This window comes from Patagioenas fasciata, chromosome 2 (genome assembly GCF_037038585.1).
Source record: "Patagioenas fasciata isolate bPatFas1 chromosome 2, bPatFas1.hap1, whole genome shotgun sequence".
Taxonomy (NCBI): domain Eukaryota; kingdom Metazoa; phylum Chordata; class Aves; order Columbiformes; family Columbidae; genus Patagioenas; species Patagioenas fasciata.
In genome coordinates this window covers 90,001,568-90,239,885 of record NC_092521.1, presented here as the reverse complement: position 1 = coordinate 90,239,885, position 238,318 = coordinate 90,001,568, and the positions used below count along the sequence as shown (strand labels likewise).

General features: G+C 39.5%; 2 protein-coding genes across 4 annotated transcripts; one reads left to right on the top strand and one right to left on the bottom strand.

Moving 5' to 3' along the window:
• The first annotated feature begins 20,209 nt into the window (after nt 1-20,209).
• Nucleotides 20,210-35,156, top strand: IRF4 (interferon regulatory factor 4). Of its 2 annotated transcripts, XM_065831737.2 has the most exons (9): nt 20,210-20,304; nt 21,896-22,192; nt 22,655-22,841; nt 23,650-23,738; nt 24,301-24,442; nt 26,204-26,311; nt 27,615-27,968; nt 31,108-31,220; nt 33,306-35,156. In XM_065831737.2, the coding sequence occupies exons 2-9, from the start codon at nt 21,989-21,991 to the stop codon at nt 33,447-33,449; spliced, it is 1,341 nt and encodes a 446-aa protein (XP_065687809.1). In that variant the 5' UTR covers nt 20,210-20,304; nt 21,896-21,988; the 3' UTR covers nt 33,450-35,156. The 2 variants fall into 2 exon arrangements, with proteins under 2 accessions (XP_065687809.1, XP_071660634.1); XM_071804533.1 differs by lacking the exon at nt 33,306-35,156 and having other exon boundaries at nt 29,190-31,200.
• Nucleotides 35,157-62,591: 27,435 nt separating this feature from the next.
• Nucleotides 62,592-193,136, bottom strand: EXOC2 (exocyst complex component 2). Of its 2 annotated transcripts, XM_065832003.2 has the most exons (28): nt 193,006-193,135; nt 179,560-179,715; nt 175,090-175,266; nt 173,486-173,612; nt 162,893-163,006; nt 157,783-157,907; nt 145,828-145,908; nt 141,807-141,952; nt 141,612-141,693; nt 141,018-141,120; nt 138,160-138,278; nt 127,403-127,528; nt 123,588-123,712; nt 119,545-119,613; nt 119,144-119,301; nt 115,983-116,104; nt 112,335-112,396; nt 109,576-109,656; nt 108,537-108,596; nt 107,183-107,244; nt 106,207-106,273; nt 104,236-104,352; nt 100,042-100,183; nt 73,525-73,580; nt 70,124-70,246; nt 67,800-67,861; nt 65,905-65,964; nt 62,592-63,708 (listed from the first exon to the last, which is right to left on the bottom strand). In XM_065832003.2, the coding sequence occupies exons 2-28, from the start codon at nt 179,675-179,677 to the stop codon at nt 63,615-63,617; spliced, it is 2,778 nt and encodes a 925-aa protein (XP_065688075.1). In that variant the 5' UTR covers nt 179,678-179,715; nt 193,006-193,135; the 3' UTR covers nt 62,592-63,614. The 2 variants fall into 2 exon arrangements, with proteins under 2 accessions (XP_065688075.1, XP_071660633.1); XM_071804532.1 differs by lacking the exon at nt 119,545-119,613 and having other exon boundaries at nt 193,006-193,136.
• Between the last annotated feature and the right edge of the window lie 45,182 nt (nt 193,137-238,318).

Here is a 238,318-nt window from a genome sequence, read left to right as displayed (position 1 = left end):
ACTCACCAACCTGAAAGTATAATCAGTCATGCCTAAGTAGCCAGATCTCATGGCCACTTTAGTTGTTGCTAAAGGCTGAACTATGTTGTTGCAGTGGGACGGACTTTGGTCATGAAGGCAAAGTTAGATGCTCAGGCACAATCAGTTTTGGGTCTTTTTTTTTTCTCCTCCCCCTCCTCCTCCTGTTAGTTTATAGACTGCTGGGAAGGTGTGGAAGTTTCCTAAGGGATCTCAGGGATTCAACTAACTGATAATACCCTTCACTACAATAAAGTTAATGGATCTGTGACAGCTTTGTGCTGGGTGCACCTTGTTAGTAATGTATTTCAGTTAATCTTCCTCAGTGTAAGTGGGATGGGTCTGCTTTTATCAGTGTGTGTTTCAGTCCCTTTTCTATTTTTCTATGAAAAGACTTTAAGTTTAATGCAGCCTGATATGTGAAGCTTGAATTAATAGTGTAATTACCTCCTTCTGTCATCTGCAGCAGTGTCTTAGACATAGGTGCTATAGCATTGATGAGACAGAAAACATGTTTAAAATATAATCCCTTGTGAACCAGGAAAATCCCTGTAAGTTTTAGAGGAGGCTTTTCCCTATCCCCAAAGGAAAAATGCAGTCCTGCTTTTTCTTCCTTTTGGCCATGTAACAGCTCTCAAGGGCAATTTTTATCCGAATCACATGTGAAAATTTTGCCGCAGCCATGGTGCCATGCTACTGTTCCGAAGTTTTTATCTCCTTGAATTCAATGTAACATGTAACTGTTGCGAGTTCTAAAAAATGGCAGTTCTGATTTGATTCATATAGCCCTGTCCCACCATGCAGGAAACGCGGGGAACTAGAGGGCAAACCTGGCATGTCCTTAGCTGTGCTCATAACCTGATACAGACCTTGGGCTTTGCCAGCAAATTCTGGAGGTCCTTCCGTTTCCTCAAGAAGGTTGTACTGGTGGAGGGAAAATTATGATGGTCTCTAGAAAATACTAGACAGCACGAAGAAGATGATTTTGCATTGTACAGCGTTTCTGTAGAAACCCCCAGAGACACAAAGCATGCAACAGAAATGGCTATTTTCACACTTTGTTCTCAGCAGAGCTTTAAATGTGGCTCTCGTTTTCCATGTGCCTCAGCTCCCATGTGTTTAACTATTTAATTGCTACATTTAGCTGCTGTCCAGTAGTAGTATTCTGCCCTCACCAAGGAACAAATTTTTCTTTATACGTGTTTGAATGTGTGCTTTGCTCTAGTGAATTATGCAAACCGCAGTTTACCGAAAGTGAGTAGCTTGTGAGTAGCAAGATGACTTCCTGTAGTTTCCATGTAGTTTCTAGTGTAATTATTTGGAGTAGGTATCTAATGAAGTGTGAGCAGGAGATCCTTTTAGCCATTGAACCGCATAGCTCTGCCCTTGTAGGAGACATAGTTCTACTTGTGTGAGGCAAACACATCTGCAGTAAGTAAGTAAACTGGGAGTAAAATTCATTTGCAAGCACTCTCAAGAAATGGGGTTTTCAGTCAGATGTGTACTCAGTTTCCATTTTAGTTGAGGCAATTACGAATGTGCAGATTTGTACCCTTCACTATGCACTGAACTATGAGCAGAGAGATCAGAACCAAGACATCCAAGCTACTTGAAGTGCAAAGTGGTTTTAAGTTGTTTGATCACTTGGTTGCATGTTCACATAGGCATTAGCAAAGCACAGCTTTAGATCTGGGCAGATGCCTTTACAAATGGACCTTTTTGAAAGTCTGATTCCTCTTCTTCCCTTCTTTCTCTGAAAGCGAGTGAGTTTTTATTTAATTTGTCAGATATGAGGGATGCAATTTTTGTTACTATTTTTCTAATCTCTTCCCTTCCTTCCCATCTTTTTTCCTTTTTTGTGTGTGTGAATATTTGTTTTTTTAAATAACTGGTATTTATCCCAAAACTCTACAATAAGGAGAAGTGAATGTCAGTACATAGCTTGCAAACAATTTATTTCCTGTAAATATGTATTAATTTAAAAAAGCTTATAAGGTTTCTGATTTAATTGATTGTGTTAATAAATACAATTTTGCTGTTTGTGCATCTGCCCTGTTATGGTGGTGGTGGTTTGTCAAGCCTGCTGTGACTTCTGTGGATGTTGTCATCTTCTGTGGCAGCCTGGGTCCTGTACACCACTGGATGTTTTGGAAAAACAGCACTGATCCGTGACAGTGTTGAACCTGACATTTTTAAAAATAAAAAAGGGATATTTAACTTCTATTTGTATGCCAAAAAGCAATGTTTATTGGTGGACCAGCATCATATGCAGGTTACTGATTACAAACAGCATTTTCTGTATTCCTTGCTTTTTAAGGAAAGGTGGGACTTTGTTGCCAGTTTTTAAGAAGGAGAAAACTGCCCTGTTTTTAGAGAAAGTACACGTTGGAGATGTCAGAACTCTGGCTGTGTTTATGCATCCTCGCTTCATATTTTCACAAGGATTGCATTTTGGAAGTCTTTGCAAGTAAGTCTGCAGCATGTAACTTCCTGGCAAAACTGCTTATGTAATACCCGAATGCCTCAAAAGAAGAAGAAAAGTGGAAAAAAAAAAAAGGAAAAAAACACTCTACACCCTCCAAACTTGAGTGCGATGCAAGCTTGCGTTGAGTCCCGAGATCTTAGACATGAGATCCTTCTGTTCATAGGTAGCTTTTTTACATAATGATGTCTGGTTTGCATGAGGTTCTTAGCACACATGATAAAGATCTCCATTCCTATGGAAGATGGGATGTCATGAAACAGCTTGTGTCCTCTAAGTAAAGTTTCATTTTTTGCAGAAGTCTGCGGCTGGGGCCCATTTCCAAGATATGGAAGGTGCCTCTATTGCATACAAGTGAACTGGTTGGGCTTTTACTGGCTAGTGCTACCATTTGTCCTGGAAAAAAGTTGATTGTTTTGTTTGAAAATACTGAATACCATTTGCATTTCTTCAGATCTTGCAGGCTGTGCAAGATAGAAGTCTTATCGTTTCTCAGCTCGGTAAGGCTGTATGACTGTTAATCATCAGTATTAAGTTTGGGGGAGGAATGGGAAAAAGTTTGTCACAAAACCCACTAGGGTATATTATAGTAATGTGCAAATTCACTGCAAGTGTACTCTGGACTTTACTGTCATTAGGAGGATCTTAAATACTTCTCTTCCTTAACCATATATTATTTTCAAGGGACTGAGGCAGGGTTTATAACATGTTTAGAGTTGACCTTCATTTCACCATGGTGGTCACCTTACCTTGGGTTTGTTTTGCTGGAGGAAACATTTGTCTTGTGAGATTTCACTCATTTATAGGAGGGTTTTTCTCCCCTAGAATTGTACATTCCTGAAAGGCGCATACATTTCCAAAATGGCATAGAAAGGGTTACAAGAACATCTGTGATGCAGTAAGACAGGCTGGAAGTTCAACAGGCCTTTTTGACTGGAAAGTCTTGTGGTTTGGCTTATCAAGAAGGCATATTGAGAGGCAGACACATTTGTCCAACCCGTAAAATGCTGGACTGAGAAGCAGTTTGGCTTCTGCTCCCAAATCTCCTACATTCTGCTGTGTGGCTAGGTAAGTTCCTTCAGTTCAGGTTTGCTTCATTTTCCCACTAAAATGGGGAAGAAAGAAGTGTTACGACTTTCCTTAGTATGACTCTGCGAAGTGCGCGATGAAAAGCATCAGTGTTGGTTGTATCTGAGTGGTGTTAAAATGCCTTTGTAACAGATTCTGAAGCGGGGCAAGGAGCTGTGGTGGCTTCTTGCTTATTCTCAATACCTTGGTCCCAGCCACATAGGAAGTGCTGTGCTGTTCAGGATGGTGGTTGGGTGTTGATGGGAACAGGGAGAAATCAAGGTCCGATTCCCCAGGCACCAGTTGTTGTACTTCAATGTGAATTGCATAAAAAACAGATGTCATTTCTATATGGAAAATGATGGAGCGAAGTGGAAGAGGTCCACAGCAATTCTAGTTGTGACTACCCTAGACAAAATTCATGACACAGGTGCATCTGTTGGACATAAAATCTCAGGTAAAAATTAAACGGTAGGGATATGTAATGTGCCTGTGATGTCAAGAATGATGGGGAATACCATATGGTAAAAATTAAAGCAGTGTAATACCTAATGGTAACATAGTAGGGGCTGGTGATACATGTGCTGAGCTACATTCCATGCGCTCCAGGAAAAAGTCTGCAGACAAAAAAAAAATGAAAGGGAATCTCTGCTGTTTCCTGTACTTTGGATATGTGGTTACAATGATAGAAAAAAGTGATGTTCTGATTTTCCCGTAGGCTTGTTCTGTAAGGAAAGTGCATATGGCAAATACATCCAATAAAAGTTGTTCTGGCAGATGAGAACTGGAGGAGAAACAAAATTAGTGCCTCCTTGGCTAAGCTGCTGCTGCTACTTTTGGACTGTTTCATGGAAGACACGAATTTGATTCATTTCCAAAGTCAGCTTGGAAACTCCAGGCAGCAGGGGAAGGGACTCCCCCTTGACTTAGCTGTTTTTCTCTGAAAGCATTGCACTTGTCCAGAATGCAGTCAGTGCCACTTCTCAAGTCATTTCTGGGGGAAGGTCAGTGCATGGGGACTGACCCTCTGTTCCTCAGTTTGAGTGATTTGGGAACTGCAGTGCCTTGAAATGCTTCAACTGGGGCTGGGGAGCTTGCAGCTCCTGCTGGGGGCACCCCAGTTAAAAAGGAAAACTCCTTTTAGTGTCCAATCAGAGTAGATGCAAAGTGTGTATTGGAGAAACCTCTGTCTTTCTACTGGTGACCAAGGTCTCCTTGATTTCTCCATGGCTGCCTCCAGCACTAAGCTGGGTGATGAGGACTGTTTCAGTGGCTCCAGGCCTCTCTCCCTCCCTTCCAGACCGAATGAAGACAGTTGCTGAACTCTGTGCTGTTCATGTGTTCAACAAAGTCAAGCAGTTTCATCTGCTTTGAATTTGAAGCCTGTATATTAGGATTGTTAGAAACTAATAGATGATTCACTTAGCTGAAAATAACCTCTGTGAGGGCCAGGATGCAGAAAAAGCAGAGGTAGGATTAGAGAGAGCATGGTTTGGTTAGTGCTCTGAGAGTAATTTGCCAGCTCTGATGGGAAACAATAATGGGGAGGGAGACAGTAATCAGTGAATCAATCCGCACGGCTTGTTTAAAAATACCTCCTTTTTTGTGGCTTTGGTTACAAGAATGCTTTGTGGGCCACAGAAGAAAGGCATTAGTTGTTGCTTTAAACAAGCCATATTCTAATTTCATGTTTCCTGAAATCCTGTGAACCTCTGAGAAAGAGAATTTCCACCCATGTGCATTTTGGGGGGCAGAGGGAGGGCAAATGGACAGTGGATATTTTAAGTAAGCAGTTGCGATTAAAGTAAGGTTCTGTAAGTAGTGCTAGATTGCGGTTAAGGAGTACATTTGTTTGAGAAGGGACAGGATGAGACATTAGAAACCCTATTTCAATAGAAGCAACCAAGACGGTTGCTGAAGGAAATATTTGACAATGAAGCTGAGTGTAACCGCCATCTTCTCCTGGGGAATGGTAATAAACAGGGTCATGTCTTCATCGCCTCCAGTAAAACCTGCACGGTGATGACGGTTGCCTGCCTGTGTGTCCCAGCTGGCTCTGTGCTTCCACATACAGCATGTCCTGGCTTCTCAAGGGCTCCTGAGCTCAGGCACAGCCGGGTCTGAACGCACATCGCCAGGCCAGGGCTAAGCTGGTGACCTTGCCCAGCTCAGGCTGAGCTGAGCACAGACCCATGGCATGGTTTACTGGTGAACTGGATAAGCCACATCCCAGGTTATTGGGGGCTGGTTGTGCATTGGTAATATTGAGCGTGTTCTGTTTGGGAGACAATCAGCCCGGAGACCTGGAGGGGAAACTTTAAACATTGAGTGCAATCTCAAGATAAGCCTTTAATGCATGTTTTCAGAAGTCAACAATGCTTTGGGCAGTTTTGTTTGTTAGCCACCCTTCAAATGGGGGTGATCAATATTCTTGGTCTGTTGCATGATTTTACATCTTTAGGAAACTGGAACTTCACTTTTTAGGGATGATTTTTTTATTAGGCCCCGCAGATGCAAAGTCATTCCTGGAGGGAAATTGTAGCAGTCAGAGAAAGGAAGACCTCTCTTATATCTTTCCTCCTACCTGTCAATAATCATTAGGTGAGGGAAGATTTTATGAAGATTACATTCTAGAGATGAGTAATTTATTCATTTAAACAAGACTACTGATGGAGTATTGCCTAATCTTAAGGTTTCAAAAGAACTTCCAGCAAGGTGGTGTGTTTAAAATCTTTCTGGCATCTGCTGGCTTGAACAGTAAACAAATGCAAAAATACAAAACAAATTGTCTGACTTATGCAGCTGTCTGCTGTGATCACCTTTGAAAGTAACACATAAAATATAATGGAAAAGAAAATATTTCAGTCATTGTATGACCTTGGGTTACCATCAAATTGCTCTTTATTCCTGCAGTCTTTTAGAGCTTTGCACCAATAATTCTCAGTCTCTCACTGTTGGTGTGTTGCACAGTCATGGTGCACACTTGTTAAGACCTGGTCTTAATGGGGTCTGTAGTGGCCTGGCTCAGTGGAGGTAAGAGAAAAGCATAATAAAGTTTCTAAAGGAAATCTAAGCAGGGCTTTGATTTTGGTCTGTTGGTTTCCTGCTGCTCTATCACAAGGAGAAAGCTCTACAAGCAAATAGCGGCACCTGTGGGAGCTGGAAGGAAAATTTGGAGGAACTTTCAGGAGCTGTGTAAGTTTCGTGAGAAAGATGCAGTGAGGTAGAGTTAAGTTTTTGTTCTGGATTTTCTGAGAGGGCAGAAAGGTGGCTAATATTGCACGCAAACAGAAAGATGAAAGGAAAGAAGACTCCTTCAAGAATTACATTGACTATTGTATCTCAATGCACCAAAAAACCCCAATAATGAAAACATTATTATGACTAACCAAACTAATGGTTGTAGTCCAGATTGTATAGACAAACTGGCTGCTCATGAACTGTAGTCTGGCGGTGCAATGGTTGCAACACTGTTGTAATACTTCTAGTGAGGAGTGGGAATATGAGGAGATAACACAGATGCACTGGTGAAGATTTAGGACTTGCAGACTTAGACTACACAAGACCACACTGATCTCTGATGTTCTCCTGAGCAGTGGGAAGCTAGCCCCAAATTTCTGCTCTTTGTCATAATATTTTGTACTTCAAAGTACTGCCTACATGGAGGGGTGAAAAGAAGCCAAAAATGCAGTTGGAAGATGATGTTGCAGGTGGAGAATCTCTGCTCCCTTAAGCTCTGTAGAGCTTTATTAGAGTGTGCACTAAGTTGAATGATTTTTCTGAGTTCTACAAGTATAACATGGTTCCCTTTTTTGTGCTATTTAGTGGCACCAACAGTTATCCTCATCCTGGGGCGCTGGAGGCACCTACACATGTTCTGAGTGCTACAGCTGCTTCACGCATTCAGAAACTGAAGATGGAGGTGACTCCCTGCTTCTGTGCCACTCTGTATCATTTCTCCATGCTAAAACAATCCTATTCTGCCTTATGGACCTTCCTTGAACAGTCTCTCTCTGTCGCAGAAATGTGAGGTAATATTTTAAAACGTAAATTTATAGATTAGGAGTTCCCAAAAGGATCCTTTCAACCTCTGGCGACTGTCAAAATTATGGGAACTTGGTTCAAGGGGACCTTTGAGGGAAGAGGAAAGAATTGGTCCCAAGCAGAGATGGAGCAACCCTTGTAATATGGGTTCCCAAATGAGCCTTGGGCAGCAATGATGAGTTCCTTGTCTCTGTCAAACACTTCTCTCTTTTTAATTTTTTCTTTCCCTAATGAAGATAACTTGTACTGCTGCTTCTCCAACAATACTGTATGATCTTCATTTGCCTTACAAAAATTAAGTACCAGTGCTTGGAGCTCCCCTGGTCCTTAGTAGAGAGGACTGTATCTGACTGTGTTATGTGGAAACACACACCTATCTCAAACATAGGATTATTGGAGTATATGGACATTGTTCTCTCTGACATATTGAGATATATTACACATTAAATGGATGTTGGTCTTGGTTTCAGCCTGGAGTTTAGGTGTATAAGGAATAACATTACTGAAATTGTGGCCTGTGACTGCTGCTCATAATATGGTGCTACCAGGGCTGTGGAGGCTTGGAAGTAACTGTGCCAGTACAATCCTCATCCGAGAGATGCCTCAGAACCCCCAATACGTGTGTCATTTTATGCAGAGCATTTGCCATTACCCAAGAAGCATTGTGCCAGCAGGGAATTTTGTCCACATCCCTTTAAATGATGCTGCTTGTCCTTTTCAAAAAGTCTCTTGAAAAGTCATTGCCTTGCAGCTGGGGAGGGAAACCTCATAATTCATAGCTGCTTGGGCAGTATAGCAGCAGGCAGCACATTGCATTGACAGGACCGGGACTGTCTGTCTGTCAGTCACAGGCAGCTCCTGGCCCAGACGCTCTGCCCCCAGTGAAGCCAGTGGGGAAACTCCTCCGGAGCTCAGTGGCAGTAGAATCTGGCTTTCGGTGCTTCGAGTAGCAGTTTGGTAAGGCCACCAAGTGGCCATTTATTTATTTTATTGTATTTTTTTTTCCTCCTCCAGCTTCTCCAGGCAACCAGCTGCAGCACCAGCGTGGTGGAAGGGTTAATGTAGTAACTGAGGGATGTAATAGGATTTTGCCTTATATAAGATGAAATCGCGTTACATCTCATACCATTGCACTATCACAAATAAATTCACTCATCTGCAAGGACAAAATGTCTATGAAAGAAAACTATCAGAAACACTTTAAAATGTTGCAGGTTTGCTAATACGCTCTTTATGGCAACCATTGGGAGTGATTTGTATGCTTCTCTATCAATAATTGCTTAGGAGCACTGCAAGGGGATTTTGGAGGCCTTTTTAAGTCCGAGAGGTTGAAACATCCAGAGGTGATAATGAGGAGGGATGAATGGTCCCACAATGGCCCTGAGGTGCTGCAGGAAAAGCAGGGACAAGTTACCCATGCCAACCTCTTGCCCTGAGCAGTAGTCCCTCGTGCCTTCCCGCTCAGTCCCAGCCAGAATTATGTTTACTATAAAGAAGTACAACAGACAGGGTTTGTGTGTTTGTTTGTTTGGGTTTTTTGGTTGGTTTGGTTTGGTTGGTTGCTTGGTTGGTTTGGTTTTTAGCAGGCACAGTATTTGTTGACCCAATCCACAGAAAAAAAAAAATAAAAAAAAATTATGTAATAAAATGAGTAATGTTAAGTGGGTGAGGGAATTTCGTGGTGTTTTCTAGCATGCAGCACCTTCAGTGGAAGTGTGCACGGCTAAGCTTGCATCAGTGACAATGTGGAAACCTTTATTTTGCTTCAAAATGAAAGCATTTGCCCATGCTAGTAAGTTACCCTTCAGAATATCCTTCCTGTTCGTGCTAACCCAGGGTGGCCATGCATGCAGAGTTCTTTTTTTTTTTTACACCATTAGAAAAGAGCAATCTGGTGCTAAAGTTAATGCAAGAGGCCATCCAGGCTGCATCAGCTGTTAACAGTCGCTGCAGCTGTTAACTCCTCAGAAGGCAGTGTGGGCCAGCATCAACTGCCAGGTGAAATTCAGAAAATATTCAGAATTTTCCTGAGATAAAGTGAAAAAAAAGTGAGGTGGACGATGCATTTTAAAAAGGGAGTTTTTCCATACCACTAAAAAGTAAGCAGCACCCCACCGCCACTGAAAATTTCCCTCCCTCCCTTTGTAAATCTCCCCTTTCCTGTTCAAAGCACTTTGCTTCAACCCTTATGAAGCAAGTTGGTATAAAACCAAATGCTGCCCACAGAAAACCCTCTGGACATGTGTGCACACACTCACACTTGTGCAGGGCTTTTCTGCTTCTCCCTGCCAGCACCTATGCAGACTAGCACCTGGTGCTTCTACCTAAATTTCACGGAGTCCCAAATGTTATTCTCCTGACAAGATCATCATGGATGCTGTGCTCCAATTATCACAGCCCTTCCTTATGTGGAGATACCCAAAGCTGTTCTGATCTGGGGTGGAGAAAGATGGGAGGTTATGTACTATAATAGCGTATTGTTACTATAATTTTACGTATTCACTGTTCTAGGAGACTTTTCCAAAAGCAGCCAAGTCTCTTTTTCCAAAGTGGACACAACATTGTGAAGTTTCCTGCTGACATCTGACAACATTTCAGCTCTTGTGTATTTTTCCTCACATTTAGTAGTTATATCCTCCATCACACAGGTGTTTGCTTACTCTTTGCAGATTATGGTATACTCTCAGCATCTTTGGAAATAAGGCTTTGTGAACACTGTGCCACCAGGCTCTCTGAGGAAGGAGAAGCATCCCCCAGCCTCCCTCCATCAGGCTTTACTGACTGTGGGGGAGAAATGTGCCTCCTGCCCAGCTGGCAATGCAGCCATTGCTCTCGCCACAGCAGCATGTTCCTTGGAGCAGCACGTTCCTTGGAGCAACACGCCTGTTCCTTGGAGACCACCTGCGCCTCCAGCTGTCACATCCTGACTGGCAGGTTTACACGTGGATGGCTCCTGCATGGGGCACAACACAAGCTGAGCTGTGGGCAGCCCCGCCACAACGTCATTGTTCCACCTGGCCCCCTGCCTGGGGGGATCAACCATCAGTCAGAAGAAGCCTGGTTATGGTGCCCCTTCTACCCGCTCCATGGTGTGGAAAACCAATGCCAAAGCAGCTCTAGGCCAAAAGACGCTGACTTTCCAAGAGGGGCAGGTTACTTTAAGCAATTTATTAAAACTTTATGGCATCGGGCACCCTCTGCGCTCACATTCCTTCTCATTTATAAAGGCACCTGGCAAGGAGGACTGCAACACAAATGTACCAGTGTCACAGGACCATAGAAGGATGATTTTACTCCTGCAAGAGCTCGTACCAAAGACCCCATCCAGGTCAGCTGGCCTGTTGAGTGCTTTGTGGTGCCCCACGATCTGAGCACAGGAGCTGAAACTGCTGAGGACCCAGCGGTTCCTCTGGCATAGTGCTGTAAGGTAATGTTTGATTGCATGTGATGCTGCAGCTAATGAAGGCGTTTCATGTTTTTGAAAACTTTCAGAAAGCGTTCACTGATTTATGTACTTGCCAGACTGATCATTGATAGCAGGAGAGATTCTGACTGAATGTACTTGCTAACCCCCCTTCTTGCCCTCCACTGAAATCCTTGTTTACAAAGACTTGTTTCCTTTTAAATCATTCTTCTGACCATCTAATAGGTCTGACCCACTTCTTTTCAAAGTGAAATACCACTGTACATTCATTTATGGCTCACATTCACTCCCTCTAGCACACAGCCAAACTTGCCTTGTGCCACTGTGAATGACGAGTCAGGTCTCTCCTCAACAGAAAAACACAGGCAGGTTGTGTTGCTGCCTAAGGAAGAGCAATTCATAAGTTGATTTTTTTTTCCCTTTAAATACTTTAAATTATAGCCTCCCTTGCTCACTAAATATTTTTCCTTTGGGGCTGTGAGTTCCTCTTTTGTTTATCAAAAAGAAGAAGGTAACACAAACTGCTAGACCATTGCCACCACCTCCTTCTCAGAACCATCTGCATCTCATCACCATCTGCTCAGTAAGTTCAGGCCGAGGATTTACCCCTCACTAATCAAGATAGGATGAACTCAAATTATGTTTGAAATTGTACAGAGTGTGCTACACCTATGGTCTCTAAAACATCTCCTTCCAAAAGGATGTATGTGCCACAAGTGATTTCTGCCCTACAATGGCCACAGATAAGGGGAAAGACTCACAGTTTCTTTAAAGCAGCAAAATCTCAGTGGCAGCTGCATCTATGGTTTTTGTGGAACTTCACAAAGCTCCCTCCTTTCTGAGTCTCTTTCTCTATCATTTAAATTCCCACTTTACATTGCTTTTTACAAAGATGCTGCAATGCAAAAGGACAGAAAACTGAAACTGTCTTATGTTTAACAGAGAATTGTGGTGGATAGTGGGAGAAAAATAGGCAAAACATGAGTACAGAGCTTGCAGGTTTTTTTTGTTTTGGTGTGTTGTTGGTTTTTTTTTTTTTTTTTTGGTTGGTTGATTTTTTTTACTGTTCAGTGTTTACTTTTCAGTGATTTTTCTTCTTGCATCACCCTAATCCTTTCCCTCTCCAAGTCATTTTCTGATTTAACTGGGCTCCTTGCAGTTCAGTTTCTTTGAAGTGGAACCTCAACCCCAAAATATACAAAACCAAGCTGATCTTTTGAAGCCAGGAAACAATGTGGGTTTGAACTTAAATACAAATGAACCCAGGCACAACACCTATCTTATGCTGGTATGAAGACCAGCAAAGATTGTTTAAACAAAAATATTTGAAGTGGTCACACTGGCAATCTCCCTTCCACTGGGCATGAGGCTCTCACGACGTGATGGGAAGTCCATCAGTAGTGGTGTCATCCAACCACAAGCCCTTGAGAAGCTCAAACCATGCCAGGAATCAACCAACGTGCCAGCCAGTGCTCAGCACTCCCCAGATCCCTGGAAATTCGCTTCTTTGCTGGAGGAAAGGACTCAAGAGAGCAGTCCTGGAGGCGACCCCAGGCCCTGTGCCCAGCTGGCAGCCACTCCGTCACCAGCTGCATCCTTGTCCCACTCCCACAACAGCTGGTCCAGACCCTCCCTGCATATCCTTCAGTCTGGAAATGCACTCCAAAAAGGGAGTTTTTCCAAGGGCATGAATTCAGCCTTTCCCTTGTCCTTCACTGTAATAAATCACATTTGGTTTGGGTACCACCTCTGGAGTGCTTCTGCTTCTCCACTCCAGTGAGATATCATCCCCAGCTTGGTTTAACGTCTGTGATTAAGATGCAATAAAGGGTTTTGTCAGTGACAGCCACGTTCGAGATATCTATAGTCAAGTGCAATGTGTAAATTACATCTATGAGCAATGCTGTGAGGACATGACACAGCTGAAGAAATCTGGCCAGGAGCACATATGGTCTGAAATCTAAACCCCTGTCTACCTTGTCTTTTTACTCCAAAGAAGGCTGGATATGGAAAAAAAAATATGGTATTCCTATACTTTGGATTTAGAAAATAAAGTGTAGCATGGACATGATGGACATGTTACTTCAGGGAGTGGGGGACACATGGCCGTGCTGTGCCCCACATGGCTGGCAATGGAGCACATTTTCCTTCCCTCAACACCAGCAGTGCCAGCTAGTCCTTAATAGCTGATAGCTGCCCGGCAGAGATGCGAGTCTTAAAGTACTTGAATTAAGGGAGAAGTTGTTCTCAGCACCTCCTGGCAAGCACCAGAACATGACACAAAGATGTCTGACTTGTTTACGGGAGGTCATTGGAAAATATTTCTCTGTTTTAGTAAAAACAAGCCAACCAGAAAGCACCAACATAAAATTTGATAAAATGTTCTGTTTGTGGTAACCAAATTAAAACTTATAAACTTTTCCAGTCTTGAAAAGAGAATTCTAACAGATTTTTCATTTTGTTCTGGTTTGTCAAACATCAAACACACTAGATTTTGAGTTTTCATATGAAAACTGAAGAATTAAAAAAAATGTTTTCTTTAAAATAAGTTCTCTATTCTTTTTTTAAAAGTAGTCAGGGAAAAGATTTGGCTTTTTTTCTTGATCTGCTCTCCACGGTGGTTATTTTTCTTTATTGTGAATTTTAAATTCTTGCAGCAATACATCAGATTCAGCTTTATGTTTCTATTTTAAGGGCCAGAACCCTCCCCAGACTTCATCAAGATAGGATATCTTTCCAAAGCTTTTATGTTGGGGGATGATTCTTTAAAAAACAGGGATTGGTACTGATACTTACTGTTATTTAATATAACACATTTTAAAGAATGGAAATGGTGACTGGTAAAAAGTTGCGTTTTTTTAAAAAATGAGTGTTTCCCCTTTCCACAAAGCTGGAACCTTTTGGTTTCTTCAACCAAATGCCAACAAGCAAAGAAATGAGGAAGAGCAGAAGCAGATGGGAACAGAGATTTTCTTTCAGCACCGGGTCAGAAACCGTCTGCCGTCCTTGTGATCCTCATCTCTCGGATGAGACGGCTCCCTCCCTTACCTGAACTCCTTGGGGAGAGCTGGAAGAGAGGTGAAGCTCATCAACACATCAGCTGCTCAGATGGTGAGAGTAAATAACGAATACGCAATGACTGCCTGTGAATTTGATGCATTATTTCAATACATTAAATGCATTATTTCAAGACAAAGTGAACATATTCTTCACAAATACATTTGTATATCTGTTCAGAAATTTTCAGAAATTCACTTCATTAAGTGATGGCAACCACCTGTTATACTTGAAAACTACTTACATTTTTTTTTTCCCCAGTTTTTCAATTTTTTTAGATGCGTAGCTGCTGCTTGCTGATGAAAGTCACTGGACTAGCATAAGTTGAACTGCTTTGGGGAGATGGGGCGGGAGGATGACACCATTGCCAGAAATTGAGTTAATGTGGGAAAAGAGAATGGGAAAAGGATGCCACTCTGGGGTAAGTACTTCACATCCAAACTTGCCGTACAAGAAGGCCAGTTTCTTGCTCATTCAGCAACAAACTCTCAATATTGTTTTTATGCATAATGTTGATGACTTGATTCACAACACCACTCTCTTGCATGTCTTCGTTTCCTCAGTTTGGTGGGATCATCAGATTCATGTATCCAGCACAAACCTGACTGCAGGTGATTTTTTTTTGAAGTTTGAGGGAGCTCCACCTTGTCGTGCTTGGACTGATGACGAGCAGGCAGTGATCCAGAGCTGCCCAGTGGTTTTTCAAGGAGTGCAGAATGAGCTTTAAAAAATATTTATTAGCGAAATTTGTGTTGCTACCAGCACCCTACAAAACTCAGACATGTGAGTGCATGTGCAGGCACACAAAATCCAATGTTTTTCTCCTTTACAAAATTAATAAAACCTAGAGCACCTCAAGAGTAAAGCCCACTGCTCCCATTGGTTTTAGCCTGGAAATGTTCAAATTTTGTGGTTCCAGATGGCTACAACAAGCAGTTTGGACACTGCAGCAGTACCCAACTCCTGTCGTTATACTCCTCTTTTCTCTTTTGGCTTCCCAGAGAAAAACCCCTTCTTTAACACTCAGTTTCTCTGTGCCAGCTCAGGGCACTTGATATTTTCCTCAGATGCCAGTGGTATTTATTAACTACCTCTTGTACCAGCAATAGAAACAAATCTATGTTAGCAACCCTCCAGCAGCTTTTGTCCTCAAGAATACACAATCTTAGGATGGTTATTTCCAAGTCATACAGCTTTTCACACATTTCTGCATGTGGAAGAAAATAGTCCATAAATCTGAACATGAGTTATTCCTCATTTCAGAAATCTGCTTGTCAGACACAGTCTGCTTGTTTCTCCTTTCCCAGCCAACATGTGGAGTGTTGGAAACCATCAGAGAAAGATCACAAAAGGGTTCTTCAGTTGTACCCCTCTGGATCTTAGCTAGCAATTCAGCATGGTGTTTGGGAAAATGGAAATGTCACTGGGGCACTGGTGGAAAGGGGGTTAATAATGATCCAAGAATAACCAGAGATCTGTGAAAAGATGTGAAAAGAGTAAATAAGAGAGAGAAAAAAAGGGGGAGGGGAGGAAGGAGGAGCATGGAAATACCTCTGGTTTCCAGAAAAAAAGAAAAAATAGTAAATTAATGCTTGGAAGTGCCATCAGATGTAAATATATCAATTACATTATTATTAAAACAGTCTCCAGCACCCAACAAGCAGTGCCGCTCTTGGTAGAGCTCTCACTTTTGGCAGTGCAATGGTGATGGTGTGACCTTTCTTTCCTTTCAGGTGCCTGATGGGACCTGAGCCCTTGGGGCAAAGCTGGCAGGTGTGGATGAGGCAGTGATGCTTACAGTGCTGAAGCCTTTTGCCCTCCAGTTCCAGCAACACAGCCCTCCAGTCCTTGTTTTATAAAGAAAACACTATTAGCTGCCCATCACCAACACTATTTGCCCAAGCAGCCTGCTGCTCAACCAGGAGGCCCTGAGGAGCGGGAAGTCCGTAAAAATTTTGCTGTTGGTCAGCAGGTGTGAAGGTGTCAGCTCAGGGTTTCTAACTCCTGGCCTGGTGACCCAGCACCAGGGAAGGGCTCCTTGCTATTTGTGTGCTGCACTGGTTGGATGCACACTCCAACCTCCAAAGGAAAGCTGCAGGATATCTCAGGTGCTAGGATATGCCGTGAAAGGCTGTTTCAGTCCCAGGCACAGGCTGATGTACAGAGGCATGAAGGCAGCCTAGTAAAAGGCGGTTTGAAATATTCTTGGCTGTGAAGTGGAGGGGAAGTACATGAAAAGAAAATAAAATGTACACCGAATTCACCCAAGATTATCACAACCGGACCACGAGAATTTTCTGCTTAAAACTACGGAGACATGGCCACGCTTGCTGGTTTGTTTTATGTCTAACAGTTTAAAATGACTGTGTAATTAGTAAAATGGAAGATATATGATAGACTTATACCATTTCAGGATTCACTGTTTTAAATGGAGGAACTGCCATTACCCTCCCCAAATGAGAGAGGAGTGCTTATGACACCAGAAGTTACCACAACAGAGAATGCTTAAAGTCACCCATTGCAACTCATATTAGACTGCTTATAGAGCAAGTGATTTGCTGGAATAAATAAATGTAATTGTGAATCTCCCCCAAATTTCCACGGTGTCTCTAAATTCTGTCGACGCCATCCACAGAGGTCTTTCTGCTGTGTAACTTGTGAACTCAACCCCGTGCCTCAGAGCTGTTGCCTGAAGCTTGGGGTTGTGAGGCTTTAATAGTGCTGCTTCTGGGATCTGAACTGCACTGCTGCATTGGGCATTGCATGGGCATCATCTCACAGGGATCTGCAGCCAGGGATTTGCAAGGACTTCTGGGGGAAGAAGGCACCCAGTGGGAATGGGTGCCAACAGCAAGATGTTAAGCATTTCAAACACCTCCATCTTAGGAAAGGTGTTTTGGAGCAGATAAAGATCATAGGCAGACATTTCTGGGGTTTTCAAAACCACTTTAAGGAGCTTAATCTGCTTTTGAAAATGCATTTTCTGGTGTCATTTGTCAAGGGCTCCAACACAAGCTTCATGGTCTTCCTGAAGAACCCTGGTCAGGGTCTTCACCCAAGACCAGAGCTGGACCACTGGGGAAGGGGCTTGCTCACTGCTGTGCTCCTGCTCGTTGGTGGGTCTGTGCTCGCTGCCAGTTCAGCTACTAAGTGCTCCTTGTCCTGCGCTCGGGCTGCAGCCACCTACCATCACAAGCATGTTCCCACCAGAGCTGCAGGCAGGTGGATGGCCAGTGCAACCAGTGCAGTCCTCTCAGCCCAGATGGGAGCAAGGCACTTCCTACTCCTCCTTGGCAGGTTGCTCCTCTGCACAGAGGAACTCCTCCTGCACTGGTGCCCAGGGGGATTTTGTGGTCTCCAGTACACGGTCAGCCCCTGCAGGAGCAGCAATCCTCAGAGAGCCTCCACTGCCATGCATAGTGCCTCCGGCGTATCTCAAACAGGCTCCTCTGGTTTAGAGACTGGGTTCATCTGCTATTTTTTTTTTAGTGAGGCAGGAGAGACTGCACCCAAAGCAAGGGCAAGTTTTCTGAAGGAAAGGAGGAGTAAAGTCCTGAGTGCAAAAGTGTTTAATACATGTGCCCTTTGGTTCAGCACTGCTCCTTTCTGTAGGGACGCATTTCAGAGAGCCCCCAGCCATTGGACTGAGCTGGTGTCTCTTTGCTTTTCTGCCTTGCGTGCAATTCCCAGGTGAGTCAGCTGGGACTTCAGAGGGGTTTGGTGAAAGCAGAAGCCAGCTTTCTATGCACTGAGAGCTTGCAAGCCACTGCTGAGAAGAAACAGTCACTTTTCCTGGCATGCCTTTAGTCAGCGTGACCTTAAGAGCGTGAAAAACAGGGGGCTCGGCGCTGACTGTGGTGGTTAAACAGCAGCAAGAGTGCTTTCACAGGAGGACTTCAGTTTGGTCACTGACACAGAAAACTTCCACGAAGGCAGCGAAGCTTTTGGGTAAGGTTTGAAGGCACAAGCACTCACAATGGTGTGGAAAGCACTAGAAAAAAATGAACAGGCTTGAGGTACTGTCAATGTTCAGATCACCAGCAAGGCTGGTTAGGGAGGAATAATTTCTTCACATATGCAAAAAGCACCCAACGAAAGTTTACCAGCGCATTGCTGCAGCATTTAATGGAGACACCGCAGTTGTGTTATTGATCAGAGTTTTCTACTTCACAAACTAAAATGGTGGTCTTAATTTTTTTTTTTTTTTTTTTTGCCATTTTAAAAAGAAATGGCTGATGTCCAGAAACCCCGAGTAATGAAGTCAGCAAAGCTAAAGAGATTAGCATGTCTTACTGATGAGAAGACTTATTTGCAAAGTCGGAGTGTGCATGTAGGTGTCTGGCTTTAAGCATCCCCTCTAAAGTTCAGGCAACTGGAGATAGTTTTGTAATAGAGTTCTTGCTGCACAAAGACAGCAGCTGACCACCCAGCCAGGTAATTTCCCACATATGTACTGTCTGGGGTTTTTATTATTAATTTTGTCTTCTCTTAAAGATTTCTGAACATGTAACTTATCTGCCTCTCTATCTCTACACGGATTTCTTTGGACAAGAACAACTACTTTTTAAAAAATATTCTCCAGCATTTGAGAAAGATGATTTTTTTCACCTGAAGGGTTTGACCTAATGTCGACCAAATCTGCATGTTTCACACTGGCCCAGAATTTGCTGGCTGAAAAGCTGCAAAAGGCATTAAAAGTGTTTGTTTTATAGTGATACATTTCAAGATGGTTTTATACTTAATGAAAGTACAGTTGGTGCTCTGAATACCAGACAGTCTTTCCCCTAGGAATCAAAATTGGAGTTTTAGAGAGACTCTCAGGTGCCTTTTGGTAAAGCCGTGGTTGCTCGTCTTGATTTATGATGGCAGTCACCTCCAATCTCAGAGATATATTTTAATGTTTTGAAGGTGCCTTAACTTGTGACTGAAAAGATTTCAGAGAGGCACTGCCAAATCTTTTTTTTTAGAGGATGGATGGTGTGTTATAAACCTGATATCTAAAAACGCCTGCATTTCTCACTTCTCCCTCGAAATGTGGCGATAATTACATTTAAATTTCAGAAGATGGCGTTGAAGATTTGCAATTAATATCCTAAACTCTGCGTGTACCCTCCACACCGGCAGCCTGCCAGCACAGCGCGCGATGACTGGTTTTTTGATCTGATACGTTACAGCAGAAAGGATGTGGATGTGTGTTGGAGACGTTAAAACCGTACAACAACAAGAAAGTGTCGTGGCATGAAACACGTGTTTGAAACCCGAAAGGCGGTAAGAAAGACTTTCATGCAAGCCCGGACCTTGCTCCTTCATCCCCCCCGGCTCCCACCACATTAGGGCAGGGGACTTCACAGGCAGGCGAGGGACTGGGTTCCCCAGCACCCAGCCCCGGCTTTGGTGCCGGTATTTAAGACGGGCTTTGCCATGGGAGCAGCCCTGAGCTCAGAGAGGCGGGAGCCGCTGCCGGCGCGGGCTGGCGGCTGCCTCCGGCTCCGGCTGCTGCCGCCCCATCCCGGCTCGCTGTCCCCCGCCTTGTCCCCCCACCTTCACACTTTAGGGGCTGCAAAGCACGTGCAGTCTCGCCGGGTGAGCGCTCGAGCCCCAAACCCGTCTGGTGTCGTCCTCACCTCGGAGGCCGTTTCTCATCCCCCTCCGCGATCCCGGCTCGGCGGCCCGGGCAGAGCTGGGTTGGGTCGCAGAGGAGGCGGACAGGGGGTACCGGCCCGGACAGAGCGTGGGTGGGCGGATGCCCCGCCGTCTCTCCGAGCCGCCCGGGGGCTCGGCCGGCGCCGTCTAGTACGTTTCTGGTGGGTGTAGCTAGCTGGGTCTTTTACAGTAAAAGCCGCCTGGCTAACATAGGTAGGAGTTTCCCCATGCTATTTATGTGTATGTGTCTGTATGTATAGATTGAAAAAAAAAATACCAACGCGGACGCAGAGAGGGCGCCGGCTTGTGCGCCCCCCCGCCCCGCAGCGTGTGTTTACCAGCAATGGGCATGTGTCACTGCCTCAGATGTTTTCCAGCTCGCAAAGTCCCCGCTCCCCTCGGCGGCTCCACCTCCGGGCCGGGGCCCGCCTCTCCCCCCGCGCGGGCACTGCGCCCTCCATCATATAAAGAAACTTCCCGGTGCCGCTGGCCCAGTCGCGGTGCGCCCCGTCTCAGCAGCCGACCCGGCAGCCGGCGCTCCCTGCCCGCTCCCAGCGCCGCGACAGAGGTAAGCGGTGGCGGCGGAGCCCCCCGAGTCCCCGTCCGTCCCCCCGGATCCCCGTTCACCCCACTGGGCCGCAGCAGCGCTCCGTCCTTCTCCCCCGGGCAGAGCGGCCCCGCCGCGGGACCCGACGGGACGGGGAGGGAGACGGGTGGGCGCTGCGGGCACCTCGGCTTTCCCCCGTCTGGGATTTTCTTGATGCTGTCGGCACTTGAGCGAGCCGTTTGGTCTCTTTTTTTTTTTTTTTTTTTTTTGAGGAAAACATTTTTTTCCCTAATTTAAAGGAAAAAAAAAAAACCAACCAAAAAACCCGCCTTGTTATCTACTGTCGAGGTGAAGGCGCACCACCGCCCCCCGGCCCTGACAGTTCTCCCTGCCAGGGGAGGGTCGTGGCAACGGGTACGGGGGATCCGCTTCATGCTTTGTCTAATGGGTGAAAAGGACTTTTCGAGGGGTCTTTCCTTGGACTTCAACAGGCCACGCACGGGGGAGCCGTGTCCCTGGCTACCTCACTGTGGCCAGGGGAGAATCTGGGGAAACAGGTTTGGTGTCTGAGGGGATGCTGCCAGCTGAAGAGGGCTGTAAGGGATGTGGAGCTGCCCATTTGCCCACAGTTGTGTGCGCCTGTCATACAAGGGATCTCTCAAGGTCTCCCTGTGTGTAGAGGCAAAGACTGTGTGTGAGGAGTGACTTTTTTATTAGCAGTCATGTGGGAAAAAAAACACACCAAACTAAGCTGTTGGACATTCAAGCACTTTTTCAGGTCAGGGAGGCAAAGCTGATGCCAGGTCCCCATCACTGGTGTTGGTGTCCTCAGTTTAGGACCTTTCCAGCGGGTGCGCATCCACTCCAGTGCATGTCTGCACCTCTGTGTATAGCTGGGGCTCTGTGTGGCTGTCTGCACACTCCTGTGTCCCTGGGTTCAGTGCCAGGCTCTGTAGGTTGGTGTCTTTCTGCTTTTAGGTATTTGCAATGTATAGATTTGAATGTTACTATGTATGTGTGTTGGGAGCAGTTGGAGAGGTAGATATGTATAGGACATCATGTGTTCAAATGTGTCTTGCTTAAATGAGCTTGTGAAAACTACTTTGATGTTATAGTTGGATGCTGTATAAATCATAACTGCATGTGAAGCTCTCCAAATTCTGTGCATGTGTCTAACATTAAATATGTGCACTGTCATGTGCAAATACATTTTCATGCAATTTTTTTTTTCTTTGGGGAAAAAGTAAATACCCAGTTGAACTCTGAGCAGGATGGGGAATTTATGCCCTAAGTCACTTGCGATGAAAATTTCAACAACCCATGTGTGTTCATGCAAAACAGTGTCGGGACAGAGGGGAAGTCTGTCAAAGTCTGCAGCATGAGCGGTACCTGTGGAGGTTGGTGGGGGGCTGTGCCTGGTTTCCTGAGGCTCTGTACTGTGGTTCCCGGACTCCCCCCATCCCCGTGGCTGTCCCCGTAGCTGTCGTTTGTGTGATATGTGTGGCACTGGGGACAAGGGACTGCAGACAGGGCTCTACACAGGGACTTCAGCCGGTTCATGACCTGTGGGTTTTCCTCTCCCCCATCCTGCCTCTCTCCCCCTCCTCCACAGCCCCCCAGAGAAGCCGGTGCTTGTGTGTGTGCAGAGAGGTGGGCTCGCTGAGGCACCCCCAAGCCCCCCCACCCAACTCCTGACAAGAGTGGCATGAACTTGGAGCCAGGCGAGTGCGGGATGAACTCGGTGAGCTGCGGCAATGGGAAACTCCGCCAGTGGCTGATTGACCAGATAGACAGTGGCAAGTACCCAGGGCTGGTGTGGGAGAACGATGAGAAGAGCATCTTCCGCATCCCCTGGAAGCATGCTGGCAAGCAGGACTACAACCGCGAGGAGGATGCTGCCCTTTTCAAGGTAGGTCTCAGCCCAGGGTTGGGGTTGTGGGACACAGCCAGAGCAGGAGGGATGCCCGGAGGCAGCTTGCAGTGGCCTCTCGCCATCCCCACTTCTGCAGGCTGGCTCTGCTGGGTGCCCACTGCTGCCTGCCTGGTGGCACTGGCTGTGTCCTGGTGTCCCCTGTGTTTGCAGGATGAGACAGATCGTCCTTTTCCGCTTCTCCATGTGGAGCTAAATGCTTGTGGGACTGCAGCACATCTGTTTCCACATTAATCTTGGATCATTTTCTCCCTTTCCTTGTGCCTGCTAAACTCTTTTCCTACCCCACCATGCTGCTTTGTTCTCAGCCTAAACCTGTAGGGGGTAAATTCATGTACATATAAGCACAAACATATATGCTGTTTTAAGCATTGTGGACTCATACCTTGTAGTTGATTTTTTTTTTTTTCTTGTTCTTTTGATTATTTGAAATCTTTCCAGGCCTGGGCTCTTTTTAAAGGAAAGTTCAGAGAGGGCATTGATAAGCCAGATCCCCCTACCTGGAAGACAAGATTAAGGTGTGCTTTGAACAAGAGCAATGACTTTGAAGAACTAGTGGAGAGAAGCCAGCTGGACATCTCAGATCCCTATAAAGTGTACAGAATAGTGCCAGAAGGAGCTAAAAAAGGTAAATCATCTCAAATTCCCTGTGCAACAGAGTGTGAATATGTCTCGTTGTAAGCATATGAGGACTGAAGCGTGCTTTTCCAGAATGGCCCTGCAGTCTTTTTAAGTCTTTTAAGGAGCCGAAATGCAGGGCTCAAGTGCAGCTTGTTCTGATGACTTAAGAGGCTGTGTCTGCGGGAGGCCTGCTGGCATTTGAGTCAGAGCATTGAAAGGGAGCCCTTGCAGAGGATGCAGACAGGCGCCCTGCACATCGCTGGAGGAATTGCTCTTTTAGATGGAGCCTCCCTGCCAGTTATGTACAGAGAGAGCAAAGCAAGCAGCTGAAGGAACAGGCAGAAAAAAAAAAATGCTGGCTGGATCTAGGTTTTGAATACAGAGAAAAGCAGAAGCGTTTTGAGCCAGACAGTAGGTAACTGCTGTGGGGAAAAGATCTGGGAGTGAGGAATGCCCAGCCTGCAGCTCCCTGGGCAGAGGCTGGGGTCAGCACCTGCCCTTCAAGAAGACCCTGGCACCAGGCAGGGCTTGCGGGAGGCAAAGATTTGGCAGGGCTCAGGCAGGGCATCATGGTGCACCAGCTATGGCTCTATGGCTGGGCTTTCCCGGGGGAATCTGGGGACCCCAGCAGGACAGACTGCGTCCAGGAGCTGCCTGCAGTGCAGGGCTGGGAGTCCTGTCCCAAACGGGTGCTGCAGTGCATTTTAGTCCTCTGCTTGTACAAAGGCAGATTGTATGAATTTGTCTTTAATGTGCCCATTTCAGATTTCCTTAAGATGTGGTTGACATAATTTTTATTCCTCTGGTGAGCATAGGTGCAAAACAGATTAGCATGGAGGAACAGCCATTAATGATGAACCATCCCTTTCCAATAACATCTCCTTACACTTCACTACCGTCTCAGGTATGACATTAGTTATGCATTTTGCTTGATGCTTGTCCATTGAGCAGCATCATTTTTGTGCTTTGTGCTGTGTCTGTATTTTCTGGTGTGGCTCTCTAGTTCTCTCTGGGAAGAAACTTTATTATGAAAACTGAGAAACTGAGAAGCAACTTTTCTAATGTCATATAAGGCCGCAGGGCAGTCAATTTCCTTTGGTGTTGTTTATTACTGAGTAATAACTCTTTTCTGTTGGGCGATAAGATATTAGTGCACTGCCATTCTGTTGGTGCCGGAATGTAAGCACCCACTGAAGCCTTGTTCTTCCAAGCAGACATTTACCAGCAATGCTTTGACTGCCTTTTGTTATTCCACCCTGCTTATTATTTACACCAGTGGTGAGAAGTTCATTTGACAGCCTCACTGGTGGTGGTGGCGAAGTGCCATTTGTGTAGCCTGAGCGATGCTTAGACCACCGCGGGCTTTGGCAGAGAAAATCAAGAACCTGAAATGTGAAAGCTGATGCAATACGTAGAATTAATTTTGACAGCTGCTGAGTAAAATAATATGTTGTTAAATCTAATAGGTACCGAACTACATGGTGCCGCACGAACGGAACTGGAGGGAGTTTGCCCCGGAGCAGCCGCATCCCGACATCCCCTACCCGTGTGCCAGCGTCCCCTTCACAGCTCGCAGTCATCACTGGCAAGGGCCTGGCTGTGAAAATGGTAAGATGCTGCCATTTAGTGTTGCTTGCTGAGGTTGATCACCTAGAAGGACCGCAGATTTCAGGTTTTTTATTCATAGCTTTCATTGAAATTAACAGTAGTGACCAGATAGGAGTGCTGGGCTCTCTTCAAAGAGAGCCATGGGGCTCCCGGCAAGAGCCTTTGTCCTGGCTGTTGCTCTCACTGCCATCATCTGAGTGATGTGGGGCTATGCAGTCCTCTGAGCTGATGTAAGTCAGCCTCCAAAAGTCCTCAGCTGTCTCAAAAGCCCTAAGCAAAAAGAAGGGAACCAACCCCTTCAAAAACCCCAAATGGGAACATGTGCTCTTTAGCTTTGCTTTCTGATTTTGGACCTTTTGAGGCAGGCATCAGTGAGGTTTTCTCTCCAGCCTTGTGGATTGGAATGGCATTATTCTCCCGAGAGGAAAGATGAAATTATTACTTTATTTTAGTGCTGTGGCAATAGGACAACTTGTCATGGATTGAGTCTCTCTTGGGGCTAGTACCACAGAAACAGAATAAAGGGACATTCCCTTCCCCGAAGATCTTGCAGTACCAGAGCCTGCCATAATTATGGCTTTCCAAGCTCTGCATCCTTAGGAAAAAGCCTGAATTGTGAAAACTGGTAATGCTGAAGCCTGCAGGGGATAAAACATAAGAGAAAGGGAACTGTCTGCTGTAGACCCTTGCAGGATAACTCACCTGAGGACACAAGCATTTGCTTCATAAGGAGAAGCAGCTGGTTCAGAAGAGCAGGAAAGGATGGGAAGCGAGGAAGGACTTCTTAGAGCAGATCCTGCTTTATCTGAGGACAGTTCTCTAGAGGTTTGGTATGGAGAAATAAACTTTTGTTTCTTTAGGTCTGCTAAAAAGTAAATGCTCAGTGCACTGCAACTTTTGCTGGCAGTCTGTTGGAATTATAAGGCAGAATCCTGTTGCTTTTACTCAAGCTGTTTGCTAATAAAAAATAGAGGTAGCAAGCTGAATGAACTCTGCCCTGAAGTATGTCCTCTGCAGTAGCTAAACATATGTTTGGACACTTTGCTGAATTTAGAGGCAGTTGTTAGTGGCTGGTATTGGGTTTCTCATTGGGCTCTAAAACTTCTCCAGGAGATACAGGTGTTTTGTATCTGCATCGCTCCAGCTCCTGATCGTGGTGGGTTCTGCCTTTGGGAAAGGTAGTGTGTGCTTGTCTGCAAGTCACTTGCATCAGCCTTCTGCAACTTCTATTGACATGAAGAAACAAGAGGAAAGCATTGATTGCCTGTGTGATAATCCACTTACTGACAGGCATCTCTTGGAACAGTCTAGTAATAGTCCTGGTAATAAAACCCTAATAACCTCCTGCTACTTTTTGAACAGCATTAATTCCAGCTTTATTATTATACTAGTCTTTAATAAAATTCCTTTTTTTTTTTTAAATACAGGCAACTTTTAAGAGCACTATGGTCTAGTTAATAGTGTAATTTATTTCTAGAATACAATAACGTGTTAGGTAAGGAAAAAGTACTAGGGGGAATGCTGAAATGCTAAGGGAGTATTTTATGCAGACCCAAATAAAAATACAGTCAAAATAACATCTGGAGAAATCGGTAGAGTTGGCATACCTGGAAGAACAGGGAAAAAAGACTTTTTTTAGAAGGGGGGAAGAGAGTTCCTGGTGGGATCCAGAAAATCTCGTTTTTGCATGGCTGTGATCTCTGCCCAAGCTTTTCTTTCAGGATTTAGGCAGCTGTCACTGACTTTTGTTTGTGAAAACAGGTTGTCAGGTGACAGGAACCTTTTATGCTTGTGCCCCTCCTGAGTCCCAGACTCCTGGCATCCCGATTGAGCCAAGCATAAGGTCTGGTGAAGCCCTCGCCCTGTCAGGTAAGGTCCATGACCCTGCAGGCTTTCTAGGGAGCTTGACAAGAGACTCCCACTTCTGACTTGCCCTAGCAATGTCTCTCCTTTCTGATGAAAAGAAAAAAAGATGAAAAAAAACCCAAACAAACCTCTTTAATTAATGAAATCAGTGTATGAGCTTAAACCTTTGTTTGCTAGGATACATAAGCACTTGTAGCCCCAGCTCCAAGGGATCAAGGAACTGTGGTTAAACTTAATGGAAGTGCTCACGGTGTTAGTGATGAATTGCTTTGGTGAACCACCAAATCAGGCCTTCCCAGAGAAGCTGGGAAATTTTGGGAGGTCAGTGACTTTGAGTTCAGTTTTTCATTTGGGAAGAGCCACCCCAAAAGCTGGTGATCCCTGAGTACCTTGTGGTGCTCCATCTGGTGCTGTCTGGCTTTGCTCTGCTCCATTATTCCTGGTGAAAAAAAGGCTTTCAGGAAAGAAAAGGAAAAGTTATTTCAACCAGGTTTGCAGACATCCAGATGCTGGGGGACTTTCTGAATGACTAGGAAAAGGTGTGGTAATGTGCTTTTCATAGAATAATGGATAAACATATAATGTGATGCCTGGCAGGTTTCTTGAGTGGGGTTGTTCTTCTGAATCAGGGTCTGTATGTACATGTATCTGTGTGTGTTTGTGTATATACATATATAAGCATATATTATACACACACACACACACACACACATGCACGTATTATATAAATATATTCAGTGCTCTGCGAGTTCTGATGGGTCAGCCAAGTTGACTGAATGGCCATTTGAAAGTAGGCTGGGGATTTTGAGTACAGCCCTGTTGGAGCTGGAGCCAACAGTTGCTTCTCTTCAGGCAGCTGAATGCAAGATCACAGGTTCTCTGTGCAAAAGCCTCTTTTATGCAAAATCTGTGGAGAAATACAGCTACTTCCTGATTAAATCTGAGGAAGTGTACTGAGCTGGTGGGTTTAATTGTGACGTGAATTTGGAAAATGTGACAAACAACAACTTTTCATGTGCAGAGTTTTAAATGGAAATGTGAAGTTTGCAGGGCATCAGTTCCTACCAAATTCCCACATTGGTAGCCCTTAACTAAGATGAGAGAGCATTAATTCTACTGTGCCCCAAAAGTTTCAGTATTTATATTCTTTAGATGACTTCTGCTAATGTTAGCCTGTCATCTGAGTGGTTGTGACCACCAGGTTTGGAAATGTCACACAAACCTGTCTCTTGGCCTTAGTACAGATCTGAAACATAAAACATTCATACTAATGTACCACAGTGATTTTTTTTTTTTCTCCTTGCAGATTGTCGGCTCCACATCTGCTTATATTACCGTGAAATACTGGTAAAGGAAGTGACAACTTCTAGTCCTGAAGGTTGTAGGATATCCCATGGCCAAAGTTACGAGGTCAGCAGCCTGGAGCAAGTTATCTTCCCTTATCCAGAGGATAATGGTCAGAGGAAGAACATAGAAAAACTACTGAACCACCTGGAACGAGGAGTAATACTGTGGATGGCACCTGATGGCCTCTATGCTAAGAGACTTTGCCAAAGCAGGATCTACTGGGATGGGCCTCTGGCGCTCTGCAGTGACCGACCCAACAAGCTGGAGCGGGACCAAACATGCAAGCTTTTTGATACTCAGCAGTTTTTGGCAGGTAATGCCCACTTTGGCTTTGATATAATTTTTGGAGATGTCACCCGGTTGCTCTCCATGCTGGCTTTATGAGAGTGCTCTTTTTGTCTTACCTTTCAAGTTACAGTAAGAATTACTCCTAACTTTTTCTGGGCAAGCACAGTCAAGGGGTAGTTGACTCCTGAATAAGGGGTAATTGACTCCTGAATAATCCTGTCAAATTTTGCTCTCTGTGCACATTCAATGCCCCTGCACAAACCAGCAGGAATGAATGGATGCTCAGCTGGTGATACCCCAAACCTCACATCTCTTTAAGAAGTATAAGGAGGAACCTAGCAAAATAATCTTTCTGTGTATTTGAGTGACAGAGGAAAGGGGATCCTGATCTTGGATCTACTAGTCTAAGTCCTGGGTAGGTCTGTGGTCTGCACTCATGCTGCTCAGTGTGACCTAGAGCGAGCCTGAGATCTTGCTCAGGGTATACAAATATCAGCATGAATTTCAGTAGAAAGCCTCCTTTTCAGTCTGTGCCAGTGTTTAAAAGACATTTGGGGGGTGAAGAGGATTTCACAAGCTTTGGAGTTTAGGGATTGCTCTAAGCAGGAAGATGCGTTACCTCTCCAGAGCAATGTGGGAAGGTCTTGTTTTGCACTGGGCAGTTGGCAGCATCAGTACAGAGATGACAAGGACACACTTCGGCATGACACCTTCTCCTTCCAGCTCGTGGAGGGAAGAGGCAGAGCCTCAACCCCACTTCCCAGCACTTCTGAGCAGTTAGAGGGAGGAAATTTGTCCGCTCAGGGAAACTGGTGGGAGCTGGTCATTGCTGCAGAGGACAATTTGGGCAGCTCGAATACATTGCTGCTTTTTTGAGCTGTGTGGCATCACTACAGGTGAACTGAGTGCCTGTGGTTTGGTGTATTTTCCCATAGAACAGGGCATCAGCACTGGTATGCGTTTCTTAGAATAATGCCTTGCAAATTTAAAAAAATATCTCCACAAACCAACAGCTTTAGACTGCTTTATATTCCAATGCTGATGCACCATCCAAGCAGAGTGGTCAAGCAAGAAATGGATTTAATGAGAGAAATCTCATATGGATGTGAAAATCGACAGTTAGAAAGGGGAATTTGAGGTCAGGTTATTGGCTTGGGCTTCAATTACATGCTAATTTAAAGATGCATTATTCTGCCTCTGATTATGGTTTTGAAATCCCTTTCTCTTTTCTCTGGTGGTTTTTTAGATGTACTCTGGGTTCTTCCAAACGGTTGACAGGACATCTCTTTTTAGACACCTAACCCCAAAGATAAGCTCAAGCAATAGTTTTTTTTCCCCTCCTAAATTACTTATGCACCAATGCCTGCACAAACCCAAGCATGTGGTTGAAGTCATAGTCTGTGGTGTGTGCAAAGTGAGTTTTTGCATGTGTGGATGCTCAGCTGGGTTTGTAAGTGACTTGCCATGAGTGTATCACATCTGCATGTTAATTGAATATAGTGAGGTCCCAGACTGTAGGCAAGCTTTGGGGTTCTCTGCTTAGGAAACCAGGGCTTCCTTGGGAGGAGAGACAGGAGACCTCTACTGGGAAAGGAAATCTGGAACAGTGGAGAAAGGGGCAGAAGTAAAACTGCTATGGACCACAGCTGTTAGGACCCCATTGAGGAGCTGGATGCTGCAGTGCAAACTGCTCTGGAGCATTGAGGCCCATGTTGAGCGGCCTGTGCTGTTGAGAAGGCTCAAATGGCAATAAATCAGAAACCAGGTGGATGGTCTCTGGGGACTACTGCATAACAAATGCAGTAAATTGGACTGGCTGGAGAGTGGGAGGATAGGGGAAGAGAATTTGGGAGTGTGAGGGTGGCACCTGGAAGGGACTTGGCTTGGCAGAAGGAGGGGCAGCTGAAGCCAGAGTAGCAGGAGATGTGGAAGGTTTGGGGAGGAGCATGGGGAGCTCTGCAGTGTAGGAAGAGTCGCTTGAGTCTGGAAAGGAAGACAGAACAAGTGGAGGGTTTTGGAGAAGCATGAGGCTGACCTCAAGCCTCAATTATCCTGCTGGAGGGAAAGAAAGGGCTTTTTTCTCCAGATATGTGCCACGGGCTGCTGTGTGGCAGTCCCACAGATATTCAGTATTTGGAGAAATGCTGAAGCCAAATAAAACTGGGGGAAAAGGAAAAACGGGGGTTTGAGACAGACCCTGGGGAGAACCATGCTTTACTCTGTGTTTTAAGTGAGCTGCCCATTGTTTCACTCTTATAACTGACCTTCACAGTAAGACCTGTAGTCCCAAGCCAGGGCTGGGACCTTATTGTGGTAGCCACTCTGGTCTGAAAAGCTTGAGGTTAGAGTAGAAATGGCAGGGGTGCATTTTGGGAAAAGGTGCATTGGTCATGCCAAGATTGAAGAATTTCCTTTCGCTGTATAGAGGGGTGTGCTTCATTATAAGACATTGTTTTTAATGGTAATTTCAGTTTTGTTCCAGAATGCATGAACGGGGTTATAAATTAAGATGAAATCTTTGCCAATCAGGTCTATAGAAATGGTTCATATAATGTGAACTTTCATGAACATAATGTATTAGATGCAGTTCTCTTTTTTTTTTTTTTCTGGAAGGAAATACAGTGTCTAAAACATAACACAGTGATTTTCATTTGAGTGGAAGTCTCTCGTAAAGGCCTCCCCCTCTATCTTTCATAGGGGCCACTTTGAGTATTAGTGTAATAGTATGATTCAACCTTTTTCCCTTTGTACAAGGATGCGGGTTAGTGAAGGGACTACAGGAGCACAGCAGACACAGGCTCTTTTGCTGGCTCAGTGCATGGCTTAAATTAGGTCCTTCACCTTTCTGTGCCTCCCCACCCTCCACTAGGCACAAGAATGACAGTGGCTCCATGACTGTGTCTGTCTGAGGCTGAATTCCGTGGCTGGCAGCACTTCGAGTCTCTGGTTCCACTAAGCCATCGACTTCAGGGCTGCTGTTGGGTGCCTGCTTGAGTGGGTCCTGGGTTCTGCTGTTGAGGCCCAATAAAAATACTATTTGGAAGAACATCCTGGTTTGTGCGTATGACATGACTTGTGAGGCAAGTGGTGGGAATGAGCCAGCAGCTGCATGGTGCTTGCCTGCCTGCTGGAGTTAACCCACACAGTCCTTCCTCTTTTCCCAGAGCTCCAAGCCTTTGCTCACCATGGACGTCCGCTGCCAAGATACCAGGTCACTCTGTGCTTTGGGGAGGAATTTCCAGATCCGCAGAGGCAGAGGAAGCTAATTACAGCCCATGTAAGTAAGACTTCTGCCTTATCTAAAAGAAACATATTCCTTGGAGGATGGGAATCTGCCAGTCAGGCTTTTCTACCTTGTGTAGGTTGTGAGGGAAGTAATGAATTCTTGAAAATGCAGCACCATCCAGAGCAGGGTTGAATCCCCAGATCTGCCAAGGACTGACTGGTGGCCCTCAGTAGGGCAGAGCACCTGATATCCCTCTCTGTAGAGTTTAAGTGTCATCTGTGATGTCTTAAAAATACCTTCAAAACTTAAAGCTAGAAGATACCTGGAAGATCTGGGCCATGTCGTTATCACTGGCTCTGTTGTGCAGCTCCTTGGGCTGCCAGGCCAGTGCAGGACATGGTGCTTTCACAGCTGCTGCTTCTGAAGATGCTCCAAGATCCCAACCTGCATCTCGGAGACCTCAGCACTTACTGGGATGCAGGGGCTGCCTGTGCAGCTTCGGGGTTAAGGTAGCTGGTAAGCTCATGGGTTGACTGACCACAGTTCGCACACACTCAAAGCTAGTGTTTCGGGATGCTATGTGAGAGAGGGTGATGACGGAGACCGAGACCAGGTACTTTCTAAATTGGCTGTATTGGCCCATAAAACCACAAGAGAGGTGATCATGCACACGTTAGTGGCAGTGCTTAGCTTATTGCATGCTTGGGAAGAAAACAGGTGTCTCCATTTTTCAACAGACCCTTCAGTAGCAGCATGGGTCCTAAGTCAGACATCTGTCATAAGCCATGGCCTCCCCTTAGCTGCGTAGCTTTCACACTGCTACACCGCTGCTCAGTGCATCTCTGAGGTGGAAGGCGGGAAGCTCACAAATCCTTCCCAAGCTATGGAATGACTGGTTAGAGGTAGCTTTCCACCTCTGTCTCTCCTTAAGGTCTTCTGTCTCCATTTTGGCTTTCTAGCTTTCCATCCCTCCTTCCCAGCATCCCCTCTCTTGCCCACTTATCCATCTCCTGTCCTGGCAGCTTCTCTGTGAGCCTGTTTCTCCTGCTCTTTGCAGAGCTTTGCTTTCCCCTTGCTAGTTGCTCCTCAACCTCTTGGGCTGTCCCAGCTCATGGGCTGGTGGGGCTACACCGTCCCAGCTCATGGGCTGGTGGCGCTACACCATCCCAGCAAACAGCTCTGCCCTGGGTGCTGTCTGGCTTACCTGCCCCGTTGCCTTACTGTCTGCCCCATGGTGGGACAGGAGGTGCTCAACTGCCCTTGAATGTCAATGAGAGGAAGGGAAGGGGGATTGGTGGGGTGCTCCAAGGCAGCAATCCCTTCTGGCTCTCTGGCTTCCCAGAGGTTGGACCCACAGACTGCGTATTTTGCCTCCCAAATGGTGCTGGTGTCGTGGAGGGGCCGGCTGACCAGGAGGAGAGGGTTGTGGAGAAGAGTTGTCCAACCTTTCCATCTCCCAAGAATAAGGAGAGCTTCAGGTGTTCTCTATGTGCAACGTAAATATTTGCAGTCAGAGCCCAAAGCCCTGAGGGGGATGGGTGGTTTCTGAAGAGACAGAAGTGAAGGCAGCATTAAATAATACAAATCCCTCTTGGTGGTGGAATGGTTTCCTCATCAGAACTTGAATGAACAGAAACGAGAGTCACCTTGGTGTTAGAATGAAGTCTAATTTCAAACACTGTCATTTGGCAATGTATATCAGTCTACCTGAGGGCTCCAGCATTTTAAGTTAAGTCCTCAAAGTGCTTTGCAATGCAGATGAGACTTTCAGTGCTTTGTATATGCATTTGAACACCTTGAGTGATCATAGATGTCTCTGGCCTGTAGGCATTGCTCACACCCAGCGGCTGGCTAAGGGGGCTGCAATTCCTAATACATCATTAGTGTCACTGGGTACCCCTCTAAACAAAGACTGTGGAGGTAAAGGGTGGGTGCAATTGGCAAGGCACTTGGCAGCAGAACAGGCAAGACCTGCATAAAACAGAGATTGGTGGGACCACTGAAATTATTTTCCCATTCTTGTAAGCGGAACTGTTTTGTCCTGCCTTGTTTTTAACTTAAAATCACTGTAAATAAGTAAGATGAGGACCATGAAATTTTGTCACATGTCTGATTAATGTTTTGTCTGTTCTTAAGGTTGAACCAATGTTTGCCAGGCAGCTGTATTACTTTGCTCAACAAAACAGTGGACATCTTCTGAGAGGCTATGATTTACCAGAACTTGTGACTAGTCCAGAGGATTATCACAGATCTATTCGCCATTCCTCTATTCAAGAATAAGATCCTCAGAAAGAGTGTTTTTAAAGTCACTGTAAAGATTATGCAGAGTGGAAGAGCAGTTCTGGGTTGCAATTTGGAGATCCATATCACAGCTGGATGTGTTCAGGGGTTCAATGATAGGAAAGTGAACTAGGACAACTATATTGTATGATGCAAATGATGGGTCTTCAGCGTTTGGATGCTACATCTCACATAGGTTCCGCTGTCACTGAAAATAACTCGAAACTGACAAAATGATTGCTATGTTTACCTTTGCTTAATGTTCTCCTTGAGTTTTGAGGAATGATTCTTACTGAAGACGTCAATCTGGAGTTTACACTGTTACATTTGCAGGGCTATTTATTTTGGATTACTGATCTCAGGGAAGATACATAAATTTGTAGTGTTCCCAGTTTGAAGCTTTAGCTACTATAGGTGGGTAGCAAATGTAGATGGTTTATTGAGAATAGCTAATACATGTAAGTGGTTATAAATTTAGATTCGTAAGTGTGATGCCTATATTCTTGTATAGAATATTTCATTGTATTTTTTAAAAACAATGCAATTCTTCAGAGACATATTTTTTTAATGCCTGACTGACATTTGTCCTGACAATGAATTTTGTTGCTGCCACTGTTGTTATTGGATTAACCCCCATAATAGCAGTTTTTAAGATGATGCATTTATGGTACTATGTTAAGAAAAGAGGTTGCTCAACTCATATTACCTGTGGATTTAGTGGATCAACTACTCAAATTCTAGAGTCCCAAAGAGCAGGTTTAAAAATAAATTATGTTTTATAATTGCAATGTACTATGCATTATATATATATGTATATATATGTATGTATGCATTAGAATTAAGCTGGCAGACCTTGAAAATAGCACGAAATGGTCCTGCTAGCCCTTTTTTGATGGCACATCCATGAGCCAGGTTAAAATATTGACCACCTCTGGCTTATACAGAGCCAGCTCTGCTCTTCATGTGCACTCGCAGCTTCCTGTCAGTGGTACCAAAATGAATGTGAAGGGAGAGTTCAAGGAGAACAGCATTTGGCCTCCTGTATTAAGACAATCAAGGAAATACTTGTTTTAATGTTTGTTTTCAGAAATTTTACGGAAGTATAATTTTATGCCATTTGCAGATTTTAATCATAGGGTGCCATTATAAAGACAAATAGAAGAGGTCTGTTGAGTATGCGTGTCGGTGAGATTTCCTTGCTGGCAAGCAGACCGTGTGGTCGTAGAAGCTTTAACTCCAGAACACGGTCTCCCTATGCTTAACAGACATACTTCACTTGACTTTCTAGTTGTGGAAGAAAAAGCGGTACTTGGTCTGGCAGCAGACTTGTGTTCTAGGGACTTCACATTTATACATCTTAAAGATGCATGCTCTTTTGGGATATATTATCCCCCTCCTTCTACACAGAGCCAAACAGAATTAACAGATCATTTTTACTTTTGTGTTCTTTGTTACTTGAAGTGTTTTTCCTGGCTTATAGATTTTCATAGGGGAGACCTCTTTCTTAAACGTTAAAAGCACTGCTGTAGGTGACCTTCAGGGCTTCTGCATATGCTTTTGGCCTGTACCTACATTTTACTGCAAGGGACCTTTGTGTTCAAACTGAACTGGTACAATGCAAATATTTGATGTGTTTTTCACATTTTTCTAGTGGTCATTGCTTCAGATGCTCATTGCTTCAGCTCACATCTCTTAGAATAAAGTCCTTATTCCCTACCACCAACTCGATTCGTATGTGTTGTTTTCAGTAGTGGGGCAAATCTAATACGCGCGGTTCTGCACTGTGAGCCTGGGCAGCACTGCTGGCTGAGTCTATGGACACCTGTCTTCTAAGCCAAAAGTGCAGGGAAAGGTCAAAAGGTAAGGATTTTTTCTTACAAAAATGTCTGCAATATTAGCTATACCTAGTAGATTAAAAAAGAAAAAAAAAAAAGAGAATAAGATCATTGCCCTTCGGCTGTTGGTTTCCCAAATCTTGGACAATGCAGCAAAGCCTTACAGCTGGGGATCTGGTGCTGCCCCTGCCCCGCCATGGCCTCTGGGGCTGAGGACCAGGCTGGTACCCCCCCAGCCCAGCCCAGTGCTCGGGGACCCTCTGACCTGCCGCTTGTGGGCTGGAGGTGATGGTCACTGGTTGCTGTAGTTTCCAGAGTGTTTTCAACTGAGAAAAGCTGGGAAAGGGTAAAAAGGAGGATGACAAGTGAACCGAATTAGTGAAGTTGGGAGCAGAAATGAATGTCACTGGGCAGCCCCTGTTTACTGGAAATCAGGGTCCCGAGAAATGTTCTCGGGTGCAGTAGCTTACAGGCAGAGCAAGGTGTGAAAAGTAGTTACAGGATTTGTAAAGTGTCTGAAAATTGGGGGGAGGGGGGAGAGGTGGTGATGGTGGTGCATTTTCTCCTTATGTGGAGGCTCCTGGTGACTATTGAGGTGCATTATCATTTTTGGCTTTGGAATGAGCTTTTAATTATATTCCTTGAAGGAGCATGATTTAAAGTCAGAAGCTGTGAAGAGGGAGGGAGAAGAGCACCATCTACGTTTTGGCCAAACACAACTTGCTTTAGTATGAATGCAGAGAGATGTGAGGTGAAAGTTTATTCTACCAAGCAAAGAGGTTGAGATATTTCTCTTGGAGGGCTGGGACAGGGGAAGAGTGGCAGGAAAACTGACCTGTTGATTTGTACCGTAAGTCACATTGCACGTGAGAACTTTAAAGTTGCATTTGACTTTTGTGGCCATCAAAATAACTAATGGATATGTAAAGTAGAAAAAAAAAAAAAGCCAACAAGAAAAAACCCTGAAAACATTTTCTCCTTTTAGTATATTTTTTTTACAGTCACTACGTGAAAGCATTTGAAGTACTTCCTACTTCTCTTAACTTCTGTTTATAGTTTCTGAGGTCTACTTCCTTCCTGTTATGATTTCAGTGGCGTTATAAGTGACATGTTTTACTCCTGTCAACACTGAAGGCATAGCTGATGTTTTTTCAAACTATTTCATCATGCCATTTGTGTCAGCATTGGCTTCTCTGATTTTAATACATCCACACTTAGAATTGTTTCTTTAAAGGGTTTCGTGCCAGAGCTCTGCAGCTGAAGTACCTTTGTTCAAAATTTGGTTCTGCTAAGTGGTTTTGCTTACTGCTGTAAACTGTATTAGCCTTAAAGGGATTGTAGGGTAACCAGAAATGAGGAGATACATTTTAAGCTGAAATACAGTGTAACAGGGTTTGTGGAAAAAACACAGGATTCACGTGAAAACCCCCGTGGCCTTTTAGACGAGCATATGCATGCTGTTTACATCAGCATTTGTCAGCAGTGTGGAGGTGGGGAAACACCACCTTCAGCAGAGAGCTTTCAGGAAAAAGTAAAGCATTTTCTCTTGCGCTCTCTCAGATCGTTGTCTGTGTATACATGTAGAGGGGCTGAGGAGAGAGAGGAAGAAAGAGTACTTGCCAAGAAAAAAAAAAAAAGCCGAGTAGTTTGAAACGGTCATAGTATCTCCTTTCCCAGGCAGAACTATATGTGTCAAGTTTAGTCAAACTCAAATGGCAAGATTTTAAAGATTGCCAGGGTGTCTTTCATCTGAGCTCTGATTCGGCTAGTAGGAGGCTGAGAGTTATTTGTGACCAAGTGCTTGTGAATTTGGTTGTCTACAAAGAGAAGCTGACAGGTCCCTGTGACTGGGGGCGGTGAGGAAGCGGGTGCATGGCTCATATAGGCACTTGGCTTCCAAGTGTGTGGCCAGGTGTCGCACATCCCCTGTGCATCCCGGCAGGGTGGTTATATCCACTGTGTCCCACAGCCCCACAGGCACTGCAAAGTGCTCAGTGCCTTGAACGTGCTGAGATGACAGTCAAGGAGGAGCCGACTTAGGTGTCTCAAAATAACACTCCTTGATCTGTAGACACGGAATAACTGATGTACATGCTGGGGTAGGAATGGATGAGTTGTCGTTACCCTTTTGGCATCCAGCAGGAGGGTAAGGCAATCACCTGTGCTTAAGTGGGAACCAAATGCCTTTATTCTGGGCTTGGATATGTTTTTCCACTTTGCATTGGCAAAGTCTGACCTGAAAGCTGATGTCTGAGTGGCTTTGCACAGGGTGGTGTTTCACTAAATGGCAGTGGTCAAGAAAGGGTAGAGCCCAGTCCATTTTCTTCAGCTCTTAGGAGTAGCTTCATGCTCTGGGAAACAACAGATGAAACACAGGACTTCATTTTGCAAATGTTTTATTGTTTCCATGGTATTGGTGGAGCATGGCTGCCTTGCATGTCTCTGCAGGCCAGCTGGCAGCCTCCTGCCACTCCAGTTACAGACACGGGACTGTATACTGGGCACTTTTGTGAAATCAGTCTCCATGTAGTATCAATGACACCATCTACCAGAGAAAGTTCTGTGAATGTCCACATGAACCTGGTGAGGTTAGAGCAGATACTCACACCTTAATAGCTGAAATATGCTTGCCAGGCTCCCTCAGCTGTATCAGCACTGGTGCAATGTGTGCATCACCATGTGCGTGAAATGCATTTAGTTGGATCCTCACCATGTTGTCCACCTTGCTCCTTCTCACTTCCTTTGTGAAGAGCAGGTGTTTAAATCTGGATCAGGCAGCTAGAGAAATGCCCTGATTTCTTCAGCTCTGCAAGATGAAGAATCTCTCTCTGAGCTGGAAATGTCCAGTGCAGCGCAGGCAGAGGTCATACACTTTCAGGTACTTCTGCTGTTTGACTCCAAAATGCATTAACCTGTCTCTGCCCATGGATAACTCCTACTCATACATCAGGAGACCATTTATTTCCTGTAGTCTTATGCCTTTTACTCCTGGTCTAATATAGGCATCAGCCCTGGCACATGCTCATGAAGAAATTTTCTTCTTTACTGGTGGTTGCAGCAATCTAGTAATGTGCATTGCCAAATACCTTGTTGTGAGTCTAACAAACACCTTTGGCTCTCTTCTGGGTCCTTTCTCAACCTTTCTTTACATTGACCTCAAGATCTAAAGGCAGGCAGTGCTTATCATTTTCACAATGCCAAGCATGGTGGGGCACCACTTTTGGAGCTGAACCTCTAAATAGCACCACAATTCCTATAATTGTGAGTAGGATGTTCTTGATTCTTGGCAATTGTGATTCTCACCCTAGAAACCATAAAATGCTCAGCATAATATGATTGTAGCAATCACTTATCATAGGCTTTCCTGTAGGAAGCTGGTGTGCAACTTATTTCAGCACGAGCCACCACATTCAAATTACTTTTTCTCAAGGAGGTGATTGAATCAGTTGTTTCTCACGCTCCTGCTAAAGCCATTCATAATTCTCTCATAAAAGAGAAGGCTACACATTTCCAGTTTCTTGCACAGAGCATCTAGCTTTAGGTAAAATCGCTTTTAGAGGTATATGCCCTATCTTTTTCCTTTCAAACTTCTCCTGAGTTTCATGATTTTTATATCCTCAGAAACCAAAGTTATGGGTCAGGTCTAGTTACATCTCCAATAACTCATTTTCATTTCCTCTTTTCACACATGATCAAGAGGTTTAGCCCTCTTCATGACTGTCCCCTCCCACAGAAAAAACCCATGCGAGTAGTGAGAGAGAAAGACTTCAAAAACAGGGTGAGTGACCTCATCGTGTATGTAATGTAGAGACGTCAGTCTCCAAGAAATAGGAAAGGTCAGAGCTGTTAAGAGCACGGGGTTTTTCACAAAACAGCTGAAAAACCCAGACTGGGTCTTAGGAATTCATATTATCCTCATCCCTTTTCTCATCTTTTCCCCAAATATTTGGAGACCTTCCATACAGAGTGGTTGCTGCTGTGTGATTTTTAACATAGGTTACCATCTGGAGTGCACTGGTCACAATACCTTTTGCCAGCTTTGAACTTTACAAAAGAAAACGGTGAAGCAAATGACAGATATTTGCATGGGAATAATGCAAAACGTTTTAGTCTTTTTAAACAAAACACGATTTTTTTTCTTCTAGAGCTTCTCCCATCCCCAATATAACCAAATCCTGGAAGTTTTCATTGCACCACCTGAACAATTATATCATTTGCACTAATTAGCCCAGATGATCTCTGGGATTGCAGAGATGGGAGAGGGGTGGACAATCCTGCTCCACGGTGGGGAGACAGGAAAGTAGAGGAGTTGGAGCTGCATCCCAGGCTCTGTGGGCTGTGGAGGAGTTTTGCCTGGCGTTCCTGGGCACGAATGCAGATCACCCGTACTTGCGCATGAGACGGCGACAGAAGAGTGACCCTGAAGTCTCACTTTCCTTTAAAACCAACACTCTATGAATAAAATGGCTTACCTACAATCCCCACACAGATAGAGACACCATTTAAATATAGCAAGCATTGATGTCTATCTGTAAATTACAAGGAAATGAATAAATCGAGGCGACGTAAACCACAAAAAGGAAGTTTGAAATCAGCCGGAGCTGTGATAGGTCGGCTGCTGCCGAGAGACCCTGACGAACCTTCACCATCCACTACGGTGGTGACACAGCTGCCAAACCCGTGGTGCCTGTCCCGGCTCCCTGGCACGCATACCCATGTGCCGCTGCTCGCCAGGGATGTGCTCCATGTGGGTGGTCTAGACCTGTGCTGTGGGGGTGCCCATACCCACGGAAAAGCTGAAGGCACCCTGGGCACCTGGGATCTCTGCTGCAGGGAGGGGATGGCACGGCATTTTCTGGAAGCCGATGAGCTCATTTCTGGGAGGCAGTGATGGGGGGTGCTTTGATGTGCAGGGTGTGCAAAGAGGATTAATGCAGGAAGTTGAGGGGAAAGGCTTTCTTTTTTCTTTCTCTCTCGTTATTATTATTATTTTTTTTAACCTGGAGCACAGTTTCTACACTGCTTACCATTCCGCAGACCACTAGGTGCAGATAGTTAGCAGGGCTGTTTAGCTCGGCTTCATTTTGTTAGGAAGGCTGATTTTTGTTTTTCTTTGCAAAGGTTATATTAAAACCAGAATCATTAAGTAGAACATGAAGTTTTTTGCATACAGCATGTATGTGTGTGCAGCCAGCAAGTCACCCTCACCCCTCTAAAATGACATTTTACACATTTGGCTAGGGTCATTCCCAAGTGAGGAAGGGAAAGGGTGCTAATGATGCTCTAGAAGCTTTATGAAAATGCTGGACTGGGGAGAGGAGACAAAGAAAGATCAAGAGGGCACATAGGAATGTCTATCTGCTGCAGGCTTTCAATGTGCATTACTGATTTCACTTCTTAGACTCCACCTGGGGAGGAGTGTCCATCAATGCTTTGTGCCTTATTAAACCCCAGAGACTTCACTGGAGGACACAGGCAAGTAATTGCGCTGCTCTGAAACTCTGCCCCTCCTGCAAGGCCTTATAGAAAACAAACTACACATGCCAAGGGTCCAGTTAAACCCATTTCTTCTTCTTCCACATGCTTGGTGCTCCCAGGATGAAGGCAGCAGCTCTGGTACTGCCAGCCCCTTGAGCCTGGAGAGGTGGGCCTGACTCCTGGCAGGGGAAGGCAATTGCTTGTGTGCAGCCTCTCCTTCCAGCCTCTTCTTCCAGGCTCTCCAGCACACCCCTGCAGATGGACCGATACTGGAATTCGTGTTGTGGGACACAAGGACTATCAATATTGATCTTTACCAAACCAGTCAAATTGTGTTTTGCCCAGGAAAACTTGCCATCTCCAGATGGACAAGGCAGAGCAGGGTGGCTGCAGGCACGGACCCAGTGGTTGCAAGGAGCAAGTGTAGAGGAGGACAGCTGGCTGAGGACAGTTCCCTTAGCAGGTTTAGCTGGGGGTCACTGCGGCCATTTAGTACGTGCTGCTAAAGTGAATTAGCCCTGTCTTTCACAAGGGAAGGGGCGAGCGGGTCTGAAGTGGAGAAGTGGGTTTTGGCCAGGAGGAGAAGTCAACTATTTCTCAGAAATAAAGCAGCACATGGAGATGTGGGGAGCAGGAAAGGTATGGAAAAAAAAATATTAAAAAAATCAATGCATAAAGAGAGGTCTCCCCTTGCCACCTTCCCCCCACCAAAAAAAGGAAGAGAGAAGCTAAAACTGGCTGAAAAAAGAGGAGGGCAGGTATGGGCTGCTGCTTGTGGCTGCACAGGGAAAAGAGGTTATGGGGTGGGGGGAATAAGAGCTGTGATGGGGTCAGGGAGAGGTCTGTGAGGGGCGAGGAGGGGACTCTGCAAGGGAGTGGGCCAGGAGCAAGCCTGGAGGATGCAGGAGGGGACAGGGAGTTAAAGACCTTGGTCAAGGGGTTAGGCAGCAATGGGGCTGCTAAATAGAGATGGAAGCAGAGGGCAAGTGAGGGTGCAGCAGGTCATGCTTAGGGTAGAAAGCTTGAGGAAGAGGTTGGAGGGATGGAAAGGACAGAAGGTGGCACAGCAAGAGGGATGTTGCAGCCACTGGTACTCTGGCAAGCAGGAAGAAGGGAGGCCAGGGAAGAGGAAAAGGATAGAGGATGGTGATGGTCAGAAATAAAGATCTGGTTGTGCTTAGAGGAGTCAGTGCCGTTTGTCTAGGTCTAGAGGAGCTGGAGGAGAAGGTGACTGGAGGGCCTTGCCAAGAGGCTTTCAACCACACCGGAAGAATGTGAAAAAGCAGGTCTTGAACCATGATAAAGCTTATCAGAATGGAACCACTGCTAGAGGGAGAGAAATGCAGGTGACTCGAAGCTGTTGGAGAGGTCCTGAAGGAACTTAGCTGTGCAGAGGGGCAAAGGGGGGGCTGAAAACAGCAGCAGAGCCAGCGATACAGCTGAGGTCACAGCAAGGCCACGTAGAGAGACAAGAAGATGATGCTGAGGGACAGGAGAAGGTGGCCATAGAGAAGGAACTGAGAGCCCAGAAATCAGATAAGGAGCAGCGAGTAGACTGAAGAACGTTTTTAAGAGGAGTGAAAGTTAACAAGTGGTCCTGATGTGGTGAAGCCTTAGTGAAAGTGGGATGTTGAATAATTCCTTGGTTCCTCAACAAGGTCAAATGAAGCTTCCTTGGCTTCATGTAAGCATCTCCCCACATCCACCCACATGTTCCTTCACCTGCCCAGCTCTCGCCAGCTCTGTGTTCAGAGGGAGAAGGCAAAGGCTATTATTTTTGGAGTGTAGTCAGCAATTCCTGCTCAGTCCACCAGGGAATCTCATCAAGACTGCGAAGGGTTTAATGGTCTAGGAAGGTTGATTTTTAAGCAGTGAATCGTTCAAGTAATTTTATTGCCAATGACACTAAGAAACCAGCTCCCATGACTAGTCGACATTTTTTCTTTTCCTGGAAGTGCCAACTCGTTGGACTGGCAATGCCGTGAGCTGGCAGAAGGCATTGCTGTGAGCTGCATGGATACAAGGGAGCACATGCACCTGACATGCATGGGATGGCTTTTAACCAGCTGAAGCAGTAGAGACGCTCCATTCCTTTCCACAAGCAGCCAGCCAACCCCAAACACTGAGTGTCTCCCTCTCCCCCCAAAGCCCCTCGCAGCCACCCTGTGAGCTATGGGAACCTGCTGCTTCCCTCCTCTGCTGCATGGGCAGAGAGGAGAGACAAATGCACAAGGCATTGGCGTTTCAGAAGGATTCACGCTGACAGTAGTGCCTGTAAAACCTCTCCAAGCTCCCTCCCCTGTATTTTGGGTCTTGTGCAAACATGGGGCCAGGTCTCCTGCCTGGCGAGAGGTTTTCCTGCCCTCAGTGTGTGCAGGGAATCATAGAATAGTTTAGGTTGGAAGGGACCTTCAAAGCTCATCTAGTCCAGCTCCCCTGCAATAAGCAGGGACATCTCCAACCAGATATGGTTGCTCAAAGCCCTGTCCAGCCTGGCCTCGAATGTCTCCAGGCATCTACCACCTCTCCAGGCAACCAGTGCCAGTGTTTTACTACCCTCATTGTAAAAATTTTCTTTCTCATGTCTAGTATCAGTCTAGCCTCTTCTAGTTTGAAACCATTACCCCTCATCCTATCGCAACAAGCCTTGCTAAAAAGTCTGTCCCCATCTTTCTCATAGGTCCCTTCCTAGTACTGAAAGGCCACAATAAAGTCTCTTTGGAGCCTTGTCGTCTCCAGGCTGAACAACCCCAACTCTCTCTGCCTGTTCTCATAGGAAATGATTAGTGAGGTTTGCCAAGGAGCAGATAAAACTCTATGGCAGGTCCAGAGTAACCCCATGCTTAAAGGCTATCCAAAGCCATCCTTCCACCTCTAAAATAGTCCTGTGGTTATTTGTGAGAGCTTATTTAGATCTGCTTTTAAACACATTGGAAACGGGTGAGTTTTAAGATATATATACACAAAGAAAACATGCCATCTATCACTTCTTATGCTGACAATTAAAGCAAAGTTTTTCTTTCTAAGGAATATTGTGAGCTGTGTTCAATTTTATTAATGATGACAGCACCAGCAACAACAGCAATAAGTATTATTTTAATGGAAACGGAGGTGTTGGTGAAATGCTTACAGTCTGAGAAGCTGGAGTGGAGCAGGGTTAGGACGGAGGCTTGAAATCCTGATTCCACTTAATTTGTGGGTGAAGATTTCACCCCAGATAATAAAGTCTGAGTTTTTAAAAACCAGAGGTGACTTCAGTTATTTGGGAGCAGGTCTGTGATGTTACTCAGCTGCTGAGGACATCCCATGAACCTCACAGCCACCTGTGTTTTGATGGCAAATTTGGAACCAAAGTGAGTGATGGGGTGGAAATAATTATCTCACTGTCTGATTTAGTCACTCCAGCAAGGTGTTTGCAGAATGTAGCTGCTTTGTATAGGATAACAAAAAAGCACTGGGCTGGCTAATTCAATTAAAAGCGAATAGCTAGAGTCTAGGCACTGACAGCATGTGGGAGGAAGTGGTGTTGTTTCCACTGTGACTGGCAGTGAGCGACTAGCAAAAACAAAGTGGTTTGAGGAACGCTTGCGTGTTAATGGCATTTCCCTGCTCTGTTTGTCAAGCAAAGGTGGGAATATAGAGTCAGAATTTACTTGAATCGGATCTTTTACAAGAAAAGATGAGGGGCCTCCATGGCAAGGATGCTGGGCTGCTGTGGCATCGCCCTGTGCTTGCCTGCAAAGCAGGCGTGTGTGCAGCAAGTACTCAGACAAAGTCTCTGTGGGTGAAACAGATTAAAAAAAAAAGTGTCACTGTGCACAGGGTATGCTGGAGATGGTAGTTTGTCTGCCAGGAGTGCTGAGTTGCACTTGTTCTCTTTCTCTGGGCTCCTACTGCTTGCTGCCAGCGGGCATCTTGCACCTAGAAAAAGACTTTCCAGCGGCACGGCTGATTCACTTCAGACCTGCGGCACTTGCAGGCCCACAGTGCAGCCACAGGCTCAGCCGTCTGGCTGCGGGGCTGGGCTGGAGTGCTTCCAGAAATGAATCAGACTCTCTGCCTGATGGCCGCATCAGACATGATAACCCAACGGTGTGTGTAACAGCATCTTCCTCCATCTCTGCTTCTGTGTGTGTGTGTGTGTGTGTGTGTGTTCATCTTTCTCTCATTATTAAACTAAAAATGGCACCTGTAATGGTGCTGGGCACTCCGCTGGACAGCCTGTAGGATGTTAATTCCCTTCTGACCACCTCAGGTGACTTTGCATAAGGAGAAAATATTTCTTTAATGAAACTCACTTTAAAAGAAAATTGTCCATAAATTATTAGCGGCCTTTCAGTGGCTTAACCTTTCAGTGGCTTAACCTTTCAGTCAGCATCTTGAGAGAGAGATAGAACCAAGGTGCAGCCCAGAGAGGGGTGGTTCCCAGGCAGGAGGGTCACAGCGAGCATGGCCAGCAGCCCTTGCTTGTCACAGGGGGTGCTTCATGTTCCTGCCAAGCCCCCACACCGAGGGGTTGGCTCCCTCCTTCACAAGCTGAGAGTGAGCCTGGCGGGTGCCACTGGTTTGGCAGGAGTGTGGTTTGAGGACACATGGCCTTACATGACAACGTATGGCAATGGAGGGGAGTGTGATGTGCCTGGAAGGAAGCACTGGGCAGCAGCCTGACGACTGAGCCTTCCTCAGCATTGACCTGCAGCAGCGAGGGGTGCTGTGAATGGCGGTAGCAAAACTTCACTCACCCTTTTACAAGGGAGGCCCCTGTGGAAGCAGCACATGGAGCAGTTGGGGCTGAAGATGCCTCTACTACAAGTCTGCAGAGAACAGACTATGTGCATGCAGAGTAGGGGTAGGAGTTTCTCAGCACAGAAATTTGGCCTGTATTTGACGAGGCACCAGCTGACAAGTACATGGTGCCTCTTGTAATGGAGCAGGGAATCCTCCGCAGCTCTGCTTTCCCACTCTCAGCTCTTACGCTAATCCAAAAACTACCTCCCCAGACTGGTACTGAAGTTCTCGCTGTAGGTCAGGCTCAGCTTTCTAATAGGTCTCATTTTTCCTTGAATGCATAACAGCAGAACCAAATATGTAGGCTAAGATATTTTGGCAATTTAAACAGAGTGAAGTTTTTCTGGACTTACCTCTGTCTTTTCAAAGATGAATACAGTGGTGTAAATCTAGAAAATATCAGGCTTGAAATGGCATTACCTCTGGGCTCTCCCCTGCCCATCCTGCTCTACCCATGCTGGTTTTGGTGACTTCTTATTTGCGTTTCGGTTCAAATTAGACTACAAGCTCTTCGGTACACTGCATGTGCATTTCTGTGTCACTCAGCACCGTGAACGGACAGAGCCAGCTGGGAGGTATGTATGGTGCCATGCTAGGAGGACTATCCATCCTGGGAGAAGATGGCAAGGTGTATATGAAAAATACAGTCAAGCAATAGCATTGCTAGAACAACAGTCTGCTGGAAATTACCAGTCACACACTTGCTGGCATACCATAGAGCATGGTCTTCCCAGCAAGTGTGTTCTGCAATGGCCCCTGCCACAAGCTGCGGTAGCATCCCCAGGAAAATGGTCCAAGGCAGAGAGTCTCCTGTGAAATCCGAGATGCCTCAGTACCACAAAAATGAGTATCTAGATCCGCTGAGGTGTTTTCATGTTACAAAAATACCATAACCCAAGGCTGTGTCTAAAGCAAAGTTAGCAAGGGCATGGCCATATGATGTGCATGGCCTACTGCAGAGCTCCAGCTACTCCAGGGCTTTTCAGTCCCATGCTCTCAAACCATGTCCACAGCTGACTGTATAGGATATTTTAGTTGTCTGAAATAGTTTTCATTCCCACCCCTGGTAAGGGCAGCTTCTGCCACTCAGAAATGGGGCCTGTATGAGCTGGGCACCACTGGGGCAGGACAAGGATGCTTCACCTCTGGGTGAAATCCTTGTGTCCATTGTGAACCAGCCATACAGAGACAGCAGCTACTTGACCGCATTTATTTACATAAAAAAGCAGTTCCCTTTGTTCTGTGGTTGGCATCAGGAACTTCACACCAGTGATTTTTGCAAAAAAACATTTTCTCTTACCCAGCTTGAATGGGGCTACCTCTCACTCTCCCCTACCGTTTTTTTTCATTCTCACTTACTGCTTCTGCCTCTTTGCAATTCAGCACTACTGGCTGAGGAGGGCTGGGGCCTCGGGCAGGGAGGGAAGCAAGGTGGCTTGTTGGCATTCATTTTTTTTGCAGCAGTTGCATTGTCCCTGTCTACGCTGGTTTAGCTTTGGGTCGCATCTCATACAGTAGGGAAAAGAGACTACCTGGTGTTTGCATGGCCCTACACTGTACTGCAGCCCTCTCCAGCCCTATGGGATGTGGGAAGCCCTTGTCTCAGGTGATGGGAGCATCCAGTGGGGCAGCTCCACAATCCCTGGCACTTCACTGCCCCATGGCCCAAACTGTGCTTGCAACAGCACCATCATTCTTGGGAACTGAGCTGCATCCCACGTGGGAGAGTGTCTGTGTGTTTTTTCTTTTTTGTTTTGTTTTGTTTTGTTTTTCCACTGCCGTCACAGGTCTGTCTGCTTTTCCTCTGCCTGTCAATAAGTCAGGGCTGCTGGACAATAAGAATTCTGTTTTGCAGAAGCAGCAGTGAGTTTTGTGACATTAAAGGTTTGGGCTTTTTTTTTAATTATTTTTTTATTTTTTAATTCATTGAGGGGTAGGGGGAAAGCAAAATTTCATTAAGATTTTTCCTGGAGAAAAAAACCCTCCAACACGGAAGAAAAACAAAATAAGTAAATAAAAACAAAAATCAAAGAGCAGTCACTCAAAAGATCAGACAACACTTCACACCAGTAGGGAAGCTGGCTCAGCCCAGTCTCCCCAGTCACTGGCCTGCTCTGGTGTGGGGTGCAGATGGCTCAGCAGAGGCACTGGGATGCCCAAACACCTCCGTCTCCATCTCAAGGCTGCCTGTGGCCAAGACTGAGCCAGGGAGATTTGAACTTGATGGAGGAGCAGCTCAGTGGCAGGGAGGGCACCTCTTCACCCCTACCAAGAGTGGTCATTTCAAGGCTCAGCCCTGCTGGCAGCACCCCTGCTGCCCGGCTCTCTGGGGCTGTGCTCCATGGGTACCTGCAGCGAAGCCCAGCCTGGGGGATGCCTCCCTGGGAGCCGGGCTTGTTCCTCCCTGAATCAGAAAGAGCCTGGTTTTGGGTTTTCGGGTGGCCAGCAGGGCTGCAGGGAAAACCAGAATCATTTAATAGTTTGGGTTGGAAGGGACCTTCAAAGGTCATCTAGTCCAGACCCCCTGCCATAAGCAGGGACATCAACTAGATCAGGTTGCTCAGAGCCCTGTCCAGCCTGGCCTTGAATGTCTCCAGGGATGGGGCATCTACCACCTCTCTAGCAACCTGGGCCAGTGTTTTACCACCTTCATTGTAAAAATGTTCTTCCTCATGTCTAGCCTGAATTTCTCTTCTTTCAGTTTAAAAGCATTACCCCTTGTCTTGTTGCAACAGGCCCTGCTAAAAAGTCTGTCCCCATGTTTCTTACAGGCTTCTTTTAAGTGCCGAAAGGCCGCAATAAGATGTCCCTGGAGCCTTCTCTTCTCCAGGCTGAACAACCCCAACTCTCTCAGCCTGTCCTCACAGGAGAGGTGTTCCAGCCCTCTGACCATTTTTGTGGCCTCCTCTGGCCCCTCTCCAGCAGGTCCATGTCTTTCCTCTGCCGAGGGCTCCAGAGACAGACACAGGAATCCAGGTACCGTATGGCCGGCAGTGCCCAGCAGCCGCGCAGCAGGCGTGCAGGTCAGCGCCACAGGGCTGGGCCAGCACAGCGCTTGTGTGTGCAGGACCCAGCTTTTTCTAAAAACAGAAGACTTACTCAGAAGCAGAGTGGAGGTGCCACTCGCCTTTACTCCAGCTCTTTTATATATAGTCCTCATTTCTCCTGATTTTACTTCAGTAGTTACTATATGAATTGCAGCTCAGAAGTGGTGGGGAGGGGGAGGGGAGTGGGGATAACTGAGCGCTGCTGGGCAAGCTGGAGCTGCTGGTTTGCTGCTGGATGTGGGGAGTTCCCTCTGCAGGGGCTGTGCCAGAGAGCAGCCTTCATCCACCACAGTTGTTGGTGTATGTGGGGATAAGGTTATCTTAAATAATAAAATTATAGGATCATTTTGCTTGGAAGAGACCCTCAAGTTCATTGAGTCCAACCATAACCTAACACTGTCACTAAACCATGTCCCTAAGAACCTAATTTATGCATCTTTTAAACACCTCCAGGGATGGTGACTCAACCACTTCCCTGAGCAGCCTGTTCCAATGCCTGAAAACACCTTCCGTGAAAAAAATTTGCCTAACATCCAATCTAAACCTCCCCTGGTGCAACATGAGGCCATTTCTTCTCATCCCATCATTTGCTACTTGGGATAAAAGACCAACACTCACCTTGCTATAACTTCCTTTCAGGTAGTTGTAGAGAGTGATAAGGTGAAACCTGTGTATCTTCTTTTTTCCTCAGAGGTATATCATTAGCATTTTCATTAGTATTTTCCTTCCTGTTGTTGCTGTTTATTTATTTATTTATGTAATCTTTTTAAAAGCAGCATAGCCAAGCTGCAAAGCTAAGAGCTTTGTTTCCCTGCTATGTTGGACAATGCAAAGCATTTGTGATATGCGCTTGCCTTAGCCTCCAGTCTTTTCAAGGGGCATGCCCAATGACACCTCCAAGAAGCACATTAGCTCAAAACCTACACTCAAAGGGAAGGAAAGACAACAATGGTGGCTTGGCCTTACCTTCAGGCAACTTGACATTGGAGGCAGCAAAAGGCTGCTTTCAGTTTATCTGCAGCTCAGAAGATCCACAGATCCATCAACCAAATGTCTTGAGGAACCGTAGCGTTCCTGTTACCCTTTCCCCAGCACAACTCAAGATGATGTAATTTGGAGCTGCATTTACTTCACGGATTCCCAAACTGATGAATGAAGGCTTCTGCTTATGACAACAATTTCAAACGCACATAAGTAGGAGGCCAGTTTCTTTCTCCCTTGGCATATCTACAAAACTATGGCAACGTAAACAGAGATTCATAACAGCCAGAAGAGAGGTCATTGGAGCAGCTTGAAGTATTTTCCTAGAAAAGATTCACAGAGGCTTGAGTCTTTGCCTCACATTGTCACAAGCAGCAATAAACAGAAATGGCCCTTTTTAGACACTGAGACTGCTGTACTCAGAATTCGGGAATTTAGAAGTGAGGGACATCTTTCCATATTGGTCACTTTAAAGAATTGACCTGATTTTTCTTTTTCCAGTGACACCACATAACTTCTGAAAAAAGCAGTACATCTCTTTCTGAAATTTCCTACCTATCAATGCACACATATATGCAAACACACACACATGCACACATATCAGGTCATCTTCATGTTGGAACCAGAATAAAAAAAGACCCCCAGAGTCCCAAACCATCACAAATCCTCAAAATACAGAGGTTTGACTTTGACTTCACCTTCAGCAAAGAAGATCGTGAGACTGTCAAACAGACGTTTCAAGTGTTTGGATGCTCAGTTTTTATTATTGCTCTCCTCTGCTTTACTGTCTAGACACCAAACCAAAATGAGGTTACCTGGTGCATTAGCACGTCATAAGGGACATTTCTTGTCTTCAGAAGCTTCCTGTCTAAATTAATGGGACAGTAGGTCTCTTCTCTACCACCATAAAAAACGACAAAAACAACAAAGAGGGTTGATAATAAAAAGATCAAAGTTTTGAGAATTGGAAAGAAAAAAGAAGGAGAGGAGAGGAGAAGGGAAGAGGAGAAGGGAAGAGGAGAGAAGGGAAGAGGAGAGAAGGGAAGAGGAGAGAAGGGAAGAGGAGAGAAGGGAAGAGGAGAGAAGGGAAGAGGAGAGAAGGGAAGAGGAGAGAAGGGAAGAGGAGAGAAGGGAAGAGGAGAGAAGGGAAGAGGAGAGAAGGGGAGAGGAGAGAAGGGGAGAGGAGAGAAGGGGAGAGGAGAGAAGGGGAGAGGAGAGAAGGGGAGAGGAGAGAAGGGGAGAGGAGAGGAGAGGAGAGGAGAGGAGAGAAGAGGAGAGGAGAGGAGAGGAGAGGAGAGGAGAGGAGAGGAGAGGAGAGGAGAGGAGAGGAGAGGAGAGGAGAGGAGAGGAGAGGAGAGGAGAGGAGAGGAGAGGAGAGGAGAGGAGAGGAGAGGAGAGGAGAGGAGAGGAGAGGAGAGGAGAGGAGAGAAGAGAAGAGAAGAGAAGAGAAGAGAAGAGAAGAGAAGAGAAGAGAAGAGAAGAGAAGAGAAGAGAAGAGAAGAGAAGAGAAGAGAAGAGAAGAGAAGAGAAGAGAAGAGAAGAGAAGAGAAAAAAAGACTCAACACATGGACAGCATTTCTTGAATGGAGTCATATGCCTAGAGCTGCTGGAAATTGCACCAGTGACCCCTTTGCGGCCTTAGGCACCAGACCCGCATCTTCCCTGGGGCTTGGGGCTGCTGTCACCAGCCCTTTAGGTGCCCAGTCCTAGTAGGAAGGAATTTACAGCCTCAGACATGGCCCTTGTCCAGGTGGTGCTGTCCTAGTTGGCAGCGAAGGGAGCATTTCCAGTAGCTGGTACTATCACTGGTCACTGCTTCTCCATGCTCACGGACAGCTGAGAAAGGAAAGACCAGGCACACATGTAGCCACAACTGCCCTTCTCTCCGCTTCTGGTTCCTCCTGCTTTGCCACGGGCAGTGCCGGGGCTCAGGCTGCTGCTGCTCGGCACCAACGGGGCTCATGGTGGGGGGGTCTCAGCTGCAGACCTCAGGGATCTCACAGGGAGTCATGAGGCTAGAATAAAGCTAAGGAGGAGATTTTTTAGCTTTCCAGCTTTTGCAAGCGCTTGTGAGCAAAATGATTTATTTCCTCAGAGGCTTATAACTTGGGAAAAATTTGGATGGAGGTTTTTTGCAGGCAAGCGGCACATTCCGGACACACAAGCCAAGATCTTGCCACATTTCAAGTCCTTTTTCTGATGCCTGGGGGCATGAATAAAAGGTCACTAAATTTCTTGAAGCATGAGGGAAAAAAATAAAAGAGCATACTTTCTTCCAGCTAAACGTTCAGCAACTACTTAAAATTTCCAGGCAGAGAAAATATACTGGGGTAGACTCCAGCCTGGGATACTTTAGCCCAAACAGCTGTCATTTGACAAAATTATAAGCAAATATAATTAGGAAGCAACAGGCAACTGCTGGATTTTCTGGTACCCCATTAAAACATGCTTTTTATATTTTTCAAAGAATGCAAGCTGCTGTGCAGGTCTGTTTGCTATGGTTGCGAACAAGTAGCACTATGCTTTTCTTCTCCCCCCACCTCCTTTTTTCTGAATGAAAGTGTTTTACAAACGAAAAATGAGGTTTCCTGAAATGAAGGGCTGCCTTTTATTCTGAGTTGGCTTCCATGAAATGTATTTGAGAGCCTCTCATCCCTATCTCTGAACTTGCTGCGTGCGGGGTGACAGCTGTCCCATCCAGGTCAGCTTGGCTGAGCAAGTGGCTGGATTGGGCAGAGTCCTGCAAACCTGGTGGGGCACCTGAGGAGGTTTGGTGTAGCTCCAGGAATAGGTTTGCCATGCTCTTCATTGCGTGCCTCCACATTCAGAGTCCAATCCCAGCATCTCCACTTCTCCTCCTCAGGGCCTGCAGGATGCCCTGGGACGTGTGGGCTGCAGCAGAGCTGCCTCCCCATCACACCACGGGGCTGCAATCCTGGCCACACATCTTCCTGCTGACTTTCCAGGGAAAAGGCTTGGCTGTCTGGGCAGCATTACCTGCCCCACTTGGGCACCGAAGGGTCCAGTTTCCCCAGGTTGGAGTAGGGAAAGTATCCCTGAACTGCTCTCCAGGGATGACCTGCATGTGCCCTGGGGGCTGCTGGCTGACTCACTCTCCCTCATGCTTTCTGACTCATCTCCATCACTTTCCTCCAGGTCTTTTCTCTCTCTCTTTCTCTTCAATAAACCTGCCTTTGTATCCTAGTACCTCTTTTCCCCTTCATTGCCACTGCCTGGACCACTGTTGGGAAGGGTGGGAAGCAGCAAGGATGTGCAACAAATCCCGACCCTGTGGAATGAGAAAGTGCAAACACCTCCAGAAATGCAGCCTGACCTGCATGGCACCCATGGGTAACTGACAGGAAGTATCAGGAACATGTTGGAAGACTGTGGGACAAGGCCACTGTGACTTTTCCTAGGAACAGCCAATACAAACGAGGGGAGGCTCCAGCACGGGAACGGCAGCACTCCAGTGTGCTCAGCATTACTTGATCATACTGTGAGCACCAGAACGCTCCCTCACAAAGGAAAAAAAAAAAAGAGACTGTATACGATAAACTCTTACATGCAATTCCTTGCATAGGTTAGGATAATAGTCTAAATGGCACGTAAGTGCAGGAGGAAAAACCTGTAGCTGTTCAGTATCTCACAGAATCACAGAGTGGTTTGGGTTGGAAGGGACCTCTGGAGAGCATCTAGTTTAACCCACCTGCTAAAGCAGGTTCACCCAAAGCAGATCGCACAGAAATATGTCCAGGTGGGTTTTGAATGTGCCCAGAGAAGGAGACTCTACAACCTCTCTGGGCAGCTTGTTCCAGGGCTCTGGCACCCTCAAAGTAAAGAAGTTTCTCCTTATATTCAGATGGAACCTTCTATGTTTCTGTCTCTGCCTGTTGCTCCTCATCCTATTGTTGGGCACCACTGAAACGAGTCTGGTCCCATCCTCTTGACATCCCCTCTTGAGATATTTATAAATATTGATGAGATCCCGTTTCAGCCTTCTCTTCTCCAGGCTGAACAGACCCAGTTCTCTCAGTCTCTCCTCATAAGAAAGGTGCTCCAGACCCCTCATCATCTTCACAGCCTGCTGCTGGACTCCCCACAGTAATTCCTTATCCTTCTTAAACTGTGGAGCCCAGAACTGGACACAGTACTCCAGATGTGGCCACACCAGGGCAGAGTAGAGGGGGAGGAGAAACTCCCTTGACCTGCTGGTCACACTCTTCTTAATGCACACCAGGATACCATTTGCCTTCTTGGCAATCTCTAACATTAACCTGTGGACACACTGCCACAAAGTATTGCTGAAGCAACAGCTCCACAGAAAAATTAGAAGCCTGGTAAGTCGCTCCCTTTCCCCCCATCCATAGTGTTGATGGGTAAAGGACAGCAGTGCAGCAGAAGAAAAAAAAACATCTTGATGCAATCCAGTGCAGATGTTAAGCACTGCAGGGATGCTGTAGTCCACCAGGTAGGCAGGAAGGACTGTCTGTAAAATGTAAAGCTGGAGCACTTACTCCTTCTCATGCTTGGGAAGGCATCATGCTTATTAGAGCAGTCCTAGCATCAGTTTTCATCCTGCAGGGCAAACATAAAAGCAAAACAGAGTGTGTTTGTGCTTGTGAGCAGGGGTAGATCTTCCAAGGACAGGCCTGAGGAGATCGAGCCTTTGTTCACTCCTATCTATCTCCTGCCAGCACTGCTGTCACTGCACATACTCTTCTATCTCAGGGTCAAAATGGCACAATTTCTTGTGTCACGTAAGAGATCTCATAAAACAGATTCCATTTTTGCCAGAGAAAAATCTTTGTTAGGCTGAAGTTAAAATTGAAACATATTGGTGAGAGTGCATATTTAAAAAAAAAAGACATTGCCATTACAAAATCCTGCTCAACTAACCCCCCTCTCCAATAAATCAAACACATAAACAACCCTTTCCTAATAAAAGTCCCAGCAAACTAAAACCAAACTGAAAACAAATGAAACACAAAACCCAGAAGGACCAACCAGCCCTAAAACTCTGACAAAAGGACAGGAATTGTCTTTCAGTTGAACATGGTGAACTGAGTAGATGAAAACCCAACCAAAATCCAGATCTGGAAGGCGGGAAATTAAAAAAAGCAGAAAAAGACAAGATGAAAAACAGAAGGAAATAAAGGCATCATTCCAAAAAGCCTAACATTTTGTGGTGTGGTAAGTCACTTCAGATGATGCTCCTCCAGCCCTGTGTGGCTTTGTTCCCCTCCCCACTTTCTGCAGCACAATAAAAGCACAGGAAGGATGCTTGATGGCAGATCGGCCATCAGCCACTTTCAAAGGGGAGTCATTTAGTGAGATTCACTCATACTTGTATAAGCTGAAACAAAAAAAAACCTGAACAACATTGGTAAAGCAACCAGACTGAACTTGCAAACACACTTCATCTTGGACCTGGCTGATGGGAAAAACACTCTGTTATAGATAATGTAACATTATGAATACTGATAACACCTCCCAGCAAGCCTCAAATACCTTTTTCCAGATGACTGCTTACCACCACGTGGTCAGTCAGAGCTGACCATATTGTGTACAAATCTGATTATAACAGCCCTAGTGTTGTATTGGTTTTACTTTTCTTTAAATATAAGCATGTATAGAGGCGGAAGGGGGTTTTTGACTCATCCCTCGTTTCTGTACCACAGTGGAGCTGTCATGCTTAGACCAAAATCTGTGAGCTGTTCAACCTAAAGTGGTCAACCTGACAAAAAAGGCTCCCCAGAAAGGCTGAATTGTTTCAACAGTGAATGTTAATCACTTACTATCCTTGGTAGAAGCTAGCTAGTCAGACTTATGGTCTTAAGAGACAGAGATAATCCGCAGTATTTCTTCAGTTATTTGAGCGATATGCTCCTCCCAGAAAAGCTGAGAAAGCTTTAGAAGAAGCCTGGATAAATTTTCATTCATGAGAACTGTGGTGTATTTTTTTTTTTTTTTTTTTGTTGTTGTTGTTGTTGTTGTTGTGATTTTTTTTTTTCTTTGGGGGGGGGGGGTCTCAATCCATTGCTGGCAGGAAACCTTGGAGGGTGTGTTCAGCTGGGTAGAGCAGAGGTGTGGGGCTTTGCATATCTCATTTCCATTCTTGCCGCTAGTACTGACTCACTAGCTGGCTGGGCATCAGTCACCTCCCAGCTCCGTACCTCTCTGGGGAGACCAAGGCATATCTGGTGGGACAGCGCTGCTTTTTAAGTTAGCTAGCACCAGACACGTGATTTTGGGACTACCAAAGTCAATGGGTGGTTTCTGTTGGCTTTCACAGGTTCTAGTGTTCATCTCTGCAAAATGCAGATCAAAGACTCAGGGTACCACTCTAGATTTGTAAACTGAGTTTTCAATATGCCCACATGTTGCACATGAAGGTATCAATTGAAGTGTTAAAGTCTTGCTGCGTATTAATATTAGCCAGCCAGAAGTACCATGACTTTGTTCAAGACTATGTCTCTTCTCTGGCATCAATACATGTCATCACAGGTGAGGCTGATCTCATATAATGAGAGGACCCTTCGGGCACTTTGCCCTACCCCAAGCAGGTCTGCTCTCAACCCACCTAGCCTTGGACCATATGTCCTTGTCCCTGGTGCCTTCTCTCTTCCTTGCACCAGCCCTTTGTTTTGGCAACCATCTGCTGAACAACCTGACGCAATCAAAGATGAATTTGAGGGTGAAGAACTGAACCACGGTGGTGATGCAGCAGCCTCACACTTGTAGGTGCATGTTAAGTGTTGTGTCCAAGTTTGCAATGCTTTAGTCCCGCAGCAGAATCCATTCCTAATACCTTAAGCAAAGCACCTTAACAAGGTGTCTCAAGAGCATATAAGGTGAACAAAGAGGCACCTACACAAGCATCTTTAAACATTCCTTACCCACAACACTTCAGCAGTCCCCAAAACTGGAGTCTCTTTCTCTGGAGGCATTCAAAACCTGCCTGGATACCTTCCTGTGTAACCTCATCTGGGTGTTCCAGCTCCAGCAGGGGGATTGGACTACATGATCTTTCAAGGTCCCTTCCAATTCCTAACATTCTGTGAACTGAAACACAGGTCTTTCCCTGACCTCAGTTATCACTTTAGACAATTAAACACCACTTTGCTCCTTCTTTCTGACCAAAGAAACCTTGAATTCCTTCCTGCCCAGCTTAAACCATGGGGATGGGGACTCCTCATCCCAGCACAGCCTACAGCAGAAGAGCTTTGACATGGCTGCCAAAGGCAAGGGAGGACACAAAACCAGAGGCCCTCTTCCTGAGAGTGTGTCCTATCTAGGCTCCTGAAGATCCTGACTGTGACACCAACATGAAGCATTTGCAGCAGCAGGGCACAGGACAAATTCAGCTCTGTGGCTACAGTTACACTTCAGGTGCGAGGATGATGCCTGTAGCAGTACTCAGCTGCAGGAGAGCCCCTCTAAATGTGATGGTAACAAAACACTTGCCCACCATATTTAGGGGTTGCAGGCACAGGCAAAGAGATGCAGTATTGCACTCCTTCTCCCAGGTAAGGAGCGATAGGAAAAGACAAACTGGCGTCAAGTTGTGCTGGGGGAGGTTTAGATTTGGTATTAGGAAAAAATCACAGAAAAGGTTGTCAGGCATTGAACAGGCTGCTCAGGGGAGTGGTGGAGTCACCATCCCTGGAGGTGTTTAAAAGGCATCTAGACAAGGTTCTTAGGCATACGGCTTAGTGCTAGAGTTAGGTTATGGTTGGACTCGATGATCTTAATGGTCTTTTCCAACTGAAATGAGTCTATGATTCAACTGCTGTTTTTTGACCACATCTCATCTGAGATGCCAAACTCTGCTTGCAAAGCTGGACATATAAAATTAAGAGATGGGTACCGGAAAAGTAAACACACAAGTTCTGATGTGCTACGAAAAGGGTCCTTGGGTACATTCAGGAGGCTTGACCGAAGGATGATAGGATTAACACCATTCGGATGGGTCTCTGTAGTGAGTGCTCTTAGGAGGAGATAAAACACATATACAGAGAATATACTGGCATGCAGAGTCTTGAAGGAGGGGAGTTTATCGAGGTTCAAAAAAAGATTCAACATTGACATAAGCAGGACCCTTGAAAAAACTGTATTTTGCTCATGAACTAACCTGTGAACCACCCAGGTTGTAATGCAGTCAGTGATTATGTCAGCTAGAAATCAGCTTTACCATTTGACACACAACTTAACTGCTCAAAAAGGACAACCTGGGCACTGCTGCTGCGCAAGGCCGCAATGTGCCTCCAAGAGATATTTTCCTCAGAGACTGCACCAGGATTAGCTCAATTGTGTTGCTGACTATGGAAGTTTCAAAATATAGAATAGATTTTATCCTTGTGAGACAGAAATTTTTGCTAGGGCTTGTTTTATTCAGTTTCATAGCACTTTAATTATTACAAAGAAACATCTCACCTTCTGCGCTGAGGTATCACCTTCTCTTGCTCTCCAGCATCCAGGGGCAGAGATGTCTGAAGAGACGTGGATGGAGATTCCCTTCCCCATCCAGTCTGTACCAAAGAGGGTTACAACGGGTGTCTACCAACATTCTTTACAGCAATTGTTCAGAGCTCACTGCTCTCCATTTCTTTTCAAATCTATGTCTGCCCATATTTATGTCAGGTTCTAAAAACAGCTAGCACAGTTAACATTTTGAATTTTAATTATCTACCAAATATCTAAAAAGATAAGCTGGAAGTGGAAGCACCTCTGTGAGCAGAAATACGATTGAGTTAAATGAGTGAAATTTATCAGAAAAAATGAGTAATGAGCAGTAAGGAAGACTGTCTCATCTTGCTAATTTTACTTTAAAAATTATCTGATTTGACATTCTGTATTAAAAATCTGCTTATGAACCAAGAAAAGCGAGAGAGGTACTCCACTTGGTTGAAGCAGAATCTGTGGCCACAAAAATTTTGCTGCATTAGTACTGCAGCATGAAAGTCCCTGCCACTGAAACAAAGACTCTCGTGGTTGTTTCTAGATCACCGTATATCTACAAATAGCTGGGTATGCTGGGCTTTGGGCTTGAGTCTACACAGAGCCTCCTGCTTATCTGCACTCACATCACAACTGCATTAATTTCACTGCACAGATGTCATCATGCACAGAAGTGCCAAGCAAAGTTGTCCTTCCCCCTACCTGCATGCCCCTAAACCCATTTCTGGAATGAAGGAAAAGATAATTCTGAACCCTTAACTTGTATTTAATGAGCTATATTGAGACTATCAGCCCATTTTATTTAGGTGCTTTTGCCTGAGACTGGCAATGAACTTTTAATACTGAAGTTATTTCAGAAGAAAGAGGTCAAAGGGTGCCAAAATAGGCTATAAAACTAAGTATGTGTTAATAGCATCTGTTACAAATAAGGCTGGATTCCACTTTCCATTGTCTTACTACTTTTTCCTCAAGTTGTTTAAATTTTCCAATTCAAAAGGAATTTGGCTGAAGATTTCCCTTACTTGGTCTTGACCTCAAGGAGGGCTGCTTGCAGAAGAGTTGTACAAAATCTATTACAAGCCTTTAAATAGTGAGGGCACGAGAGAAAAGGAACAACGAGATCTTGGATGTTCAGACTAGAAAAAGTAACGTGCAATAAAGGAGGCCCCCAGTCTCCTCCATTTCATCGCAAAAATAAACTGCAGCAGATCTGGTAGAGCTGCTACTCCAAAAGCAGCAAGTTTCCCCTCACTGTTCTGTGCAATGATAAATGTTGTAAACTGTGTCATTTAAGTTACTCACCAGACACATTATTTCAAAAGACTTCAAGGGTGCATTGATCGCTCTCCAAATGAAAGCCCCCTTAGGCTGTCAAGTAATATTGAAAGAAGCATATAATTTACATGATAAACACCTTGTTCTGAAATAAATATACCATTTTGGACATGCTCTCTTAATATCTTCATGAAAAACAAGCTTTTAGAGCTCTGAGGCTCAAACAACACAAAGAGGAAGAGAGCTGAATTGCACAAAACTCTTTAACCTATGGTAGCATGAAACAAAAACAGAACTCAAAATAAGGTGACGACAGAAAAGGCTATCATGTTCCCTAATGAAGCTCTGTTCCCTGATATTCCCAGTTTCCCCTTTTATCTCTTGTCAAAAACCCCTCTAGTAGGTACTGCATGGTCAGAAAACAAGCTGTCAACCACATGAATCTTAATACATAACACAGCTTGTGCAAAATTATTTTTGCCTATAATTGACTATCTAGCATTTTTACTGTTTTCCTTCAACAATATTAAAAGAAACAATATCATAGGTTAACACTGCAAGAGCAGTCTTAACTCTACAAACACCCTAATGTGTGCACACTTAATCCTAACTTCTAATACAGAAGAATAGGAAAATTGTTAAAGAGGAGATAGCAAGTAAATTGAACCATCTCTTCATCAGTATACGGACAGGCCAGAATGTAACTAGGGATAAATGTTCAAGCAGGATTTTTGGTTATCTTTTTTCCTTGAATTGTAAACCTACCAGATTCTCTCATACACATCTTTTAAACAAACTGAAAAATTACAATTATTATTATTATTATTTTTTTTTTTTCGGGTAAGGGTTGTCACCCGTAACTCCTCCAGGTACATGGCTAGGCCAGCAATGCCAACAGACCAAAGGACCAAAGTCCTATTTGAAGTCTATCATCATGATTAACAAGTCCCCAAATATTTCAACTTAGCTGCAAGCCTGACTAATTCAAAATATATTTGTGTTTTACTAGTTAAATAACACATGAGCTGTTGCCTGTTTTGACCATAGTCACAGCCTATTTCTAACTCCTGACTGATGCTAGAATTTTAAGTGCCATTCAAGAACTACAATGTCTAACAGACAGAAGCAGGCTGCAGATGTTACAGACCTCTTCCGCCGCAGGATAAGGTGCATCAAATCCATCAGATCCAGAGCTTTACAATGTTAAAGATCCAGATCTGAATTTTGAATCTCAGGCTTCAGCAGGAGCACTGCATTTATTTTTCAGTTTCTATGAATTCTGAGGAGGTTAAGGATCTTTTCCTTCTGAATTTTAGAGATATTATGGACTGAAAAGAGCAGAAAAAGCTAAGTGCGAAACGTGTGAAACATGTAAACCCCTTTATTGCTAGTGAGTCCAGAGACCTGTTTGGACACAAAGATCAGTATTTGCATCCACTGATACAATCAATACTGTATCAGTTAATATTCTGAGGAAAAATCACACAGTTTCAAAAGTATTTTAGCAGGACAGGTTCAAAGAATTTGGCTGGAGGTAACCTAAATATGGTCTGTTAGCAAGTTTGAAGGTGTAAATCCCCTGTGCAGCATTATCTCTGATGACTGTGTGTAACCATGGCAAAACACTCATGTCTTGATGTTTCCCTCTTCACAAGGACAAACCCAGAAATTTGCAGGTTTCTACCTTCCCTTGGATTAGAAACAGAAAATGCCTATCACTACATTCAAAGTTAAAAAGGAGTTAAATTTGTGTATAAAATTTGTGTATAGCATTCTATCATAATTTAAACATTAATCGCCATTACACCTTCCTTTATATCAACAATTAATTCTTTTTCCCCCCTGCACATATGTAGAAGTATTTTTAACTAGAGTAGAATCAGAATAAGCAATAACTAAGTTTATCTTTTTTCCAGCTTCATGCTCTGAACAGTATTATGCTACTTTTTTATGGCTCTGTTCTATCTGCATCTCTCTACTTACCAATAGAGCCACAGAAACATGCTATTACTTCAGAAATAAACTTCATTTCCTTCTCTGTTGCTATACAGTGAAATTAAACTGATTGGAGTCCTGGGTCTCTTTATGCAACTAGAGGAAGATGCCAGAGGTTTAGGCCACATAATACAATTTCCCTGCTCCTGAAAAGACAGGCACGCTTGAAATTCAACACATGCATGAAACTTAGCAGGACTGTGGTTCCTTTTATGTTTTTAAACTCTCTAAGTGGCTTTTTAAAAGCTATAGGAAGGTGTTTAACTTCAACAATGATGTATTATGAGCACTTTTCATAAATATATTTTCTAAAGAATATCAATTTAAAAAATAAACATTTTGTGGGTGAGAAGGGGCAGAGTTTCTTCATTGTCTCATGCTACTTATTTGATCTATTTCTTTAAGCTAACTTCCAGGCATGTAATGAATTTTTCCCTAATTTTTTTTTTCCCCCCGTCATTTTACTGGGGGACTTATATATTTTTTCTGTGTCGCTTCGCTCCCATTACGTTGATACAGAATTTGCCTTTTATTATTTCTTTCCCCACCTCCTGAACTACTCATGACTGTTCAAAATACAATAATAGGAGAATGCCTTAACATCTCCAGAGGCTGAATATCTCAAGACAGAATATTATGGTTACATTTTCCCAGAAGTCTTTACCTAGTTTTAGCAAGATATATTTTACAGCCTTATTACTTCCCATTTTGTTCTCTTAAATGACAAATAAAGCTCTCTAGGTTTTTTATTTCATTTTTTTTTCCCAGTCTGTATTGATTTTAGATTTTTCTAGAGTTTCAAAGTTCACGTAATAATTCACTTTATTTTCTCTTGTACTGTTTTCAGCATTTACCTTTGCTTTAAATGTCAGAGCCTTTCAGTTCTGTTACTTTGATTTCCTTGCTGCCTCTCTCTTCTCCACAAGCCCTAGCTGATAGTGTATTTTGGTGTGGTCTCCCAGTCTTTTTCCACTTCCAATACTATTTTTTAAACCTCATTGTATCTTTGAACAGTCGTGTTTGGTTATTTTTTGTATTTTCAAAAACCACACCAACCACTTCTTGTTTTTTGTAATCTTCTTTGACTTCAGGATTTAAAGACAAGCAACAAGCTGTTGTAACAGAAGATGAGTAAGAGAATGATGTTACAAAAAAGAGATGCCTGAAGATGATAAATGTGTTTTCAATACTTAGGAACGTGTCCGATACAAACGTAGAAAATGTAGACTTGCAAAATTCACAACGGAACTACATTTCTTGGAAAGTGAGGAATTCAAGGAGAGTTTCTGACCATCTTTCTTAATATTTTATTATGCTGCAGTGAAGTCCTTTAACAGATTCAACTAACTGGATGACTACGTCAGTTAATACCCACAGCTGAGACGACAACCAGCTTAGAACAGACAACATTTAACAAAACAACATTGTTCCACATGTTCAATGATTCTCCCTGGAAGTCAATAATAACATATATTTGAAGTTTCAAGCTTCCATTGAACATGCTATTACTACTTACACACAACTTTTTAAATGGGTAAATACATGTGCAGCAAGGCGCTTCCTCAGTATTTCATATCACAGGAGCTGTAACTGTTATTTTTAAAGCATGTAACTGAACTGGCAAAAGAAAACAGCTGACATTGAAAAATTCTTTGAAAACTCAGTGCACTGTTTCTGAAAAGTCCCACTTAAAATAACTGTAAATACATGAAGAATATGTTATTACTGCATGATAGACTTGCAAGTCATGGTTTCAGTTATAAAATCAAACCTATTCCTCACCTCCCAAAACAAGACCATTTTCGATTAGTTGCTCTCTTGTTATAGCTTCCTGCATCTTACATCAAGTTCCAGAATAAAAGTCAGTGTCAAGTCTTCCCTTTTGGGAAGATGGTTTTTGATCTTTGTGTAACTATATCTTAATGGCAGCAAAGTTGTTCTTTCCTCCTGAATCCCTATTCCCCTCCACACAAAATCAGTAACTGATGGTGAAAAGAGGACTGACTAACAGGAGGCAAAAGAAAGTGGTAGTAAGCCCGTAAGAACAAGAAAATAAAAAAAAGAGTAAGAAAGAAGCAGCAAAACCAATGACATCTTGTGCTCTTCCTTCTAGCTATTTATGATCGTAAGTCTCACTCAGCAGTATACTTCATACCATTACTCAAAGAGTTGGATCTCATAATTTCTTTTTCAGTGAAACTCCTTTTGTTTTCTTCAGAATCGTCAAATAAATTGAAGAAATGCAGAAAAAAATGGGTGATGTTTAAGCACATTTGTCTTTTGAGTTGCCTGCATTGTGCCGTTGTCTATGTTTTCATCATTGCTGATGAAGCAGCTTGAAAACAGGTCAGCTGCAAGTGCATGCTGCTTTTAAATTTGTTTAGTAACTCTTCCAGTAACCTGTAAAAGGAAAATAGTTACAACTTTGGCAGATTCTGAAAAGGGAACAATTACCAAAAGTCTTGGCTACTCTGTGACTTCAAGGACATTGCTTAAATAAAGGGCTTAAAATTGGATCTATTCCAATATCTAAATACTACAGATATTTAGAAATATACCAATGTGTCAGGATGATCTGTGGCCACAGGACAACTCAGCCACAGAGATTTTATAGGCCTTTATATGGTTTTCCTTTCAGATAAAGACCATCATCTTCAGAGAAAGACATTTGCTGAAAATAATAGCAAAGGACTGGCAAAGAGTGCCATGAGATACTTCTGTAAGGAAAATCCAGAAACTGCCAAACTATGTACCCTAAAACCAGTATCCCTGGTCAAGGCTGTGGCTTTTCATGTGCAGTTGAATTTCAGTTCTCAAACTTGTCTTTGGAAGGTAATTTGTTGATTTCCCTTAAATATCATGGCTGAAAGATCAGTAGTATGACTGCTCTAAGAGAAAGAATAATTCATTGGCAATCATGTGTTTTTGTCCTTCGCAGATAAACTATGAGCTCATTTTGGAGCATAGCAATGGTTCATTTACATCTACACAGCTGCCAAGAAGGTACTTGCTGCAGTGGATAATATTTATTAGAATCCACAAACTACAGGTGTAGGACCAAGGATGTTGATGGCTCTGTTGTACGAGACATTTATTGAAACAGTGGAGATGCATTACAAAGTTCTACAGTCTTGCCTGTGTATTACATTCTTCACCGTATTCTAGAGAACAACATGTTCTCTGAACTTTTTGCTCTATTTCAAAAACAAACTACATAGGGCAGACACGTATCACCTCAACTTTTTGGCAAGCTGTGACTATTGAATAGTCAGTAACAGAAGAAATTATACGGCATGTTAAAAAACCCAAACAAACCCACAAACAATAACTTGAACCACAAAATCAGCACCTGCTTCCCTCAGTAGGTCCTCTGGAAGATGACTATGGCCACTTTATAATGTATTATCATAGTGATGAGTGTGAATGAACAGAAATGAACAGCTCTAAATCAGTGCAAAACGTGTGTCATTTTACACAAATATGTGTAGATTACAAGGAGCTGCCTGGAACAATGACAATTACAGTGTAATGACCTGTGGAACAGAACAAGCTTTGCACTGTCCAGGGCTCACAACTCCAAGGCAGATGTAAAAGTGACGCAGTTCTTGACTCTCATCTGTCCCATGAAGCTCAAATGCTTCTGATGAAGTGGGGAAAAACAAAATTCTACGGGTGTTTCAGAAAGTCGGAGTTGAAAGAAATCTCCCTAATCAAAATTGATTCCTATCTTTAATAAAGCATAAGAGCTAAATAAACCAAGGAGGTATCTTGGGAGTTGTTGTGGCTTGCAAGGAGTAGTTTTGAATAAACAGACAGAGAACATCTGGATGAAGGTACAGTTGCAGACCATGGGCTGCACAGTCCTTTCACATATCTACAAAATGTTCTAAATTGACTGATAAGTGCAAACTGATTCGATGTAGTTCAGTGCCTGAAAGTACAATATCAATCTATCTCAAATTCAAAACATCTATACTTACAATAATATACTAATTTACAAATCCATCCTAGTTTTACCATACTACTTTTTATTAAGCTATGCTTAACAAACAGACTACCAAATGCTAGGTTGAACGCAGCACATCTTGGTTGTCAATGTTGCTACGGTGGGGAAAAAAATTCCTCCTCCTGATGTTAAGCAAGAAGCATAGACCCTTCTTCTTTGTTTTTAAAATGGAACAAGTCAGTTTTGAGAGTTTCCCATATATCACCTGGCAAAAGCTTGGACTTTGTTCCTTGGTCATTTTTTAATTGCTGCTAAATTTAGTAAGACAATGTACCCCACAGAAAATTTAAGATTAACAAGGAAGGCTAAAATAAATTACAAAATAAATACAGAGCTACACTGAACTGACAGTAGTAGGATGGGCAAGAGGGATAACCCACAAAGCCACTGGCTCTTCTGTGTAATTTAAGAGGCTGTGATGAACAAGCACTTAGCTTATTCTCAACTCTGTCCAAAGAGGCTTCAGCTCTGTAATTCAGAAGAGTCAAATACAGTGAACACTAACCCTGTTATAACAAAGTTCTGATAGAAGAGTAAAAAACAATGGCTCCAGAGACAAGAAAGGAGACAAGAAGGTGCATTATACTCACTTTTTGTCAGTTCCACTTGAGAGCTGAGGCAAGGCTTCCAAAGCCTGCTTAAAGCTTGAGCTGCAAGGGAAACAAAAATACTTATATTCCACTGGTACAAGTCTCAGCATTCACAGTTTCTCTCCATAAATTCCATGGAGATGTGCTATATTTTATCCATTCTTATTTCAATAAATTAACAGAATATTCACTTGACACCTGACATCCATGTGCAAATTGAACATAAGGTGGTCATGGGTTCAAGGAGGTCTCTTGACAATCCTAATGTGATGTATACCATACATCAATAGGAAATGTTAAATCACCAGCTGATTTAAGACTCTGCTGGACATCTGGGACTCTTCAAGAATTACAGATGGCTGCCAATCTGCCTTCTACCTCAACGTAAGTGACAATCAGTTTGAAGCACAGATAAAACATTCATTTTGGCTTTCTATGCTCAGTAGACAGGTCACTGCATTCTCCCCTACAGAAGGGGACTTACAGAGAGAACTAGAGTAAATTCACATTGAGGCAATGTAGATTCATAAAACAACTTAGGTTGGAAGGGACCTCTGGGGGTCTTCAGGTGCAACTCCCCCCTCCTCAAAGTAGGGCAAATGTTGAGGTTAGAGGAGGTATCTTGGGGAATTATCCAGTCAGCTTTGGAGTAATTCCAAAGATGAGGTTTCCACCCCTTTCTGGGCAAAGATGTGGAACTGAAGTGTGGGGAATGACACAAGACCTGTGCAGATAGGTACAATCTTGTCAGCAGAAGTTTAATATGGTGACTTCTGGCAACTATAGCTAGTGACATATCCAGGAATAAAAAGGCAGCTATGAAGCTCCAGCTTCCAGGGTTCATGGTGCTCTGCCCTTATGAGACAAGGTCACGTCCATTTTATCCAGTCTGAACCAGTGCCAAGTAGTTTTCATTTAGAGGTCTTCATCACTCTCAGACACTCAGGGTAGGGAAACAAGCCTTTTGAAATGGAATGCTGTGACACCACAGGACACTATCTGTGACAATATGAAGACACATTAGACCTTCAAACCCCCTAACCTCTCCTACAAAATGCTGATCAGGTAAGATGACCAAATTGCCAATTGTGGGAACATGTAATGTCAATCCTAAAAGAAGTGTAGATAACTAAAATAATGAACGAACCTGCCCATATCCAACCTCCAACATAATCACCTAGAAATTTCAGTCAATCAACTTCACTCAAAACTGCTGACAGCTATCATAGTTTGCTTTTACATGCTTGGCTACATCAACCACTGCTAATGCTTTTTCTCCTCCCTTTATATTAATGCGTGACCTGTTCTGCACTATTTATCTTCGGTCTTGCACCTCACTAATGATAGATTACTGAAAGCCTTTCGAAGGCTTTCATTCTAAGAGATGGTGTGAAGCTGAATTAACTTTCCTTGATAAAGTGTGTGGAAAAGGAGTACGGTATTGTACAAGCTTTTGCACAGCCCTAATTTTCCATATCCCTATCAGTGGATCCTGCCAGTGGCTGGTTCTGTAGCCACTCTGATGTGTCTGGCAAGTTCTTTGCTGTGTGCTTTAAGAGATTGCTGTGAAAAACCTGGATAAAACTCAGCGACATGTGCTTTTGTCTTGTTTTAGCATCATTTTCCTCAGCAGCTGAACTGCTGCTAAGAATTTTTTTTTGAGTGGCAAACACTAGTTTGTGTTTAAATAGTCAAGTAAAAAGCCAAACAAAAAAGTAGTTATTTTCTTTCAACTGATAAAACTTTGCTAGCAATATGTTTTTGTAGATTTACCTAGTATATCACATATTCTATTTAAAGCAAAATTTCTTAATCCTTAATTTACATTATACGCTTTTGCATGTTTACCGAGGATTCCGTTACATTGAAAAAACAGACATTACAGCACATCTTACTTGCTTTCAGGCGTTAGGTATATGGCCACGGTATCTCTCAATGCACAGATTTCAAGTCTTGCCTAAAGACAGAAATACAAATATTAAAAAAATGACACACTGTCTTTTCATCAAGTGAATACCAGTGTCCCACCAAAGCTTCATCTTTTTTTAGAGGCAATTATGATTGCCCGCTGCAGTTGTAAGCAGACTTGGCTTTTAACAGTTTGTTTCCTGTATTTCTTGTTGCCACGCCGCTATGGCAGGAGACAGCTAAAAGGAACAATTTTGCACTTGTGATTCAAGTCATACTGTTTGTACGGTCACCATGTAGCAGTCTAAAAACATTGGCTTGTCTCTCAGTAACAGTAATAAATCATCAGTTCTGTTTCATCTCTTCTGTACTGTGATAGAAAGAAAAAAGGACACAACCTTAATTTGTCTGTCTTTGTGTGGGCTTTTTTAAAATTTTTCTAATTAAATACAGTGAGCTTAACTTCTTACAGTACAGCTTGGCCACAGAGGAAGGAAACGCAAGAATACAAAAATCTGTCAATACGCATTTTATTCTTGGTTTTCCTGTTGAATTTATTTTTTTCCAACAGATGAGGAAGTAGAATGGTGGTGCTCTGCTTCTTGTCTGTCACCTGGTGGGCACACACAGGGTACTCTCGCACTGTACTGTGTGTCTAGGTATTGGTTTTCACCTAGGCAAACTACGGTGGAGAATGAACTCAAGGATTAAACAAATTTCACAGATTGCCCTTTAGTGTTTCAAAAGCAATCATTATCATTGCAGCTTTTCATTGAAATAGAAACATTCTGCGTGTGGTCAATACTTTAAGTAATTTAATTTAAAAACAGAAAGCGAATTTCATCCAAATTCATATTCTGTTCTTATTCAGCATAAAGATAAAATTGAATCCAGTTAGCCATTACAGAAACTGATCTACATTTAGACCCAACTAATATGACATTAATCTTCCCAAACAAAACTTTTTATAATGCAACACAGACATCTAATTCCAATTCCAATGAAAAGTTTTGGCTTTTAGGTCTTCCCCTCATCTGTTGCCTAGATAGGAAGCCAGCTGAGATGTATGCTTTTTTAGTGCCAGAACTTTCTGGCACAAAATACAAGACAGCCACCCACCAATTTTACACTTTTCTCACCACAGTGTTTCACCACTTTTTGTATGGTGCTCCAAGATGAACAGCCTTGGACTTTTGAAGTCCTACACATAAGATTCTGGAGTCTTTCCTGTATTTTAGGTCATACCACTACCATGGGTAAAAGTGTCACTTTCTCAGGTACCATAGTCTATTTAAACATGGTGGAATGGCAAACCCTACAAAGCTGCAGGTCATGGGATGTGGGAATACAGATTCAGGCTTCTCTTTAGGAATGGGAATTTTTTTATCAGTCTGACCACACTCAGATCACTCTCACACCGCTGCTGTCTGCCAGATAGGTTTTTCTGTGTTCAGAGGAACAGAAAAAGACCAGGAGTGACAAATTTACAGAAGAGAGAAAGTCCTTTCAATTATGGGTTTGGGCAGCAAGTCCATACAGTGAGCTACCTAGTCGAACAAAAATGATACATTGTTAGCTTTGTTGCTATTCATTGATTTGGTTTTAAATAGTCTGACGATTCTATTTGGCTGTGATCTTCCTACATTAATTCTCTTTCCAATGTAATTACTACCAGCAATTGGAAAACAAGGCTCAGAATTGGATAATTATTTTCCCATCATAATACAAGAATGCTGCCATGTACAGTGAAAATTAGGAGTTTGCTCTTCTTGCTTGTTACAGCCATAGCAATCATTTTAAAACTTACTCAATAGTAAGTACAATTAGAAAACCAGCCATAAATGAAATAGACAGTGTAAGAGTATCTGTTCTACCCATGCTACAACAATGTGCTAATGCAGAAACAGTATAACAGACAAGTCATTAGTTTTGCAAAGACTTGCAAGTCTCTACTGCATCACATTTTCAACATCTTAAAATCTCAAAATATCACAAATTTGTTTCGTATTTAGTATTTAGAAATGTCACTAAATACTGTCTAATAGATACCATTACGATGCTTTCTATCTCATAGGCTACAGCTAACTTTGTATGCACTCAGACACAAAGACAACACTAAAATAAATCAAACCCAACAACCAGTATCGCAAAAGGTATTAATCCATATATCTGAAATAGGTTGTATAGTAATCCTTTTTATTTCCTTGCTTTCACTGCTATAATAAATCCAACAAGTACATTGATTATACCTCTCTCTGTTCTTCCCAGTTCTCTAGATTCAGACGTTTGACAATACAAAGTATTTGGGTACCTGCAAAGCTCCATTTTTGCTGAAGGATGAAACACACTGCATCAGTCGACTCAGTTCTTCAGAGACTGCTTCTACAACCCTTGACATTACTCGAGGAACTAAGTCTTTGGAAATGGTAAACACCTGATTTTTATGAAAGAAGAATCCTGAGTACAATATCTATATAAACAGAACGATTTTATACAGCAACATTTCAGGAAAAAACATTAAACACTGATTGAAAAGATCATTTTATTTTTATCAATGGACCAAAAAAAAAAAAAAAATCAAAGCAACTGGATTATGAAGCATTTCTTTCGGTGCTTGCCCTGTGCTTTGATAAATTATGTCTGTTAATAGCAATGTTATGTGATAAAGACAACTTTCTTGCAATGCCCAAAAAAATCTGAAATATCAAAATATGTGCTCTTAGCTGATGGATGCACGTGGTCTAGTGGTTGTACACAGAGTGCTATTTGGTAGACTACACCTTTAATTCAGGTTGTGTGACTGACCAATGACACATTCAGCCACTTTTTACTCACGTATTTTGCTATTTTTTATAGAATCCTTTATATCTGACCACTGCCAGATGGCTGGTGCCTTTATGCTCTGTGGCAGAGATAAGCCTTTGAAAGGATTTGAGAGCATGGCGGCATCACGGATTTCCATTTACGTTTTTCCACCACTGCCATTTATTAGTTCCCTGGCAAAAACATTACACCTTACTGTGTTTTCTTTTTTTTTTTTTTTTACATGCATCAAGACAAACATTTTAAACTGCTTATTTGTACAACTTTTTAAAGTTGTACTTGAATCCTCCACTTGAGGTTCAAAATAGCAACTGCAACACAACAGCAACACAAAATTAAACACTAGATCTATGCCTGAAGGAAAGCACGAAGAAACCAATCTTCCTTAAAGGGAGCTTTAAGGAAGCAAGAAATTGTTGGTGAATTTTTTTTTTTTAAAAAGCATGATGTTTCTACATAGAATTGGAGAATATGCAGGCCAAGAGGTTGGAATATAGGAGGAAGTGAGATTATAGGTTAGACAGACCAAACTTGTCTCAAGACTTCAAGGTGATGATAAAGCTGCACTAAAACTACACAGGCCTGGGGGAGAAGGTGACACAAGGAACTGAAGATGATGTGACCAGAGCGGTGCAAAGCAAATGCACAGTTTAGAGTTTTTAAACACTTGGCGCTCCTCCCACCCTCAATTTCTGCTTTAAAATTATCTAAAATATTAAGTAGCTGAATGACTTTTTACTAGAATGCCCTTGCTTTACGTGAAGTTTAGCTCTCATGTCTGACAAGGAATTGTTGTAATTGACAGAAGATAGTCAGACATGTGAAAGTAAATTAAGTTGGTTTAAAAAAAAAGAAAAAAGAATGCAAGGTTCCTACAGAGTTTTCAGTGACTTATATAATGCATTACAGATCAGGGATCCCATAAAGCTGATTGTTCCGAAAGGCAGGTCTGCACCAGAGGCTAAATACATCAACCACATATATGTCAGCTTTCTCAACTGTTGTTATTGCTAATTCAAACATGCAGTCTGTTTTAACTCTTTTGACCCACAAAAGCTAAGTAAGTGACATACTTAGCTACACAGTAAGAAAAAAAAATGCAAAACAACAAAAAAACCCAGTAACGATTTGGGAATGGGTCATCTTACTCAGCAGCAAATATTGCCGAGCAATTCAACACAAACATACCAGGAACGCACCCAAAAATCCTCTACTGAGAAGAGAATATTTGTGCCCACAACGAGCACTCTTGAAGTTACTATACAGAATCCAGGAAAAAAAAATTCTCAGCAACAGTGAATCATCAGAAATTTGCAATAAGAAGCCCTTATTTTTATTTCAGTTAAATTTGAATTCAAAGGCAGAGAAACAACTTTCTTTCCACTTCAGTCCATGCTTGCTGTTCAGCTGATGGTTAATTTTGCTGTTTCAAACTACAGAAATTTGCAGCCTTGCTAACTGAACTTAAATCTGACCCAGCTTACAGAATTTCACCAGAAAACAGTGGAAATGGGAGTTTCATCTTGACACACGTTTTCATATTTCTGTAATATTTCACATCTAGAAATTTATGAGGCAACAATATTTGGGCCAAAATCAGTATCGGTCTCAAAGAAGTCAGCACGGCAGTGCAGTGCACCTTTCTGCTGCAGCATTTTAACAAACATGCATGTTTACAGAAGAAGCTCAATAAGTCACAAATGCCTTTGAATTTTTTAAAGCAAAACCTCTCATTTTCATTTTTATTAATTTCTACTAAACTGAAAAACAACATGAAAAATGAATGCCACGTTGCTATATATGCTTGGTGCTGCATATTGAAAGCATCTGGTAAGAATCAGCAATGCTTCTGTGAAAACTGCTGTAAGTAAATAATGGAATTGAATAAAAAAATATTGCAAGTAATATTTAAAGATTCTGAAAATACAGGGCATTTCAAAAAGATGGACCCAATTGGAAATAATTTTGCTTTGAAATTGCGTCTGGTTTTGAAACAACCTGTGCTTTAATTTATATGAATGCCTGTAATTTAATGAGGAATAAAATAAACAAAAACCTCAAGTGAATCTCATTATATTTTAAGTAGATGGAAAAGGTAGAGCAGCTATACTTGTGCTATTTTGAAAGTTAAAAGTGATATTACTACCAATGCTTGTATCAAGACCACAAGTAATCTGGTAACACTCTCGATGATTAGAAGGAAGGAGTATGTGTAACAGAAGCTGTAATTTAAAGGACTACAAAAACCTCCTGCATATTATCACAAAAGGCCAAATAACTGCAGCTCTGTAAGAATATTATTTTAATAACAGTATTTTAATATTCACTCCCTATTATAAGCCATTACCTACCTAAGTATTCAAAACACTATTTGTGCTACATAGAAACTACAACTTTCTGGTTTTAGGCTTCCACTTTTTATCATATGTACAAGAATGACATACAGTACTCTGAGTGGCGTTTGTTAAACACTTATTCCAAAGCAAAGCACAAACTCATTTTCATATGTTGTGGAGAATAAAGTTCATCAGAGAAAGTGAGCATCATATCTATCTATCTGTACATCTCTGTCTATATATATTTAATCTGCATGAAAAGGGAAGAATTGAGCTTTAGACTTGGGCTTTCCTCTTCATCAGATAGCGGAAACAAAAAGGTGTAATGGGGTGTTACTGAGGATAAACAGGAACTGTTGATCTCCTTCTGCCCATAAAAAAGTTTGCAGTTGCACACTTGGTTGGCTAAACCTAACCCAAAACACATCTATAATGGAGACACTTCAACAGAGGTACAGTTTTCAGAGGTGATGAAAGCCAGGATTCGCCATGCAAAGTATACTGAAATTATTCATATGAATGAAAGCATGAAACAATCTGAAGTTTTTCTCACCTCTGCATGTACAGCAATGATATTCACTAATGCTTCTTTCAAATAGTTTCTGACACCTGAAACAAAACAAACAGGATAATTAAAAACTTTCATTCTGTTGTCTCAACAAAGCCATAATATTCTAGTGTTCAATACTGTACTTTTTCTTTTCATTCTTTCACTAGTACTTTTGCAATCAGAGGCAGAAAGAGAAAGTTCCACAGCCACACCACCAGTCTATTTCCTTTTTCAAATCAAATGGAGAAAGACACGTTTCCTTACAGCAAAAGGTTAAAAAAGCCAGCAGGTTCCTGTTTCAGTAGTCTTCTTCTTTCACCAACTTTGCAATTTAATAAAAACCTAGCATTATTAAAAAATAAATTATGGATGTCTTGGTAGAATACACATATTATGGCACAGAACATGCACCACTGCTTGGTAAGTTCTAAAGAAGCAGAGAAGTCAAGGGTTTTTGTTCGTACAACTGTCTTCAAGATCTTGCTAGTTTATTATCATCTTCTCTGACTGCAAATTACTGTAGATAGAAATAGCAAGTACTCTTGTTTCTCTGAGAGAGGTTCAGAAGATATTACTCACAGCAATTTATAGATGTCATGCCTCAGTAGAAATTTCCTCTTGTGGAGGATGGAGAAGTCAAATAAGCATTTTATTTACCAAGCATATGAAATGTTTGTCAATGTATACTACAAAGGAAATTCTAAACAGGACATTCAACAGAGTATGCTTTAGTCAGGACAGGCTCTTAGTCCCCTGTGCTGCTGTAACTCTAGAGTAACTTCCCAGATCTGGACTTCAGTTGTGTGAGATCTAAAACAGGCAAAAAAAAATCTAAAATTGCCCCATTTACTTTTCTGGGCACTTCACTTTGTAGGCAAAGGCAAATTAGAAAGCATTTAATTCATTAAAAGTATGCATAGATGTTGGAAGTGTAACACAAAGTAATGAGAGGGTTACTTGATTGACATGACCTCAACTTCTAATTTCAATTACTCTAGCATGAATCAGAGAAAGTGCAATGAACCCATCACTCCCTTTGGTATATTCAATCGACAGAAAACGATGGGAATCGTGGACAAGGACTGGTGAGACCGCACAGCTCAGAGATCACGGTGTGATTAAGGTTTCTGTTATAAAAATTACAAAGTGAATCTTTAATCAGTTCATCTCACTTGCTCCACCTTTCCTCAGAAAACACTGATGCAGCAGCTTAATCCTGCTATGAAAAATAGCTTTAAAAGGAGTTACCTGAGATCACAGAAATGAGTTATTCTATGGGAGAATAGTGTCTCAAAACTGCCATCTCAGTTGTACTCATTTTTTTTTTTTAACCACTGGTCCCACAGCTCGCCTCAAGATCTAAAAAGCAGACACTTGCTATTTCTTACTTACAAAATTTTCATTCATAATTGTCTAAGCGTAAGGTGAAAGGACAACAGGACCCCCTTGCATGAGTTACTGACACTTCCATCACCTGTGTCTGCACTGTGACACAGCCTGGAGATCAGATTGGAGGGAGCTTCCCAGAGGGCATCAGGGGTCTCCTGTGGGAAGCTTGGTGTGCTTGGGGGAAGGTGGAGGGAGTGAAGCTGAACAGTGAGTCCTGTTCCAATCTGTAATCAGGATGTAACTGAGCTCTGCACCCAGGCCTGTGTATTGAGAGAGTCTCTGTTTAAACAGTTCATAGCAAAGAAGCACATGTCAGATTTTACTGCTCTCACTAAAAGCAGTTTGGTTTCTGAACATATAATACAAAATCATCAAGACCTTTACAGACGGAATGTTCTATTCTCACTCTGGAAGAGATGTGAATAACTGAAAAACGTAAAGAAAAATACAAGGCTTTCCCCACACATTCCAAAACATCTCTAATGCCTTTTCTTGCTGTCTTTATTCTTTTGCTTGAAAAATCTCCGTCACTCTTTCCATTTAAACTAAGCCAACAACAAGTCAAACAGCACAGTTTACTAGGTTGCAAGCTTATAATTTATTGTTATCTGAGTGATTTTTTGCAACAAGGAAGGAAGAGAGGGAGGAAAAGAGCAGTACCAGAAATTTTATGAAACTGTCATTTTTTTCTCCTCCTCTGTAACCTGCAAAACAAAGTAAGAATGCTACACACCAGTACTTGAACCACACCAAAAGATATGTGGAAATGTAACACCCCCTTCCTTTTTCCTCTTCTACTGTTTTCCTTCTTCTACTTCACTCTACCCCAGTTTAAACCCTCTGCTAGCTTCACATAACAGAGGACAAAATTTGTATCATGTCCCACAAGCAAATACGACTTGACTAGGCACCAAATGGTTGCATGCAAATCACATCAAGAGGTACAGGGCAAATTTGGGAGCTGGTTTGCAGTTAACCTCTGGGTGCAAAGTGTTGACTTTGGTCTGCAGACCTATGTGGTATTCAGCTTTTGGCTACCTACCAGCCTCATCTCGTGACAGTAGCATCTTTCATGTGGAAACTATGTGCTTTTACTTTTGCACAAAGGCCACGCAAGATTAAGAAGTGTTATCGAGGAGGCAAGTGAAAAGTTGGAATGTATAGAGACCAAAGCAGGTGAGTTGTGCAAGAGGCTGATGTGGTTCTAATGAAGAATTCTCGTTTCCCACTCATCCCACCCAAGCTCCTGAGAGCACCCAAATTAAACAACTTTTGACTGTGCTAGTAAAAGTTGCCTATCAAATGTGTCTGTGGAAACCTTCCATAAAGCATTTCTTAAAGAGACAGTCACTGCTACACCATAATCAGGTACTGTTATTTTCTACAAAGTGTGAAAGACTAATGCCAGCGACATTAGCACCAGGTGTTAAATACCATTGTCTGGCGGTGCACAGCTAAGATTCAGATATAAATTATGATTTTATAACTGAAGACTTCAAAATGAACTGACTATATGGAATTGAGATGGAACCTATAGAAAAAATGAAGCGACAGTAGATTAGTATTGTACATTGCTAGCCCATCCCAGCTGTAAGACAACATTGCTAACTTAAACTTCAGCGAAAGCAGAGATATTTTACGTTGCATTTTTGTTCCACATACAAGGACAAACGGGTAAAATGAGACCTTAAGGGAGATAATTTCTTGCCATTCCGGTTGCACTAATTAGGTGTTCCTGACCTTTCACAGCAGGTCCAGTCCTGCTATGATCAGGGGACTCAGCACAAGATCAAGTATTTCCTCAGTTTCTTACACAGGTTTTGCAGCTTAAGAGCAAATAATTCAGCACAAACTGTGTAAAGTTAAGCAGTGTAGAGGCAGTCCAAGTATATGAAACTGTAGTTTCCTTAACTGCAGCATCTGTCTAAAAGACCTTGTCTTGGAAAGCTAAACAAAGTAAAGATGGAAAGAAGATAGAATTGCAGTCCAAACATGCAAGTAAGGGGAACCAGACAGGGAGAGAAGGGAGAACTAGCTAAGCTGAAAAACAATGCTGGCACAAGAAAGCAAGGTATAAATGAATCCACCATCTGTAAACTTAGGCTGGAAATTAAAAGTAACTGTGTAACAGGTTTTCCCTCACTATGCTATTAAATATGAGGTGTTGTGACAACCACTGCTGCACGGAGCCAGCTTCCTATCATGAATAGAGCATAAGTAAAAACTGTATTTCCCTCCAGCCCTTCTTTTTTTTCTTTTTTGTGGAGGATTTTCATTGTTGTGTGTGGAGACAAAGCCAAACATATCTGAATGTCAGGACCTGCAGGCATAGTTAATAACTATACTACATTTTGAAAAATTACAATTAAAAAATATCCAATTTCTGATTTATATCACTGCACTGTTTGTGGTAGGCTTTGTTGAAGTAAAGTATTACTCTTCTGGAGTATGACTCACTGGAAATACAAGCAGTGGCATCCAGCTGTGAATTTGTTGTGAAATTCATTTCAAAATGAAAAAATTCTATCTAGAATAGAATTTTTGTGCAGCTTTCTCTGCGGCTGCTCAGCAGCCCACACAATTACAGTTTTTGGGACACCATGCTGCCAGTCCTTTTATCCAGCACTGAATGCTAATGCACCATATAACTGTAGGTTGCAACTATTAGGCTAATCAAGTGAAACATAACATCCGTAAGTCTAAAATAGCTCTTATTTAGCATATTGAAGCACAAATACAATGCCTTTCCATAGCTTCTGACAGAAATGTGTTAAAGAAAGTCTCAACAAGCCCTTGCAATTTCTATGAGGAAAACATCATTATTCTGTTACAGCATAAATGCATTCCACTCCCACTCTCTTCTTAATACTGAAAAGCCTGACTTGCTGGAATTCTAGCTGCCACTAACAAAGCCCTGATACTGCTCTAAAGAAAAATGGATGGGAAGACTGAAGATGCAAAAATGAAGGACAGTTTCAGCCATCAACTATCACAATGGCTGACAGGAACTTTAAAACAGTACTTTCCAGTTTTGGGGCCTTCACTGTACTTCTTACTGGTGAAACACCTAGCAAGATTATCCATTAAATTTAATCTCCAGTTTACATCACCTATTAATTTTTTTTTTTTTTTTTTTTTAGCAAATTAAATCCATCAGAAAATCTACATTTACAAGCAATTTTAACAATACAGTCAAGCTGTAGTAAGGATGACTGTGTAAACCATGGGAAAAGCAGAAGGGAAAAAGATTCGTGGTTCTGAGGAGTAACAGAAACTAAACTTCTAGCTTGCCAATGCAAGACTCATTCAGGAGATCTTCAGATGGCGTAGTGCTATCAGTTGTCCCACATGTAGTTCTCAGAGCTATGTTTCCCCCAAGTACTTAAATGACAGCATTCTACTATGAAACTCCAAAGTGACTGAATAAGCATGCAAGAGCTGGAACTGCAATACCATACGTGTAATTTTAAGATGCAAAGAAGCTACAAAAACTTGCACGCACAAACAGAGCAAAAGCTGCACGCACAGTAAAACTCAACTCATCAGGATGCTGCTTCTCTGACAGAAGTCAACATGGGTCTTCAAATGTCCCAGTCCTTCTAGTGTGACTTGACAGAGAGAGAGGATATGAGTGACAAACATTTTTGCCTTCTGTAGACTCAAGTTCAAAGAATGAAGTTCAGCTAGGACAACAGAACTACACCAAAAAATTTAACCCAGGCACCTTGGGTTCGACATTAGCTCTTGTGAGATTGAACCTCATTTGAGGTGGACAACTGGGGAGCCAACCTTGCTGCTGCCTCTCACTTAACAAGCCTTTCAGCTTGGTTGTTGTATAAAGAGGAGGATAAAAGCACATAACCAGGTGGTGTCAGCATGCATCTCTGCCCATGGGCAATAAACCACATCAGACATGAGGATGAGGGGCTATGATGGGTCAAAAGAAAAAAGTTCTGAGGCAAATTCACAGTCAAATGAAAATCAGGCAGGAATATTAAAAGCTGCTGCTCTTCTGCAGAGGAGTTACAAAAGCCATGCGAGATGCAGGAAGTTCTACAGTTTGACAGCTGTCACTCAATTCTGGTTTGGTCTTTTATTTTTTTTGTGTGGTTATTTATTTATTTATTCATTTATTTAAAAAAAAAAAAAAAAAAAGGAGCAAAGAAAGAGAAGGATTCACCATAAAGGAAAGAATGGTTCTTTGTACATTGACCAAGCTACCAGACCTGTTTCAAGACTGAGTTAACTCACATTAGAAACCTAAGCTCTGATGGACTGAAACAGAAATGAGACTTGGGTAGGCACAGAGCCACCAATTTAGGAAACAACAGAGAGCATTCTGGCCTCTGCAGGAGGCCAGTGCTTGCATGGGCAAGCAACTGCTGCTGGTGGTAGCAATGTTTCTTAGTGTCTCTGAAAAGAGAGCACTAAATGTGTTGGCCTTGAGGCTTGAACATGACTTGGTAGAGCCAGGAAAACTGATGCCCAGGAGTCTGAAATTTCAAATTTTAAACCCGTCTAACTGTATGCAGTATTTTTACAATTTATTGTTCTGTTTGGTGAGTCATGCCAGTAACAGTCAATCAGTCTGAAAACATTTTTGCCTGATTACTTTTTAATAAAAACTTTCCTCAAAAATTACAAACAAACAGAATTTGGTGATCCAAAGAGATTAATATTTTATTATAGTATATTATTTATTATATATTATATTAATATTAATACTTGATCATTCCTGGATGTTTTACTTGCTTATGCTGATAGAAAGTTTAGGAATAGTAACCCACAAAGGCGGATAAATGGAAAAAAATACTAATTCGTCTCCTCTGTTCTAAGGAAGGCACCTGCTTTTTAAATTATTTGATATATACTCTTTACAATTACATTACACCCTACAGCCATATTTAACTGAATTGATATTGGCAATGTTAATCTCCAAGTTTCAGACACATAGTACCAAACTTTACAGCAAGTCACACTCAAAGCGTTCTAAACTGTATGTCAGTTAAGCTCCTGCAGCTCTTCTAAGTTTTTAATCTGCTATACCACTGGAAAAAAACCAAACAAACCACACACATCTACTGCAAGTTGTTAATCAGCACTGTGTAGTGCACATTAAAAAAGAAACTAATGAATGGTGTCCACAAAGCCCTGTAACTTCTTTAAACAGTTTGATTTTAACTGTTGAATTTCCTCTAGGTTCTGACTGCATTGCAGCTGAAGCAATAGCAATATTAACAACTGCTTTAACTACAATTATTCCAGCATGATTTCCAGTGTGGTCCAGACATTTTTCCCCCATGAGACTCATGCTACAGAATCTGAAGTATGAGCTAGCAGGATGCCCTGTGGGATGGTAGCCTGTTATCTGTATTTCTGCAGCTCTCCAAAAGGCAGAGTGCTCTGGAGTACCCCAAGTGAGCAACCTCCTGCCCTGTGCCACTGCTTGGGGATTTCAAGATCAGATGGATGTCTCCTGACAAGCTGAGCTGCCCGACACATACCACAGAATTTCACTTTTCTATCTAACCTAACCCATAACTTCCGACTAAAATCAAGTAATCTGCTTTTGAAAACTAAAAATACAAACAGGTAAGACTGAATGGGTGGGAGGGAGAAGAGGCACTAAAAAGCAAAACATTGTCTGAGGTCACAGCAGGTCAGCAGAGTAGTCAGCACTGTCTGCATGCAGAAGTAGCTAGAATAATTAAAAAAACCCATGCAGACATACCTTCATACACAAATTTTAAGAGTTCTGCAGAATAGCTCTAGGCTTCTCATACTTACAGATGACTGCCTGACACCTCCCAGAGTGTGACAAAGCTCTATCTGTCAACTACCTTATCCCAAGAAATGAGCAAGAGGCAGCACAGACTAAAAGTGAAAATTAAAATGAATACAAAAATATTTTTACTTTTAGTATGCAGCATTCCAAATAAACATGACATACCTTACACATAAAATACTTCAGACTCAGGCTACAGGATTATAAAGTATGCATAGCAAAAAATATTTTACATTATTTTGGTATTGTGAAGCTCTGTGAAATACATCACTGACTTTTTCAGAGCACTCAATTTGGATTTGAAAAGAATATACGAGCAATGCGGATTTAGAATGAAGTGCCCAGGATGACATGAAAAATAGGGTGGCATCTACTACCCATGAGGACCAAGAGCATGCCCGAGGCTACATGAAATGCATTTAAAAATCAAGCTGGTGTGTCTCAAAACTATCTAAAAATCTAACATTTATTATCAGGGGAAATTTATTGTGACTGACAGTCTGTTTAATTCAAATGTAGGACTTAAACGAAATAATTAAAATTTCATTATGAATGAAAAGTTCCTATGTTTCTAGAACAACAAACCATATTTGCCTTATTAGAAAATGCCCTAAATTATTTAATGTTTCTGGAAAATATTTTTAAAACCTAGTTACTATTTGCAATTTTTATACTGAACGCAATACCTCATTTAGAAAAGTAGTGTTTTAATTTCCAAGAAGCCTATACCCTTCAAGACAGTCTTCTAACCGTGGAATAGACAGAAACCTGACTTGTTTGCAGACACGAGCCTTTCATGACCTGCAGCACTGGTACATGAGTATGTCATGCTATTTTACTGAAGCGCCCCCACCCACACAGTGATATCATCTAACCTGACACCCGGCAGATGTTTTTTCTAAAAAAAGGTAAAAAAAGAAATAGAAGAGATGTGACTTGGAATTTCCCCATGGACATAACAAAGCAGCTCACCTCTACTCTTTACAACAGCACACAGGTTTCTCCTTTCAAAGACTGTTGAGAGGAAATCAGCTTCAAATACCGGTACTACCAGTGGCCTGTTTTCTAAGTTAAGGTAGCTAGGCAAGCCTGTTTGCTTCTGATTACTAAAAAAGTATTCACTATCACACTTTCTTGTTTGCTCTGGATAAAAACATTTTCAGAAAACTGTCTGTAGTACGCTAAGAGCTGAACACTTATATTGGGTGGTAGCTCTAAAAATGGAACAACTCCACCAGTTCATAACATTTACTACCACTTAATCTGCTTTATTTATAACGTTCCCTCCCCATTTTGACTCACAAGTAATTTCCAAGTTGATTTTTAAAAAGCTAATAATTAGTAGCTGTCAGAAAAACAAATCACGAGCAGTGTAAGAATGGCTTTCATTTAGTTATTGCTGCTGCTTTGCCCAAAGAAAGAAATATGGACATCATCATGTTCAGTAAATTCCTTACTTTTCAGCAAGATTTATGCAGTCTGATTAATAACACTACTTTTACTACCTCCAAACATGATTATATACATTTAAAAAAATATGTGCATAGTATATTAAGAAATAAACACAGCCCCACATAAAAGAAAGGATAAAGTTGGATTAAAGTAATTATTTAAAACCAGTCTAGAACTGAAGATACCATTACAGTGTTCACACACTCTTATGGATTCAGAACCAACCGAAATGTCACACAACTCCTCCAATGTTATTAAAGCAGAAAATACCACAGCCTGACTCCATAACCTCATTTGAATTTAACCAAGAATGTAAAATCTTTCACTAGGCCACTTCCTGCTATTGCTAGAAATATTCCCTTCTTTAAGCGGAGATGGATTTCAAGGTACTGTACTAAGTGTTGTTTTGAGAGTACATTCAGAAGAAAATGTGAACGTGTAGGCAAACTGGAAACTCTCTGGAGAGATTACCCACTTATTTAACCACATTTCCTGTTTTTTAACCCGTTTGTCCTAAGTCAGTCCTTAGACTACTGACAAAAATAGATACAAGTGTGCTATAAATAGTCCATTAGCAGGTCTTTCTTGGTAAAACTGAAAATGTTTTGATAAATCTATTGTTCTTACTACGTCCATACTAATTGAATTGTGAATCAGATTAGTGTTTCCTTGAAATTCTTCTCTGCATATCTCATGGCAATTATAAATATACAGTGCCTTAGGAATCAGAGAAAAAGTCATCAGAACTGATAATGACCTAAAAAAATAGCTATCAGTAATTGAAATTTAATGGTAATCTATGTAGGAAAGTGCTTTGACAAAGCACAGTTCTGAAGCAAGGGAGGACAGAGCCTGATCGCTGAGAGTCAGAACCTAGCTAAATATTTTGAGGTCTGAAGGCCAAAGTGCTACATTTTTGAATTAGTTGCCTTGATCCTATTTTCAGCCATGAAACTATGTTGATGTAACACACTGAATGTCACTTGAAGGACGTGACACAAGTAGCCACAAAATTACCTTCCAAAAACATTAAACATGAAGGCTTTCGAGACTTGTAGTTTTTGAACTATTTTAATTCAAACAACAGAAATTACGTCATGATGTTCAAAGAACCTGAAAGATTTTATGTTTCAGCTGGCTTGGAGTAGCAAGAGCTCTAAAGACTGCCAATAATGTGATTAATACCTTTGTCTATGCATGAACTTCAGTCTACAAGAGCAGAACACCAAGAGAATAATACTGGTTCTGTGCCCTTGTGCAAAGCCCAAACCAAGATGTCTTTAAAAGAGAAGCTGCTGAGGCTGTTCTGAACTTTCTGCTACTCCATCCAAACTGCCAGAAGGATCTGAGGGACAGCTGGAGAAGCCTGAAATCCAAATACTTGCTGCTTTCTGATCCTTACCACACACATTAAAATCTACTGTTTCTTGGGAGAGACTATAATCTGTTTTATCATTAAGAAGGAGCAAAACCTGTAAAGGCTGAAAACTACAACAAGAAATGCAAAGCCCAATAGTGCTTCACTTTGGAAGCAGAGATGTTTGGTAGCATCTAGTACTTTAAAGATGTGCAGGTAGATGAAGGCCAAATTGATACGTATGTATTTTCTCAGGAGAATTTGGTAAGAGATGGATTTACTTTTCATTTCCTCCATCAAACACCCCATAAAGGGTAAGGGGCCTTTTACCAACCCCGACCTGAAGGTCATGAGCAAAGGATGCTGCATACTATACTGAGAATCGAAACATAACGACTCTCAAATTACTTGAATTATTGCAGAATAAGCCAAATTTCAATCTGTTAATCTGGTAACAAGAAATGTAATTGGTGAAAGAAAAAAAACCACACAAAACCACAAACCCTCTAAACCAGACAAAAAGCCTATGTACTAATGTAACAAAATAGCTACTTCAGAGCTCATAGCCATCCACACTCCTTCATCTGAGCATACAAAGGTATCTGCTAACCTAAATCACCACTTGTAAAACAATGCATAGATTACCCTCAGCTGAGCCCAGTACTTGAGATATATGACCCACAGAAACCTTTTCTTTTTTTTTTTTTGTTTTGTTTTTTTGTTTTTTGTTTTTGTTGCCCTCTAAGTATTAACAACATTGTCTGGCACAGTTATAACTATTAAATGGTGCCCTACCTGGACAGTTGCCCCAACAACATGTGGCTGCAACCCAGAAATATAACCCTGAGACAGAATAAGAATACAAACACTTCACAGACAACAAATGTGCTGCCCTACAGATTTAGCAGCACTTAAAAAATATCTTACCATTTCTAGTAAAGTGAATTAACAGTGTTGGGGCTGTTCAGGTTTTTTTTGGTTGAATTTAAGTGGCTATATATGTTTGACTTAAGGGAAAACCCAACAGTACCAAATAATCACAAATATTAAATAAAGTAGCTAGTTTGAGGTAGATGAAAAAAAACTGCAATATGAGAAAAAACATTTCGTCCAACTACAACATAATATATACTATGTAAAACAAACCCATTGTTCTTCCTGAGTGGGAAAAATACGTTCTGAAGAATGAATTTTATGTGTGAGATTATTAGATATAACAAACCCTCCTCCTTGACATGAAAATGAATACATCTAAGGATGCATTAGTATTACCTGATTTTTTCCTACCAGTAATCCATTAGCTAGCTATAGGATGGCTTCCTAAGCAAATACTGCTTCATTCTCCCCAAGGAAAATTTTTAACAAATTCCATTCCTCTGCCCCCCATAATTTTCATAATATAATAATCATAGCATTACGTGTATAAGTTCTGTTATCACTAGATTTGCAGTAGAAGAACAATTTTAATGCTGAAGGATTTTCTTTGGATAAACCAGAGCCTGTTATTAACCGACAGGTAAGGTGCTGAAAAATCATACAACAAAAATCCCCAGCACATCTCTCGCTTTACAGATGTGCAGGTTAATGTCCACTCACATGTCCAGTGGTATCAGTGGGGGTAGAAGTCAGCAACACAGACTAAGCCCCTAGATAGCCCAGTATAGGAGGTTTTATGGCAAGAAGTGTTAATATAAAAAACCCGAAGTGTTTCACAGATAAAAGAGTGTATCTATATGTACCATAAAGATCCAGAATGACCAATTCAATCAGAAAAAGAAGTAACTTCTTTAATTGTAAGGTATAGTAAAAACCAACATCACTATCAAAACTGAGAACATTTGAATCCAAAAAGCTCAAGCAATGTTTCCTTTCATTAACACAAATCAAGCATACTCTGCAAGAATATTCATTTATTTCTTTCAAACACATCATTTTTAAGGCACCCTGAAGGTGTCCTTTCATGATTTTATAAAACCTAAAATTATCAAAACCTTTCAAAACACAGACTCACTCAGGAAACTGTGTGTTCTTCTCACAATTCCTGAAGTCACTGGTACTGTAATAATAGCCTGTCATATGCAAAATGACAGCAATTTCATAAATGAAGAATGGGCTTAGAGATATACTATATTTATGAATTTACTTTAGTTGTCACTCAAATATTATTATTATTACAAGAAATCAGAAAATTTAAGCAAACTGATCCAAAAGAGACTGATTTCGCAAAGAAAGTATTTGGAACAATACAGACACCAATAATTTTAGTGTCCAGTTATGTCCTGCATCTGTCTAACCTTCAAGCTACAGGAAAAAAGTAGTAACCAGTGAAACACATCCTGCATTTAATAGAATAACTTAAGACAGACATACTTTTCCCAAAGTTCCCAGTAAAAGAAAAGGCAAACATTGCAAAACGAAGTAGAGTGTGGACTTTCAAGAAGAGGGTTTTTTGTTTGGTCGGTTGTTTTTTGTTTTGTTTTGTTTTTTTTTTTAAGAAAGAAACTTTACAAGTGGTGCTTTGAGCAAAAAGATTACTAGGAGCAATAAGATAGACAATTTTCCTGTCTTTTATGGTATAGTTTTGTTAGGATTAATAATGATCTTTTTTTTAAAGTTGCTATTTCTATTGAATTATATCAGAAGTACTATGGTAACAAGCGGGCAGCACAGATATAACAATCCCAGTACTTTTGGAACCTGATTCTGCAAAGGTCTGCGAATGTTCTTAACTCAAAATGTGCACGCAGTCAGTCATTACGCTGAAAGAAACCACAGGACTGGCTGGTAATATTTTTACATACTTCAAAATTGCTTTGTGTACCATTTTTGGATACATGGAATTTTTATTTGTCCCTAGTAACTGTATTCAGCAAATTCAGAACCAAATCAAAGCCAGGGTATTAGCTTACAAGCAAACACTAATAGGTAGCAGTATTTTGTAGGCACGGTGGAAGTGTCAATGCATGGGAAAGATCTGAGCAAAGAAAGGCACCTTGGTTACAGATGTGGTGGATTCATAGTAGGAGGTCATGCTCTGCTTCATTTTACCAAATTCTCAAATTTGAGTTCTATGGTAAAATCCAGGGGTTTTTTTCCTCTTTTTTTTTCTTCCCCCTCCATTCCCCCCACTTTGTAGCTTGCAATGACCTTGAAGAGGCAGTCATCATTTTGACTTCTACCAATGTACGCATTTAAAACTGCACCATGTACTGCAGTCAAATGCATGTAGATCAGCAAATCAGTAAGAAATACTCCCAAAAGTATATCTTAAATTTACAGCAAAAAAAAATGCCATAAGCTGAATTTCATTAATCTCTCTCTTTAAATAAGTAGTGAGTTGTAATCAGACCACAACACCTTTTAGAGATGCTGCTGCTGCAAAAATCCCCACCAAAGCAAGTAAACCGACAACTGGACCAAAACAAATAAACCTTACGGCCCTCTACTCTGCTAGAACAAAAAATGAGATAAAAATTGTTGCAAGGCACACACAGTCTTCAGTGAGACTGCATATTTATCCTATTTTTTAGCGAAGGTGGAAACTTGCACGGGCTTCCAAGTGTAACTATTTAATAGTTTTTCACTTCCAAGTTTCACTGAATCCTTACAGCATTTTGAAAAGGGCATGAATTTAAAATGAAGAATGTCTTTGCATGACCTGAACAATAGATCCTTAAAAATTGTTCAAGTCCAAAATTAACATTTGGAAGATATCTGGACTCAGGAGTGACCCACAACTGGAAAGCTTAAGATTTTTCACAGTTCAAAGTAAAGGTTTTTAATAATTTTGAATTACTTCAACCACTGAACAAGTCCAACACTATAATTTCATCCACACATCAATAAATTTTAAGTGTTTCATTAAATTTAAATTGCTATTCGTTGTGTAAAGAAATTTTAAGCTAATGAAATGCTTTTTATTACAGTGGATCTGCTGTGCTGTTAGAAGGCTATCATATTTTCCCACTTAGAAAGTAAGTTCAAGGGCTTGATAACTTGGCTACAGAGAGAATATGCTCCAGGTTGAAATTTGTATAGAAATTTTGTACAGAAAGCTGAGATGTTTTGTTACACTAAACACATCCACCTCTGGATAGAAAGCATTACTGAAGCACTGAGCAGACAGCTATTTTCCCACTCTGCTAAGTTAGCTGTCCAGTGGCAAGGTACGTCCTGGAGATCACATTTTCATCAGTACAAGTGTTAATAACTACAGCATCCTTAACTACTGCACGCATTCAGGGACTAGAAAACAAGAATTTTTATTTCTCCTCTTTCATATTGAATTCAACATTTGTTTACGCTTGATCATAAACCTCTTGTGCAGCATTTCAAACCATAACCCAGAATGCGAACTGACCAGTGGGCTTACTAACGGTCTCAAGGCTTTTGGAGCTCCCCTGTTAAGTTGTCTGGGACAAAGCCCAGGTACTTTAAGATGATTCTCTGCATCTACACAGGTGGTACAGGAGGTACTATAATGCTAGATTTTGTACAGCCCTTGAAGAATCCCCACTACAAGACATTAAGCACCTCTATGAGGGGAGAAGACACGCTGTTATGGATTGTTTCTAACTAGTACCTACCTGCTAAAGGTTAATAAGACAAAATCATTCTCAAAGCACAACAGTGTGAATTAGAGGAACCATACAGGCAGGTCCCTGCACAGTCAAGTCTGGCAATTTTGATATAACTGAGTTTACTTAGACCAATAGCAAAGTTTTAACCCGGGACTTCCCATTTAAATATCAGACACAAAACTCTGATCCTTTATAATTTGAGGTAGAGGACTATGACTTAGCTACAAACAGCAGCAAATCTCTATTACAGACGAACCTTAAACGAGAACCACAGTCACCTATAAGTACATAAAAACATACTAAAGTTTCCCAAATATTAATCATGATCTGTAAATGTTTCTTGACCTCACAGTGCATCCCCCACACACTCTGTCTTCTGAAACTGTGACTATGACCTCAGTATCACAGAATCATAGAATGTTAGGGATTGGAAGGGACCTCGAAAGATCATCTAGTCTAATCCCCCTGCCGGAGCAGGAACACCTAGATGAGGTTACACAGGAAGGTGTCCAGGCAGCTCTTGAATGCCTCTAGAGACTCCACAACCTCCCTGGGCAGCCTGTTCCAGTGTTCTGTTACCTCACTGAGAAGAATTTTCTTCTCAAATTTAAGTGGAACCTTTTGTGTTCCAGTTTGTATCAATTACCCCTTGTCCTATCACTGGTTGTCACCGAGAAGAACGTGGCTCCACCCTTGTGACACTCACCCTTTATATATCTGTAAACATTAAGGAGGTCACCCCTCAGTCTCCTCTTCTCCAAGCTAAAGAGACCCAACTCCCTCAGCCCTTCCTCATAAGGGAGGTGCTCCACTCCCTTAATCATCTTTGTTGCCCTGTGCTGGACTCTCTCCAGCAGTTCCCTGTCCTTCTTGAACAGACAGGCCCACAACTGGACACAATATTCCAGATGTGGTCTCACCAGGGCGGAGTAGAGGGGAAGGAGAACCTCTCTCGACCTACTAACCACCCCCACCTTCTAATACACCCCAGGATGCCATTGGCCTTCCTGGCCACAAGGGCACAGTGCTGGCTCATGGTCATCCTGCTGTCCACCGGGACCCACAGGTCCCCTTCCCCTACACTGTTCTCTAATAGGTCATTCTCCAACTTATAATGGAAGCTGGAGTTGTTCCTACCCAGATGCAAGTCTCCACACTTGCCCTTGTTATATTTCATTAAATATTTCCCCGCCCAACTCTCCAGCCTGCCCAAGTCTCATTGGATGGCAGCACAGTCTTCTGGCATATCAGCCACTCCTCCCAGCTTGGTGTCATCAGCAGACTTGCTGATAGTACACTCTATTCCCTCATCCAAATCACTGATGAATATATTGAATAATACGGGCCCCAGCACTGACCCTTGAGGCACTCCACTAGACACAGGCCTCCAACTGGACTCTGCCCCATTGACCACAACTCTCTGGCTTCTTTCCTTCAGCCAGTTCGCAGTCCACCTCACTATGCGATCATCCAGACTGCACCCCCTCAGTTTAGCTGTGAGGATGTTATGGGAGACTGTGTCAAATGCCTTACTCAAGTCACAGTAGACCACGTCCACTGCTCTGCCATCATACATCCATCTTGTTATGTCCTCATAGAAGTCAATGAGGTTGGTCAAGCACGACTTCCCTTTGGTGAAGCCATGTTGACTGCCCCTAATGACTCTCTTATCCCTGATATGCCTTGAGATGGCACCAAGGATAAGTCGCTCCATCAGTTTCCCAGGGATGGAGGTGAGGCTGACCGGCCTATAGTTACCCAGGTCCTCCTTCTTGCCCTTTTTGAAGACTGGAGTGACATTTGCTTTCCTCCAGTCCTCAGGCACCTCTCCCATTTCCCAAGACTTGGCAAAGATGATGGAGAGCGGTCCAGCAATGACTTCAGCCTGCTCCCTCAGCACCTACGGGTGCATCCCATCCAGACTCATGGATTTATGGGTGTCCAGATTGCCTAATTGCTCCCTAACCCCGTCCTCATCAACCGAGGCAAACTCCTCCACTGTTCTGCCTTCCTCTGAGGCCTCAGCAGTATGGGGCTCCTCAGGACAGCCTCCGGCAGAGTAGACAGAGACAAAGAAGGTATTCAGTAACTCTGCCTTCTCTGTATCTTCTGTCACCAGGGCACCCACCTCATACATCAGTGGGCCTACAATGCCTCTGGTGTTAGTTTTATCTGCCACGTATTTGAAAAAGCTCTTCCTGTTGTCTTTGACCCCTCTCGCCAGGTTTAATTCTAAGGAGGCCTTAGCTTTCCTAGTTGCCTCCTTACACCCTCTGACAACAGCTTTATATTCTCTCCAAGTGGCCAGCCCCTCCTTCTATGATCTATAAACTCTTCTCTTCCACTTGAGCATACCCAGAAGTTGCCTGTTTAACCACGCAGGTCTCCTGGCTCCCTTCCTTGACTTCCTACGTGTCGGGATGCTCTGATCTTGTGCCCGGTAGAAACAGTCCCTGAACACTAACCAACTATTTTGGGCCTCTTTACCTTCAAGCAGCCTTGCCCATGGCATTTCCCCTAGAAATTGCCTAAAAAGGCCAAAGTTTGACTTGCTGAAATCCACGGTTGCAATTCTGCTTGCTATGCTGCTCCTATCACATGAGATCCTGAACTCCACCATCTCATGGTCGCTGCAACCAAGGCAGCCCTCGACCTTTACTGCTTCAACTAGAGTATGATCTAATAAACGCCTCCTTGGTTTAAAGTTCTACAGTTTCTACAGCATATTGGTTTGCCTTGAACCCAACTTTTAAAATGGATGCCTTGACTTCCATGGGATCCTGTCTGCAGCACTGACGACCTCAAAACAGGAAATGTAATTGTATGCATTAACCACTGCAATATGAAAAATGCAACTGTTCCAAGGGAGCGAATACACTTAAATATAAACAGATAACCCTCAGACTACATTTATTCCCTCAGCAGATAAATGCTGTACAGTAAAAAATCAGTTCTGTCAATATAGAAGGCCAGGACCCAACTGATAGCTGTGCAACAGCAGTGCAAGCAGGAATGTCTTTGGAATCTGGTTAGAGATTGCCAAAGGGACTTTAAAACAGTTTTGGGTAAAGGAAGAGAGCAGTCCCAAGATCTTTGAGCAGCAAACACTACCCAGCGGGTATTATGTGAGATATAGCAAACCATCTACAGTGAACACACCTGTGGAAATCAATCTTTGTGGGAAAACAATAAGCCCAAGCTAAAAAGCCTAACTAAGGAGTCTGAGACAGTCCCAGTATCAGTTTGGGACTACAGGGAATTTTACCTTTCATCTGACTTTCTTTCCCCACTCCACTTGTTTCATTATATCACAGTTTGTTAGAGATTGTTGCAGAAACTATCTTGAGTGTTATCAAGATAATATAAACCTAGTTTCTAAGGGTAACGATTGAAGGAGTAGCCTAACACTGAGCCCTCTAGAACACCTCATTCAAAAACAAGGTGTTTTTGTTTTTTTTTTGGCTTATAATCAAACTCAAAATAAAAACAAATAATAGTGACTACTGACTTGGAGTTCAGTTCTAAGCTTTTGGCTTTTTATATTGTGATGTTACCATACCTCCCAGGTCTTCAGTTCTGGCTCTCAAACCCAACTGAAGCATCACTGGGTTCTTCCTCTCTGTTCCTTCCATTCATTCATTCCTACTCACTTATCCAACCAGCAAACTCATCCGCCAGCGCTCCAGAACAGTTTCCTGCCTCATTCCAGTAACACTGGGGCACCCAAAGTAATCAGTAAACCAAACAGTTAACATTAAGATGGTATTTATGCCTATCAAATACAAAGTAAACATGAAAACATTCGCTATGCCAACAAGTTAGACCATTGAGTATTGTTCAGTTGAGGACTCTATTTATCACTATTTACATTTTAATGAAGAGGTTGGGGCAATACAAAATTTGTGTGGATATCCCCTCATACATGTGTGTAATAAAGGGTGCTGGAAGAGAAATAGATGATGGTTACTCCTTCTCTATGCATTATCATTGATTCCAATCCCCAATTAATTTTCTGCTTTGAGCAATACAGAGATCAGATGCTATGATCAAAGACAGAAATAAAAATACTAAATAATATTAAAATAGCTTAAGTGATTCTCGAAGAGTGTGCTGAGGTGATAACCCTCACCCAGGGTAAAGACCAAACTGGCCTTTGAAATGTCAAACTGAAGACACCTATAGTACAACTTCCTACAACTAGCTAGACAACAAAAGAGAAGAGTTGTCTGACATTGCTGATAAGCAAATCCTCTGGAGTTGCAGTGACTATCATTCCATTTTGGTATTAGAGTTTTGGTATTAGAGTGACTTCTAATACCATCAGTTAGAAAGGGTACATGAACGGACACAATTCTCTTCAACAAGACTAGGATACAGTCTGACCAAGGAATCACAGCAAGACTTCTTTTTAAAGATACAAGGCTTTTTCACTCCTGCTCTTCCCATCCCTCAAAGAAAATAAACAAATCCCATCTTAGGTCTTCAAAATTTTCAGACAAGAAAGATTTTTTTCCCTAGCTAATAAAGTTTACATGCAAGTGCAACTCAATATGTGGCAGGTAGGGACTGGAAAATGCAATGTCTCTCCAGGACAGTTTCTACTGGTATTTCTGTAATAGTCAGAAATTAAAGATAACCTGTCAGTACAAACTACAGGAAGCCAGAGAAACAGTTCCTTCTCCTGTTCCCATCTTTTGCAACTGTTTCCAAGGACAGAGAGGGTACAACGTCTACCAGCAAGAATGATTCTTAATATTTATAGTTCAGACATCAATGCAAAATGTTAAAGAAACCTCACTGTTCTCAGAAGTGAGAAATGCAATGAAACCCGAATGTCTGAAAGTGAAATTGAAGAAAAACCTGAGGTTTAAATGAAGTTACACAAAAGAAGGTATTTTTGAAACAGGTAGTGCAATTTGTGCATATATTTCAAGCAACTTTTTTTTTTTTTTTCAAAATTAATTGAAGGACTACAATATGGTAACCCCAGACTTTGAAATTTTAGTACTTCATTCTTCTCTGTTAAGAATGATGCATAGTAAATCAAATGGAAGAACTTCAGTCATGCAACAGATGGATTGTTACACATGCTGGTTGAACACGTTATTTAAGGACATTGAATTCAACTCATCCTAATATATCTGATTGTTGATACAGAACATATTGATATTTCCTTATTATAATGACAAAATATCAATTTACTAATGTATGTTGCAAATGCAGCTAGTTTGGATGAAAGATAGCATATTTTAACTCGAGTAAAGAGTACTGTGCATAAGAACACTGCTGTTCCAAAAGCTTCTGTACAATTGCTGGCAGTTAAAGCCAAGTTCCCTTTATAGTAGTTCATGTTGGCACTCTCACCAACACTGATCCCCTGTGCACTCTGAACTGCAATCTCAGAAACACTATAAGAAAATGAAATGCAAAGACATTAAATGCAAGACATGTCAGGCTTCAGCCTGGGCCCTCTCCTACTCCAGCAGCTAGACGGAAACGCCTGCCTAGTGGGATGTACCCGTGACTGTGTCACAAACAGTCAAACAACTGTCATTTTGTAACGAATGCAAGGACAATTGACAAGTTCCTTAGCAACTTCATTTGCTATTGCAGAACACTTTAAAAAAATATAGCATTTATTTCTTACATGCAATAGAACTGCAAAACCATTATTTTCTTCCTTTTCACATACAAGGACTGTCACGTTATATCCCTGCATCAAAACACCAGAACTTGGGCTTACTAAAGCATAAAAAAGGCAGACAATTCCTACATATAGGACATCAATAGTTTGAGATCTGTTGGAATTCAAAATAATCTGTTTCTAGTAAGAAAATCCTGAAGCCATCCATTTGAAGTGTTAAAACAAATCTAAAGGGTTACAGAGATTCAAACCAAACTATTTTGCACATTTCAGTCAAAAAGTAATTGCCTATTTATCTTTTTTTTTTCCTACTATATCCAAATGTTTTAAAGATGTAAATGCACTTGTCATCTTTCATGTAAGAAGGGTGCTGGTGCCCCAAATTAAACAAAAGAAGAAAAGTTAGGGTTGACAAGTATGTCGCTGTGTAACTACAAATTAAGTATGCCTTTTGATATTTCATTTTTTTAACTGTTGAGTACCTTATCATCAGGCTATTTCCATTACGGGTTTTTTATTAGATTTTTAAATTAGACAGATAACAGATGTGACAAGTATATCAAATCTGATTTAGCAGATCTGACACACAATCTTTTACTATAAGAGCAGCATTTAATATATTTGAAATGTTTCAAACAATACTCCCTTAACATGCCAAATAAGAAGAAATTAAGATTTAAATCTACTATATTCAATTTATGCCAAGTACAGAATGAATATCTAAAAACCACAAACAATCAACTTCCAGTTGAATGTGCGAACTCACCTGAAACTTTCAATGCAACGTGAAATTCTAAATGCTACAAACCCCTCCCCACCCAATATCTGACAACACCAGTGAAACACAGAAGACACACATTTTAAAGAGATTGTTAGACCAGTCTCTGCAGCTCTATATGCTCTGAACTTTGAGTAAATGTTGGCTACACTGCACTGCAGCCAGCATTTCAAAAATGTATGAAGAGAGATCAGCATATCTGAATTCTTCCGAAAAAAGAAATGAACACCCACTTTTTGTGTGGAAAACAATACCACACTTACTATAGCAGTTGCCTGTGTAAACAACTAAAATAATGAAACTTGCCACGTTATTAAAAATAATTTGACATTTGCATGCAAAAGCTCACATTAATCATCTAAAAGATTGGATGCCCACATACTACAACTACTTTTGCTTCTACTGCACAAACTTCAACACACTGAAATCTTCTATATGCAAATTCAGAGAAATACAATCACCTCGTTCACCCTCCAAAAGACTATAGGCTTCGTTTCTAGAAGGGATCACAGAGTCTAATTTTGTCGGGTGACTAAGAAAAAATATATGTATTTAAAATAGAATTTAAAAAACCCAACAGAACTCAACCCACTGCTGAAAGAGAGAAGAATGAACATAAATGAAAAAACTTGTATACTGAACTAGCGGATTGACCGGTATAGACACATACACAAAAAGTAAAAACATACCAGGCAACTAATTAACATTATGTTTCCCATTATTCCTTTCATCTCTTTTAATTCTGTTAGTACCATAGAATAAATTAGAACAATGTTTCCAGCAAGAAAAAAAGAATCAAACTAGATTTCATTTTTACTGCATGTTAAAATTGAAGTCTTTGTTGTAAAGACTCAAAAATTGACATTGAAATTAAAATGAAAATTTAAATGAAAGTTATTTATTAACAATAAACCTAATTAAGTTAATAATAATGCCTTCTAACACCAGCAGTCACACTTTAGATCAAAATAAAAGGGCAAATGCATAATTGCATTGTGTACAAGTTCTAACATTCAGAACTTTCATAGTGAAAAGAGCAAGTATGTTGAAAAACTGAACAATAAAAGTTTTAGCACATGGCTAAATTAAAATTTGCCCCATGCAAACAATTTACCCTTCTTTACATTTAAAACTGTAACAAAAAACATGTGTATAAACAAATATCTGATAATTGCAGGACAATTGCCTAAGTGAGCAAGGCATATGCTTTTTTCACACTCACAGTAACATGTTACAAAATTTTATGTATTTTTCAAAGCTTGCTCAAACGGCAGGATTCTTAACTTCATTCTAACTTCTCCTTCAGAACTGTTCATTTATTACGGTTCTTCTCTTTCATCTATTTCCCCTTCTATTTCCCCATAAATTATATGATCCAATGAAGTATTGCCCCCAGTACTTACAGACACACATGTGCAAAGTTGCCAATGGATAAAAAGATTATCAAGGTTTTTGAATATGGTTTTTCTGAATATTCTATATATTACAGGACTTTAGATAGTCTAAGTAAACATGGATGTTCAAACTGTCAGGAGTCAAAGGCAGCATTAAAAAAAGACAAAAATTCTTGAGTTATTTATACAACATAGAAAATCCTGTGGACGCAGGGACAGAATCCTGCCTCAACTTCGCCTCCCTTCCAGATTATGCTTCGCTACTTTTCAAAATCTGTAATAGCTCCACTTAATACAAAACTCAGTGTTATCTCCAAAACAGCCTCCATTTTACGAAACAAGTCAATGTACCCACGTATGTACAAGTCAAATGTACACATGGAAAAAAGATATTATTATTTAAAGACTGGAGTATACTTGATTGTCTTTGTGGGTTGTTTTTTTTTTTTTTTCTATATGTATTTTTTACTGACATTGAAAAGAAAGCAAACAAAAAGCCAGAATGGAAATCAAAAAATTCTCCTACTGCATTTGTCTATATGGCTCAACAACAGAATCAGCAATACATACATGTACCTTCTGTACAGTAGATTTATACAGATTTGAGTCATTTGGCTGGTATTTCAGACCTTGACTTTTGTAGCCTTGATTCCAAAAAAGAAACAACGTGGATGGCATTGGCAAAGCCAAAACATTTAGGACACTGTTGTGTTTCTCAGTGATACTACCTACATATGGCATGTAGCTCTATAAGTATATAATAATATATACATAGCTTCTGCCAGCTGTGCAAAGTGATCAGTGGCATTAATAGGCTGTTATCCCTAGAGGACAAAAGTGCAAGACTGAGGGGATTTCTTCAATTGCATGGCAACTTCTGGTAAGCTCATGACTGATTGAGTATCAGACCTCTGTGGCCTTCTATTTCCACTTCAAGTCTGTCTCTTGTTTGAATAATACCTTTCAATTAATTTCTGTGTTAATTCTAAGTCCCACTCTAATTAATGTTTCTACCTTGTTCATCCAGTCTTGGTTTCTCCCTTTGTTCCATCTTTGTTCCTTGCGTGATGCAAGTCTTCATCACAAGCTCTTCATTCGAGTCTGCTCCCTACCTTACAGTTACCTTATTTTCCACCAGTATTGGCATCCTCCCCATAGACAATTCCATCTACCCAAAAGCATTATCTTCCCCATAGTCCAGATCAAGTGTTCTCTGCATTTTATTCAGTCTTCCAGCTTCTTCATTCTGCTCGGTAACAGCAGGGGGAGCATCAAGAAAGGAACATTTGCTAGTGCTTGACCAGAACATTTGTTCAAAAGTAGTTGCAGTCTTGAATCTCTGAGCTGGACCACCAACACGGGAAATTCTTCATCAGAAAATTCTTCATGTTTCCTAACCAACTATTCCTAACCAACTCCTGAGTGGCTTCATACTCACATTTTTCCAAAATGTTCTTTGCAAAAGAGATATCTGTGGTATCAACATGCCCAAACTCTGGTCAAATTTACAATTGCCAGATAGAACGCTTGAAAGTTTCAGACTGCTTCAGGGAAATTATTTGCCTTTACATCTTACCTTTTACACACAGGCAAATTCATGCCTTTTCCCTCTTCTTTAATTAAAAAAACCAAAACAACAACAAACCTGTTCTTGTCAAAATTTGCCTTTATACTGTCACCAGTACTATTTCAAAGCTAATGCAGGAACACTATATTAAAAAAAAACAAACCCAACAACAAACAACAAAACAAACTTCAGTCCAAACTATTATATCTTGCTGATCAGGCACACCTATATCCACTAAGGAAGACCCAGTAACTTTACTTATGCAACACTTCACATCACTGATACCACCATTCAAAAACACAACTGAGGTCCAAATGTTTTGCCTTGCCCATGCCATCAACTATTTTTCTTTTTTAAAATTAAGGCTACGAATGTCAAAATCCAAACCATCCAAATGACTCAAACTCTTTAAATTTTGCAGTCATAAAGATTAGTGAAGAAAAGCTAATTTCTACCATACAAATATTTTTTCCTCAATAAATCAATGTGTTGATCTTTAAGAAATCCTCAAATGAACTGTGTGTTTGACTCAGTGTGACCCACTCTCAGTCATGTGTATGTTATTTTAGTTTAATAAAGTAGATACTTTTCATGCTGTATGTGGAGAGGAACTCTGAAGTAGAGCTTTTTTTGTTTGTTTGTTTTGAGTTTTTCTAAGAGGAAAAGACAGCATATCTACCGCAGTACTAACTGCACCTCTTATCTTCCATAACTGTATGTTTTCTTAATTAAAATATTTTTGTACAATTTAATTCTGTTTATGAATACTAGCCTGTAGGAAAAAAAAAATACAAGTCTGGAAAAAGTCTGATTATCATATGCCCCATAAAGAGTTGTTTTGTTCCCCCCCTGTCCAGTCCATTTTAATAAAGAAGTTCATTTACCTCCTCCAAGATGAAAGCTTTCCCTATCACTTACTAATTTTATCTTCACAGCCTCAAATATTTCCAGGGTCAAGTAACCATTGCTGTAAGCAGACAAACTGAAGGTACTCAAAGTTACACTTTCATATGAATAGTCAACAGGGGACATTTGGCAGAGTTTATCCATCAGAAAGAGAGATCATCAAGATGGAGAAGGTGGAGAAGCACAGAAGAAGTGACTACATGTTCCTTCTTAACATGTCTAGCTTAGGAATTAAGAAAAAACCCCTGAACAACTTTTTCACTACTTCAAATTGGCACCTCTTGGCCAACACTATGATACATAACCCTGAAGAGGAGTCTCTAATAATCACCATCTTCACTTTCAATTTTTACCACAACATTTCAGAGAAAGTACTTAAAACCAACAATGAACTGGACACCAAGCTGAGGCACACCTCTAATACAAATTCAGTATTCCCTTTAAATGAAAAAATGCTACAAAATAATCCTAAAAGTAATGTGCATTTAGTAAGTGGATCCCTGTGTACTAGATCAAGAAATGAGCATTCAAAATCTGACACAACTTCTTTGCCTTTCTTAGTTGGTGGAAATGCAAATGCATACTTGAAACATGGTAAATTATGTATTATGTAGATACAAACTTGACAAACTTGCAAGATTAAAATCTAAGTTATTTCCACTATAAATTGTATCAGACCATAGTCTGAGCACAAAAGGGGTAATGAGACACTTAAGGAGACACTTCTCCTTAAAGTAATGAACCCTAAGACTTTTGTGTCTTTAAGGCTCTGTGGGCAAGCACTGCAGCTCTTGATTCACAGATTGCAAGTTGCTTCTTTTAATTACCTCCCTATCAAAATTTAAAGTACTATAAAATTTCTACTAAGTTTGCCATACACAACTCTATGAAAAAAAATCAAGCCAAGAAAGTACAAATTATCATGCCAATCAATGATTTACTAAAAATTAATACAAGTTCACCTTCAAAATGCCATGTACTATGTTACAGCAATTGATTTCTACTTGGTATTAACCATGTATTCAAGTGCTAAGTGATTTAGATGTATTAGTTTTAGATATGACAAATTAGACGTTTAAAGGACCTAAATGTAAAGATGCACACAGTATACACTCCTAAAAAAAAAAAAAAGACTCATGTATATTGTGCTTTCTTGAAAGAAAGGCTCTTAAAGCACCTAATTAATGCCTAACAACTCAGTCCTTCTAAATACCTTATACCTGCTCTTCTTTTATGGTTTAACATCCTTTGTTGAACTACTGTTATAGTATGCATTTTCTTATAATTTTACCTTTTCAGAACTGTAATTACATCTATTACAAAAGTGGCCAGATTCTTTGGAAAAAATCCCAAACAATCTCAATGAATTTCATAAAAAAAATAGCGAAGATGTCTTTTATAATTCCTTCTATTATATATAAGCAATGAAGCAAAATAATCACGAAAAACAAGCATTAAAGATATTATCAATGATAAAAGCTGCTTTAATCATTTGGGGTATTTGAAAAAAGATTCAGGAATTAAGTAAAGTCTGTGAGAAAGAACTTATTATAAGAACATGTCAAAAGTTAAACACACAGACTAGAAAAAAGCTTAATTGTACAGTATATTTTAGCTCCTATCAATCACTGTTAAAATAATTTCGGAGTTTAATAAGCAGATATTTACCTGCTGGAACAAGACAATCTTTCCAATCAAAATATCCTGCATAAATGCCAGGTTCTAATGACCCAACTATTGGATCTGCCTTGAATTCAATGTACATTTCAAACAGTCTTTGATCCAGCTCTTTCAAGGATTCCATACTAACCTAAAAAACAAAAACAAAAAACAAGAGAAAGAACATAATAAATAGTCATTAATTACAATAATTGAGTCACATAATGAAAAAACTTACATTATGTCTTCTTTCATTTTCTGTAAAGCATAGCAATTACTTACACAGTTCATAATTACATATATAAAAAACTAGGAATTTCCATATTATCTGTCCATCCTACTCAGTGTAATTTTTCTTTTTTCTGATCGTGCTCAGCAACAGATGTTGTTGGGAAAGGCTGAAGAAATGCTAAAGCAGGCAGATCACACTAATTGTCTAATGGTATGATTTTTTTTTCTGTATGTCTGGAGGTCTTGATCTTGCCCCAAGTAAATAACTCAATTTTACCAATGCTTTAAATATGCCCATAACAATTTGCATCCTGAAACATGGAGATTTTAATACAATCCTTCAAATCTACTAATTGTAATATTACGATTTCTCACTATCTGCTCTACACTTAAAAAATACATAGATTTATTTAGGAGTCTCTGCTTTCTGAAAGAGTACATGCGAACTTCCTGCTCCACTACCTCAAGGCACTGCCATACAATAGATGAAAAAGCTGCACCTCGCAAATATTTGCAGAAATTTTGTCTTTAGCAGCTCTTTATGCAACTTTTAGTAATTCATACAACTTAGCCACACAGAAAGCTAAAGAGATATACACAATTTTCTCATTGTGTCTGAACAAATGTAAATTTCATACACAACTTTTTTATTAAACACAGGTACCACTTGTAGCTTCTAAAATAATTCTGGAACACAATGTGTATCATAAAATGTTAAAGAAGAAAGTCAGCCAGTATTTCAGCATGATAATGGATGCTAAATGCAAATAAAACATGCTGAAAATATCATTTGACTACTGTTTAAATGTATTTATGTTCATAAGTAGGAGCTTAAGAAAAAGTGAAGTAAAACTTTTAAACTATTACTCATTTTCCTCAACTGTTAAAGGAAAATATCTGTATCTATATATATTTAAAATGTATTCCAGAAGCAAAGCAGTTTTAAAGTGAGGAAGGTGGCAAGGCTCTAGACCAAACCAAGAATTCAGAAGAAAGAAAGAAAACAAGAATACCAACTCCATATCGCTCCTTTGCCTGTGAAAGACAAAAGATTTAGTGCTGAAAGCTGCAGAATACAGGATGAAACTTATTCGCTGTAGGGATGTCTCTAAACTGGATTCTTCTCTGGCATGCTTGAGAAGCGAAGAGAAAAGGGTACTGCAGTATTTGAGTCAGGAACAGACAGACAAGCCTTCAGGAATGAGATCATAAGTGCAAGGGAAAATAGATGTATTATTGAGGTAAAAGTTGCTGCCAGATCCAGGAAAGTTGGGATACAGAAGCTGATGCTCTGAAACAAGAGACACTACCACTTTCCTGCTTTTCTACCCGATGAACCTCCTTTAGCTTGTCACAAGAAGATCTATATCCCAAAGATAATATTTTCATGCAGCACTGAGAATTTGGTACTAGGAGAAGGTCAAGGCTATTTTCTTCTTCTTTCCCTTCTCCCCGACAGTCTGTTGACACTCAAGACTTGAAAACACACACTAAAAAAATGTGCAAAAAATTCTCACTAAACTGTCTTTTCCCCCTTACACAGGATCACAGAATGTAAACCTGGAATGGGTTTCAAGACATTTTTCACCTCAATTTCTTATGATCAGGAAGAATAACTATCCTTAGACCATTCCCATTTAGGTTTGAGCTACTGGGAAAAAACAGTACAAGTTCCAGTGGGAAATTCCTGCAAACATGCACCCATACAAAAAATGTGTGAAACAATCACTTCAGTGGTTCTTAAGAAAGTGATTTAGAATTAAGTAATTCCACCTTCCACTTCTGCAGTCATTCAATACAGAACATCCACATATTCAGTACAAGGTTTTTTTCCATGCAAGTCCTCTTCAACCTGTTTCAAGTTCAATGCATAATTAGGATGGTGGTGGGTAACCTTGTTTTTCAATTGGTGGAAAAATTACAAGTAAGAATGAACAATTCCTCTGAATGTTATTTTGAGCCCAGGATGGGTGAGTGAAGCAGAGCAGAGTCCTCAACAACGCTCATTGTGTATACCCATTCTCCTGACTCTCAAGTGGGGTAAATGCTCATAAAAATACACAATTGTCTCATTTTTATCTTCCTGCTGTGAACCTCCTTGTAACCAGAGTTTTCAATTTTAGTATTAAAGCCACTTTAAGCCTCTATCCTAGTAAGCCCTCTGCCTTATTTAAATATCAGAACTGTGGAAACCATTGTATTCAGAAGCTCAATCAGTAAGCGAGGATGGATGTTGTGGGATACATATGTTTTTTTTCCCACTTGATAATTGACTAAACTGATGATAAAAAGTTGAATTAAAGAATCTCCACAGAAAGGCACTTAAAGTTATGTAGAAATTCAATATAATTATTGGTGAGTACCATAAGTACATGCCAAGATGGCATGTGCTAGAGCAGAGTGTAAAATTTGGCAATTCCATGTAACTCTGTATTTGTAAGCTAAGAAAAAAAATGGAAAAAAACCCCATGTAGAATGTAAGGAAATTTTCTTATTTACCATTTGATGATTTCTGCATTTTCAGAATATTAGAAACTAATGATTTCCCTTCTAACACAGGCAACTTGAAAAATCTCCCAAACAACAGACTGTTTTTACCAATATACACAACAAAATTAACTTTAAAATTCAATTTATTAACCTAACAGAATTTAAAAGTATAGCTTTGTTTCAACCTCCTCAGATAAAAACATTGTATTTTTCAAAAATTTTGTCAGTTCTTCATTGCAAATTTGTAATCTAATAAATAGCTGAATACATCAGGAAAGTTTCAGAAATTTAGGTGACAGAACAAAAAACTGAAACAAACAACCCCCTTAAACTTCTGTAGGCTTCTAAACTCTCAAAGTTAATGAAGGCTTCAAAAAATGCCATCTTAAAATGACTATCTAATTATCCAAATCTTCCCAGCTAGCATTACTGTTTGGTGTGTCCCGCACATGCAGTACGGCACCACTCGGTGCTTTCAAAGGGTTAACACAGATCTGAAATTAATCTGCACTTCAACATTCACATTTCGAAATTTATAAATCTATCAGACTTATAATGGCAATACTTTGATGTGCCTGTACATCACAGAGTGTTGAATACACAACAGATGTCTTATATTTGCCTATATAGACAACACTATGTGTACATAGCTCAACACTTGGTTGTCTTGGCAGCGAAGAATGGCAATATCCAGAGTAATTCTGTATACCGCACTAACCACACAAATCATACAAATCCCATTTAAATACTATTCAAAATTACTTCAGCCACAAAAATTCAAACAACATTCAAGCAGAACGGGACTAAGGAAGTACTAAATAGCAGAAACATCAGTTTGATTGAAATCTTGTACTCTGTACTGGAAAAGATAACATTTTACTTCCAACCAACAAATGTTTCTGGAAATAAACTAGCTTTATAGTCCTAAGGATTAAGTCACAACATTTCTCATAAAAAATGATTAATCTTTACAAAAAGGCAGGAAAATGAGACAGCTACTGCCGCCCACTTTGACATTTTCGTTCTTTGAAAAAAATAAAAAAGGCAAACCAAAAAAAAAAAACACAACAAAAAACCTGAACTAGTTTATGAACAACAGCTATCAGTAACACAGATTGCCAGATGAAATAATTTATCAAGTATATTTCTGAGATAATGATCATTTATTCTCTGCATTAAGAAAACACAGCGACATTAAACAGCTTTACTAAGAAATCTGATAAGCTTTGCTATGGAACACACATGCCCTGAACAAGAAGTCACATTTCCTATACCAGCTATTTGGGCCTTATAGGAAAACAGACAACAATATTGTTGTTATTGTGTCCAACTGATGCTTGGAGTCCCACTCCTCTGTAGAAGGCTCACCCAAGAGTCCTTTTGGCGATATGAATGCATGCACTTAATTTCCACTGAAAGTAATAAAAAAATAAAACCTGTTTCCTTCAAGCAATGATACTTGATTCCAGTGTTTTCACTTACTTGAGTTATTTTTTCAACACCTTGAAAGCCGTGTTTCTCAAAATGTTCAGCTATATTCAGGAAGGTATGACGTTCCAGATACCGGCAGTTGCTGAGTGCAATTAAAAGCCTCTGTTCCTAAAAATTTGTTTTAAGAGAAGAACAAACATAATAGTTAGTAAAAAAGAAACACCAGCTTGACCAATACTGTAAATGTATAGTATTTTATTGACTTGGTGTGAAAAACACACTGATAAATAAAGTGGAGTTCACAAATATTTTTGTCAATAAAGCACCAAGATCTGAGTGAACATCAGGTATGATGACTGAACACATATACTTTTTCTTCTTTCTATGGGATCTGGAGCATTCGCTGGAATAGGTGTGACTAATACAGAACTGTGGTTAAGACTTTACAAAAATTAGGTTTGGACAGCTTTCCAGGAAGCTGTTTCTAGCTTTTACTTTGTTTCAAGAAATATAGTAAGAATTATGACCACCACAAAAATGTAACTGAAGTTCATCTTCACTTTCACATGAAGATGGCTAAAACAAGGGAAGCAAAACAGGTACTGAACAAATGTGCTCGTCCATTTCAAAATACTAAAAGGTTCAGATGGACATAATATAAATTCAGTAGTTAATTAGCAAAAAATTCTAGGTGGTTATAATTTCTCTCTGTTCTCCAATTATTATTATTTCTTTTTTTTTTTTTACAAGAAGGTCAAACACATTCCAGAGCTGAGAGATCAGGATTGCTTTTCCCTGATGTTGGTGAAACAAAGTATAGTTTCCAAAGAGACAAAGAACCAAACAAGACAGAAATATTATTTAAACAGATTTGGTCTTCCCCCTTCTCTTCTTCTCCCAGGTGGAAAAATATTTTCTACCTTGGATGGAAGTTCAAAATTAACAGCAGCAAGTATTTTGAAAACAAAAATATTTGGCAAAGAAATAACCATAATACTGCAGATCTGATTAAAAATTATGTTGGTTTTCAGGCCCAGAAGAACTCCTGACAGTTTTGTATTCCAGTAATATGATGACTGGTGTTGAGATGTGCAGTTGCCTACTGCTTCTAGTTATAATCAGTTGGTACACAGACTATGAAAAAAAAAAAAAAGAGCATTTTAAAAATACAGTGACAAAACCTACTTTGGTCACTCGTTTTCTCTGTTCTCAATCAGAAAAGAGAAGAAAAAGTGTTCAGTGACTTACAAAAAAAAAAGACAACAAAGTTTGGTTTCCATGGCATCAAAAACTGTTGATTTAAATTGTTGATATAAAGAACTAATTATTATAGTCTGCAATTCAGAAGCTTGGCCTGATTTGGCAATCTGTGATACTTTGTTGTAGCAGGAATGCTTATTGCTCTTGTAAAATGAGGCAAGGTTGGGCTTCTGACAATATTCAAAACCTGTACTAGGGAATATTAACCTCACAAGAGGTTCTCTCTAGGTCTCTCGGAGGCAACAACTACATCTTTTCCACTGGACTAGAAGAGAGTACATTAACCAAAGTCAAAGTGTCAAGAACATTAAAATCCTTTTTTCCAACTTCCTATAAACAACAAAATCAAACTCAAACAAGCCACACAAATAATCAATACTTACTCTCTCAGTAAAGCATTTTTTTTAAACCTACATTATTGAATATCTATATCTTCATGGGTTTTAAAAGTAACTAATAATCAGACCAGGTCTTATAATTTAAAAGAAGGTCACAAATGAAAAGTCAAACCCTACACTGTTTTAATAGCAGTGCTATTTTCACTGATTTCAATGATGGCATTTTAGTTTCTGAGGAAGACTTGGTTTCAAAAAAACAACTTCATTAGTTAAAGACAGTATTACTAAGATACCATAAACAAACACTTGTTTTTTTCCTCTTTTTTTTTTTTTTTGGTTTTGTTTTTGTTCCAAGACCATGTTCATGTAACTTTGAGAGGTATTAAGCTTCACATCAGCTTTTAGAAACAGAAGCCAGACTTACTGAAGAAAGACTCGAGTCTTCATGAATACTTCCAAACAAATCTGGAGATGAAACGTCAACTGAAAGACTAGGAATACAATTTAAAAGGTGAGTAGTATAGTGATTTCGATTATCTGATACACGGTGGGTTCAAATGAACAGTTGGAACTGTAAACTGGAATCTTGTTTCAAGCCCCATGACACCAGATAATACAGCAGCCCACATTGTTCAGTTTTCCTAAGATGTCCACAAAGCCTGCAGGAGCTTTGTGGACAGACATTACTATTCTAGCTACAGACCTTTTCTTCTTTATACATCTTAATTTTCTGTGATTACTCTGGTTTACCACAGATTGTGATTTGTTTTTACACCTATCCAGCCAACAGTCCTCCAAGTAGAAAAAAAGTAAGTGGCATTAGGAACAGCTAATTTGCCTTTTTCTAATGTGTACTACAGCTTCCAACATTTGCCAAGTTTCTGGATTTTGACAAAGAAATGACTGGTACTCTTGGAAACTCGGACTATTCCAACTTGTTTTGGTCTCTAAAATGAGTGGCTCATGAGCAATTATGGAACAAACTTTGAAGAATTTAGCAGAAACACCAATAGCATCAATCAAAATGGGAGGGAAGAAAGGCAGGGGGCTGTTTCTCCATGAGTAGACATTACTTGGTGACAAGGACAACTCATTCCATGTAAGGTCATGTCAAAAACAACATACCTGTTTCTACAGCACACTACAACTCCTATCATCAATTTAAAAAGATATAACTAATACCATATTAATTACTTTGTACAATATTTACTACATGATGTCATTCAATTATTTGGCATAAAAAGTATCTACTCTTATTGCAAAGCATCACTAACGAGAGGCAAAGGTATTCACAAGAAATATGAAATACTAGAGAGGATAAAACCACACCACCACTGAAATTTGAAACTTGCACCTACAATTTCAGAATACTACCCCTAGGTTGTATTTATTTTACTTACTGTGCTGTGTCTATGTCACCATCAGGTTTGGTGCTCAGTTGTTCCAAACAGTCTATAAAGACCTAGGAAACAAAGCAAGATCTATATTTTCTGCTAGAACTAGAAAAAAAAACCTTAAATTCACTTTTATTACAGCCAATAGAAGTAGAACAATCATATTTCTTTAAGTCCTACATATATTAATACAGTAACATTCTAGTTACACCTTTTGAATGCATATTTTTAATTTCATATGCATCACTGTTTACTTGTAATAAAACACAGGAATTTTTAATTCTGCTAAGTGGTTCTCATCATGCATTGCTAAAATTATGCAGTGATAATCTGTTGATTTGCAAAGAAGGCATTGTTAATAGTTTTCAGCTGCTCAGTCTGAACAGTTGGTCCCAAGTAAACATCACAGAAGTATCCTTAAAATCCGTCTTTTACTTTTGTTTGGATTTCTTACTTGAGAAGACTATAAAAATGGTTCTAAGGCCTAATATATGCTACTACCTAATTTCAAATATATATATCAAAACCAAAACAATACTTTTTTTTTTTTTTTTTACAAATACTGGTTTCTGATACAAAATTTAAAAGCTAGGTCTTCAGTTGATGAAAATCAGCATCAGTCCTTTTACTGTAGCATATAGAAGTTAGATGACATCAGCTCAGTATCTCTCAATCATCAGAAAAATCTTGAAGAGTCACAATCAGTAAAATCCTTGAATATGTCACTTACCATCTGAGGATTTGATATCATCAGATTCAGCTAGTAAGCTCTACATAATTTTGAAGTCAAACATTTCTCAGTATCCCAGAGCATATCAGAGGAATAACACAGTCATCAACTTAAACTTCCTTTTGGGAGGTGGGCAGGATACAAAGCACACATTTTCGTCAATCACTTATATTCACAATTTTATACAGAATCACAGAATCGACTGGGTTGGAAAAGACCTCAGAGATCATTGAGGCCAACCCTTGGTCCAACTCCAGTCCATTTACTAGATCATGGCACTAAGTGCCATGTCCAATCTCAGTTTAAAAACCTCCAGGGACGGTGAGTCCACCACCTCCCTGGGCAGGCCATTCCAATGCCCGACCACTCTCTCTGTAAAGAATTTCTTTCTAATATCCAGCCTAAATTTCCCCTGGCAGAGTTTAAGCCCATGTCCCCTTGTCCTATTGCTAACTGCCTGGGAGAAGAGACCAATCCCCACCTGGCTATAACTTCCCTTCAGGTAGTTACAGAGAGTGATGAGGTCACCGCTAAGCCTCCTCTTCTCCAGACTAAACAACCCCAGCTCCCTCAGCCTCTCCCCATAGGTCTTACGTTCAAGTTCCTTCACCAGTCATGTGCTCGAGTTACCTGCATGATCCCAATGCTTATCTGGCACACATCCTCCTGTGTCTTCTGCTGCTGGAAAACCTGAAGATGCAGACATATTATTTCAGCAGAACAACTTCAAGTTGCCTTATTCTCAAGGAAGTCCTGAGTAACCTACCCCTAAAGAGATGACGCAAGTATAGGAATGGCTACTGGGACACTGTTTTCCCACTGATCAATTTCAATCTTTCCCCACCCTTGAAATGGGTAGAGAGATTACAAGTCCCAGTAAACAGTTTGACAAGTCTGAGGGAATAAAACAATAAAAGGAAAGAACTTGTGGTGCCTAGTACATGTGATACATATCACTGGCTAACGGAATTGCAGCGAAATTTCCTAGGATATTCAAAGACCTTTGAACCCTAACAAAACGGATTCACCATGCACTGCAGATTCTTTTGAGTAATGTTCATTAAGAAACTAGACAAGCTAGCCATAAAAATTAAAATAACGGAGCAGAGTAAAATAATACCCATAATAGAGAGGCCAAAGGACTTTGGAAAAGTGTTAAGCTTCCTTAGATCACTGAAACCTGAAAAAAACCATCAGTATCACAACCAATCAGGGCCTCAAGGTACTAAGTGGATGTGGACAATTGGGACTCCTGATTTAGAATAAAGTTTACAGAAGTAAAAAGCTGAATTTAAAATTCTGCAAGTAGTTTGGATGCAACACTGAGTAAAGAGTAACTCCTAGGAATGGCCCTCCCCCACCCCCCTTTTTTTTTTTCTTTTCATGTAAATAAAGTAACACCTACTGATATCTGAAAAATACATTAGTAGCATATTTCCAAAAGAACAGTTATAAAGATTTAAATATGGGTCCAATCTGCCCCATACACACACAATTACCCCTAACAAAGGAAACAAATAGAATTTTAAAAGCTAGCAGTAGTGAAAAGGGTGTGCATGGAAAAAATAAAGAAGTTAAACCCCTGCATCATTCTCTGACAGCTTTTGTTCTGAAACCCAATATAATTTAAATAAAATGAATCAAAATAAAAGCATAAATCAAAACTTACACTGGCCTCTCCAGGTTTGCAGTCCAGGACAGTTCTGAGAGATTGCAAAGAATGGATAATGCACTGTTCAAACTGGGACGGCTGAAAGGCAAATGACTTGTTAGCTTCAGATAAACATGTCAAATGTATACTAGACAAATATATAAAAATTCCCATGCCATGTGGTAAGCTCTTTATTTCCAAATTATCCCAAATAAGGAAAAAAATCAAAATTAATATATTAAATATATATTAATATAATTATTGATTACATATATTAATTAATAGAAATTAATATATTACCAGAGGACTCTTTTGCAGTGATGTACTTTTGTACTTATCTCCAGAATTACTACCATAGATTGATGCACTTTTTAAAAATTCTGAATGAGAGACTTCTACACCAAGCAGCCTCCTTTAGAGGGTCACGAAAGTGTTTCGTAGTTTGTTTATGGTAGAATATATTGACAATTACATTATAGATGCCTTTGACACCCTCCCTTGTCCACATCTTGATCTAAGTTGGGATATAATTTCATTTGGGATATCTGATATTTCTGCATTTATATTTCAGCAAAAAGTTTCTAAAAAAAACAGATCAAAATTGCTTTCACATGGAGGAAAATAACCCACTGGTTTGGGGGTCTTTTTGTACCTTCAGGTTTCCAAACCTGAAGTATGAATGTCTTGATGCATGTATCAATTTCACTCTGAAAGTGCAAACGAGTTCATAGCACCAGTCATCAGTCAGTTTTTCCTTGTTTTTATCACCTCCCTGTTAAACAGCACCTTTTTTTTTTTTTTCAAATGATGCTGCCTGCTTTTCTAAGGCAGGAAGCTGGTGTACATGAAGCAGAGAGGTGTCACTGTCTAGAAAAGAGGGACATCATCCTATTGGATTTGGGTCAAAGAGGTGGACAAAAAAAAGCTGCTAAGCCATGTAAACCTGCTCTTCATCCAGCAGGTAGTTTATGGCATATCACTAACTTTAGATTTAGGAGTTACTTTTATTTCTGTAAATGCTAAGGTGGAGGAGGATCATGAAACTGATGGCTGCATAGTAACCTGAAAATCATGAAAAAAGCCACTAAGACTATCTGTATTTATTATTTTTGGACTCATAAGAAAAAGAACAGCAGTAAAGTGCTACTCTTGTTTTTTCACATGATAACACATCACATCTCAGGAGAAGAAAGCTGTTCAGATATGTTATTCTTTAGATATTATGAAAGTGAGGAAAGTTGCCTCTGTGTCTTACTGTATCTATTACTTGGAATATAAATGCTAAAGTGATTATCAACCGGTATTTCCTACAAAATTAAAATACAGTTTCTATCTTAAGTCTAAGATGTCCCCAAATAGACTGCCTGGCCCTTGTTTATGCTGGTTCATTTTTGTGACAATATATAATATTACCACAATTAACTCTACTTTAGTAGATCAATAACCCTGCTATGACAAAACATAGTAAACTGCTAGCATTATAACTTGGCACACCTCAACAGGTATCTTAGGGAAATGCTGTACACAAGGAATTCAGGACTGATTTCTAAATAAAAAAAAAAGACTTAAGCAGTTTTTAAACAAAGATGAGTTAGGATACAGCTAAAGCATAAAGAAACAAAGCCCTTTCAGCAGATCCTTCCTCCTCCCTCCATTTTACAGATGAACAGAGTGAAAAACAGAAAAGTTAAGGGACTTGCCCAAGTCAGCAGCAACTGAAACCAAGACCAGAAGCTGTAAATCTGGTTATAACACTACAATTGCCCAACAACACTCCTTCCTACAATGTGTATATTGTGATTGTTTAATGCCCTCCTACTCAACTTCAAATGCGTATTTATAGAAGCAAATAAGAAAAACTAAAAAAGTCTGCGGAGCATTCTCTTAGATAATATACACAAAGCAACTCTACCTCCCACAGGTCCTTTCTGCTTTCGCAGATTGTTTTTAAGTCACACCTACAACGTGCTTGCTGTGTTTTAGGCATTACTCATTACTGTTTATTTCCAGAAAGCATCTCACTAATTTATCTGAATTTGGTTTCAAGTCATTCATTGTCTGTGTGTAGGCACTCTCCTATATTAGTTGTTTTACAGTTCAGTTTCTCATTATAACCTATTAAGTGACCTATTTATTTAGCTACAGACCAATTCCATAGCAGTGTCTAAGTTATGAAGCGTTTTGATGTGAACTGAACTTGTGACCTCAAAAATATTTTTTTACTTCAGTAAACCATCCGTAAAACAAGATGCTTAACTATGAAAGTTGTTATTGTTTATCTCAGCAAAATCATTCTAGAGGTTAGCAGTTATTACACTGATACATTTAAATAACCCTACTTAGGGCAGAAAGTCATGCTGCACATGATGCCTGATTCTTATTTATTTTTGTCTCTCAATACATGGCACAAATCTGCAAAGCTCTTATTTATGCTTTTTTTTTCCTATTTTGCACCTTCAAAAATATTGCTGACTAGTATTATCACTATCACTTAAAGTTACTTCAGACATAACAGTTTAAGAATTATAAACCGTATTTGGTGATGGGATTTGTTAAGAGTGCTGTGAATAAGTAACCATTCAAACAAAAAACCCTGTATTTTTTATCTTCCTATATTTTAATATTTTAATTAAATTATAGACACCAGCATACACATATATAGACAAAGTCCAAAATGATTCTGTTTTTGGAGAATATAGAAACCAGTTTCATTACACTAGCAAAAAAAAAAAAAATCCAGCAAAGAAAGGGCCTACAAGACATGTAAGTATACCTACCAACGATGTCAAACCTTCATTGTCAACAACCCAGTCTTCTTTTTCAGCTAACCTCTTTATATCTGTAAGACAGAGCAAGGGTGAGGGGGAGGGAGGTCGTGTTCATTTTTCATTATTAAAAACTCCTTGAACTTGAAAAGATAAACCACAGACATTGGGACTGCAATGACTAGGCATACAAGCAAATAGCTCTACAAGCTTCAAAGCTTTCTGCATTCTCAAATGACTAAGAATAGCACTCATATATGGTATGTTGGTGACACCACACAGAGAAGCATCTCTGCGATATGTGGCAAGAGTTGCATGAAGCACATCTTTTACTGGAAAGCTTAAAATAAAGGAACATTGTGAAGGCTTCAGGTTTGTTTTTATTTTTTAAATTTTTAATCACAACATAAAATACAGCACTTAAGAACACAAGCCTCTAGCTTATTATACTTCAGCTCTTAATTAAAAACAGAAGAACAACTGCCCAGTGTTCTAGCAAAGACAAAAAGGAGAGCATATAATTCGTATTTAGTAACTATAAAAGAGGCTCAGAATACCCACTCAGTGTCAAGAATCCATGGTGCTAGCCTTTCTTCAAAAATACCTGAAGGCACATGCAAAAAGCACTCTCTTCTGCAACCCAGAAGGTACCAACTTCTATATGCTTATTGAAGCTAACAGGAGCTCATGCCCTTAGACAAAATTCTTCTATGGACACATGCATGCTGCATCATCACTTTGCGGGGGGTTTAATCAACTTGTAAACAGAATAAAGATGAATTGTGTCCAGTTTGTGAGGGCTTTGACATAGAGCTTTGCACACAAAAATTGGATATCAGAACTGTCTGTACATCACAAAACTATTTTAAATGAAAAAAAATTCGGTGAATTACCATCTCTCCCCAAAAATCCAGGAAAAGAGGAGAACTAGTGCATGCTGAAAGGTATCTTCCCTACTCTTGGTGCTTTAATTAGCTAAATGAAGAAGCTTGGTTATGGTTTCATACCCTGCAATTCTACATCTCACGGAAGTATAGGCTTAATGAGGATAAATGTATTAAGGGACTGCGCAGAATAACTACCCTGTTCATTGCCCTGTTTAGTAAACCTCTTAATTCAACCAATATCTTGCAAGACTTCAGATTGCACTGGTCAGCCTTGACATGTGTTTGTGGCTGCTCAATGCTTTTGCATTGTGTTCTGAGCTAATACAAATGAAACAAATTTCTTTTCTCGTATTTCACTGCTCACCAAATTCCAGTCAATTACATTTTACATTCATGTAAACCCCCTGTCTAGTCTGGCATTCACATATTTTGGCTTTCATGACCTTTATGACCAGTGATCATATATGCAAGGGAAAGAACACAGACTGCTTCTCAGTGTCAGCATCACAATATGGTCTTTACTGTATGACAACAAGAAAACCCTGTGTGTGGGCAGATTTGTTCTATTTAAATAGTTAATGGTAGCACGCTCTATTAAAAATTTCATCTGACCTGAATGCCTTTACCAACTTAAAAGATGCAGTCAGAGATGAGCAGTCTACACAGCTCACATTTCAGAGATTATAGAGGTAAGACTGAAATCTAGGAAGAGCCTTTTTGACTTACATATTACAGGTATAATCACATCTGTGATCCATTTATATGGCTCCTTAGAATATCCTTTAATTGCTCTTTCACTGGCTCCCTAAAAATAACAGCTTCTCCAAGGGCCCAACTGACCTGGTCTTGTCCAGGAACACTATCTAAACACATTAAACATGCAAAATTTTTCTTTAGTCAGTAAAAGAACACAAAGAAAAGCATCCCATAGATTAGGTACACAGTGCAACAGGCATCTTTTCTCCTGCTTGATGCTACAGCCAATACATAGAACTGCTTCAGTGACAGGGGATGGAAGCAGCAGTCAAGGAGGGCTGCTGCTATTGGCTGGATGAGAGAGAGAGAAGAAATTATCCAGCAAATGTAACATAATGGCATCTTAGGGGATCTGAACTCTAGATTCAAAAGTATGAATAAAGACATTCAGATCAAATTCAGAATTATTCACACAGAGACTGGGAAATCTACTTTTGTAAAAATTTAAGGCAGACACTACCACAAGAATTTTTCCTGCACAGAACATATGTGTCCAGCAAGCAGGATGCAAAAAGCAGAAACTCTGGATCTGAATGAAGAACTGGGCTATTGCTATGATGCAACAACTAGGCAAAACTAGTAAGGTAGCAGACTTTTTAGCTGAGTTTCATCATTAATCACATACCAGACCTCTCTGGGCTGCCTGGGAGAAGCTAGGTGGGTAGCTCAGAAATTTGACAAGCTAACGATTGTCAGTCAAACAGTTCAGAGCTAGATACTGTCTTCCTTTGAAACAGTCAGGACATCTGAGGAATCATTCTCAATTCCTAGACAGAGAACACTCTGGTCCAACAGGACAATCGTCATGCCACATTTAAAAACAAAAAAACCCCAAAAAGCCCAACAAAACAAATCAGTCTTTTGTACCTACCATTTAAAAAAAATAGATAACTTATCTCAAATGTGCTAAGCGGAGAAAAGCAAAGGAGACTTCTTTAACTGAAATCTGAAATAGTATTAAATGATACTTTCCATGCAGAGTTTTAAAGAGACAGGACAACCTAAGTACTTTTATAGCTGACTAGCTTGATGTTAATGCAGAAAAATAATGTTAATGCTAAAGTGGGATTTAATAAAAGAACTAAAAGCCAAGAACACAATTCATATCAACATTGTGTCAAATAAACCATAGAGGTCTTCTGATTTGTTGTCGCCGAAAGTTTAAAAATCTGCTTAATGTAGCCACCTGAGCACAGCACACTCAGGGCTTGGGTAAAACACTTAGCTTCACCTCAGCCTACAAAATAATGATAAATGAAATGTGAAGGATTAAAAACTGATTAAATTGTAAGACTTAAGAAACTCTAAATTTTTAACATTGAGGGTAGTTAGTCTATTGCAAAAAACCCTTCTAAGTGAATTAGTAGATCAATCTGCCCTGATTTTAAGAGAGACATTTATTTCTGGAAGATTTACTTGTTTCACATTTAAGTTTCAGAATTGAATACAAGCTGGTAAGATGAATGGCCTCTGATGCACATAGAGTCATACTAGATTTAGAGAGTGTGTTACTGGCCTTGACAATCCAGACATTTATGGCAAAAGCTGTGTACACAGAAGGAAGCCTGTGGATTTCGATGTTAGTATAAGGCCTTGGAAAACACACAACTACAATACTTCATAAAGGGCAGTGGATTTTTTTTCTTAGGGGTAGAGCATTACTTATTTAATTATTCACTTTATAGAAGAGCTCAAAAAGAAAATAAACTGTATTTCCAATATGAAAATAATAGCTGCATCATGAGATAAATCACTCGTATTGTAAAACTGTCTCAACCCAAAGGAAACAGATCTAAACTGCTGCATTCATTAGACTAAGGAAAGGACTCATACACATTTCTGTCAGCAAAGTGAAATATTCGAGTAACTCTTGTGAGATATTACAGAACTCAGAGGAGTCCACCGTCACTACAACATCTGCAACAAACATGGTTATCTTCCAGAACATGGTTAGGCCTCATCAGAGGCAAAAAACCAAAAAAGACAGTGAGCAAAGAGACCTGCAACCTTCTTTTACCTTCAGCTGTGTGTTGTAAGGTCACTATAATGCAACGTACACGAAGATCCAAAATAAGATCCTGGATGATCTGAAGCATATCATTGGGTATCTCGAGTGCAGTAAGAGACTCAGAACTAAGCCTGGAAAGTAAATACAGTAAGATTAGAGCGTAAATCTGCAGGGCTTTTCAAGCTGATAGAACACCATTGAATTTCTTAGACATTTTCTGTGTATGTGAATACAGTAGCTCCATCCACAGTTTATCTTTGAAAATGGATTATCCCATTCAGAGAAGATTGTTTGCTTAATTCAGAAGCCTGCAAATGCAGATTCATTTTTCTGTAACATTATTGTAATGCCATCACAGAAACATGCCAACTTTTCCCACTGTCCTCTTGCACTTTGCTGCCTGCCTTTCTAAGAATAATCTTTCGGAGCAGAACTTGCTGCTTTCCTCGCTCTCCATCCCGTTTTTATGTGAACGCCTAGATCAAATCTAGATCAAATCCTAGATCCACCACAGGGTTTCTGAGATATTGTTTACCTGCACTACAACAGTAATAGCCATCAAGCTGCCATAAATGGTGATGTGGCTGTGGATCAGATTACCAAGAGTATGCACATTTAAGGAGACAAAAATACAGTTACTGCATCACCTGCAGAGTGAAGACTGAATTCATTCACTGTTTTGCTCCCAGCTCTGACTGGGCACAAATCACCAGCTACTATAGCTGAGGACGGACGCATTCATTTCTGCTTTTTCCTTTAGAAACAGTGACACAGCAGCTGCTTGCAAGGAATAGCATTTCAGCTTTTAACTAAAAGGCTGTAGTTGTGCTCAGACTTTAGTTAGGGGCACAAAGTGAGGTTCACCGCTTTTATCCAACTCCTGGATATTTAAGCAAGGACAACTAAAATGCAGTCATTGTCATTTGTCCCACCGCGAATACTGACCAAAACATAGGTATTAGAAAATGCCAAAGAACAGGAATAGGAAGGCAGAAGCAAACAGGTTTGACCAATAAGTGGAATATTTCCAATCATCCACCTGCAGGCTTTGGTTCCTTACCCCTGGTGTTGGACATAAACCACCAAAACTGAATTAGCAGATTACATAAATCTGCATTATCTCCACCATCAAGAAAACACGGGATGTGAATACCCATCTGTGAGGAGTTTAAATGACTTTAGACTGCACAGAAATCCTGTACTTGGAGCTGATTCCGTTTCTAAGGGAATATGTAGCTGTCACATCTTAAAGATCATCTTTTCCCTCATATAACCCACCCTAACAAATACATACCTTTCTATATTTACAGTAAGGCAAACGTCTTGCTGACAACAGCTTCAATTTATCAAATAGCTCTAATTTATCCTGTGAAACCTATTAATGTAGGCAATGACAGAACAGGGTACAAGAGAAAGACCATGCAACCACTCCAACTTAAGCTGCGTGATACATATAAACAAGCAGAAAAATTAAGATCACAGAGATACAAAATTAGATTACAAGAAGTTGATGTAAGTTTTTGCATTCTTAAATATTAATCCAAGCAGAAGATGGTAAATCATGTGTGAGATGAATGAAAAGAATAAAATTCTATCATGTGCTTCATAAGGACTTTCTTAGAAATGATACAAATGAGACTTGAACTATTACATAACTTTGCAATAAATAAAGTTTTTATGCAAAGTGTATATGTTTTTCATGAGAAGTGTCCACCTTCACCATTGGTGAGAATTTATCAGATTGTCAAAGTGTGGGGGCTCGAAAGTACTTGCAGCACTTGCTGAAACTTCTGACGTGGTCATCACTGTTTGGTACCCCATTGTGGTATGCTCAGTTCTCCTCTTCTTCAGATTGCTCCTTTTCTTCTTTAGACTGCTTTGCATCAGAGTCTGGCTCACTTTAGTAAAGTGCCAGCACAAGCATCAGTAATAACACGAAGTGGGGAAAGGAGTGGAATGGAGAGAGAATTTCCCCAGCTCCCAGTTCAGTTGTTCATTACCGGTGCAGTAGCCAGAAAGCAAGAGGAGATTGTCTGAAAAAGAGGCTTCATATACCCTATAACCTCAGCCTGGTTCATACCTCAGATGGTAGGACTCTGAAGCGCAACCAACCTTTAGAGAATCTGTTGGTTAATCTGTTGGCCAATATTACAGGTGTGCAAGTGTTAAATTCTATCATTTTATAATCTGAGTGAAACTGGATTGCTTCTCATAAACGGGCAACATTGGTGTCAAAGCCTGTTCCCTTGCCCCTTTACATCTTTCCATCAAATGCCAAGTCAGTTCCTTCTTCAAATGGAAGCCTTGCCTGAAATTCAGCCAGAACAAGAGATTTCACATGGATTTTTTTTTCTATATGGTTAAAAGTACAGGTAATGTAACTGACAAAAGTCTTTGGAAAAGTGTTAAGCAAGACTTGACAACAGGTATGTGTCACTGCCAGCTCCATCCACAATAAGGATATCTGTACATCATTATATCCTTTTCTTCCTCTGTGCTTTGCTTATTACCGATTTTGAAAACTGCCCATAAAAAGTACAGTCTTGTATCCAGATATTACTCAAGTTTCCAAAAAGAAAATGACAATTCTTATATTTTCCACACACAAATGGAAGCAAATCCTGTATATTAATGAGACATTTTGTAATTAATGACGTGCACATGACTAAGTTTATAAACAAACCTAATTATAAGCAGAATGACATTCGAAGCAGGAGTATCACATTCCATAAAAGAACTGTTTAGGTAAATTATGATTTAAAAATTATACTACAGTCAGAAGCATGCTATTTTCACCCATTGCGGCAGAGGTGGAAAGACGTGTAGTAAATGAGGCAGATAATTGCTTTCTATCCCAAAGAATCAAATCCTGTTTCATTCATGGAGCGTCTATGCTGTGCCAGACAAATATTTTACTCTAACTTTTCCATAAAATGCTATGAAAAAAAAGGAATATATCATCACGTATAAGGCTATATCATGAGACATTATTAATTACATTTGCACATAGAATCCTAAATCTGCCATTAGTAATTTTTTTGTAATCCTATTTCTGAAAATGCAAAGATTTTTACTACTCAGGATATTTAATGAGAATATCAAAACTATTTGTCTTAAGGCACACATATTCCAGGAGCAACATAATTTTGTAGGTCCACAGATCCATTTACCTTACAGTCTGGATAACATGTGTTAGCCACTGGCCAGAGAGTTCAGATTTCATCTCCCAGCCACCATATTGCCTTGATTCTCCTTCTCTGAGGCTGAATGGAAGCAAAGCTCCACGGATAAGTTTTACCAGAGAGTGCATCACTTCTTGAATCATTTTCTGCATCAGAAGAAGGGAAAGAAAAATGAATCAAAAAGCTTTATCAATGTGTTTAAGCAGCCATGTACTTGCTATACACAACATCTTGGAATGTATGATTTAGAAGTGGCTCCACATAGTAGAGAACGAGGTATATAAGGGCACAGAGATGACCTAAGAAATCTCATTTTCAAGGTGGTGAAACTAAAGTATCTTGCTATGAAGGACAAATGAAAGAAAGCCATGTTTTCCCCTGTAACTTACCTTGAAATCATTTTGTCTTTGCCTAGCGTTTTTCTTTGATCTTTCCATTTGACCAGATTTTTCAGCAGTCTTGAGAAAATGAGAAAATTGAAAAGTGTAAGTATCTCGCAGCTACTGTTGAAATAATACTGAAAAAGGGGCTTTCAAAGTGAAGAAGCGAAAACCAATGAGTTTATGATACAATTATAAAAACTCTCTCATAGCTTCTGAATAACAAAATACTATATAGTCAACTAACTCTGTTGACTGTAGGTCAGCGTAGGTCATTGTTCTGAGGAACAATGTGCATTTAAGACAAAATAAGAGACAAGCATAAGACTAGCTCTAGCAATATTAATTTCATGAAGTCACAGTTTTCTCACTGAGAGCTAAACATATATAATCCAACTGCGTCTCAAGTTTATGCAAGGAAACTATTTTCTCAGCGTGTAAGCTGCCCAGAGAAGGCCATCGATGTAGAAGTGGGAGATACTTTCTTGACTGAGGGCAATTTGGAATTGTAACATCTGAGGGGGAGAACTGAGGTGTTTCTGTTTGTTTTTAGGAACAGCATTCTGTTGACAATACTCTTTAAGTAATTCAACTAACTGTGAAAGAGACTCTGCTAAATAATCCGCATCCTCATGGACAGTTCACTTCTTTGAAAACCAAGGAACAAGACAACACCTTGCATGAGACAGTTACAGTTGAAGAAAAACATGGTTTGACTAACAGTCTTCCTGTTTGTAGTTCTAGCCCTCTGTGGAGTCTACTGAGAACACAGTAAATCACACCAAAAAAGTTATTTCAAATACTAAGTGCAGATGCAGAATCTTATAGTTAGAAAATCTTCTATTTTATGTATGTACAGCAACATCTACTGGACAGGAAACGCAATAACATGACAAGAGTGTTCTCAAAATCAGTTTACTTTCAAGTCATTAATTTGAAATGCTGTATATTTCAAATTCCCCCTTTAGCTAAAGCATTTCAGTTTTTTAATGCAAAATAACCTGAAGTGATAAAAAGTTAGAGAACAATAAAACTGCTTAACAATTTTGGAAAATACATAGCTATGAAACTCTTGTACTTCGAAGCTCTGAATTATACAGTTTCAGACAAGGAGAACAGCACTTGAGTTATTGCTGCATACAGTATATTTCTCCCTTCTAATTTCTTAAAAAAAAAAAGTATTCCTTTAAATCTCAGGTATCAACTGAAAATTCACACTGTTTTACAGCTGGATTAAAGAACAACAAAAAAATGAACAGATATTTGACATATCTCTCTTTTTTTTTTTTCTTAGTGGTTTTGCTGAAGACCAATCTTAAATCTTTCCTGTATAGACAGACCAAAACTATCTTGTGGTAAGACCAACGGTTACTACTCACATTTGTGACTTCAACTAGAGTGATTCAAAGAACTGAACTTTTAAAACTGTTGAAAATACCACGTAAACCTTTAACTGACAATATTTTAAAGCACAAAGCTAACCTTTCAGAACTAAAAAGAACACCCCCCCCCGGAACTCCCAAAACCCTACAAACTGAACAAGAAAAAATACAGCTTGTTATTAATATGTGGGGATTTTCTTTCCACATTTTTAAAATATCTTGAAGATTTGAATAAGCTAATTGAAATGAACTCTTACGTCACTTTCACAGGACCTTTCTTAAAAAACTGTAGCAGTCACCTCACTCCCTGTATGACAACAAATCGCAAGAAACATGGCAAAATAAACTTTTTCATAGACAATTAAAATCTGTATGGTTTCTGACAGAAAAACATATAGACTTGAGTCTCGAATGTGACGTGGTGACAGATATTCTTAGGTGCTCTGGAAGTCTTCTAGCTTATGCCACCCCCTCCTCCCACTCAGCTGATTGTTACATGCAGAACACACTAAAGGAACTGAAGGCACCATCCCCTCTCTCCCCCCAAGAATTTGGGAGGCTTCCATAAGGACCAAAGGAGCAAGAGAAATCAAATGTGAGGGGATTAATTTATCCAAAGCTCAGAATCTAGCCTAACAGGGGAAGAGCAGATGTACCTTAAAGACTAACAGGGAAATTACCTCCTCCTACTTTTTTTTTTTTTAAATACACGGAAACAATGTTTTTTTTCAGACATGACATAAGATCATTGCATTTTCCACTTGCAGTTATTTTCATGAGTAGAATTTCTCAACCTTGTTTACAGTTCAAGTCTCAGTTTCTCCAGAAATAGCTTTCCTTTTCATTGTACTCAGAAAAAAAAAATCATCACAATAAATTAGGTGAATTTCTAAAGTCTAATTTCCAGTGGTGCTGTTGTCAAATATAAAGGTTGTCATTTCCCTTATGAAATTAAGTATTTTTGTGAAAGTCAACAGTACTAAGGTTTATTCTTGACTTCACTTCCTTTACTGAATGTTATGAGTAAATGTCATATCTTTCTTCTGATTTTATAACGTAAAATGAGGATCACAGATGGAACCTATTTCACTGTAGCTATAATGCTCTATATATTGTGTTCAACATATAAAATGCTACAGTACACCTATTAGTATTATTATATGAAGATATACTTATTTGCAGACAGTGGCAATAAATAGAATGACCGCTTGAGGAATTAATTCTTTATTTAGTCAGAGAAAAGGAAAACAACAAAGTAAGCTTCCAAATTTCCTTTTCCCAAGGTTTTTGTTTTAGTTTCTACTAAAGCTGCAAAGATAGTAGATATCTATGGGTGCGGTTCTGCTTTAGGGATAAGTTTGTAGTGGAATACTGTAGCTGTGATGACTTCATGATTTAAGCACAGCAGGATAGTGTAAGTATGGCAGGATAAAAACCATCTCAACAGTTGAACAGAGAAGTTTTAGATGCACAAACTTTTTGGTTTGATATAGAAGCTGAAAATATGTCTGTCCAAAAGCTTGCTTATTTTCTACTTCCTCTGTATTATTCTGCTTCTACCTCTCTTTATGGACCTTGTATTCATTTTTTCAGGACTCAGAGTCCAAACTGCAGTCAGCAGGACTTCTCAGTGATAACTGTGTGAATTAGGTGTGAACTAGTGCCTTATCATGTGTTGATGGAACAGAGAGTTGCTTTTCACTCCACTCCAATCATGTGTTTGTTAGACTTTCTCCTTGGGAATATGCCATCACTACAGTTGTGGCGGATAAGAAAAACCATGGCTTGAGGACAGAAGCAAACTCTGTAAAATATAATGTAATTCTGTGACTGAATTTCAGCAATAACACAAATCCCAAAGCTATTGCATTTATCTGGTTACAATTATGATGGTAAGCTGTATACTACCCATATCAAATTAATTATTAAATGTTTTCTTTCAAAATCTGTTAATAGTGTGCATATAAAAATGGCACAGGACATGAATCATTACTTATTTTTTTCCTGCTTCTTGGATTATCAAGATTATATTTACATAATTTGTAAAAAAAACCAAACAGATCATCTGAGCAAGAAGGACTCGAAGCACAGGTGATTGCAGCTCACTGCTCTTCCACACTAAACTCCCCACAGTATGTCTGTGTATACCACTCTGGGCCTTGGTCAATTTTGCAGCACTCGTCTTGAAACCTGTCCTCACTTCCAAATACCTACAGCTCAAGAAATGAGTACTCTTGTTCCAAAGAAAGGAAACATTTTTTTTCTGTATGACTTTGTGTTTTACATATCTCTGTCCATCATGCAATTTGCTATTTCTTCAGATCACCCATGAAGGGAAGCTGGCCAGCTATGAGCAAGAGGTGAAACTACATAGATACTGACTCCAGCATCTGGAACACAAAAAGAAACAACACTGAAAGAATTCTAAGTAGTTCCACTGTATGCTTTTATTATTTTAAAAATGAAAATAAAAATCTCACTTCTATAGGTTAGTTTTGTAAGACACCTATTAATCAAGGTAGCAACTCTCAAGTGTGTAACAGTCTACAAATTGCTTTATAAACCTCTCTGATTAAAGTAAGTCCAGTCACTTCTTCCAGTGAAATACTTCAAATGTAATTATTATAAAGCTTTGTTACTTAAAAGTCTTTTATATAGAAGAATCCATACCTCACTGAATAAACTTCCATTCACATAAGAAATCCAGAGCTTCCAGAAGTTGGGCAGCTGACTTACAACAACCTTTGTCAACTTTTCAACAAATACAACTTGCTGAGGAGCTTTGTATCGCCAAGCTAAAAGGGGAAGAGGTAAAGGAAAAAGCAAAATTAAAAAACTTTGAATTAATAATGAAAAACGTACTACTAGCTTGATGCTGCTTAATATTACAAAAGTGACTACACAGTATGCCAGCACTATGGCAACATATACAGAGTAGGCCCTCTTTGGAGGGCTGGCTAATGCAATCCACCTAACAAGCCACTCGGCCGTATTCTGTCTTCAAATCACTCTAAAAGGTAAGGTTACGTGAAAACAATCAAGACATAAGAAGTTTCAAACAATGAGGTGGTGATGCTGAAGAAAGAGGGCTGCTAGACAGGCAAGTGAAGGCAAACAATGGAAACTGGAAGATCTGCTTTATTTCCAGCTTAAAAAAATTTCCATTGTGGCTTGGGGCAAGTTGCCAACCTCTCATCTTCATTTTCATTTGTTTAGTAAAATCCGAAAAACAGGGGAGATTCCAAGATTGTTGTTAAAACTCAAGAAACTTATCACTAATTATATATCGAGATTCCTGGATGAGGAACACAATTGTAACATAAAACCTGCAGCATCTCTCACTTCATGAACCCACTTACACTTCTGGTACACTGGCGATTAAAACACATCAGGAAAATAGGCTACATACTGGTAGCAGATAACTTTTCTCAGCTTCTTATCAAATGGTGCAAAGGGAGGCTGGCAGGGGAGGTAAAGAAAAAGATGAAAAGGGGCAGAAGCACTAATTAACACAGAAAATAAAGGGAACTTCTTCGTGAAATACTTCCTATAACCATCTCCCTTCTCCAGCGAAACTTTCTCCATTATGATGTTTTAACAAAACAGGGCATTGGTACAACAGTGATAAGAGACTTATAGTTCACCTCAAGAATTAGAGTCTACATCAGAACACTTGGAAAAAGAAATTGCAGATTAAAAAAAACCCACAAAACCAAACCAACAAAACCCAAAACACAAACAAAACAACCAAAAAAACACAAAATAAAATGCCTTAAAAATATCTTGTTGCATGGGGTGTTTTTTGTGTATGGACTGTTTTTATAAATGTGAAAGTTAAAGACATTACATTATCCTACATAACTCTGTGGCAATGTAGAAAAATATTGGGTGGAATAGCACTTTCTGTCTTTACTCTGCTAGAGAATATTGCATACACAGAACAGGAATTCACCGGTCAGGCAAAAGTATCTGCCTAATAGCACATTAGGTAACTAGGAAACTTCACCAGAGCCTCACTATTTTACTGTGTTGGTAAACAGTCTTCAGTCTCCTTGAAGTACAGTATGCCTTCAGCAGCATCCATTTGTTGAGGTCAAATATTGGTGGATAAATCTGCATTACCCAAAATGCTCCTTTTCCTCACAGCCAAAAAGTTTAGGGACTCTGAATTAGTATTTGAAAATCCAAAAACTCACAATGGAAGCCCAAAATTTGGAGAGAGGCTCTGACATAAGCATAACTGCTGACAGTGATGCATCTGTTCAGGAGGCATGAAAACTTCAAAGTTCAACTAGCAGAGCTCATAGTGTAGACATATATCAGATGCCAGAGCACTGCTATTGCCAGTTTGGTTTAGAGAACTGGTCTAGACCCAGTAGCAGAAAAACTCCTCTTATTAACATAAGCTGTGACTACCTCAGAAAGCTGTGCCAACACTGCTAAAACAACAGAGCCTCGTAACACCAACAAACCCCAAGTTCTAACCAAAAGACTTCAGCTCCTTCAAGTAATCATTTCATCTTTGCCAAAAGCTCCAGCAACAACCCAAGGTTATAACCAGGGATGTTCCTAACTGGAAACACACTGGCAAGATTGACTTCATGTATGAAATTCTTCTCCCTTCCAGGAAGCATATTTCAGGCTTAATCCCAAACCTGCAGACAGCAGATATTTGTTAGACTAAGCTACTTCATGACAAAAGGACGTTCTGGTCATAAATTCAGGATATTTTGATTTCCTTGCTAGAGAAAGCTCCAATCTATATCAAAGCAGATTTAAAAAAAATTTATTCTACTATAATCTGTGCTATAATACCATAAAGATGAAACCAGAGCTACTGTTTCCGTATTCCCTTGAACTTATGCTCAAGTAAGAGCTGAATTTATTTGAATACTGCAGTTTTGAATTCAAAGTAATTTGTTCAAACCATCTCATGGACAATCACTGCAAATCACATTGGTGAAAAAAACACACCAAAACACCAAAAAAAATAAGTTCCTCAAATCTGCTGAAAAGCAACCTGAAAACAGAGCCCATCATGGCATATTTGGAATGGCAGCTCCTGCACAGGTATGACAAGTGGTTGGTTTGCTTTGGCTCTCCACTCAGAGAAACGCAAGGATGGTGGAGCTTTTAACTAAGCTCACAGTGGGCACTTGCACCCAAGTACCAATGAACTCAACTCAGCGACAACTCATTCTAACTCTGTGGCCTGGTAGCTACAAAACCTGCAGAGCTTGCTGAAGATTTATCTTTTCCAGTACGTAAAAGGTTATGGATCCATAACTAAGACTCTAAAAGCAAAAATAACTAATTGAATTGGAATTGCTTTTCATAGATGCAACTATTTAAGGAGACACACATGGAAAAGCATTCAAACAAGGCAAAAATAAACTGGATTTTGGACGTTGTTTGCCACATTGAGCATGGTGTGTGTATTGGTGGTGGATGGTATCCAAGAACAACCAGCAATTTACTGTTTTGTTCTGTAACATTTGTTAATCAACTTCATGTAAGGTTTTGGGCTGAGGAAGGACAAAGGTAACAGTAACACAGTAATGTAATTACTTGGTATACATGTAAATCACACAGACTCTTCAAAATATACATTTTGAAATACATTCAACCTCAAACCGTGACACGATTTAATTGTCTTGCATGTGAAGATACACTGTGGCAGCACAAGAATGTACACTTCTCATTATTCTTCATTCTAAGTTCTTGAAAGATTCCCTTCATTCTGCTTTTTGCTCAAAAAAAAAAAAAAAATTAAAAAAAAATCCGGTATTTATAGATTTTTTTTTTTCCCCTCCCAAGGAAGTCCATGGAATTGGGAGAAGATTAACATCAAAGCAGACCAAAGCCAAAAAGTCCTTCATAAAACCCTACTTTCTGCAAAAAAATGTACTTTGGTAAGAAATTACCTATCCTGTGAAAAACATGTTTTCTGTTTCCTGTGGTTACCATTGAAACGCTCTTGAGATCAAGTTGTTTGGACACGGGTATTGAAAAGACTTATGGCACACAAGGGCTTAGCTGGTTGTGGACATATTGATGGAGCTTCATCATACACTTTGCTTCCCTGAGTTTAGGGAATTAGGGAACAAGGATCAGATATAAGAAGTCACAGAAGGAGCAAATGCAAGGAGAGTCATCTTAGCAAACACACACAAAAGGTATAACAACAACAAAAGGTGGTAGGCAGTAGGTGGTTATGTAAACCAAAACAAAAATTCTGGTTTTCTAGTAAGACAACTCTTATTACCTTCTACTGCATGTTAAGAAAGATTTCAGCTATGAACTGCCTGTTACTTGCAAAAAACATATAGCATCTCTTTAGTACAAAATGGTAACACCTCAGAAGAAATAATTTGGTAACAAACCAAAACAAACACACAGAGTGTGGGTTTCTGTTTGTGTTTTTTGACTACACCACACCCATAGGGAACTGCAGTTTTGTTTTTCCAAATGAAACAGATGCCTACCATCATCACGGCCAGACTGAAAGCTGCTGCCCCTTTTCAGTGAAGCAGTTTGACTGAGATGGCCAATCGGTGATGGACGTACATCACTGTCCAGGTCTAACATGGGGCTGTGCAGCAATGAGTTGCCTAGGGACAAAGGGAAAAAAAGTTAAAGTGATTTTGTACGTCAATTGACTGCATGCAGAATTCTAATTTAACTCAGATGTGATACAAGACAAAAGTTATCAAGCAAAAACATTCTTAACCTTGCCCATTTAGACTGTTCATCTACATCAATGCTACTCAATAACACCACTACTGACTCCTGCAACAAAGCCAAAACCACAAGCACCATGTGGGAAATACCATTCTTTGGTTTGTATGTTTATCTGTTTTTATGGTAATTAATGCCCTATAATTAGCTTCTTAAAAGACATGGACAAATACGTATTTTTACCACTAGGGACACAGCACACACTACTTTTTCTGGTGTGTACCAAAATGTATGTTTCAACAGCAAATGTTTCCTATGCCTTCAGCTAAAGCAATAAAGGGCAGAGCATTCAGCTACTTCTTAGCTGTTTGACCTCTATAGAGTTCAAGTAGAAAGAGTCCATCCATCATGAAGCACATGAACTAATGGCACTGTATGCTTGTGCATGTTTGTAAAACATCCCGTACTTATTCATATCTACAAACATGCAAAATATTTCCCAGTGTATCAAATAATTATATTCTTCTTTGGCTACTTGTCCATATTTTGATCACTATAAGCAAGTCCTAAGCAACAATCTAATCTGATGGAGGTGGAAAATTAAGAGTCTAACATACATTTTGGAAAACAACCATACAATAATGAGCAGACCATGAAAATTTGTTAATGTTCTGGACACTGTCAGCATCTCTTCTAAAGGCTAAATTGCTGCTTTATGCATTTCACCCTGCAGATACATTTCTGAAAGTAACCATCAACAATTATTTTGGCATTGGCTAACTGAGTTGTAACAGCTAAACTTAAATGAATCACAATTCACAGAATTATAGAACAGCCCAGGTTGGAAAGGGCCTTGAAAGATCATCTGCTCAAATCTTTCGTGGGAATGGGAGCCTTGAGGAGATTATCTAGCACTTTGTCCAGTTGCATCCTGAAAACCTGCAGTGATGGGGACTCTGCCACATCCTTCAGTGATCGACCATTCTCACAGTACAAACTCAAAAACGAAACAACAAAACCCAACAACCAAAAACCCCAACACTTTTCTTATATGGAGATGAAACCTCTCCTGGTAATTCAGGCTGAGTTTGCTGAGTTCTGTAATGAGAATCTCAGCATTTGAGTTTATCTTGCTTGATCATTTCCATCAATATCCATATTCACTTAAAATAACAGGAAGGCCACACAGTAAGAGCACCAGCTGCAACACTGCAATACTCATATTCAAGAATAAAATGAAGTAACTGGGATTTGAAGAATACTGATTCTGAATTTATGCTGCTCTTAGACCAGCATGGTAGTAAAGATATACCTAGTCACTTCAGCTGCTGGGGCTTAAAGAGCAGTATTAAGTATTGTGAAACTTATCGCAAACTTCCAATAGGTGACAGCATTGGGTTTTAGTTCCTTTTGAAAGAAGATACTCCTCCCGTAATTCTTTAATGGCTTTTAAAGAGCTTTCCTGTGGCCTATCACTGTGGCATTGTCATTACTGAGCTGTTGGTTCCTCCACTCATCTTAGTACTGTTCATACTGTGATGCACCCAAGTAAAGGGATCCAATTTGCTACATTGTTCACAATTGTGGCTGACACACTGCCATAACTGACTTGGTGAACCCATCTGTGCTATCTTTAGCTTGCATTATGATCCTGTTCACTTTTTAACTCCTGCACCGCTTCTTAAAAAAACCTAATCTTTATGACACCTTTAAAATTGTTGAGTATTCAGCAATACGGAATTCACTGCAGTGATTCAGGTGTATTATCCACTGTCACAGATAAGATGTATGAGTTAAGCAAGAATTTGGGGAAATATTTTTCCTTCTGAACAAGCTAAAAATACAAAATAACAAGAAAAGTAAAAAACTAAAGCGTTCACAATTTTTTGAAGTATGTATGCTGCAAGTGAAAATAGTTATGGACATGTATTATGCAAATACTTACACATAGCAGAAACCTGTGTAAGGTCACACATAAGCAGCACTTACGATTTAAACACCTATGACTTCTAAAACGTATCTTAAACGTTGTAAATTTACAGTAATTAACTCCTGTGAAAACATTACAGCAACCTTACATAATGAAGTAAAACCAAAACAAATTCATTCTACTCCAGATTATTAAAAAAAAAAAAAAAAAGCACTCATTCAAGATCTTAGAGATTCTACCCAGAATAAAAAGAAAATTGTATAGAAGACCCTGAGAAATTTTAAGTGCCTCACATAGTTCTTGGGCTTCCCTAAGAACATATCTGTGTTTTATTTGGCCAAAAAACCAACCAAAAACGTATGCCAAAAAGGGCAAATCAGAATTGTTACAGGCATTGCTAGTTCAAACATACACTAAAAACAAAATCCCCAAGAGTGCAGCAATGCTATTTTTACAAACACTACTATTTAAAAAAAGTAATGATATACCAAAACTTCTCTCTTTGATGTCTTCACACAGAATTTAGGTTCTCACCTTTCAAACACCTTGTTAATATGAGGAATTTCTTCTAAAAATGACAGTGCCAATTAAACCTCAGACTTAAGAAAAACAGACACACTTACCAAAACATCTTAATGTGAATTAGTTCAATTAAAACCATTTGCTTGAGGGAGCTGAAAACGTGAAAATTTTGTATTTCTGCTGATAGACTAATCCCACACTACCCAAATGGTTTATATATTCACCAGCAACAGAAAACATGTAAAGAATACTTTCTTGTTCCACTAGAAAAACCACATCATCAGTTTGCAGCCATACCAGGAAAAGAAAGTTTAACGTGAACTAATTTCTTAATTGGTTGTCTTGCATTACAAGCAAGTATAACACAGCAGCGGGGAACTACAACAGCTCATATACCCTCAGGACTAATAAACATCTGGACTGTATTAGCAAAGCTGATCTTGCTTTCACCCTACCAGAAGATAGCGCTTGAAGACTGCACTCTAACACATAAATCTTGTAAAAAAGTGAGACTTAGCTTACAAACAATCTTCCTCCCATCCCAACTCATTCCCTCGCTGGAGCCAGAAGCTTAAATTTAGCAGCATAATGTAACACAATGAATTAATATTAGTATGTACTGTAGACAATAATATTTATAAAACTAAATAAACTACCCAAAAAATAATTTACTGCCTATTCATTATTCGATTTGTGTACTACTTCTACATTCCTAGATCCTAAATATAGGACAGCAACAATCTCAGGTTTCAAGAAATTAACTTTTTACTGTGCTAACAGGTTTTAAGATGTTGTATAAATAGCAGGAACAATACATTCCTGACAGATCTTCATTTTTTTTAAAATGCACTGCATCTTTGAAGTTCCAGAAGTATTTTTTTCCGAAATACAGCATCTACATGTAGCATATCTTTCAGTGACTCCAATGCCAAGAGTATATTTAACCAAAGAAACACAGGAAAAATAAATGTACTACATTCTCTTCTTCTATCAGTCACGACAAACCAGAACTAGAATTAAAGCCTTACTACATTTACAACTGTAAAATCATGAGAAGACCAAATAAGAAGTTATAAGAATCTTAACAATGCCTTTTTTTTAAAAAGGATTTTAAAGGTTTCAACTTTTTGTGCACAGATATTTTGAAAGCACGTAGAAAGAAATCGAAACATTCAGATACTATGTCAAATATAAATAGTTCAACAGCTTTGTTCAGGACCTGTTCTACCACAGTAAGATCTCACCAATATAAGGATCCAAAAAAATAAGTGCAATGCTTTTTGAGGTCATTTATTTAATTTGTGCTTTCACTTTCTGTAAATCAAAAGTCACCTGTGCTGACCCTTAATTGCAGGTTTACTCTAAGTTTATCAGTACTGGAGTTGTTACAGGGTGTTTACGTGTCGACAGCACCTATGGCTCATGCACATACCATGACCCCATTTTTTGGAATGTTACATGTATGCTCTTGGCACGCAGCATGTTACAGCCTCCATTAAAAAGACAATCAACATGAAATCTGCTTAAATGAGGTTTTTCCATGATCTGCAAACTAGTCAATGATCTAAATCTTTAAAAGTACCTTTACTTTCATATTTTAAAGCTATTACCAAACCAATTGTAAAAATCATTCTGAAATACCCATCGCTCCGCAACTCTGCTTTTTTATTCCCTCTCTTGCAGCCTGACGGGCAGAGGTTTCTTGTGGGAGTTACACATCTTCCGCCTCCCTCCTGTAACCCAGCCTCAGCCACTGTAATTCCACCAGTCCGGTGCATCACTTATATGACATTCAGCTAAAGTTTTTTACAAAAGCTACTGGGTGACCAGGGGATAATATAGTGCCAGTACTTTTTGTAGTGACAAAGAAAATTGTTATCAAGTGACCAGCCTCAGGCTGAATAGTTTTTCTGTGTAATTTTCCATGGTAATTCCAATACCAGTTATTCCACAGACTGCATCCATATAGACAGCGTGTATATGAGCAAGATTAAATGAAAAAAAAGACCCTACAGATGTGCAACCAGGTGAATACAGTTACTGTACTCTTTCATCCATTATATATCCTACAGTGAATTTTCTCACAGGCTACAATAGCGAGGGAAGGCTGATCTATAGCCTCTAGACTCTCTGAAGGGCGGCAGACTTCCTTACCACCCTTAAACACCTTTGAACATTTTTTCCTGCTCACAGCGGGTCCTTGTCCTGTGCTGCAGCCTGACCACCCACTGTTGCTTGTTGACCAAACAGCGCCTGGAGTCTGCACAGACACAACCAGGCTGAGATTCCTTTCAAGGACACCGCACTGAGAATTTCAATTTGTCTAGGCAACAAATTAGGCAAGCAGGAGAAATTACCGAAAAATTTACCTGCTCAACAGATGAACGACTGCATTTTATTCTTTTTCTTCTTTTCTTTCTTTTTCTTTTATTCTTCTAACTGTGCATTTATTAGGAACCTGACATTTTTCAATGATTGAGAAGAAAATGGATTGTATTTCCAGCAGACAGAAGAGTGCAGAAGACTGAAATTGCTGCACTTTATGGAAAAAATGTTTTTGGAATACATTTTAAAATTAATGCTTTTTTAAAAATCTTAAGGCTAGTCTTCATTATACTAAAATATTTATAATGAAACTATTTTTCAGTTTACCACAAAAAGGGTAATTGGACCTATTATATCCACTGGTGTTCTAAGTATTTCACAGTCTAAGGGTAATCCTTATTGTCCGTCCTGCAGGCCAAAAAAATACTGAAGTAAGAACCAAACATTTCAATTCAGTACATAAATAAAAATGACGTCATTTTACTAGCACTAGCTCCAGTGGACATCAGCAACTTTGAAAACAACCTGCTTTTACTTAACTGCCCAAATAAGGAACTAAAAGACTAGAGCAGACACCAAGGCAAACTTCTGGTCACAGAAGAGTTTTGCTTTATCTTCAGAAGTAATAATCTTATCAATTTTCATTTTAAACTATCTGTGCTGCTTTTTAATCACAATATTTACTGTTTCAATAATACTCTAAATATTAAAGGATTATATAAAATATTACATAAAATGAGAATGTCCCCTGCACTTCTGAACATGTCAGATTCTACCAAAAACTATAAATAACAGCAGAGTTACACATAGGGGTAATAAAAAAGGAAAACAAATCCAGTGTCAAATTTGTACTGATTAATTTTTACTCTTTTTATTTTTTTCTTTTAATTAATAACCCATTAAGGGTTTGCTTGACATCTGCTGTCAAAAGGGTATTTCTACTATGGACAGGGGATGTGGTTTAGACACGAAATAGCTCCCAGCTGCAAGAAGTCTTCTTCCAGATGTACAGTAAGCAAAGGCAATGGAAGAGAACCAGCTGCTAAGATAACAAATTGAAAAGGCCCTTTTGACACAAGCCTTGCTGGCCTGTCTGATCTAACAAAGATGGATCATTCATTGCAAGGTGAATAGAATCTCAGTGTGCCATATAAGAAAGAACAACGCGGTCTAAGCATCCATCTCTCTCATTCACGCAACGTACAGCTGCTGTCACTCTGGCACAGCAAAACTCTGCATAGTTTTTTACAATATCTGGAGAGCTGTGCATCACATTCTGAGTGAACTGCAAAAAAAATCACAATGATCAAACTAGTACACTCTGGTTTTGAGAACTGTCTCTATCTTGGGAACTTCAATAAGTTGTATATTATACATCTTGCAACACAAAAGGGCAGCAGAAAGACCACACTACAACTGTGTTAGTGTTTCCATTTACAGTCTTAGTTTCTAAAGGGTACGAACAGATAGCTTGCTTGCAAAAAATGTTACATATCTCACAAAGATCTGTTAGGAAATTACGACCGTTTCAGTCAGTTTGATGATAACTGGATTATAGTCCCTGTCCATTTTAGCTCAAAGTATCATGAAACCTACTAAGGCACTATTAAAGTCTAAGCAAATAATCATTGGCCACACAGAAAAGAGTCTTAACCTCCACAGCTTCTTTCCCTGATACTCATGTTAAGAATCTCCTTGCTTAACTCATTTTGGCTATCTGCCCAGAGCCTCAGGCAAATTTTAAACTAAACCTCATTTATTTACATTTATTTTCATGTCATCTTACGTCATTATATCCCCCATGTTTCCTGTGCTCCAACAAGTCTGGGAAGCACAAACCATAGTGAAAAACTACAGTCATGCCCCGATAATAAGGCAATTGCAAAGTAAAGTCAAAAATTACAAATACATAAAATCTTAATTGAAGGAAATAATTTACTATCCAGGTACCACGTTTAAAAGTCCACAGACTTCTACAAATCCTAAATTCAAAGTTCAGAAGAAGCTATTCAGACTTTAGCCAACACAAGGCACAAAATACCAGCACAATTCAGTTCATCATTCAACTATCTCTTGCTAGAGATGTAAGAAATTTTGTTTTGAGGGAGCACAGTCTTCTTCCATGTTGAGCTTTATATTCAGAGCCTTCAAAATGCTCTTTTTCCTGTCTATTCAGCCTCATGAATCTCCTTCTCTCTAATATATCTACATATTAAGTAACCACAGCAAAGTGGCTTAGCCTACTTCAGGTCCTTGCAGCGGGCAGCAATAGCGGGATGTGATCAGATTTATGAAAGGAATTCATCAACGCTTCAGGAAATGACTCCATAACCATTAAAAAAAAAGTTTCAAAACCAGTAATAGAGCACAACTGCCTATTCCATTAGTGATGCAGATTAATATTAAATAGAAAAAAACCAAGAAGTTGATAAATTCCATATCTACAGCTGCAACTTTAATGGAAAAATCTGACCATCAGAGAAGCCAAAGAACAGCTTTCTGGTTTGGGCATCCCCTGTACTGTCTCATGCTTCCACTCTGACTTTGGCTGTGCGGTCTCTGTCCTGGCTGCTCATACTTCAGAGCACTTCAGAGCAGGAGAAATTTTTATCTGCTGTCATACTTGCATATCCACTCTTTAAAACATGCAGGCTTGGATTCCAACAGTTTCTCATAAAATGAACATCAACTGCCTGCATTTTTTTTTTTATCTCACAAATGAGGAAGGTCTGCTATGACTATACAGAACAATTTGTCCTGACTGCCATTACTAGGGGGCTGGATGGGATGATACATCACTAAATCTCTTAAAGAAGATAGGAGAAGATGCTATTTCTATTATAGGAAAATGAAATTATTTCACTTGTAATGACTAAAAGATTAACATCCTGCTAGTATGGAGAAAACTGGCACAGTTTTGTACAGAGAGCACACTGTCGGCTTATGGTATCACTGACTTAAATTTGAAGTAAGTTCTCCTCAGAATTCACTTAGATGAATTTCCCTTCCTGAATATATCACGTCCAGCAAATAGTTTTTTTGAGAATAATTTTTTTAACAATCAGCTACAAAAATCCTGTCCAGAATGCCTGAGTTTTCAATAACAACTTTTCCAAGTAAGAAAAGCAAAGGCTTTCATCTAATTCAAAATCCATTTCAGGTAGTAAAATTCACTAACGATTCACAGCACAGCCCTGCATTGAAAACTAATATAATAGCAGCAAAATGTTTTGGCATAAACTCAGTCAAAACTTGAAAAATCGTGCACAAACACAAAACCAGATACGATCTGCCACTGAGGTTTAAGTTTACTGTGCTGAAAAGTTTTGACTAAGTCAGTTTAAATGCACAGGTTCACAGTCAGAAGAAGAATGAAGCTAAGAAAAGCAAGGAATTGTTGATATGTGGAACTGTAATTGCTGTCTGCTTATTTCAGCGTACACAATATGAAGACTGCCATCTGCTAGAAACAATGTCTGTTAACCCTGTTGAAAGGGGTAACCTAGAAAGAGATTTAATGCCCTTTTCATCAGAGTATCAACCTTACGACCCACCTCTTCCTTCAAATGCTTGATATACAAAATAATCTTTTTCGGAAGCACATTTGAAGTGGAGGAGTCTAATGTTTGAAAATTTATTACTATTTTCTCTTACAAATAGCCTGTGAATTTATGAACATATAAACCACATTTCTGACTTGCTTAAGTTGATTAGATTTCTCAAAGTCTTGCATAATCAATTTTATATCTATGAGTAAAAGTCCATAATTTTCCTGTTTGAAAAGCATACATCTATTGAAGTAGATTAAAATACATTCCATGCCTCTGATCACAATCACCTTTATTCTACTTGGCAGTTAATAGCAATTCTTCCAAGTTTTATTTTTTCCTTCTCCTGTCTGGTGTATGCCAAAATTAAAGATCTATGGAAAGGAAAAAACCACATTCAGCAACCTCCCTTTGTCCTACCAGATACTAAGTGAGAAATTCTATCAACTAAGATCAATTCTTGAATATTTTACAATGTATCCTAAAACTACATTAGTAACAATCACATAAAAGGTTGGAAGAAAACTACTGAAATTTGCTGAGTTCTTTAATAGAAGTGATAATATATTAGTATTTGTTTCATATATGCACTAAATATTAACTATTCATACATACATTTACCGGGCATTCAAGTTATTTAAATTCCCTCTTCTGTGAGCCAAAAAAAGCTGCTAACATAATAGCCCCTTTGATATTAAGGCTGAGGTAAGCAGATTTGTTGCAAGAAAAACACCACACTGGTTGAGATTTTCAAGGCAAGCCTAGGAATTTAGACACATTTTCCATTCATTTACTGGAGCATGCACTTCAAAATTATATAGAGCACTAGAACAAAAAGGTCTCAAGCACTTAGTATCCTCATGCCCCTGTTTTTCTTGCTAAGAAGCTGAGAGATGGCTGTATAACAATTTGCAAGTGAGCACAGAAAAAGCAAGCTTAGAATTGTTAACCATGGTTATTTTTGCGTGTTTTGCTCCTGACAGCTGTTATGTTGGCGGGTGGTGGCGATCGCAGCTCAGGGTTTTGACAAGGAGAGAAGGTGGGGAGGTTTTGGAAATGTTCTGAAGTTTGACCAGAAGACCAAGAAACCCATCTGGTGTTCCAGCTGGTCCCACAGGACTCCACGTCATGTTGTGGACCAAAGATGGTCTGTGAGTGCTTTAAGTCAAAAGGTACTGACATCACTGTCATATACGATGCACCCTGTGAACTCTATACCTGATATCATAACCTCTGCTAACAAGAGTTTAAGCCTCTTGCAGCAATTTTACAGCACATTTCTGCAGCATTTCCAACTCTGTAAGATTTCTGTGGTTTCTCAGAAGAGAACACCTTATTTGGTTTGGGATACACACACACTAGTAGTAAACATGGGAGTTACCTATAAGCCAAGAGAGACCAGATTCCAATATGCCTACTCATTTCAGAAATACCAGCAAACTCATTAAGACTTCTGGAGAAGTAAGGCACTACTTGTGATTTTCTAATTTAAAAATCCAGTTTTCAGATTTTACTACTGGAAATGCCAGGCCAATAGCCTCCCATCTACTCCCTTTTGAAAATACTCTAATGTAACAGACCATGTTAACTGGTACCTAAGTTGCTACCACATCCGAAAGCAACAGCTACCAGTGCACATTTCTTTAAGGAGCAACACTGGCAAAGTCAAAGACAGAATACAACTAAGTATTCATATTGGTCTTAATATAACCTGTCTAAATATCCAATTTGTCCAACTCCAAGGTCTGTGCCTGAACAGTGTATCCTGAATTTTGAAACTGCACACGAACAAAGAACAAGAGAACACTGCATGTCAAGAAAATACAGATTATTCCACTATGCCCAAATGCCCCACATATCCATATACTAATGGCATATCTTGTGACAAAGAAATCTAACTGACATATTCAGACAACAATCCAAACTTGATACGACCTCAAAGAAGAATTTCAAGAGGACAGTCAACTTCAGATGATTGAAATTTAATGCTTTTCCCATGTAAAGAGCTTAAAAGTTGTAAGTTAAACAAAAAGAAAAGTCCAACTGCTGGTTTGGTTTTATAATAGAATAAAGAAAAAAATACAAGTCTGTATTCAACTTTGTAAAAAGCTATCAAAATGGATGGGAAAAACCCCCCAATATCATTCATACACTAAAACCTGTCAAATAAAAGGCAATGCCAAATTCCTAAGTGTCACATATATATATATATATGCATAAAACAAAAATATATCCTTGCCTTTTTGTTCTTTAACATAGCTCTCCTTACAGTTGTGCATGAGCTGCAGAATCCACTGATGTTGAGCACCAATGCACTGCCAAGCAGGGTCCCCAGGCGCATGAAGATCTGAAAGATATCTGTAAAACCCAGTCCAAAAATCACAGTTCTGACTTGACACACTGAAGGCCTCATTAAAACAGACCAAAGATGCATTAAAAACTACTTTTTCTTTTTTTTAACATAGTTTTAAAAATTCAAGAATTGTTAAGATACACTCATACCCAACACAAACACAAGCTTTGCATGTTCCATTCTTCCTATAGTGTAGCATAATTACATCAAAAAAACTTGTGGAAACAGACAAATTCATGTATATTTAATAGCACATTAATATGTATTTTCCGTTGTGTCTCTAGTAAAGTACTCGGCAAACCAAGCTCTTGTCTGCCAAGGCTGCAGTTCAGTACTTCATGTCTCACTTGGAATCAGTGATGACATCTCAAGCACATAAAATATGGTATTTTTTTTCCTGCTTTACATGTCCTGATTGTATCACCACATAACCTTAACAAGTAAGCAGAGAAGATATTAATTTTTGGCAGCTCATTAAGCACACACATGCTGTTTTTTCCACTAGGATGTGCAAACAGTCTGCGAAAACAGAGGGGAGGAGAGATAATGAAAAGAATTGGGGCTTCTAATAATCAGAAGCAAAACACCCTCTGTCTTTGGGGAAAGATGAGTATTAGTAACCAGCTGTGGTGATTTTGAAGGGAACATAGAAGTATTATAGGCTAACATTTGGCATTCAACACTATCTGAGAACAGTACTTTCAAAAGAGTATTTTCAAAAAGCAGTATCTACTCTACTATTTAATGTGCTCCTTTCCATTCTGCATTAATGAGAATGAGGGCAGATTCAAAAATTCAAGATGCTGAAGGTGAAATAGACTTATTTATTATCTTAAGCAGTGTAGAGAACGTTTAACTTCTTCACAAAAGTTGCATTACTACAATAATGCCTCATTTTAATTAGGACTGTGTTGCAAAATTGTGTCTTATTTGAGAACTGTCTGCAGCACTTGAACAAAAAATAAACTGTCAACACAGGACTGGCTGAATGGATGAGAACATGACACAACCCACCATTTGGACAGGGTGACATTTATAAATCAGGAGCTCAAGTCCTTCCTCAGTGTTAAGGGGGACTTTAGTCTTTGCTTAGACACAAAATTAAAAAAAAGAAAAATAACACTGGTCTTAGAAAAAATACATCTACTTGGCTGTTAAGTGATATTGTAAACTGTTTGTGAACAGTATAAAATAATTATCAGTGTAAATACCAGAATAAAGTGAGACGAAAATATGAATTGAAGTCTAATTATAAAGATAAACATTGAGCATCTGAGGGGGAAAACCACAGTATTTTGGGTCTCGCTCAGTCTTAGACATTGGAGACATACAAAACAAACATATAAAAGGAAGAAAAACCCTCATAAAAACAGCAGGGTTTATGCAAATAATTTTACAATTAGGATTTTATTAATTTCCTCTTAGCTGAAGTGCTCTGAAGGAAGTTTTCTTCACACTTTGCCTCCAGAAAATTTACACTGCTAGTACACATTAGCATATCTAAAGTAGTGAAACTAATTTAATTGCTTTGTATGCTGGCATTCTGTTAATTTGTTAGAAATAAATTGTTTCACAATTGTCCACTCCCTGCTCTCCTGCATTATACTATTCTACATGTGGAAATACATTTGGTAGCTACATTAACACAGTCTGCTTTATCACAGGCTGGGATATCTTTAAAGACTCAATACTTCAAGGTAAGGAGCATAGAGAAAAACTAAAAAAAAAACCCCAAAACCAACCAAACAAAACACCCACAAACAAATAAACAAACCTAACAAACAAACAAAACCCCCACAAACAATAAACTCATAATCACATATTCAACTCTGATTCTTCCAAAGAATCCTCAGAAGAGGTCATAAGACTTGGCTTAGATAAAGAAGCTGCTCTTTAAGGTTTTCAAGACTGCCATAGAAAGGAAACAGTAGTGTCTCCTTCAGAGATACAAAATGCTTAACTCCTCACCTTAAAACACAATTCCAGTAAATGGGCAATATTTATATAGCACTCAGAAGAATGAGAAGCACTCTACATAAATGTACACTGGCATTGTCTTAATAAACTGACATAAAAGGACCTAATATATCAGTTCCACACTTCTGTTCAACAGGGCCTCGTGAGTGTACCAAATATTGAAGATCTCACATGGGTGTTAGAATTTTAAGAATGCTTCACACGCAGCATATTTGCCCTACATATTTTAAGACAATTGAAAGAAGCACTGAGAATGTCAAATCACACTAGGAGTCCTAGTAACATCCAAAACTCAAAAGCTTCCCAAATAAAGCCATCACTTGTTCCAGAACACTGTAAAGTTTGACTTCAAGGACTGTAAAGCAAGTAAAGGTCTACCAGTAGAAGAAGGTCCAGCCAACTCATGTCAGTAGGCCTACAACAGACTTCAGCTTTGTGAATGGCAGAAAATCTAGGAATTTCAGTGAAAACTGGGGAACTGCTTCGTGTTCATGAAATATAAAGGAACTACACTATTTAGACTGAGTAGTAAAAAAGCCAAAACCAAATTTAAACGGCAGTTTGGATTAAAACCTCCTTATTATCTGACTCAGGAGTACCAATCCACTGCCATTATTTACATAATCATAACATCTTCAATTCTCCACTTACAGCTTTAAAATTAGTATTTAAACCACAGTAAAAATAGTTACTACCCTATTTAGGAAACAGATTTAAATACACATCTAACATGATCTGTCTGATGAAGACACTAGTCAAATTATTACCTTATATAACGTTTCTGATCATGTAACGTTGATGGTGTTTCAAGCAGCTTATCCAACAGAAGTTCTCTTAAAGCTTCAATTCTGGTTTCAACTTCAGCATAATCTAGGAGCAGGCAGAGGAAATAAATCTATTATGTGCCTTCAGCAGGGGTAGGAACTGAAAATCGTGTTATTTTTCTAGGACACCAGAGACTTCTAGAGTTAATGTGGAAATCAATATAGCTCATTTTATAACAAGCCACATCTGAAAATCTTGTATACGACAGTTCTACAAAACCAGAAAATGGACTTTGAAGTCTTTCCAACAATATGCCAGTGAAAGATACCTGAAGACACATTTTGATCACTGTAACTTTTTTTTTTATGTACAGATAATACCAAGCATTAATAAATAAATAAAATTGTCTATATGATTTCACATTCTGCAGCATATACTTCACTCAGAAGGCTTGCCAGAAATATTGTTTAGAGTAATTGGTTCCTAAATATCCACAACATTTATGGATTAAAATCCTTAATAAAACCCACATAACGTTATTTAGACTACTAGCCTTTAAGTTGGAGAAAAAAAAAAAAAAAGGCAAATAATCTTACATTTTTTGAATACCTGAACCTCTGTCTTTCCGAAGAGTGACTTGGCTTTTTCGTAGTCATTAATAACTACATCGTAATCACCCTTAAAAAAACAAAACACACAAAGAACAAACATTTATATTTGTTAAAAAAAAAAAAAAAAAAAGGTAACAGACTAATTTCAGCAAATAGCAAAGTATTTTTATAGGATTATACCTTCTGGATATTTCTTTCAATATTCAAGGGAAGGTTGAAGAGAAATTTAAAACGTTGAAGAACATTAAGTGCATTTCTCGTTGAATCAGCTTTGTCCTTGCGACCCAGAACTTCCTGGAATAAAGTATCTGCTGTGTTACTGGCTCCTATTTTAAAAAGGACAAAAATAAGAGAGAGGAATTAGTTCAAATGACATACATATTTTCCTCATTTTAATGAGTCATCCAACTTTTTTGAGAGCAAATGAGTAATTATTGCTACATTTCTATAGTTTAGTTCAACTGTGTTAACATTTTACAACTGATGAAATACTATTTCCAAGTGAACCACTTAGCATTTTAATGTGGTAAGACCTCTGTGCAATTAAAAACAATCACTCCTTCCTATTTCAAATGCTTAACTTTGCTGCAGATATTTTAGTTTGCTTTGGCTCCAGATCCACATTTTACAACTGAATTATGCATCTCAGGATATGGAAAAAAGCCATAGAAAGGTTTTTTTGGTAGGTTTTTTTTTTTCCAAAAGTGTAATTTCGTTAATTAATGTCATAGTTCTAATAGTTATCACAGGCTTTTGCAAACACTGGTTTTGTGTTTTCAAATTAAGTCTTAAAAATCATTAACAACATTTTATATTTAAGTGAGTCACTTAGAAGTACCCATGATTAAATCACAGACAATAGCATGACAGAAAAAGAAAAATCTAACTAGCTGGTCACGCTAATAGAATGAATACAAATTGTCTTCACATTGCTTTAAAAGTCTTGCTGGCATCATCGCATACAGGATCAAGCCTTGGTCAACGATTTCACGCAGTTAAGTTTCTATACTATCTGGGAATACTCTTGAGTAAGTACATTAAATATAGCCTTAAAACCTTTTCTATGCAGACTAAAAAAGCATTCTATTTTGTAATATGGATAATTTCCTAACAGAGAATAATACAATTGCATTTATAGCAGGGAAGATTTACAATGCATGCAAATATTTGCATTTTCAACTTGTGACTTATTTTTAATTAACAAAAAAAAAAAAAAAAAGAAATGGAACTGTTTTAGCCTTTTTGATCATTGCGTGTAGAAGTTTCTACTTTATCTGGTCTAGTGACTATACTTTAAGCAAAGATGAAAAAAAATTACATCAGTCTCACTGGGTGGCTTGCATGCCATTTTCTCTACTCAACACTGTGGGTGGCCTGCTCATGTTAAAAGTAGTCTTTGTAAAATAATTGTTATATCTAAATAATGTTTAAACTTTGTTGAAATTTTGAAGCCTTGAAGTAAAAAAAGTTTTGTCAGGATAGCTATTTCTGTTGCATACTATTTAGCATAGATTACTTTAATCCATTAAGGAGAAATACACAATGAAAACAGCTAGCTGGATATTTAAATAGAGACCACTGATAAAGTACAATTTTTCTCTTGAGATTATGATAAATGCTTGTTTGGTAAATCCTTCTAGTAAGTGACACATTTTTTTTTTTGTTAGAATTCATATGTTTCTTGTCCATACTTTTAACAACCAAGAAGCAATGTACCCTATCTGGGAATTAAAGTTATATTCTCAACTATTTTTTTTTTTAATTCAATGCAAATGTTTTTAAAAGGCAATTAATAACTGCAGGAATAGCACAGTGATTTCCATCTTTACTTTAAAAGTACACACATTCATCTCTTCATTAATTAATTTCCTATAGAAATCCTCAAGTCAAGTGAATTATTTTACTTTTTTCTATGGCTGCTTTTTTCTGTTTTACACAGAAATTGAAATGTACCAAATAAATGAAATTAATGAAATTCAGTACTTCATGGAAAATAGGTCTGCCTTTCTAGACTTTAAAAAATATTATACATTTTCTTCCCTCCTCATGCCTCTACATCCTTTCTACATTAACAATCTTTGTATCTTGATTACTGACGAATAATCTACACCTAAATAATAAAGTCCATGGATAAAAATTTAGGTCCTATATTGACTAACTATGTTTTCAAAACAGAAGATTTATCTTCTATGTGTTTTTTTTTTTTTTTTTACTTCAAAATAAAGTTCTTGTTATCCAACAGTTGTCTTTCGTAGAACATTACAGAAACACCACATAATGGAATTTGATTGACCTCCTTTAAGATACAATTCTTCATGAAATTCATTATAGCACACCATATGCTTTTTATAAATATATATTTAATAGCTTGTTTAGCAATTCAATTTAGCAAAAACTCTAAACGTTTATAATTTTGCCTATAACACTAGACCATGCTTCTAGTACCCCTGCTATTTCAATTCAATAATTTGACACACTCTTAACACACATTCGGATGCCATGAAAAACATCCTTATTCTTTGGAGTTTGTAATCTAGCTCACAACATCAATTGTCTCTCAAAATATGCACTTACAGTAAATGTAGAATTCAACTACAGACTTAAAGTAATTTTTGAAAGCAGGTCCTGTTACTTATGGATTATAGAAGCTTTTCAATGGTCAGACAAGAAACAAAGCTTTGATCCTGAACTACTTTGCATAATATTATTTACTCTTTTTAAATCCTTGTATTCCTACTTCCCTCCCACCCATCATGACTTGCAAAGTATCAAGAGGAAAAGCAGCCAATTCCTTTCACAACAGAACCAAACTTAATATAATACCACTCTGAAGCTCCTGGCACAAGTTCCTCTATAGATCCAGCTTGAAAAAGACAGTCTGCATTATCTGCATACAGATTTTAGCCACCATTTATCAAACTAAACAGCTATAATAGGTAGGTATGTCTCACGTTAGTGTGTAAGAAAATGACACAGACCTAAAATCTTGCTTTTTAATTTAAAATAGTCATCCAATTTTGTCAAAGGGAAAGCCTTCTCCAAGGAATCTGTGCCTTGTGCACGACATAGCACAAATACAGAACACAGAGCATTGTGGATTGCACTGGTAAATTTCAGCAAATGCTTTTTTTCTCCTGTCCTATACGTATCAAATATTCTGCACACACAGAGACACATTAGAGAATTTATATATAGTGTGTGTGAGAAGTTTTTTTGTGTGTGTTTGGGTTTTTTGCATTCCAGACAACAAGATCGGGGAATAACAATGTTCAAGCTACACCTTTATTGTGAGCATTAATGAAACTACTGAAAAGAGCTAGAGCTGTTCACACACCCCCTGCTTTCTTTGTGCTCCCCACACAAAAACACACATACAGTCACTGCTTTCTTCATGCAAGAGAAGAAAAACAGTGAACTTCCATGTCACTTTCTTGATTTCATAAAACACACTCAGACTTTCCAACACTGAGTCAGCTATCTGCATGTCATTCCTGCTTATTGATACAGCACTAAGGGAAACATCCCTTCCTCTGTGAAAAAAATCACAATGAAACAAAGTAAAATTATCTTGGCAGAAATCCCAGAATGAGAAAAAAGGTACTTTTTTGATCTGATGAAACGCATACCGATGTGCAGCAAATTCAAGCCATCTCTCTCAATGTAACCTTACAGTTAATACAGAGAAACAGAAAAGAAATCACTGACAGCTTTTCAAAGTTTCTTAAAAGAACGCTACTTCCAAGTAGTCTAAATGGCAGCAAATTAAGTGATAAAGATTTTGTTAATAGACCTTGTTATTGCAAAAGGCTTTGTTTTTTACCTCTTTTGCTCAGACTTCTTACAATCCTGGTATTTAGCTTTGCTCATCCTTCTAGAGTTTTGTCTATCCATACACCTCCTGTTTTCTTTCTCCATTCAAAATTGAGATGCCACCAAAATTCATTTAAAGTAAATGCTCTAGAACATCTTTATTTTGGTATTTATTTTCTTTATTATCACAAACATTGCTGAAAGTCCTGGCAAAAGCTGCTACTAATTTCAAAAGGTGTACTATCACACCCTGAAATCACTACCATGAGATAGAAAAAGGTAGGAGAGACTGTACTGTTTTCTACTTTCTACCATATTCCTGGGAATATAGTAAAGCTTGTTAGAAAGTCTGAAGTCCATAAATAGTTGCTGCTGGAAGGACAAAACTTACTGTTCAGAACATTCTCCAGTTTTTGCGTCATGGATCCTTCTACTTTTTCCGTTCCATCCGCTTCCAGTTTTTGATGGATTGCTGGAATAAAGTGTGTAGTTAAAATGCAGAACATTTTAATAGGTGGGAATACATTACATCAAAGTGACACTTTTAAACATTTTACAAATTAAAAATAAAGTGTTATTTTTCTTGTTAGACATAAAAAATACAAACATGCTTCATGGCAGCAGAGTCTAGTGGAGGACAGGGCTTAGAGCCAGACATTGCAGAATTTTAACCATTACTTTAACACAGACTTCCTGTATCTTCTTGAACAAGACACTAACGCTCAAGGAACAAAAAAAGGCAACACATGGAAAGAACAATCCCAATTAGCAATCACGCAGTACAAATGTTAATTCAATTTGGTATTTAAAAAGTAAGCATCATTAAAACAAAATACTTCTGCTTTGTAGAGCAAGGTTTTTACACTGATCTCACCAAAAAGAGATTAGCAATAATTAAAGGGTAAAAAGAGTCATGGGGAATTTGGATAATCCCAAAATCAAGTTCTAAAACCCTCCCTCACCAGTTGCTTGCATCTATAAAAACGTACTCTCAAAACAAACAATTTATAAGTATCTTGTAGCAACACACTGCATTAACCATTACACAGAAGCATCACAATGCTTTTGCTCAAAACCATGTGAAAATGGAGGAGAGCTTGCATTTTTTTTCTTTTTTGAAGATGCTATTTTTTCCTGTCCTAAAATACCAAGAGCCCCGACTCGTTTCCACATCATATTACTAAAGGATGTCAAATGTGCAGTATCAGCATTAAATTGTTGGTTTATTATATCTTCTTTTTCAGGAAGAGGGAGATTTACCAGCATACCTTAACTACACCATACCACTCTGGAAACAGAAACAGTGAATGGAGTGTAGATACTCCTTGTAGATACTCCTTTCTTCTACTCACTCTCTCCTACACACTCTTCCTTCCCTCTTCCTCTCTGTTCAGTACAACCACCACAGATCATATAGATTTTTTTTTGAAGGTAGCATTTCTGTATACATGTATAGAGTATACATGAAACGATTTGAAAATTTAAAATGCAAATAATATTTTTAAATTTGTTAACGTATGTAAAATCCTCTCTATGAAATAGTCATCAGCTCCTGTTGCTTCAGACAAAATTAAGGTCCTAAAAAAAAAAATAAATGGTACAGCTTCCCGCTGATTCTCAGTAGAATGAACTGAAGTTAAGCTACACTTGAAAACAGTGATGCTCACTCAGTGCTTTGAAGAAAGTGAGCAATGACATATTTTAGCTCAAAACACAAATACAGTTTTGAAACCAGTTTCCCAATTGTCCCAGTTTATCTTGCTTTGCATGGCAGAACAACCCGAGTCCCTCAACTGGATTCTTTTAAGATAAAACAAAACTAGAAGATGCATTCCATGAGTATATCTAATATGTTCCAGGAGATACCTGGAATTCAATCCAGTGGGTGGTACTTGAACCAGTCTAAAGTATACCCCAAACTGCCTATAACGTGCACATTCAGATGTCATCACCTACTGGTTTTGGGATGCGAGAGATTTAAAAGGAAAGAAAAAAAATAAGGGAAAATTCTATTATTTTCAAACATCTAAGTTTGACCCTTTAAGTGGATCCTGCAGAAAGAATTTAAAGCAGCTTTGCTTTTTTGAAAAGGCAAGAGCATCTTTGTCTTTGTTATTAAAGTCATTAGAGGGGAAAAAATAAATCTAATTTAGGACACTGTATTTCTTAAACCAATCAACACTTAAATGAAATGAATTAAAACTAACAGATTCTTTCATATTTTAAGAAACAGAGGTGTATCTTAAAATACAGTGTGTTGTTAACCATAGCAGATATTGTATCTATGACACTACCTGCAAGAATACCTCTACAATTTTATAACAAAACCATTAAAGGTTCTAATGATACTATTCCATTTATATACATCAGTTTCAGTCACAGGTAGACAATTACTAAACTGTAATTAATGTTACATACTGAAATTTCATCAGAATAGCAACCAGAACATAAAACCAAATATTGCAAGTACTTTTGGAACCACATCAAAGTGTAATGATTTGAATTTAAATATTCTGAAAGCATTCTACAAAGCATATTTTTGAAAGATACTTTCTAAACGGATGTGGATAAGAAACTAAGTTACATTTAAAGATTTTAAAAATTTAGTATTTTGGAACTATTCATGACATAGCATTAAATGCTGACCAATTAACTATTACATAATGTTACTCCTGAAGGGGACACACCTAAGAATTTCCAAAACGGAACTTAACATCTAAATCTCTATATCAAAGCACCTTTTATCGCCAATATGTGCCAAACATGATGACCTCCTTTAATGTACAGAACAAGAAGTTTTGAAACACCATGATTTACCATGTTAGCACATTAAAAAATGCCAAGTCATGAACTATAGTTTCTTATACTGACAGCAGCTTATTTAGAAATTGTCTGATCATTACCCAGTTCCCGAAAGTTTTAAAACACATCACCAAAGCAATTCTCTTTCTCATGTCCTTTAGATAAGAATATACAATATCAGCACTATTCCCTTCTTTTCTTTCTAGAAGATGGATGACCAGATTTCGTTCACACTGGTATAATTTCAAGTTGGCAGCTTAGCATAAAGTATTTGAAATTCTTAGCTTGGAAATAGTGGTATTGGAAACCCAGGAAGAATAATTCCATTAAGCCAATTCATAGGTGTGTTCAGGCAGGGAAAACACCTCAATGGCACAAAATATAAAAATAATACAAGGTATCAAGTTCCAGAAAGGTGGAAAGCACTGTGGAGTAACAATAGAGGTATATTAAACATATACAAGTGGTAGTGTAAACAAAAAGGTATTTTTGAACCACTGTCTAAAATAAAGTATTTTAGGACATATTGAAGAAGCGTAGACCTACCTAAACTACTCTCTACTCACAATAGGATTTCCTGTATATCTTTCTGCATGTTTAACATGCTACTTTGTGTACAGAATCTATTTTCACACATATTCAGATTTAGCAATAAGTACATCCATATGAATACCAAAGTTGAGTTACAAAAATAAAGTTTCAAGTTTTCATAGTGAAAAATGTTACGAAAAATACTTTATCAGAAAGTCTAACCTTACTTTGTATGCATCAACAGATTTTTAAAAAGCTAAGTACACATCCCTTCCATGAGGACCAGACAAGAAGTCTCCAAGTTAGAAGTTTAGACAAGCAAAACTATGTGCAGTCAAGAAAAATAGCCGTAGACCTAATCAGACTGGAAGGAATCCAGAGATACTCAAATTATCCTTTTATCGTAGAGCTCTAAACCCATGTAACGGTGGGATGGTGCTGTTTGGGACAATCCCCATTCTCTTACACTCACAGGCATTTTTTTACTGGATCTAGCAATCACACAGCTGCAGGGCAGCCATAGTGCGATGATTTGGTGGAAAACTAACTCAGTAAGAAAGAGATCTTTCTTTATTGACCAGTGGCCTTGCCTAAATCTTGCTCCAGGTGCACCACTGCAATACAATGGAAGAGGGAGGAGCAGATGGCCAAGGGCAGGTAGAAAGGCAGCCTACACCTCCCAGAGTAGCCAGCAGTGGAGATTAACTTCAAAGCAACTTCATATCCTCAACTCATCACTGGCTGCAGTAAGAAGAGCAAGGAGGAAAATGTAGGTCTTTGAAGACCTGAAATAAAGGATGGACAGGATTTTTTTTCTTGAATTGCCAGTTATCATGGACTTACCTAATACAAGCTATACAAGTTGGAACAGCAGTTGGAAATCTAGGAGAGCCTGTTTACCGTTATTGAGGAGCTCTACTGTGAGAAGCATACAATAAATAGAAATGCCAGGTCCAGATGCTTCAACTAAGGACAGAAAATTAACTGTATTTTGTATTATCTTCGCCAATAAGCGTTCAAGTTTCCAGCTAAGTCAGAATATTTCAAAGGCTTGCAAACTTCAGAGCTGCAGTGAGATACTAACTAATAATAGTGAAAAGACTAAGTTTAGAGCTCACAGGCTCTAAACTGTGACTAAATACTACAGGATTGGTTATTTTTGGTCAAAACACATACAAATTCAAATCTGGCAAATAAGCCTTAGAATAGTCCTTGCAGTAAAATAAACTGCAACTAATACATTGCTGGTTGTGATGAAAACAATTTTATTTAATCTAAGGAAGGATACAGTTTTCTACTTGGCAACCATAAAGCTAACAAATTAAACCACACTTGCCAGGATCATGCAGTTTTTGACTTGCAAATTTCATTCTTGATTTACTTATTAGACATTTTTAAAACACATTTTGAGATAGCCATCAAGAGTGGTATTCTCAAAACTTCCTCAGCCTAACTCAGGTCAAATTAACACAGAAGCAAGTTTTCTGCTATTTTCTGAGTGAAGATGGCTAGAAATGTATTTGGTAGATCTGAAAATCTTACCCATTTCCACAGAAATATGGTTAAAGAGGGGAAAAATAAAGTACCTGAAATGAATCAAACCCTTTTAGTCAGATGCAGAAAATAAGCGGGGAGGGGGAAGAATACAAAAAAAGGAAAACCTGACTCAGCAAATTATTTTTGAAGATCTGATGTGGTAACTATAAAGAACTTGGCATCCAGGCAGAGATATGGAGGGATGAAGAACACATGTTAACGTGCTTCCAGGATTCATGCCAACAGATTAATAAAAATGCCTTTGGTTTCCTTTATTGAAAGATCAACAATTTGAACAAATGGCTACTGATGAGGACAGCACCTCTACGTAGGGTAAAAATGTATGGATTCAACAGGAATGCATAGCTATAAATAATGAACAAAAACCAACACATAAGGCAGCATGTCCTGAACAGAGCTGGTAATACATTACACTAAGAGAAGCTTAAAAAACCTAAGGTTTGTAACTAAGGCCATTAGTCAATACTGCTAAGGTTTTTTTGGTTTGGGTTTGTGTCATGTTTTTTCCCTTAAGATTTCTAGATATTTTTGCAAATTACATGGCAAACTTGGCTTTATATTGGTAAACATTGCTAATCCAAGCAGAAATTAGAAAATACTGAAGTAAACATAATATTGTCTTCAATTGCCTTGTTGTGTTTTGTTTCTCTAGCATTCATATTTTCAAGTTTGTTTACTCAGCACAGTGGAAAAAATAAAAAATGAGATACTTAAAATGAATAAAAATATTAAAGCATGGTGCTAGGAAGGGAGGTTTTACAGAAATAAGAGAAAAACTGTAGTCTAACAACACGGCAAGGTCTGATAAGTTTTGTTCTCACACACATTTGTATTAAGGCAAGTGTGATGTTTCTAGGCAAATACCTCAGAAATAGACAGGAAAACAGGGTTTATTATTCTGCTATGGATCTACTAAAAATTCTGGGGGTGGATCCAGGTCTTTGCCAGGATACGTCAAAATGTTTGCATTTTTACCAATGCAGTGCTAACCTTCTGGATCTATGAAAGCTAATGGCAGAAATAAAAGCAGTTTTTAAATGCTGCATGTATTTTAAGAGTGGTATGGAAATCAAAATGGAATGATGTAATATGAAATGAAGCTGGTTTCATGGCTGTAGGTGAAGTCTGGCTCAAATTTAATCGTAAGTAATTTTTTGGACACTTGCAATCAACTTCAGTATTTCCTACTTGAAAAATGCAATTGCAAAAAAAAAAACAACCACCAAACACTTTCTTTTTGATGCTTTACTGTTTTTCAGATGCAAACAAAACAATTTAACTGAAAAACACAAATTCATAAAGCATGACAGCCACATAGTAACTAAAAGCTACCATGACTGCATGCATTTAGGGAAATTCTGCTAGTAATCAGCTAACTTCTTTTAAATCAGTAATTGTTTTAGAGATGTAATTTGAGCAGACAGCATAAAGCCAGGTACAGACTTGGGCACAGAAATTTCACTACGGATTGAGACAACTCCTGCTGTTTCACACTTTTTCAAATCAGACCATCTCTTTATTTGAGACACTGAAAGAAACCACCCCCTCGACAATGCTACGGTAAAACCTGCATGAAAGTTTGAGCCTTTTATCAATCATGACCACACAACTTTGCCTTTTAGAGTTGCCTTAATAACTAGTCTGCTATAGAAATAGATTGTAGACATTGCATGAAGAAGCATCCACCCGAGACTAAACTACCTGCACCATCACCTAGATGCTTTCTTTACCAGCACCCAAAGCTTTCTCAGTTGACCTCTCTCTCACCATACATTGCTCATTGCAATGTACCCCTTGTTATCTGGTGCTGCAAGCTCAGAACACAAGTTCTCAACAAACAAATAAATCAGCATGTCTATTTTTCCGTTGTGTGTACATGAAAAGGCCCACAAATGCAAGGACAAAATATGTAATAATTATAGCGCAATAGCTTCTTATTCAGCTTTTGCATAGAAGTGTTGCACAAGGATACCTCAAACCTTCAGACATGAGCATCCACTTGGAAAGCTAGACCATGAGCTTAGAGAACATCAGTTATTGCTTCATGACTACTTGGAGGCAATACCTTAATTCTTAAACTGAAATAATCTAACTTGCATCTACTGCGGGGCACAGACCCACATGTAAACTCTTACTCTGAAGTGACTGATACACTATTAAATACACGGCCAACACATGGAACATCTTAGTTTATCCTTGCCAGGTTGTTTCCACGGTCCTGTTCTTTCTTAACCTCTATGAATTACCATATATAACTGCTATAATAGCAGACTTCTTACCCTGCAAAGACTATATTCTATCATCTGAAGTGAGATGAGGAAGACAAGATTAATTGACACACACCACACAGAGCACTTCTAGCTATTTTAAGTCAGGTGCATAACATTTAAGTAGTAATCATACATTTGAATTTGATTTACTCAAACCCATATGTTTAATAAAAATTCATATTATTTGGGAAAATGTGATTTAGATATGTTAGAAAACAGGAATGTGCTAAGAGCAAAACCTGGTATAACAGTCTGAAGCCGTACTACCTAGCAAAAACAGTCATGGAGCTAGCAATGTAAAACCACTTCAAAATTAGTCATCAGTCTAGTCTGCAAACAGAATCGCTAATGAAAAAATTGCTGTATATACTCTCTTCAAATTCAAACATGCCATAACTCTTCAAAAGCCAGAAGCAAAGACACACTTTTATGACTGACAAGCATCAGTTTTCAGTTTCTCAAACTGTCAGTCTGGCTCAGAACTGAATATAGATCTGGTGGTTTATTTTCTCTTAGTTTCAGAAAAAAAATAATTTAACAGACATAATGGCAACAGAATGCTGAATACTGAATCAGATCCAGGATCACTGTCATGCTCATTCTAGAACAGGCCTGAGGGAAAAAAGTGCAAAAAATATTCTATAGGAAGGCAGAAGACAAGAGAGGCAGAAGAGAAGCAGAAGAGAGGCACTGATCAGATATAGGATCATTTCAGCCAGGTAAACATTATCCTAGCCTATGTATTTAATGAAGGTATTAGATAAAATGCCAACTACAGTCCAAGTTCTCCATCATCCTAGCATGAGCATAAGCCACATATCTGAACAGCAGTGGAAGAGGGAAAAAAAAAAAGGAATAGTGCTCTAATAGCCAGCAGTGCTTCCTTTGTACATATTTTTTTCTGAAAATCATGTAAAATGTGTTTGTAGTTGTAACTGCACAAGAACTATTGCCATGACAAATCAGCAAGTTCAATCTAAATCTCGAATTTGTTCAGTGTAGTCGTGTTTCAAAGACAACACAACATCATCTTTACTTGCCAATACAGATGTCATACTTGCATGGTTTTTGCATAACTGAGTGACTGAAGTGGTCATTTCCCTATTTTTTTTCCCTTTCCCTTAAATAAAAAGAAACTCTGCAGCATAAGCCTCTTTGTAAAAAGCACTTCTGAAAAAAATATATTCAAAGTAAATGCATTTGCTAATTCTCCAAAGACTTCCGTGCAGGACATGACTTCTTCATGACAATTAAACACGGCTTGTCTACAAGCACATAAACAGCAGCCCTTTCAGGAATGCTACCGTCTAGGTTGCAATTAGAATGACAGGAAATAAATCAGCTGAACTCCCCACCATCGACAACTGGGTCAAATTGAGGTGAGCCCAGTTCCCCTCAGCTCAGTTTACAGCTGCCTTCAGCTGACGAAACAAACTTCCTGCTGAACGGCTCCTTCGCAGCAAAGTCACTGTCACACTGGCAGCCAAGCTACCGGGCAGAGAGACAGGAGGATCTGATAAGGCAATTCTATCTTCCAAGAAATGAAACCAAACAAGCAAGGGTTCTGCTAAGAAAATAGGAGGTCAAATAGGCTAAACTGTTTCTAAAAAACAAATACAATAAACATCTCAGGATAGCTTTTCGTGGTTTTTGCTGCTTACTTGTGAAAACTTTAATACTCATTTAAATGTGTAATACAGTCTGATAGCACACTCAAGATCAGACTGATCTCACTGATCCCAGGCTAATGGAAAAAGTTGCACCATAATCAGTAATTCAGGGTTTCCAGATCAAGCTCACGTATTTAAAATAAACACTGTTAAAACAAGTGTATGGGTTCAAAAAAGCAGGTATAAACAGATGCGCAAAAAGATGAAGTACCTGGTAAAGCAAGTGTTATACCTCTTCAAGTTAGCCTCCTACAAAAAGTAACATCCTGCACCAACTTCAGGAGACCCAGGAGAAATAACTGTACACAGATAGCCTCGCTCTACAACAGAACAGACCTACAGTTTGTAAAGCACTGGTGCTAGAATTTGTGTTCTAGGACATCTGAAGAGCAAAAGTGAGTGCCTGACTTTTTGCCCATCAACAAAAATGTATCTTCAGAAAATGCATTAGATCTTAGAAAACTTCTCAGTGGAAGTGAATTATAAAAAGCCAAGCCGAATCAAGGCACCTCAGGAAAACAGAAATCATATTGGAAAACGGTGTTCAGTAATGATTTTCCATCGAGTCACTTTTCATCTCTGACTGCTGTATGCTCAGCAAATCAGGAAATTTCGCAGAACCAGGGCTATGTCCGTAATAGTTCATGCTGAAACAATCTTTCGGCTTTCAAATATAAAGTGTTCTTCATGTACCTTTGTTTAAAGGCACACAAATTCTAGTTGCACCTTTTTAAATGAAAAAATAAGACATATAAATTCACCTTTACATCTGTAAGGACAGAAATGTGCCCTTATATCACTGTGTACAAACACTATATAGCCACAGTATAGTGGTATTTTTAATTTAATCTTCTGTTAAAGAGCTTGAATTTAATAATTTCATGCCTACAAATTAATGAAGGTTTTGTTTGTTTGGGGGTTGTTTGTTTTTGTTTGTTTTTCTGAAGAAAAGCTTTGATAACTGACAGGAGGGCAGGATGATGATGTCAAAAGTACCCTTTTTTTTGCTGCTACTGGAAGCTTCTCCACATCAAACTTAGCTGTTAATTGTACCTACCACAGGTTCAAGTCTTGCCAAGGATATAACATTTTTCCATCTACATTCCCTCAAAAAATATACTGCGTAAAGGGGAAAGAAAGGGCAAATAAGCAGTTCTGCATTACAAAGCTAAAATTCATATGCATTAAGGGACTTTTTATTTTAATTGAAAAGAATCAAAAACGCTTCTGCATGTGAATTTATTAGGAATTTTCAACAGAGAAATGCATATTAAAATGCTATATAAGGCAGCTGTGACCTGCACTGCATTCTCATTAAAATTTGGTTTCAGAATTTAAAAACTAAATATTGTATTGATAAATCCTTTGAAGTCCAGTGTTATAACTTTGAATTTATAAGAGACTAAGACTTCAAGCCTTTAATTTTCTTTTACAACACCATCGAGGCCATTCATTCTTAGTACTATTGTAATTCACTGTTTCTAGCAACACAAGCTACAAGTCTACTTCCTTCTGAGTACTTAAGGGGGATCACTGGGAAGAACACTAGAACAAGCCACTTTGGTTACAGATGAAAAGTGGCACCAAGAACCACACGAGTCATCCCAAGTTTTCAATTCATAGTTTATCTAAAGGACTGCACTGATAAACTCCAATTTTAGATAAAAACAACACTCTGATACAGATAAGAGGTGTAAATCAATATTGCAGCTATAAGATTTTTTCAAAAAATTGAGAACACAGTATTTAGTGAAATAAATGAGTTTGATTTCCCCATCATTATTTTATTAGTATTTTTCACATTCCTAGTAGCTCTCTGGCCTCTCCATTTATCAGAAAGCCAGTCTCCAAAGGCAAGAAGCCTACACTTTGATAGGACAAGAGGAAAAAAAGAAATCACTCAGTTGTGTTCAGTCTTTCTAAAACCTCTCAACATTTATGGTTTGCATTAGCTTTCTGTAAATCCTACTAAGTCCAAAAAATAATCTTACAAGATAACACAAATGTCTGCCTGCACTACTTCTCATCCATAGCAGTAACTGTTTGGAATCAGAATTCTGAACCTTTTAGAGTACTTCATATGGTATATGCAAAGCAGATTTGGTTGTGAAAAACAAGTCACATTCCAATATTTCTTCAGGATTGTTTAGGAGTTTGAACTATTTAGGAAAAATTGGGATTTCAGTATTTTCAAGATTTTTAAGACTTACAAAGAAATAGCCCATTATAATTTTTCCTAACTTTTAATAAAAACTCCGCCTAATAATATTGAAGAATGCCAAATACTGATTCGTTTTAGTGTCTTTTCCTATGACTATCACCACAATCTTTAGTATTTCCACTAAATCCTTTAATACTTCCCTTCTGTTAGTGAACCTATCTAGATTTAGGTCAAGGTTTTCCAAAACTGATCAGTAATAGGTCAGTTCTGGGCAGAGGAATAAAGATGTTCAGGAGTTAAGATTCTTCACAGGAAGAATCTGAAGATGCCTCAAGAAGAGGTCTTCCCCATCACAACACAGGTGTCCACACTTGTGGCAGAAGTTCTCTTCAAAATTAGGCAGGCAGCCAAAAACTATCAACCACTTTTGAAAATGCTGTCATCAGAAGGGCAGGTGACAGGTTTATTTGCCTGGGGCAGGAATACGGGTGGACAATGAGGTGAGACAACACTACCTTCTCTTTTCCCTGACACGTGGAAGTGGTTACCAGACAGTGAGCAACCTGCAAGTGGGCCATGAGAAAACTGACACTTCTCTAAAGCAGTGTTCCTAAAGCCAATGGAAGTGCTAGTGTGGCTGAGGCTATAAGAAGATATGTTTTCTTACTCTGTGGTACCCATAACACAAGATCAACGATCAGGAATGATAATCCTGCAATATACAATAGCCATGGATGACAGCACCTAATATTAAGCCTACTGGGGATGGCCCAGCACTGTCTCTCTCTTATCCAGCACAGTTCCTAATTAGACAGGACTACAGTAGCCCACAATGAGCTTCTGCTAGAGAGAAATTTTATATTTTAAGTAAATATATAAATATAACAGACAACTAAGGTAACCTCCCTAGTGTGTTGCATTTTCCCTATGGCAAGTAGAATATAAAGGCCATATGATTTCCCAAGTCAGAGTTTACTGAACATTCATGTAAGTCATACAGTCTGACTATGGGATAAGGCATCATAAAATCGGGTTTTTATATTGGTAGAGTTTGCAAGTTCTCTTACTATCATGTCCCATTCAACATTTCCTGTATTTTCTGGATTTGTGGTCTAAGCGGATGCATCAAATCCTTCCCATTCCTGTCAGATATATTTGTAAAAGCTGACACCAAATGTATCACAACAATCAGCTAGCCAGTCCCAGTGATCAGCACAATACAAATTTTGGGCTTATTACACACTTTTAGAAGAGAATGCAAAGGAAAACCATATTTTTTAATATTAAATTCAACTACACATGCAGATCTTGTCTTTTCTTTAATACTGTATATAGGAAGTGGAGAGCATCTTTACCTGACAGAGCATCTTGTGCTTCAAAAAATGTGCTGAGACCTCCTTTCACATAAGCTAGACTCCCCTCATTTTTCTTATTAGCTTGTTTCTTCAAGTTCACAACAGCCGTTTTGAGCTGATCAAAACTGAAAACAAACAAGAAAACCACCATAACATTCAAACAATGAATAATGTCACCTAATGAACAAGCAAAACAAACTATCTGGAAAACAAACCAGCTACTTTTGCCACAACTATTAAGGACAGAGTAGTTGCTAACAAGTGTGCTTCTTGCCAATAATTCTTTACTCTTAGTCCAAAAATGGTTTGGTTTTTAGTTTTAATCCTAAATTGAAGGATCCTATAATTTGTGATGGAATAGACTTCTTTATAATACAAATTAGTTAAGAAATTTCTTCTAAACATGCAATACTGCTCTTAGCTAACTGCCCGTACTACATTAAATAGGTAATAGTACAATCCAGTACACTTAGTACACTGGATTAACTACTGGGATGTTAGAAGTCTCTCTAATAATGACATTTGTTTAACTCTGCAGTGCAGCTCACAGTGCTTTTACACTTCCACTTTCTGAACTCCTTCAATATTTTTATGTTGGTTCAGACATACAGTTCAGAATTGAACACAATATTAGTGCAAAAATAAACACTGAACAGATTCCTGCTTGATGAAAGTATGTTTTTCACATGTAGCCCATCGAATTGTTTTAGAAGGAGGCTTCATGAAGAAATTTTAATCCCCAACTTCTTGTTTGTATGGTAGGTTTCTTTTTATCTTAGTTTCCTAATATTTAAGGATTTTTGCTAGTTTACATTAGATTTCACTTTTTCGTTTATTTTGCAAGTGACTGGAATTATTTTAGAAGTGATATGTCACAACTAATACTTAATTATTGCATAGCATTTTTTTGTTGTTCGTGATGAATATGATCTCAGTAGTCATGCTACTAGATTCATTATAAAAGCACTATCACAAACAAGCTCAGAAATACAAATGTAACATGTGATTTTCATCCTTAAAGTCTCTTCTCCTACCTGCAGGCCAAACCCATCTCCCTAATACAAAAGAATCAAACAAAAATTGTACCATACCTCAGAGAGGGGAGGCAAACAATGAAGTAAGGAAATTAAGACATAAGGAAATTCCCCAGCAGCTTTTGTCCATTTTAAATAGTGACAGAAAAAGACATTTTAAGAGAACAAACCAAAATTTAGCTCAGATAGTGAGAAGAGTATCACCACCTGCTGGGAGACATAAAACACGAGTGCACTTACAGGCACTGTCCTTTTTATACTGATGACATCACAACATTTTGCTTCCTTTCCTATTTCAATCTGCTGGTCAGAAATCACATTAGCCAACAGCCAGTTGGTCTATTTGGGCATACAAGAAGTACTTATCAGCAGCATTTTCAAACTAACAAAAATCTGTACAGTTCTCTTTTTAAGCACTGTTTCATGTTATCTGATGATCTAATAGTAGGTCTAACTAGTTTATTTATATTTGTCAGGATACTGTTGGGGTAAAAAAAAAAAATAATTAAAAAAGATGTTATTTTGATTGCTTAAAAAGAATTTCCTTCAGGGAAAAAAGCAGGCATAAGCTAACCAAAACATCAGTGCTCCACACATTTAGCACTCCCAATACCTGAGGTTATGTAGAGGACAAGAATGAAACGACTGCTGTGTGTTTCCGGAAAAATAGCAAAAACTATATGGGTCATATAATTCTACAACTCCAGAATATTTCTAAGACTACATATTTTGAAGCAGGAAGGAAAAGAAAAAGAATCAGTTTTGTTTATTTTTTTATTTAAAATTAGATTCAAAACATAATTGGATTCACCCCACCCTTTGAACCATTCTTCCTATTGAGTTTTAGACAGTTTTTGCACCTTCAATGCTAAGATTTAGATTTTATAAACCAATAAAATCTTAACATACAAAAAACCAGCTTTAATTTAAAACGAAACACTAATACTTTTTATTTCACTGCACCAAGGGGACCATGACTTGAAACTACTGACATACAAAAAAAGAAATTGATTAAAATTTTCTTCCAAGAAAGATTAAGTTCTTAAGCTGATACTAGACAAAGCTTTTAAAATGATTTTTTTCTTAATAGGAAGCTTCAAACTGACATGAGAATGGTCTTTCATGCACTGACTCATTGGCATACTACAAATTAAAAAGGGGCCATGCAAGCTAGTATAATTATCAATTCATAGTACTGCCGACCAGAAAAATCAGTGTCTTACTTACACTTTGTTCTATTAGAACTATAACCATTACATTACACTCTTGTTCATATTCAATGGCAATTGTGATAAAAAGAATTATTTAAGCAGTAATTAAGAAGTAATTTAATTCATTTTCTGGATCAACAGCACCCTTAAATGTACTTAAACCATCTATGATAAACACCTATCAAATCAAATCTCACTCTCCTGTGATGGTCTTTCTGCAGCTTTTCAAGTTACAAGGTCCCAGGGCTTAAGCAATCTGATATTGTTTTTAATCTGCATCTAACCTAAACCTCCCTTGCTGCAAACTGAGACAGCTTGTTCTATTCTTAGCAAACCAAGAACAATCAATGACTATCCTTGCACTGCTCACTACATATTTAGAACATGCATTCTGTTTTTTGGTTTTTTTTTTTTTTTTTTTTTTTATTTTCTAAGCATCTATTTCACTCAAGCTGTATACCCACAGATATTTATATATTCCTATTTTTGTGACTCAGCTCTCCCAGCTTTCTTAAAGCAGTGGCCAAAACTGGTCAGTGCACTTCAACTGCAGCTTTAATAACACTAAGCAGAATAATTATCCCCATATCTTGCTGATGTACCCCAGAAGATTATTTGTACAGCCAGTCAACTGGTATTTATGGCACATTATAAACTCCAGGTTGTCTTCTGCACTACTGTTGTCTAACCCCAGGTGTGTACTCTGCTGCTTGCCTCCCCCACAGCCCCTAGAGCCTTGCACTCAACTATTTCATGACTGCTACAGCCAAGGCTGTCACTGGTCATCATGTGCCCTGTCTCGCCTGCAAGAATCAGGTTCAGGAAAGCAGCACTCCTAGTTGCCCACCTAGCAGCCACATTTGAAGTAATTCCCAGAACTCTCCATAAGCCTCCTCGATTGCTGCCCATCCTGCAAATATCAGGGAAGTTAAGTTCTTCTGCAGGAACAAGGGGCTGCTCTCTGGAGACTTCCTGAAGTTGCCCAAGGAACACTTCATTTACTTCCTCATACCACCATTACAGGTTTTCCAGCTCCTTGAACAAGTTCTAAACCATCCTGCCACCTGCGCTGTAAGAGGAGCCATACATTGAAGCTGTTCCTTCACACAGAGGTCAAGTGCCTCTCTTTTTTTCCTGGCTATCTTTCTCAGAAAGCCTCTTCCAATCCATCACAGAACTCCATGCAGATGAGCTTATTTCACTGGGATGCTTGTCTAATCCCACATGTGGAGCTCTGTAAAGGCGCTTGAGGTTGGCCCGTTCTAAGGGGTTTTGTAATTCCCTACAGTGCTCTCAACCCCATCACTGAACCACGCATGTAGGCCTCTGATCTCTGTCCCTTCATTTAACTGCAAACTGTTATCACCAACCCCTGATATTCCTAACTTGATGTCCTTGTCAAATTGCAAGCCTGCTGGCAAAGATGCTCCTGCCCCCCTTTTTCAAATGAATTTTATTTCTCAGTTGCAGTCCTTGTTCTTTAATAATGGATCCATGGCTATAAAAGTAAAAATGTTGTCTGTGAAACCAGTGGTATAGCCAGCTACGCATCCAGTACTACCTCAATCTTTCCTCTTCACCTGTAGATCAAAGAGAATACCAGGGCTCTCATGTTCTCCACTTTTGTCCCCAGATGTTTGCAATCTTTCTTGATCTACACCTTTCTTGGCAGTGTCACTGGTGCCCGCATGAATGAGCAACAAAATGGCAACAGTCCAAGGGCCAAACATGACAATTTTTTTTTTTAAACAGTTACATCAAAAGCTGTTTGTTCTTTCTCACTTTATTATCCTTTCAGCTTTTTTTTAAAAACCCAAAGTTATCAGATTGTGACAGATACAGTCCATTTTCAATCACTCCTCCTTTAGTTACTTGATTTCAAAATATAATGTCATTAGGTGTGTATTAGGTAATGGTGTTCTCTTGCTGTTGTTTTAGCTCCTCAACCTACCATCACTTTGAGCGGAAATCAAAGTATTTCCCAAGCAGACTAATGGTTATTTCTGGAGCTCCTCAAAACACCACTGTCCCCTCCCCCTACCCCCAACAAAACAAAACCACACAAAAAAACCCAAACAAAAACAACAACCAAAAAACAAAATATCAAAACCAACCCACACCTGTTGCTAACCATTAGATAGCAAAAAAAATATTAACTTTCCAAAGTGGTATTTCCCTTCAAAATGCTAATCAGATTACCCAGCTGAAACCAAAGGACAAGAAAGCTTCATCATCTCTACTAAAAATAGTTTCCAGTATTATCTGAACACCAGCAGACAGAAGTTACAGAACTCAGTTATACATGCAAAAAATACATTTACGTAATGCATTAATGTAAATGCACATTACGAACCCAATTTTAAAATGAAGAAGTTAACGATCAAGATTTTAAAAGACTCACCTTGAAGATCTTACTTGCTTGCCGAACTTCTTCCGACTACAGCATTTTCCACAAGAGCTGATTAAAAGCTAACTGATCCTACTAGCAGTTTTACTCTTTGTCATCTGTTCAGTGCTCTATCCTGAATTTCTAGCCATGACTTAACACCTGGAGTTTCCAGTCAAGGCCATGCTTCCTAACTTCTTGGTTCATAATGGGCTCTAGTATGAGGCAAGACAATTTCCATCTGACATGAGGGGTTGGGGTAAAGCCATAAATTAGGTCTGGTTAAAAATGAAGTTTTCCTCATAACCACATTGGGCAAACTGGTTGATTCAAGTGTCTGGCCAAGCAGAAATACCACAGGCAGTAGAGACTACAGGTCTATTACTAAAAATGTCAACCACCAATGACACATCCGGTGTAAAATGAAATAACATCAAGTGACTTGCATTTAAAAAACTGTTTATATGATACCAACAAACCTTGTTGTTGAATGATTCTCAATCAGGTACCAGGCAGCCGAAAAGTTTTCACTAGTGAAGTCAGCACTCATGCCAGGAAACAGTGCCTCTAAATCTTTTTGAGGAAATCTGCCTCTGAAAAATGAACATTCCTTCCTTCAGTGAGACATATCCTAGCAAATATGTTACAATTACAACTGTCACATTAAAAACCAACCAACCAACCAAAAGCCCAAATGCAATTCAAACAAATCACGTTCCAGCAAGATGTAAATTTGTATATCACCATGACATTAAATTTGGTATTACAGACACATGTAGCATGACTGGGAAAAAGAAGACTGAAATTTAATCTAAGTAAAACTAATTTTACCATTTTGTTTTCACCATTACACATTTGTCAGAAGTATTGCTCGTACAAAATGCTTCTAAAGAAAGAACTGCTGCCTTCAGAAAATGGGACTAGACAGGCTCACCATGATACTACTAACATTCAAATTCAGGACCAGTAATGCTGAATGTACTCAAAGTCAACTCTACCTTTTAAACAAGAAAATCAATACACCAAGCCAAGTAAAATAAGACACAATATTCTCTATAAACCAGGAACCAGTATCTATCTAACTTTAAGGCGATGGGACATCACCAGATTGACAGCTTGTAAGTGATCTCACACCATCATTGTCTATTGGTTCACATGCAGGATAAGTCCCACAGAAACATGAAGGAAGACACACGGACCATTCTTTTATTATATACAAACACTGAAATAAATCCTGAGTTAAAACCATCCTCTTGCAAAACAGAATACACTGATCTGTCTGTTTACAGTACACAAAACATAAAGGAAAAGTGGGTATGTCTTCAGTTAGAAACAGTGTGTTTTGTTTGTTTTTATTCAATCCTACAACGCACAAAGATAGCATGCGAGCTAATTCCTTGTGAAAGCAGATGCTCTACAATAATACAAGTAGTTTCTAAGCTACTCCTACAGAAAATGTATTGCATTTATTTTTAAGTCAGTGTAATAAAAATACTTACAGCACTTTTTGAGGAAAACATGGCAATCTTTATCCCTCAGTCCAGACACACACTTAATGCTTGGCCACGTTCATGCCACCGCGCATTCTCAGTACATCACCAGGTGCACTCACCACTCTATTCTTTACCACCAGCTGCATCTCACCTTCAGAAACTAATCATGACAAACAAGTTCACTTTTGGTCAGCCTTGAATTGGTCAGGCAGTTGTACTAGGTGATCACTGTAGGTCCCGTCCAATGAAATATAGTATTCCGTTCTAAAAATTTACTGTGTCATTTTTGGATCACACCATCAACCTCAAAAGTCAAAAAAATCCCTCTCTGATCCTCACAAGCTTGATGAATTCTGCTATAAAAAGGACACTGTACACAAATATAAACCTGCTGTACTTTGCATTTGAGATCAAATGCGGGTGGGGGTAGCAATCCAGAGTCAGTTATTGGAATTACACTTCGTATATATGAAAAGCCATTTGAATGGACACAAAAGCAATTACTTATTAGTTTTTTGGTTTTTTTTTCTTTTTTTTTTTTTTCTGTAATATAAACATGTTTCAAGATAGGTAAAGCTGTTTTTATTACAAAAAGAAAACAGCAGATTAAGTGAGGCAAATCTAAAAGTACAATTATACAGAAATGAGTTGTTTTCTGTGAGTTTCTATTCATATCTAAATGGTCATCAGTACAAGCAGGTACAAAAGACCTACATACATAATGACATGGCACAGAAGAGTTCCATCAGTAGCACCTGATTACAGCAGGGGCATGAAACAATACTTTTTAAAAATAAGCAAAAATAATCCCATGAGATGCAAGGAAAAGTGATGACAGATATGAGATATGAAAAGCAGAGAGGCAGGGAAAATAGTGCAAGAAACAAATGCTGCAAAAAACCCCTGAGTGTCCCAACATTTCTCTGTGTTCAACAAAAAAGCGATAACATGAATATAAAAATTTAGAAAGAAAAGTAGTGAGATTCAGGATTACCAATGGCCTTGAATTTCATGAATGCCAGTTAGTGAGCAGAAAATGCTGATGGAACTAAGAAGGTGAAGAAAAATCCAATTTATTCTTCCTTTAAATAAATTTTAAGATGTCTTATTTTGCATTCAAAGTAGTCAAAAGTGCATACTAGGCACATGATTTTACAGGACAGTACTTCACGTATATTACATGGCACAGCTGCCCAAAAAAGCTTTTTATTAAACCTACACATGGTAGCATCTTTGTGGACAACTACATTTTTAATGCTAAAAAACAAAAACAATTAAAAATTTACATTTTTCTCAGAAGAGATTCAGAACTCCAGTGCAAGCCCTATAAGTGCATGACACAAAACAGATTTTTGTTCATGTTTTTCAGAACTTCAGTATGTTTTTCTCAAAAGCCAAAAGAAACAGACATGACACCAAAAGCACACACACTCAACAAATACACCATTACCAAATGCTACTTATTACTGCAAGATTGCAAGATATAAGCATGACAGCTTAAGCTTGTGTATGAGCTATACAGTTCCACAGGGGTGGGGAAAAAAAACCTCACTATTTTATATATATACACGCATATATGTTGAGATAAAGACCAATAATTTAGCCAGGGATGTAATAAATTCCTGCAAATGAGTTTTGCCCACAGACAGTGGGACAGAAGTGAATGGGTTTTCTTCAGTTTGATGTTTGACTGCATTGAAAAGTTATTAGGAGCTTTTTTCCAGCAGATGTATTTGCACAGAGCCATAAATTAGCAATGCGTTTATGGCTGCTTTTATCTGTGCAGACATATTTTAGACATAGTCACAACAGAGTAGAAACATGAATGTGAATGTGTGCGGTATGTTAACAATATGTTATACTCTATGGTGTAGTATCCTTATTTTTATCATAAATTTTTCCAGTAGTTTTTCCACTAACAGATATGGGGAGCTTGGAATGACTTGCCACAGCTGTCTTCACAACAAGCTGTTCATTAAAAAGTTCAAACTGAAAGCAACTGTATTTCTAAAATGTCTGGCCAGATGTATCTAAAAAGAGACTGACTCCACAAACGCACAAGTTTGTTTCATTAACTTCCATTAGTAAGTTAAATAAATAAGTCCTTGGAAGTTGTTCTCATGAAAACTTGCTTACCGTTTACTTATAAACAAGCACATATGTGACTTGAGAATGTATTTCTGTTTTACTCATTTCAACATTATAGAGTAAATTTGAACTAGTAGCAAAAGCTGAGGTCACGCTGACATGCAATGAAATTGTTGATAATTTTTCTGTTGATTTGCTCATTATATAAAAGTAGCTTCAGGAAGCAACTCCAAATACTTAATCATTGATTAAAAAGCAATTACTGTAAAAGAAACTGGGAACCACACATCAATGCAGAAAACCTCAGAAAAAGAAGGGAGAAGTTTACCATCCATGATAACTCTACGCATTTCGTTCCCTTTACAATTTTAGCAAACACATATTGGATTTATATAGTAGAACTTTCTGGTAGGCAGACGATTTTAACCAGATCTGGTACTAGACTTCTAGTAAGCATTTTAAAGTAGTCTTATTCACCTGTCAGCAACAAATTTAAATATAAAAGTAATTAAGATTTCACATACTGTTTATATCAATGAGAACTACAATAAAAATAAATTGGGTTTCAGGCCACTATACACTTCCACTTCCCTCAAACATGTTTTGAGTATATCTAATAAAGCCCTGCTGTACTAGATGTAGTGGTCTTTGTTTTCACATAAAGATCATATGCATCTACTTTGCATTCCAAATACACACGGTACAATCAATTCACTTGTGCCGCATGTACCTATCAATATAAGTCCCCTCCTTCCACTACCCCAAACTTTAGTTTCTGTATAGCCTGACACTCAATAGATCTATTTTAACATCACAGCATATACTGGCTCTTACAAATCCTGCTACTTAACTTGTGCATATACAGAGCATTTATATCCTCCAGAAGTTTAGGATTAGTTGTGATCTCCACGGTAAATCACAGCCTCCAAGCAATCAAAATTGAGTAACAGCAACAGAACACAACTACTAATGAACACAGTCTAACTATGAATACAGCTTAGCAAGTTCTAATTTTTCTGTAAAGATTATTTTGTTCCCAGAGTTTCAGGATCTCGTAGTATGCTTTTCAGTATACATAACCATATTTGCAGATTAAAGGTAGGTCCCAAAACAGGATAGTCACCAAAGGTAACTTGAACCTCAATTCCACATGAGTTTGTAGGTCAAAAGGAGCAACTTTAAATAAACACAGATTCTGAACAGCAACCAGCATAAACAAGCTCCAGCTAGAGCTGCTGTACACTCCCCTCTCTGTCTGGTACCAGACCCCAAGAAGCAGGTTTTGTACCAGCTGTACTGTGTTAATAATGCACGCAAAAGACCCACATAAGAGACCCTGGAGTAGACTAAACATGACAAATCAGAAGGTGTTAACAAAGGTGTTTCCAACAGCAAAAAGACAAGGATGGAGCCTGGCAATTCCTCCCTAGTAGCACTGGCTTTGTCAGAAACAACAAAACAACAACTGCATTTGAGAAATGGCAGAATGCGATAAGAGATATCTACTAAGAGATCATAGGCTGGTAGCTGCAACTGATGCATCAGCCTTGCAAGCAGTAAGTATTAATGTATTTTTTAACATCATAAAATTAGGACTACATACTACTATATACTGGATCTCCCTCACGCAGGTTTGACAATTTTTCTGCATGCATCTCTGTGATAAAAGCTTCTGTGAGCCCATCATATTCAAGGATGAAATCCCGTACAAGCCACTTAAATAAATATCTAAGCCTCCAGAAAGTCTTTTCCTATCTTACGGTAGCAAGCGGATATTTACCATTAGGTGGCAGCGCAAGATCATCTGTTCCCCTCTCCCAGACCAACTCTTTTGGAAGCTGATGTGGTAAGAAGGAAGCATCTGTGTTGGGTGGGTGGATACAAAAGTACGTGGAATGTACTTAGCATGTCAGCATTTGCTTTCATGTACGACATGGATCCACCATAATGACCTCTGCTACATGCAAACCAACAAGCACTATTCAAAAGTTTTCTAACCACTGCTAGGTCTGACTGCTCTTACTGCTTTGCAGAGAATGGATTTTCTTAGACAGAGTAGGCAGGGAAGGTAGGGAACCTTTGATTAAACAAGGGCTTCTGCAGCGGGGAAAAGTATGTGACACATCTGAACAAGCAATTCATTCACAAATCTTATGTAGATCTAAATTTTCCACCAACAGATTTCAACCAGTGCCTTCACAAAACAGGCATCACATATTCTCTCCCAGAACTGTTCAAAATTCTGAACAGTCTTACGTTGCTACCAACCTGCTCTTGTAACAGATCTAAACTGTGAAAACCAACCCAAGCACTGCAACACTGTTATTGTTTGCATTTTCACATCAAGTTTCTACATTCCTCATACTGAGGTGACTACTCTGTATACACTTTTTCTTCCTGCAGGCTATTTAAGCCTTCTGTAAGAGCTTCTGGCTACATCTGCATAATAGCACAGCCAGGAATATTCCACAGGGAGGAAAGTGGCATAGTTCTACTTTGCACTTAAAGCCAACATAAAAATGATGACAGAAAACTAAAGCTTTCTATCAATCTTTACTTCATTCTGAAAATTAAAAAAAAAACCCTAGAACTCAAAGAATATTTGAAATACTTATTTTCTGGTGTGAATGAAAAACTTCATAGCATACACACAATATGCACTAAGTGACAGCAATGTAAAAAAACCCTCATCTAATTGGATCAGTTTTGTAATTTAAAAGATGAACAAGCAACTATTAGCAAGGCAGAAGAACAAATGTGTGCTAACGCTCTTGTACGAATACATTTGTGACTTACAGGATCACTGTAACATAATAACCAGCAAGTTTCACTACAGTATAAATGATTTTATTGTTTAGCAATTGAGATTATAAGTTAGCTCTACGGCAAAAAAACAATTAATGCTTGGAAAAAATTAAGAACTTATCAGCCGGAAACACTTGTTAAACTCGCAGGCTGAAAGATGATGGCTTACACATTGTGTATATATATAACATTAAAAATATCTTGCCTACGCCTAAGTAAAAAACAACCAGGAGGATGAGTGTATATCCATAGTTCTTGCTTTGCATCCTTGCAACATTTGAATATGAATAAGAGAATTACAGAGCATATTTTGAGTAGATATATTACTCCTATGATACTTCTACAGGCAGTATTCCAATTATTAATAGAATATGTTAGACCCACTATTATCTATTTCCCTTAATTCACAGTTCAAACCTTTTGCTCACTTAAATCCCAGTCACACCCAAGTAAACTCCACTCTTAAGTCTACTGAGTCAGAATAAATATTTTTTGTCCCTGTGCTTGCCTAATAATTTAATGAAACACTGTACTAAAGCACTTCCATTCATTACTTACAGGATCTTTTTTCTAGTATTTCAATGTCCCATTTGTAAAACCTTGAAAACACCCACTTGAATGATTCAAAAGCTATGATTAATTTTTAAACACATTTTAATTGGACGAAGTACCATAAACAATGTTTAAAAAGTCATAAAATGAACTTCTATAACTAAGCATAACCCATATTAAAAAAATCATAATATCACAACAGATAAGTGATCTCACTCTTCCCCATGCTGCAGATTGTCTTTTCTAGTTGCTATCAGAAATACTGTGGCCAGCAGGACTAGGGAAGTAATCATCCCCCTGTATTCAGCACTGGTGAGGCCCCACCTCGAATTCTGTGTTCAGTTTTGGATCCCTCACAACAAGAAAGTCATTGAGGTGCTGGAAAGAGTTCAGAGGAGGGCAACAAAGCTGGTGAGGGGCCTGGAGCACAAATTTGATAAGGAGCGGCTAAGGGAACTGGGGCTTGTTTAGCCTGGAGAAAAGGAGGCTGAGGGGAGACCTGATCGCTGTCTACAACTATCTGAAAGGAAGTTGTAGCATGGAGGGGGCTGGTGTCTTCTCCCAAGAAGCAAGTGACAGGATGAGAGGAAATGGCCTCAAGTTGCACCAGGGGAGGTTTAGATTGGATATTAGGAAAGAATTCTTCACAGAAAGTGTTGTCAGGCATTGGAACAGGCTGTCCAGGGAAGTGGTGGAGTCACCATCCCTGGAGGTGTTCAAAAGGTGTTTAGATGAGGTTCTTAGGGACACCGTTTAGTGCTGGAGTTAAGTTATGGTTGGACTCTATGATCCTGAGGGTCTCTTCCAACCAAAATGATTCCATGATTCTACAATTTGCTGATGACTGACAGCCACTTCCTAGAGGTAAGACTTCTTTCTCTCTTTCAGTCTGTAGTATACACACTTCCCGCCTTCTCTTCAGTGTGCTCCCATCTTGCTTATCCCTAGCCTATTTTCTCACATCTGTTTTTCTCCATGGTTCTCTCTTTAAATGTTTCATTTGTTTGCTGCTATTTGCATAACCAATACAAGTCACTGCCTTCCTTTCCATATTAGCCATTGTGCTGCAAGGGTTGTAATTCCCACCAAGTCAGAGCGATGACAAACACTTCAGCTTCAAAGTGAAAATACAGCTCAATTTACACACATTTAAAAATAGTTTAAAGAGGCCAAAGGTATTAATAAAGTAGCAACCCATTATGCTGCAGAGTCCCATAACCTTGTATACACAACTGTTCTTCATCACATTAGGCTTTCTTTTCTTTTAAAGCATCTCAAAATCCTAAACATTTTTATCAATTCTTGTGACAAATTATTGCCATGTCTAGTCATGGTTAATGGTAATATCTTGCCTATCCACTCCCTTCCTTAATTTATAATTGCCTGTTTTCACTGCCTTGTACAACTGCTCAATAACTCACCTACCTCACACATCAAGCACTTGCAAACATGTGAGTTTAATTAAACTATATGGTGTTAGAGATGATCTTACAAAAGTAATGACCACATTGCTTCAAATTTTCAACTAAATTACAAAAGATTTTCCACTGGGAAGATACAGAATGTAATGAAACAGAGAATGTTCCATCTATAGTCAAATGTATTAACACCGTTCTGTCACTCACAGCACAAGGGCAGACCAGGCTTTTCCTCTCTTTCCCTGTTTCTCTCCCCTCTCCACAACTTACCCCTCAAACCCTCTACACAATTACTTGTTATATTAACTAGTGTTCCTTCTCTCAAACTGGTCATTTTCAACAGTAGTGCTTGCCATAATCTTCATGCTTCACCTCCAATGAACTTGGAGGTGAACCTGGGGATCACCAAACTAGACCTGATATTATGCCTGCCCAAAGATTTCCCTATTTCCCACCCACCCAAAGGTTATTTGCTATTTGTATTTAGATATTTCTGACTTTTTTTTTTCCCCACACAAAATCTGAGGTTTCATTAACATGATATTTTCTAATGCTTTCAGATGAAACATTTCAAATATAGCACAGCTGGTTTCCTATTTAACAAACATCCAAAGAGATGATTGTAAATTAAACAAATACTAAACTAATGCTGTTTAGGTTTCTAGAAGATAATTCTTAATCTATCACAATGACACTGTCTTAAAGTTAAGAACTATATATTTAGGTTATGAAGTCAAATACCGCATTAGAAGTTTTGTTAAAAAAAAAGAACAAATTAAAAGTAACTGTGTCATAACCATGGTATTTACAGAAAGAAGTATTGTGAAAAACCTATAGATAGAGCACTATGCAACAGAACTAGTTATCTTGACTTAAATCCCAGATTAAATATTGGAAAAGGTTCAGGGGTTCAAACAACAAAGAACTAAAGCAGAGAAAATTAGTTTTAATGTCAGCCTGTCACAACTATTTCTTACAGTGTTTGAGAACATACTATATGGGCTTTGAGATCAAGTGCTTAATTGAAAAAGTAACTAGACAAAATTAATATATCGTCATTTTAAAGGAGACTTGCTACCATAAGGTTGATTAAAAACTTTCTTCTGTGCAATGCCAATAGAATATATCACATGGATTAAAGAACTACAAAAAAAAAATCAGTGAAGAAACAAACCTGAGAACAACTGTAGGTAAAGTTTAAAGTTTTAGTAAAGCCCATGTTACTCTTTCACCAGTATTTGCATCATCACCAATAAAATAACTTTATCATCATTAATTTTTTATAATTGGTAAAAACCTTAAGAAGAAAGACTACCACGTAGACTGAGAAGACAGAGTTATCAAGGAAGCAACAAACAGAGGAAAACAGTCAAATATAAAAAGATATATCTAGGATAAAGGAATCCAGGCCATCCCTACACAATAACAAGCAACCGTGCCAGCTGCAAAAAGTAGCAATTCAAGAGAATTGGCTAACAAGCCACTCACTACTAGTTACCAGTGCAGCACTAAGGTAAAATGGATTATCTTTTTAATATTATTTTCTGGTTGGTTGTTTTTTTGGTGTCTGTTTTGTTTGTGGGTTTTGTTTGTTTGTGTTGTGGTTTTGTTTTGTTTGGTTTTTTAATCATGAACAGGGTAGGGACTGCGGAGGAGGGACAGGAAGTCTTCTAGTAAGATGGTGGAATACTGTCCGCAGTCCCAGACTCCACATTTTATCAGGATTGGAAAACTGGAGATGATGAAAGATGTACCTGTCAGATGTTATGCAAGAGGCTAGAGAAAAACACTTACAAAGAGACCAAAATCTTCAACTTATGACAAAAAATAGCTTAGTACTTTGAAAAGAAAAAAAAAACCAAACATATCCAAACTAGGCAAAAAATACACAGCCAGAGATGGAAGGTGATGATGGATCCACTAGAAATCCATCACAGATTTTGCAAAAGTGCAATTTCCCCATCAGAACAAGGTAACAATGAACCCTGCAGATTTTCTCCAATGTGCACTACCTCACAAACAGAGTAGTCAGCACATGAGACCCCTCGTAATCCTTTAATCTTAAGTAGCCTTTGGTTTTGGTAGAGTTGGTATCTTGATGAAGAGAAATATCATTTCTGATGCTATTTGTAGGAGCTGGGCAGGTTTGGAGCTCTAAGAGTGTCCCGCTCAAAGCCCTCTAATTCCATTTTTCACTCACTATAAAGTTCTTATTTCAGAAAAAAATGTCATAAATTCCACCATACTTATGAACCAAAGTAAGGAAGTCTGTGGGCTGGAAAATGGTATTAAAATTTCAATAAAATAAACTACTTGATGTGGTATAATAAATCACATTTTACAGTGCAATTTTACCAACAGATAGCAATCTAAACATCCTTAAAAGCCCCATGAAACTCAAATGCAACAGTAACTATTCCATAAGGACAATGTACCCAGAGCCTTAGGTTATTTATCAATCCTCAAAATCTAAACATCACTAGGGTTCAATATATCAGGCTTTCAGATTATCTACAGTTCTAATTGATGATCCAAAAATGAGGATTATGAAGTAGGCTAGAACGTGCACCAACAACTGTTTTGAGTAGCAAATAAATATATGTATGTATTTTTAAATCTTTCCCTGCCCTGTAAACCATTAAACTTTTCTGGAATTCACAAAAGCACATATAGTGAAAACCAGTAAAAAAGTGGATTAAAGGCATTTGGTACTCACTTGTCTATCTCAATACCAAGCGGATTAGCTGGACGTAGGGACAAGGGGGGAATCCCTTTGTTCCTATCAGTGCGCATGTCATAATAGTTCATTTCATCCACCCAGACAGCAGACTGATCCAAGATACCTAGAGAAAACAAAGCACAGATCCTTAAAACAACAAGGGCGGTCCAGCACCATCAACTCCCAACATACTGAATTAATTTGAAAAATCCTGATAAATATAAAATGCATGCCTAGGTAATATACTGCAAGACGTATGGCAAAACAACCTGGATGCAATTAGGCTAAATTATTTTATTATAGCTGCTGAAAAGGTATTCATGGCCGGGCATCAAACATTACCCTCTTACAGAGTGCCCAGTTTCATGTACATTAAGAGCATTTGCCTGATCACAAACTATTAGTATTTTTAATTCCTCCAAGTCTTCTGGTATTTGCCCAAACCTCATCATCTACTACTTTCAAACCAAGCAATTACCTCACAGTCTTCTTATTTGCATATTTTAGACAAGAGCCCTTTTCTGTGCCACTTGCTAACCAAAAAGTAATTGAACCTTATCCACATGTCAAGCTTGGTGACTCAAAGGACACAGGACTGACATTTCCCCCCCACCCCAAAGCCTTGGCACAGACAATGCATAAAGGTGAGGCACAATAGGTCTTGACTCTCAGCCAAAAATGGAGCCAGCCATATTCTTGGCCATCCCCTTCTTTAACACACCCATCAGATACTCAATACCAGAAATTACCCCATCCCCACTCTCACCTCCACTCTCGCCCATGTTTTTAAATTATCACTTCCCTCTCATCACCAAAAGCCTCACTGTGTAACATTTGCACTTGATTCACTTTTCTATTATTAACATCTTAGTACAGCTTGGGAGAAACTGTGTGTTATTTAACCGTCTCTGAATCTCAGAGAACAAAAGCCTAAAACAGTTCTTGTGGGAACCTCTAGGTTAGAAAAGATAAATATCCAACTTCATCAATGAGGTGTTCTGAAAGAAACATTTTCAATCCAGAGGGTATTTAGGCTGGATTCTAGATTAAGCAGAGGTCCTAGACTGCCTGGCAACATCATTTCAATGGTTAAGCATCTCATGAGAAATACTTAAGACTTTCCGTCTTGCAGGATGGTTTGAATTACAAATAAGAAACGGCACTGAGGACTCAACTTTCTTTAAAGGATTAGCTGTCAGCTCAGGATTTAGGTATAAAGCTCATGAGCTGGTTTACATTTTGTATTTATCTAGTACACTTTAAAGTAATTACTGGATCTGTTACGAATTTTTTTTTAAATTTTAGAAGTTTAGTGCTACTAGCTACAGAAAAATAAAGGGCTACTTTTCATTAGTCATTGAAGGTTTTATCAGGATATTGAAATGGGCTGATGAATTCCACATATACCATTATTATATATATATTTTTATATATATATATATATATATTTGCACATTCTATTGGTGTACTCTGCTTTTTCTAAACAATTGAAGATCGTCCTGATGTGGATCCATTTTAAACATACATTTTATTTAAAGAGGCACTCGGTCATACATTTGTTTAACAAAGAAAACAGATGTGAATTTGAACAAGAAAAATACCTATTTTTTCAGGTTTAAGGAGTTTGAAGGAAACAGTTGAAGTCCCTTTGCCACCAGACTTTGTAGTGACAATAATGTCTCCCTTGTCATTTTTAGCCTGTCCAACTCGACACACAATTTTACTGGCAGACATCCATTCAGCAGTCAGCAGACAGTTGTGCCCACAGATTGTTAAACCTGGCAAAAAGAAAAAAGAAATACCCTACTGTGAACAGAAGTATCTTTTGAAATTCTGCAATGCAAATACACTTATGATGCTTCATATATTTTACATAAATATATGCCTCTTCTCCAGTCCTTTACAGCCAACTACAGTGAGTCACAAATATATTTTTCAGATGTTCCCAAGGTGGCTTCAGGTCTTTTTTTTCTAGTGACACCTCATGAGACACATGCAGTGCTGCTTGAAGCTTATTTTAATCTCTTCCACCAGTTATGGGCTACTGTAGCTTTTACTTCATGTTGTACAATACATCTTCTGTCTGCAAGACACATAGACAACTGTTGTTCAGTATTGCATTTACATGAAACTTCCTATCAATACTGTGTGCAAAGTCTTTCACAAATCCACTCCCTATGACGGAGGAGAGGGGGGAAGGGGAATGGAAAATCCCTTAACACTTAAGAGTCAAGGTAGTCCTTAATATAAGGTCCAAGGCTCCCTGGAATGTCATGTCAAATCAGTCTGACCAGGTGATCAGTCTGATCAATCAGTCTGATCGATACTGGTCAGATCAGGACTCTGGATGCTGGAATAGATGGATTGTTTCTTAGATCTCGAACAAGAATTTCCATATTCCGAATTGGAGTTTTGTTATCCTGAAGAACTGGCAAGATCTTAATTTCTATAGCATTGATTTGCAGAACAATTTCATTGGGCTCCTCTTAAATTAATGCCTTACCTAGAAACATTTTGCCTTATGTCCAAAACGACAAGGCCATACTAGTGTGTAGACTATAGTGAAGTACAAATTAGGCAGGCACAGCAGATCCTCCCCTGTCGGCCTGGCTTTTGTTTTTAATTTCTAGAAATCTCTGACCAATTTAAAAATAGTTACAGACAGAAAAGGGTCAGCATATGTGGCTCAATACCAAAGCTTCACACTTTCTCTCACAAGTTAAGTCCCTGACATTACACAGCAGACAAATTTGGCAGTTTTCATGGTTGTCAGATGTAAAAATGCCCTGCTTCCTGCCAAAAACTATTTTGAAAATGAAAATAAAAAAATAAAAAATAGATAGGGACTGAATCTTATTACAACTGAAAGTAATTTTACTTAAGCAAAGTAGATTTCTTTCTTAAAAGATGCCTGAATAAAGGGTGGGGGGTGGGGAGCAAAACAGAATACACACACAAAAAAGTCTTGAAATAAAAAACATTTTTTGGTTGTTATTTATTTGCGACATTTTAACCATGCCAGTTTTTGCTTTTCAGAGGGGAATTTAAAAAACCACACAATTATGATGCATGGGTTTTAACCTCACGTTATACTATTACATCTCTTCTGGTTTTATGGTAGCAAGTTCTCTGAAAGACGAGATAACAGTAGGATAGAAGACTAACTGAAATAATTTGTCTGAACCGTTCATAAAGAGGTTTTCACCCTAGAATTCCAAAGGTCTGAATTCAGGCTTAAATGAAGTAATACTTTAAAATCAACATCTGAGCTACAGCAATTTAGTAGGGTAAAATTTTTTGAACAAGTGTTTTAGAGATCCTTGTATCAATTACTGTCTACTCATCCGAGGTTCTCGAGCTTTCGCTCTCAAGAGAAGATCACCAGATCTGACATTTCTGAAATGAAGCGGAATAGCCTTTGTCTGTCTCTTGAAAACACAGAAGATCGTAAGTCTCTATTAACAGTTCATATAACACAGTAAATACAGTAATGGCACAAGACAATTTCTAAAACAAAGCCATGTTAAGTGAGACCTTTTAGTGGCAGAGATACAACTTCTTTTTTTTTTTCTCCAAAAAGATAAAACTTGTCTTTAAATAAAATTTCATTTTAATATGTTGCATGGTACAAAGACCTTTGAGAACGTCATACTCAGGTTCTCGCTTTTATGTGCCTTTTAATAAATAGGCACAAGCAATTATCTTACTGAGACTTTCCAATTTTGGTTAAGTTTTTTACAATGCCGACAAAATAGAACTGCAATCGTCTTAAAAGAAAAACTAAACCTTGAGAGCATAAATGTTACCAGTATATCCTAGATTTGACTTTTTGTACCATGAGCTATAGAGTTACAAATAAAGTTTATTTGTTGTCAAAGATACAAAGAGATTACCAGAAGGCTCTCTCTTAAAATGAAACAAAAAGGCATATTCTTATATTATGTGATATTCTTTATATATATATATGTATAAAGTTTCTTGCTTTTCCTTTTACTCTAATGTATCTCAAACAGCAGACTAAACTTTGTAAAACTCTCATGCAAACTTCTTTAAATCTCATGCCTACAAAGGCTCAGTTTTGCAAGTATTTCTATTCAAGACACAGGGAATATTTACCTGTCTAATTTAACCATGAAAAGAAGTTTTCACATGTCTGGGGCCTTAGCCAATAACTGAAGAAAGCCTAAAATTGAGCCAAGAAAAAAAACACGGCAATCTATTTTTTTTTTTTTTTTAATCTCAAAGCATGAGATTATTAGCAGCCATGTGTTACAAGAAAAAAAAAAGAAAAAACATTAACAGTTGGTCAGCCATAATACCGAGGCACAGTTCAAGAGATGTCTTCCTTCCAAGAACCTAGCACGGATGACTCCTAAGATGATCATACCAATGAACTACTAAGGTTATCCAAGTCGATCAACCACACAAATACACAGAAATAGACTCACCTCTAACATCATCAGTTATTTGATTTTTTCTCAACAAAAATTCATTAGTGTAATGCAATCTTGTCTAGCAGCTCAGGAAAACACTACTTCCATTTTTGAGAGACAGCAGACCGAAGCGAAGGGGAAAATAGTAGTAGCTTATGCTTGGCTATGAAGTTCATTGTGGTGGCCAAGAATGGAATTCGGGAATCTTGGTTTACAGCCATGAAGTGAAACATTGTTTCTAGCAAAGCCAAACAAAATACCAATGGACTTCAGAGGAGTCACGATTCCACAACAAATTAGATAAATTGTCTCTAACATGAATACTGGAGTACACATATGCTTAACTTCCAAAAGAAATAAGGGAAATTCCAGTAGTTACAGTTAACTTGGATTTCCAGAATTTTTTACAAAGTCATTCTTGAAAGGCTTAAGAAAATTAAGCAGCTATAGCATATGAGCCTTAAATGGATAAATAATTTGTTAAGAAAGAAACAGGGCTACAGTAACTGGTGTGTTTTCACTGAGGAAAGTTTCCACAGCATACATGGTAGGATCACTTATGTTCAATATATTCATAAATGACAAAGAGGTTACAATGTTTGTTGATGATATTAATTTACTCAGAATGTAAAGATTGTAAAAAGTAGAAAAAATGTGGAAGAGACCTCATGAGACTGAGTGGATGAACTATAATGTAGATGCTATAAAACAGTAGCTGAAATTCAGTGAACAAAGACATGATGCACACAGGCAAAACCTTAAATTCACAGATGACAGCCTCAGACAGACTACTAACTCTCAAGCATTAAATCATGGGACTATAATAGAATAAAAAACCATCATCTCAGTGCTTAGTAGGAGTTATACAGAAAACAGAATCCTATGGAAGAAATACAATACAAAAGCAAGAGTACAGTATTATGGCACAGTGCATTCACATCCTCAATAGTGCATGTAACCAAGATGATGTTTACCCACGACTGGCAGCGAAACCAGAAGAGATTCACTGAAGAGCAACAAGAAAGGTCAAAGACACATGCAGAAAATTTAAATGTGCTAGGACTTTTCAGTCTGGGAAAGGGGCAACAGAGAAATTATAATCAAGACATGTATGGTCAGGAGAATCAGAGAAAACTGCTTGTTCCCTCTTTCAATGCCACAGCTATGACAATTCAAATGAAGTTACCATGTTAAAATCAAGGCAGCGAAGGAAATGGTTCTTCACATAATGTGAAGATAAATCATTGAACCTGTTTTGTCATAACATTCTTGATACATTGAAAACACTTCTGATAGGAAAGTCTCCATGCTGAAATTCTCAATGCCTGGGAAAGTAAGAAAGCAGCATCACATTTATTCTCTTCCAGTACACTCTCATAGGTATCCACTCTTACTGTTTAGCATGAGATGTTAAGTCAGGTTAAGGGCTCATCTAGCAGAGCATGGTCATTCTGATTAGTTACACATTGAGCAGCATTCTTCAATTTATGGATTCAAGCACCTACTTGTGAAAAGGGCATTTCTCATACCATGCAACATGGACTTTACCACACAAAAAAAATTCTCTAATCAAATCCTAAATGTGACAACCTACAATCTCAAAAGAAAGAGGTTGTTTTTTTTTTTTTTTCAACTTACCTATGAGGTCTGTAGGTCCAGTCCCCAAATTTTCTCCTCTAATTGTCACTTTTGTCCATGAGATGCCCTCATTGGGAGAGATGCCAGTTACAAGTGGGGGCTGCCGTGCTCGAGACATGATGACTATTCAGTTACTGAAAACTGAGTTGCTTTTATCTGTTCAGCAAGAAACAATCATTTAAAAGCAATAATTACATTATGTAAAAGTTATTTAAAACCTTTTAAGCTGTTCTTCTAAAACGATAGCAAAACATGAATGTAAACATGGAACACCACTCTCAAAGCCTTTTTGCCACATAGTCATAAAACAATAAAGAATACTTACACCTTCTTTGTACTTCTACTGTTTTTAATTAAGTATACCTCTAGTTCTGAACTGTAAAGAAAAAGTATATCCAGAAAAATACTAAACCCTCAAAATGCTTAATGAAACTAAACATACACGCCAAATCACTTATGTCAGAATTCAAACCAGCCTATTCAATCCTCTATTATTGTATTCCTTAGAAAGTTTAGAATTTCTAAGCTAAGGAATAGACTATGATTACATATTGGGACAACTTCCCCATCAAAATTAGACTTACTGGCACAGTCAGTCACATGGGAAGAAGCCCCCAGCATTTATTTGTATAAAGCATCAACATTTACATAAACTGAGAAAAATCAAAACATTACTTACAGACACTACACTAGCAAAGAATATCAACAAATAATATCTCAACAGATTAGCAAAAACATACATAAAATTATCAACCAAGCACTTCCAGAAGAATATTCCTTTGCACCTGCCATTAGGTATCAACTCAAACCAGTTAAATCTCTGTAATACAAACACCAATATGGTAGACATGTTACGCGGCCTATATTTAGTTTACTACGCAACTGATCACAAATTCCTACGGCTTATCAGAAGTTTCCTTAGTGCAGCTCTGTAGCTACAAGCAGATTAGTATAAACTGAAGCACATTAGCTCCCAGCTTCTCCACATTTTGACACTTACTAAACATGGAGCCTCCTCGTAAGTAGACAGGTCCTACAAAAGTCATAGAAGTGGCAAAAGCATTTATTGTAAGGACTTGTATGGTAATTCTGCATTACTTATCCCATTTCACGACCCTTCACAGAATCATATAGAACAGTTTGGGTTGGAAGGGACCTCTGGAGATCATCTAGTCCAACCCATCTGCTAAAGCAGGTTCACCCAGAGCAGATCACACAGGAATGTGTCCAGGTGGGTCTTGAATGTCTCCAGAGAAAGAGATTCCACAACCTCTCTTGAATTCTTCTACCAAGACACAACAACAACTTTAAAATTCCTAGTAAAAGAAAAATCATTTGATATTCTGGAACTTCAAAAAGTTATTACGATCAGTTTATAATAGGAAGCCATCTGCACTGGAAAGGTAAGAACCAAAAATAACCTACAGGAAATGTATGTATTTCTAAGAAGGAGAAATCTGTGCTCTGACAAGAAGAGTCCCCTCCCTCCTGCCCTACTCCTATATCTTTTCCCAAAACTGTTTTTTCCGCCTCACCTCACTTCAAAACTGAGGCCAGGCCCTAGTCTTGCTTTTTTCCCCTCTGACTTCTTATCCATAAATTCAAGCAGGGAGGGAGAGGGGTGTTAATATCCCAATTCTCTTTTCAGATCTGGATACCTTGGTAATTCCTCTTCCCTACCTCCCGTTCCTTACCCCAAGCCTTCTTGCCCAAACAGCCCACCTGTGCTACTGTTGATCCACTTCCTCGCCACAGGAGAAAATGACAGACCGGGTGTTCTGTCAAGATCCCCAGTCCTGGAGTCACCAGGCTTGCCCAGCTCTCCTCTCAACTGCACTGCATTCAAAGCTACATTACCACAGTATCACCTGACAAAACAGTGGGCAGCACAATAGAAATAAGTTTCCCACTTCCTGTTGCTAAACCTAATACTGGAGCAATCAGAATCCAAAATTACAGGCGAAGTCTTGCTTATTCCTATACAAGATGCATATGCACAGAAGTTCAGACCTTTCAGAACCTAAAGTTTCCTCTGGAGTCCTATGTAAAGAGGATGTTAGAGAAGAATCAGGTGTCTAAGTTTACCTAGAACATGGAGGACAAACGGCATCTATTCCTCATGATCTTATCTATGTAGTCTTTGCAGCTTTTGTCACAGATCCGCAGGAGAGCTCGAAGTTTAACAACAGTTGTAAAGAAGCAATGGGGTTGTACCACCCACACAAATCTAGTCAACTTCTGCAGGAAGCAGCAGATACCAGTAAGACAACTTCTGAGCAATTTTTTCATAAAGTTTTATCAGTAAAGTGTTATTAGTAACATAGATGTAAAAATCCATCCTCAGGAGCTCAGTGGTAATATGGGGAGGAAGACATCTTGAGGAAAACAAGTAAAATGGAAGCTACTTTGGCATTATTTGTTTGATTTTCTACGCTCCACACATCCCCCGCCCCTCCCCCCCCCCCAGTTCCCTTGCATTGCAGTCATTGTTTCTTTCAAAATATTAATACCTAGCACACAGGTAATTGGTTTGAATCAGCACCAAAATTCAAAAGTAATATTACAACATATTTTTCTGGATTTCAGAAATTGGCACTAGATCTCCCTTCATGATGAGCTGAATAAATGTAATAAAAATGCTGAGCCTCCTGAGGTCTAATATTTCTTCTAAAGTATTTCCATATTTACTGCAGAATTGCTTTAAAATACCTCACTGGAATGAGAAGACCACAGTAAATCTCAACACATTACAAAAGCACTGCAGCACTGAGATTCTCTATTATTATTGTTGTCGTTTTTGCACAGCACTTGGTTTCATTTATTTCAAAGAATAAGTGAAGGGTCTTATGGAATTTAACCTTATTACAGATATCAAACAAATGCTTGGGAGCCTTCAATTCATTTATAGCACTTCCTTTTCTCCTTCTTATGGCAAATATGTCAATAGCTAAAATGACTGAACTGTTTATTGGGAAGCCTAGCCAGTATACCATCATGGCCCACAGCAAGTTTTCAATTTTTTAAAAAGTCTTTCAGGCAAAGGTGAAAGAATAATGACATTTTTCATTTTATGAAAATATAATTAAGAGCTTTTGTTGCAATTCTGTACATTGCCCTGAAGAGAAGTTCTATTCTTTACAAATAGGTATTATGTATAAAATAATAATATATTTAAAAAGCAGCCTTCTTACCGAAAGACTGGTTCTTATTCAGACTAGGGAAGATTGCATAAAGACAGTTTTCTACACAAGACATTTTCTCAAAGGAGCGAGGCTCACTGAAGAAGTGTTAACAAAACTATTTTTTTGCAATGAACAATTTTGTATGCTAACAGAAATCCCTTTTCCTCTTCCCCCCCGCCCCTTTTCTTTTAAAAACTTCATTTCCTCACAGTATCTCTGCAACAGTTTAACACAGATGACATCTGTTTGACTGCTTTCATGATCTTGCCCATATTATTCTCTCTATTATTCTGTCATAATTCTTGTTATGAAAGTGCAAAGAGTTAGAAAGCCTCTGCAAAGACCACCTACTACAAAGTCATCTTGAAATATGCCTTTCGTAAACATCACCTTTGTTCATACATGAGCTGCTCAAATAAACTCTCCTCTCATGAAGGTTTGGTTAAAAAAAAAAAAAAATCCAGACAATTCTGAGCATTACAAGCTTGCTAAAGAGATGACATCTTCATTCTTTATCCTAAGAAAAGCAACTCTATAAACAAATAATGAAGAAGTAAAATACGGCCCAACATAAGGGAAAATCTAAGTCTAGTTGTTTTTTGGCTTTTGTAAACCTGCAGTTCGTTTAAAACAAGAATTCTTAAATAGGTCTCCCCATCCAACTTTCAATTGTGAGCAGAGAAGAAACACAAAATAAAACACTAATAGCTACCGTATCTGTGCTATAAAGCAGAGCACTGCTTACCGCTCTGGAAGATGTACCAGAATATGAAATAAGTGAACAAAAGAAGTTCAGAATTTAAGGATATTAAACTGGCTTGTAAATTCAAATCCCAAAGGAAAACTACAATCATCGGGACGACTTCGGAAGATTAGTAACAATCAGGTGCCACCTCACAAATTTCACCAGTGGAAAAACTGGCAGTAGAAATGTTTTAAAAAGCAGGGTTTGACTTATAAAAGAAGACAGCAAGTTGGTTCCAGTGTCTCAAAAATCAAGTGAAAGTTTTCAGTGGTGCTTTCTGACAGACTCTCTTGGAGGCAGACAGACTCAAGGTCAATGGAAATGCCGTGGTCATCTAGCAAAGGGAATCTAGGCTGTCAGGAAGGGAGGAAAGAAAAAGCCTATTTGTCATGGCTGGGAAAGTCTAAGCTACGAGCAAGCACACAAGTCTTCAGGTATCAAATATTTATTTGTTCTCACTCATATATATGTGACAAATTACAATTTTGAAAATGTTGAGGCAGGAACAGCTGGAATGACATTGCTCATGTTCAAATCACAGTATGTCTCAGACGTTGTTGGTTGTTTTTAAAAAACAAACCAGTGTGAAACCAGTAGCTGAGGTACTCTTACACTAACATCACAGCAGTAAATGTTTTTCAAATTAACAGATTTATGAAACGCCCTTTTTTAAATAAGTAATAAATACTCAGATTGCAGAACCTAGATGATGGCCCTTTCACCTTAAGCTACACAAACTTGTGCTTCTACCAAATAAATCTAATAACTTGTTTTCACTAGAAAACCCAAAGAGTACCCTGAGTAAAATACACTAGGACAGAGTCAGTGAAGGGACACAGCAAATGACCCCAAGAAGGATGAGAAAGTAAAAACTTCCTACATGTTTGTACTCGAAACCATTACAAAATGATGAAAAACACTATTGCAACCTTTTCTGTGCTTTATCTTCCCTACAATATAAATTCAGACAGACAATCTACATAAACCAAGATTTAAAAGCACCCAAAAAGCAGCATTGTGAAAATAACTGACATTTATTAACCCCTCTGGAGATCTTCAGTGCCCTAGAATTTCCACAGCCTTCAACACTGCATTAATAATACAAAGTCCATTCCTGCAAGACTGCCAGAAAAGACTGGGAAGTGAATAAGCTAAACAATGCTGAAATTCCAAGTGATATTAAGAATCTATGCATGTTTATTTAAATAATAAAAGAAGACTTGTCAATTTAAACAAGAAGTGCTCATGAATCTTATATTTGGAGCGGGGGGGGGCGACTCTTCAAAACACCGCTAAGCTACTTATAATGAAAAGATGAACAAACATAAAAAAGGGGGTAATTTCACCGTCACACAGAAATAACAAAGCCTCATTTGTCTTGCTCTGTCATGTCCGGCATGCTGATTCAAGCCAATATTAACACTGACAAACATGTTAACCTACAGGACAACATCACATGCCAAAATCAGTTTCAATTTCGGAAGATGTGCAAGTTTTGAGATGGAGAGGGTAAACGAAAAAAAAGATCGCGAGTATTAAATGACATAATACCATGCCTTTCTCTTTTTAAAAAGGCTCCTGAATATTCCAATCAGTCATGAAAGGCACACTAGAAATTTTAGTTTTAGGGTAGTCAAGGAATAAGCGCAGCACTTTTGCTTTCACAACAGCCATACTCGCATATTTCATCCGTATCTCAGAGGTCCTGCTTTCCTTAACCCAGCAAGGTATATCTTCATGGCTATACATCTTGACAGAGCAAAAGCAAAATAATCACAGCACTCAGCAATGCCATTAACATTTCTGAGTCACAAGGGATTAAAAAGGCTGGACCTGAGGCAGATGCTACGGGAGCCCTCGGCAGAGGAGTTCAGCACCCGACGCAGCCTGGGCTGCAGCTGTGAGGGATTGACAGCGCTAACTGGGGAACCCAGCGCAGGAGAAACTCCGGGCACAGTTCCGGCATCCGAAATAAATTAAAGTAAATAGTGGTGCTCTCTCTCATCCACCCTGCTAGCAGCCTCTGGGTTGAGCCGGAGACCACACACCGGGACCACACAGCACCAGCTGAACTCACTCGCACACAACATCTCGAAGCTGTCACTCTGCTGAGGTACGAGGAGGAAAAAGGGGGGCAGGAGTGCAAGTGTGTGTGTGTGTGTGTGTGTGTGTGTGTGTGTTTAGAAAAAGCTGCTTGCTGTCCTCTCCTATCATTACAGCTGGTTATGTTTTGTGTGGTTGGGAAGGAGGGAAAGAAGGGAGGGATAAAAAAAGACCTATAAACTTCATTAAGAAAACATACTGGTCTTGGCCTTTTGTAGTAATGATTTGCACTCCTCCTGTACTAGTTTAGTAGCTGATGAAGGGCTAACAAAGCACCCATTTAACATCAATTAACCTTTTATCTACCACATGTCAAAAAAAAAAAAAAATCTAGACCAGTATAAATCTATTTCCTTGTACGTATTAAATGACAGCATCTTATCAGTTGTGACGTACTGCATACCTATATATTGATATACTTTTACACCAGGAATTTTGACAGGTTATTTATTTGGCGAGGGGAAAGATTCCCCGCAAAGAACAATTAACCGCACAAATGCCATTACAACATCAATATGCTGAGTTTTTCTACAAACATTCCACTGTAAAATGAAGCTTTGTTCATTAGTATCTTACACCATAAACAAACTGAAGGAAATTAATAAGCCTACATATGACACTGGGTTTTGTGACCTATCAGCAAAAAGTAAAAATAGCAAGCCTCTAAAAATAGATTTAAAAGAGCATTAATCTATAATACAGATGAGCAGCATTTTAAATTTGGACTTGTGTGGGGAATTCTTTGTTTCCTTTAGTTCAGAAAATCATTTTATCTGCCAATTTTATCACCTATTCAAACAGAAAAAGCTGAATAAAACATTTCAAGAATTTAAAAATCTATTTTAGTCAATCTACTTTAAAAAAAAAATCCCTTTCCCTCCAGTCTGCTACCATGAACACACATACCTCCTCCATCAAACTCACCAGCACATGAATTTAATTTAATCCATGTAGACAGTCTGAACAGCTGAGAAACACACTGTCACGTTTTCACCTCAGCTCAAATTCTATTTACCTAAGGGACAATGACAATCTCCAAGTGCCACTATTACACAAAACTATCAATATCACAATAATCCAAACGTCAGTATTAGCCCTATAAACTTGGATTAGGACATTTAGCTGGGGAAAACCTCAAGAAAAAATTCCTAAATATGTTTCACCTTATCCAATACATTTTTTAAAAGTCACCTTTAAAGTTCCATAACTTCACACTGAAAATAAATAATTCCTCCAATTTATTAATCTGGTCTACAGGATGGTTTATATCAGTTCTTGAATGAACAATTTTGCTAGAATATTCAATGTTACAGCACCTATTCATTACCAAGACTTAAGTCAAACCAGTTTAAGTTTTCTTAACATCTGTCCTGGTTGTACTGAACTCACTAGAAAAGGGCGATAGTGTAGAAGAAAACGTAATTTAAGAAACTCTGTACACAGATGTTTCTCCCTGAAATTTCCACTATTTTCATTGTAAATTTCATTACAACTCCCCAGATATTAAGTCATCTACTTGGTTAAAAGCTTCTGTATTTATTATGTGACACATCGCTATAATCTAGCAACGTTGTGAAGAAAAGCCTTAAACATCTCTATATAAACATATATAGAGAAAAAAGTCAACTCAGCTTTACACAAAACCATATCACAGATGGCCATAAATCTCCCATTAATTTCTAAATTCTCACAGAGCACATGTTTTCCTACATCTGCTTCTACCCCCAACATCCAGCAAAATTTGCTTCATCTAGAAGTCATTTTCCTTACTGTCCACCAATTAAACGGTTCATACCTCTGTTGTTCTAAAGTTATCCATAAATTTCTGTGAATTATTTAAGATACAAAGAAAATGGTAAAGAATTGTAATACCCTCATCATCTCTCTGTCTCATGTTGTTCACAGGCAGAAATTCGAAAACAATAATTCAAGCATCAAAACCTTTCAAATACATTTATGCAAGTGCATTCGGAAAGATCCAGAAGTTTATAAAAATAAACAAAATAAATTCCAATGGGATGGATTTGTTTTTTTCCTACAGAACCATAGATTTTTTTTTTCTAAGCCCTGTAACTATACACGTTATTCTTTATAAAAATATTATATAACTAGTGTAATTACACAGATCACATGGTTGAAGTTTTAACTTGGGTGCTTGTAGGTAGAACTGCAACAGTAAGTTTAATATTTGCTGCGTGACTTCAGTGGTTCCTTTTGTTTCAAAAATATTTAAAAGATGAGACATGCACTTGTGTTACTGACACTCCTGTCTTTTTCATGTTCTCTCCGAAACACAATTTTCTGGCCCCTGCTCTGGGAAGTACTCAAGCCATACACTACAGCATCTTTCTCTATTCATATGGTCAAACACATACTCAAGTATTTCACTGTGAGAACCTGTACGCACAGGTATTCTTCTGTCATATTTCAGCCTGCTTCTGTCTTACATACTCTCAGTCTTCGTTTCCACTCATCCATCTAAAATACCATCTCCTGTATGGAACTATCACACTTTCAGAGTAGTGAAGTCCTGTGAGAAAGAGAAGCTCCCTTGCTTTCTATGCTGATGAAAATGAAACATAAGAAAATCCCATCAGCTATATACATAGCTCCTTCACGTTTTGCCAAAAATCTAATGGTCAGTTTTCAAGCAAGAAGCAAAGCAGAAATGTTTTAAAAAACAAAACAAAACAAAAAACAGTGAGATTGAAATTGAGACAAGAATCACAGAATTCTTAAAGAGAAAATTTAAGGTAATCACTCTTCTAATTGAGACATTTTAAGATTATCTTGAAAAGTAATAATAAAAAAAGTTTAGTTTGTCCTCAATATAAAAGTGGGGATTTAAAAAGGAACTTTAGCCCAGCATAGCCCTAAATCTTTAACTACTACAGGCTTTTTTATTAACTTGCAAATACAGGGTACATTGCTGTATTGTGAAAGAAAAATTACAAATCTAAATATATCAAAAATCACTGATTTATATTGTAATCTGATCCACAGACACTTTTACACTGCCAGAGTTCACACTGGTTTCTGCACAATATAGCCCAAGGTCTGCTTTTGAGAATTAAACTGAAAATATCGGAATCTGTAGTTCTCTTAAGGTCAAGAGAAAACCAGATCCATTAAGAGCTTGGTGTTTCAGACAATTTCTTTTCCTTAGAAACAAAACAAACAAAATTAGAATGGAAACACAGGCTTTCACACCCATCACTGTGTGCAATCGCAATATTTTCTACTGAAACTGCTGAACATACTGTCTGCAGATCATACTTCTACACAGATCAACTTCCTTTTGAAGAAAAACTACTAAATACTTCCAAAATAATACAAAAAATCCAATTACAAACTATTTCTCCATAGGAGTGAGGGAAGGTGTTTGATTTAGTGTTGTGCAGAATATGAAATTCTTAGCTTATCTTTCCCTATGCAGAGCGCATAACATACTGATCACATAATTAATCCTTATTTTCAGGCACTTTCCTGAAACACTGACACAAGTACTTAAAAAAAAAATTTCATGTTGAAGTACAAAAATTTAAATCAGCTTTATTTTTAAATTGATACGTTGTCAGCTGTAAACACAGACCTTTGCTTTCATGTTCAGCGCAGAGGATGAAACATCAGTTTGACATGACTGTGTTATGCATGTGCTGTCTAAAGATCCCTCGTTCTACCAGCACTTTTACAAACAAGATTTCCCCCGTTACTAAGCACCATATTTCTGCCCTGGGAAAAGTAATTTGAAAGACAACATTGCACAGCACAGAGTTCCAGAATGTAGGTGGTCCAAGACACATAAGGTCAAAGTTAAGATGAAGAGCCAACATCTGACTTCAGCTAAAAGATACAAACTTAGCTGGTTTCGGATTTTGAACCTTCAGTGTACTTTTAAGTACAGCAGCAGATTCCACTCTTACTGAAAAGCTCACACAGAAAATAAGTTCACTGCAATATGTACAGTCGTTTGAGTATTATTTTCCAGTCCTTCACTGTACAATGAAGTACTACTGATCACTCCAGTGGAAGACTTTCTCTGCCTGTTTGCATAACTGAGTAGTGATGTACAGCCGTCCAGAATCCATGCAGGTGATGTCTGTCTGTGCTTCAGATGCTGCTTTGACCTGGAGCACAGGACAAAACTGTACCCATAGATTACTTCATGGATACTTTCTGAAGTCGGAATCCATGACTGTAAGAGCACCTTCTCTATTTAGTCTTCCGGCACCATCCTATCAAGATGTTACTTAATTTTTTTTTTCTTTTAAGGGAAAGCAGAAAAGCACAGAATAAACAAAATTAAAACAACTCAATACTGATGTTTAGTTTTAAGCACAGTGCTTAAGACTTACCGGATTCACAGCTAAACAGAACAATACATTGAAAAAAATTAAGCATGGTTTAACGTAACATATCCAAAAGTTTTCATCACTTAAAGAGGTTAGTGACCTCTGCCTTTCTAGTCAACCCACTTATTTTGCCTTAGTCCACCTTCACTGTGCTGAGTAGCATAATAAAAAACAGAGTGGATATAGTTTCTTTTTAGTAGGACCGTGGGAAAACAATTGGTGGATTACATATTTTAACAACTTTATTGTCCATTTTTGTCTGAAGTGCTTTCAACGGCTAGGAAAAATAACAAACAACAAAACAACAACTCTGCTCATTCACAAGAAATTCTACAACTTAGAAAGAACCTGAATACTACAGGTTCAAAAATACTTAGTGAACAGTGAAGATAAAGCAATTTCTCTGCACAATATCCAATGCTCAAAGGGCAAGGTCTTAAAAAAAAAGTCTTTAAAGTAAAATACAGAAGTTCATGACCTAGAACATTAAGAGATTTTTGAATGAATTCTAAAAATGTCTTTTAGACTGTTCTTAATCAATAATATCTGATAAAGCAATTACAGTATTTTAAAAAAATCCTATCAAGTCTGTAAAAATATTGTCACTTATTGAATGATGGCCACAAAAACACAATACAACTTAACATTCTGTTTTAAAAAACGTACAAGTCTAATCTGTAATACGCTTATAATTAAATAATTTCACCTCTGATGCACACTAAAAAAAAATTACGTTTTCTATATCAGAAAAACACCTTACCATTACAATATAAATTAATCATATTTTCACTAGGATAAGTAATACCAGTATAATGAAAATCTTTGCATCCTGTTTTAAATTATGTTTAAGACAGCAGAAATCCCACCTAAGCAAACACATTGTTGTCTGAGAGTGGACATAAACCACAAAAATTGTAAACTAAGCTATCTACAGGAAAGAAATCAGCAGCAGGACATGTCTTTCGTTACTTCTTGCTGGCTCTGTGCAAGCCGTGATAGACACTATAGAAATAGGGAACCAAGAATTACAGAGCTTTACTTCTTCAGGTGAACAAAACGTAAAGTAAGAAAACAGACCTGTTTTGCTAAGCCACAAATCTGTTTATTTGCAGTTTACACTAAAAAAAACCCCCACAAATAGAAGTCTTTTAACTGTTTTGACAACTTTATCAAAAGTAAAAACAAAACAAAGTTTACAATAATGAAATACGTTCAAATTCACTATAGGTGAAAACAGACTTGTTCACTTATTTTAAGAATTACCAGAAAGCCTCAAAAATTGAAGTGAGATTATGATTTCAAACTAAATTTTTAAGAATATTTGTAATTTAGATTTAATCTGACTTTCTGTCAGAGCTTAAGTGGCTTAATACTTCACCAGCTTTCAAGTCAAAACTTTATAGAGTATATGGCTGGAAGCTGTTAATCCACAATGGGCATGCAAACTGCAGGAAATAGAAAAAGCAGCAGTGGGCGTGGGGAGGCAGGATGAGGAAGAAGAAGGAAAAGCTGGAAGTGTAGAAGGAATGCTATTTTGAAAACCAGTAAAACTGAACAGAATGAGAAACTCCACTTTGGAAATAACGATTATCCCCATTTTTGGACAGCTACTCCCCTTGATAAGAGCCTTTTCAGGTTGCTAATTAAGATATTGAAGAGGCAAGGAGGAATGATGTTTGGTCAACCAGCTCTGGACTCTCCAGGACTGCAACACAGTCCAAGTGAGAAAATGTAAAACTGGGTAGAAAGTAAAAGATAAAAATACAGAGGAAGCACAACACTTCCAGTTAGGTATCAACGAAAGCAATCATCTCAAACCAGTATATGTTATTTGTTCCACGTTCACAGAATCACAGAATGGTTGGGGTTGGAAGGGACCTCTGGAGATCACCTAGTCCAACCCACCTGCTAAAGCAGGTTCACCCAGAGAAGATCGCACAGGAACGTGTCCAGACGGGTCTTGAATGTCTCCAGGGAAGGAGACTCCACAACTTCTCTGGGCAGCCTGTTCCCGTGCTCTGGCACCCTCAAAGTACAAAAGATTCTCCTCATATTCCTTATTATCATAGTAGTTTATCATACTTGCTTGAGTACACACTCATTTGGGGCAGTTATTTCTGAAATGTTAAAGTACCACCAAATACGAAGTTAAAAAATCAGACCTGCAAGCAACCAGATCTTCAGAGGTCCGACCTCCCCTCTGCCCTACTTATTTCCTTTACCCCCCCACCCCCCAGTCCCTCCCGGCACACACACACAGATACTTCATTGAGATTTAAGACCGTTCTAGACTAGCCTTGTCTCATCACAGAACCAGCGGCCAGGGAGCTCTGAACATATCGCTGTCAGCGACGAGAAACAAAAGCAAAAGCCACTGAATCTCCGCCCCGCCCGCTACCTCGCAGGGCCAGCTTCAGAACGGCTCCCTCACAAGCGCACCCACGGCCAGCGCAACCCCTCAGGGCCACCCTCATCCAGCAAACTCTCATCCGCCGACAGGACACCCTGTATCGCTCCCCCCCACCCCGTGTCCCGTCTGCCGTCGGGGAGCTGGGGGAGGAGGGAAAACGAGCTGCTGTAGCCGGGAAGTCACCACCCCCTTCTCTCGACAAACGGCTCGGCGAGGCCTGGCGCCCATCCGCCGTCCTGCCCCAGCCTCTGGCCTCGGGAGACGAGCGGGGGTGGGAGACAGCCCGTGCCGGCAGTGACGGGGCGGTAGCGGGGCAGCCCCGCGCGGGGCAGGGCCACCAGGTGCCTCCAGGGAGGCTGAGGAGGGGCCGCGATCCGCGAGACACGAGCGCGGCTCCCCCTCGCCCCAACGGCCGTTAATGACAGTCCCATTCCCGCTCCCCCCCGCAGCTCCCCGGGCGGGGGCGGGGCCTCGGACGCGATACTCGACCCCGCCCGGTGGGCGAGGGCCTCGACCTCCGCGGGGAGCGGGAGAGGAAGGAGGGGTGAGGCTGAAGGGAGCGGGGGGAAGGAGCCGGAGCTGCCCCGCTGCGAGTCGGCTTCGCAAAGCCCGGCGAAGGAAGAGCGGGGCGGGAGGCCAAACACTGTCACTCACCGGCCGCTGTCGAGTCCGTATCCGGTACCTGGGGCAGCTGTGCTCCCAGCAGCGCCTCCGCGTCCGGCGGGCACAGGCACCTCCAGCCGCTGCCCGAGAAAATCGATGGAGCGCGGAGCGATCGAGGGGGAAGGGAAAAGCCACCGCCCCCTTACGGGCACCGCCCCCTTACGGGCACCGCCCCCTTACGGGCACCGCCCCCTTACGGGCACCGCCCCCTTACGGGCACCGCCCCCTTACGGGCACCGCCCCCTTACGGGCACCGCCCCCTTACGGGCACCGCCCCCTTACGGGCACCGCCCCCTTACGGGCACCGCCCCCTTACGGGCACCGCCCCCTTACGGGCACCGCCCTGCGTGCCTGGTCCCTTCCGATCCATCCGTCTTGTCCTCGAAGGGGTGATGATAAAGGTGTTGAGAATACCGAGGGCAGGTCCCCTGGTGGAAGAGGAGCAAGGGAAAGCACTGCTACAAATAAAAGTAAAACTAAACTAAACTAGAATAAAATTAAATTATCAATTTGGACAACCACAAGCATAATGACAACAACAACAACGATAATTATGTTAATAAACCCATCGCTGAGCACTCTACTGAGGTCCAGCAGGCTGAAGCTCATCCAGCGGCAGCGTGGGGACACTCTGTGCTGCGGTGGAAAGAGAGAGCCTTGGGGTGCCACCTCCATAGGTGGAGAAAGGAAGGGTGATGGAGAAAGGCCCAGGCACATGCTCTCAGCGATCACTAATGCGCATCGGTTCTCCTTTTCCAGTGAAAAAAGTAAAACTGTTTCTTATCAAACTGGCTCTCTACCTAGGGGCCCTCTGAACAGAGGCTGTTTTTCCTGTTCAAAAGGGTCAGGAGATCTCCTCTCTCCCTTTTTGCTGGGATTGTTGGAAATGCAGTTGCAGAAGTCAAGTTCAGGCAAAATCTTTGTGGAAAGGAGAGGAAAAGTGTTGAGAGAGAAAACAACCAATTCCTCAATTTTGCAAAACGAGACTTAGAGCTGAACACTAGTGGGAAAACAAATTACCTTTCCTAAAACCTCAAAGAACTTAAGCAACATAAGAAGCATTACGACCAAGAAACATATTTTTCCTCACTTTTTTTTTCAGAGGTTAAAGACATCCAAGTTAAATTAGTAGGCTGTAATATCTTGTCACATGAATAACAGCACTTTTGTGACTCTTTCTTCTAGGCTCTGTAAAACATTACACAGCATGTCTCTGGGGAAAAAATGAGAGCATCCAGTACCTGTCTTTTCTCTAGTTGCCTCCAAAGTTTTTACTGATGCTACTGATGCTAATATCCAGCGCAGAAAGAGAGCTCTTCAGTCCCCCAACAAAAGTAAAGTTGGCATGACATTAAAAAAAAAAAGTGTAACTATTTGCCACCCATTTCAAAATGATGTTTGTCCTCTATGACAGCTTGTTTGCATTTTCTTATTAAAAGCCTGTCATCGAATGTACCAAATAAAACACCTATTTTGGAAGTTTTGGTTGATAAAGAGGGCCCCACCCAGCACACTACATACCTGGATCCCAGGCCTGCCTGATGCCATCTGGGAGTGGATATCAGTGCCCCAAAAGCCCATGGACTGTAGTGAGGTCCATAAAGGGAACTGTCTACCCAGAAGATTTCGTAATAAACAAGCATGAATTTAATTTTAGTTGAAGTGACAAACTTCAGGACCAGACTGAAGTGTTGCTGTGGAGTTGGCTGCATCTTCGCCTCTGTTGTAAGTGCAAATGCCCTAAAGGGATGAATCACCAAGAAGAGGGAGCCTGAACTTGAGGAGATACCCCTCCCCGCCTCCCCAATATTAGCTGAAGTGAGAAAAAACTGTGAGGCCTTTTGCTTCTGGAAGTATTACCTAGCCCCCCCTTTTAGAGATTTTAAACTGCTGTTTCTAAACAACTGCTCAGCAGTGGCTTTATCCAGATCTTGGTCCTGGGGAACCTGTCGGAACAGCACAACCAGACCAAAGTCTGCAATGACAGAAATTTTATAAATGGTGTATGTAGGTTCATCATGAGCATCCACACAGGCAAATCCACCTATTGCCAAGAGCCACATCCAGGACTTTTATGATCTGCAGGGGCCCTGGATAATATTGTAGATGAAGAAATTCCTGTATGCTGCACTTTGTTGAATCTACTGTGGGTGGTTTTCCGAGCTGGTGTGTGGTGACCATGTGGTAACCATCACCTACCCTTCAGTGACTCCACAACAAAGCTGACGGTGACTAACTGTAGGTTTGACCCACTGGAGAAAAGAAACACCACCCTACACCTCTCTTTAGAACAAAAGGAGGAAAACTAGTGCTGTTAATATACAGGTATCTTTCTCATATATGTAGCTTGCAATGTATATACCATAATATATAGTATATATTTGCTGTCATATATAATGCTGCTAATATAAATATATTACTCCATGAAACTCCAGATGCTGTTAAAGAGATTAATCTTTGCTTTTAAAACTGAGGAAAGAAATGACAAGTTGCAATATAATGACCTGGTAAATAGTAAGTATTATACCTCATAGAGGTCACAAGAGTAATTGCTCATTCATGCCTTTTTCTAATTCATTTATGCAGATTTGACAGTGATCTGTAAGCATTACATCTCTCTACAAAGTTGGGTAAACAGATATGAAAGCCAAGAGAGACTATTATGATCATCTTGTCTTCCCTGAATATTGAAAGCTGTAGAATAATTTCCTTCAGCCATTCCCACACCAAAATCTTTCTGTAGTTGTTCTTAGGAAGACAACTTCATTTTATTTTAACGCACTGGAGAAATGGCAAACCCATCACTGCGCTTTTGAAGATTTCTCAGTGGTTACCCTAACACATACCATGTTACCCTAACAGGTAAAAATTAACTGATAGAAATATAAATGTTGTTTGGAAAGGTAAATTCATCTAGCTGCAGCATCTGTCCATTGCAAGTCTGCTTCTTGTTAACAGAAAGATCTTCTTTTTGAAGATGTTTGTAAAATACAGCAGATTTACTCCTTCACCTTCTCTTGATAAACTGTATGGATTAACTTTGATTCTGCACTGTATAAATGCCTCTCCAGAACTGTTGTCTTTTCTGAATGCCTTCAGGCTTACAGCTATCACTTTACTTTTTTGACATATCAATGTCCAAAGCAGATCTCTCCCTACTTCTTGTTTGAATTTGTGAGGTGAATATTATAACCAGGGAAAGGAACAGAGAAAAGCAAAGAAGCAGAAGGATGAAAATGACCTTATGAAATCACCCTTTCTGATCCTTTCCCTTGCCCCAAGATAGGATCAACTATTCCTTTGTTATAACATGACTGTTTTTTCAATCTTGTTCTTAAAGTTTTCCCGGTATGGTGCTTTTGCCATCTCCTCAGGCAATCTTTCCCAGTGTTTCCCTACCCTTATCACTAAAGGTCTTTTTTCTGATGTGTACTCTGTATATGTTCCCTGCTGCAATTTCAGTCCGTTACTGAAAGGTCTGTCTTTACTGAGCTCAGAGAATGGACTGTTTGCTTCGTCCCTGTAGCTGTCTTTTACATATTTAAAGGCTCTGCACCTTATATGTTAATTTCCTCATTAATCCAAACAGTTCTGTTAGTATCCTGATACTTAATGTTTTCTGGACTGATAAACAATCCCAATCTCTGCTGCACTCTTCTCAAGTCACTCAACGTCATTCTGGAAGTGCAGTGCCCCAAGCCAAGCATGCTCCAGGTGAAAAACAGTTTTTTAAAAAGGCAAAAACTAAAACAGAAGTCATATCATGTGTTAGCAGAACAAAATAATTGCTATGCCTATTTTACAGGCTGTCTTCCTGTTTCTATTGCCTTTGTATGGCATTTGCCTTTTTACAACAGTATAAAAGCATTGACTCATGTTTAGCCTGTGATTCACTCTACATTTTTTGTATGCAACTGTAATCCTGTTTACTTTTCCCCTTCCTGTATCTGGGGAACTGATGATGCTATGTCTGATAGACTATGCTTGCACCTATTGAATACTATATTTTGTGTTTTTCTTAAAAAACAATCTCCAGTTTGACAAAATCCCTCTGAATTCTAATTGTGTTTTGTAACACACTTCTAGCTGCTGTCTTCTTCATGTCCTCTCCAAATGTAACAAACCTAGTCTCTGTTCTGTTCCTCACATGTTTTATAAGTAGCATCAGATAGAGGACAGATCCTTGAGAAATCTCTTTCAGTACATCTCTCCATTTTGATGGTAACCTCACCCCATTTTGCTAAGTCTTCTCAGCCCTGCTTTTTCTGACCACATGGAATTTTCAATCTGGACCATATTGTCTTTGCTTATTTTTGAAAAACATTCCCAAAAGCTTTACTGAAATGAAGATACATAACATTTTAGTACTTCTCGCCTTTGTATAACACCTATTACCTTATTGTAAAAGGAAATCAGATTGGTCTACCAAGATTTGTTCTTCACAAATCCATGTTCATTGCTAATTGTCTATCTGTCTTCTATGATTACACATGGTTTGCTCGATAATTTCTACAAACTGAAGTAACCTGATCTTATAACTCACCAGCTCCTTCTTTTTTCTATCTGTACTTAACTTTAAGCCTGATTGTAATTAAGAGTGCTGCTTCCATGACCATGAGAGGTGTCTTCTGAACTGGAGATCAGTAAGCCACTGAAGCCATGACAGTAGAACCAGGAGCAGAGCCAAGAAGCCAAACCCGTCCTTGACTACTCTAACAAAGATATAATCCTTGTACAACCTTTATTCACCTCATTGGTTTCACTTCCTTTTCCTTGCTTGATCCATTAATGGAACATTCCTGTTGGCTTCTAGCGGCAGCCATAGATTTTATGAAAAATTCATACAGATATTTCAATTTCCAGGCAGATTTCCTGTGTTGTATTACGCATCCAAAACCAGCTGCTTTCTACTTCCTCCTAAACTGAAAATCACCTGGATCTGTGTTGTCAAACTATCATCCAGAAAGTGATCTACTTAAATCTTATGCTTCTATTTCTTTTTGAAATAAATAAGTACAGAAAAAGGTTATTTGACCTTGGCAGCATTTTAACCATTATCCAGGAGTTTAAGCCAGAAACCTTCATTATTAATTGAAATGTATTTATCTTAGCTGAAAGGTGAGAGAGAAAGAAACAGCTTACTGATCAGTGTTTTTCCTCAGATGATTTCTGGTATGCTTCAAGAGAAACAACATATAAATTAATGCACACAGTATTTTGAGTTTTCTTCCAGAACTTGTACAGTCACTTTTTCCACATCAAACAAAAAATAAAGTCTTTTGCACTTTAAACCATTTCCAACAGTACATAAAATTCTCTCACTGTTTTACTTTCTTGGCTAACACCACTCTAATTCTTCCCTTTCAAGGCCTGTCCAAGGAATCTGTGCACTACTGACCCAGAGGCATTATTTCTCTAAACAGCACCATCAAAACAAATTATTAAATTACTTTGTGCAGCTAAAAATACTCAATGCTGTATACCACAGCTCTCTCAAGGGTGTCACTACTAAGTTGCATCAGTTTAAATATGTCTTGGAACCAACCTTCATGTACTGTGTGTATTTTAAAACAACAGATAGGAGGTAAAAAGCTGAAATTTAAATGAACTTCAAATTTTGCCACATTTCTTTCTCAAAGGGAAAACAAACAAACGAGAAAACAAACACAACACTTCAAAGACCATTTGACAGATTTTGTCCCTGGAATTCCAGGTGAAATTCTGCCCCTGTTTTCCACCAGACCAAACTCTGGCACGACTGCTTTCATTTCCATGCTTTAAAGAATAAGTAGGGAAAAGCTGTTCATTTGATAGTTTTTCACAGACTCCTGAAATAGTATTGAGTGTGGGCAGAGACCAGATCTCCTGTTTCGAACTGAACTATAACCACCATGGGACAGTTCATCGCTGCCTGCACACACCAGCTCACCTCTGCTGGAAGCGAGCAAACCTCTGTTCCAGGAGCAACCAGGGCCTCCCAATGCATCCTAGTGAAAATCAGCCAGAGTAAAAGAGAACTATTTATTTAATTATCAGCCAGTCTAATTTTGATGGAACCAAGTTGTTTCCCTCACTTGCCCTACTCAGTGGCTCTGCGACACCTGTCTGTAGAGAGATGTGATGAGCAGCCCAAGGTCGGCTGGGTTTTGCCACCACCAGTTTTTGCTTGCCCGAGCTATCAGCTTGTAATTTAATGCGTATGTGCAATTTCTTGCAGGAACATGGCTTTACTGTACACACAGTTTGGGGACAGATCCGTTTTGCCATTAGAACTATTCAATATGTAGTACAAGGGGGACTGTTTTTTGACAATTGATACATAACAATACATAGTCAGGTCTGATAATACAATAAGTGTATCGCATACCCACAAACTTGCAAAACCACATGTATTCTAAAGGAAATTATACAGTGGGTTTTGTATTTAATATCATAAATAAGGTTTCCAGATATTTCTAAACTCCTTCCTGACTGTATTTTTTCTTTCTTCTCAAGTTTCCAGTCTCTCTTTCTCCTTTCCTCTCTTCTACCTCCCATCCTCCTGATCTTTAATTCTCACGTGATGAAAAAGGAAGGGAAAATTACAAAATAGGGCTGGAGAAAAGTGAACAAGAATGGCAAAAAACACTTGGTTAAGCTATGCAATCTGAGCCAACTATAATTTTTTTTCAAAACCAAACTTTTTAGATAGCTTATGTTCCAATTAGTATCACGACTGTATACTATTAGCAAGAGGTTGCAATTTACATCAATTAGATATAATTATGAAGTTACTTTTAGAGACAAAAATTATTTTAATATATAAAACAAGCAATTAACTTTAATATGTGGATTTTGATCTATGCCCTAAATGTACAATCAAAGGTACCAGATCAGACAGCTTAATCTGAAAACCATTAAATACCTGACAATATTTGATTCTAATGAACTACAGTTCTAGTCTTTAATGTTTCTTATTGACATTTCTTCTTAGATGCAGAAGTACATTTATGTGAGAGAGGTACTTGGCCTTGACTTCAGATCTACAGCAATTTCCACAGAAATCTCTGAAAAGAATGTTGGTCAGTGTTTTAAAACATAGAAGCCTAAATTTAGACTGTTAAATCTGTATTTAGCCCTGCAATGTGCTGAACACTCTGGCTGTGATCCAAGAAAGCACTTATGCATTCCTATTAACTTTAAAACACATTCAGGTCTATTATTCACTTTACCAAAAGAACTGAACTCTAATACTTAAAATTCAGCATGCACTTCTGTAGCCTATCAGACTCCGCCTTATACGGCCCCCCATACCATTCTACCCACATCTAAGACCCTGGCTTACTTTATTTGTGTGACTTGCCCTATTGAGATAGTGAGACTGGTCATCAGATACACTTTCAGAACTTACTTTAAGATCTACATTTTAAAATATACATTATGGTCAATATCTGAATACAGTTATAATGAACATTCTGTAATGTTCCTACTTGCTATTTGTTATTATTATTTATTGTATTTTGCACATCCAGATCCAACTTTTGGGCACCCTTCACGCACTTCTGAAAGCCTGATAAAAGTCCAACAGCCCTGGTTAAGAGTCAGTTTTCCATGTCTTGAGAGGGACATGACCATAAACAGGAGACACTGCAGCAAAGAGCATCCTGGTGAAGTGTTAGGAAGAACTGTAACACCAGGGACAATTAAATGCTGGTATAGAAAACAGACTGAACCTCTTTCACTGGAAGCCTTGAAGAACTGCCTAGATAAAGCACCCACAGGAATGATGCTATTCCTGGTGCTGCAGTCAGTCATTCCTTAAGAGGCAGGATGTACTGCACAAAGTTCATAAGGTGCCTTATAGCCTGGTGCAACCATTAGGATCAGTATCAGGCTTGTATTTGGCTCTTGTTATGTACTTGCTAGCCTTCTATGGTGACACCCTTGGATTTGCTCACTTAGGATCTGTGCCATGACTCAATTATGAACAAATGGCAGGATTAGACAATTTTTTGGGTTGTGCAGATATTTCTAGCAACAGGAAAAAAAAAAAAAAAAAACAAACAACAAAACAGATGGCGTGTGAAAACTGGCTAGAATAATTTTTATTTCCCTTTTCCATTTCCCAAAGCTATCAGCTGCAGTTAAAGACAACACCAGTCATGATCTACCAGAAATTCTGCTGTTTTCTTTAAAGGAATATTTGCAGGAAAAAATACAAAACCAAAATCAGAGGAGGTAGTACATTGATAGTCATTTGCAAATGTGATCACTGCTATTGTCCAGGATTGTAAGAGATCCAACCTGCAGCTACAGTATCTGCTCTCTCCTCCAGAACATAACCCAACATCGAACCAAAACCCAACACTCCATGGTGCCATCTTCAACAGCAGTCAAAAAAAAAAAAAAAAAAAAGCCTGGAGGAAAGATCTTCTAAAGCACATTCTGCTCCTGTGGTTATACAACAAGAATTTCCTCTATGGACAACAAACCCACTTTTAAAAAGGCCCCTTGTGCCCACCATAGTGTCCCTGCAATTCCGTACTGTGACTCAGCAGTGCCAAGTGCCAAGCAGGTGGTGTGGCCGCATCCTCAACAAGCGGTAAGAACCCTCAGTGGGGAGATATGGGGCCTGGGGAGCACCATCTTCCATTTTAATCCATTTTTCCTAATTGATTACTGCTCACATTTACAAGGCAAAACTAACCAGCCATAAATTTAAAGGGAATTGTTCCTTTAATCACTTGCATTACACTTCAGGGAACTTGTAACATCCAGTTGAACCAGAATTCACTTTTAATTGTGATGAGGCACAGTGTACACACGTGAGAGACACTTTGATAGACTGCTTGGGGCATTTTTGACTGCCAAAATCAACCTTCTCTATGAGAACTGTATAGCGAGGGAGTTTGGAAATAGTATTTGGAACAGGCTGGAGAGGTCTGCTCCAAGTCTGAACTTCCTCAGTGGGTAGATCTAGGCTTTTTGAAGAAGGAAATGGGGTAATTTTTAGGAAAAGATCAAACAGGGTATTATTGGTTAATGATGACTTGGTTGCACCAACCTTTAAGACACACACACACACACAGACACACAAGCAATAAAACAAAACAATTGGGCAAGAAGTGAAAAAAAATTAAGTAGATTTGGAATTTTGTGGAGAGACCAGAGAAAATATTGGTCAAAACTTGAAGTCTAATGCAGACCCTCATACCCAGTCACATGCACCTACAAATACAGAGGTACCAGTGACACACTAACCCTGACTGCTGTGAAATTACATTCCTGCAGAAATCCAGGGAGGCAAAGTACGGCGCTAGTGCCAACAGCACATCCAGACATAGTTGGAATTTTCCTAGAGAGTGCAGGGGGGCTGCTTCTCTCTTCCCTTCACACACATTATGTAGCTATTGAACTCTGCAAGACTTGCAAAGAATACATGTTATATTATCTTTTCATTTCCATGACATCTGTACATTTAAAGTTTCATGCCTCATTGCGCCTGCATGTGAACATCTTGTACATATATTTAAATTGGTGCTCTTGCCTCTGATCTTGAGAGACAAAAGCAACACTGATTTTTTTTTCCATTATGTATTTTTACAAAAGAACTACTATAAAAAAATAATCAAGGGTATGCTGCATTTTTTTGTGTGTTTTTTGTCTTCTTTTTTTTTTTTTTAATTTCGGGGGTACTTTTCCTCATATTGCAGTGGTTTTGAAATTGAAACTTTGCACTGCTGAGAAAGTGCCATGAAAATATAACCCACTACATTCCAGGAAAATAAATAAGCAAGGCCACCCAAATTTTCAATTAGTACTAGTGCAGTATGCAGGAAATGGCTGGAGAACCGTCAAAGGCAGCCTTAGGCTGGGTCGTGGATACGGAACAGTGACAGGAAGGTTTGAAGCAGGAATACAGGCTCAGTGTGAAGATGGCTCTTCTCCAAGGAAAACTGCATGCTAATAGGTTAATACTGATTTCCTGAAACATACAGCCTGGGTATTACATGCTGGAATTTACATTCTGACAAAGGCAATTGCTGAGCCTCAAGACCTTGCTTTTTCGGTGATGAAATAACACTAGAAAGTTCAAGCTGCATTATATACTTCATGTTTTAAGCTTATTAAACATTCAAAGTACAAACTGTGCACATATTTTTAAACCACCTGAAATAGCAACAACCTCTCCAGTTTGGGAAACTAGTATGAGAAACATTACATTTCAACAGGTCAGACTTGTCTGGAGTGATACCATCAACAGATACCAGCTAAGGTGGAGCGACTAGCGCTTCCAGAGTAAATCTGCCCTGAATCCAGAAATATTGCCTGATTAAGCAAATTTGCACAGCATCAGGAATGAGACACTTTTCTTTTAGCACAGGCAAAGTAGTGTATGGAAGATATCTGAGGACTGAGTTGGACAAAGCACTTGAGAAAATAAAAAACTAAAAAGCACAAAAGACAATATTGCATCTCTTTCTGCAAATCGGAGAATCTGTGCCAGACCTTCATCCTGAATGAAATTAAAAAGAAAAGAAACTTAAAGAGAAAGACCACGCATCTAAAGAATCCAGCCAACCTTTCCCCACAAATGTCCTCCTGTTTTATTGCGTCCAACTGATTTTGCGACTGTCAGCTGAGGGTGGCACTGCAGCATCACAGGAGACCCTCGTCCCACCAGCCAGATCCAGTTACCTTGGTTGTCTTTACAGAGAGTGGCTAGCAGAGGAGCACACTAAGCAAGCGCAGCGGTGAATCCAAGTGGGCAAGAGATGGTGGGTCTTCCACCAGCCTCTGTGAGGCCAAGACTTCTTTGTGTATCCATCCTGATATCAGCAGGAAGTGTTAATAATGTTTTTACCCCAGTGCTTGTGTGGGAATGATCCCATGTCACCACACACAGCCAGCTGTGCCCAGCTGTGCTGCCCTGACTCCCAGGCACCCATTTAAATAACAGCTCTGCCTGTACCTGGTTGATCCTATTCATGAAGTACACACAATTTTCCTTGTCTGTCACTCTTCAGAGAACGGGAAACCACCCTATGAGTCTTCTTAACAGTCCAAATTGCACCACAGTCACTGGGAATTCTGCCCAGATAGAGCCTGGAAAAAACTGGGCCACAAAAAGAGACCTTAATTATCTGCATTAAGAGGCAGAAACAATCTCCTCGCAGTTCCAGCCTGTCCCTTGGAAAAGTTCTGTGGCACTGAATATGCTGAAAACTGTTTGGGGTCCATGGAGTGATGCACTTTCCACCTCTTCTTGGGGAAGCTGTTTTGAATAAGCTGTGTAAAAGTCTTAATCAGCACAGAATACTGTAAGTTCCAAGTACCATACCTACCCTGGAACATTTTTAGTTTAAAGTCAGTGATTGTGTCATTTGCCTATGAAAGAGCAATTAATAGAGCAAGGAAGGAAGTGGAGGGAATTTGGGGAGTTTTAATTTGTTTTCACACATAATGGTACATTTTTTGGTTATACATAATAATTATTTAATCAAATGGAATTTGCCTGGTGGTATTTCACACAACACTACTGCCAGTCACCACAAAGCAAACAAATCCTTCAGGTGGTGAAGGGAGAGTTTACTCATCTGTCTTCTGGTGAGCTGCGTGCTGTGAATGCCAAACGGCACATCTAATATTGCTGAAGTGATCTGTGGGCAGCTAAGTGGGATAGGCACCAATTCACAGCAGTATGTATGTGTTTTGGGGAGTCTGGACAACTTTTACAGAACTTGAACATATGTGTAAGTCTGGATATATGTTCAATCATCATCCTGAACCAAGATGCTCTGTCGAATTAAGGCCACAGCTTTTATGAAAAGATACTTTTTCCCTATAGGAAGAAAGAGCCTCATTTCCTTTCCACGTGAACACTTGATCCATGATAAATGTTTATAAAGTTCTCCTTCACCAAGTTTTTTAATTGCTAAAGAATAAATATTTAAAGAATCACAAATACTATAATCAAAACCACAAAAGATGCTACAAGAGTGTTCTCTATTGTATGAAAAAACAAAGGAGATGAAGCTTGCAGAAAAATTCATTTTCCTGGTTTGAAAACTGATCTACTGTACAATATAACATGTGTTATCTTTGTGCAGTATTTTTAAAACAATACCTTAAATGCCATTGGCTTAATTCTTACCATATTACTATAACAAAACTATGGAAGCTCTGCAGAAGACTAATGGAGAGAAGGTTTGGGGGTCGCATCTGCAGGGCACTGAGCTCTTTAGCTTCTATTTGGTGAAGTCCTAGAGATTAGACTCATGTTTAAAGTTAAGGACATAGCCAAGTGTCTTGCCGGATGGGAACCAGAGTGCTCAGCACCTTGCGAGACTGAACCCTTTGCTGCCGCTCAGGACAGAAATTTTGGACAAATTGCTTAGGTGGTGTAAAAGTTTTTATGGAAAGAAAAGGGGGGGGACACACACTTCCTAATTGTAATATGCAAATAAGACCTGTAAGTTGCCCTCAGAAGCAGAGGGCCACCTGATGGGAAATACCTACAAATTTTAGAAATATAATCCTACATGTAGAGTTGAAGAACAAGACTTCTAGTTACGCCATTTGGGTAAAAGTCCTGTTTCCATAGAAGAAAATGGGAGCATTGTCATTTTTTGTCATGGGGCCAGGATTTTGCTCATCCCTTATTACATGACATAGGCTGATTTGGACCTTCTTCTAACTCCAAATTTGACTCTAATATTAAATTAAATGGCAATTTCCTATGGCCAATAACCAAATTATCCAATAATATCTGCTTAATACAATCAAAATAAAAAAGGTGGAAGTCATGTTATTTTAATGCAACTGATTTGTTTCCTGAATTGTAATCAAATGGGACAGCAGGATCAAATTAGTCAGCCAAAAATTACAGTTAAAAAAAAAAAAAAGTTCAGAGGTATTTTGAACCACGCACCTTTGCACAAGTAAAACTCTTTCAATTCTAAGTCTTCTTCCCTTCTTTCCTTCCCTTCAACTATTGCTTATGTAAAACAAAATGGAAGGCAGGAAAATCTATAGGAAATGGTAACCATTATACCTCTGGGCTCCTGCAGATCAAAGGTAGTTCTCCATTTCCTCTCCAGCCCATCACGCAATTATTCTGGGAAAAAAAAAAAAGCAAACCACAACTGCAACGGGATCATAGTAAATCATAGAATGTCCTGAGTTGGAAGGGACTCACAAGGATCATGGAGTCCAACTCCTGTCCCTGCACAGGACAATCCCACAGTTCACACCATGTGTCTGAGGGCTTGTCCAGTCTCTTCTTGAACACTGTCAGGCTTGGGGCCGTGACACCTCCCTGGGGAGCCTGTTCCAGTGCTCCACCACCCTCTGGGGGAAGAACCTTTTCCTAATGTCCAAAAAAAGCTGAGGGGACTGTCCCAGATACATTCCTGGGCTGCAATAGTCACCTACCCAAACACTCCTGCAGCAGTCACAGCAGATGCACATCCAGCATCTGAGCATCCTGGCAGAGTTTGGGCTTTGACACCACACACACACCTGCACTGAAATTCTAGCCCTCTGCCAGACCTCCTGCAAGCCAGCACTGACTTCCACAGAAGCAGAACATGATTAGAAGCAATTTTCACCTTGCATGTTCTGTATGTTTGTAATTAGCTGTGAATTAATGTGGAACTTTCCTATACGACTTCAGTTTTCACCAGCAAAGGGCATATATTTCAGCCTGGGGAGAAAGAGAAACTTGTTGATATCAGTGTGTGGGGTTTTTTGTTGATGTGATGATTTTTTTTTTTTTTTGTGAGTTATTTTTTGTTTGTTTGTTTGTTTTGTTTTGTTTTGTTTTGTTATTTTTGTTTTTTTTTCCCCTTCAGCCTCCAGGTACAAATACTACAAAGAGAAAATGGCTATTTAAGAGTGGAGTCTGACTCTCTGTTTACATTATCATTAATTTCCACAACAGTTACCAAGGAAAAAATGATTTTAATATATTTTTCTACAGTAGCAGGAGATGAAGAACTAGTAGAAGGAGGTGAAGTACTAACAGACACATACAGGTCTTGCTGGTGGAACTGTTAATGAAATCACAGCCCTTTGGCAGAATTAACATCATTGCTCTGTGACCTATCAATATGCATTTCTCCTCTTCCCAAAACACATCACTGCAGTAAAATGCCTCAATAAAAAATTAGCTCAACTTATAAACAAGTACGGCGACAGGCAGAGAAGAAATTAGACATATAACCTTCTGCAAACAATCAACAATTTATGCAGAAAACTACTGTTTTTTCGATTTATGTTCCTCTAATAGTTTTCTCGTTTTCAAAAACCAGCAGAGGGAGCTCGTAACCTCTCATAAATCTAAGTAAGGGCGTCTTGGGGTTGGCCATGGAAAAACAGATTAAATATTAAGCTGCCTTTGGATTTCAAATAAAAATGTTAACTGCCGATTCACCAAGTTCCACATAGATGTACAAGTTCTGGACAGTGACACTTGATACACACAGAACTATTTTAAAAGAGCCTTTTAAATTTGATCCTGACAATTATTCATGCAACTTATAATAGTTCTAGCATGCCAAGAGACACACGTTAGAGGTGAGGGTGAAATGATGTATTCAGTCACATACCATACAATATGTAACCATTTAGGAATGTATTTTATAGCTCTGATGTTGCATCTGTGTAACACTATCAGATGCACGAAAACACAAGTGATGTTATTTACAAGCTGTCCTCAAGGGCTGCTGCACATAGTTGCCAGGGTCTACTCCCTTGGAAGTGCTGATGGCTACGGTCATCACTGGGGAAATATATAATTTGTCTGCCCTTGACTTACATCTTCAGGATGCAAGTTCTAGTTTTCTAGATCTGGGAAAACATGAAAAGTTCAAAGTACAAAAAAGCCAAAAAGGAAGACAGACAAAAGGTAAGATTTGATAGCAGGAACTGACACATAAAACCACTGTTTCTTTAAACAACCAAGTGAAATTAATGAAGGTTAAATGAGCTCCATTTGCTATAGCCAAGAACTGAATTTGAACACTTGCTAACTCTCAGGAGAGGCTCTACAACACACTAATCTTTTTCCGGGCATAGAAGAAAAGACATCCTGCAAACATCTTTCCCTTGATGGATAGTCATAGGTTTTAATTCCAACATTTTTCAATCAGGCTTCAACTAATAACTGCCTAAGGCTGTCTGCAAGAAGCTGTGTGTCTTTGTGACACTTTGGCTCTGGAGATGCACAGGACATAATTACCTGCAACTTTTCCAGATGTAATTGTAGAGCGTTATTTTCAGTTTTTACAGCAAACTCTTACCATTTGTTTTAATTCCACCCCTGTGACCTCAGTGATGGAGGAAATAGTTCTTTCCCAGTTCTAGCTCTGTAGTCCTCTGGGGAAGAAGATGCTTTAAATAATGCTTGAAGTGCTCAACTACTATGCAATTCTGTTTACACACACATTACGAATAGACTAGTCAATGTCACAAAGCAAAAGACAGTAAAACTTGGATTGGTAATATTCCTGCAGTGCACATCTCCACTGCAGTGATGAGTGAGTCCTGTAGCGCTACTGCTCTCAGCAAAAAAGGGTCTAATTCAACATCCAAAACAAGCACTCTCATCTGATCTACCTTACTTGGTCCATAGGACAACTCATTAAAGAAAAATAAATAATAGATAAATAAAAGGAACAAAAGGTAACATCATGTTATCTGTGGCCTTACTTCCTTTGTAAGAGACACAGTACAGAATTGCAGCCAGTTTATTATTTGAGTACTCCACACATGAGGGATCAAGTAGAGATCAGTTAATTAAAAAAAAAAAAGAATATATTATTAGAACATCATAATTAAGGGGGGAAATTGTTTGAAAGCCAGGAAATTCCTCATTTAGTTTTCACAAAGTCCTGACTTTTAGAGCTTCCTTATTAAGAGAGATGGCTTGTTCTGCCAGAGGCTACAGAGATTACAAGGTGGAGAAGAGGATGCAGGAAAAGAGCTGATGCCTCAGTCAGGTAAAAAAGGGCATCCCATTGGTAGAGGAAAGTCTGCCCTGGCAAAGAAGCTCTGAAAGGTGCCAGTGCAAAAGTCCCAAACATGACTCCCCCTCATATTCCTCATTGAGCCCCCATAAACCCAAACCATCCCTGCTCTTACTGCTTTAAAGTGCCAAAAGACAGATATTTGCAAAATGTAAAATGAAGTCAAAAGTCTCTTGTTCTACATCCAAATCGCAGCCACTTTTTCTCCCCCTTGGGCTGTCCTGGGAAGGGCTGCAGCCATGGCTGGAGGCTGCAGTGGGCCATGGTGTATGTGCCTACACAGCAGGGGAAGGCAGGGCTGCCGTGCTCTTGGCATGGTGGTTGGCACCCTATGGGACCCACTGAGGTTCTGCTGGCTGGCAGGGTGGCTGGAATCACCTCCAAACCTACATGCATGGCTCAGCCAGACACCCCAGTAAGCTGGGGAGCTTGCTATGGTGTGATGCGTCAAAAATCCTGTGCCCAGGAGGCAAACATAGGACTGTGGCTGTTCCTGAGGCTTGGCTCCCCCAGCCTCAAGCTCCTTCCTCACCCCCATTCCCACGACTCAGCACAGCTGGGGATCACTTCTGCTGCTTCAGCCAGTTGTCACTCCCTGCCCCATCTCTCTTTGAGATCATGAGTCACTTCCTCTCCTCAGATCCCACCTTTCAAAACTTCCTTTTTCCTCTTCAGGGGTATGTCTGTCTGAAAACCTTTTCTGAAAGCAGGCACTTGGCTTACTTATGGATGGGCAAAAGCACCTCTGGCAAACAGCATGTTCTTGTGTCTGATGATGTCCAGCCAAGTGCACGCAGCCATATCTGTGCAGCCCTCATCACACTGGTGTGCACAGCTCGGCACTAAGCCTTGTCCCATCCTCTGCTTCAACTCACTGCAGCTGGAGGGTCATTCTGAGGGTCTTCTTGCCTGGTCCCCTGCCTGCAGGTGTGAGGTGAGCAGAGGGAAGAGAAGTGGAAAGGAACGCCCAGCTGGCCCCAGATCTGCTTGCTGACCCTGGTGGCTGCCTCTTGTTCAGAGCACAGCAGCCCTGGGATTCAGCCACAGCTGGAGGGAAAGCAAGAAAGTAAAAACCAAGGCAGCTTTGACTTAAAAAAATAGGGTTAATTTCATTTATCCTCTGTTTTTTGGGCTGCTGGGATGCCAGGTCTTAAGGTTTTCCTCCTCAACCATGAGGGCTAGAAATGTGTTTCTTGGAGAGCAGCAGTGGATCTCCTGAAATCAGCGACAGGAGCTGCTCTAACAAGCCACCAGTGCTGGTCCTTTGGGAAACTCTTTGTGATACCCCTTTGAGTGAGATGGAGAGTTCACAAGATTTCTGTGTTATCAGCAAGATAATCAGATTGGCTAACAACTTATTTTGCAGACATGGAGACCAAATCTGATTGTGCCTAGCTAGTCAGGATGAAACTATTAGTTAACTTTCCTATTTGTCACTGTAATTTCAAGATTATGCTGTTGGATCAGTGTACTTCTACTTCTCCAGCCTTTGAACTGCTTGGAAGGCTGTATTTTCTCCTTTGAGACCTTATGACCTAATGCTTTGCCTTCACGTAATACTGTTATCACTTCTTTGCCAAGTGACACTATTAGGGGAGGAAGCATAAAGATATTTGTGACATATTCTCAGCTGGTGTAAGACAACATCTGGAATTGGGAGGCTATGAGGGTTCACACTAGCTGGGAATTTAGCCTCTTGAAGTTATAACAAGAATGTGCTTGTGGGAAGAGGTGGTTTGCTTGATCGTTTTACACCAAGGACTTCGGAGTTTTTCATGCTAATTTCATGCCACACTAATGAAGCTACCAGGCAGACAATCACAGTATTTAAATTAGGCATGTAAATTGATGTGGTGTTGAAAGATACTGCTTCATTAGTATATTTTATTCTCACGCATGATGCTTTTTGTGGCCAAATATACCCACACAACTGAGAAGGACCATCGAGAAAATGAACTCCATGTACAGGTTCCTATGTGTCACCATCCTGCAGCTAGAGCTGCATCCCTTTTGATCACTCAGGTTCAGTCCTGGCCAGTAGTCCGCCATGTCTTTGGATGCACAGACTCTGGTACCATGATGTTAGACCTATTGATGCTATGCTCATTTTCATAGTGATCTAGGAATACAGACAGAAAAATCATTGGTTAAAGAACATCACTTATATCCTCTCCAAAATGTGCCACTTGCTAACAGCATGGAGGGAATGCAAATTTATTTTAAAATTTACTCCACAGTTCCTCATTTCTTACAGCACACCTGAACTGGCATGGTGCTTAGGCAGTTATGGCTTATTGTCTCATGGTACAAATAGACAACAGCTCTCAAATGTACCACACTGAGTAGGTGCTGAAAGTATGTGCTCCTCTGCCACTGCTAAAAGGGACACCCTGGAAATCAGCTGTGGTCCCTGCTCTGAATTATTCCCAGAGGAAAAAGAGCCCAGCAGCTGGACTAGACAGAGGAAGTGAATTAAAGACACAATGTTCCCACCAAAACCTTGTATGCCATGTCACCTAACATCTGGTTTTGCCACAATGCAGATCCCTCTGCTCACAGACCACATTTCCTTGGACCCTAATGTAGGACAAGATGGTCATTCTTTTCCCATCTGAGAAAAAGATTATCACAGTATCACACAGTATCACAGTATGTTTGGGATTGGAAGCGATCTCAAAAGATCATCTAGTCCAATCCCCCTGCTGGAACAGGAACACCTAGGGGAGGTCGCACAGGAATGTGTCCAGGCGGGTTTTGAATGTCTCCAGAGTAGGAGACTCCACAGCCCCCTGGGCAGCCTGTTCCAGTGCTCTCTCACCCGCACTGAGAAGAAGTTTCTTCTCAAATTTAAGTGGAACCTCTTGTGTTTCAGCTTGATCCCATTACCCCTTGTCCTATCATTGTTTACCACCGAGAAGAGCCTGGTTCCATCCTCGTGGCACTCAGCCTTTATATATTTATGAACATTAATAAGGTCACCCCTCAGTCTCCTGTTCTCCAAACTAAAGAGACCCAGCTCCCTCAGCCTTTCCTCATAAGGGAGATGCTCCACTCCCTTGATCATCTTTGTTGCTCTAACTTTACTGAATTTCAGGAAGTTACCTGATGGTAGTAATACATTATTGCCTTGCTGAAAACTTGGCACCATGCATTTAGGTCACTACATGCAATTTTCTAAGGCAAATTAACCTGTCAGGTGGTAGAGGACTGTATGATCTTTCCTAGGCAGGAATAAAAAGTATCAATAACCAGTGCTTGCTACTAACATTGGGTAGGCAACATGAAAATGGATAGGAGCAAGGTCTTCCAGGGGAAGAAGTGTCAATTTTACATGGAAAGATTGCTAAGTGACCACAAAGTCAAAATAGGAACAAACACTTTGAAAACATTTTTATGTTAACAAGGTTTTTATACAAAGGACAAAAAAGCGTAACTGCATCTTACTACTAAATCTAAAGTTGCATTTATTTTTCAGAGGGAATTTTTTCCAACAATGTGTTGCTGTAAATTTCTTATCAAGAAGTAACAAAAAAGGTGATCTCTCTTTTCAGGTCAAGAGAGCAGCTTTGCTAATGCCTGTATTCATTCAGCTTTTCATTCCAAACACCATCCATCATGCTGTACACCCCTTACACTGGACTGCAGAAAACATACCACAAATCCTACTTGAAATAGCAATGCATCTTGAACAAAGCTGACTAAACTCAAAATTAAGTTTTCAACAACCGTGTGTTAAGAAGAAAATCAATGAAAGAAAAACAGCAAGCTCTACTGAACAAACATCCTGCAGTTAAAAAAAAATGTTTTGATTGATGAAGGAAAAAAACCATAACATTTTAGGTGGCCTAAAAGAAATTTCAAGGATCATATTAAAAAGAAAGCTGGCATTGTATTAAAATAAAATTATCCCAAGGAATAACTGGAATATACTGGGTAACCAGGACACAGCCTGGCTTTACCCTTTTCTCAAAGCAGTTCATTAAATCTTGCATTCTCATGTCACCAAGTAAGGGAGTTTACCTTCAGGATCATCAACTTTCTTGGTTGTGAAGCAGCTCTAATCCACTTCCTTGATCCTTCTGCAATTGATTAATGCCGTACTAATTCTGTCCTGGCCAGGCACAATGTAGAAAACTAAATGTGTTACATTATCTACAAGAAAAGTATCCAGGAATCTAGGTTTGAATCCAAGACACATTTGCCTCTACAGAAAGGTCATGACAAAACACTAAGATTTACTGAGCTGTGATACATACAAAACCAGCAAGGTAAGCTGAAAGAAGCAGTATCTTTCATCAGATCAACTGATACAGCTGGAAAAAGCAGACAACCTTTCAGGCAAAGAGACCTGGTGCAGCTATGGGCAACATCTGAAGTTTAGTTTAGATTAGCCCTGCAGTGAAAACAAGTCTTTTTGGCATTGGACATTTACATAATTAACCCTTTCTAAGGTAATTTTTTTTATATACTCTCTATTCTTTACCAAAAACCTTTTCATAATGTAATTAGAAATAAATTCACAGCTTTTATTTTTGTGACTGCAAACCCCCAGATGCTTTCATAGGATCTTGTATACTAGAGCTAGAATGCAAATATATTTGTCAAGATTAGCTATATTTTTAGTATTGGAAACTTCTGTACAATCTCAAAAATTCTTAAACTGAGTACATCGATTCCAGAGAATTGACGGTTCTTTTCTGATGGCTTAATTTCTATCTTTACAGACAATATGAATCATACACGTTCGTGAGAAAGTGTAGGTCAATGAAATTACTATGCAAAATGCAACTTCCTCTTAAGCAAACTTGCCAAGTGAGTGTCTTCACTTATAATACTTTGGATGCTACTCTGGATGGTATCATTGTGAAGAAACACCACTTTGCTAGGTGCAACCAGCTGCTCTTCTTTCTTGCACGTGTCTTAGCTTGTTTATCTGCTTCCAGTCAGTTATGCAGGCAACAAGATGGCACACGTATCCCTACGGGCACATAACTTTTACGTATGTCATCTTTGTGGAGCCAAAACTGCTTGGAGAACAAAATTCCCTGAATTTTGTCATGAATTTCCGTTCATTCTGTGCATTATCAGTGGGATTCTTGAGTATTGACTCAATCCCAGTTGGCTACAGCTGTGTAAACCCATGGCAAGTTGCTCCTCTGTGTATAGTAGCTGCAGCTGCTGTACTATATCCTATTTTATTTCTCTTTCAGATATGGAAACAGTGGCACAATGAAAAATCACAGAAACAAAAACTCCCAACAAAAGAAAAGGCCACCATAAAAAAACTTAGCGGCTCATTGTGGTAGATTTTCTTGTTCGCAGTCAAATTTGCCAGCTCAAAGGAAACGAGGTGCATTCACACTGAAAAGAAACAGGCCCCTTCTGCAAAGCCAGGGCCCCTTGGGCTTCTGCTGGAACTCATGGTTTGGGCTTTGGAGGAAAACTGTAAGGACCTTCTTGCCTTACCTCCCTCCTGGGCAAGCACAGCTTTCTCCTCTCTGGGTGGTCTTTCCAGTGACGGAGGTCTTGTCCTTCCGCTTCTGGTGTGACCCAGGAGTGAACTGAGCTCATTAAATGTACTTGCTTTTCCTTTGAAAAAAAGAAAAAGGGTGGAAATCAGTAGATGCAGATTATGATACCACATTTCTATTAAAACACCAAAAAAATAAAAGATGGTGTACTTGTTTGTAGAAATCAACGGCATTTCACCCATGTGATACATCTTTCCTGACAGACCACAGTAATTGTCAGATCAAGCATTTCAAGACACGTCATTTCCAGAAGAGAAGAGTTAGACACACTCTTGATCGTGTGCTTCTGTTTATTCTGTGTAAGGGATCTAGGACACCTGTGTTAGTTTTAAAGCTACTACATGTACAGCACTTGACTGCTCTATTTTGGCAAGTCCCAGCTGTTATTTCACATGTGTGAACTAAGAAAATACCCAAGGTAAACACAGACTTAGAAGAAGTACCAAAAACATTTACAATAAAGTGCAAGTATGGCCCAGTATGTCAGCCTGCTAACATATACAGTGTGCTGGCTCTGATCTATTTTCCTTTAGGGAGGCAAAGGAAAAGTGAAGTAACAAAGCCTGTATGAAACGCCACAACCAGTTTCCAGTCATTTCTCCTAAAGGAACAGCACCAATATGAATTTCTCTTCTAATATATTTTTTTTGTACTCATAGTTGTTTCCAGCCAAGCTTACTCAAATGTGGGCAAGGCAGAACAGAAATATTTTTTGTGTTAGTTTTGTGCATCTGACAACATTTAAAATCTAAAATCAGTTTAAATCCCGATTACTTACATGTGTGCACACGCTCACACTCCCCCTCTACACACACAGTGTTAAAAGGACATTACTGATAATCATTTATTTTTCTCTGCTCTTGCTGTATTTCATAATATCCCTTGTCTCTTGAAATACTGCCAGAGAAGATTGTCTTTGATATACTTCAGTGGTGTCAAAAGAGCCTCAGGAAATGAGGACTGAGGTGAACGTAAGGTCCACTTTATGCCACCAGTGCTCTGATTATACATACTGCTTTGTACAGGAGGTGAAGATCTGCACTCCTGATGTCCTGTGTTCAAAAACCAATATTGTCTCTACTTCCCATCTCCTCTAATTCAGGCAAATTACTTTGACCTGCTTGGTTTCTCCTCCAGAAGTGATGTTCTATTATTACCAGCTTTTGCTCACAATCAGGTTTGAGTTATGCCTCAGAAACCCTTAGATTTCACCAGAAATGAGTTTTACTAGAAAAACAGGGTTTCTTCATCTCCATGATTTCCTGTATATGGGTCACATCCTTTTAAGTACGATCATCAGCTCTGTAAACACTACCCTTACAGGCAAACTTTCCAGCTGCCGCCTGACAGATCCTGATGTAGCCACCCTGTAGCCTGTGAGCTGTACCTTCTACTGGGCTAAGAAAGAAAAAGAAAGAGCTATTGATTCAAATTCAAAGCAGTAACCTGAGAACAGAGTAATATTTCGTGATGTATATCAGAGTGGAACATAGCAGGTATGAGAAGCTGTAGGAGAAAACGGTCACTTCTTGTTTAGTTATAAGACTGAAACTTTGTAATGGGATGGGAGGACTTGATGTGATGATGGTCAACTCAAGTTCTGAAGAAACATTTCCCAATGTTTTGGTTCTCTCTTGCCAAACTCAGCCCTGATGTAAATGAGTCCTGTTCTGCTGAAGCTATACAATGGATGAGTTGGCTTGCTGTGCAGGAACCACACGCCATTTTGTGATTACCTAATTTCTCACTCAAAAGCTTTCAGTATTTAAAGACGAATATCATCTTGGTCCCATGTTTGACATGGAAATGTTCAGGTGAAGTATCATGTCCTTCCAATTACAGGCACTTCAAACTCAATAATGTTGTGCTTACATCAGTCACTGATCATTCACTACTCCCATTCATCATAATCCTGGATTGCTCTAGTTCACTCAGCAGTAATTCTAGATGGCTTTCATCATTTCCATGAAGAAAGTATACCTACAATTATGTCTCTCAGCAGAAGGAATTAACATCATTTGGAGGTTTATAAAAGCACTGAGGAAAAAAAAATATATATATTTATGCAAGAAATAGTAATGAATAAGCGTGCAAATATCTAATAACAATACAGCTCATTTTGTCAATAGTGAAATGTTGATTCGATGCATTCAGCCATTTTATATTTCTGATGCCAGACAATGCAATGCATTTTAGAATGGTAGGTCTAAAGATTCTAGAAAGCTTCCTGGATAACTTGAGAAGAAGAGGGGGGGAGGGAGGGAGGCAAAGAAAAAGCACATGCAGTTATCCACAGAATTTCATAGAAAGCCACCGATACAGTGCAATCTAGGAAACATTCCTTTGCTATAGTGACCAAACTATGGGATAGTTAAGCATCATTTTTAGAAACAGTAAAGTACATCCTATTACTTTAAAGCAAAGACAGTACGCACCCAAGGAAGAGAAAATTTTGCCTCCCTCATTCCTTACCCTCACAGATTTTGTGCATACTGAGCTCTGGCCAACTCTGTCCATCCAGTTCTAGCAGCTTTGATGAGCTGTTCGAAGTCCTGCAGAAAAATCTGGGTGAGGGCTGGGGATTAAGCAATCTCTTCTGTCTGCTTGTCCCATGCTGTAATTATAAGACCACCCTCCTATATAAGAGCCTGAAGAGATCAAAAAAATCAGAAAGGTACTTCTACAGCTTTCCGTGTATTTTAGCCAAAACAGCTTTGCAATACTGGAGGATAAGCAGAGAGCACAATGGTTAGAGGGTTGATGGCTCTGTTGAAGAAGTATTTATATCAGCTGATACTGACTTAATATGGTCTTTACTAGCTGCCATTATGATGATTTATAAGTCCTTCCAATTCTTGAAAGAAATAAATGAGGTTTAGCGTTAGCTTAGAAAGGTTACAGTTGTGTTTCTATAAAGAAAGAGCATAACTGGCAGATGGCTGTCTATGTGCAGATAACGCTAGCAATGAAGAATTTCAGGTGGTGCTTATTTTGTGTATATGTATATAATACGTAGTAAAAGGAACAAGAGAAAAGAGGAGATGAGAAGTTACAGAAAATTCCTCAAGATGTAGAATGTATGTAACTTGGAAATTTTTATAACTCACCAGTATTGCAAAAGACACTACAGCATGAGAAAATTGTACTTAAAGTAACAGAGTGATTTGGTTGGGATGCGATCTTTGGAGGCAGGGCTGTTGTTAGGTCAGATTTAGTGTTCATGACCGAAGTTCATATACCAAAACAGAGAGGATGTTATTAATTCTACCCTTAGGTCAGCTGCCAGTACTTCAGCTCCAGCATAAACCTAGCCTGACTTAAACATGTAATTTATCCTTGTAGGGTTGGTTTACACCTGCTTCATCCAAAACAGAGATGGTTTCAGATATCAGTTTATCTTCCAACCTGATTTCAGTGCCATCAAAATAATCTGTTTTCTTCTGGCTCTCTGACTTCTCTGGCTCTCTCTTAAAGAAAAATTCTAAAACTCCACCAACTTCCTATTACTCCCATCATGGACTCAACCTGCTTCTGCCTTCCCAGCAAATGCAAAGGTGCTGGAGAGAGCAACCCCTATTCTAGAATTCTTACATGTGGACTTTCAGTGGAATGATCTCCGAGAACTAGCTTTGGTAGCAGAAAGAGTTGTTTCCATTCATATTTTCTGATGTTGTGTCTTGTGTATATTTGTGCTATGTACTGCAAACTTGCCTCTGTCCCAGTGCCTGCAAAATAGCTGAAAGTAGATAAACAGCTTAGACTTCTCTGGACTTCCAGCAGTTCTTCTGTTGACTTCGAAGATTGTGTATCATTTGCTCCTTCTAACACTACAATGCTATTGTAGTTAATAATATATTCACGCATGTCTTGGTCCTAGTGCACAGACGTAATGACTGAGAAGGCTAAAAAGAGAAATTGACTTCAATTTTTCGCTTTGCATGACATGACAAAAAAGATTCTTCCAGAAACAAGTAGGTACTAAGAGAAAGCTGTTTTGGAGCTACAAAGCCTTATAAGGACCTTTTCAATGAGTCAGATCCATACAGAAATATTGCTGCTATGAGAGATTAGTACTATGAGTTAGGAAAAGAAGTTCACTGGAGCATCTTAAAAGAAACAATCTATCTTTGTTGCCTTTTAAACCAATTAGGGATCAGACCACCAACATTTCTACATCCTGCTTTTGCTCACAGTACTCAAGGATTATAAAAATGTTCACACTTCAACTTTATAAGAAAATTAAAAGAAAAAATGCATGTGTTATTTTTTTTAGGTGCACTATGTTTAATAAGTAATTTTGTAGCTACAGTGGTCTAAGGGTATAACCAAGGCCAGGTGTGTAGAGAGAGGTATTATATTTTATTAGACTAACTAAAACAGTTGAAGACATAGAGAAGATTTAGAGCATGCAATCATTCTTCAGGTAAGAAGAATACAACATCCTTAATTGCATCAAGCTAAACTGTGGAAAGAGATTAACTACAAGGTTATGGTCACTGACCCCCTTGTACAGGTTCACTGGGGGAAAGAGGCACGAAACCTGTCTGTCATCAGCACCATTCAAGAGGAGTCCCAATCTGGGATTCCTGATTCAGAAGAAGTTTGGAGATTGTTATGCCCAGAGACTGAAGGGGACAGGAGTTTTGTTTGTTAGTTTGTTTGTTTGTTTCCTCTCTCTTCACAGTGTCATGTGCAGCAGGCTGCTTTTGACAGGATTTTTGCTCCAGCAGTAGGAAGCTAGGAGGCAGACAGATATCTTGCTGGTAAATAACACACTTTCATATGGCACACTGCATCTTTCTCATGCATCTGTCGGCAAAGGATGGCAAACAGGGACTTCACACTGCAACCCCACTGCTTAACTCTTGATTGTTTAAGTCCATGGGACCGAACTCAAAGTGTAACATTTAGGATGGATTTAAGTCTCTGAAGAACTGAGATCTGAAAGAAAAAAAAAATCACTGTCTTTAGAAAGCTTGCAGATGGCATTGCTCAAAGAAGCACATTTGAAAAGAAAAATATATCTGAATAAAAAAAATCCAATTAAAAGCAGCAACTAACAGCTGGCACATTCTGCTTTCTAGTATATTTTTCCTTGGATTCAACTACTCTTAGGAACTGTACATAAAACAAAGCTTTGAGTCCTGAAGCCTAGGTTTGTATCTTTGCTCTGTAAAAGTGCATAATTAAATAGAAACACTAGTGAAACATCATTGTCAGAATTTAGATGAAGGGGCAGGTATTTAATAAAAGCTACTAAGGTACAGTCTTTTAAAAATGAAAGTACATCATTCAAATACTATTTTGTTCCCATTCTAATGTCATGAACAGAGATGTGTTCACAAGTATTTCATGAGCAATTCTTGTGCATGAATCCAGCCAGGCAATAGAAGCAAGGCTCTCAACCGGCCAGCAATGAGTGAAAAAGAGGGTGAATAGCAAAAGCTGAGCATCAGAAATTAATGCACAAATACAAAGCTCTGCAAAATGACATTCCAGCTGTGGTCAGCCTAGAAATCTGTGGACAAAAAGGGACTAAAACTACAGATAAATTAATTGTTTCATATTTTTCTTGTGGATTAATACAGTGTTAATTTGCTAAAATGCTTAACTTCACAAAAGATGACATCTTACATATGATGAAAATATTATATTATGGTAATGACTCAACTTTTTTTACCATTTGCCTCTTTTTAGACTGGCATGTAGGCAGACTATTGCAGAATATGCAGCATCAGGATGGGACATGAGAACAGACACTCCCCTCTAATTCTGGGATCTGTCCCATGAAGAGGAAACATCCACATTGATATAACAATATAGGCTTGTGCTTGTCCATATGATGGATGAGAAAGACTGAACAGCCCTTAGGAAAGGTTCCTTTGGGAACTCTAGCAGGGTATTTGTCAGATGTGTTTCACATATTGGCAAATGTCTTAATTCTCCTTTGGCACATTGGATAGCTGCTCAGCAATGATTTGCCTGGTTAAAAAGTTCTTGAGAACTTTTTGCACACCATATAATCTCCAGAAAGAAAACGGCATCTACATTTGCTCAAGAGTGGTGAAGAAGGCTCAGAAACAACAAACAAAGAATTTTCTCAAGGATTACGCTTATGAAATTAAGTCATTTTTTAAAATTTCCTTTTGAATTTTTTTTTCTTAAAAAATAGGTAAATAACAGTGGCAAGATTTTTCTGTAGTATATATGCACACATTCATAGTGTGCCTGTATGTGCATATCCATATATATGAATACAATGTCAACTTACACAAATGTAAATACAATCATAATACAGTAATTATTATAATGTTTATGGTTTTAATAATAATAGTGATAGAATAATATAATATTATTATAATACAATTTATATGCATATAATTTTCATGGTATCTTTCCCTATACATCTAAATATCTATCAAGAAATTATGGAATTACATATCTATGTACATGTTTATCATATGTCATTGAAATTAGAGAAGTATTTTTAACAAGGCATCTGGAAGAAATGAAGCCTCTGGGATGAGCTATCTGTCTGGTCAGACCTTCTTCTTCCCTCTATCCAAATAAGTCTCCAGTCAGCTTCAATCCAATCCAATCCAATCCAATCCAATCCAATCCAATCCAATCCAATCCAATCCAATCCAATCCAATCCAATTTCACAATGATGTTCCTATTAGTTTTATGAAACACAGAGGATAGAAACCTAAGGCAGCAATGTGATGTGGTCCACTTCACAGACTCTGATATCTGTTCAGCATGGTTGTGCTTCAGACCTACCACTTCACACCTCTCTCTTGCCCTGCTGGAGGCATCAGATGAGAGTCTTTAGGAATTGATAGTTCAGTTTCCTGCTGGATAATCATAGAATCATAGAATGGTTTGATTTGGAAGGGACCTGGAAGATCATCTAATTCCCACCACCCTTTGTGAAGTTTTGCAGTATCTCAGAAGTTACTTTTATCATTAAGACCATTCAGCCCCAGGTGGCTGTCAAAACCTCACTGGTAAGCCTTCAGCATGACAAATTTCAGTTTACAAACCACATTTTAAATCCCACTACCAATCCAGGAGAAACATTGCACAATATCAGGGCTGATGGACACCTACCTGCAGAGAAAGGGACGACATTTTTCCAAGCCATTTATGTTCCCATATCCAGTTTAGAGCAGCAGAAACACAGTATAGTGTATTAAATTATATCCGGTACTTAATTTTCCTCCAAGAGAGAAAAAAGTGATGAAACAGTCAACACATCAGATCTGTTGCTATTGGTGGTGTCTTGTGATCAGTGCTGCTATTCCTGTAGCTGATGCCCTTTCCAGAATCAGTGGGAAACTCACACTGAACCTGCCAGGGCCTCTGGTACTGGCTGTGAAACCATGTCTTCTGTCTTCTGCCCCTCTCACTTCCCTGCAGAGCTGCTCCACAGCCTTGGATGAAACTTCACAACCCTGAAACAGGATGTGGAGCAACACAGTGTGTGATGGAGACAAGATTTACTCCTCACCGACTTGTGTCTTTTCTGTGGAGCCCTTTTCCATGGCTCATTTATGTTAGCTTTATGTGAGGCACTATACTGTCAGTGTGTATAAATCACTATGGGATGAACTGTGACACTATGGCATCCGGAACATAAGGACCAGATTTAAACTCCACCCACCCACATGCCTGAAATTAATATGGGCTTTTCTATTACTTGCAATGCAAGCTTTGTCTTCTCTCTGAGTTGCAAGAAACCCTTGAAGTGAAAATAGAACTGCAAGTTAGGTCATGGTGTTGTTCTGGGTGAAAAATTGAATCTGAAAACACAAATGTCTTTTGGGAACTAAGAATGATCCCATTGACCTATTAAATTATCTTAGTATTAGTGTTGATTTGTCTTACTGTGAGCTGTTTATGTGTATATGGACACAACACCTTGGCATATTATTTACTGAGTTCAAACACGTTTTTATCATAGACCTAGCTGCTGAAGTGGTATATTTGATAGTTGCCATGGAGTCACTGATAGGATAATGCTGGTGGTGGGCAAAAAAGGGCTCGTGATGTGCTCTCCTAATTGCCTCCTTCCCAAAACATTCTCAAGTGTGGAGAAGTCACAAGATTGCAAGGAGAAAGGTAAGTTTTCTTAAGGAAGGTATCCAGTGAGGCAAGGGATGTATATCCAGTCCCAGGGCAAAAGTATGCATGTTCATCCTATATCACGTGAGGCTGGGAGGGAACGGTGCCAGACCCTCGAGTCATTCTGCAGTACATCAAGCAGATTACTCTAATACAAAAAATGTAAACCATGATAAATGGGAGCAGACTTTAGCTATGAAAGTTCATGTGGCCTTCAATGCATGAATTAATTATTTGATGGAAGTCTGAGCTATTTTCACTGTTGACATTGATTCGTTTCTGTTAATATGGATATTTTTATAAAAACTGATGATAAAAATAAAGAAGTATAAAAACTATATTGTCTCCTCTGATTCAGATTGCCCTATATGAAACATTTCATTTTGACAGTTCAAAATACTGCATTCTGATTGAAAAACACCACAATGTTCGGTTTCAGCTGAAAAATGTAGCTCAGGTCCAAGATGTTTAAAATATCTGAGTTTTATTCCATTGACTTATTCTTTAAAGATACATAAAGCAGAAGAAAACTCGAATACCCTCAGTCAGAAAATCCCAAAAATGGAGCCAAAAGAAATGTATCTGTCCACTGTTTAGTGAATTAATGCATTATCAAAAGAGCATGTGCTTTGCATGTCTGTAAGTTTTTCTTGTGGTGCTTCCAGCTGTGCAGTGTAGGGTCACCTGGAATAACAATGGAGCCACTAGAATTACTTCTTATGCATACACAGCATCCAGGATTGGATCCTACCTGCACAAGGAAACTTTTGCTTTTGAAGATGTTCTCAGCCAGTAACACCTTTATGAATAGCACAAGTTGCAATTTAAATAGTTGAGCTGTGTGCCACATCTGTTTGATGCAAGTATACTGCAACTGCCTGCTTCTCTTAATTAAATCTACTGCCTGACCAGGAAACCCTGTAAAAGAAAGTCTGTCTTTAACAGTTTGGCTAGATGGCAGAATTTTATACATATTCCTTACTCTAACCTCCAGTAGAAATCACATTCCTTTAGTTCTGGATAGGTCTCAAGGCTGAAGGGAGCCAAATTTCTGCCTTCCATTACCCAATGGGAAATGGGAAAAAATATATGTACGCTGAGTGGTGCAGTTAGCCAACATCACATCTGAACCCTGCCCAGTAATTCAAGAGAAAGATTTAGTGAAGCACCTGGATGCAGAAAACACTATGACGCAGAGCATTTTGCAAGTGTTTTACGAGAACATCATCCACTGAATGAGGAAAAGAAACTTCATAGGTAGCTGGTAGCAATATTAAGTGTGTCTATTTAAATACTTATATACCTCTAAAAGATTCCCAAACCTTCTCCACCTTTTGTTTTTCTTACACTTCTTACAGTGACAAAACCATCTTTTTATTAAAAAAAGCGCCCTTAAAATGTCTGTTTCATGCCTTCCAGAGTCATGGGCTTTTTTTCTGCTTTTTAATATGATTAATAACTCTAACAGGTATTCTCCTAGCCTAACAGCTGGGTTATTGCTCAAGAAACAGCTGTTTCATTGCTAAATATATCCTTATTTCACCAGCCATCACCTTGCTGAAGTTTTGCTGGTTACTTGCCTTTAAACATTTGCTGATAGTGAGAAAGTCCTGGTACTTAATCATAGCTGGTGCTACAAAAGCCGGAGCTACTTTGAAAAAATAACACAGAGAGAAAAACATTGGCAGAAAGCTTTTTTCTTTGAGGGCAGGGAGTTGTGTTGTTTTTTTTTTTTGTTTCAATGCCACACATTAGGTTGCAACCAGATGTTCACATTATAAAACCTGCCTGGATTTAAAGAAAAAAAAAAAAGACAAACCCCCCTCTTTTTATTCAAAAATGTCAATATCGTTTAACAGCAAATGTAATATAATTACAGTATTCAATAAACGTTTAACAAGATGCAGACATTTTCTGCAGGAAATATTACCAGGGTGAGCCTTTTAGCAGTTTAGCAGTTAAATTAGTAATTTCTTTTATAACATCTGGTGAGCAGTCTCTAATTTCTAAAGTTTTGGAACAAAAAAACATGGGGCAGATTTTGACTTATGAATAATTTGCCAGTTGTTTACCTTTATGCCAATCTAATTCTCCCCTGCATAGATGCAACTGAATACATTACAAATGTGTTTTCCATAAGAATCCCTAAAACACAGGAGAGGGAAGGTAGAGAGCAAGTTCAAGCAACTCTGGCCCTTCACAAGCGTTGCCATGCCTGTCACCATCTATGTCACCTCTCTGACACCTGACGGAGGCTCAGGACCCCACTCTGAACCCCTGAAATTCAAGACTGCCTCCGTGCAGCTGACTCAAATCAAGGCAGTTGATCTTAGCAGGAATCTTTCCATAAACTCTGTGGATTTGGGATCAAGTCCAACAAGAAGGCAAGGACAATGGCAAGGAAAGTCCCTCTGGAAGTGGGAGAGCAGAGGGTGAACATCTGGGTGAAGGAGGACAGCCCCATCCACCTGTGAACGTGCCTCTGGCCAACCTGGGGACATGACTCTTGGGACAGGGAGGCTCCTTCCAGAAGGAGAGGTTGCCAAAACACCCCTAGCCTGTGCTGAGAGCTTTCCCTGGGTATGGTTCCACCCTAACATCCTGATACTTCTTGCTCCATGGATTTTGTAACTTGGCTGAAATTCTCACATCTGTTTGAAGTGACTGCCCTCTGCACCACAGTTCAACCCCTTGCCTGTGCTGCAGACAGGGCTGCAGTAGTTGCAGTGATCACCTCCACTGCAGGACTTCGGTCTGTCCACCACATCCACTGTATCCACTCCTGCCTACTGTAGGAGTTAGATCCATCCTGCATTACAGACACTGTAATCCGGTCTGCTGGGTGAAGACCACCAGCAAGTCATTGATGTACAACCAATGCTCCACAAACCACATGTTGAAAATGGTGTGATAGATCTTTCCATATCTTATTGATTTCAGAACATAGTTAATTTGTTACCCCTTAACTTGAATGCGTATAATATTAAAGTTAAGAAAATTTACTGTTTGTCATCATGCCATCCATTAGTACACAAAAGATATAAGATTTCTGTATCTTTTAGAAGAAAGGTTCAATTGTTAGCCTATTTCTAAATGCCGTAATGTTTATTCTTTAATCCCTCAAATTAAACCCGCCAGATTTTTTGACATATTCCTAACAGTATATGTTCCATACCTGCTCATAAAACTGCAAAAATTTTCTGAACTTTCAAGAAAAATAGACTTTCAAAATATCCCTGCTGTTTTTTAAAGTATCAATGTTGAAAGCCCTTTTTTAATACCCAGAAAAGAATAGTTGGTTAAAAATTATCACAGGCTCGTTGCACAGAAGAAGATATCTCTTTGCAGATGCTTTTGTTATACACTGTGGCAAAGCATGGCCAGATGTCACTTGCCATGTGTTCTTCATTCATTGAAATTATCTGAGACTGGTGCAAGTACAGGCCAGAATGTCATCTGCCTTTTTTTTTTTTTTCCCAAAAAAAGTTCAGAGGAGGCACAAATAAAACACATAGATATTTGTGGGGGGCTTCTACCTCGCTAGATCAGCTAGTGCACTTTCAGGCCCCCTACAGCTCATGCAAACATAAACAGTCCTAAAGAGGAAAGAGAAAAGAAGAAACAGAAGCTTAAGCTAAGCTTTGTTTTGCTCTCAATACCTCACTACCACGTGTTGGAAGTGAGTAAGCTGAATAATTTCGCCTATAGCCTGCAAATCCAGTATGAGTTATATAGCAGAAAGAAATGACGTATTGGCAAACTTCAAACAGTATCAGAAATTAGAGGCGGAACAAGCATTTTTCACTTAAGACAACTCAAGCAATTTGAATCAGTAGGGAAGGGCACCCAGAATGCAAAACCTGCTAAGGCACAGTGGGACTGAAGGGCACTTCATGCTTTGCAATGCTAAAGGATAAGTTGTTTGCCAATGATAAATGTGCACGGTCTGTCCAAATTCTGTGTTGTCTTCACTGCAGATGTTTCTTGCTCTAACAACTGCGTACAGCCCATTTGCACACTGCAGCTAATAGGCAAGAGAAGGCTGAACCCTACAGGAGTGTACCTCATTGATACTTGCTAGACCAAGGAAAAGAAATATAAATGGAATGTAACAGAGTTTAGGAGAAGTAATTCAGTAAGATGGGAAACATTTTAATAGAGGAGGTGGGTTTTGGGGAGGGATTTTTGCATTTTTTTCTCATTATTTGGCATTTCTCTGCTGTTTCTTAAAGCAGAGCACATCTGGGATGTGACACACTGCGGTAAGTGCTCCATGCAGCTGCAATTTAAACAGAGATTTTCACTTCACATTCTAAAGCTGTAACATTAAGGAGAACAATGGATGATGACTTTTGATATCTTTGTGTAAACAAAGAATTTTATTATGGTGAATTACCATGTAAATTTATGAAAAGTAAACAAAACCAAGTGCAAAACTGATTCAATGTATAACCTTACTTTCCTGGTGCCTAATGAGGTGACAGTGATGGAATCAAAACAAATATCTTAATGTTTCATAAATGTAGAGAAAAATACTTCTGTGTTTAATCACTGCTTGAATCACTGACAATGCTGGCACACCAACACCACAGGTTTTAAAGTAAATAGAAGTCACTTTGTTATAGTGGCTCAGGATACAGACAAACTCACTGTGGACCACCATGGGTTGCAGGATAACAAGGATGCAGGAAGACAGCAGATAAGTCTCAGAAGCATTTGCACCAGTCTACACTTAAGTAATATACCTTCCTGTGTCATTATTCTACCATTCATCTATAAACTATTGCAGAAATCAAAGCATGCAAAACAATTCATGTGGAGTCTCTCCCTTGGGCCAAAAATTTTCTTTGGCTTCCAAGGGATTTTTTTTCTGGAAAAAAAGACATTGAAACCCGGCCCATGGATGACAAAGTGCTATCGCTACCTCTAATACATCTTCCCTCTTGAGCTGGCAAGTTTGTTCCCATGATGGTATGATCTAAGTGCAGGTCCCTTGATATGTGAATCCTCCAGAAAACTATGTGATTAGAGATAAACCCAGGGTGAATCTTTAATAAGAACTTTGTCCAGACCTCTCTGGAATGATTTGGATGGATCTGTTGCTCTTTACCTGTATTCTCTTAGGCACTCTAGAAGTTTATACATATTTGCTGGTTACAGGGTCAGGGTTTAAGTGTCTGCAATAATGTAACTGACAGGTTATCACATGCTGGTGTATCCCCTCCTAAGAGTGCCAGAGAAGATTCCACCACAGCTACAGGCTGTAGAGTGGTTCTGTGCACAGGTAGGACCTGGCAAACTCAGATCTCCACAACCAGCTCCAGTCCAAGTCACACTTATGAGCAGTCATGCAGTGCAATAGGAAAAGCAATACCATTCCAACTGGTAAACTACAGCTAGCTGAATTTATTATATGTCTGAGAGACAGGACATGAGACTGGTTTAGCTTTTGTGTCTGTGGACTGGACCTTTACATTCTTAAAAACTATCTGGAGAGCAGCCTTTTTAGTCCCCTACAACTTGAGAGCTCTTTTTGGGAAAAAAGACAGAAGACACTGCCTCCTGTAGAAACTCTCTCCTTTTTCTTCTCTTATTTCACGATAGAAACATATGCAGTGAAAGCAACTTTTTTTTTTTAATGTGGAAACATAACAGAGAAACTCAGGGATGGCAGTTGGGTATGGCAGTTCCAATAGCGATCTACACAACCGAAGGTAAATAACATACCAAAAACTGTCAGTTGGCAGCTGTCAACAATGAGGAGAATAAAGGTGGGAAAGAGTCCACTTGTCACTGTCCACATGTTTCTTAAACTGATTCAGAATCCAGGGTGTTGGCTAGATGCTAATGAACAGTCAGGCCCTTGGACTCAGTCTCTTCGGGTGCTGCCAAGACAAAATCACTCTGACATCCTGGACAGCCTAACCCTGCCTCCTTTTTAATAAGCTCCCATTTAGGAAACCATTTATAGATAAAATAAAGGGAAAATATTGACCTCGCTTTATATCCCTGAAGCAGGAGAATGCAAAGTAAATTAAGTCCAATTTGCATGGACTTTCGAACAACACACAGATTTGGATATAAGCTATGGAACAGACATAGAATGTTGTAGCCTTTATAGTCAATATTTGATTAAATTTTTCCTTGTAAATTTTGCTGTGTCTTTATTGCATTCATTCAATAATAGGAAAGCTTTCCTGTAGCTAATTCTATGCCTTGAAATTTCCCTTCTTGTTAACCTGTGAGTGCAGTCTAATGGATAGAGTGTCTGCCATACAATACAATAAGGGTAGATTCAGGTACCAAGGTGACTGTATTTTTTATTAAAATACTTTTTATATGCTCAGCTTCAAACTGATGACTGCATTTGCAACACCTAATTGCCACCAGTATCCACAAATACTTTGCATTTAATGAAAATATCAAACCAAGTCCCTTATTTCAGTTGAAGCAGCAGGTAGTATTACGCAGTAAAAATCCCATTTTATGAAATTTCATAGAAATACAGATCTAACTTTGCACTCTCCAGTCTTGTTTGAACTTTATACTCTTTATATTGTAGGCCTTTATTAATTTTTTTCATTGTAAGGCTCAAAATATTTCTGTTGCATCAGGGAACTAGGCAACCCCATTGTGACTAATTTAACACCTGTAAATTTCCATGGCTACCAACCAAACACTTTCTAGCTTTATAAGGTAAGTATCTATTTCATGTTTTAAAACAGTGGTGGATTCAGTTCTGTTGGTTGTATCTTTTATTAAAAATTCTATTAACTTGATTCATCAACACCATCAGGGTTCACTAGGACCATACAACTTCTCACACTTTTTAAGGTCAGGAGGGAATCACCTCAGCCAGCCAAGGCTGACCTTCTTCATACCATACCTCATAGATCCTCACATAATAAGATCTGAATTGGATTTTTTTAAAGATCCAAAACACTTTTGCTGCTTACAAGAGTGAAAAAAAGAAAACAGTTGTGATATTTAAAGACTTTTTTAAAATGGGGAGCAAAGAGAACCATGTCATCTTTCCTCAGAGCACAGCTTTGTTAGACATGTTGTTTGGTAAAGCCTAACAAGGACCTGAAGGTCATCCTTCTTATATGCAGCCACATCCTCTACTACTCAATTATACTGCTAATGCAGCTTTAGACTTGCTTAAGCTAAAGAGCCCTATCTGCATCAGGTATGAAATAGCAAAATGTTTACAGCCTAAAGAAAGGTATAGCTCATGGAACTTAACTTACCTTATAAAGGAAAATCAAATCACAGCAACACATTTCACAGCACTACAAATCAATGGTTATAATCCTTCAAAAGGAAAGGACAGGCAGGTGCCATAAAAATAGAATTTTTAGTGCCCAAAAATGTCCTGTATATCTGTGCAACATGAGTGTGATGTACCATAAGTGATGTCTGAGATAAGAGACTACCCACTTTAGAGGGACTGACTTGGAACCCACCAGCTGGGAGGCCCGGCAATTAATAATAAACAAACTTTTCTAATTTATCTATTTAAATAGTTTTGGGTCAATTTAACTTCTTTGAGGGATCCAGAGCACTGGAACAGGCTGCCCGGAGAGATTGTGGAGTCGCTTTCTCTGGAGACATTCAGACCCACCTGGACACCTTCCCATGCGATCTGCTCAGGGTGAACCTGCTTTAGCAGGTGGGTTGGACTAGAAGATCTCCAGAGGCCCCTTCCAACCCCAACCATTCTGTGATTCTGTATAATTCTGGAATATATCTAGATTACACTATGGATTAAGTTAATTACCGCAGAGACACCTGGTATTGAGAGAACTGGTGAAGAAGGCATGAAGAATGACTGAAAAGGCAAAAGAACTGCATCATAAAAATCCCCTAATCTCTGCCTGATCTTTTGGTTTCTTTTCTTGGATGGTTTTATCTCCCTGTGGGTACATATTGCACAGCCCTGTTTCTCCCCCTCTTAAAGGCCGGTAGCCCCACTCTGGAACCAGCTACACCTCTGTAACCAGCAGCGGTATTTGCAGCGTGTATACAAAGCATTCCTTGGTCAGGGAATGGCAGAGCATGCGAGAAGTGGGTAGTGTTCCATATGGGAACATGTGTCGAACACTTCAAGCCTTTCAGTGGCATCAGCAAGGGGGTGGAAGCCTGACTTGGGCTTACACGGGCTGCGAAAACATGGTCCTGAGTCAGAGGCTGCAGCTTGAGCCCATTGCTGCTTTGCTGTAATCAGTTCTCTGTCAGATAGGTAGCTGTGGCTGCATGAAAACTCAGCACAGAAATCAGGTAACTTCAGTGCTGCAGTTCTAGCACAATTAGAAATTTCATCTGAAAAATGCAGAGACTTGCAAATGACCCACTAGGAGAGGGTTGTAAAATAGCCCGATATGTTCACTTCACCCTCCTGATTTAGTGGGAATTGTTCAGAAAGGTCTCATGAAAAGTAAACAACACTTTCAGACTAAAAAAAAAAAAAAAGCTTGGAATACATTAGAAGGAGAAATAAAACTGTGGGAACACAACTTCACTGAGCTCTTTGATTATGAATCCAGCAGAAATGTTACTTATCTTTATATGTGTGACAAGAACGTGGGATTTCCTTTTCAGCAAGTCCCTTCAAAAGCAGAGAGAGATGGCAACATAACAAATATGACATTGCTAATTCAGATGAGGAAGGCTTCCTAACATGTACTGGATGTATCTTGACAATCCTGAACGGAAATCTATAACAGAGTGGGGAGGTTCTTTTTGCAGGACATGTAACATGCTGCTGTTGTGCTCACCAATGCAAATCCACTGTTATTCCACTGGCTTCAGCTTAGTTCTACAGATTTTCTCTATTAAAAACAGAACTGGGGAAAGAAAATAAAGGACATAATTCTCCTTTCATTTACACACACATTGTGTAAGTCATATGGCAAATTGACCAAAGCTGGTGAATGTGAGAATAAAACCAAGTGTTATGCACATAAGATGTTTTGAGTTCCTGGGTACCAGAGCAAAACTGGATCTCTAAGCACTTGTATAATATAGCGTTATATAATACATAAAGTAATTCCATTAATTCCCGATTTGCTCAAGAAAAAAAAAAAACAAACCAGAAACAGATACTTCAGGATTGTTCAGAATACATCTATAGAAAAAAAAAAATACTAGCATCAATATATTTATCATCTCACTTCTTTCTGCATTTCCTCTCTTCCTTTTAATTTTGTCTTCCTTGCTATAACTGTTACTCTGCCTCCTTCTTTTCACGGCAACAAGTGTCAGTCTGACCCAAGTAATTTGGACTTACCAAAAAATAAGTTTCTTCCTCTTGAAAAATTTCCACTGACAGAGTTTTCTTTGTGTTCTTATAAAATCCAAAACCAATACCTGTTGAAAACCTAAAAAGCTTTTGTTTTGGAGAGTCAAAAAGGTTAGATGTGCTGAAAAGCAACAAATAGTCACTTTTACTATGTTTTCAAAGAAAACGTGGGAGAAAGTGATGATCAAGTTTATGTAACAGAAATTCTTAAGAGGAGACGTGTTATATTGCTAACTTCTCTGTGATGCATTTTAGCGACACTATTTTAAATTATAAATATTTTTTCGTTGCTTATATTTTTGAAAGAAACGTTTTCAAACGCTTAAAAAAAAAGTGTAAAAAAATATTTTCTTTCATCAGGACAACAAAAAGCTGCGCAAGGATTCTAAGTCTTCTTTTGTGAAGCGGCATCCTGAGATCTAGAATTGCTTAAGATGCGGGGGAGAGAAAGCCGACACACAAAGCAGATGTCTGCAACGCCGGGAGGAAGGCGAAGGCCGGGCGGGGGCCGCGACCGCGCAGCCGGTAGGGGTCAGGCCAGACCTCCCCAAAATGCCGGCAGCGGGGCGGCTCCGCGCCCGGGGCGGGCGGGCTTCGGCTGAACCGGTTGTCATAAGCCAGTCCTACCTCACATCTGCCAAATTTGGGAAACGTCTCTGATGGGTGTTTCTCAGACTGTTGCATGCACGGGGACACCATAACGGAGTATGCACGCAGCCCTTAAAGTCCCTTCAGATAGTCCCTTCATTGACGAGCTGAGCGTATTTGCTCACAAGGGTTTCAGGTTATGCGCTACGGGACTGCAACCTCATCCGCACAGCGCTGCAAAGTTTACTTTCCATCTTCAGACTCCCAGGAAAGAGGCATTTCAGGCTACTTCTTCGGGCTGAATGGGAACTGAAGCAACCTCACCAGCCCCCAAAGTTGTTGTGTGGGGAATGCGTGTTTAGATCAAAATCATATCTAGAAATTATGGATATAGTGGGTCCAACACCTCATCCAGAAATTGTAGATATAGTAGTACCAGGCAACAAATTTGAGCTTCTATTAATTCAGTTTATATATAGCTTGCTTTGTTTCAGATCAAATGCTTCACTGAACTGAAACTAAAAAAGAAACACAGCTAGCCAAACAGCCCGAGATCACAACCCTACAATAACAACCCAGGACACTCACACAATAGAGAAGAAAAGCTTCTGTAGCAGCAAGGAAACAGACTTCAGCCTCAAGCTTCCAGGGGGGTTAAAACAACAGTGAGTTAAACGTGCAGCTTTGCATAATATGAAAATATCTACATCTTCTATTCCCTGAGAAGCTGCAGAATCAGACTACAGAAACTGTGTATTGTAACTGAACCTACGTTATGAATGTTGGGTTTCTTTGCATGTGGAGACAAGATTTTTCCAATGCTAATTCAAAGAGAGGATCTGAAATTGGGAAGAATGCTTATGAACACATACTAGAACCCAGGAAAGTCCCTGACACCGAAAAAAATAAACCTGCATGTATTTAAAGATTATCCTGAACCAGGGCCAGCGTTTGTGGTAATAATCAGAGCATCTTAATAATCTGGATATTTTAATTAATATTCAGTTGGTTTTCTTTTTCATGTTAAGAAAATGTACACTTATAAACATATTCCCACATATATTTTTGTGCCTTAATGTTTTTTTAAAGGAGGGATTTCTTTCCTGAAATTTTGTTTTATCAGACGAATAAATACAATAATGCAGCTAAAACTTCTGATAGTCTAGAAAACTCGAAAAATAAATAAAAAAAAACAAAAAGATTTTTCTAACATTCTGACTAGATCTAAAATTGCTTGCTCTTGGAAAAAACAATTTACTTGCATGTTTTACCATAATTTAGAACATTTATGTGTTCCCTCCTGCTGTGATACAAACTGTTCTTATTACTAAATAGGACAGCACTGTAAATATAATAAGACATTTGCAACATAATGAACTTTTTCACATTCCTGCTTTCAGTGGCAACTACTTACTCTGAATATAACATTTGTTGCTATACAGCTTGTTTGTACAGGATAAAACAACATCATATCAATATAAAACACAGTTATAGCTTTATTCTCTCTCAACTAGAACACCAGTCATATAATTGTTGTAGAACTATTTACCTCAATGCTGAAGGTTAACAAAAGATGCCCTCCAGATTATGAAGATCTGTCTTTGTTTGTGAGTGCTCATAGAAAGCTTGTAATTCAGAAACATTTCTGCCTCTTCCCTGGGAGTGATGGTTATGATCTAAGCTTGAATCAGCCCACGGAATATCAAGGATTTCTCAACATGCAGGAGACTGGAGACAATTCACAGACATAATTCTATCAATGTAACAATTGCCAATGTAAAGGCAGGGTTAGTTAGATCAGGCACTGACCTGCTGAAATTGGGCACAAATTCAAAGTTAATGGCACTAAATAGATTAAAAAGATGCAGCAACATCACTTGTAAAAGTTAGATCCAGCTCACTGTAATATTTGCAAATTCAGACTTCCTCAACAGCCATTCCCTATTTGATGTCTCTATATCTGTACATGTGTGGATGTCTATGTACTACACAGCTATAGAAGTAAAGGCAGTGAATACCTTCTTCCAAATTTCCGTAGGAAGAACATGACCTTTAGTTTTCTCGACCCCTGCAGAAAATGCGGGCATGTCATGCTCCAGCAGGCAAGACTTTGAAACCCTGCTCAATTTCTCTAATATTCTCGAAACACTGCTTTAAATCTTTGACTGCTAGGAGCAATGGTGAGGAACCAAGTTCTAGGTTATATTTTCTAGAAGAGGCTAAGCCAGTTCAGGGGAGTTGTGCTGATTAATTCTAGCATGCGGGTTGGCTCAAATATGTCCCAAATCAGACTGGTATTTTTTATACAGCTGTACCCTTTTTCCATCAAAGGCAAGGGACACGACCAGAATACTTTTAGAGGGATGTGTTCCATAGGAAGTTTCAAAATTTTATTGGGAATCACTGTTTGCATAGGAAATTGCTCAAAATTGAGGGACTTTCCAAATAAAATTAAGCAGGCTTTGTATTTGGGAGGACTGGAGCCAGACTAGAAACTTGTGTCAGAGCAAGATTTCAACAAGGCTGCTGTGCACAGAGTTTGTAACAGAGTTCAGAGCTGACTGAATGCTTGAAGAAGAAAGTTTGTTTTTCTTATTTTAGCTGTTTGGTCACAACAGTGCTGCGAGGGTAGAGCACGTTCATGTCTGCTGCCTGCCATGTGCCTCTATTTCCAAACACGGTACAAGACACGTCAGTCATTACTGGCAAAAATGAGGCGTTTTTTCTTCTACTGGAGAACTCAGCTGGCTCTTCTCCACATTGCTGGGCTTCCAATTCCTTTGCACCTTACCTCTCAGACCTCAACCCACTTAACCCTTTCTTCCACACCCAGCACTGCTCCTGTTCCTTGCAATATTCACCCCTGCTACAGCTCATTGCAAACAGGAGGTGATGAGGAAAGAGAAGCTGCAAATTTATCTCTCAAACTTTCAAAGAAAAAAAAAATGCAGCCAACTCTGAGGTAGAAAATATCAGCCAATTCTAATATTTTTTTTTTTTTTTTGCTCAAGGCAATAGCACAGGTGACCCAAAGTCTTCAGAAGGACAGAGAAATGCACAGCTAGCTTATAGCAATGCACACATGGTAAATATAAATGTACATTAATGTGTGTCTGTGCATATTAAAAAAAAAAAAAGCTGCTGGCTTACTTCCCTCCCTTCCTTCACTGCTGTCAGTGCTCATAGCTACATTCCTGAAACAAACCCTGTTCCAGACTGACCTCTGCTTCCCAGCATCCCAATGAAGACACCCCCACTCTGTGACTGCCCAGGGCTGGAGTAAGGAGCTGTGCCTTTATCCAGGCAATCTGGACTTTGTGAAAGAAAAGTGGCACTAGTGTTTGTATACCCCACCTGTGGGGCTGAGCCATGAGTCCCTACCAAAGAGAGTACTACACCATGTATTTGGTGACTGCCGGCATGTTTTTTGTGTTACAACTGCTGCCCAAGAATCCTAATGAGAGATCTGGATTTCTCTAAAGAACTAGAAAATGACCAAGAGCCAAGCTATGAGGATCAAAGGCAAACAGCATCCGTGGGAGCGTGGTTGCTCAGACAGACCAAGAATAGCAAAACTGTGCTGCTACCGGAGCATGAAGCAACTCCAAGGGACTTAACAGCTGTCAGTGCAACAGGCTGTGAGGTTCTGCCAGACATCCAGATGTTGCTGTTGAGGAAACATACCCAGTACAGCTCAGCATCTGGGGCCTGTGATTATCACTGTGATGGAGGAAAGCAGTGGGATACAGTGGACAAAAGGTTTTGGGGGCTGTACCCCACCTTCCTTTTTAATTAATTGAGAAAAACTCTTGGAAAGCTGGGGTGCTAGGAAAGGCAAGTCTTAAAACACAACTGAAGAATAATTTAAGCATGTTATTTATGTATTTGCAAAACCATGTGTCATTTATTGGGGTTTTTTATTCTTATTTCTTATGAGACCATTGTTTGAGAGTTGGGAAATATATATTGAAATTAAACCACTCACTAATATTTGTATTGTATTTAAAGTATGATGTATATGTGTGTGGCAGAGTTTTCCTATAGGTAAGAAGTCTGTGCCTGAACCTACTCCTACATAAATCCAGGCAAAACTCCCATTAACATTAATAGGAGGAGAACCTGGCCTGGTGAGGGTCAGTAAGACTTCCCCTGAGCTCAGCAGGCTCTGAGTCAAGTCCAAACCATGCCTGGGCTCATGGAAACTCATTCAAGTCCACTCTACCTCAAGATGGTGATAAATCACTTCCTATCCTAAATCAGCTTGAAGGAAACTTGTATCCTCTCATGCTTATTTGTGCCTGGCTGAAATCAGATACACTCTGTTGGTACATTAAGAGTGGAGTTCACTAGATTTCTTTTTTCCAGTTTCTGTTTTACACATTAAAGACAAAAGCTTTCAGAAATGTCATCTCTTTTTTTGCTGTTTTCTTGGAAATATATAATTTCTGAAAGCATTCTGCATTTGCTGTTCCTATTGAATCCTCCTGCAAGAAGGAGTGCTCAGCAGCTCTAAAAAGCTCTCAGGCTCAAACTGAACAAAGTAGGAAGAATCTACATGCTCCTCATAAAAAAAAAAAAAAAAAAAAAAAGCTATATGGAAAACAGCAACCTGATTCAAAGCAGCTCATAACTGCACCTAAAATTTTAATACTCCTTCCCCAATCAATCACCCACGTGCTTCAGCACATGCTAAAGTGCTTTGCTGGAAATTGGTTGTGTCTAATGCCAAGTACATCTCGCAGTGCTTGAGTGGTGGATGCTCAAGCTGAGATCCCAGAAGGTGGAGCCCACCTGTCCAAAGTGGGCATGGTACCACATCTAGATTCCCAGCTTCAGTCACTGAATCACAGAATCACAGAATGTTAGGTATTGGAAGGTACCTCAAAAGACCATCTAGTCCAATCCACCTGCTGGAGCAGGAACACCTAGATGAGGCTACACAGGAATGTGTCCCGGTGGGTTTTGAATGTCTCCAGAGAAGGAGACTCCACAACTTCCCTGGGTAGCCTGTTGCAGTGCTTCGGCACCCTCACTGTGAAGAAGTTTCTTCTCATATCTAAGTGGAACCTCTCGTGTTCCAGTTTGCACCCGTTATTGCTTGTCTTATCATTGGTTGTCACTGAGAAGAGCCTGGGTCCATCCTTGTGACACTCACCCTTTACATATTTGTAAACATTAATAAAGTCACCCCTCAGTCTCCTCTTCTCCAAACTAAAGAGACCCAGCTCCCTCAGCCTTTCTTCGTAAGGGACGTGGTCCACTCCCTTAATCATCTTCGTGGCTCTGTACTGTACTCTCTCGAGAAGTTCCCTGTCCTTCTTGAACTGAGGGTCCCACAACTGGACACAATGTTCCAGATGCGGTCTGATCAGGGTAGAATAGAGGGGCAGGAGAACCTCTCTCAACCTACTAAACACCCCCTTCTAATACACCCCAGGATGCCATTGGCCTTCCTGGCCACAAGGGCACAGTGCTGGCTCATGGTCATCCTGTTGTCCACCAGGACCCCCAGGTCCCTTTCCCCTACACTGCTTTCTAATAGGTCATTCCCCAGCTTATACTGGAACCTGGGGTTGTTCCTACCCAGATGCAAGACTCTACGCTTTCCCTTGTTATATTTCATTAAATTTTTCCCTACCCAACTCTCCAGCCTGCCCAGGTCTCACTGGATGGCAGCACAGCCTTCTGGTGTGTCAGCCACTCCTCCCAGCTTGGTGTCATCAGCAAACTTGCTGACAGTGCACTCTGTTCC

Bases quoted from the DNA above. Each gene is read 5' to 3' on its own strand.
- IRF4 (XM_065831737.2), top strand. From the start codon at position 21,989: ATGAACTTGGAGCCAGGCGAGTGCGGGATGAACTCGGTGAGCTGCGGC. The intron at 23,739-24,300 runs GTATGACATTAG...TAAATCTAATAG, and splicing joins ACACTTCACTACCGTCTCAG to GTACCGAACTACATGGTGCC. The intron at 27,969-31,107 runs GTAATGCCCACT...CTCTTTTCCCAG, and splicing joins TACTCAGCAGTTTTTGGCAG to AGCTCCAAGCCTTTGCTCAC.
- EXOC2 (XM_065832003.2), bottom strand. From the start codon at position 179,677: ATGTCTCGAGCACGGCAGCCCCCACTTGTAACTGGCATCTCTCCCAAT. The intron at 127,529-138,159 runs GCAAGGATATAT...CTTTGTCCCTAG, and splicing joins CTATGTTAAAGAACAAAAAG to GCAACTCATTGCTGCACAGC. The intron at 116,105-119,143 runs GTAAATGGATCT...TTTACTTTCCAG, and splicing joins CATGTTATCCAGACTGTAAG to GCTTAGTTCTGAGTCTCTTA.